The 243,246-nt window shown below is 51.5% G+C and overlaps 6 protein-coding genes and 1 gene segment (V, D, J or C); 3 read left to right on the plus strand and 4 right to left on the minus strand.

Moving 5' to 3' along the window:
* Positions 1 to 1,746, plus strand: part of LOC100618209 (immunoglobulin lambda constant 1-like) — a 3,693-nt gene extending 1,947 nt beyond the window's left edge. The window contains 1 exon segment of the C gene segment in view: positions 1,320 to 1,746. Within this exon segment, the coding sequence occupies positions 1,320 to 1,639 (320 nt within the window).
* Positions 1,747 to 45,382: 43,636 nt separating this feature from the next.
* Positions 45,383 to 54,021, minus strand: DGCR6L (DiGeorge syndrome critical region gene 6 like). The gene is made up of 5 exons (XM_001376315.4): positions 53,815 to 54,021; positions 52,633 to 52,793; positions 51,676 to 51,776; positions 47,987 to 48,127; positions 45,383 to 45,647 (listed from the first exon to the last, which is right to left on the minus strand). Exons 1-5 carry the CDS (start codon positions 53,922 to 53,924, stop codon positions 45,564 to 45,566), a joined length of 597 nt encoding a protein of 198 aa, XP_001376352.1. The 5' UTR covers positions 53,925 to 54,021; the 3' UTR covers positions 45,383 to 45,563.
* Positions 54,022 to 62,268: 8,247 nt separating this feature from the next.
* SCARF2 (scavenger receptor class F member 2) lies at positions 62,269 to 90,902 on the minus strand. The gene is made up of 11 exons (XM_056821312.1): positions 90,324 to 90,902; positions 75,140 to 75,198; positions 74,681 to 74,782; positions 74,032 to 74,551; positions 73,660 to 73,878; positions 72,836 to 72,964; positions 71,097 to 71,200; positions 70,792 to 70,909; positions 70,405 to 70,520; positions 64,279 to 64,431; positions 62,269 to 63,809 (listed from the first exon to the last, which is right to left on the minus strand). Exons 1-11 carry the CDS (start codon positions 90,866 to 90,868, stop codon positions 62,773 to 62,775), a joined length of 3,102 nt encoding a protein of 1,033 aa, XP_056677290.1. The 5' UTR covers positions 90,869 to 90,902; the 3' UTR covers positions 62,269 to 62,772.
* LOC103103630 (nematocyst expressed protein 3-like) lies at positions 66,862 to 85,591 on the plus strand. Of its 10 annotated transcripts, none has more exons than XR_008917255.1 (8): positions 66,862 to 67,463; positions 69,299 to 69,726; positions 70,421 to 70,570; positions 71,510 to 71,767; positions 72,630 to 80,075; positions 80,436 to 80,587; positions 80,748 to 82,385; positions 83,718 to 85,586. XR_008917255.1 is itself a non-coding variant. In XM_056821313.1 (2 exons), the coding sequence occupies exons 1-2, from the start codon at positions 81,915 to 81,917 to the stop codon at positions 83,778 to 83,780; spliced, it is 534 nt and encodes a 177-aa protein (XP_056677291.1). In that variant the 5' UTR covers positions 81,677 to 81,914; the 3' UTR covers positions 83,781 to 85,586. The 10 variants fall into 10 exon arrangements, 1 of the variants encoding a protein (XP_056677291.1); XR_008917253.1 differs by lacking the exon at positions 66,862 to 67,463 and adding an exon at positions 67,470 to 67,813; XR_008917251.1 differs by lacking the exon at positions 66,862 to 67,463 and having other exon boundaries at positions 67,822 to 69,726; positions 80,748 to 81,916; positions 82,221 to 82,385; positions 83,718 to 85,588.
* A 5,426-nt stretch (positions 90,903 to 96,328) lies between the features above and the next one.
* On the minus strand, positions 96,329 to 133,746 carry KLHL22 (kelch like family member 22). 2 transcript variants are annotated; one of them, XM_007490794.3, is made up of 7 exons: positions 133,570 to 133,746; positions 122,662 to 122,913; positions 115,123 to 115,288; positions 110,037 to 110,755; positions 106,284 to 106,476; positions 97,544 to 97,777; positions 96,329 to 97,300 (listed from the first exon to the last, which is right to left on the minus strand). In XM_007490794.3, the coding sequence occupies exons 2-7, from the start codon at positions 122,886 to 122,888 to the stop codon at positions 96,923 to 96,925; spliced, it is 1,917 nt and encodes a 638-aa protein (XP_007490856.1). In that variant the 5' UTR covers positions 122,889 to 122,913; positions 133,570 to 133,746; the 3' UTR covers positions 96,329 to 96,922. The 2 variants fall into 2 exon arrangements, with proteins under 2 accessions (XP_007490856.1, XP_056677311.1); XM_056821333.1 differs by lacking the exon at positions 133,570 to 133,746 and adding an exon at positions 131,091 to 131,426.
* Positions 131,351 to 231,616, plus strand: MED15 (mediator complex subunit 15). 16 transcript variants are annotated; one of them, XM_056821324.1, is made up of 18 exons: positions 131,351 to 131,390; positions 189,949 to 190,036; positions 194,184 to 194,235; positions 199,153 to 199,182; positions 200,492 to 200,671; positions 204,432 to 204,742; positions 210,618 to 210,950; positions 211,330 to 211,515; positions 215,724 to 215,843; positions 225,401 to 225,537; positions 225,686 to 225,813; positions 226,009 to 226,143; positions 226,234 to 226,297; positions 227,090 to 227,156; positions 230,059 to 230,219; positions 230,305 to 230,471; positions 230,642 to 230,740; positions 230,846 to 231,616. In XM_056821324.1, the coding sequence occupies exons 2-18, from the start codon at positions 189,959 to 189,961 to the stop codon at positions 230,980 to 230,982; spliced, it is 2,385 nt and encodes a 794-aa protein (XP_056677302.1). In that variant the 5' UTR covers positions 131,351 to 131,390; positions 189,949 to 189,958; the 3' UTR covers positions 230,983 to 231,616. The 16 variants fall into 16 exon arrangements, with proteins under 16 accessions (XP_056677302.1, XP_056677310.1, XP_056677295.1 ...); XM_056821317.1 differs by lacking the exon at positions 131,351 to 131,390 and adding an exon at positions 155,508 to 155,688; XM_056821321.1 differs by lacking the exon at positions 131,351 to 131,390 and adding an exon at positions 155,527 to 155,699.
* Positions 231,617 to 233,390: 1,774 nt separating this feature from the next.
* On the minus strand, positions 233,391 to 240,608 carry LOC100025547 (coiled-coil domain-containing protein 74A). Of its 2 annotated transcripts, XM_007490796.3 has the most exons (8): positions 239,501 to 240,598; positions 239,073 to 239,117; positions 237,975 to 238,031; positions 237,259 to 237,373; positions 234,484 to 234,670; positions 234,316 to 234,395; positions 233,985 to 234,041; positions 233,391 to 233,775 (listed from the first exon to the last, which is right to left on the minus strand). In XM_007490796.3, the coding sequence occupies exons 1-8, from the start codon at positions 240,135 to 240,137 to the stop codon at positions 233,637 to 233,639; spliced, it is 1,317 nt and encodes a 438-aa protein (XP_007490858.1). In that variant the 5' UTR covers positions 240,138 to 240,598; the 3' UTR covers positions 233,391 to 233,636. The 2 variants fall into 2 exon arrangements, with proteins under 2 accessions (XP_007490858.1, XP_007490859.1); XM_007490797.3 differs by lacking the exons at positions 233,391 to 233,775; positions 233,985 to 234,041 and adding an exon at positions 235,108 to 235,255 and having other exon boundaries at positions 234,315 to 234,395; positions 239,501 to 240,608.
* Between the last annotated feature and the right edge of the window lie 2,638 nt (positions 240,609 to 243,246).

Raw genomic sequence — 243,246 nt, forward strand, 5'->3', positions numbered from 1 at the left:
GACTCTGAGGCAGCATTCTCCTTGGGGTGCTACCTCAGGGGCTTGGGTGCTCTATACCTGTAAACCTTCAGGCTTTCCCAGCCTAACTCCCTCTCCCTCCATTCTCTGGGGACAATGAACAAGCTCTGTCAATGTGCTCACCAAAGAGTTCAGGATTCGGTTGGGCTCAAGGGAAGCTAGAGGCTAAGGACAGGGAGCCCTAAGGGATCATGGTCAAATGTATGCTTCTTCCAGGGACTTTTTTGTTCCTTGGCTGGGACCTAGAGGGAGCAGGAAGGTGGGATGGTCACAAGGACCACTGCCTCAGAGGCTGCCCCAAGACATTCAGGAGATAAATTCTGCCAAGGGGCATCCCTGAGAATATGAGGGATAGAGAAGAGGAAAGAAGCAGGAGAGAGAAGGCAGCCTAAGACAAAGGTGGGCAACTCAGGTAAAAAGAGGCTCCCTGCAAAAGATGGGCAGCAGGAAGGCAAAGGGAGAGCCTGGGTCAGAGTCTCAGTCCAGGGCTCAATGTCTCTCAACGTGGGGTCAACTGACCAGCACCGATTCCCCCAGCAAACACACTCCCTCATAGTAGAGCAATTGTGGAGGTCTCCAAATAGATCCATCCCCAAAGACTAACTGCCTCCCCAAGAAAGTCAGGTTGCGCCTGCCAAAGGACTGCTCAGGACAGACAAATAGACAGATCTGCTCATGGCCCTGGAGACAAAAGAGGACACTTCAGGGGAAGGAGGCAAAGCATACATAGTATGGCAGAGGATCTAAGAGAGTCAGGAGGCTCAATAAGAATTCCCAGCATTCTACTGAGATGAGGTTAAGGAGGAAAGTTCAAAAGGATCAAACTTCTCATAGAGCATGGGGCAGGGAAGCATGGGGGGTGACTTGGGGACCAGTTTAACCTGCCAAACAAACAGCTCAACAACTGGAAGCCCAGAGTAGAGAAGAGGAGAGCCCATGGGGACCCAGAAATTCATGCCAAAGTCAACAAAAGGACCCAGACTATAAGAGAGCACAAACAGAGCATTCCAAATCACTGGACAAGAGGTCAAACAGGAATGCTGATTCTTAGTATTTGGGTCACCATTGGCTACTCACTTGCACCCTTTGGCACTCTATGTCCCTCTCTGTAACATGGGTGAAGCAATAGGAGGAAATCACCTTGCAACTGCAGATGGCTAGCACATTGATCCAGGCTGGCCAGCCCTTCCCAACAATGGCTCTCCAGACCTAAGTCTCTCATAGTATCTGCACAGCACCCTTGGGTTTTGGAGGTCTCAGATTCTCTATTTCATCTCCTTGTCTTTGTATCTTCCTCCCAGGTCAACCCAAGGCATCCCCCATGGTCATGGCCTATGGTCCATCCCAAGATGAGCTGAGAACCCCCACAGCCACACTCACGTGTCTCATCAATGACTTCTACCCAGGCTCCCTGGATGTGGCCTGGACCAAGAATGGCTCCCCTGTGTCCAGTGGGGTGCTCACCAGCAGGCCAGTCCGCCAGACTGACAACAAGTACTCAGCCAGCAGTTACCTCTCAGTCAACTCCAATCAATGGGGGAGAGAAGACATATTTATCTGCAAGGTGACCCATGAGGGCCAGGTCATACAGAAGGAGCTGTCTGCCAGCCAGTGCACATAGAGGCCCTCACCCTCCAGGACCCCTCACTCCATCCCCACACATGGGCAGCCCCAGCTCATCAACCACTCTCCCATGCTTCTAATAAACACTTTTCCTTTCTCATTCAATTGCCTCTCATGTCTTCTGTGTCAGGTCTCCCCTTTCCTCCCTTCATGGTGTCTCACAACTCAGGGCCCCTCCTGCCCCCCATATCCAAAGCACAGCTGAGGCCAAGTCCTTGGCTACACAGAAGATAAAGGATGCTGCCAGCAGAGTCCAGGGACTGCACTGTGTCCCAGCATCCCAACCAAACCAGCACAAGGTGGGGAGAGGAAGAGGTACAGGGGAGAAGGGAGACTGGCCATTCCATCAAGGCAAGGGGAGGAAAGGATCACCATAGAGCTGCTGGCCACACCAGCTCACCTCCAGGTAATGGGATGGAAAAGCCCCTCCCATCCTTCGGACTCCAATGCCATAGGGGACTAGACCAGATCATACTCCCCCTGGGGAGTCTGATACCACAGTGCAAAGAACACTGGCTCCTTAGTAGGAGGAAGGGGTTCAAACCCAGGTATGTATTCCTACACCTGAGGCACCTTCACCAAGTCTAAACCTCCCTGGACTCAGTTTCCTCATCTGTACAGTGAGGCATTTACACAAGGTAGCTCCTGAGGCTCTTTGCACCCCCAAGTCTGGACCTGCAGTCAGGGATGCTGGACTTGAAATCCAGCCTCAAAAACTTACTAGTTGTGTGATCCTAGGAAATACACTTTATCTCTTTTGGCCTCACTCACTTAACTGTAAAATAGGTATAATAATGAGACCTCACAACATGGAGTTTCTGGTACCACCCAAATCCCAAAGCCAGCTGGGTTCAAGTCCTGGGACACATGGAAGATGACAAACAATAGCCCCAGAGTCCAGGGTCTTCCCCCTGTCCCAGCCGCCCAGTCACACAAGGTGGAGCAGGTGGCAGGGGAGGGGGGGAGGCTGACCTGGAATGAGCCCTACACCTAGGAAAGAGGAGAAAGAGGTCAGAGTGCAAACCATGGCCACCCTAGCTCAACTCCAGGCACTGGGATAGAAAATCCCTTCCTTCTAGAGTACCCCAGATCCCCAGAGCTCTGGGTGAGTGTGGAAGAATGTGGTGTATGTGGTCTTGCCTAGTCAGTCTTAGGAGCCCACTTCACCCCATTCTTCTATGACCCTCTCAGGCTGAGTGGGCACAGGATGGCTTCTGAGGACTAAAGAGAGAGGATCCTCTCTCCAGACTACTGCATGAACCAACCAGAGAAAAGGACTTGGGACTTCTTCCAGAGATTGGGACAAAATGGGAAGGGACGGTCCCAGAACCTGACCCAGTCTGGTGTGCCAAAGACTTCTCCCCTTGACCAAGGCACAGCAGAGCCCCTCCAAGGATGGCTGTAGCCAAGCCACTGCCACTCGGGCTCAAAAACATTAGGGAGATGCCAAGGGCAGTCAAGCCAGGGTCTTTGGTGGGCATCTCAGACAACCACTGACCTCAGGGGGAACACCTTGGAGAGGGAAGTGGGGAGGGAACAGACCTGCATTGAAGACCTGCCTTTTACTGGCTTCTTTGCTGAGGACTTCTCCAATATGATCAGATCCTCATGACTACCCTGAGAAGAAGCTGCTATCATTTTCCTCCTTTTTCAAATGAAGAAACTGAGGCCAAAGAGAACTAACTTCTGTAATGACCCTCAGCTCAGCTCTGTCAAAGGGGAGGGAGTGGAAAAGCCCTTCTTCCCAACCTGCCTTTTACTTGTCAGGATCCAACGAGAAAGACAATAAGGAAACGTGGGAAAATCTGGAGAAGCATTAGTGGTCCTGAGAGCTGGACTGGGACCCCACATCCATCCCAGGGTGTGAAAGGGGCCTCTGCCTGTTGCCTCAGTCATTATTCCCAGCCTGCATCAGGAGGAATGCATCTCCAGGCTGCTAGAACAGCCTTCCAGGGCAGGTCCAGCTCCCCTGGGCATGAGCTTGGTCTGAACTCCCGTATTCTCAGCCCTCTTCCTGAGAGTGGCAGGAGGGGGGCATGAAGGGACATCTGGCCCTTCTCTCTATATGGGCAAGAACCTAGGAGGACTGGTTGGTCCCTCAGAAGACTCAAGGGTTCCTGGGTTGGGTCACAATGTCTACTTATGCTCCCCTGCAGATGGGGTCCATGGTGTCTGGACAAAGTCAGTACAGGGTTTATTCATAGGACTGTATCATAGTGACGTGTCTTCTGTGGAGGGACCAACCTGATTGTCCTTTGTAAGTTGCTCCTCTTTTCCTCTCCCTCTCCCTCTCTAGGATACTATTGGTTCTGGGGAAATTTCTGCAGATTTGCTTCTCCTTATTCTCAGTCCTAACTGGGGGCTCACATCCCAGCAGAGGCCACACGGGCTGTTGGTCTGTCTGAACTCCATGCCTTTTCTTCTCCTTAATCCCTGAGACTCTGACAGTCTGTCCTTGACCTTGACAGAGAGAGGGGCTTGACTGGCCCATGGCTGTGACCATCACCCTCTCAGCCTGGCTCTGTCTCCCTCTATCCTTTGAGGACCATGAACACCTTGGAGGAATGAAGGGAATGAAGGGCCTGGAACTGGACTGGGACTTGGGAGAAATGAGAGTGGGAAAGAGGGAGAATCACCTGGGGAAATAGGCTCTCATCTGTCCTTCTGCCCTGAAATGGAGAATCAGGGGCCTGGATAGTGGTGAGGGAGTCAGAGAGCTGTGCTGGTCAAGAGAGCCACTATGTCCTCTGAACACAATCCCAGATACTCCAGGAGAACGAGGTGGAAGTCAGGCATAGGGATTTAGGGGGAAAGGGAAGAAGGGTTCTGACAACAAAAAAGAGCAGGAGTGTAGAGTAGGGACAAGAGTCAGCCTCTCAGCAGATGACAATATCACCCCTGAGAGATGAGCATGGGCAGGGCAGAGTAATGAACTGAGACACAGACCTGGCCAAAGACATGATGACTCCCAAAGGAGACCAAATGCCCAGCACAGGTTGCCCAGGACAGACAGACTCCACCCCAGAGCTGAACAAACACCTCAAACCCACACATTGTCACAATTGAACCAACCATTAAGGACACACAGATATCTCAACTCCAGGCAGAAAGACTGTTTAGGAGAAACAGGCAGAAACTTTGGCACACAATGACTCTGAAAGAAAGACTTTGCCACTGAGGACAACCTCAGGGAGTGGTGCTTAGGAATCCTCCTGGAATTCTCAGCTGGACACTCAGAACTGGCCTTGAAGATTGTTGGGCAGGAAGTCTGAGGAATCCCAGATTCTAGGAGCACAGGAGCTCAGGGCTAGAAAGACAGCTCAGAGGTCAGCTCTTCTACTCTACCCATATAACAGATAAGGAAACTGAGGGCCAGAACAGGGAACAGACTTGCTGACCTGTGTAGACAGAATGAGGGCCAATGACAACAGGAGATACCATGACTGTGAAATGACAGATGGCGTGGCTTAGAATGATAATTATATCTCTTACTAGGTAGAAATGTTAGGTCATTGGCTTCTGCTCTCAGGAGCTCACTTTACTCATTCAGGAAAATAGGTGCAGCATCATGATAAAATGGCTCTGGTGACTCTTCTAGCTGCAGATGTTAGAAGCTCTAACTCAGAGATAGCTACTACTCATCACTCTGACTTTCCAGGTTCTGAGATTATCTGGTCTGGGAAGAAAACCTAGTGTTGTTCCTCAGGCTCTAACTTTCTGATCTTATCTGCCTACGCTCTCCTCTTTCTATCCTCCTCCCAGGTAGGTCCATGGTATCTCCCAAAATCAAGTTATATCCTCCATTCCCAGAGAAGCGGGACAGCCAAATGCCTAACTCAAGTGCCAGATAAAGGATTTTTTCCATCCTATTTAGAGGTGGCCTGGCTCAAGGATGGCTCACCCATTTCTAAGGGTGTGGAGAACCAAGATCCATTCCATGAGAGCAACTACATATACAGTACCATCAGTACTCTCACATTCCCCTCTGAGGATTAACTGTCAGGCAGCACATATGGCTGCAAGGTCACCTATGTGGGTGAGGTCATCATGAAGAAGGTAACTGGAAACTAGTACCCTTAGATGTCTACACTATCTGGATACATGCTGGACCCCTCACCTTATCTCTCCATATGGCCTTCATCATCTCATCATTCATCTCCCCTGCTTTCAAAAAAGATCTTTCCTTTAGCATTCAATTGCCTCTCATGGCTTCTCTGTCTTATTTCCTTTCTCTTTCATGGCACCTCACAATGTGCAGCCCTTGGAAGCCCCCATATCCAAAAGCCACCTGAGGCCAGGTTATTGTCTGCAAGAAAGACGAAAAACATAGCCACAACAAAAAAATTAGAAAATGAGGGGATGCCCTTTGATTGGGGAATGGCTGAACAAATTGTATTATCTGTTAGGGATGAAATACTATTATGCTCAAAGAAATGATGAACTGGAGGGATTCCATGTGAACTGGAAAGACCTCCATGATCTGATGCAGAGCCAAAGGAACAGAACCAGGAGAACATTGTACACAGAGACTGATATACCATGGCACAATTGAACATAATGCACTTCTCTACTAGCAGCAATGATACAGGGCAATTCTGAGAGATCTATGAGAAAGAATGCCACGCACATTCAGAGGAAGAATTGTGGGAATAGAAACACAAAAGAAAAATATTTCCTTAATCACATGGTTCAATGGGGACATGAATGGGGATGTAGACTGAATGTTCAGTCTATTGTAAATATTAATAATATGGAAATAGGTCTTGATCAATGATACATGTAAAACCCAGTTGAATTACTCATTAGCTATGGGAGGGTGTAGGAAGGAGGGGAGAGAAAGATTATGAATCATGTAACCATGGAAAACTATTCTAAATTAAATAAATAATTTTTTAAAAAATACAGCTTTAGAGTCCAGGATCTTCCCTGTTTCCCAGAATCCCAAGCAAACAAGGTTGGGGAGGAGAACAGAGGATGAGGGAGCCTGTCCAGTCTGTCCTACACCTAGGAAAGAGGAGAGAGGAGTAAGTGTGGAACTCATGGCCACATCAGAATAGCTGTTGGCACTGGGACAAAAAAGGCCCCTCCTATCCTGGGGATCCCAGACCTCCAGAGAACTACACCACACCACCCTCCTTTAGAGGAGTCAGAGGGACACAGGGCAAAGAACACTGGCTTCAGAGTAAGAGGATGGGACTCAAATGGAGCCAAGTGTCCTTACCTTCTGGGAGACCTTAATCAAGTCTCAGCTTCCCTGGGTCACCTCTACAAAATGAGGATACTAGAGGGGTGGAGCCAAGATTCTGGCAGACTAGAAGCACGGAAAGCTGGAACCACTGAGAAAATACTCTCCAACCAGCCTTAAAATAATGCCTCAAAATAAATACTTGAGGGATAAACCCAACAAGGGGGGAAAGGGAAGCAAATCTTCTAGGGAAAACAATTTGAAAAGTAGGCACAGTGGGTATATCTCACTGGGATGAGAGGGAAGCACAGATGGTAGTAGAGCTGTCCACCACCACCCCCCACTGCTCCAGGTGCTGAACATGAGCCCAAGTCAACTTTGAGACCCCAAGTCCCTGTCTAAGGCAACAGAGCATCATCAGATTCACACCCCTTGAAATCCCTAGTCCTAGCACAAGCCATCAGTGAGGCCCCAAACCCTAGTGCAAGGCACTTCATGAAACCATGCCTAAGTGGTGAGGTCCCATGCTCATTAATGAGCAGTCTACAATGCACCTGACCCGTGTAAACCCACAGTGAGGCCCATAGTCCCTGCCCAGGCTTGAGGTGAGACACTGAGTCCTATCACAAGGTAGTTGACAGTGCTCTGAGACCTGAAACCCATCAATAGTCCCTAGAGGAGACTCAATTAGCAGTGGGAGGGGCATTTCCGAGCTCCCAGTATACAGACCATCATTCCACATTGGAAGAACCAAAACTATAGAAACCCAGACCTAGAGCTCAAAGTAGAAGCCAAGAAAAACTCAAGTTTAAGCATTTTGGGAACTGATTCAGTGTTGGTATTACTCCCTCTTTGAGCTAGTCTGGATGCGAATAAGGTTCATGCATAGCCACCCCTTCATCTTCTCTTCCACTGTATCTGCTTCTTCTACATCTCTTAATGAGGGATAGTTTATCCCACTTCCATTTCTCCTTTTCTCTTCTCTGCATAAGTTCCTCTTGTCCTCTGTGTACCTCTTTTTCCTTTTTTTCTTGATACCAAACCATCTTATTTGACTTTCTTCCTTCTTCCTTTGTATACTCCTTTTCATTGCTCTAAACATGATAAAGTTCTTAAGTATCTTAGGTGGGGTGTATGGGGTGTGGGGGGGTGTATGGAGTGCTCAGGGAGGAATAGTATTTCTGGTATGGAGGGCTTATCATGCCCTCCTAGGGCAGCTCTCCAACCTCTGACCCTCATCTGACACCCAGCTCTCACTTGTGGCTCCTAGTAGCTGCTAGCATGCAGCAGCAGCCACACCCCAGGAACAGCTTCAACAGGCCGGCTAAACCTTGTGAGGGTAGCCATTGGGTCACTGTCGACCCCTGGTGAACCAGGGCTTTGCTCACCCAGCATGTGAAGACTGCTTCGGTGGAACAGACGGAAGAAACCAATAAGAAGGTTCAACGGCTGAGATGGCGACGCAGCAAAGCACTGTGGAGTGCTCAGGGCGTGTTGGAGCACAAAGGACAACACGGCCACCCAATGCAGCTGAGGAAGTCTCCAGGTGTAACGACTTTTCGTGCCACTGGACCCAGGCTTCCAACTCCGAGAGAGTGGGACTGTCTCTGTGCATCGACTTTTCCACTTAAATCTCCTTCACGCACAAGTGTATGTGCACACTCATCTGCCTCAGTCTTTGGACTTGGTACACCACAGATGAAAACTCACAAAGACAATCTTCATTCTCAGTTACTGAGAGACTACCACTATCTTGGGTACTTTAGGTATCTTGAATATTTTAAGTACCTTACCATTATCAACCATCATAGATATCTAATTTTGTCAACTATCACCTTGGCAGGAATGGAAAATATTCTGTTCAGCCTTATCAAAACTCTTGAGTTTTCACTTTGTTTTCTTATGCTTCACTTGAGACTTCTGGTTCCAAAGCGAAGATGGTGGAATAGAAGCAGGGAAGTTCAAAACCATCATGAAAATAACTTCCAACCAATCTTAAAATAATGCCACAAGATGAATACAGGAGTGAAAAAAACAAGAAGACAAAATGAAGCAACTTTCAAGAAGAAAAAAACCTAAAGGATAGGCAGAGAACATCTGGGGCACTGGAGTGGGAGGGGAACACAGCTGGCAGGTGGCTGCAGCAAGGAGAGAGGAGCAAGCCACCACACACACCTCTGCTGAGCTCAAGTCAACATCCAGACCCTGGAAACCCTTTCTGGGCAGACAGAGGTTCAAGTCAATCCATACCCCTTGAGGTTCCAATCAAACCTGGAATTCGAGCTCAGGGCAGTCTGTCCTGAAGCAGTCTGATCTGTGTGAGCCTAGAGCAAGGCCAGAAATCCCAGTCAGGACCTGTGGTAAGAACAGAGATCCCAGAGGGCAGCTGGGTAGCTGAGTGGTTTGAGAGCCAGGCCTAGAGACGGGAGGTTCTAGGTTCAAATCTGACCTCAGATACTTCCCAGCTGTGTGACCCTAGGCAAGTCACTTGACCCCCATTGCCTAGCCCTTACCACTCTTCTGCCTTGGAACCAATAAACAGTATTGATTCCAATATTGTAGGTAAGGGTTTAAAAAAAACAGAGATCCCAGTTTGGGATAATTGGAGGACCCAAAGCTGGGCCCCAGAGCAAAGGCTCAAGGCCTAGGCAGTCTGCTGTGTGTATGAACTGATCAGGCAAGGAGTGAGAACAGAAGTTTCACTCCAGTCTGAGGCAAGAATTTGAGTTGTTCCTGATTTGATCAAGTCCACAGTGAGACCAAAAGTCTACACCCAACTCTGAGATGAGAATTTCAGCCATCAGTAGTCTCAAGGATTAATTGAATCAGCAGTGGAAGGTGGCTCTCAGAGCTCCGAACCCTCAAGCCATCATACCACCTTGGTAGAACTGAAACTAGAAGGAACCCATAAATAAAGCTAAGGATAGCATCAAGGAAGGTCTGAAGGTTAAGAGGGTACCTTATCCTCCCAGAGAACACAGCCTGTCTATAAAATGTTTGGAAAATATGAGCAAACAACCAAAAAAAAGCACCTAACTATAGAGAATTTTTATGGAGACAAAGAGCAAGGCAAAGACACAGAAGGGGATAGTGAAAGCAAAGCTAACACACACAAAGTCAAAAAGAAAAAATATGAATTGGACACAGATTCTGGAAGAGCTAAGAAAGAATTTCAAAAAGCAATTAAGAGAGATGGGCAGGGGGGGAATGGGGAAAAGAAATGAAAGCTTATTGAGGTAAATAATTTCTTAAAAATTCAGATTGGGCAACTAAAAGCTAATGATTTCATGAGACATCAAGAAGCAATAAAAACAAAATCAAAAGAAGGAAAAACAGAAGAAAACGTAAAATATCTCATTGAAAAAACAACTCACCTCAAAAATAGATACAGGACACATTATATAAGAATTGGACTATCTGAAAACTATGATAAAAAAATAAGCTTGGACATCATATTAGAAGAAATTATCAAAGAAAACTGCCCAGATGTTCCTGAACATGAAAACAAAATGGGAATTGAAAGAATTCACAGATCACCTCCAGAAAAAAAATACTCAAATAACAACCTCCAGGAATATAATAGCTAAATTCAAGAGCACCCAAGTCAAGGAGGAAATACTGCATGATGCAAGAAAGAAACAATTCAAACACCATGGAGCTATATACAGGTACACATAGGACTTAGTGGCTTCTACACTTAAGGATCATGGAATATGATGGCATATAATATTTAGGAAGGTAAAATATCTAGATTTACAACATAGAGTTACCTATCCAGAAAAATTGAGTCTAATCTTTGGGGGGGGGGGAGAGGAATGGTCATTCAATAAGATGGAAGACTTCCAAGCATTCCTGGACTTTCAAAATGGCAGCTTAGAAGCAGGAGAAGTTCAGACCTCTGAATACCCTTCCTTACCGATCACAAACTGAATGCTCCTAGGGGGCTGAAAATCAAACCTAACAAGACAGAGCCAAGGAACCCTCCTGCTGGACTCAATACAAAAGGTACAACCCCCCACCCCCAAAAAAAGCTGGAATCTGAGAACACTTGGATATAAGGGGAAGGCAGAAGGAAGGTCCCAGGACCCCTCCCCTCCCACACTGAGAGCGCTAAGCCTCCAGCGGCAGCAGGAACCTCTGAGCGGGCAAAGGCACTGGTCTGGAGGGTGTACCTTGCAGGCAGCACTGTGCCAGGCTCAGAGCGTCGAACACAGGCAGTGGGGAAGGAGCTGGAGAGGAAGCATAGAGCAGGCAGCCTGGTCAGACCTGAGGAGACCCTCCATATTGCTCCACCCTTCCAGGAGGTTTTGGCCTCAGAGCACACCCAGTCCAACTCAGCTGAACTTAATACCATCAAAAGTCTTCAGAGGTCAGGGAAGCCCAAGCTCCAGCACCCCCTCTCCCATACACTGCTGGACTTTAATCCAATTAAAAGCCTCCAGAGAGGGGAGCAGCTGGGTAGCTCAGTGGATTGAGAGTCAGGCCTAGAGACGGGAGGTCCTAGGTTCAAATCTGGCCTCAGACACTTCCCAACTGTGTGACCCTGGGCAAGTCACTTGACCCCCATTGCCTAGCCCTTGCCACTCTTCTGCCTGGGAGCCAATATACAGTATTGACTCCAAGACGGAAGGTAAAGGTTTAAAAAAAAAGCCTCCAGAGGACAGGGAAGCTCAAACTCCAACACCCATCCCCCACAGACTGCACAGAGCAATCTCCTGACAAAGCTCCAAGAAAGGAGACTGACAGAAAGCCCCAAAACCAAAAAAATGAGAGGAGCAAGAGCACAGACAAATACGGGGAGCAAAGAAGGGGTAAATATGAGCAAACAACAGAAAAAAAAGAAAGAAATTACAATTGACAGCTTCTGTACAGGAAACGACCTAAGAGCAAATGGAACAGAGGAGGAGGCAAGCAATAAAACAGAAATCCCAACGAATTGGATACAGGCTTTGAAAGAACTCAAAATGCAAGTCAAAACACAGTTAATAGAGGCTGAAGACAATTGAGTAAAGAATTTTAAAACTAAGATGATAAGTCATCTGGAAACAGAAAATAGTGTCTTGAAAACCAAAATTAACCAGCTTGAAAATGAGGCAAAGTAGATGAAATATGAGGAGGCAAAGAAGATGAAAGATGAAGCAAAAGAGAATAGAGATGAGGTAAAGAGAATGAAAGATGGCCTCCAAAGAAAATCAAACCAGAAGGAGAAGGATTACCAAAAATCCAGGGATGAAATCCAGTCTTTAAGAACCAGAATACAACAACTAGAATTAAGTGACCTCACAAGTCAGCAGGACACTATAAAACAAAACCAAAAGAATGACAAAATTGAGGAAAATATGAAGCATCTCATTCACAAAACAGAGGATTTAGAAAATCATTCGAGGAGAGACAACTTAAGGATCATTGGTCTACCAGAAGACTATGACAAAAGAAAAAGCCTGGACATAATACTATAGAAAATTATTCAAGAAAACTGCCCCAATATTCTAGAACAAGAGGAAAAAGTGAAGATTGAAAGAATCCACAGATCACCTCCTGTACTTAATCCCCAACTGACAATACCCAGGAATGTTATGGCCAAATTCAAGAACTACCAGACCAAAGGAAAGATATTACAAGCTGCCAAGAAGAAGTCATTCAGATACCATGGAACCACAGTGAGGATAATGCAGGATCTGGTTGCCTCCACACTGAAGGACTGAAAGTCATGGAATATGATATTCCAGAAAGCAAGGGAACTAGGTTTACAACCAAGAATCAACTACCCAGCAAAACTTACTATATTCTTACAGGGGAAAGTATGGTCATTCAACAAAATAGAAAAATTCCAAGAATTTGTAAAGAAAAGACCAGATCTGAACAGAAAATCTGATGCCCAAGCACAGAACTCAAGAGAATCATCAAATGGTAATTTAAAAAGAGGGAAAAAAGAAAAACAAAACAAAACAAAACTTTTTTAAGAGACCAAATAAATTAAAATGTTATGTATCCCTATAAGAAAAGAGGTCATTGGTAACTCTTAAAAATTGTTATCACCTGGGAAGCTAGAATAATTACATTTAGAGGGAAGAGTGACAAACTGTATAGGATGAAATGACAAAACATAAATATATATAGATATATGTATAAATGAATACATATACATGTGTGTATACATATATATATATATATCTACAATGAGAGCTAAAAATAGGTTAATACTAAAAGAAATGGGAAAATAAAAAAGAGGGTTAATTTATGTGTCACAAAGAAGCTCATGGCAGGAGAGGAGAGAGCATCAATACACTGGAAGGGTAAAGAGGTTAGAAATAGGAAATAATCAACTCTTACGTGCATTGAAATTGACCCAAAGAGGAAAGAACAACTCAATCCATTGGGGCCGAGAAGAGATTTGTGCCCTATAGGGGAGTAGAAGGGTAACAAGTAGACTGGTGGGGAGAGAATCAGTACAAGGGAGGGAGAGGGAGGGGGTAGTTTTAGAAATGCTGCAGGGAAAATAAGGGGGGATAAGAATGGAGGGGGTGGAAAGGGAAGTAAAATAAGGATGGGAACTAGGGGGACTGATTAAAAACAAACATTGGGGTAGAAGGAAATAGTGAAAGAAGAAAAGGAAGGACCAGGAATAAAAATCAAAATGCTAGGAAATACATAGCTAGTAATCATAACTCTGAATGTGAATGGAATGAACTCACCCATAAAATGCAAGTGAATAGCAGAGTGGATTAGAATCCAAAACCCTACCATATGCTGTCTACAAGAAACATACGTGTGGAGGGTAGATACTCATTGGGTGAAAGTAAGAGGATGGAGCCAAATATACTGGGCATCAACTGATAAAAAGAAGACAGGAATCACAATCATGATATCTGACAAAGCCAAAGTAAAAATAAATCTAGTTAAAAGAGATAAGAAGGTAATTACATCCTGATAAAAGGCAGTATAAACAATGAGGAAATATCATTACTCAACATGTATGCACCAAATGGCATAGCATCCAAATTTCTAAAGGAGAAACTAGAGAAGCTCAAGGATGAAATAGTGTGGCATTTAAAAGAGTGGATGCCATAAACTGTAATAATTAAAATGGTTGAGGTCATAAACTGTAGTGAGTAAAAGAATAGAAGATATAAATTGTAGTAGATATAAGAGTGGGTGAGTAAATTGTGACTGCAGAAAACATGTTTTCACTACAGTGTCTTGTTTTAAATCAAATATAAGGTGGTCGCCAGGGAAAATATTCCCAATTATGAAATATACCCAAGTCAACTGGGTTTTATAGAGATTTTTAATTAATAATACAATGAGGAATTAAAGAAAAAGAGAAAGAGAGAAAAGGGAAATAATGAGAAAAGGATAGGCTGACCAGGGCACCCCTGGCCAACCCAGGCCTAAGCCCTTAAGAGAAAGATCAGTCAGTCCTTAATCACTCACCACAAGATCTGTCCAAGCAAGAATATAGACACCAGTTCAGCCAGCCATCCTTCTTCAGAGAGGGATTCTTCTGACTGTCCTCAAGAGCCTCTCCCAAGAGACTCCTTAGAGAACTGATCCAGCCAGAGTCCTCCTCAAGGGAGTTCCAACCAGAGACCCTCTTTTGTCAACCGGCTCTCCTTTTCTTATATAGGGGGTTTTCTCCTATGTCACCTCCCCTAAGTTCTTCCATCTACCAATCACAGTAGACGTTTTCCAAAGAACTGGCCATTCTTAATTCACATCTTGCTCTCATCTTTTCTGGGTAGACTAAAACTTCTGAGCAATTCACATCAGGAAAGCTCTGAGTAAGTTTTCACCTCTTTGCTCCTTGTAAGTTCACAAGTTGCCTGACCTTTATAGGTACTTAGCACCCCTTTCTAAAAATAGGCATGGCTTAAGTATGGGTTTAAGTACTTTTCATTGTTCAGAAAGGAGTTTTTTTCCCCTAAAGCAGTCTTAAGTATGGGTGGAGTAGAGGTCTTCCCATTTCTGATCTAAGTAGAGTTCTCACTTTCCAAGTGGGGAAAGGTCCCAGTAGGGAATTGTTCCAATGGAGAATTCCCCAATGGGGAATTTTTTTAACATTCACAAGTCTGAGAAATTTCAAGACCCACAATAGCTAGAAAAACTATACTAGTGGGAGACCTGAAACTTCCTCTATCCGAACTAGATAAATCGAACAAAAAAAAATAAATACGAAAGAGGTAAGAGAATTGAATGAAATATTAGGAAAATTAGAGTTAGTAGATATGTGGAGAAAAACAGAGACAAAAAAGGCATACACCTTCTTTTCAGCAGCACATGGTACATTCACAAAAATTGACCATGTATTAGGGCATAAAAACATTGCAAACAAATGCAAAGGAGCAGAAATAATAAATGCAACCTTCTCAGATCACAAAGCAATGAAAGTAATAATTAGTAAGGGCAAGTGGAGAGGTAAATCAAAAATTAATTGGAAAATAAACAATATGATTCTCCAAAACCTGTTAGTTAAAGAACAAATCATAGAAATAATTAATAACTTCATTGAAGAAAATTACAATGGTGAGACATCCTTTCAAAACCTATGGGATGCAGCTAAAGCAATACTCAGGGGGAAATTTATATCCTTGAGTTCATATATTAATAAATTAGGGAGAGCAGAGGTCAATGAATTGGGCATGCAAATTAAAAAACTAGAAAGTGAACAAATTAGAAATCCTCAGATGAAGACTAAATTAGAAATCCTAAAAATCAAAGGAGAAATTAATAAAATTGAAAGTCAAAAAACTATTGATTTAATAAATAATACTAGAAGCTGGTACTTTGAAAAAATGAATAAAATTAAAAAAGTACTAGTCAGTCTAATTAAAAAAAGGAAAGAAGAAAACCAAATTGACAGTATCCAAGATGAAAAGGGAGACCTCACCTCTAATGAAGAGGAAATTAAGGCAATTATTAAAAACTATTATGCCCAGTTATATGGCAACAAATATGGCAATCTAGGTAATATGGATTAATACTTACAAAAATATAAATTGTCTAGACTAACAGAGGAAAAAGTAAACTACCTAAACAACCCCATATCAGAAAAAGAAATTGAACAAGCCATCAAAGAACTCCCTAAGAAAAAATCCCCAGGGCCTGATGGATTCACAAATGAATTCTATCAAACATTCAAAGAATAACTAATCCCAATATTCTACAAACTATTTGACAGAATAAGCCAAGAAGGAGTTCTACCAAATTCATTTTACAACACAAATATGGTACTTATTCCAAAGCCAGGCAGGTCAAAAACAGAGAACAAAACTATAGACCAATCTCCTTAATGAATATAGATGAAAAATCTTAAATAGGATACTAGCAAAAAGACTCCAGAAAGTGATCATGAGGGTTATTAATTATGACCAGGTAGGATTCATACCAGTAATGCAAGGATGGTTCAACATTAGGAAATACAACACCCATTCCTACTGAAAACACTAGAAAGTATAGGAATAGAAGGGCCTTTCCTAAAAATAACAAACAGTATACATCTAAAACCATCAGCAAACATCATCTGCAATGGGGATAAACTAGAAGCCTTCCCAATAAGATCAGGAATGAAACAAAGATGTCCATTATCACCTCTAGTGTTTAACATTGTACTAGAAATAGTAGCAGTAGCAATTGGAGAAGAAAAAGAAATTTAAGGTATTAAAATTGGCAATGAGGAGACCAAGCTATCACTCTTTGCAGAAGATATGACGGTCTACTTAAAGAATCAGAGAGAATCAACCAAAAAACTAGTTGAAATAATCAACAACTTTAGCAAAGTTTCAGGATACAAAATAAACTCGCATCAATCATCAGCATTTCTATATAGCTCCAACCCATTTCAGCAGCAAGAATTAGGAAGAGAAATTCCATTTAAAATCACTGTAGACAATGTAAAATACTTAGGAATCTATCTACCGAGAAAAACACAGGAACTATATGAACACAACTACAAAACACTCTCCACACAATTAAAACTAGATCTAAACAATTGGAAAAACATTGATTGCTCATGGGTGGAATGCGCTAACATAATAAAAATGACAATCCTACCCAAATTAATTTACTTATTTAGTGCCATACCCATTGAAATACCAAAAAACTTTTTTACTGAATTAGAAAAAACCATAACAAAGTTCATTTGGAAGAACAAAAGATCAAGGATATCCAGGGAAATCATAAAAAAATGCAAAGGAAGGAGGACTTGTAGTCCCAGATCTCAAATTATACTATAAAGCAGTGGTCACTAAAAGAATTTGGTACTGGCAAAGATTCAGAAAGGAGTATCAGTGAAATACACTTGGGGTAAATTACCTCAGCAAGACAGTCTATGATAAACTCAAAGATGCCAATTTTGGGGACCAAACCCCACTATTCGATAAAAACTGCTGGGAAAATTGGAAGACAGTATGGAAGAGATTTAGGTTTGGATCAACATCTCACACCCTACACCAAGATAAACTCAGAATGGGTGAATGACCTGAATATAAAGAAGGAAACTATAAGCAAATTAGGTGAACACAGAATAGTATACTTGTCAGATATTTGGGAAAGGAAAGACCTTAAAACCAAGCAAGAGCTAGAAAAAATCACAAAATGTAAAATCAATAATTTTGATTACATCAAATTTAAAAGTTTTTGTACAAACAAAACTAATGCAGTCAAAATTAGAAGGGAAGCAACAAATTGGGAAACAATCTTCATTACAAAAACCTCTGACAAAGGTCTAACTACTCAAATTTATAAAGAGCTAAACCAATTGTACAAAAAATCAAGCCATTCTCCAATTGATAAATGGGCAAGGGACATGAATAGGCAGTTGTCAGTTTAAAAAATCAAAACTATTAATAAGCACCTGAAAAAGTGTTCTAAATCTCTGATAATCAGAGAAATGCAAATCAAAACAACTCTGAGGTATCACCTCACACCTAGCAGATTGGCTAACATGACAGCAAAGGAAAGTAATGAATGCTGGAGGGGATATGGCAAAGTCAGGGCATTAATGCATTGCTGGAGGAGTTATGAATTGATCCAACCATTCTGGAGGGCAATTTGGAACTATGCCCAAAGGGTGCTAAAAGACTATCTGCCCTTCAATCCAGCCATAGCACTGCTGGGTTTGTACCCCAAAGAGATAATAAGGAAAAAGACATGTACAAAAATATTCATAGCTGTGCTCTTTGTGGTGGCAAAAAATTGGAAAATGAGGAGATGCCCTTCAATTGGGGAATGGCTAAACAAATTGTGTTATCTGTTGGTGGTGGAATACTATTGTGCTCAAAGGAATAATAAACTGGAGGGATTCCATGTGAACTGGAACAACCTCCAGGAATTGATGCAGAGTGAGAGGAGCAGAACCAGGAGGACATTGTACACAGAGACTGACACACTGTGGCACAATCGAATGTAATGGACTTCTCCATTAGTGGCAATGCTGTGATCCTGAACAACCTGGAGGGATCTACAGGAAAGAACACTATCCACATTCAGAGGAAACACTGTGGGAGTAAAAACACTGAAGAAAAACAACTGCTTGAATACATGAATCTAGGGGATATGGTTGGGGATGTAGACCCTAAATGAACATCCTAGTGCAAACATCAACAACATGGAAATAGGTTCTGATCAAGGACACAAGTAATACTGTGAATTTCAAAACTTCTCCACCCTATTCAGATCATTCTTTAGAAGATTGGATTTAGCTATTTCCTGATCAATAGCAATAGAGATACTTGGAATAACAGAATCAGGTCTTGGAAACTACATTCTCCACCCTACTCAGTGTAACAAGATTAGGAAGGGCTCAGCAAACTCAAGATTTAATTATTTGAGAATATAGCCTTCAACGGACATGTGCAAAAAAAAGGACAGACCTCTGGGCAGTCCTAGGTCAAGCTAGAGTTACTATTGGCACATGTGAGACACAGGAAGTGAGGTAGAGAACAGTGTCTGGAGTTCTCAGAACTTCCAGTGAGGAGGGCTACAGTTCAGTTTGAGGCTGGTGCTTGAGGTTGGAGGAGCCCCACAGACTGCTTTCCTTCAGATTGGTCACATGAGTGATAAGGACTGATCCCTTTCCCTGCCTCGGCTATCCAAGGCCTTAACACCCACTTTGGCTCAGCCTGAGCCAGAGTGGTTCTGAGTTAAACTTCTTTCCTTCTCTCTCTCTCTCTCTCTCTCTCTCTCTCTCTCTCTCTCTCTCTCTCTCTCTCTCTCTCTCTCTCTCTCTCTCTCTCTCTCTCTCCTCTCCCTCTCTCTCTCTCTCTCCCCTTCATACTTTCTTCCTCCTGTTGTAATTAAAACACCATAAAAATTTGTCAGCTGACTTGAGTGTTTCATTTAGGAATTACATAAGTGAATTCCTTGGCGACCTTAAATTAATATATATCAGTCTTTTAAAGTGATTTCAATATCACAATACCCAATGAAATTGTGCATTGGCTGCAGGAATGGTGGGTGAAGGGGAGGGAGGGAAATAATGTGATTATTATAACCAAGGAATAATGTTCTAAATTTGACTAAGTAAACTAATTCAAATGGGGAAAAATAAAAAAAATTTTTAAGATTTTCAAGCATTCCTGAGGAAAAAACCAGACATAAACAACAAATTTGAAGGCCAAACATGAGACCCAAAAGAAGCCTATAAAGATAAATAAGAAAGAGAAAAACTAAGGGACTCAATAAGGTCAAACAGTATTTATTACTGCATGAAAAGAGGATATCTGTAAATTTTAAACCTTATTCTTTGAAGTAGAGCAGATAGAAGAAATATACTTAGACAAAGGATGGAGAAGTAAGCTGATTAGGATAATATGATATGCAAAAAATCAAGGGGTGAAAAAACAGATTGCAATGAGAGAAAAGGGGAGGGAAAGATGGAATGGGATAAATTATATAACATAAAGAGGCATGAAAATTTGTTATAGTGGAGGTGAGGATGAGCTTGGTGACAGGCAGTGCTTAAACTTTACCTATATCATACCTGGCTCAGAGAGGGGAAAAAAACAGATATACTCATTGGGGTATGGAATTCTATTTTATCCTACAGAGAAGTAGAAGGGAAATAAGACTAGGGAAGGGGGGGTGAAGTAATTGGAGGGAGAGGGAATTGGGGAGGGGTGATAAAAAGCAAAACACTGGTAAGGAAGAACAAAGTAAAAGGGAAAAGAGCAAGATCAGAAGGGGGAAATAAGATGGAGGACAATACATAGTAATCATAACTGTGAATATCAGTGGGATAAAAACAGAAGCAGATAGCAGAGTGGATTAAAAACCAGACTCCTACTGTATGTTGTTTATACGAAACACATTTGAGGCAGGGTGACACACAAAGTAAAGTTAAAAGGATGGAGCAGAATTTATTATGCATCATATAAATTAAAAAGAGCAGAAGTAGCAATCATAATCTCAGACAAAGCTAAAGCAAAAATATATCTGATTAAAGAGATAAGGAAGGAAATTACATCTTGCTAAAAGGTACTATAAACAATAAAGTAATATCAATACTAAACATATATGCACCAATGGCATAACATCCAATTTCTTAAAGGAGAAACTAAAGGAGATTAAGGAGGAAATAGATAGCAAAATTGTACTACAGGAGGACCTCAACCTTTTTCTATCAGAGCTAGATAAATTGAACCCAAAAAAAATAAGAAAAGTAAGGGGAGTGAATGAAATTTTAGAAAATTTATAGTTCATAGATATCTAGAAAAATTTGAATAGGGATGAAAAGGAATAGCTTCTCTTGAGTGTCTAATTTGCTCATAAAATTTTCTTTGCAATTCTGGTTTTAGGGTCAGGAAAGCCTAAAATTCCTCATTTCATTAAATATCTATTTTTCCCCTTGGAGGACTATGCTCAGTTTTTCTGGGTATATAATCCTAGGTTGTAGTTCTAGACCCTTTGTCTTTCAGAATATCATATTCTATGTCTTCTTGTCCTTTCATGTAGAAGTTGCTAGGGCCCATGTAATCTAAACTATAGCTCCTTGATATTTTAATTATTTTCTTCTGGCAACTAGTAGTACTTTTTCTCTTGGCCTGAGAGTTCTGGGATTTGACTATAATAGTCCTGGGGTGTTTTATTTTCAGGTCTCTTTCAGGAGGTAATTCTCTTAACTTCTATTTTTGCTCTCTTGTTCAAAATTATTAGGATAGTTTTCCCTGATGATTTCTTGTAATACATCCAGGCTCTTTTTTTATATTATGGCTTTTAGGTATTTAAATGATTCTTATATTATCTCTTCTGGATCCATTCTTCAGGTTGATTATTTGCCAGTGAGATATTTTAGATTTTCCTTAATTCTTTTCTTTTCTTTTCTTTTTTATTTTGTCTTATTGTTTCCCAATATCTCATTATGGTTTTGTTAGCTTTTATTTTTCTAATTCTAATTTTTAGAATTTTATTTTCTTCCTTGAGTTTTTTGTTTCCTTTCCCATTTGGCCAATCCTATTCTTTAAAGAGTTGTTTTCTTCCAGGGTTTGTTTTGTTTTGTTTTGCCTCCATTTCCATTTTGCCCATTCTATTCCTTAGGGGGTTGTTTTCTTCTATGTATTTTGTGCCTCCCTTTCCTTCCATCCTATTATATTTTTAGGGAGTTGATTTCTTAGATGGATTCTCACCCCCACCCCCACCAAGTATTCAGTTGTTTGTCCATTCTCTTACTTTTGTTTTTTTAATATCCTTTGAAGTTCTTAAAAAAATTCTTTCAGGGCCTGACATCCTTTCACATTTTCCTTTTCACATGTTTCCTTTTTAGCACTGTTGTCCTCTTTTGAGTGCATATTTTGGTCTTCCCTGTCCCTAAAGTCACTTTCTTTTTTTTGTTGTTGTTTTTTCTGGATTATGCATGTATTATCATGCAAAACATATTTCCTTATTATTCATTTTTGTAAGTGAATAACCTTACAAAATCAAAACCCCAAATCATATATTCAAATAAACAAGTGAAAAGTCATATGTTTTCCTCTGCATTTCTACTCCAACAGTTCTTCCTCTGGAGGTGGAGAGCATTCTTTTTCATAAGTTTCTCAGAATTGTCTTGAATCATTTTTTTGCTCTTAGTAGCAAAGTCTATCACCTTCGATCATTCCATAATATTTCAGTTACTATGTATAATGCTCTCCTGGTTCTGCTTATTTCACCATTTCCTGCAGTTCAGACAGTCCCCCTCTCTACTCCCTTGTAGGCTCATGGATCTGCTTCCATGTAAAAGTTTGAAGGTTTCCTGGCTTCTCCATCCTCTATATCTGTGTATAGTGGCTTAGGTTGGGCTCATTCCACTCTTCTACCTCATTGCCTCTGGCAGAGTCAAAGCCTGTTGGGCTGCTCCAAGTTCTGTCAGTTGTCACAGATGCTGTGCTGCTTGGACATCCCAATTATACATGTTTCTCCACCTTTCCTTTGTTTTAAGGTGATTTTTTTCTTTCTTTCTCTCTCCCTCTGTGGGGGAGGGGGGCAGGGTGTGGCATATGGAGGGACCAGGGAACAGACTATCCTTTGCTTCCCCACATTAGCTCCCATCATATAATTCATCCTGTTCATCATTTTTTATGGTGCAATAGTTTTCCATTACAACCATATACCACATCTTGGAAGAAGCATTTATTAATATGTGGCAAAGTTGGGACATTAACGCACTGCTGGTGGAGTTGTGAATTGATCCAACCATTCTGGAGGGCAATTTGGAACTATGCCCAAAGGGTGCTAAAAGACTATCTGCCCTTTGATCCATCCATAGCACTACTGAGCTTGTACCCCAAAGAGATAATAAGGAAAAAGACATGTACAAGAATATTCATAGCTATGCTCTTTGTGGTGGCAAAAAAATTGGAAAATGAGGGGATGCCCTCCAATTGGGAAATAACAGAACAAATTGTGTTATCTGTTGGTGATGGAATACTATTGTGCTCAAAGGAATAATAAACTGGAGGGATTCCATGTGAACTGGAACAACCTCCAGGAATTGATGCAGAGTGAGAGGAGCAGAACCAGGAGGACATTGTACACAGAGACTGACACACTGTGGCACAATCGAATGTAGTGGACTTCTCCATTAGTGGCAATGCTGTGATCCTGAACAACCTGGAGGGATCTACAGGAAAGAACACTATCCACATTCAGAGGAAAAACTGTGGGAGAAGAAACCAAATAAAAACAACTGATTGATTACATGGGTCGAGGGGGATATGATTGGGGATGTAGACTTTGGGTGAACCTCCTAGTGCAAACATCAACAACATGGAAATAGGTTCTGATCAAGGACACATGTAATACCCAGTAAAAGTGCATGTTGGCTACAGGAAGGGTGGGGGAGGGGAGGGAGGGAAAGAATATGATTCTTGTAACCAAGGAATAATATTCTAAATTGACTAAAAAAACAAAATAAAAAAGAAGCATTATTTAAGGACCTGCTCTGGGCCAGGTACTATGCTAAGAGCTTTACAAATTTTATCTCATCTGATCTTCATAACTGCTCTGGGAGGAAGATGCTAATACTATCCTCCTTTAGAGCACCTAACCTAGAGTCAGAAAGACCCAAGTTTAAACCTAGTCTCAGACACTTACTAGTTGCATTACCCTAGGCAAATCACAACCTCTGTCTGTTTCCTTATCTGTAAACTAGTACCTTCCCTATGACTTGGCTCCTTGACTCACTACAAATACATGTCATGGGCAGGGGGAGAAGAGTAGCACACAGGCCCTCCCCTTTTACTATATGGTGATAATGAGAGATTCCTTCACCCTCAAACCCTAATTCAACAAAAAGCATCAGGACATCTTAGAATCACCAACAAGTCTGACTGCAACAAGGGGAAAGATTGCTCCCAAACACAAGGTAGGCCCATACAGAATGGCCATACATGCCACAGTCCCCCAGTTTAAACCCCGCCTACATATCTGAATCTCATCTCACTCTACTCCCATCTGTCCTCTTCATAGCTTCCATCAGAGAGCCAGGAACATGTTAAGGGGCTTTGTGCTTCTTTACTGATCAATGGATATCAGAAAAGCACTTAGCAAAATCTCTCCCTTACTTCTTGTAGCCAAGATGGAGAGGTGCGGGCTAGGCAACCATCGAAATGAGTGCCTTTGACACCGGTTGAATGACCACATACACAGAATAGTCAGTAGAAATCGAGAGAGTCTTCAGGCTTCAGCCCAGTGCCCCAAGGGACCCTGCTTTGGCCAAAGGCATAGGTGGAACACTCATCAAATTGGGGGAAGACACAAAGCTGGGAGGGAGAGCTGACCCATGGAATGACAGAAGTGGGCTCCAAAATCACATCTGAAATTCAGAATTGGAGGGCAGCTGGGTATCTCAGTGGATTGAGAGCCAGTCCTAGAAATGGGAGGTCCTAGGTTCAAATCTAGCCTCAGAAACTTCCCAACTGTGTGACCCTGGGCAAGTCATTTGACCCCCATTGCCTAGCCCTTATCACTCTTCTGCCTTGGAACCAATACACAGTATTGATTCCAAGATGGAAGGTAAGGGCTTTTTTTTATTTAATTAACAAAATAAAAAGTTCAGAACATTGAACCAAAGCCAACAGATAAATTTAATAGAGGGAAGTACAAAATCTTATGCTTGGGGGAGGGAGGAGTTGACAAGTACAAGACAGCATTTTAACAGGTAGAGCGGGGAAGGCTGTGAATTGAAGCTTTGCCAACTCGATATGAGTCAGCAGGGTGATGTGAAAGCCAAGAGAGCTACTGCAATCTTGGGCTTCCCTGAACCAAGGGATAAGGATACCTCTGCACTCTGACCCTGTCAGATTTCATCTGGAGCACTGTGCTCAGTTCTGGGCAGTACACTTTAAGGGCCTTGCTCAGCTGGAGGGTGTCCAGAGAGGGGCAACCAGAATGGAGAAGGAACTCAGGGATGTTTAGTCTAGAAAAGAGAAGGCTCGGGAGTCATTTAATTATGTTCGGGCATCTTTTTAAGAACCATCTTGTGAGAGAAGGCTTGGCCTTGTTCTCTTGGATTCCAGAGGGCCCAGGAAAAAGTGATGGACAAGAGTTGCAAAAATAAAAGAAAATCAAGGCTGAGATAGTAGGAAAAACTTCTCCACAATTGGAACTATCAGATCATTAGCATCCATTTGCCTCCAAAGGTGGGAATTTCCCCCTCATCAGAGGTCTGACAGTAGACACTGGAGCAAGGGTTTCTTTCAAGTACAGTATAGGGTAGACCAGACAGCTGCCTTGATTGTTCCCTCCCCCCTACAGTCAGTCACCTAGCCTTGGGCTCAGAATAACCTCACCTTTCCTGGGGCCCCAGAGTAGGGGCTAAACCACAGAAACAGACTTTCAGGGCAGGGAGAGAGCTCAGGGGACATCTAACCCAATACATATCCAAAAAAGGATTCCTATCAAAAGAGCCCTGAGAAGTGGCCATCCCACCTTTGCTTAAAGATCCCCATGGCGAGAGACCCCACTTCCTCCTGGAACAGCCCATGGGGCCTCCTGGAGGCCTCAGACTATAAAGTTTTCCCACTCTCAAGCCTCATCTTCCCATCTTTCTCTGGGGCAAACAGAACAACCCTGCTCCCTCTTCCCCATAAGAGTCCCCAGATATTTAAAGGAAGGGAGGGTGCATATCTTGGAGAAGACAAGGAAGGGGACATGATAGCTGTCTTCAAGAATTTGAAGACTCTTGTGCAGAAGAGGGCTAAGGCTTCCTCTGTTTGTTGCCACTGGGCAGAACCAGGAGTGATGGGAGGCAAGTACAAAGAGGTAGAACCTCAAGAAAATTTTGCTACAAATCAAAATGGCCTCAAAGAGGCATGAGCTGCCCCAGAAGATGCTGGCTCCCCCTTCCCTGGAGGTCTCCAAGCAGAGACTGGTCGTCACAAGGGGGATGAGGCCGGATGACCTTTCAGGTCCTTTCTGATTCTCAAAAGCAATGATTCTGTGGCCATGTCCCCTGAGTCTCCTCTTCTCCAGGTCAAACATCCCTATTGTTTTTCTCTCTATGGACTCTTGTGTGCTATGGACTAACAAGCCTTTCAACCATCCTCAGCTCTCTCTGCTGCATGTCCTCCATCTTATCAATGTCCTTTCTAGGTGGGTTGTCCCTGCTCCTGGGAGTGGGAGGCCAGCACATCACTGGAGCTCAGCAGTTCTGAGCTCCAGGCAGAGAGGTCTCTGAGCCCAGCACCAATGTGGTGATCCCCAGAGAGTGGGGGCCTATCAGACTATCTCAAAAGGAACAAACCGGTCTGGGGAGGAAAAACAGAACAGGTCCAAGTTCCTATGACAATGGGAATGGAACTGGGTCTCCTGTTAACTCCTGCACTCTGCTCTGGACAGGACAGACAGACAGTCTTCTGGTTTTTGAAAAATCTTCTAATGCTGCCAACAGAGTCTGATGCCCCAGATAGGATCTGATACCCACAAGCCAGACCAGACATCAGAACACAGAATGTCAGAGCTGGGAGGGTTTAGAACACAGAACCAGGATGTTGGGGATAGGTGGAACCTTAAAGAGCATCTGGGCAAAGGACATGTCTTTTCCTGGACTAGAGCCTTGGGAAGATCATTCCAGGCTTCATTCCTCTTGGAGGAGGAGGAGGAAAGGCATCCTGCCTGAACATTCCTAGACCCTAAAGGTCTTCAGTCCCCTCTTCACCATGTTCTATCTGAATTCCTCATGAAGCTTTTCTTCTCTTTTTAACCCCTCCTATTCCTCTCTCAGATCCTGGTTCATTCTCTCTGTCTGCCTCTTCTTTCTTTCTGTGTCTCTCTTTCTTTCTATGTCTCTCCTCTTTCTCTATCTCTGTCTCCATCTCTGTCTCTCTGTGTCACTCTGTCTCTGTCTCTATTTCTCACACAATCTCTCTCTCTGTCTCTGTCTCTTTCTCTCTCTCTCTCCATCTCTCTCTGTCTCTCTCTCTCTCACACACACACACACACACACACACAAAATCCCTCCACCTTTACCACAGCTCCAAACAAGGTCTCGAATGGAGCAGTGGGATCTCATACAGAGAGCAAAGAACCCTGAACCTAGACTCCAAAACTCTAAGCTGGAGTTCCAGTCAGGACATTTCTCTCTTAGTTTGGGCAAGGCCCTGCCCTTGCAGAGCCTCAGTTTCCCCTTCCTGTAAATTAGACATCATACTTGTAGTTAATTGTGAAGAAAGAATAGTGTACCCTACCAAGTACTAGAGAAATGGAATCTTCCCACCCTTTGATCCCTAGCAGCCCCTGCTGTGGCCATAGGAGCAGGAGTCTCCCCAAGCCATGGATCCTAGAGAACTCCCCAAATGTCCATATTCCTCCAGGTTCCCTAATAGAATTCATAGGAACAGAGAATGTCACCTCAGAGGGTTCTTAAAACAGGAGAGGTCGGGGCTTGGAAGGGTCTTAGAACAGGGGATATCAGGGCTGTAAGGAAAAATTAAAACATAGAAAATCAAATGTGTAACAGACCTTAGAACCTAGAACATAAACCATCAGAGCAGGAAAAGACCTCAGACATGAAATATCAGACTGGGAAAGATGCTTAAAAAATAAAGACTCAGAACTCAGAGCAAAGAGCATAGAATGTCAGAGCAAGAAGGTTCTTTAGACCTAGAACAGCAGTACCAAACTCAAAAAGGCTTGCACCTACCCCAACCCCCAACCCCAGCAAGCTTTACATAAGGATCCCTGCAGCCTCATATTGACTCAGGAAACCACATATTGACATTATCTATGCTCTCTTGCATTTTTATTTAATTTGTTTAATATTTCTCAAATACATTATAATCTGGCTTGGCCCTCAGGAGTGACCAGGATCTGATCCTTCTCAGCTATGATAGCTAGAAATGATCTTGGAACATAGAATGTGAGATTGGGAGGGACCTTAGAGAGCAAGCCCATCATTTTACAGATCAGGCAAATGAGACCTAGAAAAGTAAAGGGGTTTACCCAGGGTCATACAGCTACAGTAAGTGGTCAAGACAGGTCTAGAACCTAGATCCCCTGGCTCTTCCAGGTCTAGAACCTAGATCCCCTGGCTCTTCCAGGTCTAGAACTTAGATCCCCTGGCTCTGTCAGGTCTAGAACCTAGATCCTCTGGCTCTTCCGTGTCTAGAACCTAGATCCCCTGGCTATGCTGGATCTAGAACCTAGGTCCCTTAGCTCTATCAGGTCTAGAACATCAGTCCCCTGACTCTGTTGGGTCTAGAACCTAGATTCCCTGACTCCTCCGAGTCTATCACAATTTTTTCTTGTACTTCTGCCCAGAGCTCTCAGTCTGAAGCTGGATCTGGTGGCAGCCTCCTAATTATCTGAACTGATTACTGATGAACACCTATGAGTAGCCCTTATCTGATAGGAGACCAGGTGGGACTGTGGGAATAGCCCAATCCTGGTGGTCAGGAGACTCCCATCATAGACTTTCCTCCCCTACAAAATAGGAGGCCAAGGTTAGATGAGATGGTCTCTGGGATCCCTCTACCAGGTTATTATTCTGTCCCAAGCAATACCACAGCAGATAGAGCCTTTGGCCTATAGTCAAGAAGACTTGTCTTCCTGAGTTCAAATCTGATTTCAATCAATTGCTTAGTGGTGTGACCCTGGACAAGTCACTTCACCCCGTTGGCCTCAGTTTCTTCAACTGTAAAATGAGTTGGAGAAGGAAATGACAAACCAACCAGGATCTTAGCCAAGAACACCCACCATGGGGTCACAAAGAGTCAGACAAGACAAAACGACTGACCAATAAAATAATGGTCAAATCCCAAGTTGGGTGAGGCCGAGCTCCATAAAGGAGCTATGTACCTCTGATAGTCCAAATTCTGGGTCTGTCTTAGAGCCCAAGCTTGAAGGACTCCAGTTGGACCAAGCATCAGCATCCCAGTGCCACCCTCCCCCAACAGCAGCTCAGGCTGGTTCCTAATAACTTGATGTTTCATTTCTAAGATCCGGCAACGGCCACAGGGCCCCAGGTGGAGAAGGGGGAGATGACAAGGGGAAGAAATAGCTCAGGTGTTCCTCTCACTTTCCTTTCTCCATTCTTGGGGAAGGTGAGTCATCTCTGGGCCACTGGTGCCTGGGCAGCTGAAGGAATGTCATGGGAGTGGGGTAGTCTAGGAGGGCTTCCTGGAGGAAGGGAGGTTAAGGCCCATTTTTGAAGGGTTCAGAGGACTGAAAATCTAAGAGCTACTCAAGAAGGGGCTCCAGAAGTCATCCAGACTAGCCTGCATAGCCATGTATACCAGCATAGGTACACACATGCATTGACATAGATATAGTAAGCATTCATTTCTTGCATTCTGTGCCAAGCCCTGTGCCCATTTCTGGGGGCACAAAGTCCAAAAACAAAACCATCCCTGTCCTCAAGGGGCTCACATTCTCCAGAGGGGGGAGGAGGGGAAGCACTGCCCCTCTCATACAGCATCTGGACCCAATGAGTCACCAGTGATGGGGATCATCAGAAAAGGCCCCTGGATGGACACCAGTCCATCCATAACCCACTAAGGCTTCAGTCAAGTGAAATACTATGCTGAGGTTTCAAATCCAAAGAAGGGGATGATCTCTCCTTTCCAGGAGCTGGAAGTCAGGAAGTCTTGCAGTGCTTACCCCTCCTTTCCCACTGTGGCTCATCCACAAAGGCAGAGGGAAGAGCGCTGGATCTGACGTCTGTAGAACCAGAATCAAACCCATGGGCTGCCCTTGGGCAAGTCACTGAACCTCAGTTTTCTCATGTCTGAAATGGGAAGATTTAGCTCAATGACTGTTGTGGTCCTTTCCATGTCTAAATCTTCAATTCTCCTAGAACTTCATCCAAAATCACACCTTGGAAGATGGTTAGAGCTCTCTAATGTGCCCATTACTTGGTGTAAGACCACCGAGGCCAAACAGTGGGAGCAATAGGTGGGCTCTAATCCAAGGGATCCAGAGAGTATCTCCATCCTGCCTTATGGACTTGCCGACCCTTCCCACTTAGATCCAGTAGGAATCCTGTGGCTCCCTGATGCCCAAGAGTACCCTTGCCCTCAGGGTTGGGGCTCATGATCCTCTCGATAAAAACATCACACCTAAGAAGGTCCCAGGTACTGGATTCTGCCATATCTGGGAGGCCTGACTGAGTGATGGTTCCAATCCCAGGTGCCATGTTTCTTCCACTGTGATTATGAGACTATGAGGTTATAACAGATTTGGAGACAGAAAAACCATCTAGGCCAACCCCACCATTTCACAGTAGAGAAAATTGAGGGTTTCCCCAGGAATCATACCTAAGTCTTCTATCTGACTTTCCTATCACTGTTCTTTCCATATTGCCAGGCTTTGAACCCAAGAATTGGGCTAAAGCAGAAGACCACAGAAGGACTTCAGAGGCCATCTGGTCCAACCTCCTCCTTTTACAAAAGAAACTGAGGCCCAGGAAATGGAAGGGGTTTGCCCAAGGTCATCCAGATAGGAAAGTTCTGGGTTTGAACCCAAATCTTCTGACTCAAATATAGCACTCTTTCTAGATCAAAGATACTAAAACCCCATGAACAGGCTCATAGACTCCAAAGTGAGAGGGACCACAGAGGCCATCTAGTCTGACCCTGTCAGTGCAGAGAAGGAAAATCACTCCTTCCAGATCTTTCTTACAAGACCAGAGGCAGAGGGAAGTCAACCCTCAAATCCATTGTTCTTTCTACTTCCCCAGTCAGCCATCTCAGATAACTTGCTTTTCAAGTTTGGACTAGCCTCTTCTCCTCCCTGGGTCTTGATGGGGATGTCAGGACAAGGGGCCCCTCCATTGGACCAGAAACCCAGAGAGTTGGGCTTGAGTCTGGAGCTGCCACTTCCTAGTTGTGCAGAGCTGAGCAAGTTACTTCCCCTCTCTCAGATCAGTTTCCTCATCTGTAAAATGGACCTCCCTCCCAGGCTTGTTGTGATCATTAAATTAGAAGGGAAATGTAAAACACTTAGTAAATAGGGGAGCAGCTGTTCTGGTGGCCCTCAGTTTGTTCTTGTTTGTTGTTGTTGTTGTTGCTGTTGTTGTTGTTGCTGTTGTTGTTATTGTTGAATCATTATTTTCTCCATCTCTTGAGCAGCCAGGGTTGGAGAGAAGAGCATTAGCTTCCCAGACTCAGAAGCATCTAGTCTAAGCCCTCCCTGCCAGAAAGGAATCTTCTCTCCCACCTCCCAAAAAGGGAAAAGTCAGCTTCTTCTTGAAGCCCTCCCATGATGGGGAGCTCACCACCTCCTGAGGCAGCCCATCAGAGGGCTGTAAGGGGTCACACACATCATACAGTTTGCCCATTTTGAGCCTGAGAACATGGAAGTCCAGAGGAGGGAGAGAGATTTAGCCAGATCACACAAGGGACACAACCTGGTTTGGAACCCAAGGCGCCTGACTTCCAGGCCAAAGCTAGCAGTGCAGCAATGCTGCCCCTGGATGCCTTGGCCAAAAGAAGTCTGTTATGTGCCCACAATCTGGCAAACAGTCCAGCAGGAAGCCCTTATTAAGTACCTGTTGGGTGCCCACAATCTAGCAGTCAATCAGTCATGAAGCATTTTTCAGCACCTATTCTGTGCCAGGCACTGGGGGCATGAAGTCTAAATGAAATTGGGGCATCTGGGTAGCTCAGTGGACAGAGTGGATAGTGGCTCAACCTCGGTTCCAGTCTGGCCTCAGACACTTTTTATGTGTGACCTTGGGCAAGTCACTTAACCTCCATTGCTTAGCCCTTGTCCCTCTTCTGTCTTGGAGGGTTACTAAGACAGAAGGTAAGGGCTTGAGGGAGGAGAAAGAGACTGCTTGCCCTTAAGAAGCTTAGAAAACAACTTATCGCCAGGGAAGAGCATCAGAGCAAATGCAAGGTCATTTTGGGAGAGGGTGCACCCACAACTAGGGGTAGAGAAATGATTAGCAAAGTTCTCTTGAAGAAGGTGGCATGAGATGAACTTGGAAGGGAGTTAGGGAGTCAGCTAGATGGGGCAGTGGGTAGAGTCAAGAAGATCCATCTTCCAGAGTTCAAATCCTGCCTCAAACACTTACTTGCTCTAGGACCCTCAGCAAATCATTTCACCTTGTTTGCCTCAGGTTCCTTGTCTGTCAAAGGAGCTGCAGAAGGAAATGGCAAATCGCTCCAGTGTCTTTACCAAGAAAACCCCAAATGGAGTCATGAAGAGTGGGATACAGGTGACAAAAATGAACAAGAAAACAGCAGTGATTCAGGAGGCAGAGGTCAGGAAGGAGGCCATTTCAGGTATGACATATAGCTTGTACAAAGGCATGGAGAAGAGAGATGGAGTGGGATGTGAGAGGAATAGCTCAATGGGGTCCAAGGAGGGGAATCATGTATAGAAAGATGAGAAGGGATCCAGCTGGGAAGAGCTTAAAGGGCCAAACAAAAGACTTTCTATTGGAGCCTGAAGGCAAGTGGGAGCCCCTGGGGGTTCAAGAGCCAGAAGTAGCAGGGTGTCATGTGCTTTCAAGCAGAGGATGAACTGGAGTGCAAGGAAGAGCTCAAGGTAGAGACAGACCAACCAGAAGACTGTTGTCCAGATGAAAGGGGATGAACCAGGATGGTACCTAGAGGGAGAAAACCAAGCCCATCTTTGCTGATTCTACAGGTGAGGGATCCATGGCTTAGAGAGTTAAGTGGCCTACCCCAGGACACACAGCAAATAAGGGGCAGAGCCAGGACCACATCCCAACTCCTCTGACCACTTCTGAACACACAGAGTCCCAGTCGACAAAAGCATTAAAGGATGGTCCAGCTCCTCCAATCAGTGGCCTCCCCTGGGCATGAGCGATACAGATTCTAACTAAGCCACATCTTGACCTTCATAGAGCTCACTGTCTAGAGAGGGAATGAGGCACAGACATGACCAACTGACTCCAATGGATCCAGGATCTTGGCCAACCTTTCAACCCTTGGGGAATGTCACAGCAGTCACCATCATGGTCATCATCACACTGTCCCCACTATCATCTCAATGTTGTGAACATTCCCTCCTACCATGCCCCCTACCTGCCTGTCCTACCTCCAGGATGCTTCTCTGGTGCCTCCTCTAAGTTCACCCCCACAAAATCCACTCAATATGCTGAGTGAGGGTCTCCCTCTCTTTGGCCACTGGAAGAGAAGGCTGCCTATTGATTGGTCCTCCCTCTGTCCACGTGACTGTCCCCTCGATGCTTTGATGATGTCCTTCTCCCACATCATGCCCAGATTGTGAAAGGGCTAAGAAATATAAGTCCAGGTGGGTAAAGTGGCATCAAATCCCAGAAGGGCCTTAAATATTGAGCAAAGGAACTTGAACCTAGGGAACAAAAGGGAATCCCTCAAGAATTTTTGGATGGAGCTCAGATTTCAGCAAAAGAAGCTTTACTCTGTGGGGGCTGGAAAGAAGGATTGGAGGAAGAGGACAGTGGTGGAAACAGCTGATGGGTTGCTGCAGCAATAGTCCAGAGAGGTCCCAAGTGAAGAGCCTGTTTGGGTGACAGCTAGAGAACTAGAGAGGAATGGAGGATCATCTATCTAAAGCCAGAGAGCACTTGAGAGCTCATCACAATCAACTGCTTCATTTTACAGGCAGGAGGAAGACAGGGAAGTCATTGGCCCAAGGTCATTCAGGGAATAAGTGGGAGAGCCACAATTTGAACTCAGGTCCTGTGACTCCAATCCCAGGGTCTTTTCCATAATCAGGGGATGTTGTAGAGATCAAGAAGAAAGGACTTTAGGAGCCAAAGGATAATAAACCCTGACATAGGGTTCAAACACAGATGTGGCCCCAGCTGCAGAAACAAGAAATTTTCCAGCTGGGCCCTTCTTTCCCTTCCCCCATGTTCCCCAATGCAGTTGATGAAACCAAGAACCCAGAAGGCCCTGAAAATGTTCTAAGGAGGAAGACCCCTCCCAGCCCCAGGAAAGACAGCCAGGGGCCCTACCCTCTCCACAGGTGGATGGCCCAGGGGACAGGATCTTGGAATCTTTGGCCCTAGAGGATTACAGTCTCAGAAGAATCAGCCTTTAAATCTTAGGAACTTAGACCCTGACAGTCTATTGGGCTTTATCCACAGGCCCACTTGAGCTGGCCCTGAGCCTCCAAGTAATTCACCCCCATGGAAGACATCTCAGTGCAATGGGAGGAGATCAGAAGGCCTAGGGTTCTATTCAGCCTATAACACTGGTTCAGTCCTCTCTGGGGCTCTGTTTCCCCCTCTGTAAAATGAGGTAGTGTCCTATCAGAGGGGCAGCTACTTTGAGCAGTGGATAGAGTGTTGGGAAGACCCATTTTCCTAGCTCCAGACTCTTATAGCTGTGTGACCCTGAACAAGTCACTTCACCCTGTTTGCCTCAGTTTCCTCACTTATAAAATGAGTTGGAAAAGGAAATGGGCAAACCAACTCAGTATCTTTGCCAAGAAAACCCCAGATGGAGTCACAAAGAGTCTGACACAACTGAAAAAATGACTAACCAACAAGGCCTAGTGGAGAAAAATTAAACAAATCATACGGTGAATATAACAGAGTTTTATTGTGTCATAAGAAATGATGAAATGGACAGTTTCTGAAGAACCTGGGAAGACCTTTATGAACTGATGAAGAGTGAAGTAAGTAGAACCAGGAGAACAATTTGTGCAGCATTATAGAGAGAAGCCAATTTGGAATACTTTAGGACTCAGATCCACACACCAGAGTCCAAAAGAATAAAGATGAAACATGCCACTCTTCTTCTGCCAGGGAAATGAGGACCCTAAAATGCAGAACAAGACATTTTTAGACATAACAAACATGGGGATTGGTTTGGCCAGGCCATGCAGATGTGTTGAGGGATTCCTTTTGCTTTTTTCATTTGCTCCATGGAAGGAGAAATAGTGAGTGATAGAGAGGGGCAGATCAATTTTTAAAATATAAACTTTTTTAATGTCTTTCATTTTAAAAGATAATGAGCACTTGGGATATGCCAACATTTCTTTGGTCTCCATGAGCCTGGGGCCCCACGTTGCCTGAATTGGGTCCTCTCGAGAGGACTAGACCTAGTTGTCCCTCTAAGACATTCAGTATGAAGCCACAGTTTAACCACAGCCCCTCTGAAGCAACTTTCTGGCAGGCAAAAATAGAAGCTTGATCTTGTGTTTTCTTCTAAATTTCCTCAAGCTTACTCTAGCCCCAGGGTATTCCAGCTCCTATCCCCCAACTCAGCACTCCCAAGTTCCCTCAGGAAAATCACAAAAGTCTAGAGCTGGAAGAGACCCCTGAGCCCAACCTACACATAAACACAAACCCCTTCTAGATCACCCCAAGAAGGAGTCACCTAGCCTGTGCTGGGAGGTCTCCAGTGAGGAAAAAACCATCACCTCCCCAAGAGTCCATTTTTAGACAGCTCTCTGTATTAAGACACTTACTAGCCAAGTGACCCTGGACAAGTCACTTCACCCTGTTTGCCTCAGTTTCCTCATCTATAAATTGAGCTGGAGAAGGAAATGGCAAACCATTCCAATATCTTTGCCAAGAAAACCCCAAATGGGGCATAAGTAAGGCACCACTGAAATGCCTGAAGAACAATATTAGGAAGTTTTTCCTGGCATGAAGCTAAATAGATACTCTGGAGTTTCCACCCATCATTCTTAGTTCTGCCCTCTGGGGCCAAGCAGAGAAAGTCATCTCTGTCCCCCATGATATCCCTTCAAAGACATAAAGATGGTTCTTGGGTCCCCTGGGGCCTTCTCTTCTCCAAACAAGGCATTCTCATTTCCTTCCACCACTCATCCAACTCACACTCAAGGCCCTTCTCCATGTTGGATGCCCTTCTCTGTATCCTCTCTAGTTATCAGTGTTTTTTAGGGTCTGAACACGGCTCTATAGATATGATCTGACCTGAGCAAGAGGCCAAGACACTACCCTAGCCTCTCCTTCTACTCCCAAAGGTGCTTAAAGATCACTGTCTTCCATGCAGAGTGTTTTCTGAAGAGCCCTGAGACCAACTTCCCTCCTTCTTCTCAAAGGACAGAGCAGGGACAATGGTCAGGGCTGTAGGAAAGGATATTCATTCAAGTTCAGATTCCAGGAAACTTTATCCAAAGACCACAAAGGTCTGGGCCAGGGAGCCCCCAACGTCTAACTGACTGATGTGGAGGAGGGGACCAAGGCGATCAGAGGCTAATTGAAGCTCAGAGCTGGAGACCACAAAAATGTAACCTCTTCCTTTGGCACATGGGGCAGAGGAGGCCCAGAAAGGAGAAGGACTTGCCCAAGGTGATTCAGAGATGAGTGATCCAGTCACAGAACTGGAAGGGAGCTTAGGGGTGATACCGATTGAACCTCTCATTTTTCAAAGAAACAGAAGCCCATCGATGAGAGAACTAGCAAAAGGTTGTCCATGCTACATTTAATAAGGGGAAACCCAGAATCGGAGACTCACGAGAGTTTAGAGACAGAGGAGACCTTAGTAGCCATTCAGTACAACTCAGACCTGAACCCACACCCAAATGGTCCTCCATCCTTTCCTTGAATACCTCCAAGGATAGGGAGCTCACTACCTATTGATCCCACTTCAGGACACCTCCAATTTTTGTCTTTTTTTTTAAACCCTTCCCTTCCATCTTAAGATCAATACTGTATATTGGTTCCAAGGCAGAAGTGGTAAAGGCTAGGCAATGGGGTTTAAGTAATTTTTCCAGGATCACACAGCTAGGAAATATCTGAAGGAAGATTTGAATCCAGGACTTTCCAACTCTCAGCCTGACTCTCAATCCACTAAGCCACCCAGCTCCCCTTCTAATTGATTTCTAACAGTAAGAAATTTCCAGTTCTTCCTGACATGAAGGCTCAGTTGGCTTCTCTGGAAATTGCACAGTTTGTTCTGATTCTGGTTCAAATAGAAGAACTCTAGAGCTTCTTCCAAATCCTTGAAGGCAGTTTTCATGTGGCCGCCACCCTCACCAGCACCCCAGGCCTCCCCTGAGCCAATCCACACATGACATGGACTCAAGAGCCTTCCCTGTGCTGATTACCCTCTTCTGGACACTTTCTGGCTTGTCAGTATCTTTCCTACAACATGGCGCTCGGAACTGAGCACACTTCTCCAGATGAGACCAGACAAGGGCAGGGAAAGTTAGGGCTGCCATAATATGCTTGTAACTGCTTTGGGGCCTGTGATCCACTGGCCTCGCCCTAGATCGGGGGCTGCTGTCCCAACATGCCTCCCCCAAGGGCGTTTCCAAAACTTCCTTTCGCCCCTCTTGGCTTTCATCTTCTTGGACTCAGCCCAGGGCCCTGGATCTTGGCCATGTCACCCTGCCAGACCGGAACCTCCAAAGGTTCCTCCATCCTGCCATCTCTACTCTAGCCAAGCCATTGGTCAATACTCTAAGACATCTCAGAGCCAAGGCCAGATCCAACTAGAAGAGGCCTGGCAGAGGGATGGTGGAGGCAGGGGTCAGCACTTGGGGACTCCCTGCTCAGGACCAACTCAGGCTGGGCCCCCCCCAACCCCTGAGGACACACACAACACCTGCAGAGTCACAAACATCCGGCCCCTCCCTCCTTCTCTCCAGCTCCTGCTGGCCCCACCTGGCCCTTGTTTGTCAGCTCCCACCACGCCTGAGAGGCTCGGAGGCTGCTCTCACTTCCCCTTCTCTGGCCCCCTGTGCCACTCTGAGTTCTGTTTTCAGCCAGTGCCAGGTTAATTTTAGCCCTGGAACTTCCAGAGTGCCACAGCTGCTGACAGAGCTGGAGGCCCTCACTCCCCCTCCTTCCTCTCAGGGATGCGAGGTCATTCCAGCTACTCCCCTGCCTCTGAGTCCCCCCAAGACTCTCCAAGCCTATGTCACTCATTGTCTGCACTTAATATCCCCCTCAGTAACTAAGTGAAGCTGGGTAAATTACTTAATTCTCTCTAAACTTCAGTCTTCCCTCCTGTAAAGAGAGAGGATTAGACTAGATGATCTCTGCCACATTCCACGTTGGAATATCCCTCCCAGCTCTGACATTCCTGTTCTAAGAGCCCCTCCAGCTCTACTTCTCTAGATTCTATCCTTTCTCCCAGCTCTGACATTCCTGTTCTAAGAGCCCCTCCAACTCTACTTCTCTAGATTCTATCCTTTCTCCCAGCTCTGACATTCCTGTTCTAAGAGCCCCTCCAGCTCTAATTCTCTAGGTTCTATCCTTTCTCCCAGCTCTGACAGTCCTGTTCTCAGAGCCCCTCCAGCTCTAATTCTCTAGGTTCTATCCTCTCTCCCAGCTCTGACAGTCCTGTTCTCAGAGCCCCTCCAGCTCTAATTCTCTAGATTCTATCCTTTCTCCCAGCTCTGACATTCCTGTTCTAAGAGCCCCTCCAGCTCTAATTCTCTGAGTTCTATCCTCTCTCCCAGCTCTGACAGTCCTGTTCTCAGAGCCCCTCCAGCTCTAATTCTCTAGGTTCTATCCTCTCTCCCAGCTCTGACATTCTTGTTCTCAGAGCCCCTCCAGCTCTAATTCTCTGAGTTCTATCCTCTCTCCCAGCTCTGACATTTCTGTTCTAAGAGCCCCTCCAGCTCTAATTCTCTAGGTTCTATCCTCTCTCCCAGCTCTGACACTCCTGTTCTCAGAGCCCCTCCAGCTCTAATTCTCTAGGTTCTATCCTCTCTCCCAGCTCTGACACTCCTGTTCTCAGAGCCCCTCCAGCTCTAATTCTCTAGGTTCTATCCTCTCTCCCAGCTCTGACAGTCCTGTTCTCAGAGCCCCTCCAGCTCTAATTCTCTAGGTTCTATCCTCTCTCCCAGCTCTGACATTCCTGTTCTCAGAGTCCCTCCAGCTCTAATTCTCTAGGTTCTATCCTCTCTCCCAGCTCTGACATTCCTGTTCTCAGAGTCCCTCCAGCTCTAATTCTCTAGGTTCTATCCTCTCTCCCAGCTCTGACATTCCTGTTCTCAGAGTCCCTCCAGCTCTAATTCTCTAGGTTCTATCCTCTCTCCCAGCTCTGACATTCCTGTTCTCAGAGCCTCTCCAGCTCTAATTCTCTAGACCTCTCTCCCAGCTCTTTCATTCCTGTTCTAAGAGCCCCTGATTTTCTAATTCTCTGGGTTCTATCCTCTCTCCCAGCTCTGACACTCCTGTTCTCAGAGCCCCTCCAGCTCTACTTCTCTAGACCTCTCTCCCAGCTCTTTCATTCCTGTTCTCAGAGCCCCTCCAGCTCTAATTCTCTGAGTTCTATCCTCTCTCCCAGCTCTGACAGTCCTGTTCTCAGAGCCCCTCCAGCTCTAATTCTCTAGGTTCTATCCTCTCTCCCAGCTCTCACATTCCTGTTCTCAGAGTCCCTCCAGCTCTAATTCTCTAGGTTCTATTCTCTCTCCCAGCTCTCACATTCCTGTTCTCAGAGCCTCTCCAGCTCTAATTCTCTAGACCTCTCTCCCAGCTCTTTAATTCCTGTTCTAAGAGCCCCTGATTTTCTAATTCTCTGGGTTCTATCCTCTCTCCCAGCTCTCACATTCCTGTTCTCAGAGCCCCTCCAGCTCTAATTCTCTAGACCTCTCTCCCAGCTCTGATATTCCTGTTCTCAGAGCCCCTCCAGCTCTACTTCTCTAGACCTCTCTCCCAGCTCTGACAGTCCTGTTCTCAGAGCCCCTCCAGCTCTAATTCTCTGAGTTCTATCCTCTCTCCCAGCTCTGACATTCCTGTTCTCAGAGCCCCTCCAGCTCTAATTCTCTAGGTTCTATCCTCTCTCCCAGCTCTGACATTCCTGTTCTCAGAGCCCCTCCAGCTTTAATCCTCTAGGCTCTATCCTCTCTCCCAGCTCTGACATTCCTGTTCTCAGAGCCCCTCCAGCTCTAATTCTCTAGTTTCTATCTTCTCTTCCAGCTCTGACAGTCCTGTTCTCAGAGCCCCTCCAGCTCTAATTCTCTAGGTTCTATCCTCTCTCCCAGCTCTGACATTCTTGTTCTCAGAGCCCCTCCAGCTCTAATTCTCTAGGTTCTATCCTCTCTCCCAGCTCTGACATTCTTGTTCTCAGAGCCCCTCCAGCTCTAATTCTCTAGGTTCTATCCTCTCTCCCAGCTCTGACATTCCTGTTCTCAGAGCCCCTCCAGCTCTAATTCTCTAGGTTCTATCCTCTCTCCCAGCTCTGACATTCTTGTTCTCAGAGCCCCTCCAGCTCTAATTCTCTAGGTCCTATCCTCTCTCCCAGCTCTGACAGTCCTGTTCTCAGAGCCCCTCCAGCTCTAATTCTCTAGGTTCTATCCTCTCTCCCAGCTCTGACATTCTTGTTCTCAGAGCCCCTCCAGCTCTAATTCTCTAGGTTCTATCCTCTCTCCCAGCTCTGACATTCTTGTTCTCAGAGCCCCTCCAGCTCTAATTCTCTAGGTTCTATCCTCTCTCCCAGCTCTGACATTCCTGTTCTCAGAGTCCCTCCAGCTCTAATTCTCTAGGTTCTATCCTCTCTCCCAGCTCTGACATTCTTGTTCTCAGAGCCCCTCCAGCTCTACTTCTCTAGGTTCTATCCTCTCTCCCAGCTCTGACACTCCTGTTCTCAGAGCCCCTCCAGCTCTAATTCTCTAGGTCCTATCCTCTCTCCCAGCTCTGACAGTCCTGTTCTCAGAGCCCCTCCAGCTCTAATTCTCTAGACCTCTCTCCCAGCTCTTTCATTCCTGTTCTAAGAGCCCCTGATTTTCTAATTCTCTGGGTTCTATCCTCTCTCCCAGCTCTCACATTCCTGTTCTCAGAGTCCCTCCAGCTCTAATTCTCTAGGTTCTATTCTCTCTCCCAGCTCTCACATTCCTGTTCTCAGAGCCTCTCCAGCTCTAATTCTCTAGACCTCTCTCCCAGCTCTTTCATTCCTGTTCTAAGAGCCCCTGATTTTCTAATTCTCTGGGTTCTATCCTCTCTCCCAGCTCTCACATTCCTGTTCTCAGAGCCCCTCCAGCTCTACTTCTCTAGACCTCTCTCCCAGCTCTTTCATTCCTGTTCTCAGAGCCCCTCCAGCTCTAATTCTCTGAGTTCTATCCTCTCTCCCAGCTCTGACAGTCCTGTTCTCAGAGCCCCTCCAGCTCTAATTCTCTAGGTTCTATCCTCTCTCCCAGCTCTGACAGTCCTGTTCTCAGAGCCCCTCCAGCTCTAATTCTCTAGGTTCTATCCTCTCTCCCAGCTCTCACATTCCTGTTCTCAGAGTCCCTCCAGCTCTAATTCTCTAGGTTCTATTCTCTCTCCCAGCTCTCACATTCCTGTTCTCAGAGCCTCTCCAGCTCTAATTCTCTAGACCTCTCTCCCAGCTCTTTCATTCCTGTTCTAAGAGCCCCTGATTTTCTAATTCTCTGGGTTCTATCCTCTCTCCCAGCTCTCACATTCCTGTTCTCAGAGTCCCTCCAGCTCTAATTCTCTAGGTTCTATTCTCTCTCCCAGCTCTCACATTCCTGTTCTCAGAGCCTCTCCAGCTCTAATTCTCTAGACCTCTCTCCCAGCTCTTTCATTCCTGTTCTAAGAGCCCCTGATTTTCTAATTCTCTGGGTTCTATCTTCTCTTCCAGCTCTGACTTTTCTGTTCTAAGAGCCCCTCCAGCTCTAATTTGCTAGGTTCTATCTTCTCTTCCAGCTCTGACTTTTCTGTTCTAAGAGCCCCTGCTGTTCTACTTCTCTGTGTTCTAAGACTTCTCCCAGCTCTGACATTTCTGTTTCTGTGTCTCTATCTTTTTGTGTCTCTCTCCCTCTCTCCTCTTTCTCTGTTGCACACACACATATACACATACACACACATACTCACACTTACATATATACACCACACATACACACTCATACCCACCACTAAACAAATGCACATACCTACCACACACACACATAATACACACACTCACATTCATACACTCCCACACATATATACACACTCATATATAAACTTGTGCCACAGTTACATATACACATACTTACACTCACATATACACTCACACAAAAATACACACTCAGATACAATCACACATACACACTCATACACATATAAACATATCACACACATTCATATACACCTATATACACACTGGCACACATATATACACATTCACATATATGTACATACTCACACCACATTCACATATACGTATACACCCACACATACACACTCTCACTTACATATACATACATATTTATGCACACACATATATATACACTCACTCTCACATACATACATACTCACACTCACATATACACTCAAACACATATACACAATCACACTTACATATACACATGTATTTATGCACACACACATATATACTCTCTCACATATACACTCACACTTACATATGCACACACATATTTATGCACCCACATATATACACTCACTCTCACATACACACATATACACATTCTCATATACATATACACTCACACACATATATACACTCATTCTCACATACACACATTCTCACATACATATACACTCACGCTCACATATACTCACACTTACATATACACACATATTTATGCACACACATATATACACTCACTCTCACATACACACATATACACATTCTGATGTACATATACACTCACACACATATACACACTCACACTTACATATACACACATATTTATGCACACACATATATACACTCACTCTCACATACACACATTCTCACATACATATACACTCACACTTATATATACACACATATTTATGCACACACATATATACACTCACTCTCACATACACACATATACACATTCTCATATACACATACACTCACACACATATACACTCACTTACATATACACACATATTTATGCACACACATATATACTCTTTCACATACACACGTACACATTCTCACATACATACACACGCTTACATATATACTCACACACTTACACACGTACATATACACACACATTTATGCACACACACATATATACACTCACTTTCACATACACACGTACACATTCTCACATACATACACACTCACGCTTACATATATATTCACACGCACACACACTTACATGTACACACACATTTATGCACACACACATATATACACTCACTTTCATACACACGTACACATTCTCACATACATACACACGCTTACATATATACTCACACACTTACACACGTACATATACACACACATTTATGCACACACACATATATACACTCACTTTCACATACACACGTACACATTCTCACATACATACACACTCACGCTTACATATATATTCACACGCACACACACTTACATGTACACACACATTTATGCACACACACATATATACACTCACTTTCACATACACACGTACACATTCTCACATACATACACACTCACGCTTACATATATACTCACACGCACACACACGTACATATACACACACATTTATGCACACACACATATATACTCTTTCACATACACACGTACACATTCTCACATACATACACACTCACGCTTACATATATACTCACACGCACACACACTTACATATACACACACATTTATGCACACACACATATATACACTCACTCTCACATACACACATACACATTCTCATATACATATACACTCACACACATATACACTCACATATACACACATGTTTATGCACACACACATATATACACTCACTTTCACATACACACGTACACATTCTCACATACATACACACTCACGCTTACATATATACTCACACGCACACACACTTACATATACACACACATTTATGCACACACACATATATACACTCACTCTCACATACACACACATACACACACTCACGCTCACGTTTACACACACTCTCAAATGCCGGGCCAGGCCGTCAACCAGGCCTGGGTCACTGGGCTGAGAGCAGAAGCCCTTGTCCCAGAGCCCCTGTCCTGTGTCCTCTCTGGCCCCCCCACCGGTCTCAGGCACGCAGCCGCAGCCCATCGCCAGCTGGTCCTCGAGGCCTGAGGAAGCAGCGCCCCCTGGAGTCCCCGTCTCTCCATCCCGGCCACGAGCTCACGTGACTAACAGCCCTCGTGCGCTACCTTGGCGGGGGCGGGGGGGTGCGGAAGCCGAGTGGGGAGCCCGGAGGCCCGGCCTGCTGTCCGCCAGGCAGGGCCAGGCAGAGCCTGGGGTGAGCCCCAGCCACGCGGCTAGGACCCTCCGCCAGTCTCTTTCCCCGGGGACTCGGTTTCTACGCATGTCAGTGAAGGACCGGCTAGAACGTGGGGGCAAACTGGGGGTCAGGAAAACGTGGGCTTGTAGCCCGCCTCCCCCACTTGGCTTCCCCGGCCCGGCGTCACGGTCTGCAAAATGGGCCACTAATAGCCGCCGAGAATCCACAGCCCTGCTGGCGTTTGTAGCTCTCCCTGGGCGGACCCTGCGAGAGGCCTCGGCTCAGGGTCGCCCACTGGCCAGAGCCCGGGGCACGTCGGCGCGCGGCGCAGGAAGCCGGGCCGCAGGAGGGAGGCCAGGACCCCCCCCCCCCCCCCCCCCGGCTCGCGGGGCCGCTGGGCGAGATCCCGGATGGGAGGGAGGCTGCCTAGTGTCCGACGTGAGGACACCCGCCGGGACTAACGCGGGAACCCACAGTCAAGGGCCTGCGCACCGGGAGGGAGAGCTGCTGGGCGTCCGAGGAGGGAAGCACACAGCAGGGGGAGCCCCTCGGGTCCGGGGCCGAGTGCGTTCTCCGGGCGGAGGGCCCAGTCCTTTGCCGGGGAGGCAGCGACACCTGCTGGGAGAGAGGAGCGCGACGGGAGTGTGCTGGGGCCCGGGCCGGCTCCCCTCCCTCGTGCCTGGCCGCAGCCCCGGGCCCCTCCCAGCCCCAACCCCGCAGCCGCTCCCAGACAGTCTCCGAGGCCGGATCCTGCCCCGGGCCGGGCCGCACACACAGGCAGGCGCTCCCCCGTCCCTGCGCCGGGGACAGCCCCTGCCTCCAGGCAGCCCTGGAAGAGCTCGGGGTGGAGCCTGCTGCCCGGCGGCGCGGAGGGTGCGCGGGGTGACGGAATGAGAAAAGTGCTTTAGGGGGCGCCTGGCGGGGTGACTTCCCGGGCCTTCGAGCTGGGCCCGTGGCACAGAGGAGAGAAGCACCGAGGGTGAACTGCAGGGCTGGGGAAGGGCCTGGGCCGAACCCTTGGCGCCCCGCTCCCAAGGCCAGCTACGGCTGGGGGAGGCCAGAGCTGCAAGCAAAGGGGCCGCAGAGAGCGAGAGCCCCACCGGAAACCCCAGGCAGGCAGGAGGCTCACAATCAGCCAGCAGGGGCCAAGTGACTCACCCAGGGTCACCCCGCTAGCAAGGCTCTGAAGCTGCCACATAACCATCCAAGGAGAATCCGTGTGCCCGAGGAGGGTCTGCTCAGGACTAAAGCAGCGAGGCCAGCTGGCTGGGGGGCATCTGGGAGCTGTGGGAGAGCAGAGCAGCCCCGCGTCTCTGGGCCCCAACAAAGACTCATCCCTTCATTCCTGTGGGGAACTGTGGGGAACACAGCTGCCCTCTCTCTGCGGGCAGCTCCAAAGTCCCCCCTGCCCTGGCCCGGGACGGAGGCCCCCGACCTCGGCAGCCTTTCCCACCCTCCTCCTGGCCTCGGGACTGCGAGTTACCCCAAGAGAAGCAGGGAAGCCCCAATGGGAGCCGATCCCCAGCTGACCAGGAGGGGCCCTGCCGGGAAGGGGCTGGTGCAGGGACGACAACTGTCTCGAGTTCAGATTTTAATTGGAAGCCCCCCCCCCGCCCCCCCCAGAGTTCACGGCAGGTGGGTGGGCGAGGGCCAAAGGGCGGGCCGGCCGCCCACCGCCTCCCGCGAGGAAGCATCGTCTGAAACACCGACAGGAGGCTCCGGCCTCGAAGGACTCGCCGCCCTCCCTGGCAGAAGCAGCTCAGGGGAAGGGCTTTCCGGGCTGGTATCCTCGCTGTTGCAGCTTCCGAATGAGCTCGAGCAGGTTCATCTGCAGAGTCAGCTCCTGAGCGAAGGAAGACAAGGGCAGCTGGTGAGAGCTGCAAGCCAGGCGGCCGCCCTCTGTGCAGGGGCTTCGGCCCTGGGGTTGGGGGGGGCTCACCGGGGCAGCCACAAGCCTGGCACAACCACCCTGAAAGCTGCAAAGTCGAGGCGGTGGGATCCACGTTACCGTTGAGGAAACTGAGGCAGGAGGGACCGCTAGGGTGAGAGGCCTTCCCTGACTCCGGGCCGGCTGGCCTCAATCCGCATCGGCCTCAAAAGGCAGCAGTAAAAATCGAATTTGGAAAAGAAAGTGGCGTCCTTGTCGCCTGTGCTGCGGCCAGGCCACCACACTGGGCCCAGGCATATCGGTTCAGCAAATGCTTGTGGAGCTCAGACCTCCCCAGGGAAAGCTCCATCCCAGGCGCCCTTCCCCACCCACAGGGGCGGGGGGGGGGGGGGGGGGCGGGGGGCCTCTTCACAGGGGAGGGAGGATGTCCTGGGCTTCATGGAGGAGCCAGCTAGGTTCTGGGGGGCAGCTGAAGGTCCAACACAGGGAGCCCCGGCTGGAAGGGCCCTAAGGATGAACCCCAGGGCCATTAACTCTGAAAAGAGCCATGTGTTTGTGGTCTGGGTTCAGCCAGCAGGACAGCGCCCCAGGCCTGGAGGTGGGAAGTCCTAGTTCCAATCTGGCCTCAGACACTTCCCTGCTGTGTGACCCTGGACAAGTCACTTAGCCCCATTGCCCAGTCCTTGCCACTCTTAAGAGTCGATGCTAAGGCCCTTCTCCCCCCACCCCAATTTGCTCAGGGATCTGTTCATCTCCCCAGGCCCCCCAAGAGGCCTGAAGGGGTGTACACATCTACACATCTTCTACTTTGCCCAGGGGAAATGACCTGCCTAGGGTCACTCAGCCAGTGTCTGGGGACAGACTTGATTTTCTTCCTGATTCTGAGCCCAGAACTCTGGCCAATGGGCCACCATCAGCCACCTCTGTCATTTCCCAAAGGGCTGCCAAAGGGATAGGAGGCTCTCAGGTCACGGTCACACCACTAGGAAATGGTAGAAGCAGGCTTCAGACCTGGGCCTTGGCCCTCTGCCATGTCACCTCTCCTGGTGAAAAGGAGATGGCAGGGGGCAGCCAAGTGGCTCAGTGGATAAAGTGCCAGGCCTGAAGATGGGAGGTCCTGGGTTCAGATCTGGCCTCGGACACTTCATAGCTGGGAGACCATGGGCAAGTCACTTCACCCCCATTGCCAAGCCCTCACTCATTTTCTGTCTTGGAACCAGGACTTAGTCCTGACTCTACAATGGAAGGAGCAGCAGAGGCTGAAGGCGAATTATCCTCTGAGACTTCTCAATGGGGGACGAGTGCTCAAGACCCAGAGAGTAACATGGACAAGGGACATGAATAGACAATTTTCAGTTAAAGCAATCAAAACTATTAATAGGCACATGAAAAAAATGTTCTATATCTCTTATAATCAGAGAGATGCAAATCAAAACACCTAGCAGATTGGCCAACATGACAGCAAGAGAAAGTAATGAATGCTGGAGGGGATGTGCAAAGTCCGGATATTAATGCATTGCTGGTGGAGCTCTGAATTGATCCAGCCATTCTGGAGGGCAATTTGGAACTATGCCCAAAGGATGATAAAAGACTGTCTGCCCTTTGATCCAGCCATAGCACTGCTGGGTTTGTACCCCAAAGAGATAATAAGGAAAAAGATGTGTACAAGAATATTCATAGCTGCACTCTTTGTGGTGGCAAAAAACTGGAAAATGAGGGGATGCCCTTCAATTGGGGAATGGCTGAACACGTTACGGTATCTGTTGGTGATGGAATATTATTGTGCCCAAAGGAATGATGAACTGGAGGGATTCCATGTGAACTGGGACGACCTCCAGGAAGTGATACAGAGCAAAAGGAGCAGAACCAGGAGAACATTGTACACAGAGACTGATACACTGTGGCACAATCAAACGTAATAGACTTCTCTACTAACAACAATGCAATGAGCCAGGACAATTCTGAGAGACTGATGAGAAAGAAGCTATCCACATCCTGAGAAAACTGTGGGAGTGGAAACACAGAAGACAAACAACTGTGATCACATGGGCCAACGGGGATATGATTGGGGATGCAGACTAAATGATCACTGTAGTGCAAATATCAATAATATGGAAATAGGTCTTGAACAATGACATATGTAAAACCCAGTGGAATTGCTCATTGGCTATGGAAGGGGGGTGGGAGGAGGGGAGGGAAAGAACATGAATCATGGAACCATGGGGAAATTTTCTTAATTAATCAATAAAATTTTTTTAAAAAATTTTTTAAGCTCTGTGGCCTTGGGGCCTGACCTGGGGGTTCGTGGTCACATAGAAGCCTGTGACACCGGCTTTTTCCAGGGTGCTCTGCTGATCCACCACCTTCTGGTCCAATTCCAGGACGATCTTCTCATCCATCATCCTCTGCTCCTCCCTGATTCGATGTTCCACAGCCTGGGGGAGGAAGACCCACACATGAGGCTGAGATACCGCCTAGCCTGGGCAGAGTCCTCAAATGGGTCAGGACCAAGAGTGAGGTAAAGGGGCTTGTCCTGCTGCTGAGGGTTGTGGCATTTAAAAGAGTGGGAGACATAAACTGTAGTGAGTTAAAATGGTTGAGGTTGTAAACTGTAGTGAGTAAAATAGTAGAAGATATAAATTGTAGTAGATATAAGAGTGGGTGAGTAAATTGTGACCGCAGAAAATATGTTTTCACTACAGTGTCTTGTTTTAAAAATCAAATATAAGGTGGTCGCCAGGGAAATATTCCCAATTATGAATATACCCAAGTCAACTGGGTTTTATAGAGAATTTAATAATACAATGAGGAATCAAAGAAAGAGAGAGAGAAAAAGAAAATAAATGAGAAAAGAATAGGCTGGCCCAGGCAGCCCTGGCCAACCCAGGCCTAAACCCTAAAAGAAAGGATCAGTCAGTCCTTAATCACTCACCATAAGATTTGTTCAAGGGAGGATTCAGGGAGACAGAGTCTCCCCAGAGGGAGTTCCAGCCAGAGTCAGCCTCCCTTGAGAGACCTCCTTAGAGATTGTCCTTCTCTTAACAACCTCCTTAGAGACTGTCCCTCAAGAGACTTTTTTTTTTCAACAGGCTGTCCTTTTCTTATATAGGGGGTTTTCTCCTATGTCACTTCCCCTAAGTACTTCCATCTACCAATCACAGTAGACGTTTTCCAAAGGACAGCCCATTCTGAATTCACACCTGAGTAGACTAATCCTTTTAGTAATCCACACCTGAGTAGGCTAGAATCTCTGAGTAAGTTTTTTCCTCTTTGCTCCTTGTAAGTTCACAAGTTGCCTGACCTTTACAGGTACTTAGCACCCCTTTGTATTAATTCTAAAAATAGGCATGGCTTAAGTATGGGTTTAAGTATTTTTCATTGTTCAGCAAGGAGTTTTCTCCCCTAAAGCAGTCTTAAGTACGGGTGGAGTAGAGGTCTTCACATTTCTGATCTAAGTAGAATTCTCATTGTCCAAATGGGGAATGGTCCCAGTAGGGAATTGTCCCAATGGGGAATTTTTTAACATTCACAAGTCTGAGAAATTTCAAGATTCACAGGGTCTGGGGCAGGACTAGAACTTGGGGCTTCCTAACTGGCAGCCCTAGCTGACCTGGGGGAGTGGCCCCAAGCAACCCCCCACTCCTCAGGCCTAGCCCCAGTTTGGGGGTTCCACAACCTTGTTCAGGGGTGCAGAGCCTGGGTCTCCCCAGACTTTCAGGCCTAACTGTCCCAGGATGCTCTCCACCTGTGGAAAGGAAAACTGTGAATCAAGCTTTTACATTTCTGCCCACTGAGATGGAGCAGACATTGTTTGGAATGTGATGGGAGGGGGAATGACAGCTGGAGTGAGAGAAGAGGATTGTGGGAGAAACAGCTAAACAGAAGGGGTCTGAGTGTGGAGAAAAGACCAGGAGTTCTAGATCCCAATCTGTGGAAACCTCTATTTCCCTTACCTTGAAGAAGAAGACGATCCCTGTATGTTAGGGAGCATCCATTAGAGGAAGAACCAAACTACAGCTGCTGAAAGGAACTGATCCCTTAACTTAAGGGGGTCACCCTGAAGATCCTTTCCATCCCTTGACCTTCCCAAGAAGGGCACTTGCCATTTGGATAGAGCTAGTGACTATCTAAGAAGATAGACAAGCTGAAGTGGAGCCATCTTGGCTCAGCTGAAGCAGCAGCAGCAGCAAGGGTCTCCTATTGCCACTTACCTCTCCCCTGTCTTGGTTTCCTCTAATTATTAAACTACTTGAAAAATAGAAGATCGCAGTCAGATTCACGTTGAAGGCAGAACAAAGAAAGCGAGGCTGGTGGCCAAGCAAGCCAGTAGCCTAGGCTACACAACCAAAGTCGGCAGGGACGGTCTGCCTGCCAGGCAGGGGGACTTCTGGGGTTCAACCACCAGTCAAGCCTTGAGGAGCAAACTCTACTATTACTCAGAAAACACTGGCCTGTCATCCTTACCCTAATCCTTCTCTTGTGGGTCGAGTGAGAGGAAATGACAAAGGCGGGATACCTCGGGCCCTACTCCTCCTCCATGGCTTAGCACAAGCTCTCCTTTTTACCTCACCAGCCTCCTCCATATTCCCTCTGTCCCCTCAACCCTTCCTCGTCCCCGGTCAATCCTGTCAATTCCCACACACCACTCCAGACACCATTGGGGATAGAGGGGAACCATGGCAACAGGGGAGTGCTACCAACAGCTGAGGTCCAAGCACCCTGGGGAGCAGAAGGAAGTCCCGGAGGGCCAGAGAGGCTTCGGCCTCAACAATCAAGTGGAGACTGTGAGGTGTAGAGTTGGAAATTCTTGAACCCCCCCAAAACTACATTACCCAAAATTCCTCTCTGTATTAACTAGAATCCTTTTCCCTTTCCCTGCCTCCTCGTTTTACATGGTTGTCTCTGTCTCTTCCTCAAGTGAGGCGGGTTTTACTCTAGTTTTTTATAAGATTTTAATAAGTCTTATAAATATAATACTTGGGTTATTGTCTATTAATTTTAGTCTCCACAGAGGCCAGGACCCAGCTTAGACTGGGAATCCCTGAATCTGGCCAGTTGGGCAGCCAGTGCTCCCCACAGCAGGAGAAAAACTGAGCCTTTTCTTCTTCCCGTTTTTCCCCCAAAGGTTCTTGGAGCACCACTCCCGCCCCCACCCCACCCCTCAAACCTCCTAGGTCTCGTTTGCTCTGTGAACATTGCTTCTAGGACAGAAGGCGGGGGTTACTTTAAAAAGACCCCCAAGGAAGTAAAGCCAAGTGTGGCTCCTCCTCTAAGCCCCCACCCGCTCAGTCCTCCAGATCTGCTTCAGTATGGCCGTCGTCACGTCCCAACCCCTGGGCTTTCCTGCCTCTGCCTTCAGGAAACCCTCCCCGCTACCCTGTACTCAAACCCTAACCCTCAGACAGCCGTGGCTCTTGCCAGCTCTCCGTCAGATGGTGAGTGAGCTCTAGGAAGGCCCCACACAGGAAGGGCACACAAGAAAGCTCCCTGCTCACCCCAGCCAAGAACAACCCAGATTCATCCACTGACCTCTCTACCAGCAACCTCCAGCCAAGGCCAAGCCTCACTGGTACAACATGGCCTCCCCCAAGGAAGGAGGGCCTGATCCAGGCCAGACTGTGCCTAGGATGGGGCATCCACAAGCCCACGCCCAAGCAGGCTCCACATTGATGCCCCCCCAAGATGAAGGGTGCCCACACTGGGAAGGACCTTCTGAGCCATTCTCTGGGTACAGATGGGGACATGGAGGCCCCAAGAGGGAAAGGGCCCACCAAGGCTCTGGAGGCCAAGTCAGGAAGTGAAGTCAGGGCCTTCCACCCCAGCCCAAAACCTACCAGGAAGCAGAGGGGTTGTGGGGCTTCCCAGGAGTCCCAGCATGCTGGCATGGGGAGCCACCCTGGAGGCCCTGGCTCTCCCTCGGCCCAGTCGCAAATGGAACAGACATGGCCTCGGGGAGCTGCATGCCTGCGGCAGCCTCACTCACCTCCTGTTCCCGCTGCTGGGCCGCCCGCAGGATGGGCAAGTTGTGGGGCCGACAGGCCTGCTGGGCCTCCTTGTGCTTGTTGAGCAGCGTCTGCTTGAGCACTGCCGGGAAGAAGAAGGATCAGAGGGCTCGCCCCCAGCCAGCCTTCCTGGCCCAAGCCCGAGGCACGTGCCACTGGGGCTCATTGGACAGAGGCGGCAGGGTGGGACCCAGGAAGGAAGAGGCCAGGCTCCAAAGAGCTCTGAACAGCCACCTGAGGGAAGGAGCAGAGGCTGGAGGCCACGGGGAGCCACAGCCCATTACTGAGCACGGCCAGAGCTGGGCTTTGGGAAGGCCACATAACAGGGGAAGGACCACCTGGAGGGCAGAGAAGCCAAGCTGGAGGCACAGACCATGGCCCAGGCCACAACAAAGAGAGCCTGACCAATCTGCGCAGCAGAATGCCATGCCAGGTGCCACGGTGGAGGCCACCGTGGAGGGGGCACTTACTAGCTGGGGAACGCTGGACAAGTCACTTGAGTTTCCTCGTCAATAAAATGGCGACATGGAGGGGACCTCCCGGGGCTGTGGTGAGGTCACAACTAAAAAGCACTTTACGGTCCCCGGCTGGGATCTCACAGCTCGCTCTGTCCTCACTGTCTGCTACGGCGCAGGCAGAGAGGAAGGACACGAGGGTGGCACACCCCAAGGGGGTGACCAAAGGGGTGGCCTGCCCGGGGCCACCATCAGGAAACCCGAGGGGAGAAGCATGCCCTTGTGTAGCATCCAGGAGGCAGTCAGAGTGCCGGACGGGGGGATGAGAGGAGAACTGGCCCGGGGGAGTCGAGAGCACCAGGACGGGCCTAGGACGGGCCTAGGAGGGGCCCACAGTCTTGGGCACGACAGGAGCCCGATAAAGGGCAGAAAGATAGGAGGAGACCATGAGGGCACGTCACGGGCTCTGGGCAGGCCGCTCACCTCGGTGTTCGTTCTGCAGCTTGAGCCGCTGGTTGTAAAGGCTTTTCTCTGTGAGATGCTGGATTTCGAGCAATCCTTGAACGATCTCGAAAACGGTGCCGTCGATGAGCACCAGGGCCAGGTCACTGAGGGTGGTGTGGGACAAGCGCTGCTGGAAAGAGCTGAGGGGACAAGGGGGGGGTCAGGCCCTGAGGCGGGGACCTTGGAGAGAGAGCAGGTCCAGTCCGGTCCAGCCTCTGCAGTAAAAACAGCCATCTTTCTGGCAACAAGAGCGGGCGGCCTGCTCACATCCCCGGCCTCCGTCCCCCTGGCTGAGAAGGGAGGAGCTCCATAGAAAGTCCCCGGGGCGGCATGAGGGACAGCAGGTGACTGTCTTCTCCTTGTTGGAGAGCCCCAGAACCTTCCTGGGGCACAGAGTCCCAGCTCCTTCCAGGCTGAAAATGGCTCCAATGAAGGGCCTCTCGGCTGCTTTGGGCACCCTCGGGTGCTCCAGCACAGCTCCCCATCCCTTTCTCTGCCCAATGGGGTCCCTGATCCGACCCTAAGGCTGGGACAAAATGACCAAATGGATGGAAAAGGAGCCTGGAAGGGCTGAGGGATGTCCCATCCCCTCCTCCCCCCATTCCAGAATCTCCCACTTCTGTGACATCACAAAAGCCATCCGGGTGAGTCTGAGTTGTTGGGGGTGAAGTGAGGGGGGGGGGACCAGATGGTACAGTGGATAGAGCCCTGGGTCCGACGTCGGGCCCCCACTAGCTTTGTCACCAGGGCAAGTCACGTCGGTGCTGCCTGCCTCAGTTTCCTCGTTTGTAAAACGTATCGTCACAGCGCCTCCCTCCCGGGCTGTCGGGAGGATAATGCTTGGAGGGGAGGGCCCCAAAAGTAGTCGTCCTCTCCCCCACCTCCACCGGGGCTGGGGCCGCTCCAGTGAAGACAGCGCGTCCCTGGGGGAGGCGGGTCCCAAGCCCTATCCCTGGGAGAGGATGCAGCTTGACAGCCGGGGCCCCGCGGGAGGGGAGACACTTGAACTCCGGCCCTGGGAAGGGCTCCTGGATCCCGCGGGATTCCGGACCTCCGGGGGGGAGTCAGGGTCCGACGCCTCGGATTCCCGGAGTTCGGCGGGTCAGAGGGCATGGTCGGGGCCGTGAGTTTAGGGGTCGGAGATCGGTCCCTCGCGCTCACCTGGGCAACTCCTTGACGAGCCCCTGCAGCGCCGACAGCAGCTGGTAGTGCCGTTCCTGTTGCCGGGCGCCGTCCGCCGCCTCCTCGTAGCCCCCAGCGTAGCGCTCCATAGCGACCGCCGCTGTAGAGCCCGCCTCTACCCACGTACCACTGCGCAGGCGCGTGCCACCGCGCGGCTGCCCCGCCTCTTCCTGAGCAGATTCGGGTCCGTCTGCGCCTGCGCCACCGCTGTCTCCACACGCGCAGTTTCACAAAGGCGTGGTTCCACCTCGCCCTCTCACCCCGCCCTTCCCCGTAAGGCCCCGCCCTCAGCCCACCCCCAGCTTCCATGTAATTTACAAATCTCTGCCCTCTGCCTCCTGGCCTGGCCTAGTTTGCCTTCTCCAAGATTGTTGGGCCAAAAAAAAGCAGTTTGTTCATTGGGCCGTGGAGTGGGCAGCCCAGCGTTGGGGGTGTGAGTGTACGGGCTGCCCACTCAGCCTCCCCTTTGGAGCCTGAAATGGGGATCCGGTGGCTGAGCCACTCTTCTCTGTGTGTCTGGGCCAATCTGGTCCGAGTTAGGGCCCTGGGCTGGCAGGGACCACTTCCTGCCACTCACAACCACAACAACAGTCATAGAGTGTGTCTTGAAATGTAAGGCTTGCAAAGTGATTTACAAGTTTTGTCTCATTTGATCCTCACCACAGCCATGGCACAGAAATACTGTTATTATCCCCCTTTTACAGATGGGGAAGCTGAGGCAGGCATGGATGAGAAACCGTGCCCAGGGTCACAGAGCTAACACAAGCCTGAGGCAGGATTTGGACTCCTCTTCCTGACTGGAGACCAGCCTTCTCTCCTATAAGCCACTAACTGCCTGCAGGGCCTTTGGTTTCTTGCTATTCAGAACTTTAGAAAAATAGTTGTGGATTGAAAACCAGGCCTAGAGATGGGGGGTCCTGGGTTCCAATCTGACCTCAGACACTTCCTAGCTGTGTGACCCTGGGCAAGTCACTTAACCCCCATCCCCAGCCCTTCCACTCTTCTGCGCTGGGACCAATAAACAGTATTGATTCTAAGACAGAAGATGAGGGTTGAAAGAAAGCTGTTGTTATTGTGGCGAAGTCACACTGCTCATTCTGCTTTGCAGGAAGCTCTGTCTCTCCTGCCCCAGTGCCAGGCAGCTCCCTCCCCTTGCCTAGACCCCACCTCCCCTCCCTCTCAACAGAATCAGCAATGTGAGCTATGCATTGGCCACCTGCACTGGCCAAGCTTGGGGTCTGCCCAGCGTAGAAGGGTCCAGGATGGCAGAGGCAGGGTCAGCTCCCATGTACTGCAGGGGCCAGAGGGAATGGATCAAGTGCCCTCGTGGCCAGTGAGCCCTGGCACCCCCTCTGGGGCCCCTTGGATGCTCCTCAGCCCTCCTGACCCAGCACTTAGTGGCAGCATTCAAAAGGACGCAGGCTCACTCTGGTGGTCTTTGAGAGAAGGATGTCTTTTTCCCCTTTCCAAAACACTTCCTCAGATGTCTGTCGAAGACCCAGATCTGGTCCCTGCTCTCCCCCCCACCCCAGGACACCTGCCTGAGGGAGGAAATGTGTCCCCTTGATACCTGCCTAATGATTCCCATAGAGCTGATCCATCCAGGGAAATGAATGAAATAGGCACTTGTGTAGCCTTTGATTACACTCTCAGAGATAGCTGATCTCTTTGTTATATTTTATTTCTCCCCAGTTATATGTAAAAACAAATTTTCACATTCATTTGCTAAAAGGTTGAGCCTCAAATTCTAGCCATCCCTCCCTCCCCCCCAAGACAGTGAACATTTGGATCAAGGTTTCCTGTGTGTGATCATGCAAAACGTTTGTCCAGATTGGTCACATGGTAGAAGATATTAAAAAAAAGAAGAAGAAAATATAGTAAAAGATGGATGGCTTTGGTGTCCATTCAGACTCTGTGGGTTCCCTCTCTGGAGAGGGAGAGCATCTTTCATCCTGGATCCTTTGGAATGGTCCTGAATCATTGCATTGCTGAGAGGAGCTAAGTCATTGCCAGGTGATCAGCCTACATTATTGCTGTTGCTGCATGTGGTGTTCTCCCAGCTCTCCTCCCTTCATCTTGCATCAGTTCGTGTAAGTCTTCCCAGGTTTTTCTGAAATTGTCCAGCTCATCATTTCTTACAGCCCAGTAGTAGTCCATCGCAGCTTATTCACCCTCTCTCCAAATGATGGGCGTCACCTCAGTTTCCAAGTCTTGGCCACCACAGAAAGAGCCTCTGGCAATATTTTTGTACAAAAATGTCCTTTTTAAAAATCTCTTTAGACCAGATCTAGGAGCAGCATCACTGGATCCAAGGGATCTTATGTAGCTATTAAATTATTCTTGTTCAGCTAAAATAATAATAGTTTATATAGGGCTTATTAGGTGCTGGTGTTTGATTATATTGTCTCCCTTGGCCCTCACAACAACCCTGGGAAGCATGGATTGTTAGTATCCTCATTTTACAGATAAGGAAACTGAGGCAGGCAGAGGTAGAGTGACTTGCCCAGGGTCCCACAGCTAGGAAGTATTGACTGATTTTGAATTTTCTGACTCTATGTTCTGCATATGTGTGAGAGAAGAAAAACCAGAGACATTTTGGACATGGAAAGAGCCTGGAGTGGCTACAAAGATTCCAGCAGCAGCAGCAGGGGATGGGCAGTGAAGATTTGGAATGCTGAGGAAAGGAATCCAGCAGTTGGAGCCAGGGTCTCTGACTTTGAGACAGCTACTGAGGGGGTCTAGTCTTTGACTGGGTCTTGATCCCAAGAAACCTCTTATTTCATTGACTCCTGATCTCTATCCCCCCAAAACCCTCCAACAACAGTGGACAGAGACTGAAAAGGAGAGAGTCCACAAGAAGAATCATCACAGTCTCCTCTTCTGGACTGAGGCACCTGCTGGGCAGGGCTAAAGCCAGTGTTCATCACCTTGAACCCCTCAGGGGTTTGGGGCCATTAAGCTCAAGTCACCTCAACTTTGGGAGAAGGGTTTAGACAGTTAGGGACTCCTTCCTCCTCCCCTTTGTCTCAACTTACCAGCCTTTCCTAATTTCATCCTACATTCCTGTTGCCTTAGAATAAATTCTGTTATCCACTACAACTGACTAAAGAGTGAATAAAGGGCAGTTATAACTGGAGAAAGGAATGAGGGAATATCTCTCCTCCCCCAAAGAAAGGACTTTGCTGGGTAGAAATGGCTTAGCTGTGGGGAGTAACAAGGCAGGTTTAATGAGGGGCCATCACAAGCTGAAGACTGAAGGGGGGAAACCACAGACTCATCCTCCTTTTCTTTCCTGGCCAAACTTCAATATCAGATATCCCTCCTTTGCCTTGCCTTGAGGGGGAGAGGACTCCATTCTCTCTCTGTTTCATATATTCCTCTATTACACATACCATGGCATCCCTTTGCTGCCAAAGGAAGGAAGCAATCTGTCATTGATTATTTACTTCTGCAAAGAATCATGCTAAGAGCTGAGGATACAAATGAAATATCAGAAAAGTGGGCACAGCCCCAATCTCAAGGAGCTCATTCCTCTATTGAAGGGGTGAGAAGATTTATTCCTAATGCTATATTGTTTTTTTTCTAAAGGATGCTCTGAATTATCACTACTTTTTTTTAAACCCTTACCTTCTGTCTTGGAGTCGATACAGTGTATTGGTCCCAAGGCAGAAGAGTGGTGAGGGCTGGGCAATGGGGGGTCAAGTGACTTGCCCAGGGTCACACAACTGGGAAGTGTCTGAGTCCAGATTTGAACCCAGGACCTCCCATCTCTAGGTCTGACTCTCCATCCACTGAGTTATCCAGATGCCCCCTGAATTATCACTACTTCTAATATGGCTTGGTATGTTTTTCTAGCCTCTTTCCTCATTCTTCTATTGTGACAATTCTAGGAATGCTCCCCTACCCCAGAGCAGCTTCTCAAACTGGGATGACTGAGGTAGAGATTGAGAACCTCATGAACCTCATCTTGTCTGGTAAACAAGAACTGGGCTAAGACAAGTATGTCTGGAGGGCAGCATGGCAGCGTCCTTGGGTCCCCCTCTGGGGTGGCTGGGTGACTGGAGAGGGGCACTCTTAACCAACCTGATTTCTTCACCTCAACACTGGGATTCCAGGGCAGGGCTTGTGACGTTCCCATGGTGATAAAGGAATCAGGGAGGCAGGAACTGTCCAATATTAAGCCCATCTCCTCAGGATACATCCGCCAATTAGAGCTGTCTTGGAGAAGGCTCCAGAATTGTATTTAATGACTCCAGAGGTCCAATGAATTTGACTTTAATCACTGAGAGAGATCACTGACCAATTAGCTTATTGGTTATTGCTGGTTGCTCTACACACTGATTTGCCTTCCTAATTCGGGTCTCTCGGAATGTTTCATGGTCCCAGCACGAGAGACGGCTTGGGAAGGGTCCCATCTCTCACCGCTGGGCTCCTTGAACCTGCTGCTGATGGAATCATCTGACAGTCGCGGACATGGACGTCCTTTTCTGGTTCTTATGTTGCTGAGGCTTCTGGGGAGGCTGGGAACGGCCCCTCCCCAGGACTGCTTGGAGAATGGCTTCAGAGGCTCTGTGGGGTGCAGGGCCATTCCTGGGATCCAAGGGCTCCAGTGCCCATGGAGGGGCCATGTTTGAGGTGCTGAGGAAGGTGGGCTCCCCTGGATGATGGTCTGGGGAGGCGGAAGGACCCTGCTGTGGCTCTGGTCAGCGAGGAGGGGGCCCCTTCTCCACCCGGGCTCTTGGGGCGGGCGGTCAGTGGGGTTCCAGAAGGTGAGCAGCTGTCCAGGGTCCTGGGAGCGCTAATTCCTCAGGAGAGGCTGTCTCACCGCCCAGCAGCCAGAGGGAGGCCGGAAGCAGAGGCTTCTCACCGGACTCTGAGAGCTCTAAGACCCAGAGCCGAGGCTACTCCCCTCCCGCACTCATGGGCCCGAGGAGCCAGAGAGGAAGCAGTCCCCGGGGACCTGCTCCAGGCTCCGCCCTGGGTCTCCCGACATTCCGCTAGGAAGAGCCAGGCAGCTCCCTGCCCCAGGCCGGCTCGACGGGACTCTGTTGGGGGCGTCTGTGTGGCAGTGGGTGCCCAGAGGTGGGGGACAGAAGGTTCAGGCACAGGGAGAATGGGGTGGGGGGCGCTGGAGGTCCACGAGCCGGCCGGGGCCAGGGACGTCACTGTCGGTCTAAGGTACCAGCGGAAGAGCCGGGAGTGTGGGCTTCCGTGTATGCGGCTGAGGAAGGTCAGGGCGGCATTTAGGTGTTCGCTCGTGTTTGTGGGAGGACCGTACATGGGGGGAGGGGGGAGTAGTGTTTGCGGGCTCTGGGAGGGAGATGGGGGTGTCAATGCATGAAAGCTTTATCTGGGGTGTCTGGATAGAAGATTGAAAGAATGGAAGAACGAATCAATGAATGAAGAGCGTTTATGACGCACTCTTTGGTATCTGGGCAGAGGGAGGTCTGTGTGTAGTCTATGTGTCTGGGCTGTGTAGGCACGGGTGCCCAGGGGCCGGGGAATCTACCTGCAGTAATAATAGGCAGCAGTTACACGACTTAGCTCCTCTCCTCCAAGAGCCCTGGGGTGTCATGTGATCCCCATTTTACAGATGAGGAAACTGAGGCAGACAGAGGCTAAGTGCCCAAAGTCTCTTAGCTAGGAGTGTCTAAGGCCAAATTGAAGGGGGGGAGGGTGTCTGTAAGGGGGCGGGGGGAGAGAGGAGGGCCTGACACAAGTGTGGCTAGGGGGGAGGCTCTGCTGGGTTCAGAGAGTGCAGTTCTGAGCCTATAAGGAGAAGGCAGGGCTGCGCGTGTACGTGCGTGCACACGCCTAGGAGCTGCCCTCCGCGTGCGTGCCGTGTTCGATGGAGGAGGAAGAACTGTGTGTGTGCCTGGGAGCTTGGAAGCGTGACGAGCCCGCCCTGAGCGGGAGGGAGTGGCGGGGGGGCTCTGCAGCCCCCCAGCAGGCATCCCGGCTCCGCCAATCTTGCTGCTGCAGAAAGTATTTGCTTTTTTCCACGACCCGTAATTTTTCTCCCCTCAATAACTACCAGATGTGAATCCTGTGGTCCCGCGTTCCCATGGCAACCAGAGGCTCCGCCCACAGAGCTGAAGGAGAGCCGGCGTCATGTCCCGCCCCTTTCCTGGTTCCTTCTTTTCCTCCCGACAGAACTCTCCTCCTCTCCCCCCTTCCTACCCCCCACCTTCACCCCCGGCCTGCGCCAGCACCCTGGGAGGGAGCGGGAGCTGACCCGCATAAACACGGAGACGGCTCGCTCCCGGCCGGGAGGGGGCGGGCGGAGACCGGGAGTTGGAGCTGCCGGAATTGGGGTGCCCGCAGGGGACCCGGAGCTGGGAGTCCCGGGAGTATTCTCTGTCTCTATTCGCCTCCCCTCCCTCCTCTTTCTCTCTTCTCCCCCCATCTCCCTCCTGCTCCCCTCCCCCCAGTCTGTCTCTCTCCCCCCCTCCCTCCTGCTCCCCTCCCCCCAGTCTCTCTCTTCCCCCCCCTCTCCCTCCTGCTCCCCTCCCCCCAGTCTGTCTCTCTCCCCCCCTCCTGCTCCTCTCCCCCCAGTCTCTCTTCCCCCCCATCTCCCTCCTGCTCCCCTCCCCCCAGTCTGTCTCTCTCCCCCCCTCCCTCCTGCTCCCCTCCCCCCAGTCTGTCTCTCTTCCCCCCCTCCCTCCTGCTCCCCTCCCCCCAGTCTGTCTCTCTCCCCCCCCTCTCCTGCTCCCCTCCCCCCAGTCTGTCTCTCTCCCCCCCTCCCTCCTGCTCCCCTCCCCCCAGTCTGTCTCTCTTCTCCACTTAAGGACTCCTCTTTCCCCTCAGTAATCTGGAAGCTTCATGCAGTGGCCATCTTTGCAGCCCCAGCGCCGGAGGGCCTGATACATATGTGTTCAATTAAACTATAAAACCATCCCCGAAGGGTGGGTCACAGGGGCCATGGAAATCAACCTGGGAGCAAGTCTCTCCTCTTCTCTGGACCTGTTTTGTCCTCTGTAAAATGGGACTAACCACCTCCATCCTCCCGATGGCAGGATTATCATGGAAAACGATAAAGGGTCTTGGATTCAGAAGCCCAGAACTCAAGCAGAGCTCTGGGGAAACCCTTCTCCTTCTCTGGGCCTCAGTTTCCTCATCTGTTATTTGGAGTCAGCGGATGTGGTTTCAAAGTCCAGCTCTGCCTCAACACTTACTATCAGCAACCTTAGTGGAGTGACTTTATCTCTGTGGCCCTCCTTTCCCCTTCTGTAAAAGAAAAGGGTTGGACTCTATTGGCTGAACCTGTGACTGACCTCAGAGCATCCTGCCAGCTCTGAGCCTATGGGAAGGCCACTGCCTGGGGGCACATCAGAGGAGCAAAGGCATCTGGGAGATAAGAGCTTGAGACCTAGAAGAGGTTCAGTAGAGCCTCTGATGCCACCCCTCCTTTTACACCAGAGGAAACTGAGGCCTCCCAAGTCACCCAGATTCCTAGGCTCAAGGCTAGAGGAGGCCCTGAGAGCAGAGGCCAACAGTGACATGCTAAGGTCACTGTCTCCTCCAGTCACCCAGCTAGCAAAGGCCAGAGGGCAGACCCCTCCTCTGAGCTCAGACCCCTCAGAGCCAGCAATCAAAGACCATCTGTGACCCCAGACTCGGGCTCCTCTCCCTGTACAAGGTTGTGGTTCTGGAATGAGGAAGACAAAGGAAGTTTGGGCCTCTCTGCATATGACCAGGGATGTCAGGCTGGGGTGGCCCCAGAGGGTGGAGGGGGGAAGGGGAGGAACACTTGGGAGGGGTACACCAGCCCCCCTCCCGGGGAGCCTGCAGCCTGGGGCTGAACATGGGCAAGGGACTTCCTGCCTGCAGACAAGGCAGCATTGAGGGAGAACAGTGGGGCTCTGTGCCAGCTCTCCGAGGGGGACCAAGGGAACCTCAGACACCAAATGTTTGTGCTGGAAGAGGCTGAGCCAGGGCCTGGCTGGGCTGGGCAACAGCTGCTGCTGTTGGGAGGCCCACAGCAGGGGAATGCCTTCTGGGCTCCGGGCACAAACTCTGGCCATCACTGCACTCAGCTTGCCTTACCTTCTCTCAGGACTCGGGGCTAAAAGGGTCCTTGGTGGTCATTGAGGCTGGCCTCCACACTTCCCAGATAAGGAAACTGAGGCCCGAGGTCACAAAGGCAGCCTCCCAGAGCCCGAGGCCACAGGAGGTCCTTGTCCCATGTGTGGAGACTCACCCAGGGCCACAAAAGATCTCAGGACCCCAGAGGCCAGGATGAGAAGGGCCACCCCCCCCCTGCTAGGGTAGCCTTCCTCCTTCCACCAAAGTCTGCCTGGGCTCCAGCTGGTTCCTCCATCCAGTGAAGAGAATCCCCTTCTTCCCCCACTCGCTGGCCCCCCAATTACCTCCCCTGTTCCCCCATCCTCTCCCAGCCATCCTGCCCCAGGAGGCAGGCAGGACACGCCAAGCTCAGGGAAGATACACGTTTTTATTAAGAAAGCTTTGGCAGAAACCCTGCCCACCCACAAACACAGGCCAGTAGGAAGCTCCCCCAGAGGCCCGGCTCCCCTATAAATAGACCTGTCCTCCGGGGGTGCCCATGGGCAACTGTGAGCAGTCAAAACCAGCTGACTGCAGAGGAAGGCGGGCAGGGGGGCAGACAGAGCAGGACAGAGGGGGCAGCTGGGCTGGGCCAAGGCGGCAGGCGCTGGCTCAGCCCTGGGGGCTTCTCCTGCTTTGGCCATAGGAGAAGGGCGACCCTGGGCCAGGCCCCGCGGGGCCTCTGCTGGCTTTGGTGGGGGAGAAGCACCCTGGTCCTGCCTGGGCTCCCCCACTGGGGCAGACCACTGGGCCCAAGCTCCGACCCAGGCCCTCTTCCCAGACTGCATCAGAATAACGGATTTCCGGAGAAGACAAAAGGGGGGTGGAGGGAGAGGGTGCGGGCAAGGCCCTGACCTCCGCCTGGGGAGGTGCCTAGGGCGGGGAGGTGGCGGCCTTGACTCGCTCCGAGCCCCCACCGCCCACGGCCTCTCGACTCTTTTTCCGGGGCGGCTTCTGGATGGGGGTCTTTTTCCTGGGCGCCTCGGCCGGGCCGGGGGGCTCCTGGCTTCCCGGCCTGCCAGCGTCCGGCTTCCCGGCCTCGGGCCCATGGGGCTCCGCGGAGGCAGCCGGGGCCTCCGGGCCCGAAGCCTGGGGTTTATAAAGGGCCGGGGAGGGGGAGGGACCAGCCTTCCGCGAGCCAGGCAGCCCGGAGCGCTTTGCCTTCTGGGGTGGGGCGGGCTTCTCCCGGAGCGGCTGAGGGGCCCCCAGCCCGTTGTGCCGAGCGCCCGCCTCCCCCAGGCCCAAGCTGCCAGTCTTTTCCTTGAGCTGCGCGGCCAGGAGCCCAGCCGCCTCGGGAGCCGAGTGGGGGGGCGGCCTCTGGGAGCCCGCGTCGGGGGACTCCGCGCTCCCGGGGCCTCGCTCCCGGGCCCGAGGGGGCCCCTGGGCCGGCAACTCGGTGCTGGGGGCGCCCGGGGCTTTCTGGGCCTTGGCGAGGCCCCTGGGGCTGCCCGGCTCGTGGCCCGGGACGCGGAGGCCCGAGGACGTCTCGCTGGGGGTCCGTTTCCTTTTGCTCAGGCCGAGGCCGGCAGCGTCCAGGGCTCTGCTGGAGGCGGGCAGGGAATTGGACTGCTGCGAGTTGTACCTCCCGTGGATCCAGGACACTTTGGGCTTGGTGGAGGGGTCCGGCGGCGGCGGCTTCCTTCTCTCGGGGGAGGGGGACAGGCCCTCGGCCTCGGCCCCGGGCTGCCTGCAGGCCAGGCGGGCCACGCGGGCGTACAGGGCGGCAGCTGGCAGCTCCGGGCTCGAGGCCGACCGCTCGCTGTCAGACGATGCCAGCGGCGCCGTCTCCCGATTCTCGGCGGCTCTGGACGGGCACGGGTTGGCATCTTCCCCCTCCCTGGGCCCAGCGGCCGCGGGCACCTCGGCAGGGCCGCCAGGGGGCTCTCCCTCCGGACTCTCGGGCACCGATTCTGCGGAGGGAGGAGCAGAGCCTACTTGGAACAGCGGCTGGGGGGAGGGGGGCAAGGTTGGGGGGAGGGGCCGAGAACAGCGGGGACAGAGGCATCTTGGGACGGTGCCAGAGCTGAGGAAAGGGGACCTCTCCGCCATCCCTGGGGCTCAGGGTGGGGAAATGACTTCCCTAAGGTCAGCCGCTGACCCGTCTGAGGGAGGCTCCCCGGGCGGCTCGCCCCAAGGCCTTTGCCCCCCCCCCCCCTCCCCAAGCGGAGGCTGGGCGTAGCCTGGATCTCTGGCCCGGCTCGGTCTCCCACCCCGCGTGAGCTCCCTCCAGGAATGGAGCGGCCCTGCTCGGGACAATCTCTGTTTAAGCCTCCCCTTCTGTGTTCGGGTCGGTGCCAAGGCAGGAGAGCGGAAAGGGCTGGGTCATGGGGCTGAAATGACTCGGCCAGGGTCACCCAGCCGGCCGCCGCGCCCGCTCACCTTCATGGGGCACGCAGTACACAGGCCCCTCGTCCGTGGTGTCGAAGGAAGAGAAGGAAGCCCGGGAAGACCAGGATGGGGAGGGGGGCTCCAGCACGGAGGGCGGCTCCAGGAAGCTGCAGTTCAGGGTGTTCTCCGGGTCATGGTGGGCCACTGGGGAGAGAAGGCGGCAGCTGCAGCGCCGGGGAAGGGAAAGCCCGAGGCGCCCCGAGGCTTAGGAGACCCTGGAGAGCTCCGGCCCATGGGGGAGGGGACGCACGCGGCAGGCCCGGCACAGGCAAGCCAAGGACTGGGGGTCCGAGAGAGAGGGGGGCGGACTGCGGGCGCAGTGGGGGGAGGGATGGACGCAGCCCTCCGGGCCCCCACTTCTCAGCAGCAGCACTCGCTCCCTGCCCCAGACCGGCACCCCAGTTTCCTCTAGTACAGGCTCTGTCCGGGTCGCTGGGCGGTGAAACTGAGGCCGGAGCAGGAAGGGAACGTGGGCTTCAGGAAGGCTGGGGATTTACCAACAACTGAGGCAGAAGCTGGGGGAGGGGGAAAGAGGGGGGAAAGACACTTCCTGCAGCCACAACGGGGCACTGACACCCGCCCTAGCTGGGCAGCCCTCCCGCTCCTGTTTGTCCGGTGTCCAAGTCCCCTCTCCAGGGCAGCTCAGGTTCCCCAGAAACCCAGGATGGGTCCCGTGTCCCAGGCCAGCCCTGAACAGCCCCACTGACCAGGAGCTCCAGGCCCCTGCAGGCAGCCCTTCCAGCGAAGGAGGATCTTCTTCCTGCGGTCCAGCCTGCATCCAGGGCCCCTCCTGCCCTCTTCTGCCCTCCGGGGCTCCACACAGCAAGGCTGATCTCGCCCCCACAGGGCAGGCCTCCAAAGATGTCCATCTGGGTCAGCTCTGTTTCCTACTGCCCTGGTGCTTCTCCAGACGTCCTCCAGTTTATGGGGTCCTTAGAATATGGCGCCCAGGTGACTCCATGGACAGAGCCACGTCTGGCCTGGGGAGGCTCAAATCTGGCCACAAACCCTTCCTGGCCATGTGGCCCTGGACAAGTCACTTAACCCCCATTGCCTTGCCCTTGCTGCTGTTCTGCCTTGGAGCTGCCACTCTTTACCGATAGGAAGATGGAAGGTGAGAGTTGAAAAAAACATGGCAGCCACGACGGAACCCAGGGCCTCAGGGCCACGGTTCGATGGGGCAGAGCATGGCAGGCCTGCCCTCTCCCTAAGCCTAGGTGCCCCCCAGATGGTGGGTTCACTGCTTAGTTGTTCTCCCCTTTGGCTCCTTCTCTTGGCTTGTAGAGAGCGTGTGGGCTCTTGTGTGGCCTCGCAGCTTGGGCATGGAAAGCCCATGTTTGAACTGAGTTCAAGACTCTCCATTCTTCCCCATTAAAGTGCCTCTTCCAAGATTCCACCCAGCATCCAAGCCCAGCAAGATCAGCCGGAATCCCTCCTGCATCCCAAGAGGGAGCTGCGTGGGGCACCCACTGGGGACCTCTTCCCTGGGGCCAGCAAGCCGAATGCATGAGTACAACTGGTATAATTCTGCCTTCTCCCTTAAAGCCAAGTCAAAGCATCACCCTGGAATATCACTGGTCTTCTCTGAAAATTAAGGAAGGAAGGAAGGAAGGAGGGAGGGAGGGAGGGAGGGAGGGAGGGAGGGAGGGAGGGAGGGAGGGAGGGAGGGAGGGAGGGAGGGAAGGAAGGAAGGAAGGAAGGAAGGAAGGAAGGAAGGAAGGAAGGAAGGAAGGAAGGAAGGAAGGAAGGAAGGAAGGAAGGAAGGAAGGAAGGAAGGAAGGAAGGAAGGAAGGAAGGAAGGAAGGAAGGAAGGAAGGAAGGAAGGAGAGAAGGGAGGAAGGAAGGGAGGAAGGAAGGGAGGAAGGAAGGAAAGAGGGAGGGAGGGAGGGAGGAAGAAGGAAGGAAGGAAGGAAGGAAGGAAGGAAGGAAGGAAGGAAGGAAGGAAGGAAGGAAGGAAGGAAGGAAGGAAGGAAGGAAGGAAGGAAGGAAAGAAGGAAGGGAGAAAGGAAGAGAGGGAGGAGGGAAGGAAGGAGGAAAAGAGGGAGGGAGGGAGGAAGGAATGAAGGAGGGAGAAAGGGAGGAAGGAGGGAAAGAAGGAAGGAAGGAAGGAAGGAAGGAAGGAAGGAAGGAAGGAAGGAAGGAAGGAAGGAAGGAAGGAAGGAAGGAAGGAAGGAAGGAAGGAAGGAAGGAAGGAAGGAGATAAGGGAGGAAGGAAGGAAGGAAGGAAGGAAGGGAGGGAGAAAGGAAGAGAGGGAGGAGGGAAGGAAGGAGAGAAGGGAGGAAAGGAGGGAGGAAGGAAAGGAGGAAAGGAAGGAAGGGAAGGAGGGAGGAAGGAAGGAAGGAAGGAAGGAAGGAAGGAAGGGAGGAAAGGAGAGAGGAAAGAAGGGGGAAGGAAAGAAGGAAGGAAGGAGGGAAAGAGGGAGGAAGGGAGCAAGGAACGAAAGAAGGAAGGAAGGAGGACAGAAGGAAGGAAAGAAGGGAGGGAGAAAGGAAGAGAGGGAGGAGGGAAGGAAGGAGAGAAGGGAGGAAAGGAGGGAGGAAGGAAAGGAGGAAAGGAAGGAAGGGAAGGAGGGAGGAAGGAAGGAAGGAAGGAAGGAAGGGAGGAAAGGAGAGAGGAAAGAAGGGGGAAGGAAAGAAGGAAGGAAGGAGGGAAAGAGGGAGGAAGGGAGCAAGGAACGAAAGAAGGAAGGAAGGAGGACAGAAGGAAGGAAAGGGAGGGAGAAAGGAAGAGAGGGAGGAGGGAAGGAAGGAGGAAAAGAGGGAGGGAGGAAGGAACTAAGGAAGGAAGGAGGGAGAAAGGGAGGAAGGAGGGAAGGAAGATATGGCCCCTTCTTTAGTAAGCCATGACTAGTCATCACTTCAATATGTTGTAGAATTTTTCCACAGAATTATAATATGTGGGCAGTTAGGTGATACAGTGGATGGAGTACTAGGCTTGGAATTTGGAAGACTCATTTTCACAAGTTTAAATCTGATCTCAAATACTGTGTGACCCTGGACAAGTCATTTAAATCTGTCTGCCTCAGTTTTCTCATCTGTTAAATGACCTATAGAAGGAGATGGCAAACCAGTCCAGTATCTCCACCAAGAAAACTCCAAATGGGGCCATGGAGAGATGGACACAACTGTAACAACTCAACGATAACACAACAATCATATGAATTTAGTACTCTAAGGTTTGCAAGGCGCTTTACAAATGTTATCTCATTTGATCCCTAGGACAACTCTGGGAGGTGGGGAAAATTATTCCCATTTAGATGAAGAAATTGAGGCAACAAAAGGTTAAGTGACTCGCTCAAAGTCATAGAGCTAGCAAGTGTCTGAGGCAGGATTCTAATTCTATGGCTGACCATAGTCCAGGGTTCTATGCATTACTCCACCCAACAGCAGGTCAAGCTCACTAACCTAGATTCTATTCTTTTGCTGGGAGGAGGTGACCTGGGACATCAGCCCCTCTCCAGTCCTATGGCTCCTCCCTGGGTCTTCTCAGTTTTGCAGAAATCCCATCTTCCGGCTCCTGCTGTATGTAAGCATATGGTTCCTCCAGACTGGGGCACTAGAAGTCCCTGTTCTCTTTCTAGCAAACAAGATAATATATATGTGCAAGGTGCTTAGTTGGCACAATGTCCAGCACACAGTAGGTGTTTAATAAATGCTTGTTTCCTTCCCCTCCCCTCCCCTCTTTCTTTATCTGTCTTGGGTCTCAATTCCCTGCTACCTGTCTTAATTCTGTCCTTTCTAGTCCAAAGAAGGTTCTCTTTGACAAAGAAAAAGGAGTTGAGTAGTTCTGCCTTCCCTCCAACACCTGTTCCCATCGTCCTGTTCACTCCATGCAGCAAATTAAGGGTTCAAGGTTTCCTTTCTTTTAATGCTCCTCATTCCTCTTGACACATCTTTAAGAAGAAAAAAAAGTCTTGACTGTATGCTTCTTGTTCCCCTGCCTCAACTTTTCCTTAGCTGTAGCTCTCTTGGCATTCTTCTTTTTTTAGTAATATATTGGGGGGGGAGGGGTCACCATTAGGTGTTGAAGCGATCTCCACATTGTGTTGTGTCACATTCCGAGTTCCAGATTCCAGACTTCCTTCTTCTGAGGCCGTGCCTCACACCCACTGTTCTCACTTCTCTACTCAGTAGAATTAGTTCTTTGTGACCTCTAGGGGCAGCGAGGTGGCTCAGTGGATAGAGTCTGGAGTTGGGAGGCCCTAGGTCCCAATCTTGCCAGCCTGGGCAGGTCACTGAGCCTCACCCTAGCCCTTGTCCTCCCATCTTAGAGCGGTTCCTAAGACAGAAAGTCCTTCCTGGACTAACTGCCCTCATTTTAAGGCACAGGGGCCTGCCTGTCATTCCCTCAGAAATTTGCTCTCCTAAAACCCGAGGAGAGGCCCCAGCCAGACTCTGCCTGGCCTTCCTGACTCCCCGGGGCACTGGGACGGGGGTGCTCTCACCCCCACAAAGCTGTCCTGACTTCTCCGTCAGTCAGAGCTGCCATCGCCTTTTCCGTCTCGTAAGGAAGAAAATCATCACTCAGGCCTACCCAAAACTGGCGCATGGGAAGAGACAAGCCAACTGAGGGCTCTTGTTGCTGCTAGGCAGTGGGTCGGCCCCTCCATTTCAGTCCGGGGTTCTGTCAGAGAAGCAACTCCATTATCCAGGCCGTTTGACCTGGCAGCTCCACTCCTGGGGATCCACTCCTGCCCTTACACCAAGAAGTCCCGGCCAGAAAGAAAGGGCCCAGCCACACGGAAAGCAGAGAAAAACAGAGAGGTGCCAGCGGGCTGGGAAAGGGCTACGAATGCCACAGTCCAAACAAGGCCAGAGGATCTGGTGTCCCAGCCAGGACACAAAGACCAGAGGTCTTGAGTTCAAAGCCAGCCTCAAATACTTCCTGGTTGTGTGACCCTGAGCGAGTCCCTTACCCCGTTGCTCAGCCCTGGCCAGTCATCTGTGTTATAACTGGTCAGAAGGTCAGGATTTAAAGAAAAAGCACTGATTAAGGCTTACTGTGTTCCAGGCACCGGGCACTGAGCTCTGGAGACCTCAGGCCAAGAACCCAAGCCCTGCCCTCAAGAAGTTTACATTTCAGTGGGGGAGACAAGCCATAAGGAGCAAGTGTCACGTTCGAGTGTCTGTGCCCCCGAATGCGTCCAGCACCGTCTCCCACTGCCCAGAACTGCTGAGGCTCCCTTAAAGACCAGACCAGACCAGAGGGAGGACACAGAAATCCGTGTGTCTGTGTTGTGCTGGGGACAGTCCTGTCCACCCAAAAGCCCCTCGGGGCAGAGACCTAGGCCGGAGGATGCTGAGGCACTTTGAGAGGTGGCCTCTGAGGACGCAGCCCAGAAGGGAAAGAGTCAGAAAATGAGCAGTCGTGGAAAATCAGGGGGAGAAGAGTGAAATCACCAAAGATTTCAGGAAGAATTAAGCCGGGGAGACCAGAAGGTGGAGCTGAAGAAGGGCACGTGCCTCCACAGCCCGGAATAGGAGGCAGGCGCCCCAAGAATCAGTGTCCTAATCTGACCCTTCCCATGAGGCTAAGGGCTTGGGGACAGCAGAGGTGCCAGGGCAGTGCCCTTCCCGCTACACAGCCACCTTCCCTAGCAACAACACCCCCTTGGCCCCTCTCTCAGCACCAGCATTCCCTGATCCCTCCAAACCAAAACTCCCAATATCCCCATCCCATTCTCAGCCCCCTCCTCCCCAGGGCCTGCCCGCATCTTCCCCGCCGCTCCCAGGCAGGCCCTTCTTGTGGGAGAAGCCATCGAGGCCCTCCCTCACCCCTTCTCTTTAACACTCAATTTCTGGTCTCCAGCTCTTTCCCCATTCTGGTGGCTTCTCCTGCCTCCACATATGCAGGGCCCCAAAGCAGCCATCCCAGCCCTACAGCATCCTTCTCCATAGTTACAGGAAGGCTCTATGTTCTGGCCTCACCTGCCACCAGCGTCAGTTTGGGGAAGGGTTGGGAAGAGGCCAGAGAGCAGGCTCCCTGAGGGCAGAGCCATCTGCCCTTTCCCTCTGGGTCCTGGGTGCCTGGCCCCTGGGGGTGTTTAATAAGTGCCCACAGATGACCCAAAGGGGCTGTGCATCCAGCAGCAAGCCCTGGCCTCGCCCCGGCCTTACCCACAACCTTGGGCAGCTTCTGTCTCCGCAGGGGAATCCGGGGCAACTTCATGCTGATGCGGCTAAAGCGGCCACAGAGACGCTGAGGACTCTTCTTCCTCCTCGGCTGGCAATCCCTGCCACACAAAGGGTTGGGACAGAGGGCAAAGAAAGGTTCAGCCGGACGGTGAGGGGGGCCTGGCCCAGGGGACGAGGGGCACCTGCTAGCCCTTAGCAGCTAAGGCTTAGCTGGTCTCAGACATGTCAGAGCTGGACAGCACTTAGAAACCATCCAGTCTGGGGGCAGCTGGGTGGCTCAGCAGATAGAGGCAGGCCTAGAGATGGGAGGTCCTGGATTCTAGTCTGGCCTCGGGCACTTCCTAGCTGGGGGACCCCAGGTGGACTTACTGGCGGCCAGGGTCCTTGCTCCGGCAGACACAGCAGCAGCCCAGCAGGGAGAGGAGCAGGCCCAAGAGGAGGATGAGGAGGGCCCCAGCGCCCATGACCCCCTGGCGCTGGTTGGTCTCTGTGGGGAAAAGAGGAAGGCGAGAAGCTTAGGCATGTCCTGGGTCTCTGGGCCAGAGGCCAGGGAGAAGGAGGACATCCAGGCAGGGAAGGGCCCCATGAAGAAAGGCCCAGAGGGCTGCCCAAAGGCCCCGGATTAGCTGAGGCCCGATGGGAGCCCAGCGGAGCTGCACCAGAGCCAGGCTCACCCATGTGGCAGGCTCCCGTCACCGGGTCGCACGTGTCCTCATGGCAGCTGCATGTCTGGGCGCAGTCTACTCCGTGGTGGCCCGGGAGGCACGTCAAGTTACAGCTGCCGGGAGAGGAGACCAGAGGGAGGGTCTGTGACAGGCCCAAAGGCCTGCTGGCAGAGGGGGCAGAAGCACCGGCACCTAAGATGCTCCCCAGCCAGATTCCCCTCTAGGAATGGGAGGAATAGCAGGGGTTCAAGGCTGCCCAGCTGGCTGGCTAGAGCCCCTTTGGATGCCCCCCCCAGCAGGGCGTAACTGGGATCCAGCCTGGGGCCAAGGGAGGGTTGGGGAGCGGGGCCTAGAGGCCGCCTGGCCAGCATGGCCCAAAGGGGAGGCGCAGGGGGCCTGAGATGTCCTGCTTCACCCACCAGGTGCTGATGGCCCAGCCTAGGGCCGAGGGAGGAAGGCGGGGGCTCCCTGAGGACACGCCAGGAAGAGAAGGGGTGCAGAGCAAAGGCCAGGGCAGATGGGCCAACCCCCTCCCCCTCCGGGAACAGAGTCCAGGCCAGGAATCGGAGGACCAGAGACAGGAAGGGACTTGCCCGAGGTCCGACAGCCAGAGGCGAGAAGGAGGTCACAGAAGAGAAGAAGGTCCCAGGCGGGAACAGAGGCCACAGCTGAGAAAAGAGGTCTGAATCACGGGGAAGACTGGCTCACCAAACCCCTCCCCACAGAGCCTCTCCTCTGGGGGGCCAAGAGATCCCCCCACTGGGTCAGCAGCCCCCCGCTGGGAAGCCAACATGGCGCCCAACCTCAAAGCCCACCTGGCCCAAGGAGGAGGAGACAGTAGAGAAGCAGGAGAGGTGGTGCAGTAGCAGTAGCAGTAGCAGCAGTAGCAGTAGCAGTAGCAGTAGCAGTAGCAGCAGTAGCAGTAGCAGTAGCAGTAGCAGTAGCAGTAGCAGCAGTAGCAGCAGTAGCAGCAGTAGCAGTAGCAGTAGCAGTAGCAGTAGCAGTAGCAGCAGTAGCAGTAGCAGTAGCAGTAGCAGCAGTAGCAGCAGTAGCAGCAGTAGCAGTAGCAGTAGCAGTAGCAGCAGTAGTGGTAGTAGCTGACGTTTAAACAGCACCTTAAGGTCTTCAAAGTGCTCGGCAGGTATTTCATTTAAGCCTCAAAACACCCCTATGAAGTGGATGGGACCCGCTTGTTATCCCCATTATTCAGACGGGGAAACTGAGGCTCACAAAGGCAAACTGCGTTACCCTGCTCTGTCCTCTCCAAACACCTCCTCCAGGACAGTCTCAGGCACCCCCCATACTGCCGACCAAACAGCGCCGGGGCCCCAACTCTGTCTGACCTCCGAAGCCATGGCAGCCCCTCACCCTGGACTGGCCAGAGGCAGATAACCTCCGGTCCTCCCCAGCCTCAACTCCTCCCCTCCCTCGGAGTGCCTGGGTACGGATTCCGTCCCCCTCCACCCCCAGTCACGGAGCCCTGTCGAAGCTGGTCCCTCCTCCTCCTCCTCCTCTTCCTGACAGCCTCCCGCTCCCTCTTAGGGCTACAGCCAAAAAGGTCTGGAAGCAGTTCCGGTCCGCGGTCACTCCGAGCCTCGCCAAAGCCGGTCCCCCTTGTATGGGTCGTGAAGAAGCCGAGCCCGAGCTAAGTGACTTGGCCAGGAAGCCTTTCGGGTCGCCGGCGCCAAAGCCCGGACGGATAGCGCCCTCCCCTCCCCCTAACCCAGCAGGGAGGCGTGAGCACTCACTGCGGACCGTGGGCGCCGGCGCTGCACAGGCAGCGCCCGGACTGGAAGTCACAGCGGCCGCTGCTGCAAGCGCTGCATACGAAGGCACAGTCCTCGCCATACGTGCCATTGCTGCACCGGGTCTCGCACCTGGCCGGGGGAGACCTGATGGCTCAGGAACTTGGGGAACTCGGCGGGGCGCGGGGGAAAGAATGGGAGGGGGCTGCCGCCCCGGCCAGTGGCCTGAGGTGCTGGGGAAGGGGCGGAGGGAGCCGTAGTAGACCCACGGAACCCCGGCCTGGAGGGAGGCTCCCATGACTGGGCCATGATGAAGGACAAGTTCCCACGAGGAGATGGGGGGGAACAAGATCCAGGGGTACAGCTAGAACGGAAGTTGGGGTCCAGGGGAAGAGCTCTGACCCAGCAGGATATAGGAGAGGGCAAGCTCCTGAGCTCATGGGGCGTGGCTATTAGAGAAACCACATTTTCCCCAGGGGGCGGGGCTACGATGGGAGAGGGCTCCGGGGAGGGGCCATTGTTTAAGATAGATTTCGGGGGCGGGGCCACAATGAGGGCGTGCTCAGGGGGCGGGCCATTGGGAGAATGCAAGCTCCCGGAGCGCAGGAGGGAGGAGACTAGATGAGGGCGGGCTTGGGTTCGGGCTCGAGGCAATTAAGAGAGGGCAAGACTCCGAAGACAGGACGGGGCTATAATACAGCCCTACTCCGGGGAGAAGACATCCAGGGAGAACAGACTCGGAGGGCGGAATGGAGGCGGGGCTACTCTGAGGGCGGAGCCGGGGTATACCCGGCAAGTGGACCCGGCTCCCAGGGCAGGCTCTTCACCTGTCCCCGATCCAGCCAGCATTGCAGCGCGTGCATTTGCCCGTAATGTGGTTGCAGGTGTGGCCATCCCGGCAGGGCGGGCAGCGCTGCTCACAGCCGTCCCCGTAGAAGCCTGGCCCGCAGGGCTGGTCGCACTTGGTCCCGTTCCAGCCTGCTTCGCAGGTGAGGCAGCGGCCCTCTGCCACGGTGCACGGCTGCTGGCCCTTGCACTGGCCGCACCTGCGGGCACAAGACAGGAAGGGGTGAGACTCAAGACCGCAGGTGCCCCTGCCCCGCCTGAAGGCGCCCGGAGGCGAGGCTGGGAAGAGGCGGGGAAGGGAGGAGCTGTGCCTCGGTTTCTCTGGCTGTAATCTCCACGGCGCTGGGGCTCACCTGCGGCGGCAGCCCGGGCCGTAGAAGCCGGCGGGGCACGTCTCGCGGCAGTACTTGCCGCGGTATCCCGGCTCGCAGGTGCACGTGCCGTCCAGGGGGTTGCAGCGGCCGCGTAGGCACTGGCAGTAGCGCTCGCAGCGCGGCCCGAAAGTGCGCTCCCGACACTGGCAGCGGCCGCTGAACTGCTCGCAGGGAGAGCCGTTGCACGAGCACTGGTTGTTGCAGCTGCGGCCCCACCAGCCCGCGTGGCACAGGCACGCACCCGTCTGCGGGTCGCACTGGGATGTCTGGCTGCAGTAGCAGGCGCTGGCGCACTGGGCGCCCCACCAGCCAGGCTCACAGCGGCACGCGCCGCTCTGCGGGTGGCACGCGCCGTGCTGGCACAGACACGCATGCTCGCAGCGCGCGCCCCAGCGGTGCGCGTGGCATGTACACTGGCCCGTCACGTCCTCGCACTGCCCGTGCGGGTGGCAGCTGCACAGTTCCTTGCAATCTGGGCCCCAGAACTGGGGCGGGCACTCTGGGGGGAGGCCGCCCTTGAAGGCCCCACCTCCCTCCTTAGCACTGCCCCCTTGCCCAGGTTCCGCCTCCTCCCTCCGCCCCGCCCCCATCCCCACCCCCAGTTCATTCCCCGCCCCACGGCACTCACTAGTGTCACAGGTCGCTCCGAAGTAGCCGTGGCGGCATCTGCACTCCCCGGGCCGCACGCACACCTCGTTCTCCGAGCACGTGGAGTTCCCCTCACAGAGGGCTGTCAGCACGAACGAACGAGGATCCCCAGCTCTGAGCGCTCGCTCGGGTCTCCCTCACCAGGGCATTGCCCAGGGGCCCCTCCCCTGCCACCAGCTCCCGAAGCCCTTCCTTATCCAAGGCCTCAGCTCCTCCCTCCGGGGAACTCTCTGGCGCCCTCATCAGAGCTGTCTCTCTGGGTTCCCTCCCCATCTCTCCGTGAGTCCCTTACTCCCTGCCTTCCTCCTCTCTCTGGGCTCCGCACTCCCCCCTTCCCAGTGTGCGCAGGCGCTGAGAGAAACCCTGCGGCTCCTAGTGATTGAGGACCTCCCCCATAATCCTGCCCCACCCCCACCCCCAGGCCTAGAGCCTCGCTTACCCATAGTGCACTCCTCGCCTTGCTGCCTCCATCCGGCACAGCACGTGAGCACTTGCGAACTGTGGGGAAGGAAACACCGTGAACCCTGCAGAAACCACCCAGGACCTATCGGGGTCCTCCCACCGCATCCCAGCTACAGATGCGGACATTGCTCAGGAAAACGCTCCTCCCTCTGTCACCTCCGGGCTCTGAGCTGGATTGCAAACATCCATCCCCGCCCACAGGCGCTCTTTCACACCTCCGAGGGCAGCCCCAGAGGCAGCCTGATCCCACTTGGGGCAGCTCTAATTCCCAGGAAGCTCCTCGAGCCTCAATCTCCGTTCTTCGCACAAGCAACCCATCCCCTGGCCCAGGGAAAGCTCTGCAAGTCCTCCCGGGATCTCACTGCGCCCAGTCCTCCAGGCAAAGCATCCCGAGCCCCTTCAGCTGCTCCAGATATGGCGCCGTCTGCAGCCCCTCCCTGGACAGCCCAGCCCACCCTGCGCACTTCACCGAAGAGCCCAGAATGTCACCCAAAATGCCTTCCGTCAGCCTGGGCCAAGACACCTCCCTCTCATCTGCACCCAGGGCGCTGAATCTGTGGCCACTGGCTCCTTCTCTCTTAATCACACACACACTGGCCCCTTCTCTCTTAATCCTGCCGCCACTGTCCCCTTCTCCCCTAATCCTCCCCCCCAATGGCTCCTTCTCTCCTAATCCCCCCACACTGGCTCCTCTCCTAATCCGACCTCCCACTGGATCCTCTCCTAATCCCCCCACTAGCCCCTTCTCTCCTAATCCCCCCAAAATGGCTCTTTCTCTCCCATAATTTCCCCTGCCACTCCTCTCCTAATCCCCAGATTGGCTCCTCATAATCCCCCTCTACTGGCCCATTCTCTCCTAATAACCCTCCACTGCTTTCTTCTCTCCTAATCCACCCCCCCCCACTGGCTCCTTCTCTCCTAATCCCCCCACACTGGCTCCTCCTCTCCTAATCTCCCCACTAGCCCCTTCTCTCCTAATCCCCCCAAAATGGCTCTTTCTCTCCAATAATTTCCCCTACCACTCCTCCTAATCCCCAGATTGGCTCCTCATAATCCCCCTCTACTGGCTCCTTCTCTTCTAATCCACCCACACTGGCTCCTTCTCTCCTAATTCAACCCCCACTAGCTATTTCTCTCCTAATCCTCCCCCACTGGCTCCTCTCCTAATCTGCCCCCATTGGCCCCTTCTCTCCTAATCCCCCCCCAGTGGTTCCTTCTCTCCTAATGTCCCACCCACTAGTTCCTTCTCTCCTAATCCCCCCCACTGGCTCCTCCTAATCCGTCCTCCCTCCAGCTACTTCTCTGCTAATCCCCCTACCAACTACTTCTCCCCTAATCCCTTAACTCTGGCTCCTCTATTAATCTGCCCCCACTGTCCCCTTCTCTCCTAATCCCCCCACTCTGGCCCCTTCTCTCCTAATCCCCCCACTCTGGCCCCTTCTCTCCTAATCCCCCCACACTGGCTCCTCTCCTAACCGCCCCCCCCCCCACTGCCTCATCTCCTAATCCCCTCACACTGGCTCTTTCTCTCCTAATTCTTCCCCTTCTACTCTCCTAATCTCCCCCCCCCCATCTCCTTTTATAATCCCCCCAGTGGCTCCTTCTCTCCTAATTATCTCCCTCCTTTCCTAATCTCCCCTCAGTGTCTCCTCTTATAATCCCCCCAATGGCTCCTTCTCTTCTAATTCCCCCTGCCCGTTCTCTCCTAATCCCACCCAATGGTTCCTTCTCTCCTAATCCCCCCCCCAGTGGTTCCTTCTCTCCTATTGCCCCCTCACTGGTTACTTCTCTCCTAATCACCCCCCCCCCCGCCCGGTCTCCTCTTAAAATCCAGGTGACTAGCTCCTTCTCTCCTAATCCTCCCTGCTCTTTCTCTCCTAATTCCTCCCCACTCCTTCTATCCGAATCCCCCCCATTGACTCCTCTCCTAATCCGCCTCCACTGGCTCCTCTCCTAATTTCCTTCCACTGGCTTCTTCTCTCCTAATCCCCCCATTGGCTTCTATCCTAATCCCCCTCCACTGGCTTCTTCTCTCCTAATCCCCCAAAACCGGATCTTTCTCCCCTAATCCCCTCCCACTATTTCCTTCTCTCCTAATCCCCCCACTTTGGCTCCTTCTCCCCTAAAACCCCCCACTGACTCCTTTTCCCCTAATCCCTTCCCACTAGTTCCTTCTCTACTAATCCCCCCACACACTCACACACACTAATCTGCCCCCACTCTCCCCTTCTCTCCTAATCCCCCCCCACTGGCCCCTTCTCTCCGAATCCCCCCCACTGACTCCTTTTCCCCTAATCCCTTCCCACTAGTTCCTTCTCTACTAATCCCCCCACACACTCACACACACTAATCTGCCCCCACTCTCCCCTTCTCTCCTAATCCTCCCACACTGGCTCCTTCTCTCTGAATCCCCCCCACTGACTCCTTTTCCCCTAATCCCTTCCCACTAGTTCCTTCTCTACTAATCCCCCCACACACTCACACACACTAATCTGCCCCCACTCTCCCCTTCTCTCCTAATCCCCCCCCCACTGGCCCCTTCTCTCCGAATCCCCCCACTGACTCCTTTTCCCCTAATCCCTTCCCACTAGTTCCTTCTCTACTAATCCCCCCACACACTCACACACACTAATCTGCCCCCACTCTCCCCTTCTCTCCTAATCCTCCCACACTGGCTCCTTCTCTCCGAATCCCCCCCACTGACTCCTTTTCCCCTAATCCTTTCCCACTAGTTCCTTCTCTACTAATCCCCCCACACACTCACACACACTAATCTGCCCCCACTCTCCCCTTCTCTCCTAATCCTCCCACACTGGCTCCTTATCTGCTAATCCCCCCCCCCACTGGCCTTCTCTCCTAATCCCCCCATGCTGGCTTCTTCTCTCCTAATTTCCCCCACTGGTTCCTTCTCTCCTAATTTCCCCCCACTGGTCCCTTCTCTCCTAATTCCCCCCACGGTCCCCTTCTTTCCTAATCTCCCCACCCTGGCTCCTTCTCTACTAATCCAACCCCCCATGGCTCCTCTACTAATCTTCCTCCACTGGTCCCTTCTCCACTAATACCCCTACACTGGCTCCTTCTCTCGTAATCCCCCCAACAATCCCCTTCTCTCCTAACCCCACCCACAATGGCTCCTTCTCTCCCCTAATCTCCCCCAACTGACTCCTTCTCTCCTATCCACAACCTCCCACTTTCCCCTTCTCTCCTAATCCCCCCATGCTGGCTTCTTCTCTCCTAATTCCCCCCATGGTCCCCTTCTTTCCTAATCTCCCCACCCTGGCTCCTTCTCTACTAATCCAATCCCCCATGGCTCCTCTACTAATCTTCCTCCACTGGTCCCTTCTCCACTAATACCCCTACACTGGCTCCTTCTCTCGTAATCCCAACAATCCCCTTCTCTCCTAATCCCCCCACACTGGCTCCTTCTCTCTTAATCTTCCCCCACTGTCCCCTTCTTTCCTAATCCTCCCACACTGGCTCCTCCTCTCCTAATCCCCCCATAATGATTCCTTTTCTGTTAATCTGCCCCATTGTCCCCTTCACACCTAATCCTCCTACAGTGGCTGCTTCTCTCCTAATCTCCCCATTGGTTCCTCTCCTAATACCTCCTCATTGGCTCCTCTCCTAATCCCCCCACACTGATTCCCCCCCAATCCCCTCCCACTAGTTCCTTCTCTCCTAATCCCCCATAATGACTGCTTTTCTGTTAATCTGCCCCACTGTCCCCTTCTCTCCTAATTCCCCCCCCCATTGTCCCCTTCTCTCCTAATCCTCCTACACTGGGTCCTTCTCTCCTAACCCCCCCCCCAATAGTTCCTTGTCTCCTAATCCCCTTCTGTGGTTCCTTCTCTCCTAATGCCTCCCACTGGCTCCTTCTCTCCTAATCTCCCCCCACTGTCTCCTCTCCCAATCCCCCCCCCCCCCCGCTCCTTTTGTCCTAATTCCCCCTTCTCCTTCTCTCCTAATCCCTCCCAATGGTTCATTTTCTCCTAATCCCCTGCCCACTGGCTGTTTCTCTCCTAATCCCCCCCCCCATTGGCTCCTCACCTAATCCCCCTCCACTGGCTTCTCTCCTAATGCCCCCTCCCCAGCTGGCCCCTACTCTCCTAATACCACCCACCACTGTCCCCTTCTCTTCTAATCCCCCTCCACTTCCTCCTTCTATCCTAATCCCCCCATTGGTTCCTTTCCTAATCCCCCCCATTGGCTCCTCTCCTAATCCCCCTCCACACTGTATCCTTCCCCCCTAATCCCCCTCACTGACTCCATCTCCCCAAATCCCCTCCCACTACTTCCTTTTCTCCTAATCCCTCCACACTGGCTCCTTCTCTGTTATTCTGCCCCCACTGTCCCCTTCTCTCCTAATCCCCTCCACTGTCCCCTTCTCTCCTAACCCCACCCACAATGGCTCCTTCTCTTCCCTAATCTCCCCCCACTGATTCCTTCTCTCCTAACCACCACCACCCCCCACTGTCCCCTTCTATCCTAATACCCCACACTGGCTTCTTCTCTTTTAATGGCCCCCACTGGTTCCTTCTCTATTAATCTGCCCCCACTGGCTCCTTCTCCCCTAACCCCCCCCACTGGCTCCTCTCCTAATTCCTCCCTCCTCTCCTAATCCCCCCATTGGCTCCTCTCCTAATCTCCCTCCACTGGCTCCTCTCCTATTCCCCCCACACTTCTATTTTCTTTGTAGCTGCCTCAGGACACTGGACTTCTATCCAGCTGGCCGTACACTGAGACCACAGACTCTTCACCCAAACTAAGGTCTAGCCACATCTCCTGGGATGACCCCTGAATAAATGAAAGGAGCCTGTCTGGCCCAGCCTTCTTGGACTCTCTCCAGGTTCCTAGCCTCAAGTGAACCTGATACTCCAGTCCTTACAACAGCCCTGAACATTGCTGCCTCCTGGGTGAGTCAGAGATGGCTCCAAGCCAAGGTCCCCAAGCAGTGTTTTGGGGAAGGCCCCCTTCCTATAGACCCAGAGTATCCACTGGGTGTCCATCCCCCTATGGCAACACAGTCCTAGAGCTCTCCATCTCTGCCCTGTCCTCCCAAGACTTCAAAGCACATTATGGATCCAAGCTTGGGGGAAGGAATGTCAGGATTGTTGGCTAAATTGGAGCAAGAGTGGGACCTGGCCCTGGGGAGCGCGGAGAGAGGATGCGCAGCTGCCACCCAGATGTAGGAAGCTGAGGAGGCTCTTCCTGCTCCCCCACCCCCAGCAATATTCTATAGACTCCCTCCTGACTCTGGCAGTCTGTGTTCTCAGTTCTAGGTCTGACATGCCAGGTCCTTCCAACTCTGCTAATCTGTGCCGTGAGGACCCTCCCAGCTCTATAGTTCTCTGTTCTCCAAAGGGCCCCCAGCCCTGACATCTGACTGTTCCAGGTCCTTCCCCGCTCTTGACATCCACTGTTCTAGGTCCTTCCCAGCCCTGACATCCACTATTCTAGGTCCTTCCCAGCTCTGACATCCACTATTCTAGGTCCTTTCCAGCTCTGACATCCACTGTTATAAGTCCTTCCCAGCCCCGACATCCACTGTTCTAGATTCTTCCCAGCCCTGACATCCACTGTTCTAGGTCCTTCCCAGCTCTGACATCTACTGTCACTGTTCTAAGTCCTTCCAACTCTGCTCATCTCTACCCTGAGGACCCTCCCAGCTCTAAAGAGCTCTGTTCTCCTAAGGGCCCCCAGCCCTGACATCCACTGTTCTAGGTCCTTCCCAGCCCTGACATCCACTGTTCTAGGTCCTTCCCAGCCCTGACATCCACTGTTCTAGGTCCTTCCCAGCCCTGACATCCACTGTTCTAGGTCCTTCCCAGCCCTGACATCCACTGTTCTAGGTCCTTCCCAGCCCTGATATCCTCTGCTCTAAGGCCACTTTGGACTGTCAGTCTAAGACCCATCCCCAAGTCTGACATCCTATGTTCTTTTTGGTTCTCAGGTTCCTTCTCACTCTGACGTTCAGGCTAGTCTGTTCTAAGATCTACTCCTGCTCTGATCTTCTCTGTTGACCCTCCTAAGGGCCGTCTAGTTCTGACAAGGAACATCTATTGTTGGGGAGGGGCTTTCGGATTTGTGGGGCCGAAGGAACCTCAGGAGCCTCCAGCACACAAGCCAGGAGCTTAGACCCCTGTGAGATTGCCCCAGGAATAGGGGGAGGGCTGGCCCTCGGCGCGGCCTGCCCCTCCCCCCCTCCCCATCCGTTCTCTCATTCCTCTCCCTTTGGACCAAAGCATCGAGGGTCCGAGCTAATATCTCAGAGGGAAAACCCCGCGTTTCCACCTCAGCAAGAACAAGATCCCGTATCCTGGGCCACACAAAGCAGCTCAGGCCCCAGAACCTCAGTGGGATGCCCAGGGGGCGGGCAGGGCTCTGGAGGGGCAGAAATGGGCCCAGTAGAACTCGTCCTCCTCCTCCTCTTCCCATCCAGCCTCTGCTAGCCCAGGCTGCTGCCAGGCTGGAGGCCCCCCTGAGCATGCGGGCAGCTCTCATTGTGAGGGAGCCACAGCTCACAGCCTCCCTCTCCTCTCCTCTCTCTTCCCAGAGTGCCCTCCGGTACATTGAGGTACTCTAGACTATTCCTCGGCCTCCCACCCGGCCTGCTCCCGCCTTGCCAGGCCCCCACAGCAGACAGGAGCCGTTGGGGTTTCTCCTCTGGGAACGGGAGGCCTTCCACAAAGTGGCTGCCTCCAAGCTGGCATCTCTCATTGCTCCAGAAAAATGGACCCCTGAGCACGCCTAGAATGTCTCTGCCCCGTGCCCGTCTCTGCCCCGTGCCCATCTCTGCCCCGTGCCCGTCTCTGCCCCGTGCCCGTCTCTGCCCCGTGCCCGTCTCTGCCCCGTGCCCGTCTCTGCCCCGTGCCCGTCTCTGCCCCGTGCCCGTCTCTGCCCCGTGCCCGTCTCTGCCCCGTGCCCGTCTCTGCCCCGTGCCCGTCTCTGCCCCGTGCCCGTCTCTGCCCCGTGCCCGTCTCTGCCCCGTGCCCGCCTCTGCCCCGTGCCCAACTTGCCCATTCACAAGCAAAGGCCAACGCCAAGCGGGCTTCTCCCAGGTCGCTGAGGCGTCGGGCCCCCTCCAGGTGCCGCGGGAATGCTGCCCGCTGTCGCTGCAGGCCTCGCTGCCCCTTCCAGCCACCCCCTCGCCCGCCCTCCACAGGCTCTCCCGGCAGAGTCGCCGCCACTCTACGTCTCTGAGGACGCCCCGAGCTGCAGCGAGGGTAGGCGGGAGCATTCCCCGAGAACAGCCCAAGCTTAGTTTCCCCCAGGGCGTGGAGGCAGGGAAGCCGGGGCTCCCCGTCCTGCCACCCCACCCCGGGCACACCCCCTCCAATTCCGAGGGGAACTCCTGGGCCCAGGGCCCAGCTTCTGAACCCAGAACCTGCTCCTGTCCTCCGGGCCGCTGGCTCTGGCATGGGAAAGGCAGCGCCGCCCCAGGCCCTCCTTCCTGCCGAGCTCCCTGAACGTCTCCGAGAAGCCTCAGGAGGCTGCACGGACCAGGCGGCGCAGAGGCAGGGACCAGGGGGGGGGGGGCTTAGGCAGAAGGAATGTGGCCTCCTCTGCCAGAGCAACTTCCTGTAGCAAGTGGTTTGGCTGGAACATTCTGCCTGTTCTGCGCAGCGGGGAAGGGCCTGAAGAACTCCCATCAATAGCACATTCTTTAGAGAACTAAAGGCTGCTAAACCCTGAGGCAGAAGAGCAGCCAGCCCTAGGCATGGGGGCCAAGTGACTTGTCCAGGGTCGCCCAGCTAGCAAGTATCTGAGGGCACACTTGAACCCAGGACCTCCCATCTGGGGGGCCAACCCCCTTCTGGCCAGTTTTAACTAGGACGAGAAAGGAGGGAACATTCCAAAGAGGAGCCAAGCAGCCCCACGGGAGATCCTCAAGAACGGCGTCCCCCATCCCACAGAGTCAGAAGTGAAGGGACCTCAGGGGGCAGCGAGTCCTGACTGCCTGGAGGATCTGAACGCGTGTCCTGCGCCCCAAAAGCCAGTCCTCTTCGCACTACTGCCCATCTAGGCCTCAGTTTCCCCCCCGTAAAGTGAACGGGCCGGCCTAGGCCATCTCGAGGACCTCCCGTGTCAGCGCAGTTCTCCCAAAGCGGCGGGAGGAGAGCCCTTCGCCGCTCTAGAAGCCGGGCCACTTGGCCAGGCCGCCCTCCCTGGCAGGCCCACACAGAGGCTGAGACACGGGAGAAGGAATTCTGCAGATGCTGCTTCCTTCTTCGGAGGGGCCAAAAGGGAGCTCCCTGGCTCCTCTCAAGCGAGGCGCATCCCCCTGGTCCTCTCCCTTCGGGGAGCCGCCTGCCCCCCTCCTTCCCGAGCACCGTCTGCCAACTCCCTGGCCACCCCCTGCTCCCCAGGGGCACCCTGAATCTCCTCATGCATTTCCCTATTCTGAGCCACCTCCGGGGGAGGCGCGTCACCCCTTCTCCACGTTTCTTATTTCTGCCCGTTTCACAGAGACATAAACGGGCCCTCTCTGCCTCTTTCTTGGCCCCGTCCCAGCGCTCTCATGCCTCACTCTGCCCTCTGCTGCCTTTGGTTTTCAGCACCCCCGAGGCGGACAGCAACACTCCTACTGTGTGCAGGCTAGGCACTGGCCATCCTTATAAGACTCCACTTGATCCCCCGAGTGACTTTATTCCGTTTGGCTCCACGATCTGCCCGATGGAGAGGTTTGGAACCCCGACTTCAAGGCAGGTGACCCTCCCAGGCGGGGCCCCCCACAGATGGGTGAGCGTGCCCTCTATGTCCTTGGTGGAGTCACTGACACAAATGTAAAGCCCAAACCACCAGTTGAGGCATCCCTCCTCCAATTACCAGCCATTTGGAGCCTTTTCTCATGTGGTCCTAAATGGTGTACGCGTCTTCCTTTGAAAACAATTTGCAGGGGGGCAGCTGGGTGGCTCAGTGGATGGAGAGCCAGATCTAGAGACGGGAGGTTCTGGGTTCAAATCTGGCCTCAGACACTTCCTAGCTGGGTGACCCTGGATAAGTCACTTGACCCCCATTGCTAGCCCTGACCACTCTACTGCCTTGGAGCCAAGACTCAGTATTGATTCTAAGACAGAAGGGGAGGATTTAAGAAAAAAAAATTGAAAACAATTTGCATCCTCTAGCAAACCCTTTTGTCCCGGGAGTGGTTCTCGATATGTATCACTTGGGGACTTGGTTTCCCCATCCATAAAAGGGGACAATAATCATCCTTGCACTACCTCCCTCTCGGGGATGCTTCGCAAACTTTGAAGCACTGAGGCAATGGACATAAATACCAGGAGATCCGCTCCCTGCCCTCCCAAAGGCGTATGCTTCAGCAAAGGTTAACCAACGCCAACGCTAATGGCAGCAGGACCCAGTGAGACACCCGGAAAAGTCCGTCTGAGAAGGAGAAAACAAGGGCTATGTGCTGCGGTTGAGGAGGTGTCAGCACAGTCCGACGATCATCCTGGCCTCCTAATGGGTCTCCCTGCCTCCAGCTTCTCCCCCTCTTGAATCCGTTGCCCACAGACTCTCTCTAAAGCACACGTCAGTCTCCTGGGTCCCTTTGCTCCAATATCTTGCTCCCTTTTGCCTCTCCCCAGCCCAGCCTTTAAGGACGATAGAATCCGAGCTCCTGGCCAGAGAAGGACTATTTCATTCCTGCCTGCCCCGGGACACTGCTGCGTCCAACAAGTAAATGTTTGGGAGACGCATCGGACGGAACTAAGGCCTTCCACCATCTGGCTCTGAACGCCATAACTGTGCTCTGCTTAGGCAGAACTGCACGCCAGACCCCAAGCTTGGCAGTCCAGCGTCAGTTTCTTGGAATTCCCACAAGAAGTCTCTCCTCCCCAGGATGACTTCAATTCCTGGGAAAACTCTAGGATGAATCACTGGAGAAATGGTGAGTGCCTATGTGGAAGGGGAAGCAGGGACGACCAGAGCCAGCAAGGCTGGAGCTCCAAAGTCGGTACAGTTTGCCTGGATTTGGCGAAAGCATTTGGGAAAATCTCTCCTACTGTTCTTAAAGAGAAGATGGCGAGTCGTGAGCTGCACAAGACTCCAAGGAGACGGATTCAAAACAGGTCAAAAGGCCAGAGGCCAAAGACGAGTGATGAACGAATTTGTGTGGACTGGTGGAAGGGCTCCAAAGGAAGACCCCCGGATCTGTGTCGGGCTCTATTCTTATCAGTGATCTGGCTAAAGACAGAGCTGGCATGCTCAGCACTTTTCAAAAGACATTTTAAAAAAATTAGTACTAGGCGGGGCAGCTGGGTGGCTCAGTAGATTGAGAGCCAGGCCTAGAGACAGGAGGTTCTGGGTTCAAATCTGACCTCAGACACTTCCCAGCTGTGTGACCCTGGGCAAGTCACTTGACCCCCATTGCCTAGCCCTGATCACTCTTCTGCCTTGGAGCCAATACATAGTATTGATTCTAAGACGGAAGGTAAGGGTTTTTTTAAATAAAATTTTAAAAATAGTATTAAGTATCAATTCTAAAGCAGAAGAGTGGTAAGGGCTAGGCAATGGGGGTTAAGTGACTTGCCCAGGGTCACCCAGCTAGGAAGTGGCTGAGGCCAGGCTAGAACCCAGGACCTCCCCATTATGCTACCTAGCTGCCCCAATGCTCATCAGATTTGAAGATGACACAAAACTTGGAGAGAGAACTAATACCCTGAATGACACAGAGTTAGGATCCAAAATGATGGTAATATGCCAGGAGGCACAATGAAGCTCAGAACCCTAAAACCTCAAGCTGAGGGGGAACTCAGAGGGGCCAGGAAGGAAGCCCAACCCTGCCCGTCAGGCTACTCTGACACACACCCCCTCCACCAGGTGAGTTGGGCTCCTTGAGGGCAGCTGCTATTTCATTTCTCCTTTTTGTAAACCTAAAGCCTGGCACAGAGGACCAGCATAGTGCCCTTTGAAGTGAACATGGTAAAGTGCCAGAAAGGGGAGCTGTGATTTTGGAGGGGGGACTGGCTCTCATCCCTACTGAAGGGAGTTCTGAGGGCTGCCTCAACACCAAGGAATAGTTGGCAGGCCTCAGACACTCTACGCATCCTGCCTCAGAGATGGATCCATGTTCCTTACCCAGTGTGCCCTTCTATGGCCCCACAGCCTCAAAGCCTGGAGCACTCACCCTTCCTCCCTTGGGTCCTCCCTGCACAAGCCACTCGCCTGTGGGTTCCTGGAGAGCAGAGCCTTTCATTTCTCTCTTAGCACCAGAACTAGATTGGACACACAGGAAGAAGTCAAGAAATACTTGTTGGATGAATGAATGGATGGATGGATGAATAGATGAATGGATGTATGGATGGGTTGATGGATGGATGGTGATTGGATGGATGGATGGATACATGGATGGATAGGTGAATAGAGGGCTGGATAGATGAATGAATAGATGGATAGATGGATAGATGGATGGATGGATGGTGATTGGATGGATGGATGGATACATGGATGGATACATGGGTGGATAGGTGAATAGAGGGCTGGATAGATGAATGAATAGATGGATAGATGGATGGATGGAGAGATGGATGGATGGATGGATGGATGGATGGGTTGATGGATGGATACATGGATGGATACATGGGTGGATAGGTGAATAGAGGGCTGGATAGATGAATGAATAGATGGATAGATGGATGGATGGAGAGATGGATGGATGGATGGATGGGTTGATGGATGGATACATGGATGGATACATGGGTGGATAGGTGAATAGAGGGCTGGATAGATGAATGAATAGATGGATAGATGGATGGATGGAGAGATGGATGGATGGATGGGTTGATGGATGGATACATGGATGGATACATGGGTGGATGGGTGAATAGATGAATGGATGAATGGATGGGTTGATGGATGGATACATGGGTGGATATGTGAATAGAGGGCTGGATAGATGGATGTTTATGGATGGATGGAGAGATGGATGGTGAATGGGTGGATGGATAGATGGAGTAACAGATGGAAAAATAGATGGAGATGGATGGATTGATGAATGGAGAGATAGACAGGTTGATGGATGGATAGTGGATGGATTGATGAATAGAAAGAACTTTACTTTTATCACATTATTCCTCTGCTCCTACATGGCTTCCCTCTGCCCACAGGAGTGCAAGACTAGACCCTATGTTCTGGCATTCTGATTCTACCCATATTGCATTCCACACACTGCCCCCTTCACTTATTTGTGTACACATCAAAGGTAAGCACAGGGTCTGCTTCACTTCTGTCTTTGCACCCTGGCGCCCAGCACACAGTAGATGCTTAACAAATGCTGGTGGAACTGAACTGAACTGAATTCAAGGTTACATCTTGGTCCCTCCCCCTCCAGCCAGGCAGGGAGACCTTGTTCCTGTATGTAGGCATGTGTGTGTGTGTAAGCATATGCAGGCGTGTGTATCATATTCTAGGTAGCCTTCCAACCTCTTGCTTCCAGATGATGATCCGAGCCTTGAACAAAGACTGGCCACCCACCCACTTGTCAGGGACCCTGCAATAAGGATTCTCAGTTGAGTGTGGCTTGGACCAGTTGTCTCTGAGGACCCCTCCCCAATCAGTGGCATTCCTACTGGAGCTCCACAACAACTCTAAACTACTCCAGGCATTGTGATCTCCAAGTTATAGAAAAAGAAGCTGGGGCCCCAAGGGGCTCAATGACTGCTCAGGATCATACCATGTGGCTGGATTGGAACCTTAGTCTTCCTGAGCCATGTCTGGTCCTTTATCCACTATCTCAAGAGTCTTTGGCAGAGTGCAGATCTGACTTGGACCCGGGGCTCCCAGGTCTACTGCCCTTTGGGACCAGACAGAACTCGTCTGCCCCTCAGCTGGCCCCCAGAACAAGGCCAGGGGAGGAAGAAGTCCCCCAGTTTCTTGGGTCACTCCTCCCTGACTGCCAAGGCCAATGTCCGTCCAGTTGGGTGTGTGCCTCAATGAGAGATTCAGGAGAAGGACGAATATGAAACACTGGACAGGGAGGCCTGGAGAGACTTGGATCTGTCCCAGCGACTCCTCACTGGGCATCTGGGATTTGTGTGTGGGGATGGACACATGGCACACACAGAGAAACAGAGGGGGCGGCCCAGCGGATTTACTCCAATGGGTTTCCTTGACATTCCCGAGCTCTATTCGATGCATTTAATAACCTTATTCTGAGGAGCCCAGAGGTCAGTCAGCTAGCCGGCATTTTATTAACTGCCTACTATGTGCTCAGAAAGCTCCGCAGCTTCATCCCCAGACTGCCGAAGGGACCCCTCGCACACTCACACAGTGTCACACACACACTCAGTCACAGTCACACACAGACGCACAAACATTCATCCACACACACTCGGTCACAGACACTCACAGACATACACTCAGACAGTCACAGTCACACAGATACACATTCACCAAGATACACTCTCACACACTCAGTCACACACGCAAGAATCTTTTATCTACACTCAGGCAACAGTCACAGCTGAGAGAGAAGGCTTGGGCAGAGCCCCCCTCATTAGCCGTGGCAGCCCCACACCAGCTCCGTGAGCCAGGGCCGACTTCCTCCTTTATGCCCCTCTTTCTTGTCCCTGACTGCTGGGGGGGGGCCCTGCCCCCTCCTTGTGCCCCCCCATCCCAGGACTTGAAGTGACCACACGCTGGGCTCTCCGAAGTCCCGGAGGGCCCCCAGGGCTCGTCTGCCCCTATCTACAGCTTACAAATGAAACCGTTGGCCCTGAGACCCCCAGAATGTCTCCGAGATGCGGCCCCTAGGGGAACCGAGGGCTTCATGGGACAGAGAAGGCGCTGGCTGCAGAGCTCTCCTGGAAGAAAGCCCTCCTGGGACCCCTGGGCCATCTCCAAAGCCCCCAGCGCTGGGCCCGGGCTAAGAAGTGAATGAACATCGCCGAAGCCCATCGTACAGATGGGGGAAGTGAGGCCCTCAAAGGGGAAATCGCTTGCCAGAAGTCACATGGAAAGTCGGGGGCCCTGAAGTTTCTGCTCCCGGGGCACCCCGACGGCCGGCAGAAGAGCTCCCAGGGCGCGGGGTCCCCCACCCGGAGTCCGGGGAGCAGAGATTGGCGGGAGAAAGGGCGCTTGGGGCTCGGGGCTCCCCGCCCCTCCCGGGGTGGGCTGCGCTCTGTGGGTGGGATGGGGGCAGCCCCTCCCCGCCAGGCTGCAGCCCTGGCCGGGCGGGGCGGATGGGGAGCAGATGGCACAGCCTGTGTGCGCTGGCTGCTGGCTCCGAGGGGGAAGCTGTCGCGGAGCTCCAGGGGCCCGGGTTGGGGAGGGGAGGGCAAGGAGGAGAGGGGGGCGGCGGCGGGGGGAAGGAGGGCTCGGGAGCCGCACGCAAGAGGGGGCCGCGCCAGGGCTGCTTTCTCTGTTGGCTCCGTGTGGCTGTGTCCGCGCGCGCGCTCACACACGCGCACTCACTCGCGCCCCTCACAGATACCCAAATGCACATTTGGAGACCCGGAGAGGCACGTCTGGAGCGGGGAGGGAGCGAAGGAGGCCCAGGCCCTGGGGGCGGACCGGCCGCTGGCCCCAGTCACTCCTCGGGCGCTGGCTGCGCTCTCGCGTCTGCCCCGTTCCTCTAGCCCTGCCCCTGGGCCATCGGAACGGAGCCAAGCGCGCCCCCTCCGCCTCCATTTTTGTCCCCCCCGCCTCCGTCCTGCCCGGGCCCAGGCCCTCTCCACCTTTGTCCTCACATGTCACTGGCCCCTGGCCGGAAGATCGCGGCCTTCGGGGGAGCCCGGGCCCGCTGCTCAGGCATCTGCCCTCCCCGCCAGCTCGGCGGCCGCTTTATCCCCATCCCCAAGCCAGGCCCCGATGCCCGGGCCTGGCCTCCCCGCCCCCCGCGCACACGCCCCGTCAGTGCCCGGCCAGGCTCGGCCTGCTCCCGCCCCCCATCGTCCCTGCCGCCCCGGCCCATTCCGACATCCGCCGCCGCCCCGCCCCCCATCTTCCTAGCCCCTGGCCCGCTCCCCGCTCCGGGCCCCATCCCCAGTCGAGCCGCGCTCCCCGCTCGGCCTCCCCTAACGGATCCCTCTGCCCGCGGGCGCCCCCTCCTAGCCCGCTGCCAGCTCCGCCTCTCCCTCCACCCCGGGGTCCCCCTACCCCCCAGGCCCCCGAGTCGCCGTCGCGCTCCCCAGGAGCCGACCGAGGCCAGGGGCGCGTCCTACCCGGGTGCCCGGCACACGTTGCGTCCCCGCGGGCTCAGCTCCTGGGCAGCTCCCGGCGGCTGCAACGGCAGCAGCAACAGCAGCAACAGCGGCGGCAACGGGAGGCGCCCCGGCGGGCGGCCCGCGCCAGCCCTGGGGCCCCCCATGCCGGGCCGGGGGCGCAAAGCGGCTGCAGGAGCGCGGCCGGAAGCCGAGTGAACGAGTGCGTGAGGGTGAGGGGAGCCGAGCTCGGGCCGCCAGGCGGCGAGAGGCGAGGCCCGGCGGGCGGCCGTGCGCGGAGGGGAGAGGGGAGGAGGGAGGAGGAGGAGGAGGAGGAGGGGAGGGGGCCGGGCCCGGCAGGAAATTCCACATCGGCTCCCCTGATCCCGGGCCAGCCTCGGGCCGCCTCCTCCTAGCGCCGCCCAGACCCCACCCTCACGAACGGTTCTGGGACTCTCCGAGAGGCCAGGGCCCCCCAGCCTGCCCCCATCGCGCTCCCCACTGCCCCCCTCCTCTGCCCTAGTCCAGTGTGGCAAGCATTGCGCTGGGGAATGGACAGCGGGCATCCCTCGGGCCCTCCCGTCTCCCCACTACCTTCCCCTCCTTCTCTGCCCTAGTACTGTATGCCAAGCACTGTGCTAGGCAGTGGGCACCCCTCTGGCCTGCTACTGGCCCTCCTCCTTTGCCCTAGTCCTAGCGCCAAGCACTGCACTAGGCGATGGGCATCCCTATCGGCCCTTTGCATCTCCCCACTACATCCTTCTCCTACTCCTCCTCTGCCCTAGTCCTGTGTGCCAGGCACTGCACTCCTCTGCCCTAGTCCTGTGTGCCAGGCACTGCACTGGGCAGTGGGCACCCTTCTAGGTCCTCTCTTCCTCCTCTGCCCTAGTCCTGTATGCCAGGCACTGCACTGGGCAGTGGGCACCCTTCTAGATCCTCTCTTCCTCCTCTGCCCTAGTCTTGTGTGCCAGGCACTGTACTGGGCAGTGGGCACCCTTCTAGGTCCTCTCTTCCTCCCCTGCCCTAGTCCTGTGTGCCAGGCACTGCACTGGGCAGTGGGCACCCTTCTAGGTCCTCTCTTCCTCCCCTGCCCTAGTCCTGTGTGCCAGGCACTGCACTGGGCAGTGGGCACCCTTCTAGGTCCTCTCTTCCTCCTCTGCCCTAGTCCTGTGTGCCAGGCACTGCACTGGGCAGTGGGTACCCTTCTAGATCCTCTCTTCCTCCTCTGCCCTAGTCCTGTGTGCCAGGCACTGCACTGGGCAGTGGGCACCCTTCTAGGTCCTCTCTTCCTCCCCTGCCCTAGTCCTGTATGCCAGGCACTGCACTGGGCAGTGGGCACCCTTCTAGATCCTCTCTTCCTCCTCTGCCCTAGTCCTGTGTGCCAGGCACTGCACTGGGCAGTGGGCACCCTTCTAGATCCTCTCTTCCTCCTCTGCCCTAGTCTTGTGTGCCAGGCACTGTACTGGGCAGTGGGCACCCTTCTAGATCCTCTCTTCCTCCCCTGCCCTAGTCCTGTGTGCCAGGCACTGCACTGGGCAGTGGGCACCCTTCTAGGTCCTCTCTTCCTCCCCTGCCCTAGTCCTGTGTGCCAGGCACTGCACTGGGCAGTGGGCACCCTTCTAGGTCCTCTCTTCCTCCCCTGCCCTAGTCCTGTATGCCAGGCACTGCACTGGGCAGTGGGCACCCTTCTAGATCCTCTCTTCCTCCTCTGCCCTAGTCCTGTGTGCCAGGCACTGCACTGGGCAGTGGGCACCCTTCTGGGCCCTCTATTCCCCTTCCTCTGCCCATGCCCTCCAGTAAAAGCTCTGATCTGAGGAGGAGGAGAAGGAGGAGGAGGAGAGGACCCAGGGGGCCACAGAGGAACTGAGCCTGGAGGAGAGAGAGAGGAGGGATAGAGGTTTCTGCTGAGAAGAATGGAAAGAGAAGCAGAAAGCCCTGATGGATGCTTTACTGGCTCTGTGTCCTTCCCTGAACAATCTCCCCTTTAATGTGATACCAATGTGGTCCTGGGGCCTCAGTTTCCTCATCTGTAAAATCAGGTTGGACTCCATAGCCTCTAATGTTTCTTCCAGCCTTTGCTTTTTTTTTTTAACCCCTTCCCTTCCTTTTAAGAATCAATACCACGTATTGGTTCCAGGAAAGATCAGCAAAGGCTAGGCAATGGGGTTTAGTGACTTGCTCAAGGTCACACAGCTAGGAAGCTTCTGAGGCCATGTTTGAACCCCACCCCCATCTCTACACCCGGCTCAAATCCAATGAGCCACCTGGCTGGCCCCCTCACTTTTTTTTAATTTAATGACCAAAAATATGGGGACACCTGAGGACGTTGTCGGCCGACAGTCATCCTGTTGGCGTCTGCCTTTCTCAGAAGGACGAACATCCGAAATGTCACAGACATCCCCGTTTGCTTCTTCTTGTGGCCGGCTGGATGAGGGCAGCCGACACAAATGCCCCCCGAGAACCCTTCTTTGGGGGCTCAGAAATCGCGCGAACACCACTTTCCGGACACGCTCTTCCCACGTGCTCCCCTCCCAAGGAGTTTCCGGTTCATCAGGAAAACAATGTGAATGGGGAAGTGAGCCCCCACGGGTCTCCTCTTTGGATCCAGATTTCCCATCACTCCTCAACCCGAGCTTCTTGTCTTCTTTCTAGGAGCTCAATGTGGAGGTGGTTGACATGCCTTTGCAGGATCCCTTCTGGGGCCCTAAAGGGACATCAGTCTCAGTCCCATTGCCTTCATTCTGGCCATGGGTGGGCCAAAGCCAACTGGACAAGAGAATCTGGCAGGAAGTCCTGGGGCAGAAATTCCAGAGAAGGCTTTGCGAGGGGACGGGCGCTGGGAAAGGCACCGTCAGCAAGCATGAGCTCTTCGGCCAGCTAAGAGTCGGGTGGAAACATGGCGGATCATTCATGTCGGAGGAAAGAGAAGGGAGATGGAGAGGCCATTGGGCCTGCCCAACCTACGCTTGTGGGGCTAGTTCCCAGGTTCATAGCCTTCCAGGGGGGAGGGAGCTTGGAGGCCCTCCCATCCTTTGATGTCATGGCCCCCTTCCCAGACTGGCTGCTACTTACGTTCCAAATAGAAGGAAATGCCCCAGTTTACAAGGAAGATGGAGATGCCCCAAGTTCACAGGTGCCCTGAAATCGCTCTCCAGGCTAAGAACTGCCACTCTCCAATGCAAGGCCCTCCTTTGACCCATCAGCGAGGGAGGGGAAGTTGTCCAAGGTCACAAAGGAAGTATCAGAGGCAAGATCTGAACCCACGTCTGTCAAGCCCAACTCCACTGGAGGATGGGATGGGGACATAGGACAGGAGGGCTATGGGAAATTGGGAGAAGCGCCTGGTCAGAACTGTTGCTGCCCAAAGTACACTTAAAACCTATTTTATGGGGAAGGGAAGGTGGCTCCGAGTGTAGAGAGCCAGGCCTGGGGATGGGAGGTCTTGGGTTCAAAACTGGTTTCAAACACTTAAGAGCTGGGTGATCTCGGGCAAGTCACTTAACTCTAATTGCCTGGTCCTAACTGGTCTTCCTTGGCACAGAGAGTATCGATTCTAAGGCAGGTGAGGGAGATTTAAAAACAAAATGAAAACCGATCTGATGCTGTCCTAGCCAGGGCTGGGAGGGGTTTTATGAGACCTTGGGTCCAACCTCAAGTTGTAGTAAACTGAGGGGAGAGGGGGGGAATACCAAGAAATCCTGACCAGGGAAACAAGGCAAATCGAAACAGCTAGGATGACAAGGCACGGTCCTGTCCTCTTGGGCTAGGATTAGGAAGACCCAAGTTCAAATCTTGCCTCAGATGATGCTACTCCGAGCAAATCACAGCCTCAGTTTCCCCATCTGTAAAGTGAGGGTAAAGCACCTACATCAAAGGGTTGTTGAAGATCGAGTGATAGATTTCGAGTGCTGTGCAAACCTTCAAGCAGAAGCCTTTGCCATCAGGATCCCGGGAACACAGGCTCAGGGTTTTTTCTATCACCACATCCTGATTCGCCCATGACACCACCACCTGTGTGACCCTGGCCAAGCCACTTCCCCTCTGCTTTGTGATCCGTCCAATGAGGCAGTCGGCCTAGCTGGTCTGAGGTCTCTTCCAGCTCAAGAGCCGGGGGGCCCCTGGACTCATCCCCCTACACAGACTGGAGTCTTCCCTCATCACCTCAACCTCCCCAAACCAGCCCTTCTTCCTCTGGATCACCAGCTCCACCACATCTGGGGCTCCAGAGTGGAAACTGTCGGCTTGGAGGTTGGCTCGACACCTTCATCCCCAAAACAATCACAGCCACCCAACTCTTCCCCTTGGCCCCCCGCCCTAAGAATAAAACCACGTCCAGCATCACCACCCCCTGGCCCTGCATAGTCTAGAACAAGGCCCTCTGCCTACAGGAGCATGTCCCGGGAGCTTCCAGTTCCTCCTGTTCCTTCTCCAGGAGGCAGGGAGGGAGGGAGGGAAGAAGAGAGCCTCGGGACAGGGCTGGCCCGGCAGGGCCAGGGCCACAAGAGGGATGGGCACTTTTAGTGAAAAGTGCCTTCTAAAATGTTCTAGCATTGCCTTTAGCTGGGCCCATTGGAGCTAACTCTGGATGGCCAGCCCTTTCCACCCAGGCATCCCTTCCCATCCCCAAGTTCTCCTACACAAAGCAGGAACACAGCTCCCTCCCATGGCACAAGAAGAAGCAGCAGCAGAGGAACTGATTCCATCCATCACCCAAGTGCCTTGGACTTCTGAAATCGAGTCTGAAGGCATGGGGAAACGGAGGTGTAGACTCAAGAATTCTCTGAACATCTGTATCATTAGTGTCCATCCTGGAGATGGGAGGTTCTGGGGGGCCTCAGATACTTCTGGCTCGGTGACCCTGGGCAAGTCACTTACCGCCTACTTCCTAGCCCTTATGCTCTTCTGCCTTGGAACCAATACTTATCAGTTCTAAAACAGATGGGATAAATTGATCCAACCATTCTAGATGGCAATTTGGAACTATGCTCAAAGGGCTTTTTTATTTTTTTAGGCAATGGAAGTTAAGTGACTTGCCCAGGGTCACACAGCTAGGAAGTATCTGAGGCCACATTTGAACCTAGGCCCTCCCATCTCTAAGCCTGGCTCTCAATCCACTGAGCTACCCAGTTGCCCCCCCCCCCCCCCCCGCAAGAGGCTTTAAAAGACTGTCTGAAAAAAAAATTTTTTAAAAAAGACTGTCTGCCCTTTGATTCAGCCATAGCACTGCTGGGTTTGTACCCCAAAGAGATAATAAGGAAAAAGACATGTACAAAAATATTCATAGCTGCGCTCTTTCTGGTGGCAAAAAACTGGAAAATGAGGGGATTCCCTTCAGTTGGGGAATGGCTGAACAAATTGTGGTATATGTTGGTGATGGAATATTATTGTCCCCAAAGGAATGATGAACTGGAGGGATTCCATGTGAACTGGAAGGACCTCCAGGAAGTGATGCAGAGTGAAAGGAGCAGAACCAGGAGAACCTTGTACAGAGCCTGATACACTGTGGCACAATCTAATGTAATGGACTTCTCTACTAGCAGCAATGCAGTGATCCAGGACAATCTGAGGGACTTATGAGAAAGATGCTATCCACATCCAGAGAAAGAACTGTGGGAGCGGAAAGAGAAGAAAAACAAGTGCCTGATCACATGGGTCAATGGGGATATGATTGGGGATGTAGACTCTAAGCGATCACTCTAGTGCAAATATCAATAATATACAAATAGGTCTGGATCAATAACACATGTAAAACCCAGTGCAATTGTGTGTTGGCTTTGGGAGGGGGGGTGAGAGGAGAGGGAAAGAACATGAATCATGTAACCATGGAAAAATATTTTAAATTAATTAAATAAAAATTTTCAAACAAAAATAAAAGGGAAGGGAAAGGTTTAAAAAAAATCAGTGTTCAGGGGAGAGGAGAGTTCCCTGACCCAAGTGTTCCCTTCCTGGCACTCAGCTGAGGAAGCAGGAGCTGGGAGAGCTCCAACTCAGATGCTTCCCCAGAGAAAGAAAGCTCCAGGCCATGGTCCCAGGGATGCAATAAAGACATCCTATAGGATTTTATTTCATTTAGAACCGTAGTGTTTGAAAAAGCCCCCACCCTCCCTGCCCACCCCACGCAGTCGGCGCCCTTCCCATCTTCAGAGCTGGTCCGAGTCGCTCCCAACTATCCTACCCACCCGCCGAGGCCTCTTCTGTGCCGTGGGGCAAGGCTGGCCTCTGCCTCCACCAGAGCCAGCTCCATACCTGCTTCTGGGAGCTTCGGAGCAGAGGGATCCCTCCTCGAGGGGCCTGAGGAGGTGACTGAGCCCGGCGAACGTTCCTGAACGCCGCCAGTCGGCCGGCTAGGGAGAGGCCTAAAATCTCTCTCAAAAAGTCTCCCTTTTGCACGGCTCATCAGAAGCCCAGTTCTCTGCCCTGGACTAGCTCCGGGAACCGGACTAGTCTGGAGTCCAAGGGGCCAAGAGGAGGAGGCTGGAAACATTGTGCTCGCTTTGGACCTCTTCAGAGGTGGAGGCGAGGCGTCGGCTGCCTCCGGCCCGGCCCTGGAGGATTCTTTACCTCTGCCCTGCCGCCCCCCCTTCCCTAGGAACAGAGAGGGGCCGGACTCCTGGCGAGGCTCAGTCTTCACTGGAGTTGTCAAACTCCTCCCAGTCAGACACACTCATCACCTCTGAGCCCAAGTCGGGGTCGCGCTGCCCCCGGTCCGGGTGCCAGTCGGGGGTGCGGCGCGCAGGGTCTGTGAGCAAAGATCTGGGCAGGGTGAGCACACAGGCCGCCAGGCCGGAGATGGCGTTCTCCAGCTGAGGGCCCTCCTCCCAGCAGTCTTTCTCCACGTCGTAGATGTGGACGTAGCTCATGCGGCTGCCTCGGTTGTGGGAGCGGCCACCCAAAACGTAGATCTTGTTGTCCAGGACGGCGATGCCCGGCTCGCCATGCCCGGCAGGCAGCGGGCAGACCGCCGTCCACTGCCTGGTGCTTGGGCTGTAGTAGACAACCTGCAAAGGAAAATAAAGCGTCGAGATGAATGACTGAAGGGCCCGTCAAGCTCCGACCGCGGGCTGGCGCCGGCAGCTCCCACTCTGAGGGGGTCCCCACGAGAGCCCCGGGGGCAGCCGCCTCCCCTCACGCCCCGCCAGCTTCTGGCACCGAACCATCTGAGGGGCCGCCCGTGTGTCCGGTCCCATCCCGAGGGGGCCCGGCCCGGGGCTTGTGCTCCGCTCCCCGCCCGCCTTTCTCACCTGGTGGACGTCTCTCCGGTAGCCCGAGTCATTGTTGCTGCCTCCAATCACGTACAGTTTGCCCAGCAGGGTAGCCATGCCATGCCAGGCGCGCCGGACGGGGCCGTCGGGCAGGGCCTCCCAGCAGTTGGCGTCTGGGTCGTAGCGGGTCAGCTCCTTGAGGTAGTCCTCCCCCCGCCGACCACACGTGATGTACATCTTCCCATCCAGCGTGGCGCCAGCGTGGGCGTACACCTAGCCAGAGACAAGGCGGCGGGCGTCAGGCGGGCGCCCCTCCCTCTGCCTTTCGGCTCTTCTCATCTCCCAGGCTTGGCTGGGCCGCCTGACTGGAAGCAGCTCGTCCTCCTCCAGAGGCCCCCTCCGCCTCTGTACCCTGCCCACCCCGGGCCCGGGCAGTGCCCGTCACGCCGGCTGCCTCTCTTGAGCAAGGCTCCCCTTATCCCGGGGGGGGGGCACGGAACCTGGATTCGAGTCTCGGTCCCAACACTCGAGGTGCACGTGGCCTCATCCCCTCTGTCACGAGACACCCGGGGCCGTGTGGGGTGCGTTAAGGCTCTCCACACGGTGCCCGTCTTCTCTCCCTGTAGCCCGAGGCGCCACATTCTGGTGGCGGCCCCTCCAGAGTGCCCGCGGGGGCCCGAGTTCACCGAGGATGCTCAGGGTCAGGCTTACATGGGCCCAGAGGGGGCAAGGGCCAAGGAGACCCCGGGCCAGAAGGCCAAAGATGCTGGAGTCCAACCACAAGACACAAGTGTGGCCAAGTCACCGCCGGCTCAGCGAGCTCCAGCAGTGGTCTCTCTGACGTTCCAGGCCCAGGCCCCGTTTCCTGCAGTGTCTCTCACTCCAGGGCCCCATTCCCCGCCTCTGTGACTTTGCCTTGGCCGCTGGTGCCTTCTCCCTCCTCCCCGCCAGCACTTCTTTCACTGTCAGCATTACAGAATCCGAGCCTCCGGCCTAGAGGGGGGGCCCCAGGCCACCATCGCCCCCTGGGCTCGCTGCCGTCCAGACCCCCGGGCCACCCCCGCTCTTTCTGGGGCATGGAAGCCCGGAGAGCAGGGACAGGCCCCAGGCTCCTTCTCCTCCTTGGCCCAGGTGCCCACACACAGCGAGGGCCAGCCCGGTGCCTGCGGCTGAACAAAGGACGACTCCCTGACCCAAAGGCTTGGTCTGGCCCGTTCTGGGCTGTGTGGCCCCAAGGCTGGTGCCTCGGCTTTCTTCCTTGTAAACGGAGATGCCAGCTCCATGACTGGCTCCGCACCCTACCTGGTCACCCCAACTCCCAGCCTGATGGTGTTTTAGAGCTGGAAATCTCGGGGACCACCACCCCTAACACCGTCACTGCCAAAGAGGAATCGGAGGCCAGCGCCAGGCCTCGCCAAGACCGTGCAGGGGGCCCCTCTGGCCTCCCGCTGTCCAGGCTTCCTGCGGGACGGACGGGCTTCAGGGAGAATGGAGCCCCCCTGGGTTCTCGGGGAAGGACAGTGCTTTTGTCTAGAATTCTGAGGCAGGCTGGCCTCTCCGGGTCCGCCCCGGGCTTCGGGAGGCCAAGGCTCTGCGAGCCCCGCAGGCGCCCCTGAGGAAGTCACCTCAGTCCCAGGACTCGGAGAAAACCCGAGCTCACGGATCCCCGCGGCTCGCTCGCTCCGCCCCGTTCTCACCGTCCTGAGCAGCCTCAGGACCTCATCTTCCTCGGCCCGGCCTTTCAGAGGCAGCCCGTGGCACGGCAAAGAATGTGCTGGGCTGAGCGCCAAGAGGACCTGAGCTCAAATCCGGCCTCCTTCACTCGCTGCGGAACTCCGAGCAAGCCATGTAAGTCGCCTGCCTGCTTCCTCCACTGTGAAATGGGGGGGCAGCAGCTCCTGCTCAGGGGCCCCCATTACTCCATCGTCCCCTCCCTCTCTTGTGCTCCACCCCCCCTCCCCAGGCTCACTCCCTGCTGTGCCCCCACTGGACCCCTCCATTCCGGCTCTCTTCTGCTCCCTGGAGCTAAACTCCCGGAAGAGCCACTGGCCCGACACCACGCTCCTCTTGCTCGCTCTATTGGTTCCAAGGCAGAAGATGGGCAAGGGCTGGGCAGGGCGAGGAAGTGCTTGTCCAGGGTCCCTCTCCACGGTGACGAATGATCTCAGCTGCCAAGCGCAGCAGCCCTTCTCTGCCCTCCGCAGTCTCTGCTCCTCTCCTACGCTTTCAGGACTCTCCTCCAGAGGGCGCCCCCTCCCTTGTCCCTCAACGCCACTCACCTGCTGTGTCCTCGGCGCCCATGGACTCTGGGGGGGATGCTCGGGCCTCCCTTTCCTGCCCCAACCTCCCATCTCCCACTGCCTCTCCAACCTCGACTTGGCTGTCCAGTAGCCGCCTGGGAACCCATGTGGGTCACCTGGTGCAGAGCCTCAAGTCCTGCTGGCCCACCAGCCTCCACACAGCCTCTGCAATGACTTCCCTGGAGGCGCTGCCCCCCACTGCTCGAGACGGGCTCCCTACGGCCTCTAGGAGCCCTTTGGCCTACTCTGACACGGCCTTCAGTCCAGTGGTGTTCCATGAACAAGCCCCTCCATCTCTGGGCTCCGGCCACTCTCTCCTGCCTGGACTCCGGCCCTCGTCCCCTCCTGGCCTTCTGGCTCACCTCCCTAACGGCCTTCCCTCTGCTCATGATCTCCTGCCTATCCTGGCACAGAGCTATTGCCTGCTGTTCCCCCTCCCCACTCCCAAATTAGCTTGGGGGCAGGGACTGTCTTTTGCCTCTTTTGGTATCCCCAGAGCTTGGCACACAGCAGGGGCTTAAACACTTGTCCTCTTCCGGTTCCCAAAGAAGAGAGATCTATCGGGCGGCTATCGTGTGCCAGGGTCCCCTGACCTCTGAGCCCCCTATTCCCGCTCGGTCTTGGTTCATTTGTATTACTCAGATCAGAATATGTGCCTCACCCCCCTCACGCCCCCCAGAGATCGTAGGCCTCTTGGGCTAGCAGCCAGGCAAAGTCTGGGGTGGCACGGGCCCTCCCTGGCCATGGATGTCCCGGGGGGTTGCTCTAGGACAAGTTCCCCAAGGCCTCTGGGCTTCAGTCTTCCTTCCCACACAATGAGGGAGCTGGATGTCCCTTCCTGTGCCATGCCTGGCTCCTCAGGGCAGAAACAGCCTGGCACAGCAGAAGTCAGCCTGGCGCCGTCAATGATGGGCTCAGAGATCTGAGGCCACAGAAGCCCAGAGCCGGGAGGGCCTGCCCCCAGCATGGCCCAGAGTCTCCACCATAAAATCCCCAGCAAGCTTCTTGTTTCAAGGCCTACACCAGCACTTGGAAGCCCTAGGGACGGAGGGAGTGGGGCGAGGCCACTGAGGGAGTCCTGTCCAGCCTCCTCACCCTCCTTCCTTTCCAGGGGGAGCCTGAGAAGCAGGCCCAGAAGTCCAGAACATGGCCAGCCTGCAAGAGCTGGTCCCCAGGGCCACAGAAGAGATCAAGCCCACACCCACGGCACAAATTCAGGGCTGTTCCCACCCTCCTGCCATCTGGGACCAGCTGGGGCAGGTACTGAGAAAAGAAACAAGCCTCTGCTTTGGCACAAGAGGGCACCATCCCCACTGGACAGCCATGAAAAGGGAAGCTCAGAAAACGCCAGTGGCTTTCCCAAAGCTGTCCCAGGTCAGGGCTCTTGACCATGTGGAATCTACTACTTGCCTCTGACATCTACCAAATGACTTGGCCTCTCTGGGCCCAAGACTCCTCTGTAGAATGAAGAGCTTCAATGGAATTAAACAGGCAGAGAGGGAGCAGACGCTGGGCCTAGAACAGGAAGAGCCGAGTTCGAATATGCCCTCAGACACTCACTGGCTGTTTGACCCTAAGAAAATCACTTAACCTCTGTATGCCTCACTCCAGTGGAGAAGGAAATGGCAAACCATTCCAGGATCTCTGCCAAGGAAAGCCCGTGGCCAATCCTGGCATGCTGTGGTCCACAGGGCCCCGAAGAGTCGGCCATTTCCCTTCAATTAACATAATTTTAAATCACAAAACCGCAAAGCCTTGGGAATCAGGAAAGGCAGGTACAAATCACAGCAGTCCTTAGTAGCCGTGTGCCACTGAGGCTCCTCTCTGATTCTCCACTTCCTCGGCTGTAGCATGCAGGCAGGCAGGAGGGCTTGCACACTCAGAGGGGTAAGGGGACAGCTTACAGAGCTGCAGAGGTGAGGGGATTCCCCCACTACCAGAGCAGGGCTAACGTCTGGCCTCCCCAGGTGAGAAGCTGAGGAAGGGGACCACTCCTAGCTGGGGACTGCGAGCACAGGCCCTGCTTCCCTCCACAGAGCAGCAGCACTGGGCCCTTGGATGATGAACAATCCTCGGTGCTCTCCAAGCTCTCAAACCACAGACCGGGGCTCAGGAGGTTTCACCTGGCGTTTTACTGGCCTCCGCCGCCTGCTGAAGCCACTCATTATCTATGCTGCCTAATGAATTCCAAAAAAGGAGAACACAGTCGATTTCCTCCTCTGTGGCACTGCCCTGACTTCCTGCCCCCTTTCCCAGGGCAGCAGTAAGAGGAAGAGAAAAAGTTGCGGCTTTGGAAAAATGTGGATTACAATCTTTGCTTTACCACGTTCCAGCGAATTAACTGAGCAGCTAAGCCTCAGTTTCCTCACTGTAAAATGGAGGAGATTGTAGCATTGAGAACTTCGAAACAGACCTACCTCCCAAATATCCCAGAGGGCTAGCATGAGGTTCGATTGAGGTACATGTTCAAAGGCAGTTGGGTTACTATTGTTCTTTTTGCCAAGATCATACAAACTTCTCTCCCTCAGGAGGCAGCCAGGTGGAGCAGTGGAAGGTGCCCCCAGCCTGGAGTCAGCAAGAACTGAGTTCAAATTCAGCTCGAAAAACTTCCTAGCTATGTGAGCCTGGGGCAAGTCACTCTCAGTTTCCTCATTTGTAATGACAAACTGCTCTAGGATCTCTGCCAAGAAATGGGGTCACAGACCCAGACAGGAGAACCACTACTCCCTCAAGGCTCCCAACCCACTGCTTCAAGAAGAACTAGACACTCAGGGCCACCAAGGCGAACCCACCACTCGGCCAACTCCTGACCCAAGCAGCCAGCTCTGCACCAGGTCCCAAAGGAGTTACGGAGATGAAGAAAGACAAGGCCCTGGTCCTCCAGGAGCTCCAATAATCGGTCAGATTTGCTCAAGCTCCCATTCTTTCCAGGGGTCTCTGAAGCTAGGAATGGTGACGGAGTAACAATGCTCTGTGACCCACTGAATCCTGACTGGACTGTCCCAATGGAACCTGGGCCCAGAGCAGCCTCAGGGGCTTTTCTAGAGAAAACAGCTGTTATCATAAAAGAACTCACCAAGAGCCCCCCCCGACTATTCCAGGAACCGGCGGTCCCAGCCCTCCCCCAGAGCTGTGGTGTCTTCGGAGCAATCAAAGCTAAGCTAGCCAGGCAGCCGGAAGGCTCCTTTCCTTAGGCTACTCCACTTCCTGGGGTCTTTCAGTTCCCTCCAGGCTGTAGGGCCACACACCCAGGAAGGTACTTGGGCTGACACAGCCAGAGAGAAGCAGATCATCATCCCCAACTCACAATGGGAGGGCAGCCTAGCACTGAGCTCTGACTGGGCTTCGTGGGCCCATTAAGCAAGCAAGAGTAAAAGGGGAGGGAGATAAGAGACACAGAAAGAGAGAGAGAGAGAGAGACAGACAGACAGAGAGACAGACAGAGAGACAGACAGACAGAGACAGAGACAGAGAGAGACAGAGAGAGACAGAGAGAGAGGGAGGGGGGGAGACAGAGAGAGAAAAGAGGGGAAAGAGGAAGAGGGAGAAAAAGCGAGAGAAAAGGGAATGAGGGAGGGGGGAAGGGAAGGAGAGGGAGAGGTAGGGAGAGCTCCGGGGCACACTATCAAGCGCCATTCCAGGCCCCACTCTCCCAGTCCCAATTCCGCTCTATGACTCTGCCTAACAAGCCTGTTTCCAGCAGCAGGCCTCAGGCCCAGGCCCTAGCTTCCCCAGCTCCATATTAGCCTCAGTGATCCAACTTGAACAAAACTATGTATGTATTCTGTATCTGCACGTGGGTCCTTTTCTTAGAAAAGTCTGCTCCTGTTTTGTGCACATGACCGGTGGCAAGTGTTTCCCTCTGGCATCTTTCACAACAGTCTTGGAGCAGAGTGGCCGAGTCCCTTACCGTGGCTCATCCTGACAATTCCGCTGTTGCTGTGTCCCAGGTTCTCCCGTCTCCTGTTCTCCTGTTCACGGTACTCTGCATCAGTTCACACAAGTCTTCCCAGGTTGTCCTGAAACCAGCCCACTTATCCTTCCTTACTGAGCGATACTATTCTGCCACAACTTCTTCGGCCATCCCCCACTGATGAGCGTTCTCTCCATTTCTAATTCTTTGCCTCCAAAGAGTTGCTAGAAATATTTTTGTACATGTGGGTCCTATTCCTTTTCCTTTGATCTAGAACTAGTAGTGGGAGTGCTGGATCAAAGGGTATGCACAGGGGCAACAGGTGGCCTGAGTCAAACCTAGCCTCAGACACTTCCCAGCTGTGTGATCCTGGGCAAGTCACTTAACCCCCAGTGCCTAGCCCTTACCACTTGGAACTGATACTTAGTATTGACTCTAAGACAGAAGGAGAGGGTCTTAAAAAAATAGGGTTTATAGTCCTTTAGGCCTCACTTCAAATTGTTCTCCCAAATGGTGGACCAGTTCCCAACTTCACTGACAATAGCCTTATTTTTCACAGCGTGTCCGGCATTTATCATTTCCCTGTACTGTCATGTTAGTCAATGGGATATGTGGGAGGTGCTCTCTCGGAGTTGGTTTCATTTGTATTTCTCTAATTATTAGTGATTTAGAATATTTTTTCATATGACCATCAACAGCTTCTATTTCTTCTTTTGGAAACAAGGGCAGAAAATGTCTAGCAGCCAGGAAGTGACCCTTGGTCTGAGACATTACAAATACTTTGAAAGAGTAATCAATGAACAAGTGTTTATTAGTCCTACTAAGCGCCAGGTACTAGGGACAAGAAGACAAAACCAGACAGTCTTGGCCCTCAAGTACGTAAAACACACCTAAGAGCTCTCTAAGATAAAGACAGGTCCCTTTGAGAGACAAGAGCAGCTGGGGAGTGAGACCTCCCATGGGGTGGGCTCTCTTAAAAGGCTCAAAGCAAAAACTGAGGCAGAAGATGAAATATCACGTGAGCAACCGCAAAACCAGCCTGGCTGAGCCTCGGGGAAGTGAGGGAAGGGAAGCAAGTGGCTGGAACCAGTCTGGAAAGGCGAGATGGAGCAAAGGACTTTAGAAGTGACCCTGGGGGGACAGAACAGGGGGTGAAGCCTCCCCAAGAATCGGTCAAAGCCTGGATGAAGGGTAGCACGGCCTAAAGAGCAGAGGGCTCTGGGAGAGGCAGAGAGGAGGTTTCAGACAGGCTCGTGACGTGCCGATGACACTTCTGGTGTGAGACATCCAGCGCACGGCAGCAGGGGAGAGAAGGTGGCTCGCTGTGGCCATCGGGAATGCGGGTGCACACAGGAAATCCAGGCGTTCACCAAGAGACTTCAGGGAGAGGGACGGGCCCTTGGCCAAGGCAGCAGAGGAGGGACAAGAAGCACCAAGCAGCCGGGCAGGCAGAGAACCAAGAGAAGAAGGTGGATGGCACTCAAGGGAGGCCAAGAAGGCCCAGGACTGAGAAAAGGCCATTCGGCCTGGCAACGCAGAGCTCCCGCACCATCCATCATCTCTAGCTCAGCACTGAGAAGCGACTTGTCCTGAAGACAGCCTAGGACTGGCACGAGAAGGCAGAGAGCTCATCAAGTCAGACAACAGTTTGAAAAGGAGATTTTCTTGGCTAAAGGAGAGGCAGCAGGGTGTGTCGGACCTGGAGTCAGGCAGACTCACCTTCCTGAGTTCAAATCCTGCCTCAGACACTTCCTAGCTGGAGGACCCCGGGCAAGTCTCTGCACCCAGTTGGCCTGAGTTTCCTCCTCTGCCAAATGACCTGGAGAAGGAAGTGGCAAACCACTCCAGGATCTCTGCCAAGAAGACCCCGCATGGGGCAGGAAGTCAGGTGTTTCTGAACAATGATACCAAAAGGAGGAGGTGGCAGCTCAGCAAGGATGGCCACCAAGTGACTGCAGATGAGCAAAGCTCCCCTGTCTCTCCGCTGCCCTTTGAGGGCCACAAGCCAAATCTCCAAGAACCTGAAGAGATAAAAGGACCACGTGCACACAGAAGGCGCTTAATCGATACTTGTTGCCAGGTTGTTCTTAGTCAAGTTCAGCTCTCTGTGCCCCCACGTGGGGTTTTCTTGGCAGAAATGCCGGAGTGTTTTGTAACTCCTTCTCCAGGTCATTTGGCAGAGGAGGAACCTGAGACCAGCTGGTGCAGAGAGCTGCCCGGGGGTCTCTCTGTAATCAGGTAAGTAGGGAGGGATGTCAATAAGCCAACCAGGCTCAAGGGCGGTTTCACACCTTTCCGGGCAAGCCTGGCTGGCCTCCCCCAGCAGCCTCCCTATTGCTCTTACCTTGTACCTAACGCTCCTCCCTGCTGGGACATGACTGCTTCTGGCTCTCCTCCCACAGAGGCCTCGGGGAGCAGCCTGGGGAGTCCCAGAATTCCCAGCACAGTGCCAGGACAGGGCAGCTCCCCACCAACTCCAACCACAGACGCTGGGGACCCTGACCTCCAGGGCCTCCCTAAGGAGACCCTCCTCCCCCAGTGCCACCCTCGGCACCCAGAGGCTTACCTCCCTCTTCAGAGGTGCCACATAGCTCCATGTGTTGCTGTCAGGGTCATAGCGCTCCACCTCCTTCAGGTCCGTATGGTAGTCTCGTCCGGCCACAGCGTAGATGTACTTGCCCAGGACACACACACAGAGGTCGGCATGTTCCTGCTGCAGGGACTGGATCTGAAACCACCTGTTGTGCCTTGGGTCATACCTTGGAAGGAGACAAGCAGACGGGGCTGGGGTCGGCCGGGACCCTCCAACGGAGGCTGCCAGGGCCTCTGCAGCCTCTGGCCCAAGGTCCTCGCTTGTGGCACCCACAAGCAGGCATCCGAGGCAGAACTTCAAAGTGGGCCTCAGGACAGAGGCACTGGCTCGGGGATGAGGAGGAGGGCTGGGGAAGCCCAAGAGAAAGCACTTGTGGGGTCTAAGGGGGCATCCTGGGGGTGCTTCCTCCTTTGGGGCCTCAGAAGCCCCAAGCCCAGGAGCTTTGGAGGTGCTGATGGACCAGGTGAGGGGCTACCTGGGGAGACAAGTGGCTACAGAGCAGGCATGAATCACAGCCCGAGCCAGAAGGTCGAGGGCTACAAGGAAATGCTCGTGCCATCCAGCAGGAAGGTGTTGTCTCAGGAATAGAAATCTGGTGAGACGGGGGCCCCCAGGAGACTCGAATGGGACACCACCACTAAGGACTGCCACTGCTCCCACCAGTGCCCAGGGAAACCCACTATCTGCCAAGTGGCCCACACCGAAGAGGCTGCCTCCAGGGGGCACCATGGGGCACAGAGTGCCAAGCCCAGTGTCAGGAAGACCCAAGCTCAGACCCTGCCTCGGGCCTTGGTACTGGGGTAGTCCCGGTGGGCAAGTCCCTTCGCTAAAATGGGGATCAGGAAAGCCCCTGCATCCCCAGGTGACTGTGAGGATCAGATGAGGCTCTGTGGGCACAGCACAATGCCCGGTACACAGAAGGCACTTAAAAGCTTCTTCCCTCCTCTTCCTTCACCCCCTTCTCCTCTGGGACAGCTCCGACTGTGCTTGGGCAGTGCCCAAGCTCTAGGCTCATCCCACTTCTGCAGCTTCTTTGCCTGGTCTTAGTCATACTGCCCAGGGTCACAAGAGATCTGGAGCTGGAAGGGGCTTTGTGGGCCACCTGGTCCCCCTTTCCCACTTCACAGATGACAAAATAGAGGCACAGGGCACTGGGTCTTGCTCAGGGTCGCCGAGTGTCCGAGGTATGGCACGAGCCTTGCTCTTCCAGGGCCCGCCGTGTTCCTTCCCCATCCTCCAGGCTAAGCATTCGTCCCTGACCCGCCCAGACGCGGGGCCCTGGGCACCCAGGCTCATCCAGAGAGGCAGGGAGGTTTCTATCCCCTCCCTGAAGTTGGGGGGTTGGAATTATTCAGAAGAAAGAACTGAAAAAAGCATCGAAGCCAGAGACTTCTGGGGAAGATTGAAGCCAGAGAGAATCTGGGTTCATGAGCACAGGCCTGCCCTCACTTGGAGGCCCACCATGGCCCAGAAGTGGCCCAGGGCCCCAAACAGGCTCCACCACGTCCTGCCCAGAACCTGGGCTGAGAGGCTGAGGAGCCTCACACAAAGTACCCCTCGGGCCAGGGGAGAGACTAGAGAAGGGGACAAACGGAGGCAGAAGACGTACCAAATCCCAGAGCGATACCTCGCAGTCCAGGCTCACTGCCTATCAGCCCAGGAAGTGGGAGCTCTCTGTCTGAAAGCCAACATTCTCCCCAAGCTCCAAACCAGAAGCCACTGACCAAATGGCCGTGGAGGAGAACCACGGACACTCCAGGCAAGCTGGCCAGAATGCCCTCGTGTGCCTTTGCCTGGGTCCTTGCACAGGCCCTTCCTTCCTTATTTAAAAGCCTTTGCTTCCTGTCTCAGTAACAACTCTAAGAGCAAGGGTTAGGCAATGGGGGCAAGGCAACTTGCCTGGGGCCACATCTGAACCCAGGTCCTCCTGACTCCAGGTCTGGCCCTTTACCCCCTGTGCCGGCCGGCTGCCCCCTACTTTGCTTCAGAGCTCAGCTCCCACACGAGGCCGCCCTGTTCCTGCCTGCCTCCAACAACCCCCCGGTCTTCACTTTTCCCTCTCCTTGGGGGAGCACAGAAGCCCTGCGCCTTGCCCGCCCTTGCTGCCTCTGGCTAGCACCCAGAAGACGAGTCACGCGGAACACGTGGCCAGCTGGCCCCCTAGAGCTCTGGCTCCCTCTCCACCAAACAAGACAACCCTCCTGTCAGAGGCGTCCCTTGGGCCAGGCCTTGGGGCAGAGAATGAAGCCTCCCCTCCTCTCCAGGGTGCGCGTTCCGATGGAACAAGCTACAGGGCCCAACAGGTGTCTCCATGTCTACGGAATAGGCCCGAACGAGGACAAAGCAGTAGTTCAAGAGGAGGTGGCTGAGGAGGGAGAACAGTGAAATCTGGGAGCCAGGAGAGACTTCTTGGAGGAGGGGGAGCATGAGCTGAAGCCAACAGGAGGGCGGAAGAGGACAGGAAGGAGAGCCAAGTGTGGTGGGTCTGGGGAGGTGCTTGGGGGTGCGGAAGTGCAGGGCTCCCAGAGCGACCCTGGGAAGCGTCTACCTTATGGCAGAAGCGAGGCGGAACCCCAGAGCTCACTGAGGGGGGCAGGGGGCAGAAATGGAGGAAGCGTAGGTGGGGGGCTGAGGAGGAGGTGACAGGGACCTGGACTGAGATGTGCAGAATGTGCCAGCCCGCAGGGAAGGAAGCGCGAGGCCTGCGGGATGGGGTCTCTGCCGAGGCAGGAGGTGTGGAAAGCGTGTTTGAAGCGAACGAGTAGAAGGCCTAGAACAGGGCCTGGGGAGGCCCAGGGGGTGATGGGATGAGCCAAAGGAAACTGAGACAGAGAAGTCCCAGGAGAGGAGGCTCGGACGCCCGGGGGGACAGGGTGCTCCTACCCCAACCAAGATGGGATGGAGGAGAGATCAGAGCTCCAGCCAATCCTAGCACGCTGGCTCCTACAGAGAGGCCCATTGAGGAAACCTGTCCAGAGCCAGTCTGTAGAAGGTTGAGGAAGGGACCAGGAAGAAAGTGCCATTTGGGCACCAGCATAGACCAAGGCAGGAAAAGGTCAGGAAGCTCTGAAGCCTTGACGGTCCCACCTCTCCTTGATGACACCCCCCAAGTCCATGAGGGAGGGCCCCTGGCGCACCTCCCCCTGGCAGCCCGCTCGCCTTGGGGCAGCCCCAACACCTGCTGCTCCTGCTTTGGTCCTCCAGGACAAGGACTCCCTCCTCCCTGACAGCCTCCCAAATCCTCGAACTCTTCGCCAAGGTAAATCTCCTTGGATCCTTTATCACACAAACTCAAGGTGACCCTCTCCAGCCTCCAGTGCCCACAGCCAAAGCCAGGTGACGCCTGGCTGGGCTGGGGGCCAGGGATGGATCCCCCTTCTTTCTCGCTCTCGAGATTCCTGCCTCTGGCCCCCAGGCGGTCTGCCATTAGCCCAAGGCTGACCCAAGGCTAGATCTGCGCAGGTAGGCCGGCGCGACTCCTCGGTGGCTTCCACCCATCCAGGCTCAGGGGGCTCTTAGCAAGTGGCATGTCCCTGCGGCCTCCGTTTCCTCATCCATCAAATTCAGCTACAACAACCAGGGCAGGCACTGCTCTGTCCCTGCTGCCCTCTGGGGCGGGCACGGAACAGCCCCAGCCCCCCTGCCCCCCCCCTGCCCTTCCTGTGGGAAGACGGCCCCCCGCACAGGGAGGACACCGGCGGCCCGGGGCAGGGCCAGCCCACCTACCTCCAGCACCTGGCCTCGGCCCGGAAGCCGCGCACGTTGTTGTCCCCCCCGATGAGGTAGACGAAGTTGTGCAGGACGGCCACGCCCTGGTTAGACATGCGGGGGGCCAGCGCGGCCGTGAAGTGGCGCCACTCGCCCAGCGTCGGGTGCAGGTACTTGGCCTGGTCGCTGAGCACCGTGGACGGCGTGGAGTGCATGCCCCCGAAGCCCACGACGCAGCGGAACTCGGAGCGCAGGGCCGTGTGCGGGCTCTGCAAGCTGGGCTGCAGGCTCTCGTGGCGGTGGTAGCGCAGCGCCCCGCCCACCGTGTCGCGCAGCGGGCACGGGCCCAGCCGGTCGTAGAGCCTCTGCAGCAGCTGCAGCTCCATGAGCGGGAAGCGCACGGTCTCCAGCAGCTTGGGCGGCTCGAGCAGCGACACCTGCTCGGCCTCGATCTGCTCGCGGCTGTAGTGGTAGAGCAGGGCGCCCTCGTACACCTCGTTCTCGCAGCTCACCTCCAGCCGGTCGCTGCTCAGCAGGGCGTACACCTTGTCCAGGGGCAGCTGCCGGTACTTGTCCGTCCTGCAGAAGGCCACGAAGTTCCGCAGGATGTACGAGTCCAGCTGCTCCGTGAGGCGGCCCAGCTCGAAGAGGTCGGCCAGCTTGTACACGTCCAGGATGTTCTCCTCGTCCACCCAGGACATGAGGAAGTCGCAGCAGAAGTGGATGATCTCGGGGATCTGAGAGAGAGAGAGAGAGCGCCAGAGTGAGGGGCTTTCAGCAGGGGAGCCCGAGGGCCGGCCCCACAGGCTCCAATCGTTACGGCCCATCCACGCCACCCGGCACTGCCAATGGGCAGCTCCAAAGCCGGGAAACCAGGGCCCTGCTGGGGCAGCGACTCACCCAAGAGGGTCCTGGCAGAGCCGCGGCTCCGGCCTGGCCCTTCTCACTAGCCGACCACACAGCTCTGCCACACCTCCAGGTGCCTTTTAGATCCAAGGCCCGGGGGGCCCCCTCACAGCTGCTGGTGCTTGGGGTCTGCGCTCCCCATGTAGTCCACGACGCCCCCCTCCTCCACTGGTTCCCCCTCCAAACCCCCAGATGATAACAAAGCCTGCTCTCAGGGAAAAACTAATTATGCTCCCCTCGACCCTATCTGTACTTTTAATGGGCAACAGAAAGAGGTTCAAGCTCTAGCTGAAGAGAGCACGAGGGGACAGCACAGTGCACAGAGCACTGGGTCTGCAGGCATCTCCTCAAGTTCAAATCCAACCTCAGACACTTAATAACTACCTGACTCCCTGTTTACCTCGGTTTACCCATCCGCAAAATGATCTGGCCAAGGAAACAGCAAACCACTCTGGGATCTTTGCCAAGAAAAGCACAAAGGACCAACCAAAGGGCCCAGCCACACCTCTACGTGCCCCCAGCCCTGGGCCCAGGAGCAGGTCTGCGAGGCGCCCTCTCTCATGTCAGGACTTCTCTGCCGTGGCTCTTGGCTGGGCACCAGGGAGGCTGAGGCGTACTCCCTGCTCCCTGCCAGCTAGCTAGATGAGCCTGGATCACCTCCCCTCCGCCCCCAGCCCCCAGGCACCTCCTATGTAGGCTGAGGTGCAGCAGGCCATCCCGTGGTGCTGCTGAGGCCAACGTCCCCAGGCAGCCCGCTCAGTATTATCTCCGGGGCTCTAGCTCCGGGCCTGGCGCGCAGTGTCAACTCAAGAGCCACACCCCAGACATGTGTCCAAACAGGGGAAGCAGAGGCGTCCCGTTCACGGCTGCGGCCAGAGGAATTCCAAGGGCACCGGGAAGCATCTGCCACTCTAAAGAAAACCCCACCCGACATGGACAACATTCAGCCGCGGCTGCAGGGATTCGCTTCTCCTTGAGTGCTTCTGGGGATTCCCATCTCAACTCTGCAGCTTTCCATGTTGGTCCCAACCTGGGGTGCCCCTGGTGAGTCCAGGCACATGTCCTGACTCCAAGGCCAGCCCCTTCTGCCAGGCAGCCTCTCACCTAATCTCTGTGCACAGACAGCACGGGCAGAAGGTCCACCGGAAAGAACCCTGGCCTCAAACTAGGAGGGACCTGGGTTTGAATCCTCTGGTGAGGCCTCAGGCAATTCATCTCTCTACTAGAGTGGCTATGAAAAAAGACCATGGAGGCCCTCCAAGGGCCCTAGAGAAACATATTATCACTGTTCTATTTTATGCCCTGGAAAACCTTTAGAATTCCATAGGAAAACACCCTCAAGTGGGAAGGTGGAGACTCAGCAACAGAACAAAGAGCTGCCACGAGCCGGCATCTCATGGGGATACGTAGACCTAGCAGAGAAGCCCTGTGCAACTTAATAGACGATCAGCTGAACCAAGAAGGAAGGAGGAAAATCTGCCTCCTAGGGCAGCATCCCCAAGGACAAAGCTGGAGCAGGTGGGGGCTGAGCTGAGCACGGGGTCCTCAGACACAGCCCAGACTCTCCTGAGCCAGGGCTGCTCCTCTTGGGCCCATCTCCCCTTACACCAGGGTCCTCACTGCACCAATGGAGAAGTTTTCTGTCTCCCCTGGAGTAGAACTCGATAGCTTCCTGTCTCGTGGCCTAGAAATCCCAGGTCAAAGTCAGTCATTGCCTCCTTAAGGTACAGCCTAGGAACAAAGCTTCCCCAGCACCATCAGAGACAGACCCAGAGCCAGAGGCACACAAATTCATAGAGAAGTCATTTATAAGAATACAAGTCACTCCCCAATGTGTATATATGAACAAGCAGTTTTCTAATGAAGAAATCAAAAACTATTAATAATCACATGAGAAAAAAGGTTCTAAATCCCTCTTGATTCAAGAGATGCACAAACAACTCTGAGGTACCACCTCACACCTAGCAGAATGGACAATATAACAATAAAGGAAAGTGATAAAAAACTGGGGCACTAATGCATTGTTGGTGGAGTTGTGAATGATCTAACCACAATGGAGGACAATTTGGAACTATGCCCAAAGGGCTATAAAACGATGCATGCCCTTTGATCCAGTAATACTACTACTGGATCTGCATTCCACCTACTTGTACAAAAAGATATTTCTAGCTGTTCTTTTTAGGGTGCCAAGGAATTGGAAACTGAGGACTATCCCTCAATTGGGGAATGGCTGAACAAATTGTGGCATGTGATGTTGATGGATACTATTGTGCTGTAAGGAATGATGAACAGGATGATTTCAGAAAAGCTGGAAAGACCTTCATAGACTGACGCTGAATGAAATAAGCAGAACCAGGAGAACAGTGTACACAGACAGTGACAACAACATCGTACAAGGATCAGCTGGAAAAGACTTCACTTCACTCAGCAAAACAATGATCAATTCTGGAGGATTTACGGCAACTAATGCTCTCTAGCCACCTCCAGAAGAACTGCTGGATCAGATGTAGGTCAAAACAACTCTCTTTCCCATTAGTTTATTTACAGTTTGATCCGGGGTTGGAGTTTTAGATGAGTATTCTCGTGCAACAATGACTAATGAAGAAGTAGGCTTTGCATGGCCATGCCTGTATAACCCGGATCAAACTGCTTACCATCTCTGAGAGGGGGAAGGGAGGAAAAACAATTTGGACCTTATAATTTCAGAAAATGTATGTGGAAAATTGTTATTACATGTAATTGGGAAAGTAAAATATCTTTAAAAATAAAACAGATACAGGGGCACAGAGACAGAGTCAAAGACTCCGAGCCAGAGCCAGAGTCTGAGTCAGAGATTCAGAGAGAGAGACCTAGAGACAAAGATTCAGTTAGAAGTGGAGACAGACTCGGTGTCAAAGGCAGAGACTTAGAGCCAGAAACACAGAGACAAGGCGGGCACCCACAGCAGAGCATGAATCGATGCAGAGGGGATTCTGCAAAGAGCCAGGAGAAGGCCGAAGCAGCAGCTTAAGGAGGCGAATGCCAATAGGAGTGTTACTGAAATGAAGGACAGAAATTCCCTAGGATGAGCTAGGCTGGGGGGTTAAAAGTTAAGGAGAACAAGGACAGGTCCCTAATGTGAATTTTAGATTTACTCCACTCTGCTTAGTCTAACAAACAGGAATGTCGGTTAAGTGTTGAGAAGGATGGCCTATGGCAGACATGTGCTCGCAAATGACAAATCAGAAACAACTGGCAGACCCCTGGGCTGTCCTAAGTCAAGCTTAAGCTACCATTGGTACATGTGAGATGCAGGAAGTGATGTAAAACAGTCTATATATCTTGCATCACTTCCTCTCTCCGGGTCTCTTTTGGTAGAGAGGTGGCTGGTGGCAGCGTGCTGGGCGTCTTGGTGTAGCTGCAGCTACTGTCTGGGTTTGGCGGTGAGCATCCTTGAGGTGGTGACTGGGAGAAGCTTAGTAGCATGGTTCAGGTGAGGCGTCTTCCCTGAGCTCTCTTGGAGTTTAGGCTGATTCCTTTTTTCCTTTACCTCCTAAAAACGCCATCCTCCTAGGAAGCCCCTCATCTTGGAGGAGGCCTCATGGTTGGAAAGTCTCTGAGCTCACCCTGGCACAGGCCAGGTGGGAGAAATCCTATACCCTTTTCCTCTCTCTTCTTCTTAATTCTTTCCCTCTATATTAATTAAACCGCCATAAAATTCTCAAACTGACTTGAGTATTTTTATTGGGATTTGAATTAATCTCTGGCAACCATAAGGATAATATATTAGTCAAAAACCCCTAAATTTACCCCTTACACTAAGAACGGCCCAGCCAGCAGTCTCAGTGGAGCAGGCTAGGAGGAGCTCAAGGGAGCTGTAGTAGTAGCCAAATGAAGGTAAGTGGAGTATGTGCACAGCTGAAGGCAAAGGAGAGAGAGGCTGAGAGAGAATACCAAAGAGCTAAGGGGCCCAAAGGTGAGTACAAAAGGCTGGTTTAGGAAAGAATGCTGATATGAGGGGGAAACCTGCCCATGAAACCTGCCACTGGTGAATGAAAAATGCTTCCTTTCTTCTCTTGCATTTGGTTTATTTGGCATCCTCCCTCTCTCCTGCCCAATGCCAGTCATCCCTGACACCTACAGTGCCCTAGGAAGCCCTGCATAGCTTCAGCGCCACCCTAGCTCTGGACTTGACCCTGTTCCAGTCCTGGAGGCTCACCTGGAGTTGGCAGGCAGCCACCAAGGTCTCCTGGACGTTGTGCAGACTGAGTTCCAGCTCAGAAGTGTAAATGAAATTCAGGATCTGGCACATGGCATTATAGGAAACACCATGGATCAAGACTTCTTCCTGTTCCATTTCTCGCAGGCCCCCTGCAAACATCCCTCTGAAAAATGAAAAGACATAAAGAAAAGGAGGTTATGCCAATAAGGACACTCAAGCCACATGCCCTGGACATAAGGACCTGTGCAAGAAATGTGCAAAAACAGTGAGTTCTGGGACCAGGGAAGTTTAGCCAGCTGGAAGGATGCCCAAAGACCAAATGACCAAGTCTGGAAATTCCTAAATGCAAAATCGAGGTCAGCTTTGAAAGGATGGGCTTTGGGTTGGCTTGATTCTCCACAACGTTGTCCAAAGAGAAATGGTGCTACAAGGAGGGAGGTCTTACAAGTAGCCAATCAAGAGGAGCATCTAGTGGTTGGCCTTCTGGCACTAAACTTTCCTCCCCTGGGCCAGGCTAGACCATCAGCCCACGTTCTGCCGTCAGTGGGCACTGCTAGCAGCTCACTGGGTGACCTCCACATGGCGAGGACCTATCAGGGAGGCTGGCAATGAGCTATATGTAACTGAGGAGGAACTGGGATCTCAACCAGCCCCAGGTTCATTAGAACCGAAGTTATGTTCATGGTCTAAGTTACTTCTCTCCCCTCTCTGACCAGTACTGAACTAAAACACTAGGTCAGAACTCAGTCCCAGAGATATGTTAGGGGCAGAATGTAAGGGTTCTTTCCTCTTGGTGCCTGGCTCTCCTATAAATGGGCAGGGGAGAGTTAATGCCATCTTCACAGGCACAGGCACCAATCAGAAGAGTTCAGCACAGAACGAGGCTCTAAGAGCAGCCCAAAAGCTGAGCGCCAAGGCCAGCATGCCAGCCCCTCCTCTGCCTTGTGAGCACACAGCCTGGACAGCTTCAGCCTCTCATTAGCCAGCCAATGCCCATCCCATATTGCCCTGCAGGTCCTAGACGGGCAAGGGGAAGCGAAAGGGAACTCATGTACCAGGCACTAGGCCCGGGGCCTCACGAATATGATCTCATTCGATCCTCACAACCACCCTTGCGGAGGGAGGGTGGTGCTGTTACGATGCCCATTTTACAGTGGGGAAAATGGAGGCAAACAAGGAGTAAGTGAAGTGCCTGGGGTCACACAGGGTAGTCAGGGTTTGGATTTGACAGCATCTTCCTGCCCACGGACCCACCACCCATTGACCCAGTGGCAGGTTGGTCAAATGCCAACCAATTTGGGGTGTGAGGCCAATCTTGAGTTTCCCAGAGACTCACAGAGAGCTTGTACACATAGAACATGTATGGGCCTGGTACATAAGATTTGAATTCAAGTCCTGACACTATCCTTCACCAGTTCTATACGCAGGGCCAAGTCACTCGCTCCTGCTTTCCTCAGCTGTACGATGCGCTGGGGAGGAGAGCACGTGGCCCAGATGTCCTCTGAGGTGGCGGCTTCTGGCTGCCTTCTCTGGCCTCCTTCACACTCACTACCACTGGCCTCTCAAAAGAAGTCATTAATGGGCAGAAGCCCAGGCTAACTCTGGAGGCCAGGTCCTCCCCCGACCCAGAAGATCTGGGGAAAGAGGCAGGCCAGAGAAGAGGCTCGTGGATGGGGCAAACCCCAGAAAGGAGTCTCCTGACAGATGTAAACTAAAGCACAACCCCACAGCTATGTCACTTACTCTTCTTGCCAACATCAGCACTGACAGTTGTCTCACTGCCCTCCTCAGGCTATTGGGAGGAAAGCCTCCTGGGAACCTTCCAAGTGCCACTGGTACAGAGGGAGCAACTGCTGGCTAAGTCCTCCAAGGGTGCCACTGTTGTCCTCAAGAACCTTGAGGACCCTGGGCAAGTCACTCGACCCCCATTGCCCAGCCCTGACCACTCTTCTGCCTTGGAGCCCATACACAGTATTGACTCCAAGATGGAAGATGAGGGTTTAAAAAAAAGAACCTTGGGGAGCTGCCTAGCACCCCCAGGATAAAGCAGACACTCCACAGGGGAACTAGAAATGCTCCCTCTGTGCCATCTGTGGTTGTGCCAAACCCCAGCCTGACATTCTACCTCATCTTCATGCCTTCACCCAGGCTCTCCTCCAGACATTCCCTCATTGATCATAGAATCCCGGGCTTTTTTCAAGGCTCAGCTCAGGTGCCACCTCTTGTGGGCAGCCTTGCCTGATGCCCCCGGCTGGCAGGGCTCTCTCTCTCTCTCTCCAAATGCCCAAGTCTTTGTTCCAGGCTCTGTATGCCTCTCTCTCAGCAGGATGGGAGCTCCCTGAGGGCAGCCAAGGTTTTCAATTCTGCCTCTGACTCCCCACTACCTGAGCAGCATCTTCCAGGGAGCTCCCGGGTCAATGAGACTGTTCTGCTGGGTCTTCTGCTTTTGTTTCCTTCCCTAGTCTGTCCTCAAGGGTGGCTCCCAGAATGAGGAGGCGGGAAGGGTCTGATGGGCTGGGAACCAATCAATGAGGAACATGTATTAATTGTTCAATGAGATTCTGCACAAGGTGTCCAAATGATTCTCTTCTTTCTTCTTAACAACCCGTACGTTCTGTCTTAGGGTCAATACTAAGTCTCAGCTCCAAGGAAGAAGGGCAGTGAGGGCTAGGCAATGGGTGTTAACTCACCCTAGGTTGCCCAGCTAGTAAGGAGCTGAGGCCACAGTTGAACCCAAGCCTTCCCGTCTCCAGACCTGGTTCTCTATCCATTGATCCGCCGAGCAGTCTATTCTCCAGCCTTTGATCAACAGCAGGAGCTCACGACTACAGATACAATTTCTTAGCAACACCAAAGCAGCAGCTCACAAGCACATGAAGATTTCTGGTGACAAACTGCTTGGGTGGAATTCTCACGTATTAGCACACACTCTGGGGAAGGCCCCCAGCCAGGGCTGGATGTTGGAGCTTCCAATCCCTGGACGCCATGCAAGAACCCAACAGAGTTCTAGAAGAAGGGCCTGGAAGCAGGAACGAGAAGCTCCCAGCAAGGACTGGGACAGCAGGCAGGAACACAAATGTCATAGAAGAAGCTGCCAGACTTTCAGCTCGAGGAGCAGCATGACAGGGAAGCTGGCACTGTTCTTCCTCATTGGCCCCCTTGGATTCAGTTCCCCTCTCCATGCAAATGACTCTCAGACCTACCCTGTCTCTCTGGGGCACCAGGCCCAAATCCCTAATTGCCTCTTGGATAACCCAACTGGGAGTCCTGTGAGCAACTCAAAGTTAACGCCTTTTCCTCAAGCACACACCTTTTCAGCATCCTTGTTCCTGGTGAGGGAGGCTGCCTCCCATCCTCCCCACTCATAATCTGGTGTCACCTTAACTCCTCTCTCTCTCTCACCCCCCACTGCCAGGCCCTGTCCTTCATCCCTCTGCAGCATTTCTCGAATACACCCCCTTCTCTCCTCTTATCATCATCACTAGGCTGGCACCGAGGTCCACCCCTTCACACCTGGACTAGTACCACAGCCAAGAGTCTGCCTGGGTCAAGCCTCTCCCCATCCCAATCCATCTTCCATCCAGCCACCAAAGTGATGATCCGGAAGCTCAGGTCTGACCATGCATCACTTCTCCTCGGTAAGGTCCAGAGGCTCCCTACCGCCTCCAGGACCAAACATTCTCCCACCCCACCTCTGCCATCAGATCAAGGCCCCCATCAAAGTCATTCTCTCTCTCTCACACACCCCCCTCCCAGCCTTCTGCAAGGCTCAAATCCCACCTTCCTCCAGAGGGCTTCCCCAGGATCCTCCCGAGATCCCCTCCTCCCATTTACAGAGCACCTAGCTCACAGGCGCACAGCTGTTTGTCCACTGTCTCTCCCTTCTGAATGGGAGCTTCGAGGCCAGGGAACACTGGTGTGCTTTGCTCTGTGTTGGGGCAGACCGCGAGCTATTGGGAGTTCGTGCCGCCTGATGCCCACCTTCACGGGAAAGCCGTCGCCCCAAAGAAGAAAGGGCACCTTCTGGACGCTCCAAGAAGAGGCCTATTTCGGCTGAACAGAAGGGATGATGCTCTTAACCATCAGAGCCGTCCAGCTGCGGACCGGCAGGCAATGAGCAAGCGGCCCAACCGTCGTGGGCCCCACTGCGCGCCGGGCCTGTGGGCATGAAGAGCGGAGACAAGCACAGAGAGCCTGCGTTCTGACGGACGCCACAAGCCGTATAAAAACCCATGCATGAATGCAACGTCCCTGAAAGCCTGCAGGGACCTCGGAAACACTGCCCACGAGCAGAGGACACCGAGCAAAGGCCTGGCCGCAGGGGCGGAGGGGACACGCCTGAGGAGAGACTAAGTGCAAACACCAACCACACGGAAATGGGTTCGGATCAAGAACACACGCCATACCCAGTGGAATCGCACGCCGGCTATGGGAGAGGTGGGGGGGGGGGAGGAAATGATCTTTGTCTCCAGTGAATAATGTTTGGAAAGGACCAAATAAAATAAAATGAAGGCCCTGTGAACCAAAACAAGTAAAACCGCATGCATGGGGGCACACGTGGAGAGAATAGGCATAAATATACACAGAGAAGGGAAATGTAAGGTAACCCAAGAGGGAGAGATGGGGGGACCGGGGCCCACAGTGGGGGTGCTTGAGCAGTGATGGCAAACCTTTGGGAACGTTTTAGGGAGCCCATGCCCTGCCCCACCCACTCCTGGGTTGGGGGCGGGGCCTGCATGGGCCCCGAGAGACCTCTGCAAGCCATCTTGGGATCACCATCACAGTGCTTGACCCTGAAGTGGAGATAAAACTGGACTTGGCATTCCAGGCCCCAAGGCCACGGACAGAGAGGGGAGATGGAGTGTCCTGGTGAGGAGCAGACAAGGGCCAGTCTGGCTGGAACCTAGCATTTGGGAGGGAAGTCATGTCCATGAAAGCAAGAATATGAGTGGAGGCCAGCCTAGGCAGCCTTTAAAAGCTAACTAGGGGGCAGCTGGGTGGCTCAGTGGATGGAGAGCCAGGCCTAGAGATGGGAGGTCCTGGGTTCGAGGCTAGCCTCAGACACTTCCCAGCTGGGTGACCCTGGGCAAGTCACTTAACCCCCACGGCCCAGCCCTTCCTGATCTTCTGCCTTGGAACCAATACACATTATTGATTACAAAGTGGAAGGTGAAAAAAGCTAACTTCCCTTCCTTCCATTTTAGAATCAATGCATTGTCTCAGTGCCAAGGCTGAAGAGCACGACCTGGGCAACGGGGGTTGTGACTTGCCCAGGGTCACCCAGCTAGGAAGTGTCTGGGGCCAGCCTCGAACCCAGGACCTCCCACCTCTGGGTCTCGCTCTCCATCCACCTTTCGCTCGCGCTCTGGACGCAATCAGAAGCCACTGGGCCTGCGTGAGGAGAGTGCCGTGCTCAGACGTACATTGGAGGAAACGACTGCCAGTGTGGGGGCTGGAGCAGCACAGGCAGAACACCCAGGAGGCAGCGGCTGCGATCTGGAGAAGCAAGGGGAGAGCTGGGCGAGTGCAGACAGGGGATCGGGGGAGACGTTGTCAAAGCGGAGTCAGTGAGCCTCGGCAGCCGCGTGGCCACGGGAAGGGAGAGAAGGCCAAGACGGAACGGCTGGTCGCTGCCAGAGAAAGGCTCAAAGCCTGAAGAGGCGGGCTGACTGACGGGGAGAGGGGATGAGCTTGGCTCTGCGGTGGGGGCCCTGGACGGCCGGGCTGAGACGGAGCTCGGGGCCGAGACGAGGCATGGCCGGGATCCACGGAGCTGCCAGTTAAGCCCTGGGAGCAGCCAGAGGAAGGGCCGGCCTAAGCCGAGGCTGCACCTACCACGGGGGAGCAGATCTGGCTGATGAGCGAGCAAAGAAGCCTGAGAAGGGAGGTCAGACTAGCAGGAAAAGCAGACACACCCAGGAAAGAGAGACCACCGGGGGATGGCAGGGTCACAGCAGCTGGTCCAGGCTTAGGGCTGAGGGAAAAGCCTCCGACTGGGCGGCGGAGAGAAGCACCTGATGACTTTTAGAGAGCAGCTGCAGGGGAGTGAGAGGGCTGGAACCGGGCAGGAAGCATGCAGGAGGAAGGGGAGGGCCAGAGTGGCAGCCAGGAGAAACAGAAAGGGAAGAGCTCGGTGAGGGCTGGCAAGGCCCAGCCAGAGTTGTGACGGGTGAGGTCAATGCGGGTGTGTGTGGACGCAGTGAAGAAGGCACAGCGGACGGGAGGGGAGAGAAAACCAGCCGTGCACAGACAGAGGCAGAGAAGGAGGGGAAGGTGCAGGCCCTGCTGCGGGCCACGGGCTCAGCGCTGGCCTTAACGAGAAGAAGGCCATCTCTGTCACGGAAGAAAGGGAGAGAGCAAGAACGTCTGAGGTCAGTCCAAACAGCGCAAACAGCGGGTTTTCAGAAGGAGACAAAGCTAAGAAAAGCAAGATTCTAAATCTGTACTAATTAGAAAACGTCACCGAAACAGCTCGGAGGTACCATCTCCACCCTCACATTGGCCAAGATGGCGGAAAAGGACAATGGCAAACGCTGGAGTGGAGAGGTAGGAAACAGGCACAGCTGGCACAACTGTGAACGAAGCCAACCGTGTGGAAAGCGGTTTGGTGGGAGAGTGCCAGGTCTGGATATGGGAGGACCCGGGTTCCCATTTGGCCTCAGACACCTCCTCCTGTGTGACCCTGGACAAGTCACTTAGCCCTGTTTGTCTAGCCCTGCCCTTCCGTCTTAGAGCTGTTACTAAGACAAAGTAAGGGTTTTCTTAAAAGGGCCATCACATCCTTCCACCAGCAGTTTAGTAAAAGCCTGGCACTGGGGCCAGGGGCAGGGAATGGGGAGCACGGGACACACTGGAATGGAAGCAGCCAACCACAGCACTGAGGCTGAAGAGAGCCCAAAACAAGGTCAGGACCAGGCTAAGGAAGCGCTGCGGGAAGGAGGATTGGGAAACCTCCACGGGGCAAAGACTAGGGTCAGGAAGGGGGTAGACAAGGTGTCCAATTAGGGAAGTGGCGGTGGGCTGGAGAAGGCAGAGGCCAACCATTGCGGTGTCTCTGCCAAGAAAACCACAAATGGGGCCACTGAGAGCCGACTGCCAATGGCTGACCTGTGCTTCCGGCAGCTCTCCTCTGGGCAGGCAGCTGCGCTGAGTCTATGTGAAGCGTAAAGTCCTCGCACATAAAGGCGGTTGTGGATGAGGGGAAGGTAGCAGAGCAGGAGGCTCTACAGCCACCGTCCTTTGGGTCGGGTAGAAAATGCGCAGTGGATGAACTTTAGGAGAGCCTCGAAGTGCAGAGGGAATGTGGAAGTGAAGGGAGGGAGCACGGAGCGAGGCTGCAGAGAGGGCTGCCCCACGTGGGCCGTCTCGGGGCACCTCTGGAAAGGGCACACACTGCCGAGCGGCAGAAGGAAGAAAGGTCTTCGGGGAAGTGGCCTCCTCTCAGGAGGGGCGCACCCCCTGGCACAGAGCGAGAGGCGCATCCCCAAACCCAAGTGCTCCGAGCACAAGAAAAAGAAGGTAGCATGTCACACTCACCGGAAGTAATCACAGGAGGCAGCCAGGAGGATCCGGTGGGCTTCTATCTGCTTCCCCTCTACCACCAAGACAACATCAAAGAGAATCCCGCTGTCTCGAAGGGCCAGCAGCCCGCTGAGCAGGGACTGGGAATGCTGGGCACTCCGGTAGGTGTTACTGTTGCAATGCTGAGCCATGGGCTCTGGGGGCACCTGGCCCAGCTGAGGGGGCTCCTGGTCTTCTGCCATCCCAAACAGGGCCGCCACCAGCCAGCTAAGAGAGTAGAGAAGCACAAATGAGCAACAGAGCAGCATTCAAAGCTCCCCACCCCCTTCCCCTGGGCTCTCGGACCCTCATCTCTCTCAGGAGCTGCTTACCCTGCACAACCCCTGAAAGCAGCCAGCAGAGCAGCAGAGGCCTCTCAGGCCCTACTGAGAAGGGGCCTGTCTACGGCACTCCTGCCTGAATGGTTCTAGGGAGGGGGACCCATTCCACTTTGGAAAAGCTCTCAGCTGACAATGCCAACCTTTCTGGGTCCCCTTCCCATACCCCCACATGACGAGAAAGGAAAGCCACTCTAGCACTTGCCGTGCCAATGCCCCAACAGAGAGAGACTAGTTTCCAAAGAGGGGCCACCACTTCCCCCAATGTTCACCGATAAATCAGCCGGTGAGCATTTAGGAAGATTTTACATCATGCCAAGCCCAGGGATACAAAGAAAAAGCCCCAAGCCCTCTGCCCTCAAGCACCTGCCATTCTAACGGGGAGACAACAGCAGTGCAAAGAGACTCGGGTGACAGATGGGAAGCCCAGCCAGGGGCAGAGAGGTACGTACGGCCTCCAGTCTAAGGGCGGGGCTGAGCTGAGTCTAGGGGGAACCAGAAATTCTGAGATGGAAGGAAGATAGAAGATTAAGCACCTCGGGCATGAGGGCCACCAGTGCCAAGCTGCAGCCGACTGGAAGAGCAGAGCCAGAGAGTATATAAAGGGGAGCCATGTGGAAAAGGCCAGAAGGAGAGATACACAGAGAGAGAGACAGAAACAGAGAGAGAGACAGAAACAGAGGGGGGGGAGAGAGAGAGAGGGGAGAGAGAGAGAGAGACAGAGAGAGAGACAGAGAGAGACAGAGACAGAGAGAGAGAGAGAAACAGAGGGGGGGGAGAGAGAGCGGAGGGGGGGAGGGAGGGAGGGAGGGAGAGAGAGGGAGGGAGGGAGAGACCAAGAGGGAGAGAGAGGGAGGGGAGGGAGAGGGAGAGAGAGACAGAGAGAGAGAGTGAGAGAGCGCGAGGGAGAGGGGGGGGAGGGAGGGAGGGAGAGGGGGGGAGGGAGGGAGAGAGGGAGAGAGAGGGAGAGAGAGGGAGAGGGAGAAGAGAGAGACAGAGGGGGGGAGGAAGAGGGAGACAGAGAGACAGAGAGAGACAGAGAGAGGGAGAGGGAGACAGAGAGAGAGAGAGAGAGACAGGGAGAGGGAGAAGAGAGAGACAGGGGGGGGAGGAAGAGGGAGACAGAGAGACAGAGAGAGAGAGAGACAGAGAGAGAGAGGGAGAGAGGGAGGGAGGGAAGGAGAGGGAGAGAGGGAGGGAGAGGGAGAGAGAGACAGAGACAGAGAGAGAGGGGGAGAGGGAGAGGGAGAGGGAGAGAGAGAGAGAGGACCATCCCTTTACAAATACATTTTTGAATCTTGTGAGGAACTGAAGTCAAACTTACTGGCTGAAAATATGCAAACACCCTTCTTTTCTTGTTTGAAAATCAGGACATCTGTTTGCCCTTCTCCAGTTCTACAGCATTTTTCCTCTCCTGCCTAAAGCTCAGTGACTGGCCATGCTGCTTGAGAGCTCTGACCTGGAGGTCCCTACTCCCGAGGGTCCCCCACATTAAAGCCAAGTTTAGTGCTGAGCCGCTGGAGTTCAGCAAGCTTGGTCGGCCTCTCCAGCAGTAGAGATTCTGGGCATGAGATCCAGCTAATCAAAGATCCCTAATATATATTACAAGGGTTTGGTTTAGGGGGAGAGAGATATTAAAAAAAAAAGCCTGATAATGGAAAAAAAATCATTTCAAGATTCACTGACAGTGTGGGTCAAGACACCCACCCATCTGTCAGTTCTTGGAGCACCTCAGGCTACAATTCACCTGGGTCTCCCTTTGAACTTTGGAAATCTGCTCTCCACCAATCTAATCTCTCTCTCCCTTCTTCCTTCCTACTCACTCATTTCCTTGGTTTCCCCATGCCTTCCTATAGCAAATGTAATCTGTGCCAAAAAAACGCCAACTTGTTACTTCTTCCCCGAACCTCCCATCCAAGTCCCCAAATCTCCTATCAAGTGAAGACAAGCCTTTCCTGAGCACAGTGCCTGGCACATAGTAGGTGTTCTAGAAATGCTGCCTCCTTACCCAGACTCCTTAGGGTTGTCATGGAGATTAAATCCCACATGGGAGGTAAGGGGCTTTGTAAGCCATAACGCCTATATGAAACAAGCTGTCTTTACCCTTAACTGCCCACTTCCTTCCGGACAGCTCTCCTGTCTCCAGAGCCAAGGTGGTGGCCCTCTTCCTCAGTCTCAGTCTGGACCTGCCAAGGGGGCCTCTGAACTGGTTGCAGAAAGCTCAAAAGCACCTCAAAGGTTATGGGAGGGAGAGAGGCCAGAATAACTCTAAATGAGCTGCTGCCACTTTGAGGGCTGGCTCAAAGGGGGCTTGCTGCTTCTTCCACCGTATTCCAGTTCAAGGCTAGAAGCAACTTCAAAAGCCCTTTCATTTTACAGATAAAGGCCCAATGAGGTCAATGACCTGCTCCATGTCACCCAGGCAGTAAGTGGTTGGGACAGATTAAACCTGGACCCTCTGACTGTGGTCAGAGCCAATCGATGCTTCTTGCTTTGGACCCTGAAGCCGTCAACTACACAGCCAACTGTGGGCATCTATATCAACTGCCTTCTAGAGTCTCTGCACTGTATTTTAAGACCTTCTTCCAATTACTCAATGTGTCATCAAAGAATATAAATCATTCTCCTAGCAATACTCTTTTAAGTACAGGCAGCCTAGCATAATAGAGATTTGGCCTCAGAGTCCAAAACACATGAATGGTTTCAATCCTGCTTCTGACCCAGCCTGACTGTATGACCCTAAGTAAGTCAGTTAACTCCCTTGCATCAGAGGACCCTCTCTAAGACTCCAAGTTTCAGCAGGGGCCTAGCTATACTATGGGAGGGGGGATTTCCTCATGAGAAATTCTCTTCCTCAATGGATAAATGGTCAAAGGATACAAACAGGCAGCTTTCAGAAGAAATCAAAGCTCTCTATTGTCATATGAAAAAAAAATGTTCTAAATCTCTACGGATTAAAGAAATGCAAATTAAAACAACTCTGAGATACCACTTCACATCCATTAGACTGGCTAATCTGACAGAAAAGGGAAATGATAAATGTTGGGGAGATGTGAGAAAACTGAGACACTAATACACTGTTGGTGGAGTTGTGATCTGACCCATTGCTAGAGAGCAATCTGGAACTGTGCCATAAAACTGCGTATATCCTTTGATCCAACAATACTACTATGACCTATATGTACAAAAATATTGATATCAGCTGTTTGTGGTGGCAAATTCTTGGAAACGGAGGGTATGCCCATCATTGGGGGATTGGGCTGAACAAGGTGTAGTATATGATTGTGATGAAAAACTACTGTGCTGTAAGAAATGACAAGCAGGATAGTTTCAGAAATGCATGGGAAGCATGCGATACCCAGTGGAATTGTGCGTTGGCTGTGGGAGAGGTGGGGGGGGGGGGGGGAGGGAAGAAAATGATCTTTGTTTCCAATGAATAATGTTTGGAAATGACCAAATAAAAATTAAAAAGAAATAAAAAAGAAAAAAAGAAAGAAATGCATGGGAAGATTTGTATAAACCGATGCAGAGTGAGCAGAACCAGAACACTGTATAAACTAGCAGCAACATTGTTCAAAGATCAACTGTGAAAGACTTAACTACAAGACACTTCCAAAGTTCTCAAGATGGAAAATGCTCTTCTCCACTTCCAGAGAGAGAGCAGATAATTGAAGCATAACTTTTTCACTTCCTAGTTCTTCTTTTTGGGGTAGTTTTTGTAACATGCCCAACAAGGAAATATGTTTTGCATGATTTCGCATGTATACTTGCTATCACATTTCTTGCCTTTACAATGGGTGGGAGGGAAAAAATCCAGAACTCGAATTTTTTTTAATGAATGTTAAAAATAAATAATAGGGGACAGCTAGATGGCTCAGTGGATTCAAATCTGGCCCCAGACACTTCCTAGCTGTGTGACCTTAGGCAAATCATTTAACCCCCCTCGCCTAGCCTTTACTGCTCTTCTGCCTAAACCAACACAGTATTAATGTTAAGATGGCTAGTGAGGGGTCTAAAAATAATCATAAATTTGAAGGGAGGAAGAGTTCTCTGGTCTAATAAAATCACAAATTCAGGTCTGGATTTTTTTTTATTATCTTGAAATAATTGGAGAGAGACATGACTGAAAAATCACTTCCATAATGCCTTCAAAAGTCAGTGACAACTGAACATAGCATATCTGCCGTTACAGCTCAAACACAAGGCTGGTCTCCACATCTTGGCAAATCCTCTCCTCCAGATTCCTCCTCCTCCTCCTCCCAAGCCTAGCCTACTTCCCCATGCTCTTAGTGGCCAGGGTCCAATAATTCTCTCAGACTTGATAACTGGCTCCTTCTACTCCAGGTACAAAATATGCTTAGGCTTCCCTGATCCTAAATCCCTCAGCAAACACCTCTTCTAAATGTTCTCTTCACTCCATCCCCATGCAGGCCCAACCTCTTTTCCTCCTTTCCTCCAAGGTTCCCTTGCATTACTTCCCTTGTCCTCACCATCCCAGGCCTCTCTCATTTGCTGCTCTTCTCCAAGGTTTCCCCCAAAGCACCCCTGCCCTCCCCTCAGCCTGGGTCCTCTCTGATCCCTCTGAAGCATTGTGACCTTTTTGACTGACAGCTTCCTCTGCCCATCAATGAACTTTCTTCCTTCATCCCCTTGACTCCCATCAGCCACTGAATTCCTTTTTCTCCCTTCTCTCTGAACATCAGGATTTCCCAAATGGCTCATTCTCTCTCACCCCAAGCTATTTCACCCATTCCTGGTGGGTGCTGCAAGGGTCAGATTCTACACAAATGTCAAATTCTCCAGTTCCTGCCTTGACTCTGCCTGCACCTCTAGACTGGGCCTGCTTGATGCTCTCACCCAGATATCCTGTTAGCACCTCAGAAAGCCCATGGGATTAAAACCAAACTCACTTTTGCCTACAAGACAATTCTTAACTCATCAGCCCTTAAGTCTAGCCCCCAAAACCCTGACTTTCCAGATGCCCAAATCTAATAAAACGACCCCTCCTAAACCATTCCCGATTCCAACCCCACTCCTTACTGCAAAGGCTTCAGATTTAATCTAGCTAAAGCAAAACTCTCACCAGGCCACACTTGTACGTAAGCCTCGCTTGATACCACTTCAAGGGTGGGTTAACTAGTAGGCCTTCCACAAGCTTTCTCCTCCAACATCAGTCACTGCTACTTCTCCCTCTCTCCTTCCAACTCCTGCAGTCTTCACCATCTTTCTACTCATTTAGGAACTTAGAAGTCCTAAGACAAGAGTGACGGCTGCCTTTTAATAACTACTGGCTTGTGACATCTCTTGCATTGTCCATTTTGATTTTACTTAATGTGTGTCTGCTCAACTAGAGTGTAAGCTCCCTGAAGGCAAAGCTTACGTATCATGCTTCCTGGTAATCCTCACTGTACTTAACAGTGCCGTGTAATATGGCATACGATATAGGATAGACGTTTAATTTGTGCCCTTTTCTCCATAAAAAAGCTTTCCAGCCTCCATCCTGCCTCGGTGGAGTCCCCATCCCGCTCCACTCCTCCTCAACATGTCCCGTCTTTATTTCACAGCCCAGAAAAAAGGCCATTCCATGGCCTCCCTCCCAAGATCTTTCTTCCCCCAATACTCTTGTGGCACATGACTTACTAAGGGCCTATGTTTGGTAGGCATTGACTAGGTTTTTGTTCATTCTTTATTTCAAAGAAGATGAGTGACATCAGAGGGTGGCATCTTGACTTGCTGGTGAGCTGAATTTAAGTGAGGTACAGTTGCCTCGCCCCCTCTTCTGGAATCATCTAACTCCAGGCGCAGGACCAAAGTCAAGATGTGTACGGGATGCCCAGGATGCAGTGGGGGACCTTGACATCTTCCATATCTGACCAAGCACCTGCTTCAGCTGCCTTCATGACCACCAGAACCAATTGTTCTCATGCGCCCATTCCACCCGAAGTTTCCCCACTCTTGGGCAGATGGCCCCTAACTCACCCAAGGGTTATCCTGAACCTGCCTACACAGCCTGGCCACTGTGCATGCTGGAGTTCCAGGAGAGAGCCAGCAGATCGGTGGGCACTGAAGGTGGATGAGCAGCCCTGAGAAGGGCTGGGCACACCCACCCTGAACATCCACCTGCTACATGCTGGGGATACAGACTTCCCCAAACCCCAAAACATTCACCCCTGCCCCCCCCCCACCTCTAGAAACTTGTATTCTCTGCAGACCTGCAGCTAACGGCCTCTCCAACTGCCACAAATCTGGACGGGTATCTCAAACCCCAATGTCCAAAAGAGGATCCATTGTCTTTCCCCACGTACACCCATCCCTGTCAAGGATGTGGCCCTATCCAGGCAACCTCTTCACCTCTGACCTCTGACTCTCACTCGGCCACACATCCAATCCTGTGAAATCCTGCTACTTCGACCTTCTCTACACTGGGACAGCGCAGCCCCTAGCCAGGTGCAGGCTGGCACCTCTTAGCTGGCCCAAGTCTCTCCCTCCTGACCACATCGCACCACACACCTGACACATTCAGTAGGTTCCTGTGACTCTATTACCTCCAGGATTGGAACTAAAGCCCTCTGTTTGGCATTTCAAGTTGGCTGTCATAGCCTGGCCCTTTCCTAGCTTCCCAGCCTTCTCATAGCTTACTTTCCACCAGCTACAGGCCTCCGGCTGCTCCTCACCTAAGAGGCTGTCCCCCATGCCACCTGGGAACACCCTCCAACCTCACTTCCAACTCAGTTTCCCTGACTTCTTTCCAAGTCTGCCAGAAGGCCTTTCCAGGTCTCGCCAGCTGCTCTTGCCTTCCCTTGGCAGACTTCTTCCCTCTACTCTTACATATTTTCTATCGACCCGCCTATTTTTGAATTCCATTTTATTTAATTAGGAGCCACGTCCCCTTCCCCCAATGAGAAACCAAAACCAAACAAGCCCCCCCCCCATTATCAGCAATCACCGAGCCCATGCCCCAAGAGTGAACCTCCATCTGGGTTCAGAGTCCAGCTCTTGGTAGGATGCGGGTAGCCAGGTTTATCCCGTCCTTGGCAGAATCCCTCTGTCTAAGTAGTTGCCTTTTCATTATTGGAGTGATGGCAGGAATTGCACTCCTGGCTCTGCTCGTGTCACCTGGCATGGGTTCAGCTGCATCTTCTCAGGTCTCTCCATCACACCTCACACCATGATATATCCCTAGATACTTCTGTGCCGTTTTCCCGGGAATGGGCAGAGATGGCTTTCGCTTTGCCTCAGCATCCCCCGGCACAGTGCTAGGCACACCGCAAATGCTTGCTGACTGATGTTCTGAGGGGTACATCTACGGGGTCAACCTGGGAGATTTCAGAGGGAGGGCCACGTATGAAATCCCTTTTTATCCTGGAACTATTCCCCCAGAAGAATAAAGAGAACACATCTACGTGGATCTACTTGGTCTCTTCGAGGCATGACATACATGGGCATACATGCCCAACCCCTCAATATCTCAGCTTTATACACAGAATCCAAGTGGCCGATCATGACCACTTCTTGGAGGGAAAACTGGCCTTGTGATCCAGATTTCAGAGACCAGGGAAGTCAGGTTGAGGCGAGATCCAGGCCTTGCCTTCAGTCCCACACTGGCCCCAGCTGTCTCCTGAGCCTTCCTCTCTCTATTCCCTTCAAAGACATCCCCACATGTACTGTACGTGCCTCTTTCTACACAGTGTGGGCAGAAGAACCTTTGGAAATTGTAAGGATGTCGATTGGTTTCCTTACAATAGAAAGAATTCTAGCTCCACAAAATGTTGCAGGCATCCCTTCCCAGAGAGGCCAGGTCAGTGGCTCACAAAGTTCGAACTCGGGCCTCGGCGCCCTGATGGGGGCTTCTGCCTGGGCAGACCCATCTTTCTGAGCTCCCCTGCACCACCACCCACCCCCTCCATCCCAGCTCACACCCTGCCTGCCCCCCTCCCACTCCCCAACCAAATCACATAGCAGCAACCCTGCTCCTAAGCCACGACTCTCCTCTAGGTGCTGTCCTCTCCTAGATGGCAGGGTCTGTCTCACTTGTGTTTGGAAGCCTGGCCTACAGTAGGTACTTACATGCTTCTTCACTCGAAAACCCCCCGAAGCTGCTTATTATTCCCTTACTGTTAAGTCGTGGAAAAGGGCATCGTGGTTAGCACTTCTTTCAGGTAACACAGGAGAGGTTGGGGGAGCCACGGGCTCCTCTGTCTGAAAAAGTTTCTAACCCAATGAGCTGCCCAGGCCAGAAGCCCTTCCTTCTCTAGAACATTCTTCAAGTTCTCTTTGTCTAGAATGTTTCCTATCATAGGCAAGTGAAGAGGGTCTGGAGCCCAACGTTGCCCAGAGCAACTTCCCAGGATGAGGGCCGCGGGGGAGGTAAGGCCAACGCGTCGCCTGGTTGAGGTTCTTGGGTGAAAGACCCCCACTGGTCTCTGCCCATCGGGGTCCATGGGCAATGGCTGGTTCTCTGCACGGAGAACTTTCCAGAATGGAGGCACTGCCGTTCCCAGGGCTCAGGGCCTCAGGCTCCTGGGCTGTCTCCGTCAAGGTCTGGGGAGAGGTGGGCTGGAGGGCTGATCCGCTGGCACAAGTCGCCCTCTGTCTCTCCCTCAGGGTGCCAGGCAGGTTCACAGGAGAGCAGGTGTCGGGGACGAGTGTCCCCTCATCACACCTGGCTGGGCTAGAAGCGGGAGCCAAAGGTCTGGGACGTGTTGCCACTCTCAGGGTTCTTGGGCCAGTCTGGCAGTTGGTGGCAGTTGGCCAGTAGTTGTTGATGCTGGTGGTTAGGAGGAAGCGGGGCTCCTTCTCCATAAGGACCTTTCCCCTCAATAAACCCTGCAGGGGAGGGCAGGAACCAGTTGGTGTGGCCACTGCCGGTCCCTAGGTTCTGGGTTCAAGGGCTGGTTGTCTTCCCGGAGGACACAGGGAGATGGCCAGGAATGATTGTTCCTTTTCCGGTTTGAGTTAAGAGGAGATCCCTGGCTTTCCTCCCAACTCTAAAATTCTCTCACTGATTAGAGTGGTTAAAAGGGAAAGTGGCTAAACTCCCTGATGGGGACAGAACCCCAAAGGCTTCAAGTGAAATGTGGGAGACACTGAGGATCAGACTTGGAATCTGGAAGACCCAAGTTGGAATCCTGCCAGTCATCTGTTTGGGTGCCCCTGGGCAAATCTACCTCAGTTTCCTCACCTGTAAAATGGCCTCAATAGCAGCGGGGACCTCCTAGGTTTATGGGAGGATCAAATGAGATAAAACACGATGGCCTTCACAAACATCCTAGCACCAGAAAAGCCTCCCGTCATCAGGGCCGCCACTGTTACTGCCCTCTCCGTGCCCATAAAGCCCAGGTAACCGCCCTGGCACTAGCAGCCCTCCTCTCCTCTTCCTCCCCCTCCTCACTGCCGCCAGCACCATCCGCAAGCTGGTTCCCTCCATGGCATCTTCCCCTTCTCTCCAGACCCTGCCCTGCCCCCAACACGCACCCCACCTTCCCCATCAAAGCTTCCGGCCACAGAAAGAAGCTGCCCTGGCTAGGGTAAACCTGGCCATTCGGGAGGGGGTGACAGAGGGAGGAGGAGAAGCCAGCCTGCCCTCCTCCCTCCCCGCAGCGGGCCACAAGTCCAAGTGCCTGGGGGAGCCCGAAGGGAGCCCCTCCTTGGCGGGGCAGAGGGGGAATTCCGCCTCTGGGCAGGGGCCACGGGCGGGAGACCCTGGCCGGGAAGTTTCCCCGAAGGGCGCTCCAACAAGGAGCTGGGTCTGCTCCAGCTCGACAAGAAACCTCAAGTCCTGGGATCCAGCCGGCCACCACACCTCCCTGGCCGGCGCCCGGCGCTCTTTGCCGCCTACCTGTTGTGCCCTGGCCCCGGCATCTCGCCCGGCTGGGGTCCCCAATCAGCCCCCACCCAGCCGGCCCGCCTGCCTCCTCGTGTCGGGGGCTCGGGGCCCCGGCTTGTCCCCCCGAGGAGCCGGCACGGCTGCCCCATCGGTGTGCCTGCGGTGGCTGGTGCCCGCCGGGCAGCAGGTGCGCGTCAGGTCCTGGGGGCCCCCTGGGCACCTCCGGAGTGACCTCCACGCCCGGTGGCTCTTCTGCAGGGAAGATGCGAGAGTGCGGGGCGCAGAGGGCCGGGGCCTCCAGGCCGGGGTCAGGAACTTGGGGAGCGGCAGTGGGGTCCCTCAGGCAAGGCCCAGGCGCGCACAGGTGGCCCGAGAGAGGTGAGGGCTGGATCCCGCCGCTGACGCTTAGAGATCGCCGGCTCCCACCGCCCAGTAAGAGGCCCGGCGCGCAGGGGGGAGGCCGCGACCCGACCAAGGTCACGGGCGGGGAAAGGGGGGAGGGGGAGAGGAAGGAAAAGAGGGAGGGGGAAAGGAAGGGGGAGAAGAGGGGGGTCAGAGCTCCACGAGCGACCCCCGGCCCAGGTCCGCCCCTTCCCCTCCCCCTTCAGAGGCGCCTACTGTGTGTCCCCCACAGCCCCCGCCCCTCCCCCGCGACCCCCCTGCGAGAGGGGCGGGGGCGCCCGGCTCGGCTCTCTCGGCCCTGGCCGAGCTCGCACTCACCGGCTCTGGCTCCGCTCCCTCCCTCCCTCGCTCGCTCGCTCCCTCCTTCCCTCGCCCCGGGGCCAAAGGCGCCTCCTCAGCTCAAGCTGCGAAGACGCGGCCGCCGACGGCGCCACCACCACCACCACCACCTCCACTGCCGCCTCTGCCTCCTCGGGGGCGGGGCAGAGCGGGGGCGGGGCGGGCACGTGACCAGGGCTCCCCGTGCCGCGCACGCGCCCTGAGCCCGCAGCTGCCTGAGATGGGGCGGGGCGAGAGGAGGAGGAGGGGAGAGAGGGAGGGAAAGAAAGCAGGGCAGGAGGAGCAAGAGGAAGATGAAGAGGAGGAAGGGAAAGAAAGAAGGAGAGAGGGAGGGAGAAGAGGAGAGGGAAGGAAGAAGGAGGAAAGAGTAAGAGAAGTGGGGAGAGGGAGGGGAGGAGAAGAGGACGGACTAGTATAACTAGGAGGTGTCTGAGGTCTATTTTGAACTCGGGTCCTCCTAGCTAGATCCAGTGCCACCTAGCTGCCCTCTTTTGTGCGGTCTTCCTCTCTTAGACTGTAAGCTCTTTGGAGGCAAGAATCTTTCTTTTTTGTATTCACAGCGTCTGACACATAGTAGGTGCTTAATAAATGGATACTGAATTGAGAATCGAAGCCTCCCTGGCTGCCCCTTGCAGCCAGAGGGGGCGTCGGAGAATCAAAAACCAAACCTCCTTAGATGCACCTCCAAGTACCTACTAATGCTCTGCCGAGACAGATTCCTCCTCCATTTAGTCTCCTCAAAGCAGAGATTCAGAATTCCCTCCTATCAGAGGATGCACCCTTTCCCCAGGGCCAAACTGGTCACCCCCTCCCTTCTGTCTAAGCTGCCTTTCCGCCTCAAGGTCCCATCTAAATCTGCTTGTCCCTTCCACTGTGGATGAACGAAGGAACGACTGAAAAGCATTCATGAAGGACTTACTATGTACAGAATGCCAGGATAAGTGCTGGGAAACATAGACAAGCACAGGAGGTCGTACCCTCCAGGAGATCACATTCTGATGGAGAAGATTTCAGCTGCGAGTCCTCAAGGTCCCCTGGTCCTCGGGGAGCAGCAGCACAGCAGATGGTCGCTCTTCTTCTTTAATCTCTTTTCCACTGATAAAAGGAGATCAGTTTCTAATATAGAACCATTTGACAGTACCAAGTGCTTTGGTGACAAAAATGTTCTGTTCTGGGTCTTTGGTAGCTGGAGAGTCTACAGGAACAGCTGCCACGTGGCATCTCCTCAGGGGTTACAAGCCAGGATGATGGCAGGAAGCTCTGGATTATAACCACTGCTCCTCCCTGGGCCCTTGGGTCCGTGGTTGTTGGCCACCTTCGCTTCGACATGATGGTGAAACCTGTTTCCAAGTCGATCGATAGGCAATTCTGTCCTCCTCGGTGGAAATGAATGTGCTCCTCTGGGTGGGAGCAGGATGGAGTGAGAGAGCAGGAGAGCTCTGGGCTTCTGGGGAGCTTTCCTTCAAGTTGCTTGGGGTGTTTCTGGTGTCCAACTTTGAGAAAGGAAATGATAGATGCCAACCCCACTTCAGGTCGATGAGAGGAGCTGGCAGTCTCCAGAAGGTCCCTATCCCCAGCTTGCTAAACGAGAGACTTTGGGGAGCTTCCCCTGGGCTGAGATCCAGGACTCTGACTTTGGTTGAACTGAGATATCTCACTCCAAATGGGAAAACTCTTTCATTCTATACTTTCTGAGATATATTCTCTTATGGATACTTTTTTTTTAACTTCTGTTTTGCTACTGATTGGGAGAAATGGGTATCTTGGCTAAGTGCTATGTGTATTCTCTGTGGAATTGGGATTTGGTAGACGAGGGGTCAACCCTTGGGTACAAAGCTTGGGGGTCTTGCTTCCCTTCAGTAGTAAACATTGATCAGAAATTAGATTAAACCCTAAAATTGCATCCCCTTAGACTTTGCTAAGGGAACAGATAGATAAAATTCTAGCTCAGTCTCCCCTTTCTCTGAAGAGAACAAAATGGCAGCCTCTACAACTAACTTATAGTACAGCTAGATGGTGTGGTAGATAGAGCACTAGGCTTACAATCAGGAAGACTCATCTTCATGAGTTCAAATCCAGCCTCAGTCACTTTAACTAGCTGTGTGACCCTAGATGATTCCTTTCACTCCATTTGCCTCCATTTCCTCATCTGTCAAATGAGCTAGAGAAGGAAATGGCAAGCCCATCCTGTATCTCTGCAAAGAAGGGGGGCCATTAGAAGCTGGACATGTCTGAAAATGACTAGACAGCACCTACCGTCCTGCTTCCCCTTGTAGCAGGACTGAGTCTCCCTTAGGGAAGGGTAGAGGGAGCAAAGATCAGAGAAGTCTATTCAGAAGGCTATTTGAGCTCTCCAGTGACACCCCAGCTATGTGGGGGGACAGATCCAGCTCCACATGGGGAAGAAGAGGCCAGAGAAGTCTATTCTGTTTCCTCTCAAGCTACACAAGTGGGCAGATCACATTCTGTTAGCCAGTAGTCACAGGTTGGCGGCAGCCCAGGGGAGAGGCCTTGGGCTTCTTACCACAGAGGCCAACGTGGGGCCCTGTGAAACTGGCCTCTGCCCTTTGCCAGGGCCTTTATTCTTTCTGATTTAGGTAAAGGAATTGGAGACTCGGATCTCTTGAGCTTCACTTTGGAAACATGATCCTCTGGGAGTCCCAGCCTCCCAAAAACGAGAGTAACCTTTAGGACCCAGCCCTGTGGAAACTGAAGCAGTCTCCTCTGAGAGCCACATCTGGTTGTGAACTTAGTGGGACCAGTGTCAGGGAGAAATTATACAGAGAAGGGACATCAAGGCGGCTCAGTGGCCAGAGCTCCAGGCCTGTAGTCAGGAGGACTCTTCAGCCTCTTCCTAGCTGTGTGACCCTGGGCAAGTCACTTAACCCCCATTGCCTAGCCCTTAATGCTCTTCTGTCTTATAATTGATACTCAGAATGGAAGGGTTTAAAAAAAAATCAAAGTGAGAACTGTCCATGGTTCCAAGTATCCCTGTAGATACTTTATTTTTACTACATTTCATGCTGGGAATGCTTCACCGTGTATTTGCTTTATAAATCTAACTATTCTATGTATGTATGTATGTATAAGAAAATCCTGTTTTATATGGGGTCAGCAGCGGATGTTTCGTTATAGCTGCCATTTGAGCTATTCACGGTAAATCTTGAACCCTTTTCCCCCTTGGATACTCGGGCCTTACTGTAGAAGGAGAAAAGAAGAGGGCCCAGGAGAGAACTCTGGGAGATACCTACAATTAGAGGGCATGACCTAGAGGAGGACTCAGCAAAGAAGGCAGAGAAGGAGTGGAGGGAGGGAGGGAACCAGGAGAGAGGGATGCCCTGAAAACCTAGAGAGAACTGAAAATCCGGGAGGAGAGAGCGACCAACAGTAGCAAAGACTACTGAGAACTCAAGAAGAATGAGGACTGAGGGAAGGCCGCTGGAACCGACAACTAAGAAAGCGTCAGAAGCCAGATCATAAAGGGAAAAGAAGAGACTAGGAAGAAAAAGAGGGGCCACTCCTCTTGTAGCAGGTCTTTGGGGACAGTTTAGTTACAAGGATAAGAAGAGATATGGGGCTAGAGTTAGCAGGGATTTTTCAGGATGTTGGAGACATGGGCATGTTCATATGCAGGAGAGAGACAGGGAGAAAGAGGGAGACAGACACAGAGAGAGGGAGGAAGAGGGAGAGGGGGAGAGACAGAGAGAGACAGAGACAGAGAGAGGGAGAGAGACAGAGAGGGAGACAGACAGAAACAGAGAGAGGGAGAGGGAAAGAGAGAGACAGAGAGGGAGAGAAAGAGGGAGAGAGAGAGAGAGTCAGAGAGGGAGAGAGAGAAAGAGTATAAAAATAAGTGAAAGAGGGGTAGCTATGTGGCTCAATGGATAAAAAACCATTCTTAGACAGGAGATCCTGGATTCAAATGTGGCTTTAAACAAACACTTCCTTTCTATGTGACCTTGAGCAAGTCACTTAACCCCAATTACCTAGCCTTTACCACTTTTCTGTCTCTGAACCAATTCTTAGTATTGATTCCAAAACAGAAGGTAAGGGTTCTTTTTTTTTTTTTTAAAGAAAAGGGAAAAAAATGAAAGAGGGATTGCTAAGAAAGGGCCTGGAGACAGGAAGGCTTGGGTTCAAATCTTATCTCAGATACTTCCTAGCCATTTGACCCTGGGCAAGTCACTTAACCCCCATTACCTAGTCCTCACTGCTCTTCTCTCTTAGAATAAAGGTTTAAAAAAAAACAAACAAGTGAAAGAGGGGGAAGCCAGAGAGAGGGGTCAAACTGTTACCTCTGCACTATCCTTCCTTTTGAGTCCCTTGTCTCTTTGTCCTATCACTGACACAGTTTGCCAAAGCCCAGTTCCCTCCTTCACTCTTAGTCACAGATGGCTGAAGAGGGCTGATGGGGTCCAGGGCACTTTTGTATCCTAATCATCTCAGCCAGGTCCTCACTGTAGTCAGACAGTCCTTTGGTTGAATCTCATCCACCCATCCCACCAGGTGAAGTCCTCCTTTGCTGTCCCATGCTTCCTCTTAACTCACTAATGGGTCTGAAGCCTGCCAGTTAGCCTAAGCCTGGCTTAGACTCCTTCCTAATTGATTCTCCCACTCTCCAGAGGCTTTTCCAAACCTCCCTGTCTCTCCCTGAGGACCTTGCCCTGTTCTTCCCCCCAAACACTGAAGCTGTTTCCTGGCAGCATCCACTATTGCCCTCTCCTTCATCTCACCTCATTCAGACAGTTTTCCCACCATCGTCTCCTCCTTCACTGCAGCCTTGGCTGAAGAGGATTCCTCTCTCCATGCTCCCCTGGTATCTTCTGCCCCCTTGCTCCCACTGTCATCTCTATCTCTTAGCTTTAGTCTTTCCTCATCTCCTTACCATCCATCCTGCCCATCACTCGATCCCTTCATCCCTGCTTGGTTCCCTTCCTTTGTCTCTCACTCTTGGTGGCTAAACTCATCCCACCAGTGCCTCCATTTCACTGGCTTCTGGCTTCCAGGCTTACCCTTCAACTGAAACCGTTCTAAAGGTAGCAGTGCTTTCTGAGCTGAGGAAACAAACTAAGGGTCCTTTTTTCCAAGCTTTAGCCTTCTAGCCTTGGACACTGCAGATCACCTCTTCTCCTTAAGACCCTGCCTTTCTAAGATACTGATCTCTCAATCCCACCGCTCCTTTTGAGTGTCTGTGGCTGCCTGGACCCTCTTCCCTTCTCCCTCTCTGCGTCTTCTCATCCCAGAAAATGAATTGTCATCTTTATGCTGATTATGCTCAGGTACAGTCACACAGCCTCTACTTCTCTCCTGAGTTCCAGTCCTACATTGCCAACTGCCTTTTGGGTTTTTTAAACTGAGCTTCCCCTAGACAAGACATTTTAATTCAACATGTCCCAAACTGAATTTGTTATCTCCCCATCCCAAATAAACCCCTTCCCTCTTCCTCTACTTCCCTATTGCTGTAAAGGCTTCTACCAACCTTCTAGTCTCAAAACCGTGGGATCATTGTCGCTTTATTCTTTCTCACCACCATATCCAGTTTGTAGACTTATCCTGTTGATCCTGCCTCAAGTAACATCTCTCATGTGCCCCCTTCTCTCCTCTGTTGCTGTCACCTCTCTGGTACAAGCCCTCAGCATCTTACATCCTCTGTTGGCTGTATAGTGGACCAAATCAGAAGTTCAAATCCTGCCTTAGAGCTCAATATCGAGCTCTACCACTTAATATGGATGAATGAATGAATGAAGTACATTTTAAGGACCAACTATGTGTTTAATGACACTAGAGATTGTATTCTTGAACCCCTAAAAACTACATTACCCAAAATTCCTTTCTGTATTACCTAGAATCCTTTCCCCTTTTCCTGTGTCCTTCTGTTTGTGTGATTGGTTATAAATTGGCTGTAATGCCTCCTACTTCTGCTTTCTCTTGTGACCTGAGCTAAGTAAGGCAGGTTTTACTCTAGCTTTTTTTTCAAGTTATTATTAATAAAACTTTTAAAATATAATGCTTAGTTATTGTATATTAATTTTAAAACCCACATTTATGGCAACCACGAAGAAACCCACAAGGTCCAACTATAAAAGGAAGACAGTCCCATTCCCTCAGAGATCTAAGAATCCCAGCAACTCAGAGCTGAAAGGGACCTGTGAGGCAGGTCCTTCGACCTATACCTGAAACAAGAAGGCCTGTCACAACATTCCTGCCAAGGCTTTCATCTGGGCTTTCCCAGAGGACCCCCAAAGAGGAAGGAATCCGCTACCTCCCCAGGCAGCCCTTCTACTTTGGGACAGTTCTCATCTTCTCCCAAATCTAAATGTATCTCTTTGGGGCTTAGCCTATGTGTGTTCAACCCCAAATCTTACTCCCTTTATGAGAGGCCCTTTCTTCTTTGGAGCTATGTCCCTACCATCCCTTTTCCACTTTAGCCATCATCTTCCAATGGGAGAAGCCATCCTTGTCTCCACCTCCTACCCACTGAAACCTTGGCCTCCTTCTCTGGGATCACTTTGGGCTCTGATTGGTGAACTCTTAGCTTGTCCTGTCTAGGTCTCTCCACTCTCAGACCAATTTTTAGTTCTCCTTTATATATTGTTGTCTTTCCCAATAAACCAGAAGCTCTTCAAGGGGAAGGACTTGTCTCTCTTCTGTTTGTACCTCCAGTGTCATTAAGCTCATGGTAGGGGCTTCATACATGCATTTCATTCATTCATAGGAAGTGGCAGAGCTAGATTCAAATTTGGGTACTTTGGCTTCTAGGCACAGGTTACCCACATGCCTCCTGTTCCAGTTCACAGAGTTTCGAAGTCAAAAAGGATCTCTGGGGACATCTAGTCCAATCCATGCTGCCCAATATTCCCCACCATAATAATCAAGTCGGTGGCAGGCCAGCCCTTCTGGTAGGAGGGCTTACAGAGCCCTTTTCAGAGCTGCTCATCCTCTCTTGGTGTCCACCTGAGTGGCGCTAAGAAGCTGTAGCATGAGCAGTGGCCATGTAGTGGTAAAACCACTTTGGCAGAAAGCTAAACCAGGCGTCGGCTAACTGGCAGGCTTCAGACCCATTAGTGAGTTAAGAGGATGAAAATGAAGGCGTGTGAGGACTTCACCTGGTAGAATGGGCAGATGAGAACAATTTGTTCCAAAGGCCATGAAGGCAGTGGAAGCAGGTGCTCTGGCATACCTAGAGCTTGGCCAGACATGGAAGATGCCAAGGTGAGCTACCGCATCCCAGGCTATTACCAGGCAGTCTGCTTTTTGTCCCGCCACCGGACTTGGATGACTGGAAGAGAAAATGAGACCAATGACTTTGTGCAACTCTGCCTCACTGAAAGCCAAATCACAACAACAAAGAACCCTCCACCTTCCAAGGCAGCACATTCTACCTCTTTTCCCTAACATCTCTTTCACCCAATTCACCCTTAGAAAGATGGTTCAGGGATTTATAGCAGCATCAAGGGTAAAGCTGGCAGAGTACTATATCTGGGCAAGCCATCAGGCATGGCTCTGAGCCTAGGGTTACGAGCAGAATAACTGAGCATGCTTGGTCCTCAGTTTAGGGAGGTGTGGGTAGAGCCTTATGGGCCCCCCAATTCTCCACTCAGTCCTTCCTTTTGAAGTAACTCCCTGAGGTTCTCTTTAAGGGAATGAAGAAGTCCTACCACAATTCATAGTTAACTAACTTGGTAGATGGCTATCCTCAGCCTACAAGCTATTACTGTTTTTCTCCTATAGAGTGTGACAATGAAAAGAAAGGTACTGACTGAAGAGGCAACTAGGTGGCTCAGTGGGTAGAGAGGCAGGCCTGGAGATAGGAGGTCTTGGGTTCAAATCTGGACTCAGAAACTTCCTAGATGTGTGACCCTGGGCAAGTCACTTAACCCCCATTGCCTAGCCCTTACCTCTCATCTCCCTGGTACCAATACAGAGTTTTGATTCTAAAATGGAAGGTAAAGTGTTTGTTTGTTTGTTTGTTTGTTTGTTTGTTTGTTTGTTTGTTTGAAAAAGGACATTGACTGAAACAAAACAAAAGAATCATAGCTTTGAAGCTGGAAGACACAGTAGAGGTCATCTAGTCCAAACCCCCCATCGCCACCCCTTTTAGACAGTATTACTAGAACATTCTGGGTCCCTGATACTCACTGTATGTGTCAGCAAGCATACAGACAGCCACGTACACGGCATCTCCAGAACATGGCACACACCAGCAGCAGCTGATGGCTGTGTGTGTCTCACAGTTCCACAGAGGAGATTGTTTTATATAATATAATAACATGTAAAAGTCTGCCTCATCTCTTGGTCTTTCAATTAGCACATAACGGTCACTTAGTGTTTATTGAATTGAACCAAAGCTAGTCAACAGAGTGAGAGGGAGAGAGGAAGACAGACAGACAGACAGACAGACAGACAGAGTAGCTTACAAAGCAGTTTGGGGTAAGATCAGTTAAGGCCTGGAGCAGGAAAAGGGACTTCCTGGGATGCTTGGATTGGCTGCTGTTGTCCTTTGTACTAGAAGAGAACCCAAATGACCTCATTATGTTGGGTCAGCAGCCAATATGAGCTCTGAAGGCTCTAGCACAGGTCGGGCTCATGTGGACATTTGGGGACGGAAATGCCTACCTTTGCACATCTCGGGCTTCTTTTTCTGCTTTGCTCACAGAGCACAGCCCCTTATTTGATGTGGGCACGCCGTGTGGGCCAGGCCAGGGCCAGGGTCTCCCCTATCTCAGTCCATACCAGAGGGGGTGTTAATGGTCAAATTTAGCCCAGGAGACGCAATTGATCCAGGCTCTGTTGGATCTCAGTCTCAGCGGCTGCACTCTGGGTTCAATCAATCATCAGCAAGCAGAAAAGTTAAGAAGAAAGGAATATGTTCTTTAGCGTGCCCATTTCCAGCAGACCAAAGGAAGCAATATGTTCTGTATAGGTCAGTTAGTTAATGAATTGTCCAACAGTGGTAAGAGTGCCCCGCCTACAGTCAGGAAGACTCATCTTCCCATAGATTCTCAAACATTTATAAATTGTCTTTAGCAAAAGGCATTCAGGGAAGATGAGCACCTCTGGCCCGAGGGCTTACCAAGCCCTTTTCAGGGCCACTTGCCTTCTGTAGTATCCATCTGCTTCCCAGCTCTCCCAGGGGTGCCAAGAAGCTGTAGCATGGACAGCAGCCACACCAGGCAGGCTAGGCTAAACCTGTTGAAGGCAACTGACTGGCCTCAAACCCATTAGTGAGTTAGGGAGTGTCTGCCCCAGGCATGTGAAGACTTCTCCCAGTGGAAGGGGTGGGTGAAAGCAATTTGTCCCAACAGCCACAAAGGGGCTGAAGCAGATACTGTGAAGTGCTGAGCATTTTGGTCAGCCACTGCATCCCCGGCCATCACCAGTCATCCTGACTTTTGTCTTGTCACTGGACACTAATGACTCTGCCTCTCTTAAATCCCATTTACTAGGGAGTCAAAAGACATCACCTAGGAATGTCTTTTGGAGCCTGTGAAAATGGAATGAATGATATTCTCACTAATTTGGTTGATTCCATTTCTAGCCAAGGACTGATGAAACAACCTGGAAAGTGGAGGTAACCATACCAGACACAGAAGAGGCTCTAGCTCAGGACCACAGTGCCAGTGATACCCAGAGCTACCCAGTGTAGCAGTTCCTGGGACTTCCTGATAACAACTGGTTCTATGAATTTTCCCAAAGCCCGCAGCCCAAAAAAGAATTAATGGAGGAGCTCAAAAAGGATTTTAAAAATCAAATAAGAGAGATTGAAGGAAAACTGGAAAAGGGAATGAGAGTGATATAGGAAAATCATGGGGGAAAGAGTCAATAGCTTGGTAAAGGAGGCACCAAAAAAATTCTGAAGAAATTAACGCCTTAAAAAACAAAGTAGGCCAACTGGTAAAAGAGATATGAAAATTCAATAAAGAAAAGAACCACTTAAAAAGCAGAATTGGCCAAATGGAAAAAAGATACAAAAATGCACTGAAAAGAACTTTAAAAGACAGGATTTGCCCTATGGAAAAAGGACAAAAATTCAATGAGGAAAAGAATTCTTTACAAAGTAGAATTGACCAAAAAGAAAAAGTACAAGAGCTCACTTAAGAAGATCATGCCTGAAAAATTTGAATTGGGCAAGTGGAAGCTAATGACTCCATTAGACATTAAGAAACAATAAAATAAAGTCAAATGAATGAAAAAATAGAAGATAAGGTGAAATATTTTATTAGTAAAACAAATGACTTGGAAAATAAATGCAGGAAAGTTAATCTAAGAATTATTGGTCTACCTAAAAGCCACGATAAGAAAAAGAGCTTAGATATTACCTTTCAATAAATTATCAAGGAAAATTGCCTTGATATTCTAGAACCAGAGAAATGGAAAGAATCCATTGACCTGAAAGAAAAACCAAAAGGGATCATTACCAGGAATATATATATTATAACCAGATTACAGAATTCCCATATCAAGTAGAAAATACTGCAAGCAGACAAAAAAGAACCAATTCAACTATTGTGGAGCCACAGTCGGGACAACACAAGATTTAGCAGCATCTACATTAAAGGGTTGGAGGACCTGGGAATATGAATTTCAACCAAGAATCACTAACCCAGGAAGACTGAACATTATCCTTTGGGGTAAAAAAAAAGGGGGGTATGCAATGAAATAGGGGACTTTCAAGCATTGCTGATAAAAAAAAAAACCTGAGCTGAATGGAAAATTTGACTCAACTACAAGACTTAAGAGAAACATGAAAATAAAGAAAATCTCAAGACATTCAATAAGGTTAAATTGTTGGGTTTTTTAAACCCTTACCTTCTATCTAAGAATCAATACTGAGTATTGGTTCTAAGGCAGAAGAGTGGTAAGGGCTAGGCAATGGGGGTTAAGTGACTTGCCCAGGAAGTGTCTGAGGTCATATTTGAATCCAGGACCTCCTATCTCTGGGCCTGACTCTCAATCCACTGAGCCACTCAAATGCTCCAATAAGGTGAAATTGTATATATCCCTACATGGGGAGATGACTTGTAATTCCAAAGAATTTTATCATTTTATTAGGGCAGTTAGAAGGCATATATATAGAAAGAGGGCAAATTGAGTTGAATTTTATGGGATGATATTAAATTAAATTAAGACCTGAGAAAGAGGAATACATGGGGAGGAGGAGGAAGGGGGAAAATAGAATAGGGTGAGTTATCTCATATAAAAGGCAGGAAAGAACTGTTACAGTGGAAGGGAAGAAGAGGGGAGGTAGAGAGGGGACCAGGTAAACCTTACTCTCATTAGAATTGGCTCAGTGAGGGAAGGACATACAAATCAATAGGGTGTGGAAATCTAGCTTACCCTACAGGAAAGCAGGAGAGGAAGAGGATAAGAGAAGGGGGTAAGGCTGATAAAAAAAGAGGACAAATTGGGGGAATTGGTAATCAGAAACTAAGCAGAGGGAAATCGAATAATACACAGCAATCATAATGGTGCAATTTTTTTACAAGTCTCTGTAATAAAAGCCTCATTTCTCAAATACATAGAGAAAAGAGTTGAATATATAAGAACACAAGTCATTCCCCAGTTGATAAATGGTCAAAGGATATGAACAGGCAATTCTCAGACAAAGTAATTAAAGCTCTCTTTAGTCATGCCAAAATGCTCCAAATAACTATTAACTAGAGAAATGAAAATTAAAACAACTCTGAGATGCCACCCCACTCCTATCAGAAAAGAAAATGACAAAACTTGGTGGTGATGTGGGAAAATTGAGACAGGAATGCACTATTGGGGGAGTTGTGAACTGATTCAGTCATTCCAGAGAACAATTTGGACCTTTGTCTAGCGGGTTATAAAACACCCTTTGATCCAGCAATATTATTACTAGGTTTTTTTTTTTCCCCAGAGAGATAAAAAACAAAAATTATGAAAATATTTATAGCAGCTCTTTGTGGGGCAAAGAATTGGAAAGTGAGGGGGAAATGTAGCAACTGGGAAATGGCTGAGTAAGTTATAATATATGATTGTAAAGGAATACTATTGGGCTGTAAGAAATAAGGAGGAGGAGCTCAGAAAATCCTGGAAAGACTTACACAAACTGAAGCAGAATGAAATAAGCAGAACCAGGAGAACCTTACACTGTGACAGGAATACAACAATGAACAACTGTGAATAACTTAGCTCTTCTCAGCAATAAAATGATCCAAAACTATCCCAAAGGACTCTTGAATTTAAAAAGAATGCCATCTGCTTCTAGAGCAAAAGAATGGTAAAGTCTGAATCCTGACCAATCCAAACTTTTTCACTTTCTTAATTTTTTTGTTTCCTTCTATAAAAAGATTAAAATGGAAAAAAAAAGTTTTATATTATTACACATGTAAAATCCATATAAAAATTTTATACCATCTTAGGGGGTGGCAGGGATTGGAGGGGGGAATTTGAGACTCAATATTCCTTGAAAAATGTTGGGAACCATTTTTACATGTAATTGGAGAAAAAAATTAAATTAAATTTTTTCAAAAAAAGACATCTCAAAGAAAAGAAAGGAATATAATATAGCAAGTATGGGTCAAATGGAGTCAGTTATGTTGTCCCCCAAATCCACTTTAGGCAAGAGTTTAGACAACAAGGGAACAAGTATTTATTAAGAGCCTACTGTTTGCCAGGCTGGGCAGGAAGATGGCAGAGCACTGAACCTGGTTGTCAAGAAGACCCATCTCCCTAGGTTCTAATTTGGCCTCAGACATTACATAGCATTTGCCAGTTTCCCAGGCATAAATGCTCATTTTGTATATTTAACATCTAGCTTTCAGTACAAACTGGCTTCAGCACCACCCTGGCAGGAACTGAAGTCTCAGATCTCTCTACCCTTTTCTCTGATTCTCTGATTCTTGCTATTATCACTGAGGCCAATGGGCCTGAGGACCTTTTGACAAATACTGCTGTGTCTTATAGAATTAGGAGCAAAGAAAAGGAAAATTCAACTAGCCAACCCCTAGTTACTTTGGCCTTCATATCCTGGATTTAGAAAGCATCTCAGTATACTGCAAAGTCCTGCAGAAGACTTAAATTCAAATCCTGACACTGACAAATCATTGGACCTTTCTGGGCATCCAGTCTAGCATTTCCACTTCTCTTGGTGTGCTCTACATCAAAGCTAAATAAGATGACAATACTCTTTTTCCAATCTTAAACCAATTAGTTGTTCCATCTTCAATTCTGTTACCTCTTGGCTACATACATGATTCTTCCCTGAGAGACAATTAAGATGATCTGAGACTCCCAGCTTTTTTAGGATTTGCCACATTTTGTTTTGATCCACATAGTCCAAAGCTTTAGTAGTCAATGCAACAGAAGTAGATGTTTTCTGGAATTCTCTTGTTTTTTCCCCAATCCAGAGAATGTTGGCAATTTGGTCTCTAGTTCCTCTGCCTCTGGCGGTAATTTTCAGTTCACATATTGTTGAAGCCTAGCTTGCAGAATTTTAATCCTAACCCTGCTGGCATTTGAAACGAGTACAGTTGTTCCTTAGTATTACTATTAAATTATTATTTGAATATTTTTTCGCATCATCCTTCTATAGGATTGGGAAATAATTGATCTTTTCCAATCCTGGGACCAGTGTTGAGATTCCAGATTTGCTGGCATACTGAAGACAGTACTTACATCTCTTTAGGGTTTTAAATCCCTCTGTTAATTATTTTCTAGTTATCCATTATATAACTTACTTTGTATATATTTGTTTGCATGTTGTCTCCCATGCCAGACCCTAAGCTTCTTAAGGGCAAGGACAGTCTTTTGTCTCTTCTTGTATCCCCAGAATTTAGAATAGTGCCTGTATTGTAATAAATGTTTGCTGAGTTCCTTATGAAGTGTAGTGGATAGAGTACTGGGCTTGGAATCTGAAAGGCCCATCCTCCTGATTCAAGTCCAGCCTGAGACACTTACTAGCTCTGCAGTCCTGCTCAAGTCACTTCACCCTGTTTACCTCAAGTTTCTCCATCTGTTAAAAAAAAAACTAGAGAAGGAAATGGCAAACCACCTCAGTATCTTTGCCAAGAAAACCCCAAACTGGGTCTGGAAGCCTCAGATAGGACTGAAGAAGACTGAATAACAAGAAATGTTTACTGACCATTGATTGCTCTAGATATTGTGGTACATGATATACATGGCCTTAAGGATGGGATGGGTGGGGCACCATGCACAGCCCATTCCTCCTTCTCTACATGCCTTTAGAGAGTTCCTCTGGAATCTCACCCCTAAGCACTAGGAAAAAAAAAAACCCAACCCTTACCTTTACAGTCTAGGCAATGGGGGTTAAGTGACTTGCCCAAGGTCACATAGCTGGGAAATGACTGAGGCCAATTTTGAACCTAGGCCATGGTTCTCTCTGTGTCTGCTGAGCCACTTAGCTGCTCCCTGGGCTTACTTTTTAAATCTCCCACTATCAGCAGGACATTCAAATAGCCAGACAGGCCCAACATTTTTTTCCCTTTGGGATGCTTCAAAGATTTAGGAAATTGCAAGCCATATTGCTTCTGAGATCTGCAGACCACTTTCTTTTTTTTTAAACCCTTTCCTTCTATCTAAGAATCAATACTGTGTATTGGTTCCAAGGTAGAAGAGTGTTAAGGGCTAGGCAATGGAGGTTAAGTGACTTGCCCAGGGTCATACAGCTGGGAAGTATCTGAGGCCAAATTTGAACCTAGGACCTCCCATCTCTAGGTCTGGCTTTCAATCCACTGAGACACCCAGCTGTCCCCTGAAGACCATTTTCATATTCTACCCTGCAATCTCCCCTCCTCCAGACTGAACAGTCCCAGTTCCTCTAACTACTCTGGATACACCATGAAGGTGAAGCTCTTCACCATCCTACTTCTCTTCAGCGGAGCAGCTTCAAGTTTCTGACTGCCATTCTGTGGCCCCCAGAATGAACAAATGAACGAATGAAAATGTATTCCCTTGGCTCTCACAGTGTGCCTCAAGATCTCTCTGAAGAACTCTGGCATGATTGTGAGACATGGGAGACATCCAGCATGGCACAGCGTGCCCACATCCAAGGGTGGGCTGTGTTCTATGAGCAACAGAGCATGGTGGTAGCTCAGAGCAAATGTAGAGAGCCCTCCATCCCAAAAGTCCGTGCAGGCTACATGTGCCCAACCTGTAATACAGCCTTCTGATCTTCTATCAGGCTAGTCGCACACATTGGAACACACCACACAGTGACTCCAACATGGTGGTGCCATTTTAGTCTTCTTTGAGCATGAAGGAGAGCACCAACCAACAAGGCTCCACTCTTATTCTAGTGGAAGACCCAATGCACTACTGGGAGATTCAACTGCCAAAGCAGTTGGAGGGCTCTCAAGGTCCCTAAGGGGGCACAAGCAAAGCAGACTTTCTCAAGCATCATTTAAATGGAAATTCCATTGTCTTCTTCTTTTTTCTTAATACTGTGTATTGGTTTCTAGGCAAAAGACTAGTAAGGGCTTGATGGTAGTGGTTAAGTGACTTGCCCAGAAGTATATAAAATCAAATTTGAACTCAGGACCTCCTGTCCCTGGGCCTGGCTCTCAATCCACTGAGTCAAATTCCATGATCTCTTTCTGAGGTCAAACCATTTGACAGCACAAAGGACTTCCTATGGGGGTAGCAATATTCTCTTCTAGTCCTAGTCTGGGGGCAGAGACCCAGCTAGGCTGCATGTCCTCTTCCTCCTCCCTCTCTTGTGTGTGTTCTCCTCCTCCTCTTCCTTCTTCTCTTCCTCCCTGGGGGAGAACATGGGCTGGAAGCAGAGCTGGTGTTCTGGGAGACTGTGAATCCAGAGCTTACCTGTCTAAGAGACAATTGGTTGGCAGTTGGTGGTGCTGGTGGCAGGGAAATGACAGACTCTTTCTCAGATTCAGGGTTGCTTCCCCTCAGTGATGCCATCAGAGGTTAGGCTGGAAGCAGGACTGGTATTCTGGGAGGTCCTGCTGTCCCCTGAGATCTTGGGCTCTGGGCTCTGGTCTGTCTCCACTGGAGGTTAGAGAGGTGGTGACAGTAGTCTGACCCACCAAGTTGGTGCTAACATGCTGCCTTCCTATCTCTCAGGAGGCCTAGCTGCTTGACCTAAGCTAGTTTGTCTATTGGGACAGCTAGGTGGCTCAGTGGATAGAATACAGTCTCTGGAGTCCGGAAGACTCATCTTCTTGAGTTCAAGTCTGCCCTCAGACACTTATCAGCTGTGTGACCCTAGACAAGTCACTTAACTCTACTTACTTTGGTTTCCTTATCTATAACACAGCTGGAGAAACTACTCCAGTATCCTTGCCAAGAAAATCCCAAATGGAGTCACCAAGAACTGGACACAATTGAACACAGCTGAATGACAACAAAAAGTTGGCCTCTCTTGTGGATGACAGCTGGGTGGCAGCAGTTGTTATGGTGGATGGTAGGCCCCTTCTCCATAGGGTTTGTTCGGCTCTTTGGAGGATGACTCAGAGGTCAGGCTGGCAGCAGAGTGGATGGTCCTGGTAGTACCAAGCCACTTGTTCTGACCAGAGGACAGAGTCCAGGACTAGAAACAACTGCCTCCCATTTCCTGGAAGTTCTACCTCTGTTAGTACACTCTGAGGCCAAGCTTTGGGGGCTAGGGCTGACTAGGGAGTCCTTTTATTTGCTTTTTTCCAGACCTAGGTTGTTTGTACCTCCAAGGGTACCTCTAAGCCTCTATAATCTGGAGCTCAGGGCTAGCTTATTTACAGAAGGTCCTTCTCCTTGGAGATGCCTTGTGTGACCAGAGAGCTGGGGAGAAGAGAAACCTTCTTTCCTGACTCAAGGGAGGACATCTCTGATTCCAGTCCCTCTTGGGGGAGAAATGAGAAGAGAAGAGAAGAGAAGAGAAGAGAAGAGAAGAGAAGAGAAGAGAAGAGAAGAGAAGAGAAGAGAAGAGAAGAGAAGAGAAGAGAAGAGAAGAGAAGAGACGAGACGAGACGAGACGAGAAGAGAAGAGAAGAGAAGAGAAGAGAAGAGAAGAGAAGAGAAGAGAAGAAAAGAGAAGAAAAGAGAAGAGAAGAGACAACAAAATGAGAAGAGAAGAGAAGAGAAGAGAAGAGAAGAGAAGAGAAGAGACGACAAGACAAGAAAGACAAGACAAGAAAGACAAGACACGAAAGACAAGAGATTTTGTTTCTAAACTCAGACTCAGTGACTTGCAGTGATGGGGACTCCCAACAGGGAACTTTCTACCCTGTTCTCTGTAACTTGTAGTCCTAGAGCTGCCTGGGGACACTGACAGGGGATGAGTCCCCTGGAGTCTGGATCAGAGGTGAGAATGGAATCTGGGTCCTCTAGACTTTGAGATCAGTTTTCTTTCCATCCACTACTCCAGGCTGCACTGGGGAATCAAAATAAAGGTGAACCTCCCCCAGCACATAGCCTGGTGCCGTGCTGCATATGCTTACCGATTAATCCAATGATGTTCATCTGAATTCCTTGGAGTTGGCAGGGCAGAGAACATGAATGCAAATATCTCTCCAGATGGATGAAGGCATGGCCTGTATTGTGGGCTGGGCATATTTGCCACTGGCTGCAAACTGGCTGGAAAGACTAACATGGCTGGCTTCTCTGGGTCTCTGCATTCCTTCCTATACAAAAAGAGACAATAATGACACCTTCCTTCCAGGCTGGAGTGATGGACAAATGAGCTAATGTCTCTAAACCTTACCGAAATATAAAAGCGTTAGCCCTTTGTCTATATTGACGAATTATGATGAATATGATACCGTTCAGCCAGGAGTGTTGCAGGTAGAGTGCCAGGCCTGTATCAGGAAAACTTCAGTTCAATTCTGGCTTCAGCCACTTAATAGTTTTTTGAGATGGGGCAGGTCACTTAACTCTATTGTTTGCCTCAGTTTCCTTATTTGTAAAATGACCTGGAGAAAGAAATAGCAAACCGCTCTGAGATCTTTGCCAAGAAAATCCCAGGTGGGGACATGAAGAGTTGGACACCACTGAAAAATAACTGAACCACGACCACAACCATTCCACTTCCACTCAAGTGGGACAGGGGAAGGCGGTCTTATGCCTCATGGTTACAGAGGGAGATGTGACTCCAAATTGAAGAGAACTCTAATCCTGAATGACACAATCCATTTATATAGGGATAGAGTGGGAGTTTCAGTTTCTTCAGAGAGAGCCATGAGTGGTTCCAGAGATTCTTTGGGAGAGAAAAAAGTGAGGGGGAAAACCCTTCAGAAATGGCAGTCATAAACAGGAAGCCAGCTTCTTCACAGGTCCCTGATTTTCAGCCTGTCCCCCAGAGACTTCAGAGGGAGAACCTTCTGAAGCAAGAAGAGGCAGGCACTCTCTGGGTTTCAGTTGAGTCTTATTTTCCTCCCTTCCAAAGAGATCAGTTACTCTTGTGTGTTTTCTGGAATATTCTAATCTGTAGAACTTCTCAGATTTTTGTTTGCTGTTTGCTTAATTAAATAAGTTTGTTTCCTATTTGATGTAGTGAGATTGTCTCCCTCCTCCCCCTAGCCCACCACAACATGGCATAAAGGTGTTGCATGCCTTAAAGGGAAGCAGAATAGATATCTCTGGCTTCTTCTCTCCCCCTCTTCAGTTTTGGAATTTTGCTTAATTTAATAGTTCCTTTCTTCCTTTAATCTACTTATTTAATTCTTGCCCTCTTTTTTTCCCTCTGAATTAACTATTCAGGTGAAATCTGTCTTCTCCCCTTCAATTTGAACAAAAAGTCATTCATTTTGTAATTGTCGTTTTCTGAGCCCTTTTCCAAATAGGATTTCTTTCTTATGTTTTCTTCATAATGTATCTCCCTTTCAGGTGCTTCTAGATTTTTTATTTCCTGCTTCATGGTCCCTATGCTAACTGAGTTCTTCTTCAGTCTCTGTGTTCCTCTTGGAATGAATACTTTTGAGGTACCTGTTTTGGGTCCCGTCTTCTACACAGTTTTGATCTTATTTAGATAATATCTGTAAAGGACTCAGAACAGTACATGGCACATAGGAAACACTATATAAACACTTATTCCTTTCCTCTTTACTTTTTACTTTGGCGATCTTGCCCCAACTCTCCTTTTCCCTTTGGGCCTAGCTCTCAGAAATAGTAATTCCTGACTATGATAAAGAAGCTATTGCCCCAATCCAGAAAGTTCCTGATGCTCCTGACTACAGTTCATTATGAAACTTTGCACTTCCTCTGTTCATTTTTACCCCATTTGCCAAATGCACACATTTTCCTCTCTGAGTCCGTGTAGTCGGAAAAGTAGCCTTTCTGTGTACCAAATCCCTCTAGATTATGGCCGTTGTAGGGTTCTCATCTCCCTTTACAGAATATCTCTCCTCCTCTCTGAGATCATCATAGCAGTACTATGTAAGAGTTCTACTCTTACCCATTGATGAAACAAGAGTTCCTCTTTTCTTTCTCCTCATTTCAATCCCTCCTTTTTGTCTTGTTCATTTTCCTCTAGACTCTCATCTTCCTAAGACTAGAGAAGTAATCTTTGACTTTTATTAGAGTACATGACATATTTCACTCTCTTTTCTTCCTTTCCTCTCACTTTTTTTAGTATCCTAATTTTCTATGATCTATTCCCACAAAAACATTGTTGCACCAGTAGACGGTATATTCATGGATGTTGAGGTTTAGTTCACAATGTTTCCCACCTGACTCCAAGCTCACATTTACTTGACTTCTGCTTTCACTTTTGTATCCTTAGGAGTTTTTAGAAAGAAATTTCTTAAAAGTTTCCATATTGTTATATTGTTGTTGTTGTCATCATACTTGTGATACATTTGTTTGCCTTTCTTATATTTTGAGAAGCATACTCTTTTGAAAGTCTGTTTTTTCTATGTAGAAATACTTCAAATGTCCATCTTTTTTCATATATGGGCTGGACTTTAGTTCCTAGGGATAAGCCACCATAGGTTATGTCTAGAATTCTTTGTTCTTCAGAACACATTATTTCATTGCCTCCTAAAGTTTCTAGTAGGTGCAAAATAGTTTTGTTTATATGAATTTCCTTTCTTTTACATTTGAAGGTCTTTCTTCTGGGTACTTGCCATTGCCATTCTTAAGTTTAAACACTGTGTATCTTGAAGCTTGCTGTATAGGTTGTTTTGTTTTGTTTTGCTGGAAGAGAGCTGTTGGTTCTTTTGATTGTCACTTTGTACCCAGAGTTCCTTCCTAGATCTTCAAGTTGAAGAGGGCATGCTGGACATTCATTACCACTTCCCATCAGGCTACTTTCTTGGACTTCATGATTTCCAGAAATTCATCATTCTGAAAGATGAAATTAACTCTGAAACTCTCACTTTCTCAGACCATTTCTTATCTTCAGATGTATGATTTTATTATTCCCCCACCCCCATGCCAGGCTTCCCTTCTTCTTAACCATTTAGCCCTCTTTTCAGGTTCTTTTTATGGGCTATCTTCCTCCATTAGTTTGTGAAATTCTTGTCTTAAGTTGTTGGGTTTTTTTTTTAATATTTCCAGTGCATAGTATAGTATAGTATAGTATAGTATAGTATAGTATAGTATCTGGCACATAGTGAGTGGTCAATAAATATTTATATAGACTTATTTTGTCTATGTTCAGAAGTTTCTGTGATAATTGTATTATTTCCCACATTGTAGTATTCATGTTTGCTTTTGACTGCCATATCTTTACGTCTTTTTTCTTCAAGATGTTTTGTTTTTCTAGAGATTGTAGTTTCTTTTAACATATTGGATTCTCTCTTCTCTTCTCTCCAAAATATTCTTCATTTCTGGATATTTACATTCCCAATCACTTATTTTCTCTTTTGCTTCTTTGTCAAGCCATCATGGATTCCAGTTTTTCTATTGTGCCATTTATTTCTGCTGTGTAAGGAATAAATTCTGCTTTAACAATTCTTATTTCTCTTTGTAAAACATTCTGCTCTGGTTCTAGGTTCCTATGCCTCATCAGGTATTGATTAATTGTCCCTTGTCTTGGAATATTCATAGATGTTTGGACTCTTTTGGCTGATCTGAAAGCCATATTTCCTTCAGTTATTCATATCTTCCTTGCTGGCTTATTTGCTTACACTCAGAATCTTTAACTGGGTTTTCTCCATTATTATGAGAGCTTTGGGCATTTAAATCTTTTCTCCTTATTTTTCTCCATTGCTAACTTTTTGATTTCTTCCCCTTCGAGTGTGGCTTCCATCTCAGCTACACCAGGCAATTCACATTTAACAAGTGTCCATCTCAACCCCAAAGTGACTTCTGAGAGGACAGAACTGGTCCCAGTTGGATGCTGTGTTCTTTTCCTCAGGTTTGCTGGAGTGCCATACAATCACATATATACGTCCTGTCTAGGTCCTTCAACAGAAGAAGTGGACTCTGCGTTGCTCTGACGGAACCGAGTGCTGTCTGTTGTCCCCAGAAGGTTGGGGCAGTCTTGGGCTGGCCAGAAGCGGGGATGTGACAGCACTGCTGTCCCATGGCCTGGCCCGATCCCATGTGGAGCAGGCTGTCCCGGCCTGGGCAGGGCATCGCACTGGGGAAAGACATAGCTTCTGCAGAGACAGTGTCCAGGTCAGACCACCAGGACTGCCAAGGGCTTCCTTGTTCCCCGCCTCTGGGGCGTTGTTAACCCAGAGCCGGGACTGGAGGCGGATTCGGCATCTCGGGCCGAGCTGCGGATGTGGTGGAGGGAACTCGAGGACAGCTTCTTCAGTGAAAAGGTTAGGCTGTCCTCCTCCCCAAATCTAGTCAAGTTCGGGCCGGCGGTTCCGCGTCAGGGACTCGGGATCCTGGTCCCGGTCTTGGGTTGGAGGGCAGGACAAGTCCGGGACTGTCAGCCAGCGCTCACTCACTTGCTGCACCCAGGACTCCATTTCCCAGCATGCTTTCGGGACGCGCAGGCGCACTATCAGCGTCGGTCCGCCGGCCCCGCCTTCCCTTCCGGGTTGGGCTTCGCAGATCCGACAGCTTCCGGGTTAGGCGGAGGCTGCGGCGGAGGCTGCGGCGGCGGCGGCTACTCCGAAGGCGGGTGAGAGGCGGCCGCGGAGTGGAGGCCGGGCCAGGCCGCGGACCATGGACGTCGCGGGCCAGGAGAGCGACTGGCGCAGCAACTCCTTCCGCCAGAAGCTGGTCAGTCAAATGTGAGTAGGGCCGGACCGCCCAGCCCTCCCCGACGTCCTCTGGGCTGTCAGCGGGGCTCGGACCCGAGCCGTTCCTCCGCCGTGTGGGGTCGGAGGCGGAGACTGAGGCTGGCGGGGGAGAGGTGGCTTTCGGACCCAAGCCCGGCCAGAGCAGGACCCCTGGAGAGCCCGAAGGGAAAGGCCGAGAGTAGAGGGTGTCCGGGGCTATCCGCCACCCTGATGCAGCGGTGGCCGCGGGGCAAAGTTGCGGAGGTGGGAGATGGGCGAGGCCAAAGTGAGGGCGGCTTTCGAGCCAGCCAGGTGGACGAACCCCTGGCATGTGGTTCGTGTCGCGGGTTCGAGTTTTCCGAAACGCAAGTGACAGGACCTGTTTGCGGCTTTCCCTCCGCCAGTCCTCCACCGGCCCATTGGGAAGGAAGTCTTGCGTCTGAATAGACGCGTCCACCGGACTGCCTCGGAGTTGGGGGAATCGAGCGCCGGCTCCGGAGACCGAGACCGGCCTCTGTTTCCCCATCCTTAGCCGGGCTGGCGGACTCAGGCGCTCTCAGTTCCCTGCCAGCTCTGACCCCGGGAACTTTCTCTTCCCGTCTCCATTTCGGGACCTTCAGTGAATGAAGCGGGGGAGGGAGCTGCAGTGACAGGCACTTTGACCTTCCTGCCCGCCCCCCCCTGGACGTCCCCACCTCTCCTCACCCCACCCTTAGCCTGTCTGCTGGGTGAGTCATGCCCATTGTATGCAAGCTCAGCCCAGGAGTCTCCCCCCCTTCCCGGGGGGCCTGGCTTAGCTGGTGGGAAGCCTATTTTCCTCTAGGCCAGTTACTGAGGCGGAGGTGGGGGGGGGGGGGTGAGGGGGGCTGGGCTTCCGAATTGGACATCCCTGGATAGCCGCATGTGGTTCTCTGGGCTGTTGGCCCCTCAAGCTGCTCTCTTCCCTTCCCTTCCCTTCCCTTCCCCCCACTGGCCATCACTGCCTTCCCTGGTCACTGCTCTGAGGCTGCTCTTAATCCCCACCTTTCACTGCCCCTTGCACCCACCACTCTAGGCTGAGCCTCACTTGGAAGATCACCCCAGGCAGGGGCCAGAATTCCCTGCCTTCAAGTTCCCCCTGGGTGGGAAACAGAGCAAAGAGTCCGAGATGGGGAGTTTGGTGGCTCTGGGTTCTAGGCTTCAAATCCCCAGACCTAACCCTCCCTGCCTCAGTTTCTTCCTTCCCTATAAAAGCAGAGAGGGGGCAGGAACAGGATAACCTCTCAGGGTTCTGAGGCTGTGATGATCCCCCATCTGCCATATACCCTCTCCACACCTGCTCTCAGATTCACTTAGATTAGATTAGAGGGGAAAATCCACTTTAGTAGCACCTTTTGGCTTAGACTGTGGCCATTTCCTGGTGTTTTTCTCCCCACCTTTGTCACAAAGAAAACAGTCTAGCAAAAGCAGCCATCAAAATAGGAGCATTGTGGCTCCATAGTCTGTGGGCCCGAGTTCAAATCCCATGTCTGCCTCATACCACATGGGTGACCTCACCGGTCACATGCCTCTAGGCTCTTTCTTCTGTGAAAGGAGCAGTGTGGACTAGAGCTAGGATTCTGACGTTGCTTCCAGCTCTGGGGCCAGGATCCTTTGAGCAGAGGGGTGGGAAATTTCGGGCAGCAGGCACTCTTCCACCTCTGTGCTGCTGGGCTCTTCTCCTAGGTCAGGACTGGGTGCCTCTTAGAGAGCTCTTGTAGTCCTTGGCCTGCTCATGTGCTTCTGGTGCTGCTCACTTCCTACCTCCAAGCTTCCTCATTGCCCCTTCCCCCTCTGGGTCTGTGGTTTCTTGTCAGGGGATTTCCCTGTCCACCTGATCTGCTGGTCCTGCTGAGATTTCTGCTGTCCTTACTGAAGGGAAGTCAGACATTCAGTAAACATTTATTAAGCACCTACTGTGTGCTAAGCTCTGGGGATGCAAATATAGAAAAAGTAGGACAGCCCCTGCCCTTAAGGAGCTTCAAATCTAATGGGGGAGACAACATAGGAAAAGAAGCTAGAAAGCAGCTGCTGGGAGATGGTCTTGGCTTAGGAAAGCTTCTGGCCTGGGAGCTGGCCTGGGAGTCTGGTGAGAAATGAAGGGTTTCGTTGCAGTACCTGCCTCCACCCTCCAGTCAGAGGGAGGTCATGAGAACAATCCTGGCTAACATTTAAATAGTGCTTACGAGATTATTACATGCTTGTTGGCCTGCAGACCCAAATGACATCCCTGGGTGATGACCTTTTTTTCTTTTTAAACTCTTACCTTCCATCTTGGAGTCAACACTGTGTATTGGCTCCTAGGCAGAAGAGCTAGGCAATGGGGGTCAAGTGACTTGCCCAGGGTCACACAATGGGTGATGTCTTTTGACTTGAGCAGAAATTGGATTTAAGTGAGGCAGAGTTCTCCAGAGTGAATTGTCAGTCCAGTAGCAAGACAGAAGTCAGGAGGACCCCTTGAATGGCCCTGGGCACGAGGGATGGCCTTGCTGTCTTCACTGTCTGACCAAACTCTAGGCACTTGATTCAGCCACCTTCGTGGCCATCTACCCAATCCGCCTCATGTGCCTGGGGTAGGCACCCCCCAAACTCACTGGCAGGTCTGAAGCTTGTTGGTTACCCTCACCCAGGTCCAGCCTCCCACCGGGACAGTTTTACTGAGCTGTGGCCACTGCTCATGCTACAGCTTTGAGAGCTGGGTGTCAGATGGACACCAAAGGCAGGTGAGCAGCCCTCCCGGCAGAGGCCGTACAGCCCATGTCTTATTACATAGCACTGTGTGTTTAAACACTGTAATTATCTCATTTGACTGGACCTTGGAGCAGAGATGCTGTTACCCTCATTTTGCAGTTGAGGAAACTCGAGCAAACAAGTGGTGATGAGGTGAAGTCTCAAGGCAGATGGGATCTTTCAGGATGATGAGTTTTCCCCTAATGAGCTTCCTGGGGCGAGTCAGAGAAGTCCCAGAGCAGTATGGCCAAGGTAAAATGAGGAGTAAAGCACAGGTTCCTATGCCTGTCTTGGACTTGGCAGCCCAGAAAGCCTGGTGAGATGCCTGCCCCTGGGGCTAAGCAGCCTGGAAAAGAAGGAAATCGAACCAGGGCCTCTATGCCCCTCAGCCTCTCCCAGATCTTCCAAACTTCCTGAGGTGATGTAGGCCTCCCTGGCAGCTCAGCTCCCAGTGACTCAGCACCGTTAGTTCAATCATGTCCAAACTCTGGCATTCAGTTAGGCAAGTAATTATGAAGGGCCTGCTCTGTTCCAGTCACTGGGCTAGGCAGTGGGAATAAGAGACCCAAAAAGAGTCAGCAGGCCTCTGCTCCCAGGAGCTTCCTTCCCTTCTCTGGTGGTAAACAATGTGTATTCAGACAGGGAAATACAAAGTAGATGTTAAATAAATACATTATCCTTCATTCACTAACTTCCGGCTTTTGTATCACTCCTGTTCATAATGGCAGCCTCCTCTCACACCTTGAAACATTCTGTGGTCTAGCCAAGCTGGGTTCTCTCTTCCCTGTTTCTAAAACTTTGGTTCAGTGCGACTTTAAGCACATCTCTTTGATGAGGGGATTGGACCAGAGAGTTTCTGAGGTCCCTCCCCATTCTAGATCTAAGGCCTGTAATCCTTTTCTCATTCCTTCAGCACCTAGCCCAGTGGCTGGCAGTCTCTCTATGTCTGTGTGTCTGTCTCTGTCTCTTTCTCTGTCTCTCTCTGTCTCTCTCTCTCTCTCTCTCTCTCTCTCTCTCTCTCTGTGTCTCTCTCTCTTTCTGTCTCTCTCCCTCTCTGTCTGTCTGTCTGTCTGTCTGTCTCTCTCTCTCTCTCTGTCTCTCTTTCTCTCTCTTCCCCCTTTCCTTCTCCCTCTCCCTCCCTTTCATCTTATCTTAGTACCAGTTCTTTTTTTTCCCTTTTTTTCCTTTTTTCCCTTTCTAAAACTCTTTCCTTTTTGTCTTAGAATTGATACCAAGTATTGGCTCCAAGGTGAAAGAGCGGTAAGGACTACGTGATTGAGGTTAAGTTAATTAATTGCCCAGGGATATGTGTCTGAGGCTAGATTTGAACCTGGGACCTACAGGCTATCTAGTGAGCCAGCTAGCTGCCTGTTTAGTATATAAATTTGAAGACAGAAGAGCAGCAAGGTCCAGGCAGCCCAGGTCAAGTGACTTGCCCTGGGTTACACAGTTAGCAAGTGTCTGAGATAAAATTTGAACCCAGATCTGAGCCCCAACTGTTCCTGGTAATTGTTTCTTGACACACCTGTTTCTGTCTTCAATTGCAGATGCCCTTTTATCTGGAATGGACTCCATTCCTACTACTGCCTTGACATTGTACCATTCTGCCAAGGTCCTACTAAGCCCTGGCCTCTATGGCTTTCCTTGATCCTTCCTGTCTCCTTCATGCTTATTCTATTTTAATTTGCTATGATGATGATAATGATAGCCAGCATTATGTAATCCTTTAAGTTCTGAAAAACAAACTACTTGGAGACAGGGATTGTGGCTTATTTAGTTTTGAGATTCTTGGCAATCAATCATTCATTATATATTTATCAAGTGCCTGCTACGTCCACGTGCCAGGCTAGAAAAAGAGGCAAAAGAAAGTTCTTGCCTTCAGGGACCTTATAATCTAATGAGGGAGACAGTATGCCAATATATACCAAGCAGGTTTTTTTGTAGAAGGTGGGATTTTAGCTGGGATTTAAAAGAGGCCATGAAGTAAGTAGGCAGAGCAGAGGAGATCGAGTGAGTGGTTCAGGCAGTTCAGAGAGAGACAGCTTCAGACTCTTCCTAGCTCTGTGACCCTGGGCAAGTCACTTAATTCCCATTGCCTGGCCCTTGCCACTCTTCTGTCTTGGAAGCAATACTAAGAAAGAAGAGAAGAGATTTTGGGGGGAGGGGGATTTGGGGTGGGGAAGAATTGGTACTAAGATGGTAAAGGATTAAAAAGAAAGAAACAATTACCAAATGCTCCTTCCTGCTTGCCAGCCACTGGGCTAGGTGCTGAAGGTATGAGAAAAGGATCACAGGGTCTTAGATCTAGAATGGGGAGGAACTTCAGAAGCTCTCTGGTCCAATCCCCTCATCAAACAGATTTGCCTAAGGTCACACTGACACCAAGTTTCAGAAACAGGAAAGAGAAAGAGCCTGGCTTGGCTAGACCACAGACCATTCTGGCCCAGAGCCCAGAGATGAAATACCTTTTTGGGGTACTTCCAGGGGGCCTGGATCACTGGACAGAGAGTACGTGTTAGGGAGTAAGGCACAAGAAAGGGAGCAGGGGGCCAGGTTGTGAACAGCTATGATCAATGAACAGCATTTTGTATTTGCTTTTGGAGGCCGTAGGGAGTCGCTGGGATTTACTGAGTAGGGGGTGACATGATCAGGCTTGTGTTTTAGGAAAATGACTTTAGTGGCTGAATGGAGGGCATATTGGAGTGGGGAGAGGCTAGAGGCAGGCAGACCCCCCCACCCCACCCCCCAGCAGATGCTATAAGAATTAAGACTTGGGGTAATGAAGGCCTAACCTAGATGGATGGCAGTCAGTGCAGAGAGATGTCATAAAGGTGAAATTGGCAGGCCTTGGCAACGGCTCGGATATGGGGTGGTGAGAGATAGTGAGGAGTCTGGGAAACCGGGAGGATCATGTTGCCCTCTCCGGTAATAAGGAGGGTGAGTTTAGAGGGGAAGACAATGAGTTCAGTTTTGCACATGGTGAGTTCAAGGTGTCTGAAAGATAGTTGGGGATGCAGCAGAGAGGTGGGCCTGAGGACCCTAGTAGGTGTTTGATAAGTCTTTTCAAATGGCATTATTTTGAGAACAGAACATCCCCCATGGGGCCATAACTCAAGTCAGTCATTGGGTTATTACTTTGGACATTTTATTTCACGTGTTACCCAGTTAGTGAGGTTTTCAGTTTTTAATATGAAAATATAGAGGTCATCTGCAGAAGTCAAAAGGTAGCTTGTTTTCTGGTGATTCTCCTCTTTCCTGCCCACTTATTTACCGGTTAGAAGTCACCAGCCAGTGTCTGCATTTTCTTACCATACCAGGCCTGGACAAAAAGCTGTGGAAAGAGCTCCTTCCCTACCCCTAATCAGGGGAATCACATGACATATTTACATATCACCTGTAAGACCCTAGGATGCTTTGCTGCCAGTTAGCTGGGGGACTGACAGGTTATATCCTTTCTCTGGGTGACTTGGTGATCCCGAGGCCCCTTTTTGCTCAAACCTGAAATGCTGTGGTTTTGAATGAGTGGTAGAGAGCCTATTGCAGATTGAAAGCCACCTCCTGAAGGCGTTTTGCCCATGCACCATGGGAATTAATCATGCCAAGTCCCCGGGAGTACTGGACTTTTTTTAAGAGTTAAATCATTAGTTTTTTGTTTATTAAATACAGTTTTATATTACACTTAGACATTTTTGTTATTTAAACTATAAATATTGTGAAATTATGGCTTTTTTCTTGAAGTGACACACCACCCAAGTTAGGCTCAGTTTTTTGGAGAATTTTGACACACCAAGCTCAAAAGGTTGCCCATCACTGATTTAGGTTTTTATTACTTAACAACCTTGTCACTTATCCCTCTTTAACAAGTGAGCTTACCACAATTTAAAATTTTAAATGTATCAAACCCTTCATAATAATTTATTCTTTTAGTTTGAACTCCACACTTCCAAATAAGTCCTTTGATTAAGTCTTTTAGCAATCTTTCATTATTTAAACAAACTGAAGACTTTTGGTTGGTTTTTAATCATCTATATTTCCAGATATTTTTCATCTCCTTTACTCAACAAGCCATCTCTTATCACTAACAAAATATTTAAAAAGTGAAAAACAAAACACTTTAACAGCACATCACCTGTGTTAGGACAGTATCTGTGGACTTCCACATCTATAGATCATCCCCTTTGCAATGGTCTTGGTAGTAGGTAGCCAGGAGGAAGGTGGCCACTGTGCTGGGAGATTCCAAGGTTGTTGGTGTGAGTTGCTGATATACTGAAATAAGAAAGAGCCGGGGTGAGAGCTTAGGCTAGAACCTCATTCTGAGGTCGCTGGGTGATCAGGATTTTTTTTTTTTAATAAAACTTATCTTCTGTCTTAGAGTCACACAACTGGGAAGTGTCTGAGGTCAGATTTGAACCTAGGACTTCCCGTCTCTAGGCCTGGCTCCTCTCTGGGCTGAGCATTGGCCTAGGTGCTATGGGAAGAAACAAAAGTGAAGTACTAAATCTTGATCTTGCAGTTAGTTGTAGGGAATCTGAATGGGCTGTCCAGCTGGAATGCTGAATGCCTCTGGGCAGCAGAGAGGGGAGGAGAGAGGAGTCATGAGGCTTTGTTGGGGATGTGGCAATTTTTCCTTTAAATCTCTCCTGGAAAGGTGGGCGGGCAGGATTTAAAGAGCAAGTGAAGTCAGATGCTGGCTTTGGCCTGGGCATTGCATGTTGTCTCCCCTGATAGAATGGGTCCTTCATTTTTGGCTTTCTGTGGTCTGTGCCTGGGGCATAGAGGTGCCTCATGGATACCCACTGACTGTTGATAGGAGGACTGGTGTAAGGTGAGGCTGGAAAGGTATGGGGGAGCCAGATAGGGGCCCATCCATCCTTAGCAATAGATAGAAAGGTTCAGAAGAGGGGTGGCCTTGGGAGGAAGAGAAGGAATTCTCTCTGGGACATGTCTTGTTTGAGAGGCCTCTGAGGTATCCAAGTGGAGATGTTCAGCACTGGCACCCAGGAGAGACCCTCTGCCTGTTGCTAATGGTTGACCCCTCTGGAATCAATCAAGTCACTGAGGGAAGACATAAAAAGCTTTAGATGGAGTCTTGAGCTGCCCAAGTCATCCTTAGAAAGCCCTGAAGATTCTGAAGGGTGAGGTCAGAGGAATGAGAGGAAGAAGAGAGAGCAGTATCAGAGGCCAAGGAAAAGGGGTGAGAGTGAATTGTCTGTTCAGCAGTGGTCAAGAAGAATAAGACCTGAATGAAGGGAGAAGGGGCCGCCCATGGGGCAGCGGGTGCAATGAAAGGGTGGAAGACTTGGCTAAGGGAAGCTGGCTTTGAGCCCTGCTGGCAGATCGCAGACGCTCTTGCCTGTGACCCCTCTAAGCTTCAGGGCACTCGGCTCAACAGGGATGGCAATGAGGCTGGAGCCATCCACCTCCCAGGAAAGATTGGGAAGAAAGTAGTTTGTGAACCTTAATTCACTTCCATCCCTTCGATAGGCCACCCTCATCTCTGTAAGGCTCTTTGCTCACCCGGAGGGGGAAGCATGCCCGTGGTACAGACAGGAAACACCTTCTCAGAGGTTAAGTCCCCAAGGTCACATATCATCTATCCTTCTACTTCCCCTCTCTCTCTCTCTCAGAGAAGAGACTGCCAGCCTGGCTGGGACGTACACATTACGCTTCTCTCCCAATACTGGTTTTTACAGTTCTAAATGGTTTTTTAAAAAGACTCAAAAGAAGAATATTTTGCAACTCTTGCAAATTGGTTGAAATTCAGGTTTTTGTGTCCATAAATAAAGTTTTATACAAATAGCCATACTCATTGGTTTGTGTTGTCTGTGGCTGCTTTTTAAAAAAAGAAATCTTTGTATATTTCCAAATTGAATGTCAGTATAACTTTTTAATATTTGTTTTCTGATTTTTTCGTCCATTTTCTTGCCTTTCCTCCCTCCCCTCTCCCCAAGAAGGCAGCTAATATGATATGCCACACATATATATTTCCATGTTTGTCACATTGCGAAAGAATTATTACAATTATTATTACATAATACACTAGAGAAAAACTCATGGAGGAAATTAGAGTGAAGAATGGTATGTTTCAGTCTGCATTCAGACTCCACCTGTTCCTTCAGTGGCGTTAGAGGGCCTGGACTTGTTCTGGATCCTTGCCTTGTTGATAGTCGATCATCATACATTATTGCCTTTGCCGTGTACAGTGCCCTCCTGGTTCTGCTCCCTTCATTTTGCATCACTACACAGACGCCTTTCCAGGTTGGGGGGTTTTTGGTGATCATCTTGTTTGTCCTTTCTTAGGGCACAACAGTGTTCCGTTACAAGCATATGCCACAGCTTGTTCAGCCAGAGCTGCTAGAAATGTGTTGGTACAGGTAGATTTTTTCTCCCTTTCTTTAATCTCTTTGGGATACAGACCTACTAGTGGGATTACCGGGTCAAAGGGTATGCACAGTTTGATGGTCCTGTGGGCATGGTTCCAGATTGCACTTCAGGAGTCTGTTGTTGTTTTTGCAAGAGCTGAGAAGGATGTTTACAACCAAGACTTTCCATATGTGGTCCTCTGGACACCTGGCACTTCTGTGGCACACTGAATGGCAACGGCATTGTGAGTGCCTCCTGTAGCTCTGTACTCTGACATTTTATCTAACAATGAGCACTGAGCTTAATGGAATGAGTAGACGAGAACAATATGATTTTTTGAGCTCGGGGCCAAGCCTGCCTTTTTTTTCTGAACTACTTGATCAAAATACTGAGTGGCTTTGGAGACTGGCTTTTGCTTTAGACTTGATAAGAGGTTTTTTTTTTTTAATTAATTAAATTTTTTAGTTACGTGTAGAAACAATTTTTGACAATTGTTTTCTGACATTTTAGGATTCTGATTTTTTTCTCTCCCCAAGGCAGTATGGGTTATCCCAGTGCTTTCATGCAATACATATTTCTGTATTGTTCGTGCCATGAAGGAAGACACATTTGATAGTTGTTGTTTTTTTAAACCCTTACCTTCCATCTTGGAGTCAATACTGTGTATTGGCTCCAAGGCAGAAGAGTGGTAAGGGCTAGGCAATGGGGGTCAAGTGACTTGCCCAGGGTCACACAGCTGGGAAGTGGCTGAGGTCGGATTTGAACCCAGGACCTCCTATCTCAGGCCTGGTTCTCAATCCACTGAGCTACCCAGCTGCCTGGTTCTCAATCCACTGAGCTACCCAGCTGCCCCTTGATAGTTTTTTAATGAAGTCAATCTAAAATTCCACAGCAAAACAGCACTTACCTATGAAGCTTAGACTGAAGTAAACTCAATTCAATAACAACTCACATTGCTTGAATCTCAAGTAATGTCAAGGTGAGTTATATACTTCCCACACTGTTAAAGATTCAAACAAGAAGTGAGATCTCCATTGATAGGCAAATTTGTAGAAGATCTATTTTTGAGTCAAACTACCTTCCCAGCAGGGTTTTCCCAACCTCTCTCCAAGTGCAAAAGAAATGGCCATATTTCAAAAGTCACTTTAACCATGCCAGTAAGGAGTTCCCACCTCGCCTTCAATTGGAAGGCATTAATCTGTAATGTATAACATGTAATAAGGCAGATATCAAGAGAGGAACCTGATAGAATTCTCGAAATGCCTTGTAAGCAATCAATATGCTCAATTAAAATTGTCTGCTCTTCTACTGATATGAGTATGTGGCAATACCTCTGCATGAAAAGACATTTTCAAAGATGAAATGTGGTTTTAAAAAAGCTCTTTACAGATCAACACTAACAGATGAACAAAATTTATGTTTGATTTTGAGCTTCAATTAAGCAAAATGTTACTCCCCTAAAAAGAATTCCATTCTTTTCCGTCATTAGTAGGCCTGTTTTACAGAAAGTTGTATTCAGTTATATTTTGAATTTTGTCAGTTGAAATTTTGTGAAACTTGTTTTTTGCTATTGAAGTACCTACATGATATTCTCAATTTTACCTCTTAGCCCACAGAGCCTAAACTAGTTAGCATCTGCCCAATACAAGAAAGATTGACCCACCTCTGTCTTAGATAGCTAGACTGCCAAAGCTCCATGATCTCATTGGTCAGAGCACTTAAAACGAGAAGGGATGTGGTCTCTCACCGGCCATTTTCAGCCTTTCTCAAGATCTCTTTATACTATCCCACCCCCAGTCAAAATTGGGTGTATTAGGAATTGAAACATTTTAGTATTACTATGACTATAGTTTGCACCTGAAAGACCCTTCATTTTGCGGAGGAGAAAATAGACCCAGCGTCACACAGTTATTAAGGAGTAGAACTTGGACTTGAACCTCAGACTCCAGAATAAAGACTCTTCAAGTCAGCCACATAGTGCCCCCTCTTTCCTTCTATAGAGATGGTGCATCTTCCATGCTTTAGTCGGTGGTCATTTTGAGTTGCTATGAGTTTTTAAAAAAAGATCTCCTGACACTATAATGCAAATTCCAACAACAGGGAAATGGGTTCAAGTCAAGAACACATGTGATAACCAGTGGAATCATGCGTCGGCTATGGGAGAGGGAAAGGCGGGGGGGGGGGGGGGGGGAGGAAAAGAAAACGATCTTTGTTTCCAATGAACAATGTATGAAAACGACCAAATAAAATAATGTTTAAATAAAAAAAATAAAATAAAAAAAACTATTGAGGAAACTAAAAAAAAAAAAAAAGATCTCCTGGAGGTCAGCCTCTTGGCACATCTTGGCAAATAATCTTTGGATAGAAGACAGGTGGCATTGGTCTGTACCTAGCACCTTACCAGAGTTTGTGCCCCACTCATGCAATTTGGGAGGGCCAAGTGTTGCCTTTAGGTACCTGAGCTATAGAGTCAGAAATGAGAGAACCAAAGAGAGCTGTCAACCCCCAACTCAGGATACTGACCCCTAAAGGGGTCTCCTGAAACTAAGAGAACATGCCAAGCACAAGACTGAGGGCTGAGCATACAGTCAGGCAATAGCTCCGTCCTTCTAGGAGCTTAAATCCTAATAGGGCAGGGACTCTTAACATGGACTCTCTGAACTTGGTCTTTTAAAACTATTCAGCACAATTGATTTTCTTTGTAATCACTATGGATTTTGTTTAATGCCTTTAAAACACATCCTAATAATGGGTGGCATTTATTTAGCTCTTAAGGTTTTCAAAGCACTTCACAAATATCTTATTTTATTCTCTCACAACAACCCTAGGAGACAAATGCTATTATTCACATTTTATATATGAGGGGATCCATAGGGGTTTTACCAGATTACCAAAGTGATCTAGGACTCTCTCTCTCTCTCTCTCTCTCTCTCTCTCTCTCTCTCTCTCTCTCTCTCTCTCTCTCTCTCTCTCTCTCTCTTTCTCTCTCTGTCTCTCTCTCTCTCTCTCTGTCTCTCTCTCTCTCTCTCTCTCTCTCTCTCTCTCTCTCTCTCTCTGTCTCTCTGTCTCTCTCTCTCTCTCTCTCTCTCTCATATCACTCACACACACCAGTGGATAGAGCGCTATAGCTTGAGTTGAGGACCTGGATTCAAATCTGGCCTTAGACACTTCTTAGCTATGTGTCCCTGGACAAGACACTTAACCCCAATTACCCAATCTTTGCTTCTCTTCTGTCTTAGAATTGATACTAAGACAGAAGGTAAGAACTTAAAAAAAAAAAAGAACCCTTGTGATGGAAGAGATGATACCTTGCCGGTTGATTGGATTGTTGTAGAAAACCAAAATCACATGACAATGATTTCTTTTGACTTGAGTGTAAATTGGATTTACATGAGGCAAAGTTGTGCAGTCATCAGCTTTGCTTATTTCCAGAGTCATCAGAGTCCATGGCAAGATGTAAGTTAGCATGACTAGAGATGGCCCAGGATGCAGTGGGTGACCTTGACTTCTCTGAGGTCTGATCAAGCTCTAAGCATTCCATGGCACGTGCTTTTGCCACCTTGGTGGCCTTTGGCCAGACCTTGTTCTCACCCACCCATCCTCCTAGGGGAAGCCTTCACAAGTCTGGGGTAGACACCCCCCACCTCACTGGGTTTGAGGCCTGTCAGTTACCCTCAACGGCTTTAGCCTAACCTGCCTGGTGTGGCTGCTGTACATGCTACAGCTTCTTGGTGCCTTGGTGAGAGCTGGGTGGCAGGGAGACAGCAGAGGAGGAAAGCAGCCCTGAAAAGGACTAGGCAAGCCCTGACACCAGAGGGGCTAGTCCTTCCTGAGCATTCTGAAGAGTAGAGCAGGGATTTAGGCATAGGGAATTCAGCTGGCATAGCCTTTGCATAGGCAGTATGTTTACTATACCCAGAATAAGAGTTTGGGGATGGGATAGGGAGGGGGATATATCTGTACTTGGGACCCTGGGCTCCATCAGGTGAGCTTTTCCTTTATTTTGTCTAGAACTAGGCCTCCTGGCCTGTTATGGCCATTCATTTGACAGCATGCAGATGGCAAAGCTGTGAAAGTAAAACATACTGTTGGGCAGATAGAGTCAGTTAGGCATATTTGCACTCCCCCAGTCACCAAGGGAGACAACTTGGCCTCAAAGCAGAAATTCAAGAAATGAGGAGTTGAATTTCCTCTGTAAATAGGAGTGTGGATTCTAAAGCAAAAGTGTCGAGCTCACAAGCAACCAGGATCCAGATTAAAACGTAATTGGAAATGATTAACAAAATAAATAAAAGAACATGATGTAGATAATGTTAATTTGTGATTTTCTAAATCAATATGCAGAACACTGCTGTTCTGGTGGGCCAAATGGGAGTCCTGCAGGGACTGGTAATAGGGTGTGAACTCAAAAATCCCCTTATTTGATCACAATTTGTTGTCATTCCAGCTTCTCCTTTGCTTTGTGAACCCTATTCTTGTGACATCCATTCCTTTAATTCCTCAGGTATTCCCCCAGCAATTAGTCCTGCAGAGGCTACATTCTTTTCTCTATCATGATGCCTTGAATTTGAGTTCTACTCGACACTGTCCTCTTCTCTTTGGTCTCTTAGTAGTCCTTTATCATATTCCCAGTCTTGCCCAGACAAGCCTTAGATCAGTCCCATCAATCTACTCACATGCTGCTGAATAGATCAGAAACCTAGGAACCAAATTACTACAAATTTATGTTATCATAATCTGAACTGGGCCCTCACTGAGGCAAGGCAATCCACTTACATGAACCTCCCTAGCTGACTCACTCTCCAGCCCTCCACAGCAGGCCTTTCAGGCTCTCATTTTTTTTCATCCCTCCTTAAACCTTCCATGGTTCCCCTTTCCCCCATCTTCTTAGCTGAAAACCTGGCCTCATACTTCACCAGCAAAGGTGAGGCCATTCATGGAGAGCTCTCCCTTCTCCTTGTCTTCTCAGATTCTTTCCTTTACTATCTCCTTCCCCTTTCTCATATGAATAGTTGGCCCCTTCTTGCTAAGGAGGACTCTTCTATCTGCATGAGTGATCTCATTCCATTCTAGCAGATTGCCTTCTCTTATCATTCTCTTTCTCGATAATCTAGTCTCTCCCACTCTCCTGCCTATAAGCCATGCCCATGTCTCCCCCATTCATCCCTAGTGGCTACCTTCCTATATCTTGAACCTTTCTTCCATGGCTAAATTTGTGAAATCCTTCTAGAGTCAGTACCTCCACCTACTTTGCCCTCACTCTTTTCATAACTCCTCAGTCTACCTTGTGAGCACATCATTCAGCTGAATTTCTCCCATGTCACCAGTGAGCTCCTTAATTGCCTTATCCTTCTTGCCTCTGCAGCTGTTGACACCGTCTGTCCCCCTTTTCTTGCTAGTCTTCTCTAGGGTTTGTTTTTTTCCCCAACAGTTTTCTCCTGGCTCTCCTGTACTCTCTGACTTGTTTTTCTCAATCTCTTTTGTTGGATTTCCTTTTCCTCCAGATCAAGCCCATTAACCTTGGATATCTGCCAGTGTTCTCTCCTGGGCCCTCTTCTCTTTCTATCCCATTTCGTTGAGTGATCTCATGAGCTTAATGATTATCTCTGTGCAGAAGACCCTCAGATCTCCTTCTATAACCCCAGCCTCTCCCCCTTGATCTCCATTCTTGCTTCTCTACTTGCCTGGTGGGCATCTCTGAACTGGATGTTCAACTTGTCAAAACTGACCTTATCTTCCCTCCAAAACCTTTGGCTGTTCCTCACTTCCTGGTTATTCTTGAGGGTGCCGTTTTCTTTGTAGTAACACAGGCTCATGAGCTATGGGTCATTTCTTTGTCACCCCTAGTCCTGTGGTTTCTACCTTCACAGCATCTCTTGTATGACCCCCCCCCCCCCCTTCAGCCTCTTACATTACCTCTAGCCTGCACTATTGCAGTAGCCTACTTTTACGCCTCCCTGTCTCAAGTCTCTCCCCTGTGCTGTCAAATTGATCTCCCTAAAGTGCAGGTCTAGGTAGTCACTCCCCTCTTCAGTAATCTGTTGCTCTCTCATCTCAAGGATCAACGATAAAATCCTCTGTTGTCTCTTCAGGCCCCTGGCTACTTGCTAGCCTTCTGAAACTTCTACATACCCTGCATTCCAGCTCGTCTTTGTACTAGACACTCCAGCTCTTGACTTTATGTACAGTTGCACTAGCAATCTTACCCCTATGGCTCGAATGCTTTCCCTCTTCATCTCTGTTTCCTGGCCTGACTTTTTGCAAAGACTTTCCCAGTTTCCTTTAATGCTAGTGACTTCCCTAGTGATTATGTTCGATTTTTCCTGTTTATATCTTATTTGTCTCTAGTTAGTAGATACCCACATTAGATCTTGAGTTCCTTGAGAGTTCCTTGAGTTCCTAGGGATCGTGGTAGTCTTATTAGTTTTGGTTTTTTGCCTTTCTGTACCTAGCACAACTCCTGCACATAGTAGGTGTTTAACTACAAATGCTTATTAACTGAGTGACTAAAGGAAGCCGTTCCCAAGGCTTAATGAATACTTAATAGCTTGACTCAAGACACCAAAGACCCAAGGCAGTCAACGAGGTGCCCAGATTCACATAGGTAATTTGGGGCATCAACAACATCAGGAGGGTAACCGGCAGGAAACTGGTTTGATGGGTATGGTGACTGTTGGGAAATAACAAAAGGATAGGAAAGGTAGGGAGACTAGAAGGGAGAAGAATAATTTAGTGGAAAAAGCAGTGGATTTGATGAAAGAGAATCTAGATTTGCATCCTGCTGCTCATTAGCTGTGAGACCCTGGGCAATTGGTTCAGCCTTTATAGGCCTCAGTTTCCTATCGTTACCTGATAGGGTTGAATTTAGTCCTGCCAGTTCCCTCCTGAGTCTAAACTCTGTTTTCATGGGATGAGTCAGACATCTTCCTTTTCCTGACTCACCAGCCAAGCCTAGCCTTATATCACCAAATGGCTGCTGGGTATTTAATTTGGTTTTCTAGCTAGTTCCTTCAGTTTCCATATGCCTCATTCCAGACTTTTGCAGTGTAGTGTGGTTGAAAGAGACCAGACCCAGGAATTCAGAGATCTGAGGTTCTTGTCCTACCAGTGTCACTAGAGAACTCTGGAATTTGGGGCCAGCCATAGAATTATTTACCCTCCTATCTCCTTGACAAACCTTTTTAGTTTGAGATTGAGTGCCCAGAGGGCAAATTCAAACTGTCTGTGAGCCCCCAGATTATAGGAGAGAGTTGAGGGAGAAAGTGCTTGCTTTGGGCCTCTGGACAGAGGGGTAGGGCATGAAAAAAATGTCCAGGGGCACTGGAAAGAGGGAGAACCGAGCAGCTCCCCAGGTGCTAAGTGCCCGGCTTTGTACACATACCATATCTTCACCAATGCTGCCCTAGTGCATTCTGGCCAAAGTAGACTGTCAGCTATTCCCCCAAGTCTGCTTTCTATTTCCCACTTCTGAGGGAAAGTAGAAGGCACAATTCCTTGTTCCTATGTGGAATACCGCCCTCCTTATTCCTGCCTTTCTAAATCTTCCTCATCATTTGAGGCTTAGGTCAGTCTCCACCTCCTCCAGGAACCCCTTCTTGATTCCTCCCAGCCCTTAGGTTGCTCTGGAAAAGAGGTTGATGGACTGTGGAGAGATCAGGAAGGCCTTAGAAAAGACAATTGGTCAAGTACCTTGGGGGAAGGCAATTTAGAGTGAATGAGGAGGCTGGAGGCTAGACTCTACAGAGCTAAGAAGAGAGTAAGAGGAAAGTCAGTCAGCCAATAAGCATTAAGCACCTTCTAAGTGCCAGGCACTGTGCTCAATGGAGGCTCAAACTGTATAAGGCCTGCACCAAGAGATGAGGGATGCCCACTCCTGTTTAATCACAGTGCATCTCCAAGTCTGAGACGTCGGAGAACTAGAAGGGCCCCATATTAGGGCTCTCTCTTTTTGAATTTTTTTATTATATGCTTGTCTGTGTACAAGAGATAGAACATGGCCTTTCTCAAAGAACACTGTAGGACTTAGAGACTTGGAATTGGAAGGGATCAGGGTTAGATTCTGCCTGCCTGCCTGCCTGCCTGTTTACAGATTACCCCTCAATTTCCCACAAGCTTTTGCTCTCAGTCATTAGTAGTGGTTGCCCGGACAGAGAGAAGGGTGTTGGAAGGGGAGGTCCTTCTCCCTTCCAATGAGTGGATTCCCAGTGAAGCCTTCCTATTTATGACCTGATTGAACTTAGACAAGTCCCTTCTCTCTTTCCATTTTTCATCATTAGATCAGGAATTCTTGGCCTGGGGTTTATGAACTTAAAAAAAAATGTAATAACCACATTTCAGTGTAATCTGGCTCCTTTGTAATGCTGTGTATGAGATTTTTATGCACTTAAAATCAGTATTCTGAGACCCAGGGGCATCATCAGATTGCCCCAAAGTGGGCCAGATGGCCTGACAGGCCCTCCTAAGTCTACATTCTTTATTCCTTGGACTCTCAAAAGCATGGATCTTTGGAAGTGTCTATATTGGTGTCTCCCAGGACCTTGAGGCAAGCTATTTGGCCTCTGAATTTTTTTCTCCTCTGCAAAATGGACAGAACAAAATTTATTTTGGTCCCAAGTTGTTTTTAAGGTCAGCTGTGACAATCACCAAGTGCTTAAGAAGCCTAGCACTCTTACAGGAATGTCAGCTATGATGAGAATGAATGAATGAATGAAAAAGTATTCATCAAATCCCTTTGTGCAGGGATTATGCTAGTGAGACAATCCTTGCTCTTAGGACAGTGACTGGTACACAGGCCTCCCCTCAAGAAGATTACATTCTAGTATTGGTAAGGAGGGAAGAATTGATGGAAGAAGGGAAAGGTATGTAGGTCTTGTAGGTAGTGTGAGGCCCTGACTGGAAGTCTGGATGTATGGCTGAGCTGTGAGGGAGAAGTCTGATTTGGGGACTGGGGACAGCCAGTAAGTAGATGGAATGGACAATGTGACCTAGTTTGCACTCATCAGATGGCTTAGGCCTTAGGCCAGAGACTACAAAGATGAATGAATAAACTTGTGGGAACTGGGAGCATGAATTCTGGCATCCAGGTGAGGGATAGAAAGGGAGGGGGCTGCTCACCTGCAATGAGGAAGGCTACTGGTGAGATGGCCTCTCCTATAGAATGTCAGCGCATTGAGGACTGGGTCTTTTGCTGCTGAGTTGAATTTTGCATTAAACTGAGGCAATATTAAGGTATGGTGGAAAGAGCATAGCCTGAACAATTCATTTCATCTCAGGCCTCAGCTTCCTCATCTGTAACAATGAGGGAGAAAAGGACTAGAGAGGTGGTCTGTGAAGGTCCTTCCAGATCTCAGATGTCTTAGACTTGAAGATGCACTGTGATTAAACAGGAGTGGGCATCCCTCATCTCCACGTGAAGGCCTTTTACGGTTTGAGCCTCCATTGAGCATAGTACTTCTCTTGTTATTGTTAGAAAAAAAACCCAAAGATTTCTTGGAGATGGGCTGGCCCTCTAGCCATGTGGTGGGCTTGGGGATCAGCCTCACTGGCATCCTTCCCACTATGGCTTCCAAAGGCCTTGGGACCTTTTCCTTGAGGTTTCTCTCTTCTCTGCTCTACTATAGAAGCTAACAGGCTCCAGACTTCTCTTTTACTCTCCTGGCCTCCCAAGCAAGCACAAAAACCTTGAGGTGCTCCCCACCCCAATCTCTTTAAAATGTTTCATTAAGAGGGCAGCTGGGTGGCTCAGTGGATTAAGAGCCAGGTCCAGAGATGGGAGGTCCTGGGTTCAAATATGACCTCAGACACTTCCTAGCTGTGTGACCCTGGGTAAGTCACTTGTGTAAATGCCAAAACTGTAAGGATAATTTTTAGTGTTGTGACTTGAAATCTAAAAAAGTGGTCGCCATGGGAAATTCCCAAATATGAAAAATATCCAAGTCAGTCGGGGATTTATGGAGATTTTAATTAATAAAGAGAGAAGGAATTAAGGGAAGGAGAGAGAGAGAGAGAGAGAGAGAGAGAGAGAGAGAGAGAGAGAGAGAGAGAGAGAGAGAGAGAGAGTTAATCTAAACTGCTCTGGCTCAGGCTGAGCCAAGCAGTACTTAAAGGCCTTGGCCAGAGTGGCCTCCCTGAGCCTAAGAGAGAGGGAGTCAGTCTTATTACTCACCACAAGACCGTCTCCAAGCAAGCTTTAGGCCTTCACTGAATCTCCTGAACTGAGTTCAGAATCTAACTCAATTCAACTCAATTCCCCAACTTACTTTTTACCCCTTCCTTTTAAAGAAATTTTCTCTTATGTCACCTCCCCTAAATTTTCAGGTAGACGCTTTTTTCCAGGACTGCCCATTCTTAGTTCTCACCTTTCTCACCTTCTCTGGTTAGATTATATCTTCTGAGTACTTCACACCCCTTTGTTAAGCTTGCCTTTTTTAAGTTACTTGACCTTTTTGTGATTAATTTAACCTTTACAGGTACTTAACACCTTTTTGTATTAGATCTAAAAATAGACCTAACTTAAGGTTCTAGCTTTACTATAAGGTATGAGTTAGGGACTTTCGTTGTTCAATCAGGAGTTTAAACTTTATCTTCCCCTAAAGCACTGTCTGAGTAGGATGGAGTAATTTTAAAAGCTCCCAGTACATTCCTGATTCTTTTTAGACCAAGTATCTCCATTGTTACACTTGACCCCCATTGCCTAGCCCTTACCACTCTTCTGCCTTAGAACCAATGCTCAGTATTGATTCTAAGATGGAAAGTAAAGGCCTAAAAATTAAAAGATAAAATAAAATAAAATGTTTCATGAAATCCAGCACATCTCCACATGTGAGAAAGCACATGTGAGAGATGTGCTTTCCCATCAGTCCTCTGTATTGATCACAGTACTAAAGGCTTTTTAAGGCAGTTTAGGTTATGCAGTGGATAGAATACTGGGCTTGGAATCAAGAAGACTTTTGTTCCTGAGTTCAAATCCAGCCTCAGACACTTAATAGCTGTTTGTCCTTCAGGGAGTTACTTCATCCTGTTGGCCTCAGTTTCCTCATCTGTCAAATGAGCTGGAGAAGGAAATAGCAAACTACTCTAGTATCTCTACCAAGAAAACCCCAAACAGAGTGACAGAAGAGTTGTACATGACGGAAAAGTGGTTAAACAACAATAAAGTCTCTTAACATGTATTTTGCTAAGACCTTTTGTTTTACATCCTTTCATTTCTAAATATATCACCTTCTACCCAGTGAAGTGGAACAGAATTGTAAATGTAGAAAAGAGCGAGAAAACTTCTCGCTAAGCCTATCAACTCAGAGGCCCAGTGCATAGAGATAAGCCTGGTGTCAGGAAGTTCTCAAGGCAAACTCCTCTTCAGACATTACTTAGCCTGGCAATCTGGGTAAGGTCACCAAAACTGTCTGCCTCAGTTTCCTCATCTTTAAAATGGGGAAAATGAGAGCACCTATCATCCAGAATTGTGGTGAATATCAAATGAGATTATAATAATTATAAATAGCTTAGCACAGTGCCTGGTACATAGTAGGTGCTTAAATAAATGCTTCTTCCTTCTCTCTCCCTTCAGCCTAACCCAACAGTATGTAGGTATTCCATGCCCCAAAAGGGGGAAAGGCAGGGGCATAATGAAGGGTGAGAGGGGCATTTCTGCTGCTCTTTTGAAGGCTTTTAGGCTTGTGTTTTCCTTTGTCCTTGTGGGCATCATTTAAACTGTTCGGGGTCTGGGTCTGGTCTTTGCTCAGCATCATCAGGTCATGGGAGCATACATTTAGAGCCAGAAGAATCCTTAAAAGAATTAATTGTGTTCCATCCCCTCATTTTATAGGTGAGGAATCTTGGAGATGTGACGTGACTTTGTCCAGGTCCTACAGTTAGTACATAAACGAGCCAGGCTTTGAGTGCATGGATTCCTGAATCCCTGACCTCCACCCATGGGGCAAATCTTCTCAAGTTTCTCTTAATTCTTACTGCTTATCATTTTCCTTTACAATCCTGTACTGCTGTTTGTTCAGCTGTTCCCCAGTTATCCAGGGAATCTAGTTTTCTCAGGATTAAAAAAATGTTTCTAATAACACAGGAGAAGAGAAGCCTCTCTGAGAGGCTGGCAGTAGGCTGGCTTCCTCTAATGACTTCCCAAATTTATTTCTCCTTATTTCCTCCCTGCAACAACACCCAAGCCTTTTGTAAGTTTCTTTTATAGCTTTTTTAGGGCCTTAAAATAATCAAAAAGAGTTTGAAAGTCTAACCATGGGCAAAGGTTTATATAAGGAAGTAGGCCTGGGCTTTCTTCATTCCCCTGGTAGTGAGTTATGAACTCTTATTCCTGGAATTCCTCCTTTTTGCTCTCAGCCTTTAGTGGAGAAAGGGGCTCATCTGAGCAACCTCATGGGGTCTTCAGGTGGCCAGGCACAATGAAGCATCTTGTATTCCAGCCCACCCTCTCTGTGCCCCTTCTTTGGGTCTCCTCTTGCTCATGTAATTGGTCTTCCCTTCTCAGAACTAGCCTTTTCATTGCTGTGCAACACTGATATGCTCGTAGCATTCTCTGTTTGGAACATTCTGTGGCTTCATTGCCTGTTGAGTAAAGGCTAAAACTCTGATCCTGGCATTCAAGACTGTCCACCAGCTAAGCTTTGTCTGGGCTACTTTTTGGGGTTTATCGAAAACTGTTCCCCATCAGGTATGTATTCTGTGTTCTAGTCTTACTTCTTTGAACTCCCTGGTCTTTGCTTGCCCCTTTTCATCAGTGACCTTTGAAAGGTCATTTCTAGAATGGATTCCTCCTCTTTCAGTCTCTGGCATCTGTTGATCTGATGTGGGTCACATCACATTTCCTCTTCTAGGAAACCCAGGATTTCAGAGAAGGCTTTTGCTTGCCTGAGGCCACTACTGTTCTTTGCTATTTTGGGGACCTAGGGCAAGTCCCTTAATGCCTTAGTTTCCTTTCCTCTTGAGTGAAAGGAGGGGAGGCTGGAGAGCTCACTTCTTTCAGGGCTTTTAATCTCTCCTGCTTCAAATGGACCTGCCTAAATTGACTGCAGTTCTAGAAGCTGGACCCCTGGAGGCTTTCCTGTCCTGGCTCTGTTTCTTTAGGGAAGTCTTTTAGAGATCACATGCCCAAACTGCATCCTCAAGCTGCCTGTGAGCTGCTTCCCCCCCCCCCCCCTTCTCTCAGCTTTCCCCAGACTGGGGAGGGAGGAGTGCTCTCCTACTGGGCCCACACAGAGGGATGGGGCATGTGGAAAATGCCCACAGGTGCTGTGGAGAGGAGGAACTGAGCAGCCCCCTCTGGCACACAGAGGCATACAGGCCATGTGTTCACCAAGGTGGTTCTAGAGGAAGGAAAACCAGGGAGGGCCCCTTAGAGCCCTCCAGTGCTGGGGGATTTAGCCCTCCCTGGGGCCTCAGTGACTACCAGCTGGAGGGGAAGGAAATCCTTCTTGGCTTGGAGGCTTCCTGGGCCAATGAAGAGTTGTCCTAGGGCATAAACACTTGCTAGGGCTCCTTCTGCTGGTAGAATGGAACCTGAGGGTCAGTTTAACCTTGCTGCTACGCTCCTGCCATCTTGTGGGAAAGAGAAGAATTTCTCTATTCTTCCCAGACAAGTTCTTCAGACCTGGAATGGACTTTATATGGCATCTGGCTAGACCCTGTAACAGACTGCAAAACCAGAGACATTCAGTGCTGACCTGCAAACATTTTATTGAGCACCTGCTGTTTGCAGTCAGTGGCAAACAACAACCAAGATGGCCTTGAAAAGGCCATTCTTTATATTATTTATATTATTTATATTTATATTATATTATTTATATTATTATATTCCATTCTTGAGGTGCTTATGTGACGTGCCCACACTTAACTAGGCAGAATAATGCCAGGTAGTTTGGGGGGGGGGGTAGGCGCTGCCCTATGTATGGTCTTTAAAAGAAGAGAGGAATTCCTAAAAGATTCCCAGAGGGAAGGAGGAAAGGGAGGGCACTCTAGGCATCGTGGGATGGCCATGTTGCAAAGGCATCGGAGGGGGGTTGGAATGTTCTGTCTGAGGAGCAGGAAGGCAACAAGCACTTACTCTGTGCCCTGCATTGTGCTAAGCGCCAAGAAGACAGCTCTTACCCGAGAGGAACTTCGATTCTAATGAGGAAGACAGCAAGCTTGGAGAGAGGATGGTAGCCAGCCTAGGCTCTTCCTCGACATGTAGGTTCCTAGAAGAATTGGCCAAAGGGAGAAGGAGAGCACAAGGGCTGAATGGAAGTTAAGCTGGGAACTGCATCAGGATCGGTGAACCCTGGAACTGGTTGGACTACAGAGTACATGAATGGGGTAATGTGTAAGAAGGCTAGGAAAGGTAAATTGAAGCCAAGTTTTTTGTAATAGGGAGTGAATTCTAAAATGCCCTTACTTGATCGTAGTCTGTTGTCATCCATTTCTTGTGGCCTTCATTTCCTTCAGGTCTCCCCCAGGCTATCATCCCTGCCAAGGCTCCCCTCCTCAGTGTGACCCCTTCGTCAATGAGTTCAGCTCTACAGGGTCTTCTTCTCTTGAGTCCCTTACCACCTTGTCATGCTGCAAGGCTTACCCTGCCAAGCCTCAGCCATGGATGACTCCCACCGTCTACGACTTTCATATCTGCTCTCGTGTTGCTGAACAGACCACGGAAAAACCATGGATCTGCTCTGAATGGATGCTGCATAATCTGAAGTGGGCCCTCTCTGCAGCAAGGCTGAATTTATACCCGCTTCCAGAATTGACTTCCTTTCTACCCTCCACAGGAGCTCTTCCAGACTTTTGCACACCCCACCCCCCAAAACCTTTCTTAGCTGCGAACCTGGCCTCATATTTCACTGACAAAATTGAGGCCATTCACTGAGAACTCTCTCTTCTGCTCTCCTCAGTTGCTTTCCCCTACTATCTCTTCCTTCCCTCCTGTCTCACATGAACTCGTGGCCCAAGGCAATCCTCTACCTTCCCTCCTGTCTCACATGAACTCGTGGCCCAAGGCAATCCTCTACCGGCACAAGAAATCCCATTCCACCCCATCTTCTCCAGAAGGATGCCACCCTCTCACCTCTTTAACACTAAGCTTCCCTTGTCTACTGGCTGCCTCCCTTCTGCCCACGAACATGCCCATGTCGCCCCCATCCTCGAAAAATTGGACAAGGACCTGATCCATTCACCTTCAGGAGCCATCTCCCAGATCTCTTCCCCCTTTTGTAGCTAAACTCCTTGAGAAGGTCAGTTAGAAGCAACTCCTCTCACTTTCTTTGTATCCTGAGTGCCTAGCAGGGCCTGGCCCATAGCAATGGTGATTAATACATGTTTATGGCCTGCTGAGTGACTTGGGCAGCCCTGTGCTTAGGAATGTCCATTTTACAGCCTTGAGGCTAGAGAACCATTCCAACCTGTGTTCAGGTGTTTGGCAAGTGTTTGTATATGCGGGTGAGAGGTAGAAGATGACTGACTCTACGTGTGGTGGAAGTGTGCCCCACATGCTAGGGGTTTGGGGGAGAAGGTGGCAAAACAGAGATTCAAATTCAGGGCTTCTGAGCAGTCATTGGTCCTTAGAACTGGGGACTGTACAATTTGGAATCTACGAAATGCCATGTCCTCTTTGCTAGATGAAGAGCTGGAAGGTTATCCCAGGCAGGCAGTTAGGTCAAGATTGGAAAGATTCTGAAGGCTTAGCCACTAATTCTGAGTGAATGAATGAATTAAATAACATCGCTTAAAGAAGTTACTGGGTGTCAGTTTCACTGCTAAGTTCTGGAAATACAAATCGGAAAACAGTCCCTGTCCTCAACGAGCTGACATTCAAAGAGAGAGAGAATACAGAAACTATGGAATCACACAGTTTGAGAGTTGGGAGAGACCTCAGAGGCCCTCAAGAATAACCCCCAGATGAAAGGAATTCCTACTGTAACCTATTCAATAAGAAACCAGCATTCTTTGAGGCCAAACGTTCCGCTTTGGAATGACTTAAGTTGAAGGGAAGCCTCAATTTGCCCCTCTTCCATTCCTCCTCAGAGCTAGTCTGAATCCTCTTCCCTTTCAGATACTTGAACACAGCTGTCATGTTTGCCCCACTCCATGGCGCCCCACAAGCTTCTCATTTCCTGGCTAAACAGGCTTTCTGCCAGCCCTATATAACATAGACTTAAGGCTCTTCCCCTTCCTGGTGGCTCTCTTCTAGACTGGCACACTACTGCCTGAAGGCCAAATCTGACTCCTCTACTTGTTTTTGAAAGCCCAGAAAGAGCACGATGAATGATTTTTACCAAGTTTTAAATACAACAAAACTATTTAACAATTTACCAACCATTCTTAATTGAGGGCTGTCCAGAAGCAGGACATGGTCCCAGCTACAGGGTCTCTCAGGTTTTTCAGTGTCCTACCTAAACTTTTACCAGAACTGCACCCATTCCTTCCAGTGAGGCCTAGGGATGGCAGACTGCAGCACGGCTGGACACCTCTGTTCCTGGGAGTGGAGTTCTGCCTCTCTAGCTTTTCTGGCTGCTGCCATTCTTTTGAGACCTATGAGCTGGCAGTTCCCTCTAGGCCTCCTGCCTGTTGCACCTTCTGTTTGGGAAGCTTCGTTTGGACACTTGCTTAACCTTTCAATGTTGAATTTTCCTTTATTGGAGTCAGCCCAAGGGTCTAGCCCAGGGCAGTCAGGCCTGCCTGGTTTTGACAGCCCCTCAGCTACAAATATTTTTTGATTGGCCATCTAGTCCTTTTTGGCTCCTGCTATATCCACTGTGTTGGGTATTCCTCCCAGCTTGATCTGCCACTTTGATGAGTGTGCCATCTCTGCTTTTATCCAAATCATTGAGAAGAGTGTTAGACAGCATAAGCTCAAGCACAGATCCCCAGGGCCTTCCACTGAAGACTTCCTGCCCTGTCAACATTGAGCCATTAACAACTCCTCTTGGAATTTGGCCAGCCAACCAGTTCTGAGTCCAGCTGACTGGCTTCTTTGATTCATATTTCTCCCATTTTCCCCACCAGAATAGTCTGGAAGAGTTCATCAGAAGCTTAGTGAAAATGTAGATAAACTATGCAAAATATTCCCTTCATCTATTAGGTCAGTAATCCTATTAAGGAAGTCTGGGAAGTTGGGCTGGCCTGGCTTGCTCTTGATGAAGCTGTGATGGGCCTCTGTGATCTCGACTTCCCTTTCTCACCATTCCTTTAGAAGGTCCATTGGAGAATTGTCTCAGGATTCAAAGTCAGTCTCCCTGGCTTAGAGCTTCCTGGCTTCTGTCTTTCCTGGTTAAAGATTGAGACCATACTCGCCACCTTCAGTCTTTTGACCTTTGCCTATTTCTCTCTGCTTTCCAGTCATTGCTGACAGTGGCTCCAAGGTCACATCTGTCAGATCTTTCAGGATTTGGCTCAGCTGGACCAGGTGACCTGAATTCATCAAGCCAGGGCATAGATGCTTTCTTCCTGTTGCCCAATTTATCTTGGATAGCAACTCCCTCTGAGGCATTCTTGTGTTCTCTCCTTTCCAGGGTAAAGGTCACTCTCTTTGCAGAGAAAACAGAACCAAAGTTCTAGCCATCCCATTGAGTAATGGTCCTCTCCCCCTTTTCCCCCAAATAACTAAAACCCCACCCTTTTTTGGCTGTCCTTAGCTTCCCTTGTCAGTATTAGCACTCCAACTGCAGGAGTGGTGGCTAAAGCAGGACACCAGGGTTGTGGCTGAAGCTATAGGGCAGCCAGTCAGCAAGGCCATTCAGGAACAATGAGAGTATTGGCTCTGATTCCCCCAGTCAAGGTAGGAAACAGGGAATGGGAGTAAGAGTGGGTGGCAAGCCCCTCTGATGGATAGAATAGAAAATCACAGTTTGAGGGTTTCGTCTGGGTTGACCAGCTATAGTAAAGCCTTTTTGTTAATTATGCCACTGTGACTTTCCAATGATTCCTCCCCACCCCTTTGTGACAACGATGTGACCAATCTGTAGGGGCTGCTTTCCACTTGTGGGTGAGAGGTACACCTGTGGGGTGCCCACTAGTATGGGCATTCCTCACTTCTTTCATGGAGAATAAAACAGACTTGAGACTTGGCTAATGTGGAGATTTCTTTTTCAAGAAGATGCGTATTTATGATGAGGATTTTATTTTTATTTTTTGTATTTAATTGGAAAGTGGGAAAGAAAGAGAAATAGAGGGCCCCAAAGATGGTGGCCTTGTGTCCAGAGCGCAGAGGAGTCTGTCTGTGTTCTTTTGCTTAATATTGTTAATATTCATCTATGCACTTTCCACCTTAGCTCCTGGTTTTGCCCTGCTTTTCCTTGCCTGTGTCTTTGTTCATTCAGACCAGGAATTTGGGACTCTCTCTCCTCTCCTTTCTTTACATGCACCTTCTCCCCTACCCCTGTGTCTTTCCCATCTTTCCATTCTGGACCCATGTGCCCCTGGCTTTAGTTAGACCTTCTTCAACTCCCTTTAGCTGGAAGGAAACTGGCTTCAGCCTCTCCTTGGCCCTCCGTGTCCCTTTTATCATAGTTGTGTATAGGCCTTCTCTGCTATGCCTCTCTTGCCAACTATCTCTTCCCCATCCCACCTCCATCCCTCCTGGCTTTTCTCATAAGCAAAATACAGGGACCCCAAAGGCAAGCAGCAGGTCCTAAAAGGAAGCCTTTTTGTCTGAATTATCCAGTGTGATGAACAGATTAATGGGTTTGGGGGTCAGGGCCTGATGCTTCAGTTCATAGCAGCCTAGAGTAGTGATGGCGAACTTTTTAGAGAGTGTCGGCCCTGCTCGACCCAACCCCCAGACTGAGTGTCATGCCATGTGCCCCTCCCCCACAATGAGTGCCCGGAATGCCCTGCCCCCCCCCGTTACCCCACACAGGGGAGGGAAAAAGTGCTCCCATTGGATAGCAGAGGGGCTATTAAAGTGAAAAAATGTGGGAGGAAGGGACCAGCTCCTCCCAAGTCCCTCTGCCTTTCTAGTAATAAACTTGGGGGTGGGGGTTGGAGGAGGATGATTGAGTGCCCAAAGAGAGCACTCTGTGTGCCATATTTGGCACCTATGCCATAGGTTCACCATCACTGGCCTAGAGTCTCATCTGTTCATGCTGGACAAGTGGTCTTCCAGGCTTTGCTTGAGGACCCCAGTAAAGGGAAACCCTTCTGTTCTGAGGGAGCCCAGCCCATTTTTTAATCCATCTAATTGTTAGAAAGTTTTTTCTGTTTTTTTAAAATTCAGTCTTTCATTTTGATGTCAGCATTCTCTTCTTTCCCTCAGTGCCTTCCACCCTCCACCCAAAAGAATTCCCACCCACAGCACCACCAGAGAAACAAAATGAGTTACAAGTCTAGATGGTCCAAGCAAAATAAATGCTCTTATCATACTGGCCACATCTAAGAAAGAATATATCTTAATCTCCAATCTGCAACCTGAGGTGCTCGCGTGTGCTCTGTCTCTCTCTGTCTCTGTTTCTATATCTCTGTCTCTCTGTCTGTCTCTCTCTGTCTTTCTGTCCCCACCCCCCTTTCTTCCTCCTCCCCACCAGAGGTGGATGGCCTGTTTAATCATGGACCCTTTGGCATTATAGTTGGTCCTTCGGAGTTAGAAAGTTTTTTTCTAGGCTTTTAAATTTAAATATTCCTCTGTGCAATTTTTCCTTGTTCCTAGTGCTGCCCTCTAGGGGAGAACAAGTTCATGCTCTCTTTGATGTGATAGTCCCTTCCATTCTTGAAGGCTGATTGCACATATCTTAGCTGGTAACCCCCTCTCCAGGTTGAACATACACTAACTGGTCCACTGACAACATGATTTTAAGGCCCTTCCCATCCTGGTTGCCCTCCTCTGATTGGCCATGCCAGCTTGACAGTGACCTTCCAGAAATGTGCTACCCAGGACTAAACACCCGGGTTATGCCCACTATCCCCAAGGGTTCTATCCTAGGCCTGCCTCTCTTCTCCCTCCATACTACTTCCCATGGCTCCCATGGATCCAACTTTCATCTGTCTGCAGGTGACTCTCACACTGACTTGTCCATTTCTAGCCTATCTATCTCCCTGCCTCAAAGCTTACATCACTAGCCACCAGTCAGATGTCTCTAAATGGTTGTCCCATAAACACCTTAAATTTAGCCTGTACAAAACCAAACTCATTCGCTTTCCCACCAGTGTTCGCTCAGTCATCCTCCTCATCAACTTCTCTCTCGTGTTCACCCCACATAACCAGTCTCTTGCCGTGTCTTATTGTTTCTACCTTCATGATGTCGCCTAGCCCCCATATCTCTACTTATCCAGTCACCACCCCATTGGAGGCCCTCATCTCTCAGGCCTAGATGGCGGTTCTGCTTCAGTTCTTTCCCCAATATAGACCATCCTCCATTCAGCTGCCAAAAAGCCCATCTAACTGTGACTCCCTCCAGTGGCTTCCTTTTACCTTAAGAATCAAACAGCCACTCCTCTGCTGGCTTCCAAAGCCCTTCCTGACTTTCCAGTCTTCTCAGGGGGATGCCCAACAACCCTGGACACTTCCCTGGCTGCCCCACTGCTCTGATCGTTCTCATTTACCCAGCATCCATCTTCTGTGAATGTAGGCATGTAGTTATCTCCTCCTTAAGAATGGGGGCTCAGGGGAGGGAGGAGGTTATTTTTGCTTTTCTTTAAGCAGGAAGTCATGTGGCCAGACTTGTTCTTAGGGACAGTTACTTTGGCAATTGGGGGGGCCATTGGGGAGAGGCTTGATTGAGGCAGGGAGACTACTTAGGAATTCCTCTGAGAGTCTTAAGGGCCTCCTCTAGTGTAAGGGCTGTGTGAGAGAGCAGGCAGGAAGTGAAAGATGTGAGGAGAAGATGTGATCACTTGGTGAGGTTGTCTGAGGTAAGGAGGGAGGAGAGAATTGATGCTGAGGTCTTTTGTAAGGTGGAGGGACTGGAAATCCTTCACCACTGAGCCCTTGCCTTGTGTCCCATGTTTGACTTTTAGGCTTCTGGCTTCTCCCAGTTCATGCTAAGTGGTAGAAGTACTCTCAGATGTTCCTTGTGAGGCAGTGCTAGATGTTGCTCTCTGCCTGGTCCCAGCTTGACTGTGCCCTTCAGAGAATGCCACTCCCAGGGCAGGTAGCAGCACAGAGGCCCTCTTCTTCTTCTTCCTCTTCCTCTGTCTGGTGGTCAGGCTTTCACCATAAATACTAGCATCACCACGTTTACACTGCTGCCTTGAGCCTTATCATCTAAAACCCCTGAGGCTTTTTCCTCAGTTCACTTCGGATACAATTTCAGTAGAATTCACACTCATTTCTATAGTGTTCCTTTTCTTTCATTGAATATAGATGCATACACATTCTCGACCACACTTCCTAAACATGTGGGTTGATTTTTGATGGATTTTAACCCTTCTGTGTCCTCTTTCTATATAAATGTCACATGATGTTTGAAAGCCACTAGCCTATGATCCAGAGCTGGGAGGAGCTCTAGGTTCAAAAAACCAGCATGAGAAGTGGAGAATGCTTTTTGCTCTATGACTTGAATTAACTCACTGCTGATAGGTGGCGACTTGGAGGCCAGCTACAGTTAAGAATTGAGTCTTTACTTAAAGTTAGAAAGGCTAAATAAAAGCCCTTTTTTCTGTCTTTCTCTCTTTACTAATACATGCCTATAAATCTAGTAATAAGCCTCCAGATTAATTTTTATTTATAACACAAATAAATATGGACAAAGTTCACTATATAGGAGAGGTGGGACAAAATGAACAGAGAAAAGGCACTGGAATCGAGGGGTCACCAGAAGGGCCTCCTGTAGAAGGTAGGATTTTAGTTGGGACTTAAAAGGACTCCAAGGGAGGTCAATAGTTGGAATGGAGGAGGAGGCAGAGCATGCCAGGCATGGGGGACAGCCAGAGAATATGTCTGGAGTGGAGGGATGAAAGGTCTTGTTCATGGAATAGTCAGGAGGCCAGTGTCACTGGATATAAGGGGACATGTTGGGGATTTTAAGGAGTAAGAAGACTAGAAAGTGAGAGGGATTGTTGTTGCCCTGGTAACAGATAGGTTGAGGAGTGGGGAGTGAGGCATCAAGGATGACTCCTCGATTGGGAGCCTGAGGGACTTAGGGGTGGTTTTGGGGTACATTTTGGACATGTTGAATTTAAGGCAGCTACTGGACATTCAGTTTGAGATGTCTGCCATGCTGTTGGAGTTGGGAGATTAGGTCAACAAAAAGTTAAAAACAGAAGTAGATCTGAGAATCATTAGCATAGAGATAATTGAATTTATAGGAGCTGAGATCACCCAGTGAAGTCATATAGAGGAAACAGAGAAGAGACTGAGAGCCCTGGGGGACTCCTAGAGTGAGAGGCATGACCTGGAGGAGGATCCTTCAAAGGAGACAGAGGAATGATCAGAGAGGTAGAAGGAGAACCAGAAGACAGGAACATCCTGAAAACCTAAAAGAAGAGAGAATCAAGGAGGAAAGAATGATTAACAGTGTCAAAGGCTATAGTGAGATCAAAGAGTAGGAGGATTAAAAAAAGGCCACTGTGTGCAGCTAGGTGGTTCACTGGATAGAGAACCATGTTCAAATCTGGACACAGCCCCCTCCTAGTTGTGTGACCCAGGGAGAGTCACTTAACTCTCAATTGCCTAGCCCTTATTGTTCTTCTGCCTTAGAATCCATATGGGGTTTGGAAGGTAAAAAGAAAAAAGTTACTAGATTTGATATCTAAGAGATTATTAGGTCCTTGAGAGAGAGCAGTTTCAGTGGAATGACAAAGTAGGAAGCTGGATTGTAAGGGGTCAACAAGAGTGAGAAGAGAGGAAGTGGAAGCCCCCATTGTAGATGGCCTCTTTCGGAAGTTTAGCCACAAAGGGCAGCAGAGATAGAGGATGATGGTTATCGGGATGGGAAGGATCAGTCAGGACCAGGGAGACATGGGTATGTTTGTAGACAGGAGGGAAAGAGCCAGTGACAGAAGAGATTGAAAATAAGTGATGGGGGGTAGGGTGGAGGATGATGGAGAAAGGAGGAGATCTGATGGAGGAAACGAGAGAATGGAGTTGAAAGAAGAGGGAGCTCATGGCAAATGACTGCAATTTTAATTGTAAAATATGAGGAGGTTCTCAGGAAGGAGAAGGATGGGGGAAGAGGGAGCCATGGAAGGTCTGAGGAAGGACCAGAAGTTTTAGAAGAACTGCTATGCAGGTAGGGTGGAGGTAGGAGTGGGAGAGTGAGTCATTAAAGGAGATAGAGTGGGATTGCCTAGCAGGAGTGAGGACCCCCTTGAGATTATGTAACATAACTTTGTGGTAGACCCAGTCAGAAGAGTTAGGGTTAGCAAGAAAATATGCTTCAGCCTGTGCCAAGTCCATGTTTCATCATGAATCCTTGGGATTGTGGTGTATCATTGTGCTCAGGCGAGTTCTTGAGGCTTTCCTATTGATTATCCTTAAAATATTGCTCTCTCTTCACACAAGTCTTCCCAGGTTTTTCTGAAACCACCTCTAACCCTTGTCATTTCTTACAGCCCAATAAGAGTCCATCACCATCATAGACTACAACTTCAGCCATTCCCCAATTGATGGACATCCCCTCAGTTCCAGTTCTTTGCCACCACAAATACAATATTTTTGTACTCATAAGTCCTTTTCCTTGTGTTTTCTTTGGGGTATAGACTTAGTAGGGTATCAGAGGGTATGCATAGTTTAATAGCTTTGGGGGCATGGTTCCAGACTGCTGTGTGGGATGGTTAGGCTGGTTCCCAGCTCCAAAAGCAATGCAGTAGTAGATCATTTTGTCGTGTTCCCTCCCATTTTTCTTTTTTGTCATCGTAGCTAATTTGACATGTGTGAGTTGGTACCTCAGATTTGTTTTAATTTGCATTTCTCCATCAGTGATTCAGAGCATTGTTCTTCACATAGCTATTGATATGAGTTTCTTCTCAAACTACTGATTCATATCCTTTGTATGTTTATTAGTTGGGGAATGATTTATTTTTATAGATTGGACTCAGTTCCCTCTGTATTTTTTTTTTATTAAAACCCTTACCTTCCGTCTTGGAATCAATACTGGGTATTGGTTCCAAGGCAGAAGAGTGCTAGCTAAGGGCTAGGCATTGGGGGGCAAGTGACTTGCCCAGGGTCACCCAGCTAGGAAGTGTCTGAGGCCAGATTTGAACCTAGGATCTCCTGTCTCTAGGCCTGGCTCTCAATCTACTGAGCTATCCAGCTGCCCTCCCCCCCACCAACATATTTTTGAAGTAAAATTGATGTTTGAAAATTTTGCTGCAGAGGTTTTTTTCTCCCAGTTGTCTGCTTGTCTTCTAATTTTAGTGGCATTGGTTTTGTTTGTGCAAAAACTCTCAAGTTTTCTGTAATGAAAATTATCCATTTTAACCTCCCATGAACCTCTCTCTTGTTGGTCACAAGTAACTTTTCCTGTGGCACTAAATCTAACAGATACTTCCTTCATGCACTTGAATTAGAATAGAATACCACTCCTTAAGTCTAAATCAGATACCCATTTTGGGATTATTTTGGAAAATAGTGAGATATGTTGGGTCTGGGCCTAGTTTCTGCCAGACTACTTTCTCATTTTCCCAGCGGTTTTTGTCATCCAGGGAATTTTTGCCCAAATATGTGGGACCTTTCAGTTGATCAAACAGGAAGTTGCTCTGCTCGTTGGTTTTTGCCTCTTGTGTACCCAATGTCTTCCACTGGTGGCCTTCTAGGAAGCATATAGTAAAAGAATCCATACAGACGTCTTTCTGGTATATTAGGAGTGACACGACTACTCTTGGGCTCTCTGTGATACCCCACTCTTGTTATACACGCTCCTCTCCCCTACTTTCCCAGAGAATTTTAAACTCCTTCCCAAGTGTCTGGTGCACTAATCTCTACACAGTGGAAATTGAATAAATATTTGTTGGCTACTTAACTGGTTTCTGTGGTTTGCTTGTGCGTCACTCTGGTGAGGACATTGACCCGACCACCTCGATGGCCCATGGGGGGGGGGGGGGGCTGCCCACCTCCCTGTTACAGGCCCTGACCCTTTCCCTCATACCCCTCCTTCTTTATGTCCTGTAACCGCGAACCTCCTGATCCAAGCCTGGCTGCGCCCTAAGGAAGCTTGGGAGCAGGAGAAACTGGAATCAGGGTTGCTACGAGTAACATCTTTTCTGTCTGTTTGTGTTACAGTGAAGAAGCCATGCGGAAAGCTGGAGTTGCCCATAGTAAATCCAGCAAGGATATGGAAAACCATGTATTCTTGAAGGCCAAAACCCGGGTAAGGCTTCGCTGCGGGCCTGTTGAAAACAATGTTTTGGCACACGTGGTTTGGTTTGCGAGAGAAGGGCTGAGGCCATCAGTGGCAGGAGGCAAATGTGTGGATGGACAGCCTCTCACAGGAGACCTTCCTGGTCGTGTTAGATCCCTGATCCCTGAATTCCTCATGTGAAAGAAGGTGTAGCTCCTGTGGGTGGCATTCTAGCATCTCTGAAGTTCCTTCTTCACAATACCCCATCAGGGAGGAAATGCAAGTTATTTCCCCCAATTTTATAGCTGAGAAAACTGAGGCCCCAAGAAAGGAGGACACTTGCCCAGGGTCATGGAGCAAGGAAGTGGTGGAGCTAGGACTGGACCCCTTCTAACCCAGACCCCCGACAAACCTCTTACACTAGTCCAGATCACCCTTTTAGCTTGTGGGTCTATTTCTGTAGGAATGAAATGGTTCTGTACAAGTGACAAACCATTATAGTACCTTTCATTTCTGTTGTACTAAGTTCCTAGTGCTTTTATTCCAGGGGTCTCCTAAAGAGGCTATTGGGCAGGACTTGTGTCTCACCTGCGTCATTTGGAGAGAAAGTAGGCCAGGGTGGTGGTGTTGGGGAGGAGAGTTCATCCTAAAGCAGAGTTTACTTCCAAGTGAGGTGTGGCCAAGGGCTAGAAACTGGAATCTTGGTTCAGGTAGAAGACAGGCAAGGATGGACCTGGCAAATCTGTAACTGAAAATGGTTTGCCAATACTGGCCATTTTGTCGTTGCTACTGGCCTCATACTGCATGCTTTAGCCATCACATGTCGAGGTAGAAAAGATCTCTGTTGACTTGGGCTTAAGTCTCAGTTTTATCTACTGGCCTTGGATCAAGGGAAAGTCTCTTTACTTTAGTGAAACTCAGTTTCCTCTGCTGGAAAAGGGGCAGAATACTACTTGCACCACTAACTCAGCCAGTTAGTTGCTGTTTGACTCTGGATGGGTCATTTTCTGAACCTCAGTTTCTTCATTTGCAAAATGAGGATAGAACTTGTTTCTTGTGTCAGGAGAAGTTGAGAGGAAGCCCACTTTGTAAATGACTGTGAACAGCTGCCTCTGGGAGGCTACAGCTCCAGCGGGTCTCAAGGCTCAAAATGAGACTTGGAACTAGCCCTTTGAAGCATGTGTTCTACAAGCTGCAGCTGGAGACAGACTGGCCTGCCATTTGGACATTTCCTGTTGTACATTTTTCTGGCAGACAAACTAAGATTGAAGTAAACCAGAGAGGAAAGGAGAACCACAAAGCTCTCACCCTTCTAAAGCCACCAGTGCCTCAGAAGATGGGTATTTCAAGAAAAGGCCAGAGGGGCCAGAGAAGCCTCAGAGTGGGATGGATCCTAGACATGGGGTTAAAGAGGGACCTTAGAGGTCGTCTAGACTGACCCTGTTGTCATTTGAGCTTTGACTATTATTAATGCCTTTTGGTTTTACATCCGTCATTTCTACATCTGTATTTGTGACATCATCAAAACCCTAGCGAAGCAGCAGAACTATCCCACTAAGTTTTTTCAGTATTCCACAGCTAGGGGTGTATAGGGGTGCGTTTCCTCTTCTTTTCCAACTTTTTTGTTTTGGAGAAGTGGAAACTGAGGCCTGTGAAGGGGAAGTGACTGGCCTGGGTCACGGGTGGGGTAAGAGTACCTCAAATTCCAACCCCAACTCCAAGCAAGAGATTCTAGAGATGGAGGGTTGTCATTGTTCAGTCATTTTTCATTTGTGCCTGATTTCTGTACCCCCATTTGGGGTTTTCTTGGCAGAGATCCTGGAGTGGTTTGCCATTTCCTTCTCCAGCTCATTTTAGAGATGAGGAAACTGAGGCAAACTGGGTTAAGCTACTTCCCTAGGATCACATAGCTCATAAGCATCTGAGGCTAAATTTAAACTTGAGCATTCTTAGCAAGTGGATATCAAATTCCTGAGGCAATCTGTTCCATTCTTGAACATTCTTTTAAAAACTTCCAGTTGAGGGCTAGCTAGGTGATTTAGTGGAGAGAGCCAGATCTGTAAATGGGAGGTCCTGAGTTCAAATATGGCCTCAGACGCATCTTAGCTGTGTGACTCTGGGCAAATCACATAACCCCAGTTGCCCAGCCCTTACTGCCCTTCTGCCTTGGAACTGATACTTAGCATTGATTCTAAAACAGAAGGCAAGAGTTTAAAAAAACAAAACTAAGCCTCCATTTGAATAGACAAAACCTGCCCCTCCTTCTGGGGCAGGGGCAGTTTTCTGGTAGGCTAAAGCTGTGCCATTCAAGCTAGGGAGGCGTGGATGGATTATGAGCTGAGGGAGCCCCTCAGCCCACAATGGTGCTGAGCCTGGCATTTCTGCACTCTCAGATTCTGCCTCCACTTCTAGCAGCCATTCAAACCCAAAGCTAGAAAAGGAGGATGAGGAGAGAGAAGGGAGAGGTGGACAGAGATAATGTGTGGGAGAAAGACACACACACACACACACACACACACACACACACACACACACACACGCGCCGTATTGGATCAGAATTAATGTAGGGACACAATCCCAATCCTCGTTGTTAAGATTACAGAACTGGCCTCTTTGGCCAAGGCTGACCCTCTAAACCTTCATGGCCACTAGAACTAATGTGGAGGCGGGGTCAGTGCCCTGGGCTCAGGAGCCCCAGGTGCCAGGCCTGGACAAATGGCACTATTATCATGTGGTCCCAGGCAAATCACTTCCTTTCTCTCAGATTCACTTTCCTTCTCTGTAAAAATGGAGCTGACATCGCTTCTGTTTTCTTCACTATAGATGCATGGTTGGTACTTTCCATCGCTGTAACAAATCAACTATTATTATACTAGAGGTACCTTAGAAGTAACCTGTCAAGAGACCAGTCCACGTTTGTTCCCAAATGAAAACTCAGCAGTAGGAAAGGCATTTGGGCACTTGCTAGCAGACATTTCCATAGTGCTTTAAAGTTAACAAGGCATTATGGGTAGGTACAGAGTGGGTTTGATTAGCCATGATTACAGATAAGGAACCTAAGGCTCAGAGACGATTAACATTGAAGAACAATTTAAGACTGCCTCGGTACTCCAGGTTTTAGGCACTCTTCCAGAAACCATTTTTTGTTTGTTTAGTAATCATTACTCAGAGTCCTGGAATTTCTAATTTAGAGAGAGAAATGTTTAGATATCTAAGCTGGCAGAACAACCTCTCTCTCCTCTCTCCCCGGGCCTTGAACTTTTCTATCCTGAGGTCATTTAGGAGGAATCTGGAACAGAGAAAAGAATCCTAATATGCTCAAGTACAGTTTGGGGGCTGACATTCCAGAACAGAATTGTCTCCAGCAAGAACTAGTCCATTTCTTCCCCCGGGATTGAAGGGTCTCCTCTCTGTGACCAGTATCAATATCTCCATCCTTTTGGAAAGAAGAAAAAGAGACCTATTCCCTCCTAGTGGAGCGTGGGCTAGGGGGACCAGCTTGGGCTCCTTTCGGCCCTGCTTTGGTTTCCACCTTTAGTACAAATTCCATTTTTAAAAAGGTCTTTGGTTCTTACTCTAACCTGCCTTCCTAGGACAACAAATCCAGAAAGGGTTTTAGACTCAAGAGGTTGGGATGCTTCCCTGTAGCTGTGCTCTGATTGGAACCCAGTCCTCCGACTCCAAATCCAGAGCTCCTTGTGCAGAGCTACTCTCTCCCTTCCTCTGCCTAGCCCTCGACTCCCTGTCTTGAAAGTGAGAAGATTGGTCTAAATGGCTTGAAGTTTAGGGTAACATCCACCTCCCCACTCTGGCACTCCCTGTCATATGTTCTAAGAACTTGCCAGCTGTGACAGTCAAATCTGAAGAAAATAGACAGTAGATTTCTCCGTGGTTTGGCCCCCCTCCTGTCTTCTTCCTTTGTTTTGACCCCTCATTCCTCTCAGCCCATTTTTGGCCTGTGCTCTCAGAATTTGCCTTTTTCTCTTCAAAATGGGTCCCATTGCAGTGCCTCTGCTCCAGCCTTTACCATCTGTCAGTGGGTGACTCAACTGGCCAACAGGAAGAAGGGCTTCACTGTAGTGAGGGTGCAGCCGCCCAAGAGGAAGGGAAATGGTGAGTCACAAAATGCCTGTCTTCTTCATTTTTGATTAAACTGCTTCCTGTTTTTTAATTTTAGGACGAATATCTTTCCCTTGTGGCCAGGCTCATTATCCATTTCCGAGACATTCGTAAGTAATGACTTTTGTATTTCTTGGCTTTAGGGGACCCCCCCCCCCAGCCATTGAGATGGCCCCCTGAGAACTAGCCTGGGGTGGGGTTGAGGGGCATCTGGTACTGGTCTTTGGAGAGGTCTTGACTGCCTTGTTGAGCACAAGTAGTTTTGTTTATGCTTGAGTTCCTGTCCTTTATTCAGGACATGCTGATAGGTCCTGGTGACACAGAACCCCCAAAACAGAACAATGGGGCCACCCCTACCCTCAGAGAGCTTGTAGGAGCTTTGGCCTTCCATCTTCCCAGCTCCTTCAGGTCACATGACTGATTAAGACTCTACAGGTACATTCTTCTGGACCTTGTCTCACGGGCCCCTCTCCTGGTTTTTTTCTTGGAGTTCTTATTTGCACAGCCTTGCAGCCAGAGAAACTCAGAAATGCACATTTGTTCACCTTTTCTCAGTAGTTCCTTTTAATTTGACTCTAGATACTTTTCTGATCAATAAGCGCTTAATTTCTCTCCCCACAACCCTGCTCACACTGAACATTTTAAAAAGAAAGAAACCCTCCAAACAACTATGCAGCCCCTACTTTGGCTGTGTCCTGGCATGGAGCTCTCCTTCTGTATTTGCCATCTCCCCTCCAGGACCTGGGAAGGAGGCCCTTGCACTGCTCAGAGTGGTTTTTCTTTATAATGTTATTGTAGTAGGAATTGTTCTCCTATTCCACTCACTTTACTCCTCATCGGGGCTTGGAGACTTCCAGCCCCAGGTTCCTGGGAAGTTGTCCGTTCGGTCATTTCTGACAATACCAACTCCATGACAGTCATGTGCCATCATTTGCTTCGTCATTCCCCATTTGGTGAGCATGCCACCCTCATTTGCAGTTTGGGGCCACTTGGAAAAGAGCTGCTCTCGGTAGTTTTGGAGGAATGAGTACGAGTCCTTCTCTTCTTTCTTGGATTTCTTTGGGGTATGTCATGGAATTCTTGGTTTAGAACAGAAACTTGTCCTGTATTAATGGCTACAACTTACGCTGACCTCTGAGGCCTTTTCTTAGGAAAATGATATCTTTTGTACTTTAAATTAACTACATCTCCCATTGTCATCCTCCATTTTCTGAGCCCCTACTCCACCTCCTCCCTTGGGCCATCACTTAGAAGAGGGGGGAAAGTTCAGCAGACTATGGAATAAGTAAGCTGCAATGTTTTATCCCCATCATCTCCTGCATTTGCCAAGATGCCTGGGAGGCCCCTTCGTGTAAATACTAGGGCCATATTACCATATAGTAGGAACAAGATGTGTCCAATCTTGATTGGTCTGGAACCTATGGAAGATTTCCAATTTAAGCAAATGGTTCCTAATTTGTTCCTTTTCCCATTGTAGTAGAGAGGAAAGGGGGATCTGAGGTCCTGGGTTCTAGGCCCAGCTTTGCTTTACCTTAGACTTTTGTAGGGTCTTGAGTAAATCACTTCCCTTTTCTGGGTTTCAATCAGTAAACATTTACTAAACTCCTGCTATGTAGTTTCAGGTGCGTCATCTCTCACAAAAGAGAGGCTTAAACTAGGGTGTTTCTTAGGTGCCCACCTTAGAGACTCCCCTATTCTTTGATTCGGGGCTGGGAGAGAAGGAGGACACTTGGCCACATTCTGGTGAGCCTTCCTCAGCTTCTTTCTCTGTGAGCTGGGCTGGCCATTGGTCGATTCAGCATAAGTACATCTTGTGTTACCTAGAACGAGTTGCTTCCCATCTTGGGTCTTGGGTTCTCTTTAGGCGCTAGATTAGAAACTGTCTTCAGGTACCTTCCAGCTTTGACTTTCATGGGCACAAAATGGCCACAGAGTTGCTTTCTAGTTCAGAGGTTCTTTGTCACCTTTCTGAGTTGAATCTAACCATTTCTTTTTTTAAGCATCATTTTATCTGGTCATTTCCAAACATTCATTGGAAACAAAGATCACCCCCCCCCCATAGCCGGCGCATGATTCCACTGGGAATCTAACCATTTCTGACTGGGGTCTTGGATCATTTTTCTGGGATGGTAACTAGGCTGTCCTCTAGGTTGTATGCCTGTTGCTCACATGCTCAGCCAGTTTCCATCTACATTTGTGCATGTTACTCTCTGTTCTCTGCAGAACTGGGGGAACAGAGATCTGGGCCACTGTTAACCTCAGAGTTTCATATTTGCTAAATGTCACAGTTTCCTCCCACAGCTCGCCCCTCCTTTTGTGGGCAGAGACTTAAATTTCCTCTGGTTTTCCTTCCTCTGCAAGTGCTCTAAGAATTAAGCAGCACATGAATTATCTACAGACTAGAGAATCCGTCTGTCTTTAACCCAGAATGACTGTTAAGCCTTGTTTATGGGAATTTAATTATTTAAGCGTAGTTATAGTCCAAGCTGCCACTGACTCATGGTGTGACCTTGGGGGCAAGGCCTGCCCCTCTCTCTCTCTCTCTCTCTCTCTCCCTCTGTCCCTACCTCTCTCTCTCTCTCCCTCCCTCCCTCTCTTTCTCTCTCTCTCCCTCCCCCTCTCTCTCCCCCTCCCCCCTTTCCTCCTCTCTCCCTCTCTCCCTCCCTCCCTCTTCCTCTCTCTCTCCCTCCCTTCCTCTTCCTCCTTCCCTCCCACTCTTTCTCCCTTCTATCTTCCCTCCCTTCCCCCTTACCTTCTGTCTTAGAAATGATTCTGAGTACCAGTTCCAATGCAAAAGAACAATAAAGGCTAAGCAGTTGACTTAGTTAAATTGACAAGTTAAATGACTTGCCCAGGGATACACAGCTAAGATGTATATGAAGGCAGATTTGAACTCAGGACCTTCCATCTCCTTCCCAGCATTGTATCCATTGAGCCACCTAGCTGCCCCTGTCACTACTTCTCTCCGTGTAGTGTTGGGAATATATAATTAGATTGATTTGAGATGTTAGGAGATCCCAGCTGACCCTGTCACTCCCCTGCTCATGAATATCAGAGTCCCTAGGGCCTCCAGGAAAATATAAAATAAAACAATATATGAACTCCTGAGCTTTGCGTTTAGAAGCCCACCACTCACTGGCTCTTGCCTACCCTTCCAGACTCTTCCACGTTGTTCCCTTTCACCTGCGTAGTTCCAACCAAGCTGACCCTTTGCCATTCCGCAGACTTGCTGATCCATCACTGAGCCTTTGCACGGACCACTCTCCGTGCCTCAAACCTTCTTCCTCTTCACCTTTGCCTTTTAGCTGCCTTTGAAGCTCCGCTCAGTGTCACTTCCTAGGGCGAGCTTTTTTGATCCTCCCAGCTTAACTGCGAGTGTCGACTCCTTCCTCTACAAGTCTTCGTGTATAAATCTACCCTTTGACACGTCGTGTCTCTAGTAGAGCGTAAGCCCCCGAGGACAGAGACTGCTCTTCCTTTAGTCTTAGGTCACCAGGAGTTCTTGCCAAACCTCGTATGTAATAGGTACGTAATAAATGCTTGTTGGATTGGCTTGGATAAGCTAGTCAGGGGAAGTCAGTACTTAGAAGGGACCCTGAGGTTAAGGGAAACTATGTTTTGTATAGGTTGTAGTGGAAATTTCTGTATCCCCTGGGGGCATTGAGACCAGAAGAGCTCTGCCTCTCACCACAGTCTCTGGGTCAAAGCATCCAGGGCACCCGGCCTCTGGGGGGAGGCCTCTAGTGAACCCGGGCTTCCTGGACCATCCTGTTGCTAGATGTCACCGAACATCCAGCCTCAGTTGGCCTCTGGTGTTCTTGGCCAAATGGAACAAAGCTGGGCCCTCTTGCACATGGCAGCCCTTTGACTGTTTGTTGACAGCTGGAACAAGCTGAGGAGCCTCCGTTCCTTCAAGAGATCCTCATTTTGTTTGCCTGCAAGGTCCCTCTTCATCCTGGTGGCCCTCCTCAGGCGGCCTTTTTTTCTTCAGCTTTAGTCTTGCCTAAAATGATGGATTTCCCTGGAAGCTCTCGGGGAGTATTTCTTTGTGTATTGTCTGCTGCTCCTGGGCTGCTTCTTATTTTCTCTCTTGGACTAATGGATCGGGGTGGTGGGGGTGGGGGTGTGCTCAGTAGTCCCTGGGGATCTCTCCCCAGGCAAAGCTTTTCAGCAGAGCCACGGTACCAGCTCACTGGGGCTGGGGGCCCTTGGGCCAGTTAAACTATGTAGACTCATATCCAAAAGGAAACTTGGAGCTCAAGTGGGGCTATGCTCTCATTGGAGAGATGAGGAGACTGAGGTTACACCACCAAGTGGTAACGGGTGTACTCAGAGCCCAAGCCCAGCCCCTCTGAGTTCACATTCGCTGCTCTTCCCACTGGCCCACACTGCTCTTGGCCTTTCTTATCTCGGGTCTCAGTTTCCTCCTCTATAAAATGAAGTGATCTTGGAGAGGTAGAACTCCGATTTCTGTTGCCCTTGGAGGTCCTTCTTTGAGCTCTTTGGTGAGAGACTTGCTTCCATTTTGAATAGGACATTAAGGCTTAGCAGGCTGAGGTTCCTTGGCCAAGGCGACACAGCTCAGTGTCCTTCCTGGGTCCAAGATCTGAGATTCTGGGACAGTCCCAGGATGTGGCGGGTTGTCGCCCAAGAAGGCCCAGGTTATTCAGAGCCTGTCAGCCCGGGAATCGGGTCACTTGTAAGGTTGACCTTGATTTGCAGGAACGTCGAGGCATCCCGCTTAGCCCGAGCCCTTGTCCGCCTCCTGTGGATGCATCTTGCGACCCTGGGCACCTTGGTGGTTTCCATAAGGGTTGTCTTCTTGAGCTAGTCTCGTGGTTCCTGGAGAAGAGCGGATGCTCCTCGAACGGATGCTGGATCATCTTTCTTGGGGGGCCCAGTTTGTCAGCATACGTGACCTTTTGAAGGCTTAGGCAGATTTCAGGTCAAGAGGCCTACAGGTTAGGAAGGAATATGCTCTTGGAATATGTGCTTCTGAGGGTTTTTCTTTGTTTTTTCTTTACTAGATAACAAGAAATCTCAGTCTTCTGTTAGCGGTAAGAACCTCCTCGCCCCGCCCCGCCCCCACTCCCTCTTCCTGATTCTGTATTACTATTAGTCATTGAGAGATGGGGAGGGTGAGCTTTGGGAAGGTGCTCTTAGCTGGATCCTTTCCCCATGAAGAGGAGAGCAGCTTTTCAAAGGAAGTCTGTCAGCTGAGGCACAGGCCTGAGGTCGGCCCCTGCTCCTGGCCACTAAATTACTAAGACATTCCGCTGGTCTTAGCCAGAAGAGAGAGGAAATAAGAGCGCTGTTCACAGACCGCCCTAGGACAATGCTATTCTCTCTGCCTCTCTCTCGTTCAGCTCTTTCTTATCCCGGCATGCTTAGCTGCCCGGCCCAGCCAGAGCCAGCGTGGAGGCCCAGGAGTAGCCCGTCTGGGAGCTTTGGGGATTCTAGCACATTCAGAGAGTTTTACTATTCTCTAGTCCATCTTAGGGAGCCTGGTCCCTAGCATCTTCTCCAGGAGCCAGGGGCCCCGGAGGCACCTTCAGCCTCTCTTAGCACGCTGCTTCTCCGGCTTCCTCCTTCAGAAGAGGCGTCAAAACCAAGAAGCCTAGAATGAGGGCGGGAGGGCGCCACCGAGTCTTGCTCAGCTTGGTTTTGTAGGCAGAGCTCTTCTTGGCAGCCTTTTGGCTAGGTGGGTGAAAAGGTGCCCTTGTTCGGCGGGGCGGGTGCCAGCATCCTGGCTCAGTGCCGCTTCCGGTGGGAAGGAGGAGTTCCCTTAGTCCACGCTCACTAATTCCCAAGAAATGAGGGGGACGGTTACCCTTGGGGATTGATGCTGACTTCAGGCCTTTGACGCAAGGGAACGGTTGCCTTTTGCTCAGTCCCATTTAGTGCCAAGAGCATGGGATCTGCTTGGCTTATCTCCAGGGGCCGGGCCGGGGGCGGGTCATGAGACATAAGACGGGTCCCATGACTTCATTTTAAGGACAGCAGTGTGGCGCCAGTGTTCAAGGCCTTCCCGTGAGGCGCGCTGACCAAGTGACCCTGGACACCCAGGCCTCGGACTTTGCCGGGCTCCCAGATCAAAGTTTACGGGGGAGTTACGGATCCCATCAGCTGGGGGCATTTTCTTCACCAGTCCCTACACAGATGAAGTCACAGATCTAGGCCCCCCAAAGCCCGCAGAGAGTAAGGGGGATGGGGACTGTTGGCCTTTTCTATTTTGCTGTCTACACAGACACCTTGGTGATGGTGACCCGAGGGCTGGGCAAGGCAAGGCAGGGCAGGGCAGCCTGAGCCTTACCTTTTGAGCAGTGGTGCCATTTCCCCCACCTCCCTCCATCCCCACCCCCACAGATCCTATGAATGCCCTACAGAACCTCACAGGTGGACCCCCTGCTGGAGCGACTGGAATTGGGATGGCGTCTCGGGGCCCAGGCCAATCACTGGGCGGGATAAGTGGGCTCGGAGGAGTGGGCCAGCCAATGACCCTTTCAGGACAGCCACCACCTGGCACCTCGGCAATGCCCCCTCATGGTATGTCTGTTGTTTCTGCCACCATTCAGCCGAGTAAGTACTGTGACTTAGATACTTCTTGGGAATTCCCTCCTGTCGATGTTGTTCCTGAACATGTCCCCTCTTTGCCAGGGATCATGAAGAGGGTTAAGGAAGCCCCAACCCAGTCCCGGCTAGATCTTGGATCCCTTGCTTTACCTTTGTGGGGAAAAAGAAGCGAGACTTTTCTGGGATCCCCAAAAAGCAGAATGACCGAAGCATTGCCTTGGGATGTTGTTGGAGGGGTATTCCTTGGGCATGTGCGATCCCTCCCTCCGTGTCAAGCATTGGAGTGAGGCTCCTGGGTTTGAGGACGTTCGCTTGGGCTCCAGAAAGGGACAGTGCATTGGGGATTGGACCCGGCTTCTCGCCCGGCTCCTGCCATTAATGATCTGTGACCTTGAGTGAGCGCCTCTGCCTCCTGTGTAAGCTGAGGGGGTCGTGCTCAGCAGCTTCTGGAGCCCCTTTCCATCTCCGCAGTCCGATTTTATGACCATTTCCTTCCCGTCCACCTCGATGGACCTTGTTGCTTGGCTGGCCAATGCCCCGTCTCTGGCCATCCTTCAGTAAGTGGGCATTGCTGAGGCACCTTCCATGGGCCATCCCACTAGTCACTGGGGATAGAGAGACTGGGAAGTGAACGGTCCCCAGTAAGGAGCAGGCTTCTTGATCACACTGTCTCCTGCACCTCCTCCTCCCAGGGCCGAAGGGAAGCTATAGGATGCTGGTCTCCTAAGACCAGGGTGGGCAGCTGGGTAGCACGGCGAATAGAGCACCAGGCCTGCAGTCAGGAGGCTCTGGGTTCAAATGTGGCCTTAGATATTTCCGAGTTGTGTAACCCTGGGCAAGTCACTTCACTTCAATTGTCTAGACCTTCCAACTCTTCTATCTTAGAATTGATACTAAGACAAGAGGTAAAGATTTCCATAAATACACTAAAGAACAAACACAGAAAGACAGGCATTTCCAGGAAAAGCACTGACGGGGAGGGATGGGATGAAAGACAAGGGTGGAGAGTCTCAAAAACATCATTGGCCCGTGCCAGCCTTGCCTGGGCTAATGAAAGAGACATTGAATTTGGAATTAGAAGACTTGAGTTCAAATCAAGGCGTAGGTTTCCTCACTTGAGAGAGGAAGGAGAGAGTGAGAGAGAAGTTTTGCACATTTCTCTGTGAGATGATTTTTGTAGGTATCACAACCCTAAATTCCAGCAACAAAATGTTACCTAACAGGATAAATAAAAATAGCTGATAATATATCTATCGATGGTAAATGGATAATTCACAATGATTTAAAAACAGTTCTTTTTAAAGGAAGTTTTTTTATTGCTATCACATTTTTATTTTTGCATCTCTTAAATTTCCCTTGTGTCCTCATTCTCTCATCTCCCAGAGAGTCATCCCTTATGATTAAAAGAAGGTTTTATTTTATTTTTTTTATTTTTAAAACCCTTGCCTTCTGCTTAGAATCAGTGCTGTGTCTTAGTTCTAAGGCAGAAGAGCTAGGCTTTGGTGGGGGGGTGGACAGGGGGAAGGTTATGTGTCTTGTCCAGGATCACATAGCTAGGAAATGTTTGAGGTCACATTTGAACCCAAGTCCTTCTATCTCTAGGCCTAGCATTCAATCCACTGAGCCATCTAGCTGCCCCCAACTTTTTTTTTTTTAACTAAGAAACAAATTTCGGCAAAACTGGTGAAAGCATCTCAACCTTGGATACTATGTGGAGTGTTTCCAACAAATGTCTAGAGGAAGCGAAGACCTCGGTGTCTTCAGGGCCAAGCTTATCCTCATAATTTCTCAGCATTCTGCTTTGTTTATTTTGTAGGAATTCTTTTATTTCCGTAGTTGTAGTCGTTGTGTAGGTTGTCTTCCCAGTTCTGCATCAGTCCTATAGGTCTTCCCAGGCTTTTCTGGATCCATCCCATACCTTCATTTCTTATGGTCCAGGCATATGCCATGCCATTCATGGACCACGGCTTGGTTGGCCATTCCCCAATTGATGGGCATTGACTTTAAGACGATAATTGGTTTATTCACTTAAAGATATCTCTGCATCTGTCTTGCCTATACAGTGGTTTTGTCCTGAAGAAAGGCTCAGCCCAATAGACAGCCAGTGGCTCAGCCTCACTTTGGGCTTTTCATCTTTTCTTGGCTGCATCTTCATAGTTTTCCATTGGGCCTAGTACAAGCTAGGACTCCATTTTGCCGCTGTTCAGTAGAGTGGAAAGAGAGGCCATGGGTTCAAATGCTGTCTCTCCCACTTGGCATCCATGACTTTGGACAAGCCACTTAAGAGGCAGTATCATAATAGCGAAGAAGGCTCACTGTATGACCCTGGGAAAGCCATTTGCCCCTCCTGTGCCTCGGCGTCCCTATCTGTACTCAGTGGCCCCCGGGGCCCTCGCAGATCTGAATCTGTGAATCTGTCCAGTCTCAGGGTCCCCCGCCGTAGATGAAGGAATCGGACCAGCTCTCTCGTTTTCTAGTTTCTAGTCTGACTCTTAGGGTTCCGTGAAACACTCGTCTGATGTAGAGGAGCTCTGGGGGAAGCTTTGCCCCGTGAGTGACAGAGAACAGCCGTGTCCCGCCGCGGCCGCCCCCCTCCCCAGCACCTGGGTCTGCTAGTTCCAATGGGCATCCGTGTTGGAAGGCGAGTTCTGTGGGACAGTCACTTCTCCTCCTGTGGGAGCCTCCGGAGCTTGGCAGGAGTACGGAGCGTGAGCCTGTGCGGAGGACGCCGCCGGCTTCTCCAAGTAGCGCGGAAGGGTTCGCCTTTGGCTACAGCAGCCGGGCCCCACCTTGCATGGATTTCTGGGATGGGACGGATGGAGGAGATGGTCATCTGAGCCCCCACGGGTACCAGAGGTCCAGTCCTCCCCCCGAGGGGCCAACCTAGAGGCCTTCTGGAGCCCCTCCATGGCTAAAGGCTTCCCCGAGGTCTCTTCGCACCTGGGAGACTTCGTTTTGCCCACAGTGAAAGCAGCTGAGAAGATGGTGGAAGAGGGCTGGCTTCATGGGGTGCTGGGCTCTGCTCTCCTTTTGTCCTTGAGCTGGCCCCCCTTTGGGCCGTCCTGAGGCCTGTGAAGTCCCTGGGCTGCTCTTGGATGTATGGACGAGGACGAGGGCCGATTTTACCCCCTGGCTCTTCTGGATGGGATGTCACCTCAGGGAGACACACTTTGGGACCCTTTGCCAGTGTACTTCACCACCTGGGCTTAGTGATGCCCGAGGCTCTCGAGAGGCCTAGTGGGGGCTGCCCTTCCCCACCTCCCCTGGGATCAGGGATCTCAGCGGGGGCCTCCTGGGCCTGTGTAGTCACCCCCACGGATGTGGGGGCCACCATTCCCCAAAGCCATTCTTTCGGGCTCTTTTGGGGGGGTCAGGGGGCCCCTTAGAAGACCAGGGCTAGCAGCCTACCCTAAGGCACTTCCCAAGGAGAGGGAAAGGCAGGTTTTTGTTTTTCTTAATTAAAATGTATTTTCTCCCCCTTCTATGTCCTCCCACCCCCCCCCTACAAAAAAGAGATGCCCGACAAAGCCCTACCTTGGCCGCTCTGTTGCTCTGGGCCAGGAGCTGGGTCCTCAGGGCTCCCTCCTTCTTGGGCCTGGCCCCAATGTGGCTATGGGGGCCCCACTGCGGATTGCTCTGCGGGGAGCAGCGGGACGTGCTGGGGGGGAGGGGGCTTCCCCAGCTAGGCAGGGCTGGGCCAATGTGAGCCTGGGGCCTGGCTCTGTCTTTGCAGCCCAGCTCCAGCTGCAGCAGGTGGCCCTCCAGCAGCAGCAGCAGCAGCAGCAGCAGCAACAGCAGCAACAGCAGCAGCAGCAGCAGCAGCAATTCCAGGCCCAGCAGCAGGTGGCGCTCCAGCAACAACAGCAACAGCAGCAGCAGCAGCAGCAGCAGCAGCAGCAGCAGTTCCAGGCCCAGCAGAGCGCCATGCAGCAGCAGCAGCAGCAGTTCCAGGTGGCTGTGCAGCAGCAGCAGCAGCAGCTCCAGGTGGCTGTGCAGCAGCAGCAGCAGCACCTGCTCAAGTTCCACCACCAGAGCCAGCAACAGGTAGGTGGGCCTTCGAGGCCACCGTACTCCCCCCTCCCCCACTGCACCCCCACCTCCTTATTGGGGTCCCTGAGAGAGGAAGCAGGCACAGGTAGGGGGAGCGGGGGCCGGGGAGGCTCCAAGGAAGACATCCTTCCGGGATTGGGAGGAAGGAGAAAGCCTTCTCTGGGGTGGGCACTGTTGCGTGTGGATTGACCAGAATGACTGAGGCAACCCTTTCAGAGTGTATCGGTTTAAGTAATGCGTGCCCATTGCATTCAAATTGGGACCTGTTCCCCTTCCGGGTCATTTTTCTTTTTCAACCCTACTTAGCATCAGTTCCAGGGCAGATGAGCGGTAAGGGCAATGGGGTTAAGTGACTTGCCCAGGGTCACATAGCTAGGACGGGTCTGAGGCCAGATTGGCACGAAGGACCGCCTGGCTCTCTAGCTCACTGATTCATTTTGATTAAAAGTTGGCCCTTTTGATCCCTAACACCCCCCCCCCCCCATCGCACCCCCACCGTGGGCCACTTATCTGTAGGCCAAATTTAGAATATTTTCATATATTCATGATCAAAATATACAAATCTGACTATAAATAAATCAGACTGCTTAGAGGGCCCACAATGGGAGAGTTACATGTTACTAAAGTAACTAAGAGAACTCAGCAGACATAAACATCATGAAGCAGAAAGTCAGAGCAATAACATGATGATCAACTTCCGACATCCTGTGGAGTCTATCTCTGCCTTGGAAATCTCTGGCCCCTTCTGGAATAGGCTCACTCTCAGGTCAGCCCTAAAGGGGGCTCCGTTTCTCTGATCTAAAATAACTTGTTGAGATTCCTAGGTAATTTTGCTCAAAGCTGCCACGAACAAGGAACGCAATTAAGTTCGGCCTCTTAAATTTGACTCTCCAAATCCAAAACTTCAGAGCCTTCAGTTTTTACGTGCCACTTGCTGTTTCTATCTTTACCAAAAGCCTATACCTGATAGAAGAATCTTTAAAAAAAAATGCATGAATATAACTGAAAAATGAACGAGAGACTTCAGAAGTGGGGAAATCATTTCCCTTTCTTACTGTAATTTCAAATGTGAAATCTCTAATCTAGCTTTGAGAACTTACCACTAAAACATTTCCCTACTGGATATATATGAAGTATATATATAGTACATATATAGAGACAGAAAACTATAATTCTGTGGCTTTTCCCAAATTTACTGTTCCATTTAGTTAGAAAACTTTTACATTGAATCTTTCTCTTATGAATTGCAAGGATGTGTACTTGCCTCCTATTATAGTAACTTAGAGATGCTCCAGTAGTCATCTCTTCGCTGATTTATTTAGTTTTGTACTTAAAAAATGTTTAATGCTCATCTGCCCTGATTATATAAATTTGTTATGAAAAGAAAAGGAGGGATACAGTTATAACAATGTCAGCTCATTCTCTTAAGGGCCCAGACTGACTTGACGTAATATTCTATAACAAGGAAGACTCCCTTAGCTCTGCTGGATTCCAGCCCTGAGTCATTTGTGATAGCCTCACATCATCACAGGATATCAAAAGCCAGGCTCAGGATGAAATTCAGGAAGGGAATAGCCCAATGAGGAAGCTGAGCCATGAGATTCCTGCATTAGGCCAGCTTTTCCAGAGACGGGCTCGCCTGTCATGCTACATGCCATTTTGTGTTGTTGGCTCAGACAATTCCGACAGCCATCCTATAATTTGGACTCACAACAAAATCATAGTCCTGAGAATGCTTCTACAAATAGCAATAGTTCCCTAATCCCAATTTAGGGTTTGAATACTCTTAATTTTTTCATGTTTCTCTAACAGTTCCATTTTGCATCTCCTTATAAATCGAAAATACCCACATTCTGGAGTTTCAGACTTAGCTCTGGTCTTGTGTGCTTTTCCTCGCTGGCTTGCCAAAACCTTGCCTATGGACTGATGGAAATGACCGAGGGAGGCACCAAAGGGTTGCGCTCCAGAGCCATTGCTGTAGGAAGCAATGCATGCTAACCACCTACCAGATGGAGACCAGGCCACCATCTTGGCTGGCCCCAGACCCTGGAGACAGGGGACACAGGTGTTTATGCAGTAAAGTAAAGAGCTGGACTTGGAGGCCGAAAGCCAGGAGTCCAAACCTGGTCTCAGATATGTTTCAGCTATGGGATTCTCGTGCCCAGCCTGCGTCACTCTTCTGTCTCTGCATTGATACTGAGACAGACTGGGGGATGGGGTGGCACAAGACAGGCTGCATCATTAGATAAGTTGGTCTCTAATTGGAGGCTCTCCAAGCTAGGCTGGGATCAGGAAAGGAGGTGCCCCACTCCCCCAAGTGCCTTTATTCAGCCTAAGGGACGTGGAGACAAGCACCGAAGGAGACAGCCAGATGGGGGCGGCTTTTTAGGCCTCGGTGGTCCAGCTCCCTAGCTAGGCCTGGCTGGATTCTGGCCATGCTGCCCCCATGTTTTCTCACAATTCCCATCACTGAATCAAGTTTTCTTTTCTTTTCTTTTTTTTTAATGGGATTTTCTTTGTTCCATCACCCAGAGACCATTTTTGACCATTGTTTCCTGGTGTTTGTGATGCAGGTTCCCCCCTTCTCTGATTGAGGGTATGTTGGCCTTCTGTGCAATAGGTAGGAATCAGGTTTGCTCACAAGACAGAAACTGAACCAGAGCCAGAACAGAGCTCGATTCGAATGGAGCCCAAAGTGGAGGGATCCCTTGGCCCTGGGCCCACACTTGAGGAAGCTTTCTAGAGACGAAGCAACTTGCCCAGGGCTTGGGTGTCTGAGGGAAGATTTGAACCCAGCGGAGCTCCAGGCCCAACATTGCCCACTGTGCCACCACACTGTCTCGATCCTTGGAAGGAGGAGGGCATTAGGGTAGGCGCAGAGAACCTGTTCCAGGAGAGGCGTGAAGACAGTCCACGTGACCTGGGGCCAAGCTTCTGTGCCCAGGCGGAAGGAATAAAGCAGAGAGGAAGAATGTTGGACTCTGCTCCTCATCAGGCTTCGTTTCTCCTTGATTCCATAGGCCGTGGCCAGAAGCTGTGCCTTCCTCAGGACAGGGCGGGGGGAGCGTGAGAGCAGTCAGATGTGGGCAAGGATGGTAGCAGCTGGAGGGGAATCTGGAAGGCCAGCCAGGAGGCCCCTTAGACTAACCTGGGAGAGTCTAGAAAGCAGCAGTCATAGGGAGAGTGGACGGGACTTAGCCAGAGACCAAGAAATGGGCTTTAGGGAGGAAAGGACCTGCTATGTACCAGGCACTGTGCAGAGCGCTTTGCAGAGCTCCGGGAGGTGGGTGCTGTGATGATCCAGTGAAGTGACTTGTCCAGGGTCACACAGCTGAGGCAGTGGCCGATCTGAACCCTTCCTGACTCCGGCTGTGAGGGGATACCATTAGAGACAGGGCCCTTCACTGCTGCCCAGCTATGACGGGTGGAAGGGGTCTCCTTAGAGTGGAGCGCGCCCACTGGATGCCAGACCCTGGGGCTGAGAAGTGCTGGGGGACCGAGGCAAAGAAGGACTCCGTCCTGGCTCCTGACTGGTGGGAACCAGCTATTTGTATACAAGGAATGCTCAGCATTTCGGCACACTACCCACTGTCACGAATCAAAGAGAAAGCAGGAGAGGCTTCATGGAGGCAGTTCCTCTTGAAGAGAGTGAGGGAAGTAAGGAAGAGTGCTTGGGGAGGAGGGTGGTGCAAAGGTTCAGAGGTGGGAGATGGGTGAGAAGGCTGGAAAGAGAGGCTGGGGCTAGGTCGTGAGCAGCTTTGAGCCGGAGCTGACACCGGGTCCTTGGGAGCTGGGGCACTGGCTGAGCCAGAGGGTGCCCTGGTCAACTCCAACCCCACCAGGGGTCCTGCTGAGGCAGGAGAGGCCAACGGAGAGGGCTCTGCAGTCGTGTTGGCGAGAGCGGGAGGCGACAGACGAGATGTGCTACGGAGAGAGGAGCGAGATCTGGAGGTTGCCCATATAGGAGGATGCTGAGCTCTGGGATGCGGGAGGTGCCGCTGCCCTGGAGAGAGACAGATGATGTCGCGGGGCCGACGCAGGGCCGAGAGAACAAGTGCTGGGCTGGAGTGTGCAGGAGGGAGCCACGTGCTGGGACGCAGGCCAGAGAGCGCGGGAGGCGGCCCGGCACCCCAAGAACCCGAGGACTGCTTTGTGGGGAGGGGTCCAGTGGGCTTCCTGCCGCTGATGTCACAGGCAGCCGAGGGAAGCTTCTGGGCTGGAAGGTTCTAGAAGAGGGTGGCAGTGGTGCCAGCCAGAAGAGCCAGGGAGCCGCAGCCGTTACTCGGATGTGAGTCCGTGGCCCGAGGGGCCCTTTGGGAGGCGCCACAGATTTAGGACCGGGCCGGGGGCGCTCCTTGGGGCCTCACGCTCTGACCCTCATTCTATAGCCCAGGACCCCAGGGGCCGGGTTAGTGGCTGCCAGGGGTGGAGCTCAAATTAGAGGGCAGTCCAAGCTCATGCCTGGGCTCCAGCTGGACAGCTGTCTGGAGAAGAGAGGGCACGACTGGCCTCGTGGGCCCCGGGCCAGAGGGAGGCTGGAGCTGGTCACCCGGTGACCCAGAGACGGGAGTCAAACGTTTCTGCCCTCGGGGGGCTTCCCTTCTGTGGGAGAGGACCCTCCCCACATGGGCATACACACCAACACCCAAACAAGTCCTGGGGCACAAAGGTTCAGGGAGAGCCTTCAAGAGGAAGGGACAAGGCTGAGAGCTGGATTGGGAGCTGCATGAATGACCTCAGGGTGTCTGGGAGAGTAAGAGTGAGAGGGGGCTGAACCAGCTGGTCAAAACTGGAAACTAGTGGATGGAGGCCTGGTCCAGGAGTCAAGCCCGAGCTGACATCAGGCCTCAGCCGCTCACGAGCTCTAGGCCTGGGCACATCACTTAGCACTAGCCCACGGGCATTTGTGGGAAAGAGCAGTCCCTGCGGTGAGGGGCCAGAGCAGCGACCACCCCTCTGCCGACTCTTCCCTTCCATCTGAGAATCGGTACTAGGCATGGCTTCCAAAGCAGAAGAGGGGCGAGGGCCTGGGGGGGAGGATTGACTTGCCCAGGGTCACACAGCTAGGAAGCATCTTAGGCCGGATTTGAACCCTGGACCTCCCATCTCTAAGCCTGGTTCTTAATCTACTGAGCCACCCCATCCCCTTTACTGACTCTAAAAATAACTCGGTGACTGTTTTTGATGTCTTTTTTAGTGTTAAACTTAATGTTATTTTAAGTCCCAAAGTCTCTCCCTCACTCAGTTTGTGCCCTCAGCTGCCTCGACTCCTAGCCACGCTGGGATTTCCTCATCTTGGCAGAGATGTGGGGCGGAAGCTGGGGGTCCCAGAAATGAGCCTGATGGTCCCCCCCAGGCCATAGCGTGGGGCTCCTGTGTGCCAGGCACCAAGGGGACAGAACGAGTGGGCGAGCAGGAACGGAATGGATGCGCTCCGTGCCGGGCCGTTCGGGGGGAAAGGCCCAGGCAGGAAATGGGGCTCCAGGTGGAGCGCATGCTGGCTGCTGTGTACGAGGTTGCCTGGGCCCCTGACCGCAGGCCATGACCCCGAAAGGGCCACGGGGGAAGCCCCCAGAGGCTGGCGGTGTCCGACGTCCCGAAACAGTGACGTGTAGCTAGCCGTGGAGGTGACGAGAAGAGGGGGCAGCCCTTTGGGTTGGGGTGCAGTGACTAATGTCACCTCTCTTTCCCATCCCACCCCGCTTGTCAGCGTCGCCCAGGGGCCTCTTTTCCTCGCCCGCAGGGGAAGAGCGGGGCCGCCCCCTGGCCTCTGGCCCTTGGGGGGCGGGTCTGTCCGGGCACACTGCGATGTTCCTCCCATTGTTACATGAAGGTCATTCCCCGGAACGTGCCCGGCTTCTCCTTTCAGCTACAGCAGCAGCAACAGCTCCGGATCGCCCAGCTGCAGCTCCACCAGCAGCAGCAGCAGCAGCAGCAGCAGCAACAGGCGGCCTTGCAGGCGCAGCCCCCACCGCAGCCCCCACCGCCCTCCCAGGCCATGCAGCAGCAGCTCCAGCAGCTGCACCACCAGCAGCAGCACCACCCCGCGCAGCCCCCGCCGCAGCCGCCGCCGCCGCAGGTGTCCCAGGGCCAGCAACCCCCGCTCCCGCCGCAGGCCCCCCCGGCGCAGCCCCTGGTCTCCCAGGCCCAGTCCCTGTCCGGCCAGATGATGCTCACCCCGCAGCAGCTGAAAGCCATGCAGGTGAGGGTGCGAGGGGGCAGAGAAGGGAGCATCGGGGTCTGAGGACGATGGGTGAAGGCCCCCCGGCCTCCTCCTGCTCCTCCGCCTGCCTCTCCCTCCCCACGGCCTGTGCTGTCCAGCGGCACACTTGGTGCCGCGTACATTCTTTTTTTAAACCGCAACCGCCTTAGAATCGATGCCAGGTGTCCATTCCAAGGCAGAAGAGTGGGGAGGGCGAGGCAGGCCAGGGTCCCACAGCCAGGAAGGGGCTGAGGCCAGATTGGAACCCCGAGCCTGGTGCTCCATCCACTGAGCCACCTGGCTGCCCCTCACCATTCGTTCTGAGGCCAGGGTAACACGGCCTGGCGTCTCAGAATTCAGCCTGTCTTTCTTTCTCAAGGTCCGTGCCCAGATAGTGGTGCAGCAGGCCCAGCAGGCCCAGCAGGCCCAGGCCCAGGCCCAGGCCCAGGCCCAGGCCCAGGCCCAGCAGCAGCAGCAACAGCAGCAGGTGGCTGCCGCCCAGGCAGCCCAGGTCGCTCAGATGGCCGCCGCCGCCGCCGCCGCCGCCGCTGCCGCAGGAAGTCAGGTAAGGAGGGGCGGGCCCAGTGGGACAGTCCGGGGCCAGGGCAAGCGCATGTTTGGAGCGACATGGAATTGGGCCTCAGGCATTCCGGAGAAGGCTGGCCTCGGTCTGGGCTCCAGCCTGCATGTGCCTCTGAGAAGCGGGGACGTGGGCGTGCACTCGGCCCCGCCGGGAGCCCCTGTCTGGAGTGTGCAGGGGTCAGCTCTGCCCCTTGCTTGCTTCTTTGCCCTTTCACCCCAGGGACCGACTGCCTGTGAGGTTGGGGTGGGGTGTCGGGTCCAGGGTCCATCCAGGGGCACCAGTGGAGGGGCCCTAGCTGACAGGCTCAGAGACTGATTGTGTTTCTGGGCCAGCAGGTTCCCTCTCCTCGGGACGCCCCCTTTTCCCTTCATCCCCCTTCTCCCGGGGCTGAGCCTGTGGGGGATGAAACATGAAGGCGGCTCTGGGGGCGGCAGGGCGATGGGGAGGACTGACCTTTGGAAGTGCTTAGAGCCCCGGGCCTCTTTGGAGGGGCTGGAAGCCCACTGGACACTCACCAAGACCGGGCAGCCTCTCTGGGGTCTGCTCGTCTGTAGAGCTCCTCAGGAGGCTGGGGCAGGGGACACCTCCCAGAGGATTCTGCGCTTCACGGCGAGCTTGTGCTCATCCAGGGGAGGAGCGGCCCTGTGGGGACGACTCCATTCGCTTCATCCCTCATCCAGGACGTGCCCATCACATGCATTCTTTGGAAGGTGTCCGTTAATGGGAAGGCTTTCAGAATACTGGGCAGATAAGACCTTGAGCAAGTCCCCTGGCCCCGTGGCTTCCTTTCCTCCTCTGCCACGTGAGGGCATTCGCCTCTTAGGTGACGTCTGAAGGGTCTTCTAGCTCCAGTGGGCCGATGCCAAGCTTCTAGAGGGTGATGGACTGCCTGCTTTAGGGAGTGGGCTTGGGCTCCTTGCAGGAGCTCCGGGCCCTGTCCTGAACCTGCCTGGTGGGGGCAGGCAAGGAGCCGATGACCGCCTGTCAGTCTGTCCGTCTGGAAGCTCGAGGCCTGATTAGACAAGGCCCAGAGGCCCAGCTGACTCCCAGATGCGCATCTTCCAGGCATGAAAAGTGGAGGAACTCTGGTGAAGCGCCCAGACGCCTCTGGGGTCCTTCCTCTTTCAAAGGCCTGTGCTCGATGCCTGGGTTGGCCTCCGATCTGTAGCCGCATCCCAAGTTCAGCAGAGCGCTCGGCCCTTCCTCACAGCTTTCCTTCTTCAGCCAGAGAAGGTCCTGCCGTCCGAGCCTCAGGCACCCCCGAGCAGGCCCCTCTCCAGCGCGCGTGTTGTTGCCCACGACCCCTCGGCAGGCCCCACAAGCAGCGTGGGTGGCCGGGATCCTCGTGATGTCTTTGGACTCTCTCGTCCTTCGTGTCTACGTGCTGGCCCCCATTCTGCCTTCTTTACCTCCGCTGCCCTCTCCGCAGTAGCTCTTGGCCGCCTCAGGCCTGGCCTGGCAGCCCTGGGAGCTTCCTTGTGGGCCTGCGTCCGTACTTGTTTTCAGTCCAAGATGAAAGCTGTCGATAAGTGAGGCCGAGTGGCACATTGCACGCCCGCCCGTTCCTGGGTGAGCCGAGTGGAGGCTTTGTGGTTTGGACAGCCAGTGCCCCAGAGCTAGCCTGGCCCCGGGGCTCTTTCCTAGAAGTGGGCCTTTTGCTCGGGACTTAGCCAGGTGGGTTGGGGGTTCTCTGTTCTCTGGCCCAGTTTCTCTGGGCTCGAGGCCTCCCCGGAGCACCAGGGAGGAGAGAAGGAAGGGCTGGTTCGCTGGGATGAGCTCCTGCCCTGAGGGTGGCTCAGGTCAGGGTCTCTCCCCTTGGGAGATCTGAGTGCTGCCCAGTGCCCGAGGCAGCTTCCCGCAGGTTTCTGTCAACAGGTAAATCCTGTTCCTGGCCAGGCCAGGCCAAAGGCGAGCTTCCCTGGTGCGTGGCGTTCCTTCTGAGATCTTTTGTTAAGCAGCGGTAGCTCTGCGTCAGAGGGCTGCGCCAGCCCCTGGATCCATCCCAAGCCACTGGGAGCTTAAATAGGGATTGCAGGGTGCGGGGACACTGTCTTGGAGCGCCCACCCCGGAGCCGCGGACACTCGGCTGCTCCTGTGGTAGGGCCTCACTGGCTGCTCAGGGAAGGTGTCAGCAGGGTCCCTTAGCGCTGCCTGAGGGGAAGGTGTTCTTCTCTCCTTGGCCCCCCCGCGTCTGGTTGTGGCTGAGTACTGGGGGCACGGATGGGGCCTGGCAGGTGGCGGGCAGGCCTCGGGAGGCTGTGTGGTGGTGGGGCCACGTACTTGCTCAGTGTCGGAGTGGCCTTCCCAGAAACTCCAGCACACCCTGGCCATGGCCTCTGCCCCTTCCCTGGGCTCAGTGGGCTCACGCTGGCCTTCTGGCGGGGAGGCCCCCTTTCTCAGGGTGCGATGGCAGGCAGAGCCTCCCTTTACTGACCACAGCTCAGTCTGGTCTTCTGTGAAGTGGGGAGAATCATCCTTGTCCCCCCTTCTTCCCTGAGTTACTGTGATGCAGGCACTTTGGGCAGCCCTGAAAGAAGAGGCTGGGGTGGGCTCTGCTGAGATTCCAGGGGAGCAGGGACTCCTTCAGGGGGGCCCACTTCCATCTGCCTTTTGATCTAATTACAGACTCTTGGCCTAGGTAGTTGGCACTATTGTGTGTAGTGCTAGGACCATGTGGGCATGGAGGGGGCCAGGACCTTCCCCCCTGGACCATAGGGTCCCCCCATTCCCTGCCTCCCAGTCCTGGGGAGTTTGGTGGGCAGTCAGGTCTCTGGTGGTCACTGGCTCTGTTGGTGTGTAAGTGTCCAGGCCCCTTCCAGTGGTGGTGGTGGCTCATCTTGGGTGCCCGGGGCACCGTCGGAGCACGAGGTGTGGGCAGAAGCCGGTCTGGGCAGCCCGGCCCGCATCCCCTCCCGCGGCAGAGCATGGCTTCTGCTTTGTCGTCCACACACCCCGACCGTCCAGTTCTTGTCACTCGCCTGATTGTTGTTTCTTTCCCTTTTGGAATCCTGTCTCTGACACCCTCACTGCATGGACCGAAGAGGACGCCACTCCCCGATGATGGGCACTAACCCTTGGCCAACCGGCCTCTGGCTTGTTCTCCTTGGCACGCCTGCTCCCCTTGGCCAGTCTCTCCGTTGTCATTTGGAGGGGTTTATCTTAGCATCCTCGAGCACGGGCACTTGCTCCCTAGCTAGACGTGCTGCTTCCCACCTGCCTCCCTCCTGCAGTACCCGCTGGCTCCCTGCTGTCCCAGGTGGCCTACAAGCTCACTGGGCAGGCCAAACAGTTCTGAACTCCCTGTAGCCAATGCCTGCCTCACTCTCTCCTCCTTGCTAGGCTGGCTTTTGAGTGCCAACCCGAAACCCATTTGCTGAGCCCTTGGGGGGCCTCTTCTCTCCTCCCTCTGCCCCATACTGACCAGGGCAGGAGGACGAGACCCAGCCTCTGACTTCAGCCCTTCGGGGCTGATGGGCAAAGTGTCGAGCAAAGGAAGCGAATATGCTTAGACCAGGGTTGCTTCTCTTTTGATGATGACTGTGCGCCTCCGTCTTTTGGAGACGGTCAGGTCAGTGTGGCAGCTGAAGCCTTCTGCACCTTGCCCTGAGGGGCCAGATTTAAGCATTCCCTTGTCCAGGCTCTGTCCAAGCCAGCCTATTTCATCTGGAGTTTGGCTAAAGGCCATCAGTGTCTTCCAAGGGGTCAGGGCACTGAGAATCTGGGTTCCAATCCTGATTTTCTCATTTCTGTACAACCTTGGACAAGTCACTTCCCTCTCTGGACCTCCATTGTAAGGCAAGGGGGTTGGACCAATGGTTCCAAAGGGCCCTTCCGGCCCCAGGATCTGGCTTTTTGTAGATGCATTTTCCAAGATTTATTTCAAACTCAAGATGTTAGGAATTTCAAAAGGAGGCTTGAAGAGGAGGATCCCCACTCTCCCCAAATAAAGCTTCTTCTGTGCTGCTGGCTCCTTATCAGTGCTTCAGGACCTTGAAGCTCTCACAGAGGCCTCTCGTCTCTGCAGCTGCCAAGGCCAAGGCCGAGGCCGATGCTTCGGCCCTGCCCACCCAGCCCAAAGCTCACTGGCTTTCCCATCCCAGAGGCCGCATGTGCTTCTCTTCATCCCGCCCCGAGCCTGCCTGCATTTCCTGTTTTGCGATCACTTTTGTCTTGTCCCTCTGTCCTCAAAGATGATGACTGCAGCCATGCCCCGAGGTGGGATGCAAATAAGACCGCGGTTCCCGCCTGCCGCCGCTGGCTCTGCCACACCACCCATCACCATCCCTTTGGGCGGACAGCCAACGCCACAGGTATTTACGGAGTCGGTGCCCAGGCTGTCCCGAGGACAGCAGGTGGCAGACCCGGGGAGTGTCAGCCAGTGGTTTAGGAGAGGCCAGGGATGGCACAGGGCCCTCCCCGGCTCAAGAGGGAGGCTCAGAGGGCCAGTCCCCTCTCCCCCCGAAGGCCGCTGCTCCATGGGATGGAGGAGCAGCCCGAGTCATGGTGGGTCAGGGCCACACGCCCATCTCCCCTGTGTAGGCCCTGGGCGCACGCCCTGCAATGCTGGGGCGCTGCGAAACCCGATAACTGGAGAAGAAAATAGATGCCGGCTTTTTTCTTTTTCTTTTGGCAAGTAGAGGAAGATTTATTGGGAAAAATCAGCACTAGCTTCTGTCCCGCAGGAGTCCCTGGCTGTGGCCCGTGGGGGCTTTTCAGCAGCCCCCCTGGGAGCTGGCACAGATATCAGATGGAGAGGGGGAGCCAGCTCACTGGGCAGCAGGCTCAAGGTCACCCCCTTGTCCGCTGCTTCTACGTGTGGCGGTGCGGCTGGGTGACCCCTTGTGAGGGGCCTGCCTGAGATGTCCGAGTGCCAGAGAGCAGCTCCAAAGGACTGGGGCTGCGCAGGGCCAAGTGGCCAGTGCCAACCACAGAGCAGAGAGGCTGGCCCCCAAAGGAGGCTCGGCCTGGTTCTGCCTGGCCTCCAGGCACAGCTAGTCCTGGTGTCAGGAAAGCTCCCTCACCGGGGGAGGAACAGGCCGTCTCTGTAGGTTGATGCTCAGGCAATTGTCCAAGGTGCCGGGGGACCGAGGACCCATCTCCCCATCACTGTCCACCACAGGGCTGAGGGTGCAGGGAAAGCTCCCCTCCAGGCCGTCCTCAGCAACAGAACCAAGAAAAAAGAGAGAGGGGGGCATCCTTGTAGCTCCTCCTGCCCCCTCCAGCACCTGCCGGAACTGCCACTAGAAGGTCGTGCGCACGGACAGACAGACACAGACACACGACACACATCCTGCCCGGAAATTCGCTGCCTTGCATCCAAAATGCCCTTCAGATCTTCCCTTTCTCCTAGAGATTTCCTCCTCGTACGTAGTTTTCTTTATGCGCCCCCCCCCCCAGCTCCTTTCTCTTTGCAATGCTATCACTTTCCAGGGCGCATCGCATCGCCCTCCCTGACATTCACGGGCATTTCCGGAAAGGCGAGACTCCCATAAAGACCTTCCATTTGACTTGGGAAACAGTGTTTCAAAAGGAGTTACTGCAGAGGAATGTGGAGGGTGACTGGGAAAAGCCCCCCGGGAGGACGGAGCCCTCCCCGCCACAGCCAGGAGAGGAGCAGCCAGGCCGGGGTGGTGCTGGGAGACGCATCCCTGGGGAGTCAGGCAGAAAAACTGGGCCCTGCTCCAAGGACCCGAGAGGAGTTTGTCTTTGATCCGAGGCGTGGAGCGGAGGGCAATGTTCAGGCATTTCCTGAACAGAGACTGACCTGGTCAAATCTAGGTTTTAGGGACCTTGGGGGGGGGGGAGGTGAAGCACCACTGGTGGTTCCCACAGTGCCCGGAGCTGCTGATGGGGGAGGGGACAGGAAGAGAGGAATCTGGAATGATTCTGAAGTCACAGATGTGGGTGGTGCCTTCTACAGAAGGAGGGAGGTGGGAAGAGGAGGAGGAAGGAGTGCTTTGGAGAGCACAGGGAGCCCGTTGTATCCTGGGTGTGGGGGATTCGAGATGCCTCTGAGACCTCTCAGGGGCGCTTGTTGGAGCCGCCTAGCGGAGATGAAGACTAGCTGTCTACACATACCTGCTCAGGGACCCCAAGAGAGGGGATGAAATCGTTGCTTTGTTGGGTTCTTTTTATTTTTTCCTTTATTATATGTAAAAATAATTTTTAATGTTCATTTTTTTGAAGATTCAAGTTCCAAATTCTCTCCCTGCTCTCCCCTGTCTTGAGATGGCAAACATTATGATACAGATTTTACATGTGAAATAGTTGCTGTATTATAGAGAAGAGACAGGGCTTAGCCCAGTGCCCTGAGGTGGGTGTGCCCTGTTCTGGTGATTGGAGCCAGACGCTGGGAAGGCTCCTGGGAAGGGTCGTTGGTGATCTTGGAGAAAGCGGTCTCAGCAGGCCTCAGCTTGTTCCCAGCTTGTTCTCCGCACTGTGGTTGTGGAAGGGAAGACAGAGCCAGAATGCCAGCTAGCAGGAGTGATGGGACAAGGGGACATTCTTAGGGAGAGACCCCAGAATGCAAATCTTGTCCTTTTCCAGATGGAGGACATGGAGTACCAGGCAGGGGGGGCCGATTGGTCCCCGGTGGCCAGGTGGTAGGCAGCAGCAGAGCTGCGGATCGAATCTCACCTCCTGCTTGAAGATTCCAGGCTCTTTTCTCTTGGAAGCTTTCTACCTTTCTCTCCTTGAGCCAAAGCTCGAAGGCCCAGCAGAGAAGTAGCATGGCTCTGGAAATCTCTGGGAGCAGAGAACCACTGAAGAAAGGCTCTCTTGCTAAGTTTTAGGACCATGCGTCAGAAGCTCATAGATTTCGAGGCCTTCAAGATCCCTCATCTCTAATCTAAACCTCAGCTTGAGGCCCAGAGAAGAAATGAAGAGTGGAAGTTTAGTTAGTAAATAATGGTTTGCATTTAAATGAAGTGACTTGTTCCAGGTCACCCAGATGAGAAGTAACACAGCTGGGGTTTGAACCTACGGCCTAGGCCTCAAGGACTTGGGCTCTTTCCAGCACTCAGTGTTCCAGCAGGCATCTTCTCCCTAACTATTTCAGAGACCCCGGGCCAAGCGTACTTTCAGGGGAGGGTGGAGTAAAGCATTAGATGAGGGTTGGGAGAAAACTGCGCCACATATCCCCTTTGTGCCACAAATCTAGAAGGGTGTATACCTGATTCCCTTTGTGTCTGCTCTTTCTGGTACCCAGAATGGCCCAGACCTGCCTGCTGACATCCCCGTCCACAGAGGCCTCGTTCCTCAGTGTTCTGGGAAGCCTTCCCAAGATTGCCATGCCCTCAAACCAGGAGTAGAAAGGCCTCTTGCTTATTTGACACTCTTCAGATTAGGCTCTCCTCACCTTTATCCACTAGTGCTGGATTTTTAGGAGAGTAGTCTGCACAGGATGCAGGGAGGTTAGCCCGGATGACCCAACTTCATTGAGCACCGGCTTCTAAAGGGCAGAGAGCGGGGGACCCTACTAGGCTTCAAAGGGAGAAGTCAGAAGCCAATAAGTGAATTCCCCCTTCAAGGCTCTCTTTACCACGTGGAATATGAAAGAAGCCTTTTGTGCATCTGTCAGTCACACAAGGTTCCTTTAAAGACCCAGCCACAGAATGAACTTTGTTCAATGCTCTGCATCTTAATAACGTGAGACGGAGGTGGCAGTCCGGCACAGAATCCAGTGAGAAGACGTCCCTTGTGTTTCTTCAGATGCTCATGTTTGTGGATGACGCTCCATGGATGCATCAAATTCCAGGGCATGCATGGTGAGGTGTCTCCAGTGAGATCTGAATCATTCCAGAATTTGGCCTAACGCATAGGAAAATCCAAGTGGACGGGGAGTGTCTTTGTCTGGACCACTCCTGGGTATAACCCAAACCAGAGGAAAATAGCATTGGGAAACACTGAACAAATGAATGAAAATACAATAAAACAGAGAAACATTCCATTTGAAAACTAAGTCAGTGTGTAGCCCCCAGGGATCCGTATCCCTGCTTTAGACGAGGAGATACAGTTGACTGGGCAGACCTCATCGGCGGTCCATTTGCTTGCTATGAGTGGACACCACCAAAGGGAATGCGTTCTGGGCTCTGAGTTCCACCAGAAGAGAGTAGACTGAATTGCCTTTGGGAAATAGTGTGCAGTTCTCTAAACAAAGACCCATCTTTGTAGCACCAGGGTCCTCCTGGTAATGACCGGGGACCATAAGTTGTAGAATAGTGGACACCGGTGAAGTAGTGGCTCGCCCAGAGAAGACTGAAAGCTTAGAGAGCAGGAACCAGCTGTAGCTGTGTGTAGGAGTTGGGCTGAAGAAGCTGTGTAGTGCCGGTCCTCAAAGGAATAGGTGATCTGGAAAGAAAGCGGACTCTTTGGACAACTGAACAGCCCTTAGGTTCCATGGGCAGAACTGCCAGCCTCCAAGCTGCCCTTTTGCTGGGGCTGCACATGGCAGCGGGCCAGAGATCCAGCAGAGCAGTGGAGTTCTGTCTTCCCTGTTCAAAGGCAAGGTTCAGGAGAGCAGGCCTGCCCTTCCAGCTGGCACAGGGCCTAGCAGTGGGTATGACCATGTGGTCATGGCGGTTGGCGAAGGCCGGAGCCACATTTGCTGATGGTGGTAGAAGGGATTCTTGTTCACGTGTGGGTCCTAGGTATCTTTGGTGGGTCCTACTGTGTGTGTCCACCAGCAGATTCCTGTTCAAGCTGGGTAGGTCTGGGTTGGATTTGATGCCTCAGAGGCCCTTCCCAACTCCCAGGGTCTGGAAATGAATGGCCTGCACCTTTAGTGATTGGGCAAAATTCGAAAAAACGGATGGACAAAACATTAGCTCAGGGATTGGCCCCCAGTGCTGCAGAATGGACGTGCTGGTCCTTGAGAAGGACTGCTTCCCATGCAAGGAAGAAACGTGGGCTCTTCTAGCAAGAACACTGGCCTCCGGGGCTCTCCCGTGTTTCTCTGGCCTTGGATTAAGTCACTCCTCTTCCTCAGGAACTTGCTTCCATGGATAGGCTTTGCTACCAGTACTCTCTTGGATGGTGGGAATGCCATCGAACCTCCTTCCTCCTGTGGACCTTGGCTTCCCTTGCCAGTTCATCATTTGGTTCTAGCCTCCCCTTTCCGCAGCTCCTAGGCTCAGACTGAGCTCAGCCAGTCTCCAGAAGACTTTCCCTGGGCAGATTCTGCTGCTCTTTCCTGTCTGGGTTCTCTAGAGAAGCAAAGTCCATCAGAATGCTTGGAGGTCCCATATTTGTAGCTTCTTCCTTGCTGACAAAGACCAGAGGCTGGCACTTGTCTGATTTTCTTCTCCTCTCCTGGAATGGACAATGTGCCCCCAGCCACATGGCTTCATGAGGAGCTGCGGAGCTGTACCTCAAGATCTCCAACTCTCTAACCTTCTCTGCCTTGATTCCTCTCTCATCAGCACTCCCCTGGGGCTCTATTCCCCATTGAAATCTGCTTTGGGAGCCTCGACAGGAAAACGTAAGTCTGGATTGATAATGCACCAGGAGGGACCTCAGGCCATCTTGTCCTCTTCATTTCCCAGATGAGGACACCGAGGTCTAGAGAGTAAGTGACTTGTCCAAGGTCACACAGAATATGTGGCAGAGCAGGATTCAAATACACATCTCCTATCTCCAAAGCCAATTCTTTCTTCTTGACACTACTTTACCGTGTGGCTGAAAGAGAAGGCTAGCCTTGGAGCAAGGAAAACCTGGGTTGGATTAGATGCCACTTTGTCCCCTTTTGGCTCTGAAATCCTGCGATTGATCCCCAGATCGTTGTGATGGTGCCCATGTCATCTCCTTGCCCACAGTGCCCTCTGCCCTCGATGAACACTCTCCACACCTACACTGTTTGATCCATTCCAAAGGGAGAGCATTCACGGAGCTCGCTGCCACCAGCACTTGAGGCCTCCCATTCAGGGCCAGCCAGCTGCCAAAGCCTGCCCCGGCATCATTCTTGTCTGCCTTCTCTCTCCTGTTCCTTCCAAGGACTAATGGGATGGCCCGCTGCCCTAGCCTCCCCAAGGAGCTTCATCTTCCCAGCTGCTTCCAGAATCCTTGTTCCTGGTATTTCTAGGTCAGATTTCACTTTTCTAGCACTCCTTATTCCTAGCTCTGCCTCCCACACGCCATGGGGGCCTCTCTGCCTCCCTTCTGTTTCCCGGCTGCACCGTCCAGCCTTGCTTTCTCTGTCATGTTCTTCCCCAAGTTAAGGCCAGGCACAATGCTGTGTCCTTCACGGGAGCCAATAGCCTTCCCTCTCACAGCCCCATCTCCATCCTTTGTTTTTTTCACACTGGTTTCACTCAGCATCCAACACCAAGGACTGTAGCTCGCTCTTTTTTTCTCTCTCGTCCCTGGCTAGACCTTCCTGGCCCAGCACCAAGCAGAGCGCTGCTGTTTAATCATCGGTGTTTTGTTTCTTGATCAAATGGAGTGTCATCTCTCATCCTCTTCCTCCAATTCCTAAACCTTGCGGTTAGCTTGACTTTGTTCTGGAGTGACTTGCTATCTCCTCCCCTTCTCTTTCCTCTCTTGGTCTTCCAGCCTCCTCTTGTTCAAACCCTTCCCTGAGCCCCATGCAAGGACCTCCTCCTCCTCCCCCAGATTTCTCGTAGCCCTCAGACCTGGCCTTTCCCTGCCCCTGCCCACTGGTCTATCATATTTGGAAGATAGCCCCAGAGGCTGAGTGAAATCTTAAGTTTGGTATTAAAGGAACACCCTGAGTAATACAGAAGTAGGACGTTCATCCATTTTCAGAGACTATTTTTATTTATTCACCAATTCTGCCCCATTCAGCGAGCACTTGGCCAAGTCTCTTCTTGTGCACAAAAATGACTGCTCCCTAGCATGCTTCAATCTAGACTGCGGATTCTGGGCTGCCTGCTTTGCCCCGGTGGCCAAGCCCCTAGCAGAGAGCTTCACTGACCCTGGGCCTCTTTGATGCTGAGGAGATGTCCTAGGAAGAAGGAAGAGCCTCAGAGGAGACCGAGATAGAGCATTCAGCCAGAGGACTCCCACGTCTCCTTGTGCCTCCCTGATCTCTGTCCTGCATCTCCAATTTCCTTTCACCTCATAGAAATCTCCAACTGGATATTCCCAGCCATTTTAACTTGAACACAACCAAAACGGGTCTTTCTCCACAAGCCCTCCCATCCTTCTTCTTTCTTCCCCATTGCCGAGGAGGGCATCCTAACTCCCTCGGGCTGGCAGGCTAGGTGTCACCCCAACTTCTCCATCTCTCTCACCTCCCTTAGCCAGGAATATTTTGGTACAAACAATCATTTCCATTTTTTTCAGTCTCTCTGGGATACAATCCTAGTAGTGTTTTGCTGGATCAAAGGGCAGGCAGTCTTCTAAAGTCCTTTGGACATAGTTCCAAATTGCCTTCCAGAATAGTTAGGTCAATTCACAACTCCACCAGTAATGCAATAGTGTCCCAATATTTTTTGCTAGTCATTTAAAAAAATCTTTACCATGTCTTAAAATCAATACTATATTCTGGTTCCAGTGTAAAAGGGCTAGGCAGTGTGGTTTAATGACTTGGCCAGGGTCACATAGCTAGGAAATGTCTGAAGTCAAATTTGAACCCAGAACCCACCCCCGTCCCATCTCTGGGCCTGGCTCTCAATCCACTGAACCACTTAGCTGCCACCTTCCTTGCCAGTAATTTTAATCAGTGTTGAACTAGAGGATCTCACAGAGGTCTGATTAGAGAATCCAGGTTTAATGAGGAGAGCAGAATTTGGGGTTCAAATTCTGACATGGATAATAGAGGCGGTCAGGTCCTGTCCCTTTGGGCCTTGTTTCTAAAACGAGTCCCAAGAAGTGCAGAACCTGCCTCTGAGAGGTGTTTTTTCTAAGGCTCACAGCAAGTTGAGCCTGGGATCTCTTCTCATTGTGGGTGACCACGGCAGCTCTCGGTGAGTGGGTCTGGGGACCTCAGCTTTGTTGGGGTCTGGCTGGCTCAGGGTCTCTGAAATTTTGCAATGGAAATACTTCCTGGGGTTTTCTTAAGGGAAAATATTTATTGCCACAAAGATGGCTTCCAGGTCGTTTTGGCCACACAATTTTATCACTCTGGGGCCAGGTGAGCAAGAACGTCAGCCAGACTGTCTGAACTTCCCGACTCGTGCCAGCGTTGGAGTTACAGCTGGGAGCCAGCAAGTCCTAGAGCAGTTCCTCTTGTCAGATTCTCTTCCTGCAATAGATCTCCTGGCATTTCCCAAAGCAGCGAGGGAGCCACCGCGTGTTTGCGTTGCTGGCCTTGCTGCCTGGGGACCAGGGTCAGGCAAAGGAGGCAGAGGGCTGAAAGAGCCCAGGCTTCGGAGTCGGAGGGCATCTTGGCTCTGTGTACCCCGAAGGGTCGCACCTTCCTAGGATGCAAAGAGCCAAAGAACGGGCCGTCTGGTTGCCTCTTTCGTTGTCCAGAGGATTGTGAGGCCCAGAGAAGGGAAGGATGGGCCCAAGATCACCCAGGTGCTCCGTGGGTGCCCCAGTGCCGTTTGACGGTCTGCGGTCTTCAGTGGGCCTCTTGTGGGCTGCATTACCCAAAGTTCCCTGGGCTGCTTCTGTCCGCCTCTTCCCGTCTAGAACAGTTTGAGTCGTTCCTAGCATGGCCCCGGACGTTCCCCGGGTGGGATGCCGTGTAGTTGGCCACCTTCGTTGCAGGAGTCGCGAACATGCCCTGCCAAGCCTCCTGCCCTGCTCCTTGCTGACAGTGGCCTTTGGGCAGAGGACTCTTCTTGGCCGCCTCCTTCCCGGGCCCCACACAGGCCGCGTGGCCTCGCTGAGGGCCAGCGGAGGCCCTCTGTCACTGAGCCTCGTCCAGCCCGTCTGCTTCTCTGTGCCCTGACGTTGGTCAGCCGGCAGCAGAAGCAAAGGGGGTGTGGAGAGGGGAGAAGCCTGGGGGCCTGCTGGAAGGGGCCTCGCCAGTCGGGAATGTGGCAGGGCGATTTCTGCTTGGCGCTGGGAACCGAGACGAGGCCCCGGCCAGCACCGATGGGGCTCTTCGTCCAGCCGGGGCTGGGGCGACGTGGCGGGGACGTGGGCGTCCTGGAAAGGCTGCCCTGTGGTTGGCCCGGCCCCAGAGGGGAGAGCCTTTACTAAGCTCCTGCTGGACGTTGGAGAAGAGGAGGCCAACCTGGAAATAATTTGAAGTCAGGAAAAGCCAGGGTGGACTCCGGCCTGAGGCACCTCGGAGGAGCCCTTCCTCGGCCTCTGTTTGCTCATCTGTAGCTGGGCATGGAAACAGGCTGCTTGAGCGAAGCACCTGGCGATCCTCCACTGGTGGCTGTTCTTTTCATGAGGGCCGGGGGGACCCCACGTGGCTCCCCCCCGGGGCCCAGGAGAAGTGTGCTGGGCAGGCTTCTAGCGGGGCCTTGGCCTGGGGCTTTAGAGACCAGAGAGGGGACGGGGGGATGCTCCAGCCTGGAGCCCAGAGTGAGCTCACAGCTCCGCGCGGGCTGCCGAGCAGTGACTGGCAATGGCGCAGACGGGAAACTGTGCAACGTGGTCGGTGGCCTTGAATGCCAGGCAGACTAGCGGCGTGCGCTGATCGAAGGGCGAGGCAGAAAAGGACCCCAGGCGGAAGCTCTCGAGGTCCTTGACCCAAGGGGTAGCAGAGCAAAGCCGCCTGCGGAGGTTCCCTGAGAGTCTTTCCTTTTCTGCTGGGGTGGCATCAGAGCCCCCCATCAGGAGAGACTAAAGGAGGGCAGCAGTCGGGGGGCCTTGGAAAGCCGGGCCCTTCTGTGAGAAGTGGGGGGCTTCCGGCTTCCGCTCTGATTGTTTGTAAGGAGGCCGCAGGGGCCGAGGGGCAGAGCCGGGGCGTGGCCAGGCAGGCGAGCCGCTCTCCTTCCCCTTCCAGGTCAGCCAGGGCAGCATGGCCATGATGTCGTCGCCGTCCCCTGTCCAGCAGGCCCAGACCCCGCAGGCGATGCCGCCTCCCCCCCAGCCGTCTCCCCAGCCCGGCCAGCCTTCCTCCCAGCCCAACTCGAATGTCAGGTAGGCTCCCGGCCGCAGCACCTCCTCCCCCGTTGGGGTCCCTCGTCTCTGGGCTCCTCCCCGCCGACTTGCCCGTGGGGGGCCGAGGCCTGGGCCTCCCACGCGCTCTCACTCGGGGCCTCTTTTGTCGCCCCTCGTCCTGGCACAGCTCCGGCCCTGCTCCGTCTCCCAGCAGCTTCCTGCCCAGCCCTTCTCCGCAGCCCTCCCAGAGTCCAGCTTCTGCCCGCACTCCACAGACCTTCAGCGTCCCGTCCCCCGGGCCTCTCAACACCCCTGGTGAGTCCCCGCGGGGCGGCCGTGCCGGCAGCCTGTTTGAGGCCGGGAGTGTTGGGGTGCCGGGCCTGAGGCGTCGGGGGGAGCTCTGACCCCGGGCCCCCTCCTACGGAGCTGCCGGCCTTCGCAGCGGGAGGGTGGTGTCGGGGAGGCTGTGGGAGGAGCACCCCCATGCCCGCCGTTCTCCCCCACGTGCAGTGAACCCCAGCTCCGTGCTGAGCCCGGCCAGCTCCAGCCAAGCTGAGGAGCAGCAGTACCTGGAGAAGCTGAAGCAGCTGTCCAAGTACATCGAGCCCCTGCGGCGCATGATCAACAAGATCGACAAGAACGAAGGTGCCGGGGCTCGGGCTGGGGCAGAGGGCGGCCCGGGCCCTGCAGGCTCCTCCCGCCGGCCTCCTCTCACCGGCCTCTGCTCTCTTTCAGAACGCAAGAAGGATCTCAGCAAGATGAAGAGCCTGCTGGACATTCTCACAGACCCGTCCAAGCGGTAAGCCGGCCCCTCGGCTCCCCGGACGCGTTCAGCAGGGGCTTCGGCCCGCCGCCGCCTCTCCCAGCCTCTCCTTTTGAAGGCTTCCACTCGATTTCCCCCAGACGGAGGCTCGAGGCGGCGTGAGCTCCCGCCGTCCTGCTTCCCAGGCTCTGTGGGGGTGGCGGCCTGGTGAAGCCCGCCATGACGGAGGGAGAGCAGGACGCTGAGTTAGTCAGGAGAAAGCCTTCCTTTCCGGCTGGGAATCCGTATGGGCCTTGTTCCAGGCAGGACCAGCCAGGCCTAGGCAGGGGGCTTGAGTGACTCGCCCAGCATCACACAGCTGGGGAGTGTCTGAGGCCCCATTTGAATCCAGGACCTCCAGTCTCTGGGCCTGGTGCTCCGCCCACTGAGCCACCCCAGCGCCCCCTCCTCAAAACATGTTAACAAGCAAGCCCACGGGCTGTGGGGCCAGGACTCCTTCTGTCGGGTTCCTAACCCCCTCTCACCTTTACGTGCCCAACCAGGCCCCTCAGGGCCCCCAGAATCTCTCGACGGGGCCCCTCCACCCCTCCTGGAAATGTGCCCTCCTCGCTAGGAAGTGTGTCCTCATATCGGCCTGACGTCTGCCTCCCCGCGGCCATTTAATGAATGCTTAGTTGAGCCGGAACTTGCCAGCTGCCACCCCTCCCCCCCTGAGAGCAGGCCCAGGGCCCGTCCGCCTGAGGTGGGGCGGCAGCAGTGCCGGCAGGGACGTGATGGCCTCCCTCACAGGCCTGCGGTCAGGCTGACGGCTCTCTTCTCTTGTCCCAGGTGTCCCCTGAAAACACTCCAAAAATGTGAGATTGCTCTGGAGAAGCTAAAGAACGACATGGCTGTGGTGAGTGAGTGAGGAAGGGCCCGGCGCCCCGACCCGATGCGGATCGCAGGTGCCCCTGATGACTGCCGGCACCCTCGGTGGCCCTGGCAGAGTGGGAGGCGCTCCAGGGCTCGGGGGGGCTCCTGCCTCAAGTGTGCGCCCCAGGGCAGAAGAGAGGGCAGGAAGGGGAAAGCCAGGGACCATGATCAGGCCAGATTTATCTCATGGACTGTAAAGATTAAAATTTAGCAATATGGGGAGACTGAGGCAGGTAGAAATTAGTTTCTCTCTGCAAGGAGTATTACATTTTTTTAGAGGTTTATTAAAGGTTAAGGATTAAAGAAAAGACAGGATGAGAAACACGTGCCTAGGCCAGAGGCCTAGACAAGATAACCTCACATCATGCAAGAGACGCGTCTGCTCCAAAACGGAAGTCCAAAAAAGAGCACACAAAAGCCTTTGCAATCAGGTTAAATACCTTCTCGATCTCGGCCCACCTCAGAATTGCATGAGATTACAAAGCATTTTGGGGAAGTGGAGCAAGGGCTTGTGCGATTGAAGTCCTGTGTTCGAGTCTGTTTTTTTACATTCCCCCGTATGATCGTTGTTGGGGAGCAAAGTTTCCCCAAAAAGGATCATGAGAACATAATCAACTTAAACATTACAGGACCCAGTCTGGGGAGGGCGAGGGCGGGACCCTAGAAGAGGCCTTGTCTCTGGAACTGGACAGTGTCTCACAGCGGCACAGCATCAGACCAGACCCCTCCTAGTTCTGCATCCAACAAAACATTCTCCCTCACTTCACGCCCCACCTCATGAGAAGCCTCCAGGCCTCCAGCCCGAGCCGGCAGAGGAGCTGCTGCTCTCCTGGCTCTGCCCCTTCCTTCCCTCAGAATTCATCCCCTTCGTCATTCCAAGGGCCGGTGCTATTCCCACGCACCCTGGTCTTCTGGTTCTCACTTCACTCAGCATCAGCTTCTATCAGTGTCTTTCATGAGTTGATCCTTTCTAGAACTTGTTCTTCTGTCCACTCATTCTTTAGGATTGGATCATTTTGCTTCTAATTAGATTTTACTCTGCATCTACAGCCCTTTATTGAATATAATGTTTATTTTCAAACGAGTGCTAATTCAGTACTCTTGCATTTGTTTGTGACACTTTTATACCCTACAAAGTAGTCACTTTTGTGAAGGTGCCATGTGGCATTCTTAAGATCATCGGGACATCCCAGAACAATGCCGAGGTCTTGTCTAGTTGGGCTCCTTCTGTGGCCCCTGATGAAGTATCAAAGTGCACCCCCTTCCCAGATTTCAGTGGAAGCCACTTTTCCTCATTTAGTCCTTCGTCGTCATTCATTTATGTTAAGCTTCGGAGTTTCTCCACAACTCTGCTCTCTTTATCAGGGATGCTTAGAAATCTTTGTTTCATTAAAGGTCCATTTCCCCCGCTTAACATTAGACTTCATGTTGCTAAGTTATTCTTGTCTGTTAGCCCATGTTCTTTACCTTCTGGAATATCATATTCCACATTCTCTGCTCCTTTATGGTGGTGGTTGTCATGTCCTGTGTGATCCTGACTGGCGCTCTTCGGGACATGGATTCTTTTTTCTGACTGTGGGTAGCATTTTTCTCTGGATTTTGGCCATAATGTTCCTAGGAGTTTTCACTTGGAGATCTCTTTCAGGCAGTGACCAGTGGATCCCCTGGCTCTGAGCATGTTTTTTATTAGTCTTTTGGCTTTGTTTTAGTGTTTCTTGTTGCCTCATAGAGTCATTGGTTTCCATTTGTTCTATTTCTGATGTTCAAGGAATTGGTTTCCAGGGTGAGGTTTTATGCCAGATTGTTAGTTCCCTTTCCAGTTTTTTCTTCTGCAGCTTTCACTTCTTTAACATTTTTTCCTCAACTGCTCTGATTCCATTTATAAAAACATTTTTTAAGGTTTTTTCCCCCCATCACATCTGTTCCAGACATTCTGCTTGAGTTTGGGCCCAGGCTATTTTTTACTGAGGCTTTGCTTGCTTGCTCATCCTTCCAGCCTAATTCCTTACTTCAGATGTGCTCCGCAGGGCTGGATTCTGCAGCCCTAGCAGAGGGAAGGTCTAGGCTGGTTCTCCTCCAGTATCCCTGCTTGGGATATTGCAGAATTTCATGGACAGATGGAAGCACCACCAGTTTTTGGTGCTATAGCCGAGTGAGAAGATCACCAAGTGCCCGGGGTAGAGCTCCATGGGACGCCTGAGGCGCCTGGGTCGCAGGAACCAGCCTGGGGGAGGGGGGGAGTCTGACAGCCAGGAGGGAGGCACAGAGGAGTCCGAGGCTGTAGGGAGGTCAAGGAGGATGAAGCCAGAGAAAAGGCCAGGAGAATGGCATGATGAGGTTGGAAGCCAGACTGGAGTGAGAGGAGGAGCAGCTGGGTGACTCAGTGGGTAGAAACAGGAGGTCCTGGGTTCCAATCTGGCCTCAGACATGTCCCAGCTGGGTGACCCTGGCCAAGTCACTTGACCCCCATTGCCCAGCCCTTACCACTCTTCTGCCTTGGAACCAGTATACAGTGTTGATTCTGAGATGGAAGGTAAGGGTTAAAAAACAAGTGAGAAGAAAGTGGACCTGACTTTGTGAAGGAGTTGAGGCCTTGAAGGATGGAGTACTGGAGGACATGAATTGGCCAGGAGGGCGGGAGGGAGGGGAGCCTCAAAGGATTCCCTCTGGCTGCGCAAAAAGGGCGGCCCCTCACTTGAGACCACCTGGAGGAGGAGCTGCAGGAGGCCGAGCTGTGGCCTCCGTCTCTTTAGGGAAATAGAGGAGGCCAGGAGGAGGTGCTCTGGAGACTTAGAAGGACCAGCAGGGCCCAGGGTGGCTCCAAAGCCTCAGGGCGAGGCGCTGGGCCCAGTAGAACCTCGTGACCATTCTCTGTCCCCCCTCAGCCTACGCCCCCACCACCGCCTGTGCCACCCACCAAGCAGCAGTACCTGTGCCAGCCCCTGCTGGATGCCGTCCTTGCCAACATCCGCTCCCCCGTCTTCAACCATTCCCTGTATCGCACCTTTGTGCCAGCCATGGAGGCCATCCACGGCCCCCCCATCACGTATGTGCGGGTCCGGGGTGCGGGGCGAGGCTCGGGTGCCCATGCCACGGGGCTCCTCCCCCCAGCCATGGGCGTCTCTCCACAGGGCTCCGATCATCTCCCCACGGAAGCGCAAGTACGAGGAGGATGAGAAGCAGACGATCCCCAACGTGCTGCAAGGAGAAGTGGCCCGGCTGAACCCCAAGTTCTTGGTGAACCTGAACCCCTCCCACTGCAGCAACAACGGCACCGTCCACCTCATCTGCAAGCTGGGTGAGTGCGTCGGGCCTTGGCGCCCCTGCCTGGAGCCTCCCCCGAGCAGGCGGGAGACTCTGCCCCGGAAATCCATCAGGAGACCCCTCCTGCGGGGTCTCTGGGGGGGCACTGCGGGGGCAGCCAGGCGGAGACGGGCCGAAGGCACTAGCCCATGTCTTGTGCCCTAGATGACAAGAACCTGCCCAGCGTGCCGCCGCTCGAGCTCAGCGTCCCCGCCGACTACCCAGCCCAGAGCCCGCTGTGGATCGACAAGCACTGGCAGTATGGTGCGTGGGGCGGCTCCCGAGGCGGGGGTGGGGGTGGGGAGGCAGGGCTGGGTGGCAGAGCCCCACCCCCACCCCCTGACGGCCCTTCCTCTGTCTCCTTTTCAGAAGCCAACCCGTTCCTGCAGTCGGTGCACCAGTACATGACCTCGAAGCTGCTCCAGCTCCCGGACAAGCACTCGGTCACAGCCCTCCTCAACACGTGGGCGCAGAGCATCCGGCAGGCCTGCCTCTCGGCTGCATAGTGCCCGCCCGCCCGCGTGGCACGTCTCCCAGCTGGCCTTTAGCTTTCGCTGCCCTCCCCCGCGCTCAGGCCAGAAATCCAGGTGACCTGAGCAGGACCTGCCTGGCTTCCCCCTTCGCCAGCCCCCCTTTGCTTATGGAACGCGGAGGCGGCTCGGAGGGCAGATTTGGGGGAAACGCGACTCCCTCTGCTGCTTGATCCCGGTCCTGAGGCCGGTGCAGCGCCCTCTGCTCACGCCCCAGCGTGGGGCCCCCCTGAATCTGGCCGAGGCCACGACCGCGTCCCCCACTGGCCTCCCCTTCCCTACCTGGTCCTGGCCCAGATACAGGGGCTGCCTCTCATCTGTTGGTTCTCTGGAAGGCCCAGCTGGAGCCCATTCAGGTTCCTCAGCCCATCTCTGTTCCAGTCATGTCTACTCTTGGGTTGTTGGTGGGGGGCTGGGAAGAGGAGGCCTGGAAAGGGGGAGCTGGGCCTTTGGGCCCAGGAAGAGCGATCGGGTCCCTGGCATGGGCTCTGGGGCGGGGGGGAGGACACATTGCCCAAGAGGAGGGAGGGCAACATTTTGTACACACACTAATACATATTTGTGGTTCTTTGGATTATTATAATAAATTTATTCCTGTGTTTGACATGCACTTAGTTCCTTTTACTCATCTGTCAGTGCCAGAATGGTGGCTCCCCCACAGGGCTCCGGGACAGTTGGTCTCTCACATGATGCAGCCATGTGAGCCTGCTTGGCAGGCTTTGTCCCTGCGGGCCTCCCCCAGACTGGTGTCCGGGCACCTCTGCTGGGCTTTTCTCTCGGCCTCGAGCCCCCTGGGCCGACTTCTCTTGGACTTCCCTCCCTCGCCCGTGTAAGGATAATTTTAGGGGTGTGACCTAAACTAAATTAATTTGGTCGCCAAGGAATATCCCAAATAAAATACCCAAGTCAGTTTGGAAATTTATGGTGGTTTTATCAATATAGGGGAAAGAAATCAAGGAAAAGAGGTATAGGATTTCTCCCACCTGGACTATGCCAGGGGGAGTTCAAAGACCTCTGCCACAAGGACTTTGAAGATTAGAGGCTTTCTAAGAGGATAATGTTTGGAAGGTAAAGGAGAAAGGAATCGGCCTAAACTCCAAGAGAGCTCAGCTAACATGCCTCACCTGAACTAGGATACTCAGCTTCTCCCAGTATATCAAGGAAAACACCACCAAACCAGAAAATAGTTCCTGCCACACCAAGATGCCAGAATGCTTAACACGCTGCCGGCCAGAGCCACCTCTCCGCAGAAAGAGGGCCCGGAGAGAGGAAGTGATGTGAAATATATAGACGGGTTTTTACATCACTTTCTTGCATCTCACATGTACCAATGGTAGCTTAAGCTTGACTTAGGACAGCCCAGGGGTCTGCCAGTTGTTTCTGATTTGTCATTTGCTAGCACATGTCTGTCATAGGCCATCCTCCTAAATACTTAATTCTTAAGTAGGGGTGTATACATTCCTGTTTTGTTAGACCAAGTAGGGCGGAGTAATCTAAAATTCACAACCAGAACAGGCCTTTCTCAGCTTCCCCAGGCCTAGAGCCCTGCACGGGGGTCTTCTGGACAAGTACTTCCCCCCCCTCCCCGCCCTGCGTCCTCACCCTGGCATGTCCAGCCATAGACCTTTGTCCAACAGGCCTGTCTGCCAGCATCATACCGTCCACTTGAGGAAGGGGAAAAGGCAGAGACCCTCTGTCAGGGGCACATCTATGCAGCCAGGAGGACCAAGGCCTCTAGCTGCACATGTGAAGATGGGACCTGTACATAAGTCTATAGTCGGTTCACACTATCCAACAGAAAACCACCAGTAACCCCCCTGGGGCCTGGCCTGCCTGCCATCTGGGCCCCAGCCCAGGCTGGCCCATTGTGCTGCCCATCAGGCCTGGCAAAGCGGCATCATTCTGTGAGCGGGGCTCAGGGCTCTTCCCCAAGCTTGTCCTCTAAAGCCAAACTTCGAATCACAAACCAGGAGACGGGAAAACGGACCCATTCCTCTGGCCAGGGCTCGGCAGCACAGACCCACCGCATTGTGCCCTCATCGGACTTGGGTTGCAGGCCAAATCCGTAGCCGATCTGGCCCGCCGGAACCCAGCAGAGCTCGTGCTCTGGCCAAGACCACGGATGCCCCCTCGTGGCTTTCTACGGGCCAGAGAGCCCCACGGCCCGTCTTCACACTGCCGGGCGACAGAAGCTCGAGGGTGGTCTCTGGATGGGAGTCGCGTTTCCTGTTGGACACCAGCCACCGCCGCGGGGGCTCCCTGGGCTGTCCTGGGCCCCCAGAGACAGCGCGGTTCTGAATCAGAATCCCGAAGCGCCCACAGCAAAGTGCTGCCGGCCTGGGCTGGTGGTGGAGGCTCCTCCTGAAACTTAGGATCGCCACAACTCAAGGAATGTAGCTTTATTTCAACAATCTCTAGCTGGTAGGGAAATAGTTTCATAATTCATTTTTGTATTAATGTGTATTTGGGAGAGAAAAGTGGTCATCAGACTGGGGCCCAGAGGCCGGGGCAGTGGCTCGGAGAAGGGTTACGGCCGGTGTCTCGGGGTCCGAGGTCAAGGGGAGAAGCCCGGGTGGGTGTGTGCCGTCTGCTCCGGCCCCAGCCCCCAGGCAGAACCAGGCTGGGGCCGGTTACAGGACCGTCCGGTGGAGACGGCGGCTCTGGATGGCCTGCATTTTCTTCTGTCTCTCGGCAAAGCTGTTTCTCAAGGTTTGCTTGAGGGCCGGCAAGACGGCTCGCTCTGCTCCAGGCAGCGGAGCGAGGACCAAACTGCATTGAGGGAAGAAGGGGAGCGGGAAGCTGGGACGGCGCATCGAGCCGACCGCCTGGCTCACTGGGGGTGCCCCTTGGGGGCTCAGCCGGGGAATCGGGCCACGAAGGGGAGAGGAGCAGAGGTGGGTCCCGCTGGGCCCGGCCTCCCACGGGCGGCCCAGGGATCGGGACGGCGGGTGCCCCCGCGGGGTCCCTCGTGCTCATACCATTTTTTGGCTGTGTTCTTATCAGCAACTTTGGGAAACTGCATGCCCTCCTGAGGCCTGAGTGAAGAAAACGTTCGTCCTGAGATTTGGGGCTCGCGAGCGGCCCCACGACCGCCAGGAAAAGTCGAGGCCGACGGGGGGCTCATACGGAGAGCGGCGCCACCTTCGCGCCTCAGAGACAGGGGCGGAAGCTCACGCCGATGGCACCCGTCCTCCTGCCCTGAGGAGTCTGTCGGCCCCTGGCCCAGGTGGTGCCGAGCACGCGCGGGCCACCCCCCCCCCCTGCCCTGCAAAGGGAAAGCGAGCGTCCAGCCAGCCTCCTGGCACTTACTTGGGATTTGGCTGGCCGCCCGGAAGGCCGTCCCCGGTCTGTCTGCTGCTGTCTTCCAGGACAGATTTCAGGTGCTGCAGCTGGAGGATGAGGACAGAAAGGCTGAAGCCCGCCTGGCGAGGTCGTGCCTGTGCCAGCTGCCCCCGATGCCCGCCCGGCAAGGCTCACCTCTTGAGCCTGCAGGTGGTTGGCATTCCACAGCTGCCGGATGACCAGCTCACACTGCTGGAGGGTGGACAGCTTCCGCATGTGAGGGGGCAGCTTCAGAGACGAGGAGACCCCCACGACGTGCTTGAACTGGGGCTGGCAGGACATCATGGGGACCAGCCTGGAGGCCGGGGCTTCCCCTTCTGCTCTGAAATCAGGACAACGGACAGGGGCTGGGTCAGTGGGCAGCACACAGCCCAGGCGAGTCAAGAAAGCCAGAGGCTTGATGAGAACATGCCAGACCTTCCCGTGGCGGGCATCTGCCCTGAAGGAAGGGCCCCCTGGTGCCTGGCACAAAGAAAGTGCTCAGTAAGCCTTATTTATAACTTCCAGAGCCCCGTCTCTGTAGCCACCCTCCAGGAAAAGGCCGCCCGCCTGCCCACCCACCCACCAGAGGAGCCTCCACTCTCCCGTCACAGCCTTCTTAGCCCTTTATGATTTGGGTTCTGAACCGGCTCCCCCCAAAGTGACTGATGCCCTCCGAGATGCCAAGTCCAGAGGTCTTTTCTCAGGACTCTGTCACCACTACAGCCTTTGACTCAATTAAGCGCTCGCTCCTTCCCCAACTTCCTGTAAGTCCAATACCCCCTCCTCCAGGAAGTCTTCCCAGCAGGCCATCTCGCCTGTGTTGAGCTGGTTGGCGCGTGCTTGTTTGCTGCCTCTTTCTAGCACTTTGCACGGCTCCAGGGCGCCATTGGTGTTAACTGATGACTGCTGGTCCCTTGAAGGAGGCCTGGAGAGGGATGGGGCGCCGAAGGGCCCCGAGGCAGAGGTTAAGTGAACTTACCCAGGAGAGCCGAGGGCGGCCAGCAGAGGGGCGATGGCCCTGCCCCAACCTCTACACTCGCCCCAGAAGCTAGGCCCCCTGCCATCCCAGCACTGCCCACACGCTGTGCTCAGGGCACATCCCGGCATCGGGGGAGGGGAGTCCACTGGCTCCCATCAGAGAAGGGGAGGAAAGGCTGTAGTGTGCCCACAGAGAAGACCAGCAGAGCGGCAGCGCCTCCTTCCAAGAAGAACAAGATGGGGCAGGGCTGCCGCTCTGACCGGAGGACGAGGCCTTGGGCAGGACAGCCTTCCCCCCCCGGGGCCTATATAGGGGTGCTTCCCAGAAAGGGTGCACCCCAGAGGAGGGGCCTCAACGCTCCAGCATGGATGTCAAGGCAAATTCAGGAAGAAAGCCCACAAGAAAGGGCTGGGCCTCCCCCATCCACGCACAGGCACAGAAAGGCAGGGCCGAGCCAGACAGACTAGGACTGAGCTCCCAGGTGGACAGCGTCTGAGACCTCCTGAGGATTATCTCCTCACAACTACCTATTCTCCCCATTCAACAATGGAAGAAACTGAGGCAGGCGGGCCCAGAGCTCCAAAGTGTCTGTGGCTGAAGTGAATTCAGCTCTGGGTTCGATGCGAGGTGGCGCCCCCAGGGGCAAACAGACAAGGTGGGCCGAGTCCCAAGGCCGAGGATGGACAAAAGGGGGCGAGCGGGCTGGCCTGGCCTGGCTCTTAGGAAGGACAATCCTGGGCCACATCCAGGAGGCGATCCGCAGAAGCGAAGGAGAAGTCCGCCATCAGCCCACCCAGAAGAAGAGCCGATGGAAGGGGCCCACCTGGTTGGCCAGCCCACCATTTGCGCCGGCTCCCCTGCCACAAGGAAAGCAGCTCTTCACTTTGTGCCTTGCCTCCAGGATGAGGGCAAACGGACAGGGAGAGCAGGCCGAGGGTCGGACATGCTCCCTGGTCAGAGGCTTCCAGCGGTTGGGGCAGAGGCAGGATCTCGGGCCAAAGCCTCTGGGGGGACAAACTCGAGGATCAGCCGGAGGAAGGAGGAAAACCAGAATCGTTAAGTGCCCTGAAGAGGTGGATGCGCCGGGGCCCTTGTCAGCCAGAAGAGAGGAGAAATGCAGAGAAACAGCAGCTCAGGTGGCTCAGGAGGGCAAAAGGCCGGCCGGAGCCAGGCAGCAGAGGCGCCCAAAGGGCTCTGGATGAGGGTCTGGCTGGTTTGAGCTGTCCTGGGAAAGGGGGTGAAGGTAGGCTCACGGCCCTCGCCTGGGCTGAACCTCTCGAGTCCTCGGAGCTGTAAATGGCAAAGCCCGACGGCCAGCCGGGAGGAAGGGAGGATGGGAGAGGGCCTGGCCGGCCCGATGGGTTCAGTCTCCAAAGAACCTGCAGACACCCCACCAGAGCCCCCATCGGCGGCGTCCCTGGTCAGTCAGTCACGCTCGGTGACATCCGAAGGATCACAGACATGAGTGAGATGCCCGGGGCGGACTAGAGAAGGGCAAATGTCCAAGTACCAAGAAGGGAGGAAAACGGATGCTCTGATGGCAACGAGCCAGCGACCCACCTAGAAGGGAGGAAGGAAGGGCTGGGGGGAGCCCCGGCTGCATCAAGAATTGAGCCATTCAGGAGCATCCACAAAGCAGTGGAGCAGAGGAGGCCGCCGAGTCTGGGTCTGGTCACAGAAAAGGAGGCCGCGGCGCGGCAGGCAACAACACCCGGCCGGAGCCAGCAGCACCCAGGTCGATCTCGGGCTGTGATGCTCCCCTCGGTGCCGGGGGCTTCCCGATCCTGTGCGCCGTGACCCCAGGCCGGAGACACCCACTCACTGGACGGCGGGCAAGTCTCCGAGCCGTCCACGGGGCTCAGTGGCCTGTCCAAGGGCCAGAAGAGCAGGCGCTGCTCAGAAAAGGTCTGACCCGCGGCCCCAGCCCTCTCCAGGCAGCCCCTTCCTACCCAGCCAGGCCTTTCTCCATCCTCATGCCGGGGCCTCGCTCCTCTTCTCTGGGCTCCCCCAATTCCTGTCTCTTTGGGCAGCAAAGCGAGTGCTTCACTCTGGACACGGAGCCACCTGCAGCCAGACAGGGAGCAAGAGATCAAGGGCTGGGGGGCAGCGAAGCCTGACCGCCGAGGACGACCCTCAGACCCAACCAGGGCTGGGAACCCCCTTCCGGAATCCCGGGGACCACGAGGGCCTGCGCCTGCCCTTCTGGGCCCTCAGGTCTTGGGGGCAGATGGCTGGCTCAATGGACAGAGCCCCGGGGCCAGAGGTGGGTTCAAATCTGACCTCAGAGCAGCTGGGTGACCCTGGCCAAGTCACTTAACTGCTGCCTCACCCTTCCCACTACTCTGCCTTGGAATCCACACAGGGTACTGAGTCTAAGAGCACAAGCGAACATCTCGTACTGCCCCAACAGAGCTTCCAGGAGGGGCCCTGCCGGGTCTGACTTCCAACACCGGCTTCTCCTTCCCTGCCTGCCCTTCTCGGGATGGCAGGAGCCCCGCCTAATCTCTCAGGCCCTTCCGGCCCCCCCCTCGCTGCCCCAGAAACAGCGAGCTTCACATCCGGGCCCACAGCTGCCACCAGGCCTACAGGGGTGTCCATGACCCTTCCCTGGGAGGGGCTCCCACCGGCCCCCCGCCACCGCCCCCCGCTTTGCTTTGACTCTCACCTGCCAGCACCGTGCCCGAGCTGGACTTGGGAAAATGGGAATTGGAAGAAGTCATACCTACAGGAAGACATCCGGGAGTCAGTGCCCCGTGTGCGGCGGGCAGGCTGGCAGCCCCTGGAGGGAGCCTGGGCCTGGAGTCACCGTGTGACCCCGACCTTGGCCACTCTGACTCAGTTTCCTCACATGTAAAATGGAGAAGCCCCTCTGCTGGGCTTTCAGCCAGTGCCTGGCACCCATCATGCTCTCTGGCCCCTTCCCCCTCCCGGGGGTCCCTCGAGGCCCCGGGATGCCCGAGCCACTCCGTCCTAGCCTCCGCTTCTGTCCCGTCAAGCCCGGCACCCCCCGGCTCTGACTTTTCAGGGCTTTGCTCTGGGGCGCCGAGACTGACCTGCCAGCACTCGGGGCCTCGGGACAGGCCCCCAGACCTCTCCCCAGAGACCCAACCATCCCACCCAGTCGTTATTCCACAAGCCCATTCGACTCGGGACACCCAGGCTTAGCCCTTAGTGCGCTGGACTGAGCCCTCGAAGGACTCTCCCGCTGTCAGATGGACCCGAGGCCAAATCCAGCCTGGGACCCTTTCTTTAACTCTGGCTAAGTGGCTCGAGCTCTGCCTCAGTTTCCCCTCCCGTAATAAACAGGGCTTGTCATGGCAATCACAGCCCTTTTCTCCCAGGGTCCATGGAGAACACCTGGTCTTCCTGCCCGCCCCAGGCCGGCCCTGCCGCCAGAACACGAAGCACGACCCCAACTCCAGGGGTTACCAGGTCAAACCGAGTGACGGGGCCAGTGACCTGGAGGGAGGGGAGGCCGCCGGGCCATGCTAAGGAGCCTGCAGGTCAGTGGAGAGTGCCAGGCCTCGAGTCAGTTCAAATGGAACCCGGGCGGTCCCTTCACCTCTGCCCGCCTGCCTCAGCTATGAAATGGGGGGATGATGCGCAGTGCCTGGCTCGGCCCTCCCTTCAGGAAGTCGCAGGTTTCCCCACGGAGCGCCTCCCCCACAGCACGAGGCCGGGGTGAGGTGGGGGTGGGGTGGGGTGGGGGCGGCGTGGGGGAGGGGGAGATCCAGTCACCTGCGGGAGGGCTGGGGCCGCCTACCTTTCCGCTGCAGCTTCTGATTCATTATGAGTTTATAGTGAAGATCTGAAATCAAGCAGAGATTGGGGTGTCTTTCTGGCCCCCCAACTTCCCGGCCGGAATCCCCCCGCAGCCTTCAAAGGGCCCAGAGCAGGCCAGGCCATTGGATCGTGCACCAGCCAGAACTGTGGTCCCAGGCAGCGGCAGCGGCCTCCCCTTCCCAGCTCCGCTCCAGCGCCTGAAACCTCGCTTTTCTCAGCTGTAAAAGCGGCTGCTGTGAGCGCGGTGCTGGGGCCATCGGGAAGGCCCTGGGACGCAGAGCTCCGTGGCTGCCCTGGCCGGGACCCCTGCAGGCAGTGTGGCCCGGGAAGGCCGGGCTCCCACTCCCCCCATCCCCGGGCGGCTCTCTGGAGAACCCCGCGCTGCCCCCGCCGCCGCCGGCCCCTCACCGCGGTTGTCCCTGCGCAGCCGCTCCACCTCGGCGTGCAGACTCAGCAGGGTGTCGGCGTGCTGCTGCTGCACGAACTGCAGGCTCTTCTCCAGGTCCACCACGCGCTTCTGCAGCGCGGGCGCCCCGGCCGGCGGCGCAGTCACCACGGGAGCGGGGCCGATACCCAGGACCGGCCCGGGGCTAGGCGGCTGTTGCGGCTGTGGCTGCGACTGAGGCTGCGGCTGCGGCTGAGGCTGAGGCTGCGGCTGCGGCTGCGGCTGCGGCTGCGGCAACGTCGGGGCCCGCAGGCGGCCCAGGCTCGCTGCCGAGGCCGGGTTCGAGGTTTGCGGGCCGAACCCGCCCGCCATCCCGGGGCAGCTCATGGCGGCGCCGCCGGGTCCCGGGCCCTCACATGCGGGCCGCCTGCGAGCCTCGCCCCCGGCCCAGCCGACCGCCCCGCTCCGCACCGCCGCGACCGCGACCGCGACCGCCCCGGGCCGCTGCACGCAAGTCCCTGGCCCTCGGACCGCGACCCCAGACCGGTTTCTCTGGCGCTGCCGACCCCGCCGCCGGCTCCTCGACTGGCTCTGCCGCGTTACCATGGTTACCGCACGCCGAGCGGCCACTCTTCCCCCGACCGCGCGCCCGACTCTCATTGGCTGCTAGCTTCGATTGGCTGATCTTCCAGAGAATGGGCGGGGCGATAGAAAAAGATCTGAGCCTCCATTGGCTGAATTTCTGGGGGCGTGAGAGTTGGTTGGAGACTGGACGGTCTCCGTGAATGTGTGCAGCTAGAAAGTCTTCCTGACGGAAACGGAGAGAGGCGTGTCCAAGGCCCGAGCCTCACCCCATTGGCTGACTTCCTCCACCGCTCGCGCGCAGAGGGCTGCTTTAAGTGGGCTCACCATAGCGCTCTCCCTCTTCCCTCAAGTCCGTCAGTCCGTCTATAAGTCCATTCTTCCTAAGGTCTTTCTATCCTTCGTCTCTCCGTCCACTCTCGCTCCGTCCATCCATTCATCCATCCAGCCACCAGCGCCATTTCTTCGGCCGGCCGCTTAGAAAGCCCCCTTGACAGCTGCGTGGAGGAAAGCCTAGAGCCCGCAGAGACTTGACTGTAGTCCCGGCAACGACTCCTTTCAGGATGTTCTAAGCTTCCAAACCACTTTGGAAGTTCCGGGGCTGGTCGAGTGCTCTAGAGGCTCTTTGGTTGGCCCTGCTTCCTTCTACAGATCTCATCGTCTTCCCCGCCCGTTTAATGTATTAATTTCTGCCCTTCCTTTTTCTTTGTTCATGGCGGATGTCTTTTATTTTTATTACTTTATTTAGAATATTTTCCATGGTTACGTGATTCATGGTTCCCCCCTTCCCTCCCCCTCCCGGAGCTGACAAGCAGTCCCACTGATTCGGGTATCATTATTCAAAACCTATTTACGGGTTATTCCCCCAATCATATCCCCATGGAACCACGTGATCGATCCTAGGTTTTTCTTGTGTTTCTGCTCCCACAGTTCTTCCTCTGAACGTGGACAGCGTTCTTTCTCATAAGTCCCTCAAAATTGTCCTGTACGAGGTCTGCCTGGTGCTGCTCCTTTCACTCTGCATCCATTCCTGGAGGTCGTCCCAGTTCACATTACTTTGAATCCAGTTCATCATTACTTTGGACACAATAGTATTCCATCACCAACATATACCACAATGTGTTCAGCCATTCCCCAATTGAAGGGCAGCCCCTAGTTTTCCAATTTTTTTTGCCACCACAAAGATTTGCAGCTATGAATAATTTGTAAAGTCTTTTTCCTTATTATTTCTTTGTAACACAAACTAGCAGTGGTATGGCTGGATCGAAGGTCAGGCAGCCACTTAAAGCCCTTTGGGCTTAGTTCCAAATTGTCTTCCAGAATGGTTGGATCAATTCACAAGTCCACCAGCAATGCATCAGTGTCCCAATTTTGCCACATCCCCTCCAACATTTATCACTTTCCTTTGGTGCCATATTGGCCAATCTGCTAGGGGTGAGGTGATGCCTGAGTTGTTTTGATTCGCATTTCTCTAATCAGGGGGGATTTAGAACACTTTCATGTGCTTATTGATAGTTTTGATTTCTTCATGTGAAAACTGCCTATGGGCCTTTGGCCATTCATTGATTGGAGAATGCTGTTCTTTTTTTGTAAGCCTGTATGTGTTCCTTTCTTTCTCCCACTTTGGTTTTGTTTGGTGAACTCACTCTTTGGGAGCACCTGGCTCCGGTCATCTGTTCTCCTAGCTCTGCCCTGCCTTCACTAAGCTAGCACTGGCTGATGACCAGACTTCTGAAAGGAGGCTGAATTCCAATGTGTAAATCTGAATTTTATGTTGACTACTTGGGGGGAAGAGGAGAATGACAAGCTTATTTCCTCACTGAGAATAAATTGGGAATGCCATTAACTCCTGTGGACCTCAATTTCTTATTTGTAAAATGAGAAGTGAACTAAAAGATCTATTAGGGCCTCTTCTGCCTTTTTTTTTTCATTCTTACCTTCCGTCAAGTCAATTGGTTGTAGAGCAGGAGTGGTAAGGGCTAGGCAAGGGAGGGTTAAGTGCTTGCCCAGGGTCACAGAGCCAGGAAGTGTCTTAAGGCCAAATCTGAACCCAGAACCTCCCATCTCTGGGCCTGGCTCTCAATCCACTAAGCCACCTGGCTGACCCTGCTCCCCTTTCCACTCCTAATATTTCTGGCTTACTATACCATGCTACTATCAGCAGAGAGGTGTAGTCATCTTTCCTCCTTTTTTAGTTTTGCATTTCCTGCCCCATCTAAACCCCCCCAAGGAAGGGGAGGGAGAGACTCCATTTCCCAGAATGTTATGGGTCAAAGGTATCAAAGCAGGGGTGGCTAGAGAAAGAGTGCCACAAGGACAAAAAAGAGAAGAGCTGCCAGGTTATGTTAGCTTCAGGGCAAAATGAGAAATGAGGGAAGATGCTTTGAACTGCCTGCCCCATTTCCCTTTTGCAATTATAAGAGGCACTTAAAAATGCCCTCCACCACCTGTTTTTACAGCCTAACTTTCTATATTCATGGCCTGTTCAATAGATTTTGACCTTGCGATGGTGTATGGTGTAAAGTACTAGTCTGATCCTAATTGCTGACAAATAGCTTTTCCATTTTTTTTTTAGGTCTTCTTCAAAAGGGAACCATTACCCACTAATTGGAGTTCTTGGGTTTATTTAAACACTTAAAGGACTTAAAAAGAATAACCACAAACCCTCTCCATTTCTTACGTACATAGTCTGTTTTACTCCTTGGCTTGTCGCCACTACCCAACATTTTTGATGACTATTACTATGTAGATTTGAAATCTGGCAAACATATATTTGACCAAAATATGAAAGTCACATCGTAAACAATTTAGAAGAGAACAGGATATGGTACAACTTTTTAAACTAAGCTACGGAAAGAGATAAAGAGAAAATCAATGATTTTGACTGCAGGTAATAAAAAAATATCGACACAGACAAAATGTGTATTGATGAAGACTCAGACACATGGTAGGAAAGTACTTGTATTAAATATCACTGATAAAAGTTGGATAGCCCAAATCCAGGGGAATGATGCACCAGAAACCATTTCCCAATAGAGAATTGTATGTGCTAACTACCCCAGGGAAATGTCCCAATTGTTAACAAGGAAGGACCAGAAGCTCCACCTGTGATGTCAACAACTCAGGGAACTCTCACATAAACCCTCTTGATGTAGGCTGACATCTCCATTTTACAGCTTAATTTCAG

This window comes from Monodelphis domestica, chromosome 3 (assembly GCF_027887165.1).
Source record: "Monodelphis domestica isolate mMonDom1 chromosome 3, mMonDom1.pri, whole genome shotgun sequence".
Lineage (NCBI taxonomy): Eukaryota > Metazoa > Chordata > Mammalia > Didelphimorphia > Didelphidae > Monodelphis > Monodelphis domestica.

Bases quoted from the DNA above. Each gene is read 5' to 3' on its own strand.
- KLHL22 (XM_007490794.3), bottom strand. From the start codon at position 122,888: ATGGCAGAAGACCAGGAGCCCCCTCAGCTGGGCCAGGTGCCCCCAGAG. The intron at 115,289-122,661 runs GTGAGTGTGACA...TTCATTTTTCAG, and splicing joins GCCTCCTGTGATTACTTCCG to AGGGATGTTTGCAGGGGGCC. The intron at 106,477-110,036 runs GTAGGTGGGCTG...TCTCCTTCCAAG, and splicing joins GCCGAGGCCAGGTGCTGGAG to GTATGACCCAAGGCACAACA.
- DGCR6L (XM_001376315.4), bottom strand. From the start codon at position 53,924: ATGGAGCGCTACGCTGGGGGCTACGAGGAGGCGGCGGACGGCGCCCGG. The intron at 48,128-51,675 runs GTGAGTGAGGCT...TTCCTCCCCCAG, and splicing joins CCCAGCAGCGGGAACAGGAG to GCTGTGGAACATCGAATCAG. The intron at 45,648-47,986 runs GTCAGGCCCCAA...TCCTTCGCTCAG, and splicing joins ATGTGACCACGAACCCCCAG to GAGCTGACTCTGCAGATGAA.
- MED15 (XM_056821321.1), top strand. From the start codon at position 155,632: ATGGACGTCGCGGGCCAGGAGAGCGACTGGCGCAGCAACTCCTTCCGC. The intron at 210,951-211,329 runs GTGAGGGTGCGA...TTCTTTCTCAAG, and splicing joins AGCAGCTGAAAGCCATGCAG to GTCCGTGCCCAGATAGTGGT. The intron at 215,844-225,400 runs GTATTTACGGAG...TTCCCCTTCCAG, and splicing joins GCGGACAGCCAACGCCACAG to GTCAGCCAGGGCAGCATGGC.
- SCARF2 (XM_056821312.1), bottom strand. From the start codon at position 90,868: ATGCCCGCTGTCCATTCCCCAGCGCAATGCTTGCCACACTGGACTAGG. The intron at 74,552-74,680 runs GTGAGTGCCGTG...GCCTCCCCCCAG, and splicing joins CGGAGCGACCTGTGACACTA to AGTGCCCGCCCCAGTTCTGG. The intron at 70,521-70,791 runs GTAAGTCCACCT...TTTGTGTGGCAG, and splicing joins AGCAAGGACCCTGGCCGCCA to GGATTGCCAGCCGAGGAGGA.
- LOC100025547 (XM_007490796.3), bottom strand. From the start codon at position 240,137: ATGAGAGTCGGGCGCGCGGTCGGGGGAAGAGTGGCCGCTCGGCGTGCG. The intron at 239,118-239,500 runs GTGAGGGGCCGG...GCTTGATTTCAG, and splicing joins GCTGCGCAGGGACAACCGCG to ATCTTCACTATAAACTCATA. The intron at 238,032-239,072 runs GTAGGCGGCCCC...GTCTTCCTGTAG, and splicing joins TCAGAAGCTGCAGCGGAAAG to GTATGACTTCTTCCAATTCC.
- LOC103103630 (XM_056821313.1), top strand. From the start codon at position 81,915: ATGTCTCTGCCCCGTGCCCGTCTCTGCCCCGTGCCCATCTCTGCCCCG. The intron at 82,386-83,717 runs GTAGGCGGGAGC...TTTGGTTTTCAG, and splicing joins CGCCCCGAGCTGCAGCGAGG to CACCCCCGAGGCGGACAGCA.